The sequence below is a fragment of the Adelges cooleyi genome, unplaced genomic scaffold, assembly GCF_023614345.1.
Source record: "Adelges cooleyi isolate 19-005CV unplaced genomic scaffold, UGA_ACOO_1.1 ACOO_flye_CR_arks_rails_tigmint_CR_PRNA_30, whole genome shotgun sequence".
Lineage (NCBI taxonomy): Eukaryota > Metazoa > Arthropoda > Insecta > Hemiptera > Adelgidae > Adelges > Adelges cooleyi.
This window is the reverse complement of record NW_026095971.1, coordinates 15,227,427-15,505,800: the sequence shown is the minus strand read 5'-3', so window position 1 is coordinate 15,505,800 and position 278,374 is coordinate 15,227,427. Positions and strand designations below refer to the sequence as shown.

At 31.3% G+C, this 278,374-nt stretch overlaps 18 protein-coding genes across 41 annotated transcripts; 12 read left to right on the top strand and 6 right to left on the bottom strand.

Annotated features, from left to right (window-relative positions):
* The first annotated feature begins 2,616 nt into the window (after positions 1 to 2,616).
* LOC126838814 (uncharacterized) lies at positions 2,617 to 50,876 on the top strand. 8 transcript variants are annotated; one of them, XM_050573543.1, is made up of 27 exons: positions 2,617 to 2,769; positions 5,858 to 5,957; positions 10,919 to 11,056; positions 16,857 to 17,008; positions 20,038 to 20,087; positions 24,607 to 24,675; positions 25,886 to 27,925; positions 33,619 to 33,830; positions 33,890 to 33,974; positions 34,063 to 34,146; positions 35,124 to 35,237; positions 35,559 to 35,692; positions 35,758 to 35,830; positions 35,974 to 36,012; positions 36,497 to 36,575; positions 36,674 to 36,812; positions 36,896 to 36,960; positions 37,018 to 37,190; positions 38,547 to 41,621; positions 46,809 to 47,013; positions 47,079 to 47,216; positions 47,317 to 47,431; positions 47,541 to 47,652; positions 47,819 to 47,941; positions 48,053 to 48,168; positions 48,262 to 48,353; positions 49,879 to 50,876. In XM_050573543.1, exons 3-27 carry the CDS (start codon positions 10,964 to 10,966, stop codon positions 50,048 to 50,050), a joined length of 7,749 nt encoding a protein of 2,582 aa, XP_050429500.1. In that variant the 5' UTR covers positions 2,617 to 2,769; positions 5,858 to 5,957; positions 10,919 to 10,963; the 3' UTR covers positions 50,051 to 50,876. The 8 variants fall into 8 exon arrangements, with proteins under 8 accessions (XP_050429500.1, XP_050429499.1, XP_050429504.1 ...); XM_050573542.1 differs by lacking the exon at positions 10,919 to 11,056; XM_050573547.1 differs by lacking the exons at positions 2,617 to 2,769; positions 5,858 to 5,957; positions 10,919 to 11,056; positions 49,879 to 50,876 and adding exons at positions 14,275 to 14,401; positions 48,456 to 49,870.
* Positions 50,877 to 51,305: 429 nt separating this feature from the next.
* On the bottom strand, positions 51,306 to 60,233 carry LOC126838817 (uncharacterized). The gene is made up of 6 exons (XM_050573551.1): positions 59,917 to 60,233; positions 59,665 to 59,847; positions 55,639 to 55,774; positions 53,908 to 54,053; positions 52,916 to 53,143; positions 51,306 to 51,903 (listed from the first exon to the last, which is right to left on the bottom strand). The coding sequence occupies exons 1-6, from the start codon at positions 60,052 to 60,054 to the stop codon at positions 51,583 to 51,585; spliced, it is 1,152 nt and encodes a 383-aa protein (XP_050429508.1). The 5' UTR covers positions 60,055 to 60,233; the 3' UTR covers positions 51,306 to 51,582.
* A 2,614-nt stretch (positions 60,234 to 62,847) lies between these two features.
* On the top strand, positions 62,848 to 69,529 carry LOC126838815 (nuclear pore glycoprotein p62-like). 2 transcript variants are annotated; one of them, XM_050573549.1, is made up of 8 exons: positions 62,848 to 62,933; positions 65,789 to 65,900; positions 66,031 to 66,087; positions 66,524 to 67,265; positions 67,336 to 67,498; positions 67,596 to 67,771; positions 68,439 to 68,550; positions 68,713 to 69,529. In XM_050573549.1, exons 2-8 carry the CDS (start codon positions 65,822 to 65,824, stop codon positions 68,875 to 68,877), a joined length of 1,494 nt encoding a protein of 497 aa, XP_050429506.1. In that variant the 5' UTR covers positions 62,848 to 62,933; positions 65,789 to 65,821; the 3' UTR covers positions 68,878 to 69,529. The 2 variants fall into 2 exon arrangements, with proteins under 2 accessions (XP_050429506.1, XP_050429507.1); XM_050573550.1 differs by lacking the exon at positions 62,848 to 62,933 and adding an exon at positions 63,009 to 63,114.
* Positions 69,530 to 70,786: 1,257 nt separating this feature from the next.
* LOC126838746 (uncharacterized) lies at positions 70,787 to 81,597 on the top strand. 3 transcript variants are annotated; one of them, XM_050573416.1, is made up of 11 exons: positions 70,787 to 71,117; positions 71,831 to 72,009; positions 72,906 to 73,039; positions 73,110 to 73,179; positions 74,073 to 74,158; positions 74,269 to 74,342; positions 74,450 to 74,511; positions 75,625 to 80,419; positions 80,567 to 81,044; positions 81,135 to 81,182; positions 81,319 to 81,597. In XM_050573416.1, exons 2-11 carry the CDS (start codon positions 71,833 to 71,835, stop codon positions 81,392 to 81,394), a joined length of 6,000 nt encoding a protein of 1,999 aa, XP_050429373.1. In that variant the 5' UTR covers positions 70,787 to 71,117; positions 71,831 to 71,832; the 3' UTR covers positions 81,395 to 81,597. The 3 variants fall into 3 exon arrangements, with proteins under 3 accessions (XP_050429373.1, XP_050429372.1, XP_050429371.1); XM_050573415.1 differs by adding an exon at positions 71,552 to 71,659 and having other exon boundaries at positions 75,625 to 81,044; XM_050573414.1 differs by having other exon boundaries at positions 75,625 to 81,044.
* An 873-nt stretch (positions 81,598 to 82,470) lies between these two features.
* Positions 82,471 to 86,645, bottom strand: LOC126838747 (m7GpppN-mRNA hydrolase). Its single transcript, XM_050573417.1, has 7 exons — positions 86,103 to 86,645; positions 85,879 to 86,035; positions 84,818 to 85,036; positions 84,481 to 84,749; positions 83,403 to 83,553; positions 83,191 to 83,328; positions 82,471 to 83,113 (listed from the first exon to the last, which is right to left on the bottom strand). The coding sequence occupies exons 1-7, from the start codon at positions 86,201 to 86,203 to the stop codon at positions 82,919 to 82,921; spliced, it is 1,230 nt and encodes a 409-aa protein (XP_050429374.1). The 5' UTR covers positions 86,204 to 86,645; the 3' UTR covers positions 82,471 to 82,918.
* Positions 86,646 to 87,032: 387 nt separating this feature from the next.
* On the top strand, positions 87,033 to 89,007 carry LOC126838749 (probable ribosome biogenesis protein RLP24). Its single transcript, XM_050573421.1, has 4 exons — positions 87,033 to 87,329; positions 87,401 to 87,587; positions 87,663 to 87,812; positions 88,831 to 89,007. The coding sequence occupies exons 1-4, from the start codon at positions 87,249 to 87,251 to the stop codon at positions 88,947 to 88,949; spliced, it is 537 nt and encodes a 178-aa protein (XP_050429378.1). The 5' UTR covers positions 87,033 to 87,248; the 3' UTR covers positions 88,950 to 89,007.
* Positions 89,008 to 93,827: 4,820 nt separating this feature from the next.
* LOC126838748 (NF-kappa-B-repressing factor) lies at positions 93,828 to 99,111 on the top strand. Of its 2 annotated transcripts, none has more exons than XM_050573420.1 (8): positions 93,828 to 94,147; positions 94,219 to 94,396; positions 94,467 to 94,600; positions 95,138 to 95,345; positions 95,415 to 95,541; positions 95,620 to 95,825; positions 98,043 to 98,231; positions 98,677 to 99,111. In XM_050573420.1, the coding sequence occupies exons 2-8, from the start codon at positions 94,227 to 94,229 to the stop codon at positions 98,834 to 98,836; spliced, it is 1,194 nt and encodes a 397-aa protein (XP_050429377.1). In that variant the 5' UTR covers positions 93,828 to 94,147; positions 94,219 to 94,226; the 3' UTR covers positions 98,837 to 99,111. The 2 variants fall into 2 exon arrangements, with proteins under 2 accessions (XP_050429377.1, XP_050429375.1); XM_050573418.1 differs by having other exon boundaries at positions 94,212 to 94,396; positions 98,677 to 99,109.
* Positions 99,112 to 100,087: 976 nt separating this feature from the next.
* LOC126838750 (rhodanese domain-containing protein CG4456-like) lies at positions 100,088 to 103,340 on the bottom strand. Of its 4 annotated transcripts, none has more exons than XM_050573425.1 (5): positions 103,041 to 103,340; positions 102,742 to 102,915; positions 101,290 to 101,419; positions 100,420 to 100,489; positions 100,088 to 100,253 (listed from the first exon to the last, which is right to left on the bottom strand). In XM_050573425.1, the coding sequence occupies exons 1-4, from the start codon at positions 103,159 to 103,161 to the stop codon at positions 100,420 to 100,422; spliced, it is 495 nt and encodes a 164-aa protein (XP_050429382.1). In that variant the 5' UTR covers positions 103,162 to 103,340; the 3' UTR covers positions 100,088 to 100,253. The 4 variants fall into 4 exon arrangements, with proteins under 4 accessions (XP_050429382.1, XP_050429380.1, XP_050429381.1 ...); XM_050573423.1 differs by having other exon boundaries at positions 100,383 to 100,489; positions 101,290 to 101,452; positions 103,041 to 103,325; XM_050573424.1 differs by having other exon boundaries at positions 100,415 to 100,489; positions 101,290 to 101,452; positions 103,041 to 103,323.
* Positions 103,341 to 103,572: 232 nt separating this feature from the next.
* LOC126838349 (NKAP family protein CG6066) lies at positions 103,573 to 107,157 on the top strand. The gene is made up of 4 exons (XM_050572703.1): positions 103,573 to 103,852; positions 104,701 to 104,800; positions 105,134 to 105,266; positions 105,336 to 107,157. Exons 1-4 carry the CDS (start codon positions 103,752 to 103,754, stop codon positions 105,722 to 105,724), a joined length of 723 nt encoding a protein of 240 aa, XP_050428660.1. The 5' UTR covers positions 103,573 to 103,751; the 3' UTR covers positions 105,725 to 107,157.
* A 587-nt stretch (positions 107,158 to 107,744) lies between these two features.
* Positions 107,745 to 109,135, bottom strand: LOC126838546 (ceramide-1-phosphate transfer protein). Of its 3 annotated transcripts, none has more exons than XM_050573049.1 (5): positions 108,763 to 109,135; positions 108,498 to 108,697; positions 108,240 to 108,415; positions 107,981 to 108,132; positions 107,745 to 107,903 (listed from the first exon to the last, which is right to left on the bottom strand). In XM_050573049.1, exons 1-4 carry the CDS (start codon positions 108,864 to 108,866, stop codon positions 108,010 to 108,012), a joined length of 603 nt encoding a protein of 200 aa, XP_050429006.1. In that variant the 5' UTR covers positions 108,867 to 109,135; the 3' UTR covers positions 107,745 to 107,903; positions 107,981 to 108,009. The 3 variants fall into 3 exon arrangements, with proteins under 3 accessions (XP_050429006.1, XP_050429007.1, XP_050429004.1); XM_050573050.1 differs by having other exon boundaries at positions 108,010 to 108,132; XM_050573047.1 differs by having other exon boundaries at positions 107,745 to 108,132.
* Positions 109,136 to 115,512: 6,377 nt separating this feature from the next.
* Positions 115,513 to 193,351, top strand: LOC126838263 (potassium voltage-gated channel subfamily H member 2). 4 transcript variants are annotated; one of them, XM_050572555.1, is made up of 29 exons: positions 115,513 to 115,892; positions 138,305 to 138,535; positions 156,332 to 156,475; positions 156,990 to 157,167; positions 157,293 to 157,431; positions 160,642 to 160,759; positions 160,904 to 160,975; positions 163,201 to 163,337; positions 165,351 to 165,431; positions 179,239 to 179,485; positions 179,575 to 179,762; positions 180,981 to 181,013; positions 181,949 to 182,224; positions 183,490 to 183,610; positions 183,818 to 183,978; positions 184,068 to 184,216; positions 184,298 to 184,440; positions 184,512 to 184,705; positions 184,780 to 185,003; positions 185,073 to 185,206; positions 185,601 to 185,696; positions 185,775 to 185,870; positions 186,350 to 186,538; positions 186,680 to 186,891; positions 186,972 to 187,063; positions 187,129 to 187,270; positions 191,122 to 191,180; positions 191,501 to 191,669; positions 192,613 to 193,351. In XM_050572555.1, the coding sequence occupies exons 1-29, from the start codon at positions 115,817 to 115,819 to the stop codon at positions 192,694 to 192,696; spliced, it is 4,185 nt and encodes a 1,394-aa protein (XP_050428512.1). In that variant the 5' UTR covers positions 115,513 to 115,816; the 3' UTR covers positions 192,697 to 193,351. The 4 variants fall into 4 exon arrangements, with proteins under 4 accessions (XP_050428512.1, XP_050428514.1, XP_050428513.1 ...); XM_050572557.1 differs by lacking the exon at positions 160,904 to 160,975; XM_050572556.1 differs by lacking the exon at positions 180,981 to 181,013.
* Positions 193,352 to 196,605: 3,254 nt separating this feature from the next.
* Positions 196,606 to 219,517, top strand: LOC126839155 (uncharacterized). The gene is made up of 4 exons (XM_050574243.1): positions 196,606 to 196,706; positions 207,945 to 208,007; positions 218,280 to 218,710; positions 219,270 to 219,517. Exons 1-4 carry the CDS (start codon positions 196,614 to 196,616, stop codon positions 219,391 to 219,393), a joined length of 711 nt encoding a protein of 236 aa, XP_050430200.1. The 5' UTR covers positions 196,606 to 196,613; the 3' UTR covers positions 219,394 to 219,517.
* On the bottom strand, positions 197,471 to 204,180 carry LOC126839153 (pancreatic triacylglycerol lipase-like). Of its 2 annotated transcripts, none has more exons than XM_050574241.1 (7): positions 203,964 to 204,180; positions 203,143 to 203,242; positions 202,841 to 202,989; positions 202,518 to 202,766; positions 200,992 to 201,210; positions 198,187 to 198,364; positions 197,471 to 198,112 (listed from the first exon to the last, which is right to left on the bottom strand). In XM_050574241.1, the coding sequence occupies exons 1-7, from the start codon at positions 204,013 to 204,015 to the stop codon at positions 198,040 to 198,042; spliced, it is 1,020 nt and encodes a 339-aa protein (XP_050430198.1). In that variant the 5' UTR covers positions 204,016 to 204,180; the 3' UTR covers positions 197,471 to 198,039. The 2 variants fall into 2 exon arrangements, with proteins under 2 accessions (XP_050430198.1, XP_050430197.1); XM_050574240.1 differs by lacking the exon at positions 203,964 to 204,180 and adding an exon at positions 203,686 to 203,715.
* Positions 219,518 to 219,549: 32 nt separating the features above from the next.
* LOC126839157 (lysozyme 1-like) lies at positions 219,550 to 225,270 on the bottom strand. 4 transcript variants are annotated; one of them, XR_007685796.1, is made up of 5 exons: positions 224,945 to 225,270; positions 224,605 to 224,858; positions 221,463 to 221,595; positions 220,583 to 220,780; positions 219,550 to 219,736 (listed from the first exon to the last, which is right to left on the bottom strand). XR_007685796.1 is itself a non-coding variant. In XM_050574244.1 (4 exons), exons 1-4 carry the CDS (start codon positions 225,030 to 225,032, stop codon positions 219,723 to 219,725), a joined length of 489 nt encoding a protein of 162 aa, XP_050430201.1. In that variant the 5' UTR covers positions 225,033 to 225,254; the 3' UTR covers positions 219,550 to 219,722. The 4 variants fall into 4 exon arrangements, 1 of the variants encoding a protein (XP_050430201.1); XR_007685795.1 differs by having other exon boundaries at positions 220,594 to 220,780; XR_007685797.1 differs by having other exon boundaries at positions 220,583 to 220,785; positions 224,945 to 225,266.
* Positions 225,271 to 226,960: 1,690 nt separating this feature from the next.
* Positions 226,961 to 231,152, top strand: LOC126839154 (uncharacterized). The gene is made up of 4 exons (XM_050574242.1): positions 226,961 to 227,404; positions 227,953 to 228,531; positions 230,684 to 230,757; positions 230,824 to 231,152. The coding sequence occupies exons 1-4, from the start codon at positions 227,323 to 227,325 to the stop codon at positions 231,028 to 231,030; spliced, it is 942 nt and encodes a 313-aa protein (XP_050430199.1). The 5' UTR covers positions 226,961 to 227,322; the 3' UTR covers positions 231,031 to 231,152.
* Positions 231,153 to 232,032: 880 nt separating this feature from the next.
* On the top strand, positions 232,033 to 238,505 carry LOC126839158 (lysozyme-like). The gene is made up of 4 exons (XM_050574245.1): positions 232,033 to 232,495; positions 237,671 to 237,862; positions 237,928 to 238,001; positions 238,227 to 238,505. Exons 1-4 carry the CDS (start codon positions 232,420 to 232,422, stop codon positions 238,356 to 238,358), a joined length of 474 nt encoding a protein of 157 aa, XP_050430202.1. The 5' UTR covers positions 232,033 to 232,419; the 3' UTR covers positions 238,359 to 238,505.
* A 9,768-nt stretch (positions 238,506 to 248,273) lies between these two features.
* LOC126838347 (signal transducer and activator of transcription C) lies at positions 248,274 to 250,279 on the top strand. The gene is made up of 2 exons (XM_050572701.1): positions 248,274 to 248,405; positions 249,512 to 250,279. Exons 1-2 carry the CDS (start codon positions 248,337 to 248,339, stop codon positions 250,223 to 250,225), a joined length of 783 nt encoding a protein of 260 aa, XP_050428658.1. The 5' UTR covers positions 248,274 to 248,336; the 3' UTR covers positions 250,226 to 250,279.
* Positions 250,280 to 263,081: 12,802 nt separating this feature from the next.
* On the top strand, positions 263,082 to 269,341 carry LOC126838448 (putative uncharacterized protein DDB_G0271606). The gene is made up of 2 exons (XM_050572857.1): positions 263,082 to 263,283; positions 267,327 to 269,341. The coding sequence occupies exons 1-2, from the start codon at positions 263,263 to 263,265 to the stop codon at positions 268,887 to 268,889; spliced, it is 1,584 nt and encodes a 527-aa protein (XP_050428814.1). The 5' UTR covers positions 263,082 to 263,262; the 3' UTR covers positions 268,890 to 269,341.
* Positions 269,342 to 278,374: the final 9,033 nt, after the last annotated feature.

Genomic DNA, 278,374 nt, shown 5'->3' with positions numbered 1-278,374 from the left:
TGACGATTGTGTGTTTATATTTTATCATGAAATCAGCTTTTATTTTCATGTCTACAATATGTTAATATCATAAAATATAATATTTAATAAAAACCTAATCATAAGACGATGCGATCGCGAACGGGCGCATGTTCAGATGTTTCATAGTAACGACTAACGTGTTCGGTGTTTATTTTTTTAGTGTATGAATATTTAATTTTTTTTTTATTGTGATTTGTGACTTTTAATAAAAGCTCTAGTAAAATGAGTTACGGTCAATCACGTCTGAGTGGGTATGAGTATAAAAAAATTGCGGGAGAAAAACAAATAAACTAAATAACTTATTGCGAAAAACCCCAAAAATAGTTTTTTTATAAACTAAAAATTATTATAAATTAATTTGACACTACACGAGAAACGTTCGCTAATTGTTCAAACTCGGGTACTAATACTACGGACATCACTTTTATTCAAAACGTTACTTCCTCAGAAAGTTTTTCAAATGAAATTAATGAAAAAGAGGATGTACCAATAGTCCATTTAATTATCATTGTGATTTGTATAATATTTTTATCATTAAGTTTTTCATATGAAATGTATGTATGGTTTTTATAACAGCTGTATAATTTTATTTTACATCATTAAATTGTTTAGTAATAAAGGAAACATCTATATTTGTATGCTTTAATAACATTTTTTAGAATTAGAAAATATTTATATTATAAGGCGGCAATTTGTTTAGTGCTTACAGCGGCACAATGGTTAAATCCGGCACTATTTGTGCACATGTGGTAAAAACGTGTTTAGTAAAATGTCTTTGAACAGTTTTGTGTAAAATGTTAACTGTTTAGTAGTGGCATGTGGTTGTGGGACTGTTGCAGGGGTTGAAATATAGCATACATGATGATCTAATCTGAGAATAATACACTCAAAAATCAAGATAATGTTCTCGACATCGAAACAGCAAGGAAGTGGATCGCAACAACGTTGTTATTGATATTTGTTTGCCTAAGGTACGGTTTATTATAATACATGTTCTTAGTTTAAATGCATATAATTTATATAGTAAATAGTGTGTGTTTTTTTTTCATAAACCTAATGAACTAGTCACAAGTATACCTGTGGCGTCCTTGTCGTTGGAAATTGGATTATCGTGATAGTTTTATGGTATGCTATGATAGCAATTAACAATGTAACGGCAATTACAAATTTAAGGATATGAGTAATAATATTTAATATTACTTCCTACTTAGATTAATATTAACCCGGATTTAATAATAGTTGCATTTGTTTAAAATTTTATAATTCTGTGGTGTTCGGGCAAAGGGGGATAAGTGTAAAATCGCAACTTTTGGAATCACTGAAACTAAATCATTTCAGTTACATTTAATCCCATTTTTTACGTGTGAATACTAATATTAAAATATCATCCTATGTCCTATGCCCTATGTATTAGTATTCACACGTGAAAAATGGGATTAAATGTAACTGAAGTGATTTAGTTTCAGTGATTCCAAAAGTTGCGATTTTACACTTATCCCCCTTTGCCCGAGCACCACAGAATTGTTTTTGAAATTACGACTGGTATATTCGAGACTCGAGAGAAACCGGACTTACTTAGAATCATCAACTTAAGAAGGCCATTGGGTACCGGCCAATTTTTCCGTCAAAAACTACCCATTTTACTTCAATCAGTCCGATCGTGGTATTGATGCGATAAGACTTCTGAAAATATATATGAATTCGGCGTGAAGTCTACTTGAGACCAGTCAGCTAACATTTTTAAATTTTGCCCTCAAAATTCCACAAGTTTGATTTAAATTTTTTGAAAAATGTTAAATCTTGTAGTAGTGTTTAAAAAATACTATTAAATGAAACTGGAAAAGTGGCCTGACCAATCTCAAGTAGACTTCACGCTGAACTCAAATTGATTTTCAGAAGTCTTATCGCATCAATACAACGATCAGGCGCGGATTCAGGGAGGGGCGGTAGGGCCCCCCTCCCCCGTTGGCTACATCATAGTATATTTTGCTATTTTATGCTTTGTTTTCGGTCCAATTTCTTCGCCATATTTGAAGACAGATCCAACCCAAATTTTGTATTTTATTCTGATGAACGGTAAGCGCTATATTAGGGGCAAAGGATAGGCAATATTTGACAAAAATTGATCTAGTAACCATTTTGAATATGCCGACTAATTTTAAGGAGAAAAAATATTAAGATTTTCTAGTTATAATACTTTTAATGACATTTCTCTATACATGTATTGACTTTTATTAAAAAAATATATATATTGTGGAGGCTAAGATCAGAGGTTTCACGTGAACAGGGACTCAGCCCGCAATAGTCTAGTTTTGCTGCGTTAAGTCTACCATTAAATACCTGCGTATAGGTACCTAAAGAAAGCTCATTCTAATCACTGGTCCCTTATCATATCATCGACATTGTGATCTAAAAGGGAGAAGAACGACAGTATTATTGTTATGATAGTGACGGCGCTTTATTGTGTTCTCGGTGGGACCACGTGCTGGGGTGGGAGACTTGTTTCGCGTTGCCTTGCAGCCCTTAAACTTGGCGACCGGGTGGAGGGGACGACGGCGCCGAGTCAGCTGTGTGGCGTCAGCGGCGTCGGCCACGGCTTTCTGGGACCGAGTCCAAAGAAACGCAGTTCACTGCATTACGGGACAAACGTGAATTTTGTGCGCAAACGACCGCGACCGACGACACAGCTAAGGAATAACCGCGTTGAAAACCCAGCTCGATAGGGTCCTAGAGCTGTCCACGGTCGGGGTAAGTTTTCATCTTCATTTTTATGTTGTCTTACTCGTTTTAAATATTATTAATCTTGTTTTTCTTAAAAAAAGTACCCATAACACCGTAATATAAAATGGAAAAAACATAAATACCTTCATGGTCTTAAAATTAAATTTTAACTATAAATAGATGGAGGCAAAAGTGAAAAAAGTTTATACGTTTCGTATTATTTTATAATAGATCATATCACTACATGCCATTTGTTATGAACTTTTACTTTTATATTTCAGTATCTAACAAGGCTTATAATTTTTTGCAAATAAGTATTTAAAAAATGGTATTCTCTATACGGGCCCATGGGTACAAGTTTACTGTAAAATTGATGTGTAATAAATAATAATAAAAGTATACATATTTATTTTTAAATATGGTGAAGCGCATAACAATATTGTCATTTATTTTAGCTAAAACTGAGATAAAGATATCTCAGATAATTCATCATTTTTAAATAAACAAATTACATTTATTATAATATTAGGTGAATAAACAGGTGAATTTCGTATTATAAAAGTTATTATTTATTTTTATGAAAAAAGTAATAGATGTTTTTTTTTTGTATTGAACTAAAATAAAGATTCAGTAACGGTGTGTAAACAAAATATTAGTATCTTGTAATAAGGTTTTAATTATTTTTTTTAATCTGTTTTTTTTATAAAATGATAAGATTAATAAGATAAAAATAGTAAATTTGTAAAAAAAAACATTACTGCAATAAGGACCTTCTAATATGGTTATTATCGTCTTTCTGTATAATAAATTATAAAAATATAATTTGTCAAATTCATCATTCAATTGAAAATTACTACACAACAATATTGTATTGTGGGGCGTTATCTGTAAAAATAAGGCGGGTTTGAAGTTCACAAGTTGTCTCTTAAAATATCTTATTTAATAGTAAAATAGTTGGGGAGTATTGATTTTTTTTGTAAGCACTGAACTTAGACTGGTTAATTGTTTATTCCTTCTTTTTAAATAACTTTTAGCCAAGAACGATCAAAACCCATCAGTGGTTTCGAGGCTACTCTTTGCTGTAAAATATTTCGAATGTTATACAAAACGCACTAATTTTAATTATTTTTACAAACCACATTCATTTTATTTTCAACGTGGTATGTATTTTATTTTCGACACCTAATTAAATTTAAAGTGTTATAACGTATATTATTCAAACAAGTAATATGCAGTTCTGTTTTTTTTTTAAATTACTAAAGCCTATAAGTCATAACAGCGGTCATAAAACGAATACACAGTATAAACGCTTATTAGATTAGACGTTTGTCACAGCGCTGAAGTCTTAGAAAGTATGCGATATTTTTAGGAACATTTTTATTTTTTTTCCTTAGAATTAAGAGCGTCTATCATTCATACAAAAACATGTTAATATAGTATGATGTCTACTCTTTGAAGAGTATTTTCAAACAATAGTTATGTGTATTTCATCTCTTCGAAATGCAATACACGTACTAAACGGTTGACTTGCAATAGCCAATTATTATACGACAAACAATGAATAATTATTGTACTTAAAGTTTTGAACGTTATTTAAAAGATAATTTTACAGTAGTACGCTTCAGGGACGTACGCAGAAAAAAGTTTTGGGGGTTGTTTTATATACCTATAAAAGTATAATATAACATTAAAATTAAATAAGTAAATAACCATACAAAATACAAAGCATTTTGGGGGGTGTTTGAACACGTGCTCGGTACGCTTTATAGCCAAAAAAAAAAATTGAATCTATTAAGGTAGTTACTGTCTAATAATAATTTATTGGACTAAAAATAATATGTTATGCGAAATAACATTTTATTTGTGCAATCTTGCTGTACTCTTATATTATGTGTTTACATATATATTTTTTTTTTTGACAGAAAACCACAGAACAACAAATTCTCATCCAACGTATATATAACTATTTATGTGATAACTAATAATATATTGTTATTGTGCTATATAATAAAATCATTTTTCATTACTCGTAATACTATGAATTTTAAACTATATCTCTATGGTACACAATTATTATTTTGATCATGATTCCTATTTTATGTCTATTTTTTTGATCATATATGTAGGTATTTTACGGGCAAAGTCGATAACCACCCACTGCATGGCACTTTATTATTAAAATGAATATCGTGTCTGGTAAAGGTCAGCGTAACAGTTTTGATATTACAAAGGTCACTTTGAGTTCCCAACATTTAACGCTTTTGCTTATACGAAAAAGTGAATTTCTCCGAGAAAGAAACACAATATTAAATATAATGTACTTAGATAGACAAAGGTTTGAGTATAATTATCTTCAAACATCAAATTATTGTAAACGATTTTACAATATCAGTAAATTATTATTAATTACATTTCGTGTTTAATCATATTATGCTCGACAACCGATAAAATTTGATTATGCTTTAAAATGGCCTGCAGTCTACTTATTTAAATAGTAAATAAGGATATATTTTACAGTTATATTTGACGTCTGTCAAAATGTTTTTATTCAGCATTAATATTTGATAACATTGTAATATTATTTCACACTTAACAAACGCGACTGATTGTTGTTAGTTATGTACGTTTGTATTATAGTAACACACATTGTATAGTAAATTGATACAATTAAACGAGAACGCAGTTAGAAATTTTCTTTTGCATTTTTGTAACCGAATTCAAAGAATGCGAAGTAGGTAGGTATACGTTATTCAGTTATTTAGGTACGTTACTGGTTTCAACGGAGTGTGTTGTCTATTATGTAACTACAACCCTACATTTTACCAACTGGTAAAATTTAGGTAAAATTATTTGTCATGTTCGCTTACAAGTAACTACTTGAAGACAATAAAATATATATTAGCATAAGACGTCTATAAATAAACGATGAACGTGAAATGTTCCATTCGTTTCCTCATTAGTTAAGAGCGACTTCTAAACAAATTCGGTTATTAATTATTACCTACATATGTTCACAAACATGTATTTTATTTAATATATTTCTTATTGTGATCTATTTGTTAATTAAACATTTCGAATAACTAATAAGATAACGATGATGATTTGGACGTTTCAGGATGTTGTCAGATGAAGTGGTTGTGTTAACCGAAGGACCACCGTGGGGATTTCGACTGGTTGGAGGCAGTAACACTGGTTCACCCTTAACAATATCAAAGGTAAATTTTTTTATTAATGTAAATATTTTTAAAGTTTCTCTTGCTAGACATGATTCTTTGTGTTGCTAGATAATTTAGAATAACACTTTAACAACAAATAGGACTTATTGGAAAGCTAAGAAATAATTTTGTCTTCAAGACGCCTATTCTAAATTCAAGAAACTATAATACCTAAACGTGTTACAGCTATCATTTTAATTTGAGTACTTCGTATCGAACCATATTAAATAAATTTCGTTGTAAATATTAGGTCTCTATCTCTATCTAATAATTTTATTTATACGCCTCTTTGAGTACAGACTAAAGAAAAGGTAAATAGAAAATCCAAAGATCCAAAGAGTTGAGATTTTTTTCTTCGATACGTTTTACTGCAAAATCATTTTTTTTTTTGTATAATACAAATTTTTCGAAGTTGTTTTGTACTTTTTCTAACTTATTAGTGATCAATTTTTTTTTGGAATCCCCTGTGATAGAACTATATAAATAATTGAACGTACTAACGTGGCGTAATATATTTTTAGGCATGATTTTTTTTTAATTCCCAACATTTTCTTGTAATGAAGCCTAAAACATTCTATGTTTTATTACAAAATATGTTATGAATACGGTTAAAATTGATAAGTCCCGTGCCAGTGTTTTCCCTAGTTCGTTAATCATTACTACACATTTTAAACACTAAAATACATACTATTTTAGTAGTTTAGTATACATTGCAATAGTAAACTGTACAGCACAAAGTTAGGTACACAAGCTTCTGGAATGAGAGACAAGAATGAGATAGTTCATGTACTTTTTGTATAATTTGGTTATTGAATACGATTTGGCACGTCTATCAGATGACACTATTTGTTATTGCATTGATTTTTCAATTCCTTACAGCTCGTTTAGTTTTAACTATCATTCAAAATAGACGGGCCGACAAGTTTTTAAAATCGAGTATTGTGCCGTGATAAAAATAATAATATTTATACCACCTACAAAATCATCGCTACGATGCGTTTATTTAATCGTTTCCGATGACCTGTGACTTTCCCGAACCCACTAAACTTCATCTCCACTATGCCCTACCCCACACTGCTGGCTTTTTATTTGTTGTTTAGTAGTAAATACTGGCCCATGTCCATATATTTGTTTTTTAAGCAGCGGCGTAATTTGTATCAAAAATAAAATAGGTTGTCTACCGTCTAGTATTAATTATTTAAATGTGGTGCCAAATACACAATTTTTTTGTAATTTATATTGTGACATATTTTTACATTTTACACCGTTCACATCTTCAGTAGGCTGATGAATCATCGTGATCGATTTTCAGCAAGACCCGCGTTGGCACCCTACAATAGTCGGTTGTCACACATATACACTCGCACTCACAAACAGTGGTTGGTAGATGTTACTGAAATAAATGATAATACCGTGGTCTCCCACCGTCTAGCTCTGTTGCGGCATTAGACCGAGCTACTTTCCGGATAGCGACCTGCCTAGGATAGTTATGGATGCCGTCGTTGTAGGAACTCTGTGATAATTTTTTCCGCGTCCGTTTCCCATTGGCCTCGAGTCCACGTCGGTCAGAGCACTCGCAGAGCTCTATTTTTATCTCCCAATTGGAGAAAGGATTATTTTGCTCGGTCACCACAGTCCCAACAGACTACACTATACTTTAGGTTGGAATATTGACAATAAGCCCTGCACTGATAATGGCCGTGAACGTCATGCGCAAATTACTATGCAGGCTCGGACGTTAAACACATGCCCTCCTAAATTATTGACCACTTGAGATTCTTACCGTTTTCTACCGCTCTCCCGCTTGATTATTAACACGTTATTTAAATTGTTGCTGGCACAATAATGGTATACTATATATATACTTTTTTGACGTTTAATACATTGTTGTTGCATTTTATTATATTTATATTTGTGTAATCTATTTTATCTTCGATGTGGACCTAAATATTTTGTTTTTACAATTATGTTTTTTATTTATTTTTGTGTCTGGACCCACGATATCTCTTAATTTACTGCACTAAATTATGCATGTAGTAAGTCTATGGAGCAACAGGACCAACAGTTTTAAAAGTTCATCCTTCGGAAAACATCGTAAAACTTTACATATTTTTCATTAATAGTCTAATTATTTGTGTAAGATATTCTTTAGGTATAGTACTGTTGACAAAAAAAAACAAAATATCAGAAACACTTTCTACTAAAGGGGTTGGAAGTTTTTTCTTTATTTTATTTTTTTCAGCTTAGTTTTGGGAAAAATATAAATAGCAATTATTTTAAGTTTTAAAACATCTTTTCCTTAAAAAAAATCATTGTAAAGGTAAAAATGTTTTTAAAATTGTATCAGTCTCAATTTATAATTTGTTATAGGTCTAAAATATACACATTTTTTTTATTAAGGAAAGTCCAAAAAGAAGAAAAAATCACACTGCCATATTAAATTTAAAAATAAACAAAATATAAATAATAGATTATTTTTATTATCTATATTAAAGTTGTTTAGCTTTGAAGTGGAACTGAGATTAACGTTGAAAAACACAATTAATTATTAATAATTTTAGGTTAAAGATAACTTACAGCTTCAGTTGTAGACTGTAAAATTCGCATTCAGCATTGGACGGTTATCTTTTATTTCCAGCTAATAATTACTGTCCCGAAAACAGTAAACCTATTAATTTTTGTACAATACAATTATTTTAATTAATTTTTAGTTTATGATTATCAGTTATCGTCAAGTTATTACTTGCTATGTAATATGGTCTTTAATACTTTTTGACTTGATATAGTTGATCATATCTCGTGACTATCAATCACCGTCAACAGCTGTATAGCTCAGAAATGAAAATTGATTGTCTAAACTCATAAAGTATTTTTTATTTGACTGGATGAAAAAAGAGCCCTGCGTGCGTGACCGCAATGCACAATTGATGAGAACCGTTGAGCCAAAGCCTATAATTAACCGTATAAGACGTGTATTTTTTAAGTCCATCGAGACATGATGTGAACACAACCGTTTTGTGCAATTATATAGTTCCGAGTTGGACAATGTTTAACAAAAGGTTTCATTTCAGCCAACTGTGATGTACTTACTCGTTATTACGTCGAATAGTACTGGTTGCGGTCAAATATAAAATTGAATTATGTGATACAATTCTGTGATACAGTTTGGATTACTTAAAACCTGATATAATATAACATCCCAGAAATCGTTAGAAATGTTAAGATGTAATTTAAATGTTAAAAAGGGAAAGCAGTAAAAAATTGCATGGTGGAGTTTAGTGACATATAGTCCACCATGATTGTATAAGGCCATAAGCCGGACATGTTTTTGTAGAAGTAGTCGGTCGATAAATCATAATCACAAATCAATGTTTTTGTAGGTGTAACCATTGTGTTTTTTCTTAGGAATGTTTGCAAGTTTTTAATATCGATCTTCTGGCAGCCCAGATCCGAGTCCTCAGCTATTTCCCAATGTGTTGTCCCGTAGGATACTCGTAACGTCACGTACATGTACATGTGGTTACAGAGTGAACAGTTTTTGAAGATCGTCTAGCCTAGAAACACTAGATGGTCAACATGACGTCTTTTACCAACTCACTATCCACGTCTAAACGTCGGCAACGTCCCCTTATTGCATGTTGTCGCATTTAGAATATACGAAGTGTCGCTACGAAGTATACAAATGTTTCCCTTCGAGTGTCTTGAATGATCTAGAGAAATGTCGCAACTGCACATGTTTTGTCAGAACTAATATCCATTACACTATTTGTCCAGGTGGCTTTTGGTACTTATTAGGCTCACTAACAGTCCAAATGTCAGCCCTAACGTCAGGCGATGTCTTAATTATGAGGTCACGAAGCTCTCTACACGTATTAAGACTTATTTGTAGTTCTCTGACCTCTATGTTGGTGTTGATGTCTTTTATGGAGGCTTGACTACATCCTGCCATTTTACATCCTGCCGGGTTTACTCTTTTCGTCTTATTAACAAAACAATTTTTTTTTGCGAATTCTCTGGCTTTGTGGCCTGGTTTTAACGTTCCGTTTAGAGCAACTGATTGATGGTCCTCCCCAGAATCTGCAGAACCTGTCTTAACGATAAGTGTAGACAATTGAGGTACACATAATATTATTTTCGTTCATAATGTTACACAGCTGCCTCTTTACAGGTAGAGGGGATGCATTAGTAGATGTTTTCTTGATTCAAATTTTATGGAAGTTGGAACCTATTAATTACATCCAAATCGTTGGATTTTAAAACTAATACTGTGAAATCGTAAGAAATAATTAGAGATTAAATCTTTTATTAGCTAATAAATTGTGTAAATAATAAAATTTGCATTAATTAAAAAAAATACAAGTTAATATAAATTAAAATGTTTAAAAAAATATTCATTTAGTAGTTTATATGAAAAAACGTATTATTGACTGATTTTCGAGTAAGTTGAATTTCCGATAACCAATATAAAATTCTTTATCGTAATAAAATGTGAACTGTTCACTACTTCATCTAAAACAACTCTAATATATACAATTAATATAACATATATTTTTGTAATGTGCTGTTTAGAATTTGGTATATTTATAGTATAATACTTGCATTTCTGCATGTTTGTGACACCAACTTAATTATAATAAGCAAGTTAAATTTAGATTGCCGTCAGCAATTTATGTACGCCACATAATATGTAATAATATATTATAAATATAATTATGTTGGCCATTCTAATGAAATTTTTTTTAGTTAACTCAGTGCGCTAAGCAATTTCTAGGCGAATTGTTTTTCTATTTTTTAGGTCTTTATAAATATGTTAAAATATATAGTAATTGGGAAAATTTGTATTTTCAAATTGTCTGGTAGCTACCAAACATATTAAGCAAATTAAAATTATTTATTCGATAAATTCATTGACGTTAAAAACACATTAATTTTTGCACGCAACTGTTTTTGATTTGACTTAGGTGACGATATATAAAAAAAGTTTTGGAAGAAATTAATTGAAGTTAATGGACTGCTGGCGTGAAGAGTTCTCGCATTTAATACATAATTTAACTATGGCCAGTGTTGGGAATAATAATAAAATTAACACTTGTAAAAACGTAAGTAATACACTTTGATTAGAACCGGTCCATCATGCATGCTATTTATTTTGAAGAGGTGTAGTACGTTTAATACAGTTGCAGTTGTTGTTCTTACATAATCCATTTGTATATTGTTCGTTCATATTGTGTTTTAAAAGCTTTTATTTTTAAATATTAAACTTGCCGTTTGTAGTTTAAAAAGTGTGCGTCACGGATGTTTTAGAAAACTGGATGTACGTCATTTTAACGCTAAATAGTAAGGTAACAGTGTAACCCTTATGAAATAAATGTGTGCCAAATTGCAGACTTTGCAACTAAATTTCAAATTGTATTTGAAATCGTGTTTTAGCAGTTTTTCCTCATAAAAAGAGATACTACAGATATTATTAGAAAATTAGTAGGAATGAAAGTTTTTCATAATTGTTAGTTATTTTTGCCTATCCTAAAATTATTTGATTGTAAATAAGGTTAAAAATTACTATTTAAGGATTATTGAATACTAAAAAAGTAAAAGAATTTATTCGAATTACTATTTTTTAATCTGCTGAAATGAATAATAAACATTGTTAAACCCCGTACGACTAATTATTGAGAATTATTTAATTCTCAAATATATGTTCCGTTTCCACTATGCCCCCACTTCACTGTACTGACTTTTGTTTTTACAATGATGTGTTTTTATTTTTTGTGTCTGGACCCACAATATCTCGTAAACCGCTAAACCGATTTCTTTGTGTAGCAACTCTATAGATCAGAAAACATACCTGGAAGGTACTTTATTGGGCTAAAAGTTAAAAAAAAAGTCACCCATCAAAATCGAGAAAAACGACCAAAAAATGTACACATTTTTCAACTTAAAAATAACGATGCTCTATAACTTTTTTAAAAATAGTCGAAAAAGTTTCAAATTTATACGAATTGTTTTTCAAAGATATTACCATCGATAAACATTAACAAAGCAAAAAAATATCATAAACCCTTTCCCCTAGAAGGGATAGAATTTTTTTCTTTATTTCCCTTTTTCAAGCAAAGTTTTAGAGATTTAGATCTGAAAAATAGACCGAAGTTAGATTTAAAATGGAACTATAACATTTACAATTTTCTCAGAAATCTGTAGTATAATTTTTTTTTATTAAAGAAAAACACCAAAAATAGGGTAAATTTACACTTTGGCCGTAGTCAGTTTCTAGGTTGCTATGTGTGAGTGAATCAACAGTCAACAGGTAATGAAAATATTTTATTTATATTGTTAATTACGATAAATGGGTAACTATGACAGTACATTTTTATAGATAGACGATCAACCCTTTTTTATATTTTATTTATTTGTTTATTAGTGGTTATTAATTTTTAGGTAGACTCTGTTTTAAAGTTTCTGTACATGCAGTATTTATTTTTCATCTTTCTTGTTAAATCCTTTGTCTATAAATTTCTAATTTGTCCTACTAAATTTTGCGTATTTATTATAATGTTACTATAACAAATCAAATAACAGGTATAACAAAGTATCTAAATTAGCTTTACATTATTGATTAAGTAAAAAGTCGACTAGAACAAAGAATTGTCATTTCTGTCTATCTTTAATACTAATTTATTTATAAAAATGATATAACTGTGAGTATATTGTGTATAACACAATCTTCCAGTAGGATTCATAAATAGAGTTCTTAAACTTAATATAGTTTTTTGTTAAAAGCAAAGACAAGAAGAAAATAATAACTATTTCTGTGTTTTAATGGTAATAAATAATTAATCGTAAAAGAACTTGTACGCAAAATATACAAAACTATTTTATTTAAAAATTTCATCAAATTTACAAATCGAAAATAACTACATTGTCTTTGCTTGTTAAAAATTGAAACCATTAAGAAAAAAGATTAGTGACTTAAGCCAAAGAACTAACGATAATCGCTCTTATACAATAAGAAACAGAGAACAGTATCGGTAATCGAGAACCGCGTGTTTCCCAAAGGTAAGAGGGAACGTTTCTTTTCGGGTAATCATTAAAGTTATAAACTCTTTCGTTCAGTATAGACCTCCCACTGCGTTGTAAAATCGTGTGTAAGTACTCTTATGCTCGGGGAGCAGCAGCAGTGTCCGAGAACTAAGCACGCGGGTGCGATAAACTCCTGAGTCGTTCACCATAATAGTAGGTTTAGGCACTATCATAGTTGTGATTTCCAGAGCGTGCGGTTTTCTTTGTGCATGTGGAAATCAACCTTGTTGTTCAGAACGAGGTTAGCAAACTGTGGCCCTTTTTGTCTTTAATTGTTTAGGTGAACCCAATCTGTTTAGTTTGACTTTAAACAAAATAAATATTATAAATGCTTAAAGGGTAATTTCTAATTTTTATTGATACTTTTTGTTCAACTACTTGTATGTATGCCTCTAAGATGCACTCAATATTTTACATTATCATGTAACCTATTCAATTTGAACCTAATCCACCGATTAAAGTTTATGACATTGTGTGTTGGTCATATTTTTTGAACGAACTTGTTCGTCTGTTATCCCGTTATAAATTAACTTTTTTACAAACATAATATAATTTTTTTAAACTGCGTTATTAACATTCGATAAAATCGATTCATTTAAATGAGCCGGTATTCGAGACTCTAATGTTTAAATAGAACTATATGTCTATATCACTATCGCTGTGAATGAATTTACCTGATCCCGTTTCGTATGGAAATGAGCGATCGACGCGTTGGTGGAGGCGTGCAAGCGCATTCCGTAAATGGGTTCGGGTCACTTTGAAAATTTGCATGACAAAAAAAATAGAAATCTCATGAAAGAACCTAAACGGGAAGAGAGTTTACCGGTAATGTCTTCGGCGATCGTGTCCTTGCTCCGGTGCGATTACGCGTTACACGAGTCTTTCAAGGACTGCCGGTCGCATTCCACGGCGGTTCATTTGCCCAAAACGATCCGTCGCTCCGGTCATTATATACGCCTTAAGAGATGAATGCTACACCGGCTATTACAATATCATTATTATACGGGTTTTCTTTTTACAACCGTGCCCGTGGGTCAGCCCACCGCCTGAAAGACCCGGCCGGCTGCATCTGCACACCATGCGCTCTTCTTCCGTATCAGTTCGGTCGAGATCTCCACGAGCATCGCCCACGCCTGTCGATCTTATATAATAATAATAACAGTTAACATTATTCGAAATATAATTTCAAATAGCTGTTCGATGTCTGTGTGTTCGGTGATGTAATATCGCGTTTGAAATTCGCCACTGAAAAAAAAATGCTCGTCGAGACGGTGTCAGATGCACACGTGCACTTCCATTATTCCGCCAGGAGGTTCAGGGACGTGCTACTGGCCAACATATTGGCGAGCCAAAACAAAAAAGATCAGGTACTAAGTTATTTTTATCCTGCATTTTACGCGTGTGCTCTTCATACTTCACCGTCGGTCCGAGCAGTCCCAGAGCTGAAGACTGCTACAAAAAAAAATCTGAAATTAACAATTTTTTTTTTAATAAAAAAAATACTTTTATTTAGATATTTATACAATCTGTACTAAAGTACAATAATCAAATGTTTTTACACAGATAAATAACTGTAACAGTGACAATTATCAACATTTAACATACAAAAAAACACTTAAATTTAGCCAAAGTTTCCGAAGACTCTCAGATTTCAAGATGATACTATAATTCAGAACTTGACATTCAGACTTATATTTAATTTTGATATATATTAATTTTCACAATAAAATCAAAAGTAGTGAAGAGATTTGTTTGCTGGTTGTATAAATATTTAATGCAGTTAAATTTAGTAGGATAAGTACTTATCTTCTTTTAAGTTGCTTACTTAAATTTCAATGTTTGACATCGGGTTAAAAACTAAAATGCTTACTTATTAGTTATTTTGGTTCTACATATTTTTTAGTAGTTATTTATTATTATTTGGAAAATTTTCTCTTAACATTTTTTAATATCTTAATTTCTCTTAAACTTTGGCATTTGAAAGTATTTTAAAAAAAGGTCATTACGTTTGCAACAACAATACACGAGTTATGTTAGTAAAGGTTTTCGGTTCTATTTATCTAGACAGATTTTAATTTTGTTTAAATAATTTATTACCTCTATTTGATTTAAAACTAAATTTGCTTATAATCTATATCTAGTATTCTACGAATAGTCCTAGAAAAATATTATTTTAAATATAGGTTTTAATAAGTTGCTTTAATACAAACGGAGACAAAAAACTTATTTGAATTACCTTTCGCTAATTAGTATGCACTATGAAGTATTTAAAAAAAAATGAAGAAATGGTTATTGTGACAACTATTTTATGATTTCTATGTTTTCAAGTTTCATTTTACTTTGTACAATTGATGTGCAAGTATTTATGCATTCAACAAAACTATTTACAAATGTGAACCTTTTAACTAATGACGTTATTGTTAGAAAACATTGGATTTTTGAATTCCGCACCACTATAAACTGAAAAAGTACACTATATTTGGGTTAATAGTATTTATTATTTTGCATTTTTATTGACGATTTAGAAAATCTGTAAGAATCAAACAGTTGAACATTTTTTGTATTAAATTATCAACATATTAGTTTTCACCCAAGCGCTTTTAAATTTTGAAATCCCTATGTAATTCTGTAGTTTAATTAGGTTTTTAACAAAAACAGTGTCCTCATTATATTAACTAGTCTAGAATAATGTACACTAGCATTTTGGGAGGGTAGATTTAGTGCATTATATAAATGAAAATATACTTCCAAAATAATTATGTTTCAATATACTATGTAGCGGATGCATTTTTTGTTTCTATTGCATATGCATCATAAGTTCCATTCTATTACGTTAACTGTCATAATATTATTATAGGTATGTATATAGGGAATGGGCGTCTCCGGGAATCTGTCTAATGTCACAATAATAATAAACGTGATATCCGAATATAATGGTAGAATACTATAGTGGCATACTTTTAGTTCTGTTCCATCTTTGTCAACGAGTAATAATAAAATATCAAACATATATTTATATATATATATATATATATATATAAGTATATAATACAAGTTGGTCAGCCGTGTTTCGAATTAACTGTATTTTTTATTCCATTGTTGTACGATTCGGTTACCTCATCTATCAAAATACATCCGCAAACGGAATCTAGGCCGATCGTCGTTATACTGCATTCATCGGATCCAAAGGCGCGAAAATTCACTATGCTCAAATTTCGGAATAAAAAAGAACATTGTAGAGTGCATTGGGTATTGTAACGTTATTTTTGATTGTTAATAAATAATATTAAATTTAAAAAAAAAATGTCTTGGTTTACCGTATTTAGCCAATCGTTATTTAACTACTAAAATGTAAAATATAGGCAGGGTAAAATGCTTATAAAATTAAAACTTACTGTAAGCTAAAATCACCATTGCCTGAGTACTGGACGGTTTATACTTAAATGTCCAGATACCACTAACCGCTATCGGCTATTAAATACCAATATTTTACTGAGTATTATTTACTACAGCTTTTTTTTTTGAAAAAGGTATTTTTCGTTTATTCCTAAATGTGGCGTGACCTCAGTCGATTATTGGTTATGTATAATAATACTATGAATAGTGTAAATAAAGTCAGGCCTCCGAAACATTGTGTTGAAAAGATATTGATTGGTCCTATAGGCCATTAGACGAAGTTACACAGTGGAATCAGTTCAAGTTCGGTGCTAACGTTACGGCTAATAAAAACTATTCAAACTGTTTCACGATTCGAAATCGTTTATTATATCATAGTGAATGGAAACATATATCAATAGAATAACACAGTTTTTAATATTACAGGTAAACAGTGAAGGAAAAGCGGACAAAGCCGGAATCCAAGAAGGATGTCTCATCAACACTATAAATTCGGCACCCGTCGATCATCTCACTTCTAGCGAAGCTCAAGCTCTCGTCAGAAATTCTAGTAGTACCTTGGCACTTGGAATTAATAGGTTTGTGACTAAACACTATTATTTAGTGTTTATATTTTAAAACATAAATATTCTATTGAGGAATAATTACGTTTTATTATGTTTTACATAATATCTTGTAATAGTGCTAGCGTTTTTTCCTGTACACAGTCTACACCGGCATGAAGCGGTATAGACTTATAGTATCTTGTGTTTTTGTACACCATATTATCCATATAATCGTAAAATTACCTATATTGTCTTGAACTAGAGCCTAGTTACATTATTAAAACTAAATGCAAAAAAAAGTTCTTGATTGATTATTGTTAAAATACAATAAATTAGTACTATGATATAATGCATGTACAGTGTATTCGTAATAATATTGAATATAGACTTAGGCACACGGCATACGGAGTATATAGTTGTAAGCTATAAGACACACAGGAAGGAAAGCTTCCGATGGTTAAATGGAAGACCCAAAAAGTAATAGAGAATCCGAATTTGCTTATAAATAATCAGTGTTTAAAATCTATGGAAACCGAATAGGAGGCTTTTGCAATTGTTCTTTATTTATTAACATGTCTTCATGGGGTGTTGGCATTTTAAAGAAAATGTTTCATGACTTAAATATACTATATTATTGCAGATATACTTTCATTTTGTCGTCATAAATTCAAATTTAAAATGGCTGTAAATGCTTCCACTTTATTTTTCGAATGCTAACAAATTATGTATTTGGTACGGAAAACGTAGGTAAGGATTAAGTTAGGGTAGGTATTCTTACAATAATATTTAATGTAAAGAAATATTTTACTGACAGTCATTTTTCTTATAAGCGTTAAGCTACACCATTGATTGTTTAAGTAAACAATTCAGTCATGAGAAGAAGGTTAGGAAAACACTACGTAAAAAACTAAAATATTGATGTACAATTTAGCGCCTAAAAAATGTTAAACGCAACACATTGCACATGTAAAAGGACACCCTGCGCCGTATTTCAATTTTAGAACGGTTTTATGAAAACTATCTAATAGTAAAAATACTAGATCCTACAAAACTATAATAAATTGTGATTGTTTTTTTAAGTTTAGCTCTTATATCAACATTGGTAAATTTTTCAGAAAGAGGTTTCATAAAGAGAGTTCGTTTAAATTCAGTATATGATAAGTATTTTGTAATGTAAATTAATTTAGTCTTTACAACTACAGTTTGAAATCTCATATTTCAGTTTTAAATTGTATATTTGTTTTACGTGGATTCATATTATAGTGGGAACCATCATGTACAATTTTTGTTCGTTAAATTAAACTATATTGAACTCTTATCTTGTTTGTTTTAGTTCGAAGAATCATTAAAATTCAGGGCGCCAATTTGTTTATGAAATCATAACGTAAAAGAAAATGTGTATAGCAATAATACTTTTTAATCGTGTTTATTTATTAATTCATTATAATGCGATTCTCATAAACAAAAATGCATTCACAATTATAGACGTTTAGTATAAACAGCTTGCGAGCCGATTCACCAAAAATATTATTACTTGCTTATTTTTGTGGTATAAAATAAAACTGCTATAAAAAACTAACGTTTCTCCAGATTTTAACAATATATCCATTTAATTTTAAGCCGAGTTAGACATTTGTATGTGGGCTACGAGAATTAGGACTTTAAACACTATGCTCGAATTTGTCCTTTACCTGTCGTTAAATGATGTGTGAGCTTTTGTGACATTTTAACGAGTACAATTTCTAAAATAAAATTTTAAATGACTTTGGGTGTCGACCAAATGCGTTCTGGACGGTTAAACCATCACGCCCATCCTGTGCATTACAATAAAATCACTGTATAATGACGATAAATCTCCATGCTTTAGCAAGGCACGCCCTATTGACCCTAAACGCGGGCCTCAGAATTCAGAAAAACATTGATATTTACATCTCGTTAATAACCAAAATAAGCATTTATAAAATACATAAATGTGGAAAAACATATCACAATCAACAATAATTTACCACAAATGTTTAATATATATTTTTTTATTATTTATAAGTTTTATAGTTTATATGTTATAAACTCCGTGGAGATGTTAATTTATACTAATTACAATATCGAGCCAAGATAGATACGGATAAAGAATTGATGACATTAATGGGGTTAGGGTGTTGGAGAGGATATATCACATATCTTTTTTTTTTTCTATGAAAATGTTGGTTATCAAGGACTCTACAGTATTTATTCGCACAAACTCAGTTTTCAAACTACAAATTACGCCCCTTTAAGAATATTTAAATGGCTAATTATGCAGATAAATACGATTGCAAAATAGTGATAAACGCCCCGACGGCAACAAAGTGAATCAAAATGTAGCAAAGGTTAAAGCACATATTTTGTGTTGTGAAACATATTTATATATATATATAATACAATCGCGTGTGCGTCAAGTGCGAAATCTATACGCATTGATAGTTGTTTATGTACAGTTAAAATTGGTGTACCTATAAAGTGTACATAGTCCATAGGAAACTGATTGGAAACGAGGATACACGGTGCAATGATCACCTTCTAACTATAGCTGTATACCACCTACATGCGTGTACCGGGATTATTTTAACGCACACAAGTAACGTCGGTTTGATGAATAATAAAAAATACACGCATGTTATGAATGAGCCCATGACATATATTAAAATTGTAATATTGTATCAAACGCATTTGACATTGAATTCATCTGGACAAAACAAACACCAGACGACATAGAAATCCGAAAATCATACATACCCGCAGAGGAACGCCCGCGTCCTTATAGACTTATTAATCTGCACATTATAAACTCAATATAGTTATCTAAACATGGTAATTATATGAATTACTGATTTGTTCTACCCGTGTTATTAAAATATTACCATTTGTATTTGTATTATCTAAAAAGAACCTATAGGTTTCCCATGATCTTTCTGTTTGTGTGTTATATTAAACAAGTGAACAAATATAATTTGTTTTATATATTTCTTTTGTTATTAACTTGAAAAGTTATTTGGTCCGATCGCTGTTTTTTTTATGTATTTTAGACAGACAAAATCTCATGATGCTGTGCAGAATGACCAGCACCGAAAAGTCGGTAAGATTTTTTTAATATTTATATGCATGTAACGCAATATTTTTTTTTATGCTAAAACTAGAGTATCTAGATGTATAAATAAATTGGTTATTACTTATTTATCTGTGAGTACGTGCAATTTTTTTTATTTCCTTTCACTGATGTCTTTATATATAGCGCACGCCCGTTTCTTTTTGACACTTTATTTTTTATCAAACATTGGAAAATACGACTATGAAAATTATTTTCATTGTAGTTTAATCCGCGCATATTATATGATTTTAGTTAAATTAGAAAAAGGATTATGCACTTTTATATTCACATTGTTTTTAGCTTTTCTAAATCTTTTCTTATATTTAGCTTTTATACCTAACCTACCTTTTATATAAACAACCTTTTATATACAGGCAACATGTAAATTTATTTGGATACAAAGAAACGGCAGTAAAACAAAGTGAAAAATAAATCTTTAAAGAAAGATAAATTTCTAATTTTAATTTTAAACGCACGTTTCATAGCGGAAAAGTTGGAAATTATAAAGATGAAATATCTTATGACTAATGTCTAATATGTAGGTATTTGAAATATATATGAAGTAGTTGCTAATGTAAGCTAATTCATGATTAACACATTATTTTATTTGAGATGAAACATTAAAAAAAACTACTTTCATTAGTCGTTAAAAAATTGCTTTTTTTATATGAAAGCGATTTATTTTGAAGATTGCCTCTTTTAATATTAAAAAATATTTTCCCGAAAAAATCATAATAATGACTGAGAAGACAGAAAAGTCGATATGATGGCTATCATTTCTATTTAGTCTTAATTCTAGGGAGACCGAGTAAAAATAAAAATAAAAAAGAGATTAGAAAGCAATTAATTAATTCGATTCATTGAAACTGAAAATTGATAATTATTATTGGGTACTATAGAAATATTGAATTGCTTATTTTTTACAGCATCAAATGTCAATGAATGAATAGTTTGAATGGTAAAGCTAATTGACGTATAGATACTTTTTTTATAAATTTGTATAATTTTTAAACGCTTGAAACGCTTTTCACTGTTATCATATATGTAGGCCGCAACGTGTCTTTTCGGAATTAGGTCCTGAGGAAAAAACCAACCTTGCCTAATACCGATGTGGCCGAATTTTCGGCTAGTGTTTTACTGTTTTTATCGACAATTCAGTCGACCGTAACACCCCACCAGAGAGATGTCGGGTTTCTCAAGCACCATCGTGTTTCTTCAGACATTTTTTACCAACGAAATAGATCAGTTCAGTGTACATGTGTCCTGTGGTAACTTAGACGAGCATGCGGACCGTATTGTTTAAACTTTGGTACGTCCATCTTAGCTTTTGTTTCTTTCGGTCAACCGATACACCAATGCCCGAGCTAGAAATTAAGAAGAAATCAAGATTAAAAGACAAATACCATAGGCCAAATAAACTTGGGGTCAAAAAAGGTAAGAGGCTTTAAAATTGACATGTGTATTATAGAAGTACAAATTCTAAAAAGTGTACGCCATATTATGACACATTTATTACACTTTATGTTTTATTAGTTTTTATTTTATTATTAAGATGTATCTATTAAAAATAAAAGAATACAAAAATACACATACGGTTCAAAAGACATTTTTTTAATTTGACATATTAATTTTTATACAAGTTTACCAATTGAATAATAATTATTTAATAATTACATTTTTTTCTTGTATGACATACTGTTAGAATTCCTGTACGGCGTGTATGCCATTTATTAAACCAATAAAACAGGAATAACCGCTTTTAATTGAGGAACTCGTGGCGTAGTTTATACGAGAGCTTGTATATAAAAATAGGCCTTGCGCGTCACCCCACCCACAGGAACTACACCCATCCTGTCCATAATTGCACGATTAGTCTCAATAGTGTACAAATTCGAAATCCAAAAATAGTTAAGCGAATTATATTGTTGTTGCTTTTTTTTTGTGTCAAATAAAACGTAGGTACGTAAATTGAATAAGGATTACATAATATATTATCATTACTTTCAAAAAAACTTTGTTTTTTTATTAAATCGTACCAGGGTTTTGTATCGTAATTAATAAATATCAGTAATCTTTAAAAAAAACTTACGATTTGTAATTTAACCGTTTCAACAAAACCATTGTTAAAAATTTAAATGATATCAGTATACCTATGTGTATCAAACGTATGATAGAATCGTTTAGAATCTAAATTCATGGTCTACATAAATTTAGATTCTACAAAGATCGTCCTATATTTTTGTTTCTAATATACAAATATGTTGTGTTCGAGAGTCAGCTAAATTAGAAGTATTAAGTACTCAAGTTTCTAAGCCTTCTGTATTGTGACAGTAGCCATAACTCATTTATCGAAATACATTATTAATTTGTGTTTATAATGTCTGTTTTTAAATAGTTGTATTTGCATAATGTTCTACTATAGTAGTTTAGTTGGTAGTAAAACACCATTATTACTGTAATTTTATCTATAAAAAAAGTGTTTTAGCAAAAAAGGTTCTAATTAAATCGTTACTATAACATGAAATTATCAAAAATAGTTTTTGTTGTTCAAGTTGAAAATATTATATTAAAGGCTTAGTTAATTTAGTGGGTAGTTTTTAAAAGTCAAATGGCAATATGCATATGTTTTGCCTTTAAAAATCAGTATGAAATAAATAATAATGAAAAATATGACTGGTCGATAACCATTTTTGATAAAATAATTTTAAAGTTTTTGGCGTTTTATGATGTAGGCTGGAGGCGAGGTAGTTTTATTTATATCCGGACGCACAATTCGCTCGCACTTCTCCTCTTAAACTTGATAAGCTTAATGATAATAAATTAAAAAGTATTTATTTTAAACGGGATATCGACCAATAATTTTTGTCATTAAATTATCCTGCATCCTGTAAATAAAATTTGTAGGTTGCTATTTAGAAGTGTCATCATAAGTGATTTCTAGATGTGAGTCATTGTTTTTCCCAATTACTGTGGAGTCGACCAATTGCTAAATAAAAATATGTTTTATTCGCATAACTGTTAGCAGGTATAGACAGGACTCACGGTTTAAAACGTGTAATAAGGATATACGTATACCCAGAATTTTCATATCCGGACTTACAGTTGGCAATACCCGTGTATTTAAAAATCGGGAACTTGGGTACCTATTATATTAAAACATTTGTGTCAATATTTTATCATACTTAAGTGGTTGGCCCTAACGTATCTTAACCTGGCTTGGAAAAATAATTAATTATTTCATCCTAAAAAGTCTCGACCTCCTTTGTAGCTTTTAATTTAGTTTAGATTCATAACTATAATTTGTATGCTTTTGAAATAAATTATAATCCGTTATTGAAAATAATCTTATGACTTATAAGAATAAAAGAAAAAAAGCTTAATTCAATTAATACGAGTAAAATGGAATAAAACAGAAATGTATATTTTATATTATAATTTTTTTTATTATAATTTTTTAAAACTATTTTTTTATTTGTTGATGGATATTTTATTAATAGGTAAAAATGATCGCGAATTATTATTATTTTTCAGTGTCCATCAAACTTAACAAAAACCTAAACCTAACCTTTTTTTTCGCTGTTAGAATCTGTTTATTGTAAAATCAATTACAGTTATTAACAAAAGAAAAACACAATACGTAATTTTAATATTAATTCTATTATTATTCAATCACGTCTTCTGCTCCGCATCGCAAACGTCGCCAGGCCAAATGGTGTTGAGTGGTCATTACCTAAACCTAACCATTTTGTTATCACCATTTATTTATCTAAAGACTTAAATCAGTACTTTTATCTACATGTTCACAGATTACATTACTGTTCTTAAATACACGTGTAATAGACGACCCTAGTATAGCCCATTAATAAAAGTCAATATTTTTAACAGTTAAATAGATAAACAGTCGATATAAATTTGTCAATTTGTTTTCCATGACGATCGAACCGTATGGATGTTACCGTTTTCATTAATAAAAAATATTATAATAGGACTTCAATGTTTATTTAAACAGAATGAATAATATTATACACTATGTATAGTAAAAACTAAAAAATACTATGATCCAATATTAGCTACCCCGAAAACATGTGTTCCATTGACCCGTGTCTATTCGTCTGTCATCGTTTTCATTGTGCGCATGTGTTGTTGTCTGTTGACAAAAACACACACATACACTAATGAATACTGTGTGTGTGTGTGTGTGTGTGTGTGTGTGTGTGTGTGTGTGTGTGTATACATAAAATGAGTTTGAAAAATAATGAGTTCGTGTGTGTGTTAAGCCATCTCCGGTTTTGGATGTTGTATGCGACTTCCTCTGTTCGGGTGTGCCCTTACCAATATGTGCTCATGCAGCGGATCTGCCGCAGTCAGTCGATAATGCTGAACACTATTGAACAAACATCACTTACCTTTGGTCTCGTCGGCCATGTGTACATAAGCTTAAAACATTTTCAATTTTGTTGTTAATGTACTGAGGAAAATATTATCGATTGTTTTTATTTTTTTATAGAAGTCAAAGCTACCGTCGACAAGAACAAACCGGTTAACGAGACAGAAGGACAGACTGGTAATAAAAAAGGTAAGGACTTTTGAATGTATGTTGTTAAACTTTACGTAGGTGTTCAAGTTGAAGCTTTGAATCAGCCGTTGCATTAGTTTGCCATAGAATATACCTGGTATGTGTCTGCAACACGTGTTTTCTATTTTCATGGTAGTTTAACAACCGGAATAGTTCATTAATAAGCAATATACGGTTGTTCATATTTCGGCAATCACTAGTTGCTGACTTACCATAATTTGTTTCATTCATAATTATTATTACATACAATGGATAAATTATGTCTGTATAATTATATTGATTTATTGTTCTTTTTTTGCGGTAAAACTATTATGAAACACGCGGTTACAGGTGACCGCCATCGTATTCAATTAGTTATTAGTCGTGGCTAACAATAGTGAATTTTATTCGATCGATCTTACATTAAAATGTTTGTAAATCGATTGTAAATTTAACGTGCATTTGTATTTAAGTTAATTGTTATAAGGTAAAACCACCTCTGTAGATAATTATTTATTTGCATTACAAAAATAGTCGTATTGCAACACATATCAGTTATTCTGTTTTTTTATTTGCATCACTAGGTGCTATTTTGTTGGTATATGTTTCAATGAATTAACGTCCGATAGGTATACATATAATATAATTTAAATAATGTTAATTGTAATGAATACTAATATCTTTTGTTTTAAGCGTTTTTTTTTAAAGCTCTCTTTAATATTTTATCAGGCTTACTAATTAACTAGTAGTGATACAAGCAGTATTTAATTTCAAAAAATATGGACGTTCTAATTGCATTTTAGATTATGTGTATGAGTTGAAATGAAAGGACACTTCGTTTACTAACTATTATTATTATAAAACATTTAATATATTTGTTGCAAAAATTAAAATTTGTGAACTGAGCTTTACACAGTCTTTTGAAATTATTTTTTTATCAATTTGCATCTCATGCAGTAACGTAAAATGACACTTTGAAGCATAGAGGTAAACAACATTTTCAAGACACAAGGTTCAATCAACTAATCAATAAAATCAATATATAATAAAACTAATCAAACTAAAATCAATGTCTCGTGCTTTGTAAACTACCAATATGAGGTGGCTCTTGTCTATCGTATCCCTGATTTATTCGGCACTGACCCGTGGACAATAATGCATTATAATTATAATAGAGTTAAATATTAGTAGTTGGCTCGTGACAATGCTGACGAGTATAGTAATTGCTTAGGTAAAAAAGTTCGGAAACGTAGGAGAAAAAAGAAACCCGCGAATCGAATCAATAGTCCAGAAGACGGTCAACAATCGAATGCGGGACCAGTTAAGATTGTCGAGCAAGTTACCAAGAGTCTTCCCAAAATAGAAATCGTTTCCGCGTCTTCGGATCTACGAGTGGACGAACTAGAATGGATCAAGAACAACGAGGCGCTTCTAATATCCGAACTAGAAACTCGTCGACAAGCTGGTTCGCCTATTCAGGTGTTGGTCAGAGTGGAGAAAATCACACCGTCTCGGCCGGAGTACTGTCAGATCTTGCCGGACTGCTGTCATTTGGACGTGATCAATGAAGAGACCAGCGCCAGTGCTAGCGACGAAGACCCCAAACGAGAACGCCCGACAATGCCCGAAGGACCGTCTTCAAATGGAATCGACCCTGTCGAAATGGTAGAAAACAAAAACGGTGACTCGGTTCAGGTTGATTCGATATCAGAAAGCGTTTGTCGGTCCGTCGGTGAACCAGAGACGAAGCTCGAATCTCCTTCGTTGGTTAGAAAATCCCAAGAGCTTAGGTACGCCGAATCGCAGGTTCCTACTAAAAACGACGACGCTACCTTTGTAGAACAAATCGACTCGGACGATGATGTCACGGTAAAAGAAATGGACTGCGTCAAACGAGAAAGCACCGCTGTTAATTGTTCTTCTTGGACGGTTACCACGAAATCCGAAAACTACGCCAACGGTTTTATGAAATTAAACGACATTTTACAAGACGACAACGTCGTTCTTGACAAGTTTGATGAATACGATAGCTATAACGAGGAACAACAGCGTTTGATAACCGACATGTTTCCAATAATGGAATCGCAGAGTGAAGAACAGGACTACAAAGAGGTGGGTGTCCGAGATGTTGCGGCGGTAGTGAACGGACGCCTTACGGCCGCACATCCTCGAGGCAAGGAATTCCTTGAGACTGTTGGCCACGACGGCTACGGAGCTCACGATAGACACCGTTTGGGACCGTACCAATACTCGTCGGACGACAGCACCGTGAAAGACTACGAGGTACGCGCGCGCGTCAAGCACCACGCGAGAACTGACCGCGGACGACGGCAAATTGACGTCCGGTCGGTGTACGAAAAGCTGAGAGCCGTTGCTCGGCTCATTCGGGACGACACGGACGACTACGAAGACACAACGTCTTACAGGACGGTGTCCGGCGGCCCGTCCGACCTTGACACTGACAGCGATTGGTTGAGTTACACGTTGTCCGACGAAGGTGAGTCGTCCAGATCGTTGTGTCTGTCCCCGAGCCAACAAAGCCGCGCGCCATCCACCGCCTCGGAGGCGTCCGATATCATTGAGCTGCACAAGAAGTTTTCGGACCGGGCGAAAATCCCGAACCCGTGTCGCTCGACCACGGTTGACGACCTCGTGGAAATCCTCGGATACGGCCCGCCACCGTCGTCCCCGACGTGCCCGACGTACAGCGCTGAAGTTATAGACGAAGCGTGCCGGATGTGCGGCACCAGCGACGAGCCTTTGTCGGACGCTCACCGTTTGGTGTCGCTGCGTAAATACCAAGAGACCAGATCTAGCAGATTATTGAATGTGATCCAACAGGAGTGCCGGCGATCCGATCGATCGGCGTCTACAGTCGCTATCGATCGGCCGCCAACGATGACGGATAGCAATAATAATAATAATAATGATAATTGTACGTTTATCGACACGCTGTCGGTGCCGGACAATCAGACTCGGGAGCTCATGTACGCCGAGTACATGGAGAAGGTGAAGGAGAGAGAGCGTCGGCTTAACAATAAAGTGATAAGGATAACGAGACCAGGCCGGCCGCTGTCGTCGTCTTACGGTACCCAACTGGACGTGGACGCCGAGTTCGTGGCCAAGGCCAGAGAGAGATTGGAAAAATTGGGCGTGGACACGACCGATATGGAATTCGTGGAGCCCAAACACGATCAAAACGGTTATCCCAGACACCTGATGGACATCGTGCCCGAAGACGAGGTTTGCATCGAAGAAGTGCGAATGAGCGGTGAGTGTGTAATGGACCGAGAGAGAGTTAATTTTGCGTTTATCGTTAACTCGTTTTGGTTTTTGTAATTTTTGTGTTTATTTTTTTATCACTAACACGCGCTGTTTTTGCAGTGTGGCCAAGATGCGTCTAAATACGGTATTCCGGACCGGCCAGCGGCGGAAGTATCCGAAATAGCTAAACGGAAGTCCATCATTCAGGATACCTTAAAGCCATTTTTTTTGTTTATACACACGTTTATATACACGATCGGCGTCGTCTGTCACGCGAACAGCTGATACAATTTGTCCAAGACCGTGTTTACGCGAGCGCGAGCGCACACATTCGGCCGAGCGCTTACTATTTTTATAAACGGTACAAGCGACACGTTGGTCGGTTACTGGACAGACCGAATTGTGATTCTATAATTATAACACAGTAGAGAGAGGTGAGGCGAAACCCTACACTATATTTCTGTGTACGTCGTGAAAATTTGAGCTCACGGCAAATGCAATGATATTACACTAGCAACACATACTAGATAACATAGATTAGATAAGTAAGAACAACACAATTTTACTGGCTTTTTCGAATTTTATTGTGTTGAAAAGTTAAAACTACTATGGATTTCGAAAACAAAAGCGTCAAATTTATATAAGGGAGTTCTCCATTTATATTATATTTGATCCATGCTAGTAATATATTGGTAATTCGATGTTGGTATTAGGCTATTCAAACACTTTTTTAAATCAAAATAAAAGACAAATTCTAACAAAGGTTGTCATTTGCGTAAGTCGTACCTTAAGAGTGATTTTCGGGATGGCCAAATAAAATAAAAGTAAATTATGATTAATCTGTTATTCAATGAAGAAGTGCGAGTACAGGGTGTCAGAGGATCTTTTCTACCATTCACTTTCATAGAGACTTTGAACGCGGGACTGTAATTTAAATTATATAATTAAGTTATTGTCTATAGTTTAGACAATAACGATATTACCAAAGCAGTCATCGAAGAATCACGCGTGTGTAACTGTCTGATTTTGCTAAAAAGTTACTATAGCAAACAGTTCCACGTCCTTTAAATAATTTTTTAAATGAATATCATCAAAACAATTAAACTTAAATCCTGGTCAAATTATGAACTATATGAAAATATTGCATCAACGAATGTAATATAAAGCTATAACAATTTGCCGTATTAGTGAAAATGGACAACAAAACCATCATTGTTTTTGTAGAAATCAAAATATTCCTAAATTTCCAAACAAGCTCTGACAATGCTCACTTGAACCTAGCACTTTTAAAATAAAATAAAATATCAAAACTTTTTAAAAAAAATGTTTCAAACATAATCCTATAAAATGTTATAAAATTTATTTATTATTATGTCTACTTTTCCCTATACAGCTAGAACGGTTTGCAGAAAAGATAATAAACAGAGAACTTCCGACTGTTCGCTTTTTGATGAAATCGACTGGGTTTTCGGCGGATTTTTATCTAGAAGGAACATAGGTTTGTCGCTTGCACGATGCTACCTTGTCCGAATTGTATGTTTTTAATTGTATTGTCTCGTGTTCTATGAATTGGATGTAATGAAAAACCCCTTTAAACCGTTGTCAAACAATCATTGTTTGGATGTCTTGAGTTGCATCGAAAATTTGAGTTGTGTATTTATTTTTTAAATTTTTAATGATATACCTCACAGTAAACAATGCAATTATAGTATGATCTAATAGTATACAAAAACGACTGTAATTGTCTATATACATTATACATGTATATTAATCTAGAGTCTAGACTACCTATAAATACCGTATGAAATATTGATTAGTCCACTTAAACCGGGAAAAAGGCCCGGTTTAGTCCTATAATTTGTATGCAAACGTTGGAAAATTGTATGTTGATTAATTTGTAGTCTGCATGTTTTTACTTCTGTGTGAATTGTGATAGCTATAGATAATCTAAATTACAATATTGTACAGCTCAAAATCCAAAGCCCTAGCAATTATCAACTGAATGACAAAGAATAAGTTAGTGTAATATTATCCTACGACTTATTTTTCAATTTATTAATGGCTAGAGTTACGGATGCTTTCATTTTTTAGCCGTCTTACTGAGTAAAAAAAAGAATAACAACAAAATAAAATTTGAAGTCATAAGTCTCCGGTAAGTCTAATAATAAAACAGGTGCCGCCAGAATGTCGGCCACAGTGGAACCGTTTCAGAGATCATTAGCCAATATTTTTTTCTTCTTTATTTTTATTTATATAGTATATTTTTATGCCCATTTTTACTCCCACCAGAAGCACGCGGCCAGTGCCGAGGTTTCCCGCAGTATTAAAAAAAAATACTTGTATACTTTTTAACGCATACTCCGTTCAAACTGACGCCAATTCGCACGCGTGGCCAAAACCCAAACAGTCATCGAACGCACAAAAAGTTCCGTTCCGTTTCCGGTTTTTTAATTTTTTAATAATACACATTTTTATTTGCACGCGTCCACCAAGTACATGTGATTCAATGATGCGGGAAAAGAGTAAGATAGGTCCACAATTCAAAGCAGATATCAAAAAAGCAGGTTGGTATACGGATTTTTTTTTAGTATTTATTTTCGTTGTTTCAACCGTTTTTGGCCTGAACTCTAAACGTAGCTTTTAACTAAATAAACTGCCTAAGTAACATCACTTTTACATTTAGTGTAATTTTAAAATTTTTAAAGTGTATGATTTCATGGCAACAGATAGATAATACCTAAGAAGAATAGCCGTTTCTTTTTAACAAGCCATCTTTTTTTACCAAAGAAGTACAACAAAATTATTTATGATATATAATTAGTGTTCTAATGAGTATCCCCAGAATCATTTTATATTCAACGACCGCCGACGGTTATCCAGCAAAGAATAACTACTGTAGTTACATAAATATGAAAATGGTTTTTACTTAAACTATAACATTTCTTTCGGACATATTTCCTGTTTTATTTTTTAAGAAAAATAATAATTCTCTATACAATTTTTTCCTTATAAACTATAATTCATAAACGTTTTTTCTGTAAAATCAAAAATATGATCAAACAAAACTATTATTATAAAACATGTAACGATTGTCAATGACGCATTTATAACTGGAGTTACAAAATTAATTATTAAACTTTAATTTGTTGTCAATCGCAAAATGTTATTAAAATTATTTAACAACATATTTAATAAATTATTTTAATAAATTACTAATTGTAAATTGTATTTCTTTGTTAAATTGAATGAAATTTTCAAATTGAGTAATGCTTCAAATCTTGCGAGTAAAATTCGGGTTGGTGCCAAGAATATAAAAAAAAACAACGGTTATTCTCTGTACCGATATAATTAAAATTGTCCTTGAAATCGACATGTACACATTTTTATGTAGAAAATTTTAAAAATATAGCGGTGAATCGTTTTTTATTTTCGAATCATATGCCTTTACAACAAATGTATAACGTTATTATGTATTGATGGTCAGCTGAAAACCATTGCTGTATACACATAAAACAAAAAAGAAATCTAATCTAGGGGAGAATCTAAATTTTGTTTAGATTGACTATTATCTCCTCTCATTTATTTCTCAAAATTATCCTTGACTTTAAATTACACCATGTTTTTCAACGAAAAAAATAATGCCCAATAATTAAATTGCTTTAAATTCTATTTGATTAAGTTCATAATCTAGACTATAAATTGTCAACTTATGATCAATTTTAGTTAATCTGTTAACGTGTTAAAATGCCTTTAGTTATTTTTTTTATTTTAAAAATATATTACACACATAAATAAAAAAATAAAAACATGTGTAATGGTCTCGCCGAACTATGCTAATTCTCAACTGAAATCCGTCTACTCCATTGCGTTTAACGGAAATTTATTTTTGTCTATAGTATTCCGTCTGAGATAGACGGTTTCGCTTTCCTTTCAACAGTTGTAACCCTAAACCACCGCTGCATGGGTTTCAACGATTGTTTGTTTCGCATAATTTGTTGGATGTTACGTTTATTGCTTTACCTCTTTTACACAGTCTCGGTTAAATAAATAAATTATACAAACACACGCGTTAAACCGTAAAAATGTTGGCGGTGTCAAAGCACAAACCGTGTGCCAGTAGATCAAAACTATCAATGATTATAAGAATAATAATATGTGGTGGTTAAGCGGGTGATGTCAACGTTCGGTAACTATTCAGATATTTTCAAATTACTCTTGACCCCGTTAACGAAATCACCGAGAAGTAATTATGATTTTGTTATTATTGGTTTGTCTAGGCCGATATATGTTTTTTAAAAATAATGTTATACATATTATTTATATATGTATATATTGTGTACTGTACGGTATATTACAGCATCTGGCACCGGTCCGGCGCTTTGACCGGTTGCCAACGTCCGTTTCTTTTTTCAGTTTGCACATAAGTTTGTCTGAATCTGTTTTTTTCCATATCCTTCTTATTATTCGGCTATTGCCAAATGCAGTGCATCTCTCAAAAATTTGTTTGGGTGGGTGTTTGCACCTCAGGCTTAAACGCACCCAGGCCAACACATGCACAATGTATAATTTATAACAGCATTTATTATAATACAACTCGTGGCGCAAGCTTCGAGCGCTTCCGTCACTCATACTCGATGTATTATTAATTAACTATAATTTTGTTATCCTTAGATACAAACCAGATACATATTTTGAAGTGCATTTAGTTATATTGTAACCTATTCAACTAAAAACCGAACACTGTTTTATTTAGTGTTTGGTTATAAATTATAATCCAGAGAAGTTGCGCGACTAAAACTTATTTTTATGAGATTTTAAGCCGTTCAAATTAGTACCGCTTTACTATGTAAAAAAAGGTTGCTGTCTATTCACTGATAAAACAAAATTTTAATTATTGCCTTATTGATGGTTATAATGTAGAAAAAAAAAATTAAAACTCAGTACTTTGTATAGAATGGTTTTCAAAAACTTAAGTCTTTGTGTTTATTTATCAAAAACCATCTTTATTTCATTTTTTCTGCTACTTTCCATTAAATCCTATTCGTAAAACGTTTTCTTTTAGTAAATTTACCTCTGTAATATACATAATATTATAAAATGATCTATCCACATACACCAGTTCTCTTTAAATAATTTACAATACTCTTTTATGCTTTAACTAAAAAAAAATGATTAGCATAATGCTATAAATACCATTAACATATAATATACCATCCTGATGTTTTTATTTTGTGTTCGTACTTTCTACAAAAAATAACTGACTGTGTACGACTTAAGTGGGTAATAATTTAGTTATAAATTAAATTATAGTATTAGGAAGTAACATATTCCACTAGCAGCGCGTCTAAAATATTCGCGTCAAATATTGTGTGACATGCGTACAATATATATATATATATATATATATATACCTAGTCTAAAAAAAAACAATGATATAATAATAAAAAATACACACCTGTGTCCCAAAATCGCACGCGCCACATATGTGCGTTGCAGTGTTGACTCGGCTATGAATAAAAAAACACAACTAGTATTTTCACAGAAAACGCCATCATCGACGGTATGTAACATACAATAGTGTAGTGTAGTGGTCGACTTGTACTCTGAGCATGTGCATTGTGTGTGACTTTTTAGACCTGATCTCGCTGTTGTTGTTGAAGCTGCGTCCCAATTGTAATAATCGTTTTCGTGTTTGCGCAGGTGTTTGGTCACCGGAGGTAAAACACAGGACGTTAAACTTGGAGAACGCTGTCAGTAGGAAAACTGAGAAAAAACCACCGACCCCGTCGTCGGAACTTCCACCCGTATGGACGCCCAACTCGAGTCCGACGCCCGAGAGAAAAGCTTACAAGCCGGTCCGGTTTGAATCGCCGACATTATCCAGAAAACAGATTAACGGGGACACTCAAAAGGTATGTCGACACACGTGATTGTTAGTCCCGCATAAGATTTTTTAATTTTTTCTTTTTAGGTAGGCCCAAAAAAACCGTCAGATTTGCATGTACTGAGTTCACCGTATCCACCTGCGCCGCCTCTATTGTCGCAAAATTCACAAGGTAAGCACTTGACAGCATTAATGACATCCATACCGATATTTATGCACGTTACACTTATACTACTACTGTTATTATTATCACGGTAAAGGCGATGATAACGCTCATCGAGGCACGGAGAGGAGGCTGCCGCGCGTTCAAAGCCCCACCATAACGCTCCTGCAAAAAGCCAGAGGTATACACAAACAAATTGCACACAATATGTATATAATTTGCACGCAACTGTATTAATGTTGTTACTTTTTAAAACTGACCCGTCTTACGTGATGTACGGAAATATTGAACTTTAAACAGTATAGACTTTAATAAGCTTTTTTGTCATTTTATATGAATGACTTGTGATGAATTTATAGCGAGTATACTTAAAGTAGCTTCTAAACGACAGTTGTGAGACCGACTCTATGTACAGATCCAATTGCTAGTGGGATAGAAAATAAAATAAAGGACGTGTGTTGTGTAGTGGAAGTAGTATAATAGGTATGAACTAGAGGAAAAATAACAGGGCCACCGTTTAGAGGGGGGCATAGTGGCCATGGCCCTCCTAGACATTTTACATTTTTATTTTTGACAGCACGCGTTGTCGTCATTCGGTTAGTTTGGAGTTTAAAAAAAAAGGTGACCCTTGAAAATATTTGATTTGGTTGTCGCTCCTGCATCGGAACGTGAAAACTTAAATAAGTACACATTTATGCATATCAAAAAATATTGCCCCCCCTCCTGGGTAAAGAACCAAAGCCGCCACTGAAACATAAAATATGGTAATGTGGGTATATCATGAGAAGAGCGGAGTGACGATATTAAAATATTTAAGGAGGCAACGAGGCTGAATGTATAATAGAGAGAAGACTAATCAAAAAGAAAGGAGAGAAATGAAAATAATATGTGACTGGTGTTAAGCCGTAGGAACTAGGAAACCATGTTAAGTGTAGATTGAGAATTTAGAACTGGGATGGCTTATCCAAAATAATTTGTAGCAGCAGAGAAAAAGAAATATTATATCATTTGCTTCATGCTTATTAACTAATTATCTTAAGATTTCTTTGATTAATTTTAGAATTTAAAACACGAACAAAGTAACAATATGCTTGTTTAGTCTGTCCTTTAGTCCTTATATTTATCTACCTTAACTATAAATCACTATTTCATTTGCAGAAGGACAGCTGCCACGGGGTTCAGCGTACCTCGATCCAGAAGAGTCGAACATGAATAAAGAAAACAAAAATAAAGGCTCGTCTGGAAAACGTAATGTCGATACTAAAACAATAAGTAAGATTGTTTGTTGGCTTTGACTATTAAGTTTAATATTATTATTGTTAATTTTTTTTTATCAATGAAATACTTGAACAATAAATCTTAACAACGAGATACCGAGATTCGTTAAATACAACGCTGTTAAAATTATCAATAAGTAATATGTTCACGTGAAACGATTAAGATAAGCCTTGTCTACAATTAAAACTAACAGAGAGAACACTATTCATGGTAGCGCGTTAATGAAACGAATGTTCCCTTTAAGTCTATTGAGAAAAAATATAAAATCGGTTCAGTATATCGATTCGTTAATTGATGTCTTTAATTTGTGTTTAGACTTCACCGCAAGGCGCGATTATGCTAGCGGGTCAGAAGAAAAGAAACAAAGAAAGATGCTCGAGACCAGCCCAAAAAAATACGACGGCATAGGTCCAACGACTAAGGAAGGTGTACCTATCGTCTTAAGATCGGTACGTATATTAATTAGTTTAATGTTTGTACAAAAAAAAAAAAAACGCACAACTAATTATTACAGGAAGTTAAAGAACCTGATCAACAGAAGTGGTACAAACAAATGTACGAATCGCTACACAAATTCCAAACTGATGGTTAGTGTCTACTAGAAATATTTAAATTTTAAGCCGCATAATTTGTATTATTATTAAAAAAGATTTTGAACCTCTACTAAATGTGGTGATCACTTATTTAAATCAAATATTACTCTTTATATGTAAAATTACTAATATTACAGATGACGGTGTAACGGTTCGATACAGAACTATAACTCGAGGTGACAATATTAAAAATAATATTCATCTAAATACATTGCAATATATTAATGCTAAAGCAACGCTTAGCTTTAATTAAAAAATACATATATTTTGCAATAATATAACCCAAGATATTAAGTTTTAATAATTCTACACTATGACCGTAACATAAAAGCCTTCGAGCTTAGGTTGTTAAAGTTTAAAGTTTAACAAAGAGTGTAGAGAATTACCTTAGATGCATTTGTATTCTATCATAATAGAAAAAAATAGCAAATCGAAAACTTGTAACAACGTTGCGGTCTTTAATCAAATAACTGTAAAACTCTGATTTTATGTTGCTTATTAACATTAACCAAGTTCAACACAAAAACAATCATGTTATATTTAGTCGGTTACTTTACACAACATGCAAATAACATACGCTCTAACATTGATAACGCATACATTTAGACATGAAACGTAATATGATTTATAATATGAACTATATTAACGTTTGATTTCTAGAGCCAAAATCTAGGAACACTAATGGATACTTGTCAGAACCAGAAAGAGGCTATGAATCGTACGATGATGAATACTCGAGGTTTGTTTCCATTAGTATTGAGATCATTCAGACGTCTTTACTATTATATCCCAGTCTCGGTCTGATCATTTATAAAATGTTTTAAAATTTATTTGTAGATTATCGCCAGTGAAAAGTGGCCAAGACCGGTACAAAAATCAGCCAAGACCAATTGAAAACTATGAACCAGGACATTCTTCGATTGCAGAGAAAGAAACCAGACAATGGTGGGATGAGGCGATAAATGCATTTGACGAAGTAAACTTTTTATACAATTTCTTACAGACTACAATACGAAGTATACAACATGAGAAAATAATAATACCAATTTTTATGTCTAGCACGTTGAACAAAAAATACCACTGCCTCATAATCGATCGTCCTCCAAAAAATCAAATTTAGCTCAGTAAGTAAAAAATAAATTATTTATATTTTTAACGCTAATTAAACATTATTATTTTAGAGCGTTAAAAGAATCGGGATACGATAGTGACTCTACATTAGTATTTAGGAGAGGAGAAAATCAACCTCAGTGTCTATCACCAACTGAACAAAAAACCGCTTACAAGATGATTCAAAATGGTGGTGAAGTACCATTTCAAGGATTGCGAAAAGCTGCTCCAGAACGACCAAAAGGTTCATACATTTAAAAAACCAATTACAATTATTTTAGAGCTAAGGGTAAACAATAAAAGTCTTATTTTTATTATAAATTTTGAAAACAAAAACACTATTTAAAATGCAGTTAAAAACTGTCACCAATTCGATTGTTATAATATCTTATTATGATTTAAAATTAGTGATATTTACAAATTCTAAACGATTCAATATTAAACAATACCACCTAACAAAATGTTAACAAATTAATTATTAATTTGTTTTAAAATAGACTTTTATTATTTTTATACTAGTTTGTAAAGTATAAACATCATTTAAACATTAATTTGATAGTTATGATGTTAAAAAAACTTTCACTGTCCATATGCACTTATAATTTATAAAAATGACAAATTCAATTTATTTAGGATCAGCCTAATATAAATATAATAATAATATAATAATAGCTAATATAAAAATATGCATGGTTATAAAATGCACATGTTACACTTTTAAAACAAATGATATTTCTATTTATGATCTTCTAGACCTTGTAGTAATAGTATAGCTATTTTTTGGATGGTGACTAAGGGGAAAGGAAAAACATACAGCGTCGTTTTGCACACAGTGACTCCGCCAGATATTTTGCATCGATGAGGCAAAGCTGGAAAAATATTTTTCTAAATGGGCAAAATATAATAAAGAATATAAAATTGTTAATTTTTCAAACTATGTCTCTCCTTGTGTCCAATTTACCTAACACGTTTATGCGTTACATATCTATTAAGGATTACAATTTGTAATATTAATTTAAGATAACACTTAGCTATTATTGCAAATTGTCAAACCGAAGGATCCATTTGAATATTTTTAGTAAAACAATATTATTAGTATGAGGTCTATTATTAGTTTTGAGAAATTATTATTCAAAACAATGTATAACTCAAAAGTTAAGTTTATACTTTATACTAATTTAAACACAAATCACTTAAATATCATATCATAACAGTTATTGGTACACAAAAAATAATATAAATACTACTAAAAACACTAAGATTACATTGGTTGGAATTGCTTGGTTAATATTTAATTACACTGTTCCAAAACAATGTCTAATGAAGAAATTATAATATCATTTTTTAGTTGTTCGATAAATTAATCACGCATCACTTATTAATGATTCACATTTCTTTGTCACTAAAATATATATGGCTACACAAAACGCAGCATTTCACCTTAACGCGATTGAGCAACTGTGACAGAAAATAATGGCAGCACCGAAAGTTCGAGGAAAATGTGGTACGGTAACGGACTAAAAATACTATGCAAGGCGCTAAAAATTGCATTAGCTTCAGAGATCTCAAATTTTAGTATAATAATTAATTTGATGTGTAGATTTGGAGATGGATTATTTACCAATCACATCGCATCTGACACGAATTCATGTAACGAAATATGATGATCAAGTATTCCACCATCCTTGGAAGGAAGTGACTTGCTACCCAGTATTTTCTACTTTTAAAAGAACAGCTAAATCGTCAGCAAGTTCTTCAGGTTCACCTCCAACTCCTCCTCGTCGTGACTCATCACGAAAAAATTCAAGACTGGAACGATGGAGCAAGGGAGCTGATGTAGAATCTAACGTTGAAGTCAAAGTACTTAAACCGAAATCAGAAAATGAAAAGAGGTCGAAAAGTTTGAGTTTAAAGAGTAGTACAAAATTATGTAAAAGTGATTCAAAAAAGGAAAAAGAAAAAACTCTCAAAGTTACTGTTGCCGTATCCACCAAAGGAAGAGAGTTAAAGAGATCTGCTACATCATCAACAAACTCTTCAGAATCATCAATTCCTAAAAGAACTAAATCTTTGTCAATACCGTCAAAAATCTCTGTGACTTCAAAAAGTTCTCAAAAAATAATTTCAAAAGAAAAGATTCCAAAAACTACATTAGTAAAATCCAATAGTAGTAAAAAAGTTATTAAAAAATCCGATGACAAGGCTACAATTAAACCCAGTTTAAGTAATAGTAAAAAATTAGAATCAAAAGAACCAGACAGTCAATTTGGAGAGGAATTCTTTCAGCAATTACTCATTAGTAAAGAGACAAATGACCAAAAGTCGCCAGCATCTCAGTTAAAAAAGAAAGATACCGTCTCGGTTTTAAAGCGCAGAGAAAGCAAATTAGATGTGTATTTGACGAGCAAAAAACCAGTTTCTCAATCAAGATTTAAGTCGTATGACAAATTCAGTTCAGACGCGTCGGAATGGGAACAACTAAGCGAGGACGCCAGTAATTATTTGAAGGGAAGAAGTGCCAGTGAGCCTCCATCTAGATCTCCATCGTCACGTCGCATCAGAAGTTTTCATACTCCTGTAAAATTGATCGAGAGTGTCACGGGTGTCCGAAGATGTCGCCGCTCTAAAAGTGCAGATGAGCCAATGGAGCGGGCGAGAAATGCTGCTATAGATTATGAGTATCAAACTTACGTCAAGGAACTGAGACACTCTAGTAAAAAATCAGAACGTTTTAAAGATCTCCACAATTTTTATTGCAGTCTAGAAAGATTAGGAGAGCTTGAGAAATCTGCTGAAAAGGCTAATAACAAAGTGAGATCTCGCGGAAGTTTAATTGATTTTGACAAATGGAAGACTATCAGAGTTAAAGAGAGGGCGGAGACCGAGATAAAATCGTTACAAGCTAATCTGGAGAATATACAAAAGTCAAAGGACGTTTTGTTCAAAACTAAAGATCCTGCTGAAATACGATGGAAAAGAAATATGGACCGTGGCCTGAGAAATCGCGAGTCATCGGTTGAAGATTTGAAAAGAAAATTCCACGCTATAGGCAATGAAACATACCGCAAACCCGAATTAAACGTTTACATGCCTCTATGGAGAGGATCTTCAGTCCAAGATGTCGCCAATTCGTTAAAATACACGACGTCATCGAAAAGAGGACGTCCCATTTCTGAAGATAGAGAGCGGAGCCGCACATCTATACCGACGAGGAAACCGCGTTCCCGTAGTCCCGCCAACATAGGTTGCCGAATATGGAGTAGTTTGTCCATGGAGCAATTAAACAGACTAAAAAAACAGCTCAACGAAGTCTATAGCACTTTATCGGATCTTAGGCGGGATAAGTGTACAAAATCGGTCGAGAAAGTCGAGAGTAAAAATGACTATGAAATTGAAGTGAGTGGAAGAGTGAAGAGATCGAATGCGAGTTCTTCGTTATACGTGCGGTCTAGTTCTATGGGGCCGCGTAGGAAAAAAGAAGAACTGGAGCATTGCATTAGGAGAGCTGACTCTATAGGTTCGGTGTGCCTGACCGAAAGTGAAAAGAAAAAAATTTCAAAATGTATTAGTAACGAAGTGTTAGAAAAAAAAAATAAAAAGCTTTCCACCAACGTGGTAATACCTAAAGAAACTTTAGGGGCGGTCGCAGCAGTAAAGTGCAAAACTGCCGGTTCAGAATGCGTTTCGCCGAGGACATGTTATTCTATTGACGTTTCCGAAGAAGAATCGACGGCGAAACATTTCGAAAAGAACAATTACGTTTTAGTGTTAGCCGACAATGAAGACAAGAAAAAAATGGTAACCGATTGGGCGAATGGCACTAATAATTATAGTGAGTCCAGTTCGTCCGCTTCTACGGTAATACACCTTGGACCGAAGAAGACGACTCTGCATTCTTCTCAAAGTTTTACAACAATGAAATCAATGTTTGGCGAAAGAGAAGGAATGCGAAGGGTACTGTCGCCTTCGCCGGATCGGTTCAGTCAGAATTCTAGATCGGTCGAGTACGGGGCGGTGAGGAAATTGTGTAGAAGATTTGAGAGCTTCGACGATCTTCGATCTTTTCAAAACGAATTCACGCCGAATGCATTGAAAAAGTATAAAAGCGATCCGGAAATGCACAGGAACGTAATTAAATACCACGAATACGGCGATGTGCAAAACCTCAAGAGCAAATACGAACGCTCTAGGAGTCCAGTGCCAAAATGCCCTCTGCGACCCGACAATCGACTCATGCCTCGCATAAACATCATTAGCAAGCTAGCGTGTTTACAGGACAGATTAGCCAGGGGCGAGGTTGACCGGATAAGACGTATGTTCGAGAATAAGAACCGGGTGTTTATGCTAGGTCAGTTTTACACTTCTACACCTGACCTAAGGGAGGCCAGGAAGATGATACCGTTTTTGGACTGCAGCTGGATGGCTCACAGATACCCCGAACCAGAGCCTGCGCCTAGATCCAGAATAAGACCAAAATCAGCTTCTCCAGTTAGGTGCAGTAAGAAAAACCATCACCATCCTTCCATCTTAAAGCAGCCAAAACAAGACGGATTTCTGAGTCAACCCTACAACCCGGAGGCTCACCGACCGAAATACCGGTGGACGCCAGTATGGAACGGCGTGTGGACCCAACAACCCACTCTACCGCCCAAACCGTCAGTCGTCAAATTTAAAGGTGCCAAATTTACACGATTTCCTCACGCGTAAAATACAAAACGATACACTTACATTTTAATGATGACATATTTTACAAAACCCCATCGTATGCCATAAATTCATTTAAAAAAAAAATGAAATAATATTAATAACAAATAACGAGTTGGTTTTGTTGTGCGCTTAGGTTAGTAGTCCTTTAAACATTAAAAAAAAAAAAAGGTACACCGAAAAACTGATGTCACGGTGATGTAACGTGACAGTAGGAAAGTTGATTATTGATTGGATGACATAACGATTTAAATGTATTAGATTAATGACGGCGGGACCACCCTGTTACCGTCCGGTACGTAACTCTAGTAGCCGCACCCGAACAGTGACAATAAAGAGCCGACCGGTTGATATATAGGACGTGTTGGCATTATGGTAATTTATTACAATATATACTCCCGTGCCGGCAAAGCAATCGTTTTAATTACGATCCGTGACGGTTAATTTTTTTAACTAACCCGAAGGTCTTTAGGAAAGTCGAGCGCCCACCTCTACCGCTGTATCGCCCTGTCTATCTGTACATTATACTTTCCGTTTCGCGGCGAAGAACAAAACAAAAATATATATATATTAATCCATTAACCTTGATGGGGTTCACGGCCATCCGGTGGGGCCTGCGCCCAGGTGTGGGATCGACTATTTCCGAATTCCCGTTTAAACGAATACATTAGCGCGGCGTGTGACATTCTTCCACGCTGCTGACCCCGATTACCACACTAACACTACAGTGTTATGTACTATGTAGAGGCAACACATACGACGGTTTACTTCCTTAGATCAAAAACCGCCGAACGAGTGCGCTGCTGTCGGCGGGAACGACCACTTTTTTTTTTGCCGCCATGGACATGTGGTGGCTAGTGCTAGCAGCTAGGCAGTGTCTATTCGGCTCCGGGTGCAATCGTTCGTCGGGTCATGGGTTGACTTACCCGTTAAGGCAACCAATAGCTATCACGGTTCGGCTGTGTGTGTCTGTTTAATATATACTATACTTACGTCGGTCCCGTCTGTCGGGTCGCTGTTATGGCCACCGGCGAAATGAAAAAACCACTCTTGTTGCCTTCCAGGACTGTCAGTCTCCGGAGGATCGTCGTCAATGGAGGGTGTAAGTAGGCAAAAATTAAAAAAAGTAAAACCCAATTATCGTATTTCTCGTACGAATCGTATTATTGAGTAATTAAGCTACCGGCTAACCGACTCGTTATTCCGGTCGAAAATATCATAATAATGGTCATTATATTCGTTACACTGTTACCGGCAAATAGTTTGTCCGACTACTCTAGCCGTTTTCCGGAAAGTCCTGGACCACCAATAGTTTCTATTTTACCATACTTCATTATTGTGAGACAGAATCCGTCAAAACCATACGAGCGAGCAAATTCGCATTTACTTACTACTCATCCAGGAAAGTTGACAGATAACTTGTATGCTGACGTTATTATTTGTGTTTTTTTTTTTTTGTGAATGGTGTTTGTTGATTGTGTAGGTATTTTTTTTAGTCAAACGAAATGATCGGTAAAAGTAAACTTCTTTATCTAAAGGCCTCGAGGTCGAACAGAAACAAAAAACAATGGGTATTAGCGCGAATCGCGAATCATCACAAATTATACTTAATAGCTTTAGCTATTGTGTCGATTTCTCGCTATTGAAATTACTCGAAAAAAACCTTATATTCACCAACAGTTTGTTACAAACCACTCCGTAATTATATTGTACATGATATAATATACTTGTATGTATTATGTTTAAAAAACAAAAAATACCTGATACATCGTTTTGTATATTATGAATAATTACGCATACGTCATTTTAAGAAAATTCTGTACAACTAATTATTATTTGTTTTTACTTAAACATTGACTTGTTTGAAATGACTAACACGATTAAATCACTAAGATATAATTATGATTCTGTTATTAGTTAACTCGGTAAGATAACCCTAGTTTACTAGGCGACTTGGCAATTTGCTAGATACACGTTATTGTTGTTGTTCATTGAAATAGTAAAACTGTTATCCACTGGTGTGTTATGACTTATGTCATTAATATTGATTAGCGTATAAACGTAAATTGCACATTAAGGAACTACGGTGACTTTGTCATTACTTTTCCAGCCCATTTAATATATCTAATTTACCTATCGCTAAGAAGTCCCGGACAGAGAATATTGTAATGCGTGTGCCGCCCACGACCTACATTATTGTGTGTAAACCGATCGTTTTTGTGTGCTGCTGTCGAATTAACGACCACCGTGCTCTTCCACAATGCCATGGCCGGACACGCACAGCACCTGGCCGACGACGATACGATTACAATAATTTATAATTTGTTGTTATTTCAAAGCATTGTTTTCGGATAGCGGAGCAAGCTCAAACTACATAAACGTTATAGGTCAAATCGTTACGCCCACTTTGAAAACTTACAGTGCTTAGGCTATCCCTTAGCTCCCGTCGTGTCATTCCGTCGCCACCATCACCAACGCCCACCGACCCCTTTCACCCTATTGAAGGTCACCGTGGCGCCGCCGATCGTAAATCAGATTACCGTACTTGGTTATTTTACCCCCCGTCCGTACTTTGTTTCCTTTTGACTCTGGTCGGTCGTAAAATTCGGTTTGAGTGATAAATATTATACAGGACGGTTTGTTTACGATCAGTCTCCTCGCATGCGCTTTTAAGAGTCGAGTCTCACTCGCGTTCCGAGTGCTTATAAATAGTAAATATTAGAATATTGTCAATGACTGAAATGTGGCATAGTTGTTTAATCAGTAGTTACAGTGCCCGTCATACAACCGGCAGCTGCCCGATCAAAAGAAACGGCCGACTGCACACATACATGAGCACGCTATTATCGACAAACCGGATAGATCACTACTACAGCTGTAATAGACTTTTTTGTACAGGGTGCCTCGATTTCTGACGAAACCCCGCTTTCTAGAGAAAATCATGTATTCTTATTGTTGTCGTCATGCCGTATTTTTCTTTACCGTCACTAACGTAGTTCATAAACTGTCGTTTTTTCCTTGGACAGGTAATTTGTCTGTATTTTCCATAAATAATTTGCATAGGTACGACAGCTGTCAGCTAGTCATAGTTTTTTTTTTTTTAATGTTATTATACTTATTTTGATCGCGGTTACATGCGAATGGTTTACTTCAATAGAGAATAACATAGAAAGTACCGACGAAAAGAAATCGCAATAAACAATAATTATTATCCGATCATATTTAATTCTGTCTTCGGATCGTGACTTCTTATAAAAAAATATAAATAACCAATATCGCTGTAAATCCGATGATGCAACATCAATCAAAATCAAAATAATCGTTGACTAATATTTCACAGACCGAACGGCACGCTCCAGCATCTGTTTTTTCTGACCCAAAATCGTGTCTATTTTTAATATTATTCCAAATCACATTTTTGTTTCAGGAGCGCAGCAAATAATACAAACCCACCAATGGCATAAATGCACACCCGAAAGATCTAAATACATTTACTTTTAAACCATCTGTCTATATTTTAAACGTGCCAAGTAGGGGATGTTGTTGGAAGTGTTTAGTGTTTTTAACAACTATGGCCTAAAATTTAATTCGCCCTAAGCTTTGATTTTAAACAGGGTTTTGGATCCATGTTGTTTATATGGATTATAGATACTCAGTGCTGAATCAAAATAGTGGATTTTTTTATTTTTAATAATCAATTTTATGCTCGGTCCTATTTAATTAGGTTAAGAGATTTTACGTTGGGTTCTATCACTGGATAGCTTCCCTCCTCATTTAACATTGCCGTTTTTATTTTATATTATTTTTTTTTTTAGTACATATAACAATGTTACTATTTGCTTATTATGCCTTGCAGCATAGATTGTAAATATTCTTTAATTAAAAAAAAAAAAAAGAGAGATTTTACAATCCCGAGACAAATCATTTCTAAACCCCTAAATTATTCTAAGGGCAATACAATTTACAGGCAAAGCTTGGTCGCGAGTTTTGAATAAAAAACCTATAGGCCACTGCGAATGCAACCAATTTTTAAAAATGTATGGTCTGTACGGTATTTGTATGAGTACAAAGCCCTTGTTTTTCTTTTATAGTTATTATGATAGTATATTTTGAAGCACCTCAAATAGTTTATGTTTAGTTAAATGTCTACATGAGCACCGCGAATTAGGGTGTTTCATATCTTAATTCCGACATTTGGTCGCTTATTGCGTTTAGTGATTTTCTTTATCTTTGTTGCTCGATGGTTTTATTTGTGTCCCTCGTGGAAAACTATCTGTGCACGCCTATGTATTTCTTAGTAACTTGTATTTGCTTTGATACGGAGTAGTAAAAATCTAAAAAAAATCTATGAAATTCCTACCAGTACAACTCATTGTCAAAAGAAGTGAAACCGATAATTATATCGTAGTTTGGGACGTGTTTAACGATCCGTGTTACGTTGATCTTCCATTCACTGCGGTGGCACGTGTTCGAAGACCCTATACCGAAGGTCTATTAGCTGTTAAGCTGCGTTTCGACGGTGCAAAAAAAAATATATATATATATATAATATACGGAATAGAAACAGCATAACTAAGTCAAATAAACGTAGGCGTAGGAACGTATGAAAGGACCGTGGTTGTTTTTTTTCCTTTCGTGTTTAGTCATCATATCGAATATTGTTTGTCATATTTTTTTTCTGTAAACCACGGGCGAATCGTTACTGGAGGGAGGGGGGGGGGCGTAGCATAGAATCAAAGAATGAAAAACTTGCGACGTGAACAGTGCATTGTGTTCATTGTTGATTTTGCCATCCTTTATTTTGTTGTTCGCGGTGTCCCCATGGCGTTCGATTCCTAATTTAGACAAGCTTACATTAGGGACGACCCGCCATAACCGACATTTTGGTTACGACAAAGCGTCATTGGGACAGCGAATAACCGGATCTTAAACAATAAACGGATTTTCAAAATTCCATAGTAGATCCGCAAACGGTTTTTCGTATTAAAACATTATCCGGTGCGCAAGAGACACAACTGTTGTGTTTTTAAGGTCTCGCCAATGATTTTATAATCGACGTTTGTGCTACCCTTTGGCGTGTATCGGTGTATGTAATTTAGAGACTGTTTATGATAAATGTATCTATGAAACTGACTGTGCCTAAATATTATTTACATAGATTCGCCACACAAGTATGCGGAATCGGAAGTGACGCTACAGTACCGTCGCCCCGTGCGGAACGAGATCAAAGAAGAATGGTCCGAAGAAGAATTGGCCATGAAGCAGGCGGAGGCCATGAGGAGGATCTACCAGGAAGAGAGGAGACGAAAGTACCTGCAAGAGCTCCAGGACATGTCGAACCGACGACACGCCGACAACTTGCTGTGAGCATACGGCCCGTGTGTTTGAATGTGGTTGCATGTATTAACGTCGTTTGTTTCTTGCACAGGCCATCGCAGAAATCTCCTATAGCTCTGAACCGGTATGACGATTTCCTGGACGAGAGTCCGCAGCCGCCGAGGAGTCGTACCCCGGAGCCAAAGTTGGTGGCCAGAGCATTGTATAATTTCATCGGTCAGACGTCCAGGTAATTATTTCTAACAACACTGTCGTTATAAAACTAAACAAAATCCGCCGTACCTACTACCACTGGAAATGGTTGTAATGTTGTGGTTCGTGCTGTACAGAGAGTTGTCGTTCCGGAAAGGTGACATCATATTCGTCCGGAAACAAATCGACAAGAACTGGTACGAAGGGGAGCACAACGCCATGGTCGGGTTGTTCCCTTTTAACTATGTCGAGGTATTGTTTATTTTTTTTTATTTTTATTATTATCACGGTTCATAGAACTCACGCGATCCAAACGACAGCGGTGTAACGTACCGTGTATTTTGTATGTTTCGGCACACAGGTAATCCCATATGACGGAGTGAGAACGACGCCTCACAGACCCTACGAGGGCCAAGCGAGGGCTAAATTCAATTTCCTGGCACAAACCAACATGGAACTATCATTAGTTAAAGGTAAAAAAATACATTTTTTTAGACACTCGCGGTCACCTCACGTGACAGTTATCTGATTTCCGCCGAAATATAATTATTACGGTTACCCCAAATACGTGCGTGTACACTCCGTGTAAAACATCAGTTGTAGTATTTGTATAATAGTACGACCGTTCTCGTTATGCAGGAGAATTGGTCGTGTTGACGAGACGCGTCGACAACAATTGGTACGAAGGCAGAATCGGCAGCAGGAAAGGCATCTTCCCCGTTTCATACGTCACGGTTTTAGTGGAACCCGGAGACGCTCCTAGTAATAATGACAATATAAATACTGAAAATGTCTCTATCACTAGATCTCATTTTTGAATCTACGTGTAGCATTCTTGTTGTTTACATCTACATTCAAGTTATTGTTATATAGGTTCATCGATGAGCGCGTCGGCCAAACCCGTAGCGTCTCCAGCATCACACTCCCTCATCACAAGTAACCCACCGAACACGCAGCACACTTACCAGCCGGATAGCTATTCGTCAATGGTATCGGAACGTCTTATCATGAAACAAATTGTGTTTATATAATGTACATTTTAGAGAACCTCGTATAATAGTTGTCAATGATATTAATTATAGCCGACGAGGACCTCTGGGACGCAAACCAAAAAACTTGCAAATAATAATATGAGCGAAACTCTTCATGTCGATGTACACTCGGAGCCCATACCGTAAGTATACATATTATATTTTGTACGTATAATATTTTAAATAAAAAACTGGATGTTCTTGTAATATAATATAGCGGCTTGCCGCTTGTCGGTTGTTTACAGTGGAGACTGGCGCTCGAGTAATTTTGAACTACCTACTCTAAAGCAACGCTTAATCACAACCAACCCACACTAAAAAATGTTTCAAAAAAACTCGTTGAGACTTTACTGTCGTATGGAGTAAAGTCTCACACCCCTCAATATGCACTCACGAATTTCAAAATTTTACTTAATATTTTCCAATACCAATTTCAGATAAGGCGTATGAATAAAAAATATATAAGAAACTAACAAAATACAATGTATACCTATTAAAAGCGTATAAGTAAATAATATAATACATAATTATTGATAGTTATTTAATTATAACCGGACACTTTATATATTAGGTATTAAGTAATACAATTTATAAAACTATTATTTTTTTTAACATTTATATTTATTTTTTTAGTTAGAGAGTGTAGAGACTAAGGTTTTTAAGAATTGTTATAGATAACAATTTATATACATATAATACATAACTCATATAATATGTATATATTAGAATTTTTAATAATATTCGATATCCTATTCGCTTTTATGAGTTGATTCTTATGTTATACTTTAATAATAGTGTATAAAATTAACGAACGATATTCTTCATGATGAAGGAATCAATGAAATATGGGTAGGTACTCTTTACCTCTTAATCTACTTAAGTATTCTTGACCCTGGGGATTCATTCATATTATAATATTTATAATAATAGAATGTGAATAGTATAGCCACGTTCATACCTCAAAATATGCTTAGGCGCCACTGGCTGTTTAACCTTTAAACAAGGTATATATTTAACATTTTTGCTGTATTTATCAAAACAATACAAGTTACAACAGCTGTTTAAAAATCTGTCGATTATAAGTAGGAACGCGATCGTAAATACATGTATTTCAGCTTATAAAAGGTCACACTTATCGTCATTATTATAATACAAGTTAACGACTCCATTCTTCAAACTAGCAAATCGATATTAATTTTTTGAACGCATGTGTAACTCTCATATCGTATGCATTAGCCATAATATTGTACTGAACAGCGTGATTGCCTGTAATGGAAAAAGAGTTATTTACGTCGGATTTCCGGTCGGGTGTTAAGTTTATGTCCCCCGTATGTATACGTGTGCGGATCAAAATTAACATAAAAATTCCAACTATGACAAATAGACAAATGTAATAAATAATAATAAAGTTAAACCATTATTATTGACGTTTGGCATGAAACGTCTTGACGTGCTCAATATCTCGATGAAAATAAACGGATCGTTTTTAACTGAATCACTATCCTCGTGAGACTGGGCTTCTTGAACTGTTTTAAATACACAGACCACAGTTTAAACATTATTATTTATTATTAATCAAACGAAAGTAATATTAAGACAGCACGAGGAGCTTTTACGGGGCTCTGGTCTTACTATGCCGACCACCTAGTTAATTGTTGTCGTCGACAGTTATAGGGCATTGTACAACTACAAACCGCAAAACAATGACGAGCTGGAGCTTAGGGAAGGCGATGTGGTTTTCGTTATGGAGAAATGCGATGACGGATGGTATGTGGGGTCCAGCAAACGAACAGGATGCTTCGGCACTTTCCCCGGCAACTACGTCCAACGCAGTGTATGATTCGTCCTCGTCCGCTTGTCACTTCCTTTCCTTAAAAAACCAAAAAAAAAACACAATTACATTTTATTTTGTATACCAAAGGTAATATTATATTTTTAAAGTTATTTTCGTTTATAGCCCAAAATGTACACTGTTAACATGTATATTCATCTGTAATTAGATATTTTGTTAAACGTTTCGCATCGCGTTAAATGTATTATTATTATTAATATTGTAAACGTTTAAGTCACTAGTCAAGCAATATATTATAATATTATGTCACGATTTAGAGCGGATATTCTAAGTAAAAATAACACTATAAATGAATTAGTCTACACGTTATAATTTTAGTTTTTGCAATATTATTTAAATTTTAAATTAGTGGATTCAACGCTCCTATCAATAAGTTTTTGAAAGTTATTCTTAAGGAAACCCCCAATTTCAGATTAATTATTTTACATGTATTTTTACACTATATCACCATTGACGTCGGCATACTGTTGAATTTCAAATATTTATTTTATATATAATTATATATTACTAATAAGTTTATTTACTATTTTTTTGTTTATAATTATTTACATACTGATAAACCAAAACAACCAAGTGTTCCTCAACTTATTTTTTAACTACCTAACTGTATCTTAAATGTAAAGAGAATGAGTTAATCCTTCAGGCATACACAATGAAGTGGACATATACATTTGTATATATATATATATATATATATAAATATAAAAATTGGAATGTATTTTCTTTTCAACACTGTAGCATGAGTTAAATAGGAAATAACTTTGTTTTCTGTGCAACTAGCCTACCTAATAAAATATTTACATTTTAATACCGACGCAATTCGTAAAGTTTATATTCGTAGTATCAAGTAGTTTATTAAACACTGCAGCGTTCATGTATGGTATTCAATATGATTAATAATAAAAAAATATGACGAGTGTTGTCAATTTATACATATATCATATATCAAAATATGAATTGATTTGTTTCCTTATAACAAATTATACTATTATTATAAATTATAAAGTAAATTTATTTATTATTTACCAGCACTTTTATCGGTTGTATATGATTTCTATAAAAGCACATTTTTCTTTAGATATAGTGTTTTTTTAATGAACTCCAAACAGTTTAACAATATAAGAAATATAATTTACTTTCATTAAACTTTAATGAAAGGTAATATTAGAGGAAATCATTCACTTGAAATAATAGTTGCCAACAAAATTATGTTCTATAGAACTTGAAATAATCACATAAAAAATAATTTCCAAAACTATGTATAATAACGCACGAGTGTTATTCGTTTAAAACTTAAAACATTTTTTAACATGTATAATATTAATATCAAAATAATTAGATCTCAGTAAAACTTACAGGCAAAAATATGGTAATATATAAAATATCTAAAAAATAAATAATTTTTAATAAAAAAATACATTTTGTATAAATATTAAATGGTATAAAAGAATTTTAAATGGCAACCTCAAATTTAAATTAATAAATTAAGTGTTATGCCGAAGTTACATCTGAGCAGTTTCCTACTGACTGGTGGATTGACCAGAGGATTCACTAGTCGATTGACTTGGTTGACTGGTGGATTGATCAGAGGATTCATTAGTCGATTGACTTGGTTGACTGGTGGATTGATCAGATGATTCATTAGTCGATTGACTTGGTTGACTGGTGGATTGATCAGAAGATTCACTTGTCGATTCATTAGGTTTACTGGTGGGCTGACCAGAGGATTCGCTAGGTTGACTGGCGGTATCTTCTTTCTTATTTTTTGGTGGGGTGGCGGGTGGTGTTTTCCTTGGTTTTGACGAGGGTTTCACAATTCTCGATATGGTATCAATCACACCCTAAAATCAAAAGTTGTTAATAAATCAAAACTTTTATAATAGCTTTAATCCTGTAAATTGATGATATTATTTATTATGAGTACAACTCTACTTGAAGCCTAAAAATACGGACTAGCTCATACTTAGCAACTTTTGACAAGTTGAACCAAAATTGAGGTTTACACATATTAGATTTAGACCTAAATTAAGAAAATAATTATTTTTGCTATACCTAATTGAGTCTAATTTAATTTCACTTTTTGTACGTTTAACAAATAAACTTTGTCAAATGAAAAAGTTATTATTTCCCGTAAGGCTCCAAGTTGAATTGTTTACAAATCTCTTAAACCTAAAGGCCAATATTTTACTATTTAACCAGCGGTGAGAAATCCACGAATCACGATTAACATCTCACTCTTGCGTTTAACGTCCCTTATTCCCGCTTAGACTTGACTTGGGGCTTAGATGGTTAAGATTTGGAATTTTTTGGACTTAGAGCTGGCTGCCGACCTAACGCTACCAAACAAGTTGGCCATAGTGAGAGGTGCAGGTGGCCATTTTTTCCCCCTGACAGTTGCCTGCCCGAAGAAACAAACCGCTAGTGGTCGAGATTCGAACCGACAACCGTGCGTTGATACACTGCCGCTTTATCTCACTCCGCCACGCGCCTGCACTAAATCTACTAAACTCTAAAGCCTGCACAAATCCACGATAAACATAAATAAGATAAATACTACGATTACTAAATGTAAAATATCTTATGTATACATGCTTTATATAGACTATATATTGGTTTAAGCAAATAGCGTGAAGCGATACAACAGACCTTGTTGTTTAAATTTAAATTTTGCCCGTCAAGCGTGTCACGGTTCTTTTTGCGGTAAATAGAAGTTTGCCCTTATCAAAGAGGAGCGGTAAAAAAAACACAAATCTAATTATTTGCTTAAATATCCACAGACGAAAACGCACGAAGACAATATTTAAGTTTTATTATCTCTTATTATGAAACGGTATTTTGTCGTTTGCTACTCACATCTTTGGCTAATCGCACATATTCTAAAAACATGTCTATGTACATTTTGGCCATGGCTGCAGAGATTTCTACTGTCTTGACAACTACCGAAGCACCGTTCGTCAGCCTAATACAGCCCATTTCTACTAACAATTTACTCTTAGCCGCCTCTTCAGCCGTCACGCCGTCGCCGAGTTTCTTCCAATTCTCTTGGAATGTCTTCAACAACAGTTTTTGGTCGACAATCAGCTGCAACGAAAAATTGAAAACACTCGGTATGAGTAAAATCGTTTTACGACCACAAGACCTAACCTAAAGTTAATTTACACGTAGTATTTTTGGACTACAAAATCGTATACGAGAAGATTGCCCAAGAATTTTAGTGAATACTTGGTGAATTTTATATAACAAACTTTTGTTTCGTTAGGTATTTGTAATTTGTTTAATAAACTAGTAAGTCCAAAACGAGCTAAACATTATCACACATTATTTTTAATGTGATTCAAATCCGTTAAAGAAATATTAAAACGCATGACAGTTCTGTATTTATAGATTTAAAATGTAATAAATTGTTTTTTTTGTTTATACCACAGGGGCTACAATCTGTCCGAAACTTCGTTCTCCCTTGAGTGCGACGAGATTTGAAATTAATTTAATTGATATTAATTAAATCTGTCAAATTCTCATGGCCCACGCACTGTAAAGACTAAAGTGTACGTTTTTCATTATTCTTGCACATAATAGTCCGTGATTTATCTCAGATAACTCGTAGAAGTAATCATTTATTGTTGCATACGGTTTTGATCATATCCTCTAACTGATGGCTATAATTGTTGTTTACATTTGTTTAAAGTGACCGTTTGTGTTATTATTCTTTTCTCGTTTAAAGATGGTTTAAAGCTTAAAAGCAATTAATAAAAAATGCGCGCATACAACAAACAGCCGGTTATAGACAACAGCCTCGGGTCATCTACTATTCATAATTTTTAGTATGTTTAGTTGTTAACACTCACCAGCTTCAACATGGTAAACGACTGTTGGCATGCACCGAATGTCAGCAGCACCAGGTATTTGGGTTCGGCGTAGGCGTGCTGTACGGTTCGTCGCACTACCGTCTTGGCCAGTCGGAGTACCTTCGACTTCTTGTCGCTGTCGTCGCCTGAAAACGGTTAACGGTTTAAATACAATATAAATACATTAGCAGCCAACACTAATTCTAAAAACAACGGCCGTCCCTCCGATCATTCTTCTGGCGCATGAGAAAACGTGGTCAGTTTTTTTAATTTTTATTATAGATTATTTACATCCGACATCGGCTATACGGGGTGATTGGTTAACTATGGACCAGTCAATAATTTAAAAGATATTAGACTTTTATTAGTTATTTTTGTTTATATTTTATAATTATTAGTTAGGACAAATTTAATATATTTTTTGATATTATAACTCCGTCCCTTATATGTTAAAATCTTATAAAATTGAGTTTTTTAAATAGTAACGTATATATTGGATTAACTTTTTGAATTAAGAGGGTGTCGCACCGCCCATTTTTAAGAAGTAAAGTATAGGCAATTTTTTACAAAATCTTAATTTAAAGGTTAAACTGTGATGTGTAATCATAAGTTCAATAACTAGGACTCTATTTTGGTAGTTAACTTATTTTTTGAACTATCGCAGCATCCTTGAAAGTGATTTAAAAATGTTTTTTCATCTCTACATGTTTAAGCAGACTGAAAATAACTCGCTTAATTTTGGTTTTAGAGTAAAAGCACCCAATATAAAATTAAAGGAGAACAATATTCTGGAGGGCAAGACCGTACGTTTTTTCATTATTCTAAGTATAACGCTCAATACAAAGTTTAGAAATAACGACTGTTTTAACATTTTTAAATGACTAACTTTTCAAAAAATGATTTTTTTTTAAATACGTACTGTCTTGACCTCTGGAATATTGTTCTCTTTTAATTTTATAATGGGTGCTTTTACTCTAAATCAAAAATTAAGCGAGTTATTTTCAGTCTGCTTAAACATGTTTTTACCACTGAAAATCACCGGTGCGACACCTTCTTAAGAATAATTTGCTGAATATTTTGACTGGTATTTAACAGTTTTGGATAATTAGTTTTCAAGATATTCAATTTTAAAATTTGTGACGAAAGGGGAAAGGTAGAGATGTTTTTATCTGCACGCATTACTCAACTACCCTTCCCCTCCCATCATAAATTTTAAACTTGAAAACTAATTATCCAAAACTAGTTATCGACAATCAAAATGTTCAGCAAATTTTTCTTATTTTAAAAAGTTAATAAAATATATACGTTACCATTTAAAATTTTTAAGTTCATACGGTTTTAACATATAAGGGATGGGGTTACATTTTTCGAAAATATATCAAATTTGTCCCAACTAATAACTATAAAATTATAAAAAAAAATAATTAAAAAAAGTCTAAATCTTCTAAGTTATTGACTGGTCCATAGTTAACCAATCACTCGGTACTATTATTTTTTTATTATAAGAACTTTGCAGCTCCACCTCCCCTCCACCTCACACCAAAAATTATGCATTGTAATACCTCTCAGACGACGTTTTTTAGCCCAAGATGTCTAACATTAAATCATTTTACAGTAATATTTCATCACACGTTCACCAGCTTCTTTTCTGATAAAGATAAGTCTAAACCCCAAGTCCAAATGTTCGTCATGACAGGACAACACTAATTTATAATGCTATAATAAACTAACTTTTGGCGTCTCCAGACTCTAACTCTGGTAAGAAATAGTCCACGTAGTATTCAGCAGGAGGCATCAGCTCTACGTCTACCCATTCCGTTATTGGTGTCACCACTCCCATTACATATTTAACACTGTCGTCGTACACCTAAAGAAGAAAAAAACATGGTTAAGTTTCTTGTGCAAGAGTGAAAAAGTTTAATAAATATTGAACTGTACCTATACATATTTAATATACCATGAGAAAAAAGTAGTATACTATAAAATAACAGTGGCATCCAAATATCCAATAAGAATAAGATTAATACATTTTATGATACAAATAGCAATAAGAAAAGTAATTTAAATAATTTTATGAGTCATTTGAATATTTTTTATTATTTTAATATTTGAGTATACCTAAAGAAAGTACATTTGAATTCGAACTATGTACATTTGTTTGAATTTAATTAGGAAAAATGGATAAAAATATATTTAAATCCATCGTTTAGGTCCATAATGACTTGCATTGAGAGCGCTGAGAAAATATTTGATAGATACTGAAACGTTTTACTTTTTTCAACAAAAATATTCTAAAATAAAAAAATTTAAACAGAGTACCTATGTAGATTATTAAACCTGTATGCGTACAAATCAAGGACTGGGGTTTCAATTTTTGGGGGTGCTAAAGTGTCCCCCAAGCACCTCTCTAGTTGCACCTATGCTTATTTACTAGGTTTAGTTGATTTATTGTAAAATGTTATTAAATTTTTAAAAATATAGAAATGTAGTATTATTTAGATACTTATAAATTATCACTCCATCTATTGTCATGGATCCTTATTTACATTTCATAATTTTTGTTATAGTTATAACAAACTAACTTAAAACTAATCCTACATTTTGTAGTAGTCATATTTAATTATTACTTATTAGATTCATGAAATTCATACATTTTTTAAATTTATTTTCATTAAGTACAAATGACATTGTGGAATATAATTTTTGCAATAATGTACCTAGTACCTAATCAAAAACTGATTATGTATTTTGAATTAAATGACATTAGCATTTTTTATTTTAAAAATTTATCTTTTTTTTTAAGTTAGATTTTAAAATGATATCTACGCTTTACTGAGTACATGTTTTACGAAATTAATTGATGAACCCTACGGGGACTCAGATGACAACCCTTTTCTAATTTTTAAAATTTTTTTATCAGATTATGTGTATACTATCGGCGCCATACTAGGGTGCCACATAAAAGACTCGCGAGTCCATTTATTATTATTAGACGTATGGCTAACAGGCTACTCTAATAAAATGTACAGTAATCGATAACAAGGCAATTTACGGTTTTTATAGTTGTTAGTATCCAAAACTAGAATAAAAATATAGGGGTACATATCTAATGTTTCCCCCCCCCCCAAATGACATTATTATTAAAATTAATTAAATTTAACATGTACATGTATACAGAATGTACCACGAATATTTGACAAATTAAATAACTTTTGTTCTAATGAATATATTTAAGATTTGTTTTTTATTAAATTAATTTATACTCATTTGTATGTACGAATTATCTACCGCACTCCTCCTTCCATCCTAAAATTTAAACTTAAATAACTTAAAATTAATGAACCATAAGTGGTTGTTGACCAGTTAAAATGTTCAGCAAATTCTTTTGAATAAAACGATAAAATGGCTCATAAAAATAGGTAACAAAAAATAATTAATTAAAGAAAAACAGTTTAGTGCATTAAATAACGTAGTGTTGATAGCCCAAATAAGTATAAATTATTTTTAAAAAAAATCTTATTTATTAGTACAAAAATTATTTCATTTGTCGAATCTTTGGGGGACACCCTGTGTATATATAATATGAGCACACAAAATTATAAACTTGATAGTGGTTGACTGTTGTATATAATATAACATAGAACGTTGTAGTTATAAATGTAGTAAACTTCTACTTAGATATATACTCTTTGAATTTAGTTAGTCAAAAAGGCAATTGATGTAATTTGAGTATCACCATAGATTGAATATACTATATAGTATAATCTATGTAATCACTTAATAAAAATCCCCTACTTTTTTTTTATACTTGTATTGTCAAATCACAGATTTATTTCATGAGTCAATGACATTGTAATATTGAATCTATGGTTAACAATAATAAATTTTCCAGTAACGATTTATTGGTATAATAAAAATAGTGAGGTATAGCGTTGGGGAATTTTGTTGTAATGTAATTTTTGTACTTAATAATAGCGCATTGAAATAACGGGTGATTGGCTAACTACGACCTAGCAAACTATATAGCACAGTATATAGTTTTACATTCACAATGTAAAACTAAAAACTATGACTGTTAATAACCAGTTTTGAATTATTATTTCTCACAAGCTACATTTCACATTTCCTAACTTTACTTAATAATACTTCTAACTATTAAAGTAGAACCCTTCATACCAAAAAGAAAAAATCATCAATACACTTTCTACATAAAATATTAGTACGTTTCATTAAATTTTACCGCTGTTAGCCCGAAATTTTCGACAAGTCAAACAAAAATATGTAAAGGTAAATTCATAGCTTTGTCATTACGTTTACATTCAGTCGCTAATGCGCATTGAGGTGATTCGGTAACTAGGTGCATATAAACGTGTATTAAATGGACATTAAAAAGTTAATTCAATTTGTCAAATTACTCCGGTATTAAAAAATATAAAAGTAATAAAAATAATATAATATTCCAAAAACCATGGGATAAAGAACGACATTCCTTTTTTATCTTTGAACATAAAACATTGGAATTAATTTGTATTTTATAGGAGCTACATCCTAATATTTACAAGATAAGCCCGTACACTTTTGCGCATTAACTTATGCGTGTTAAGTTAATGTGCATAAGCAACTACATATAAATGTAGTATTTGAAGAGTAACTTGAATTTTTCACTTGATAGAACTGTTAATATTAAGTAAAAAATGAGAATCATTGTCATAAAATACATACATATTTTACATAAAATGTTTATTTATCTAAATTAATACAATTTTCTGTAAAAGTTATTAAAAATTTAAAACTATTAAGAACATGATATAAATTTTAAAACTTCGAAATATTCAAATTATTGTCTTTTGTCACCTATTGTATTTTAAAAATATTATACAATGCTTCTTTATAGACATCAGTTTATTGCATTTTTTTATTTACATTGCATTTGTTCAAGAAATAAAAATAATAGCATCTACCTTTTTTGTAAGAAATTCTAATTAGAAAGTCCTATCCTTAGTACATTACATTTACATGATAACTCATGGACGGCCAATAAAGAGGTAAAACAAAATTTAATTAAATAAACAATAAACTAAAAGTAATATAAAAACCAAGGTAGTTAAGATACACATTAATATATTTTTTTTAAAACAATATTTCAACTACTAATTGCTTTTAAGATTTTATTTGTGTTTGTTAAGATGTAATAATTAATAATTTCTTGGTAAAATATTTGTATTATCAAAGCTGGACTAAGTTGCTTTTTTTTAACTAGTAAGTTAAGTTAATTTCAAATAAAAACCAAATTAGTTAAAGTATTTTCATTAAAAAAAAGTAACCGCATTGAGTAAATATTACAATTATTAATTGCATGTACATAAGTAAGGGGAACTTGAACCACTCCCCTATGAGATTTTTCCCTATTTGCGCCACTGCGTCTCTTCAATATTTATTTAACAAAACATATTCATAATAATTAATATTCTATAATACTATAGTAAGACTAATTTTATTTCTAAGGAAAATAAATATTTTTTTTCAAGGTAAATGTGACTATTTGTTGTGTATTTTTTACACTAATTAAAAATAAATCAATATTTTTAGTTTCTAGTACTATTTTATAGGGATTTAGATTGGGTTAGGCTTACTTAGATTTAAGTTTTTTTGTTTTATATATAACGACGCATTTATACAATATTACTATTTCGAGTGGGTAATTGGGTAATTATTTTAAAAATATATGAAATATTATTATTTGATTGAAATATATACTTGTTCCGGAGTTTTGGTGATCACGGGCAAGGTATGTTCAGCCAAATCCAACGTACTGCAAAGTATTCGATCTACGGCTAATAACGGCTGTTTGACATACCCGTACGACAGCGGATATTTGACCGCTTGTTCCGCGCTACTGCTGACTTTGTCCAAGCTCCATTGCACCAGAAAGGACGAATCCTGTTAAACAAAATAATAATAATACATTGTCGTTTCTGCGTTTATAAAATGAATTCGTTTGGAATTTACCTTAAGTCCGTTAATCACGTGAGTGACAAATTTGTAACCGATTTTGACCACTGGGATTTCGGTAGTGACGCGGTTCAAGCACATCAAGTCCTTGGTCTCTTGGCTTTTTTCACTGCCGTTTTCAGACGCCACGGCCATGGTGTTTGAGTATAGAGTAGTGTTATGATTGCTTTAAATTCGAAAAATGTTCACCGTTATTGGCGCGATTCTAAAGTATTCGTATCGAAATATGAGATAGAAGACGGCGCGGACAGAGTACGCAGTGAGTCGCAGCGGGTTGGGAAATGTACAACTGTACCTCAAGCATAGTGAGATTCGCAACAAAACGTACATTGTCCGGTATTTTCCCATCTATACTGTACTGACGATAAGATAACAACGAACCAGAATAATGATGGTGCAATATGGAATTTATACTTTATGTTATATTTAAGTACCTATGTTTATCGTAAGTTCAATGAAAACCCATGACAAAACGGCCGCGGTCATCAGTAGTACTTATTTATATTAAAACTCGGCTGCGTTTTTCCCTTTGAATTTTACTTAGAAGGTATAGTATTGTTTTTAAAATATTTTTTTTTATTTGACTACTCGTGATAAAATTAGAATAGTTAAAGTGACGACTTTTGTGAGTTCTCAGCACCTATATAACAAACAGCATCTAATTTATAATTTGTGATTTAAAACTTTTAAAGATTTTTTCAACTTTTGAAGTAAAAAAAATCTATTCTCATCATTTTAGGCCCAAAATCAGGAGACGCCAATTTTAACATACCATACAACACAAAAACCGTCAAACTTTTCATATTTAAGCGGATAGTTTAAACTAAAATCCATCTAAATTTCTTCTTCCACAAGGCTCGAGTTCTTACATTTTTTTAAAATTTTAGATTACTCAACAAATGACTTCCAGAATAATTTAGTATCAAATTAAGTACCTATCTAGATGTCTATTTAAATATTTATGATCTAACGCTTTAAGTACATACTTTATATTTTGCTAATCGTCCACCAGTCCATTATACAAATTCAAAACATCACCTTCCGTTTTTATTTTTTCCACAGATCGTAAACCCATAGTTATTTGTTTTTACATTTTTTAAATTTATTGTTTTCTTCTTCGTCGAGAAGCACGGCTTTAATAATTAATTCTTCATTAATAAAATTTAGCCATTTTAAAAATTATAAAAAAAAAAACTAGAATGTGCAGTGGATTTTAAAAGTTAAAACTTACGGAATCGGTCCAGATGAGTATGAATTCAATTCCCTGAAACTAATCTGAACGTTAGAAATTAAATCGGGCGCACACTAGTTAGTCAGGTAGTCGTCAAAATTATATACAAGTTGCCTCCCAAGAATATCTGAATTCCCTCCGGTGACCTTTATTTCTTATCATAATATTTTGGTACATAAACTTTGGTTTTTAAATATAATTTTGTCACTATCAACGGTAAAATAGACTCTTACTTAATGTGTACAAACTTTCATTTAGATTTTAGTTAGTGTTTACCATAATTAGTAATCGGTTGTATGTTTTTTAATACGAAATTTATTTTATACAATTATTTAATTATTTAAAATTTCCCAACATTATAGTACTTTAGATTGTGAAGAAATAAAAAAACAAATTTAAAAAAAGGTTAGTGAAGATGATACTGTAGATACAAATTTATTTTAATTGAAGTAAAATATTTAAAATAGGAAATATATAATTATTATTTAAAAAAAATTAGGTGTAGAAAAAATAATTAATAATAATTCGTCAATCATATAAATTAATAGTTATAGTTACATTATATACATTTAAATTTGTTTAACTGTGCGCATTGCTCAACCTCACTTCCCCTCCTATCCTAACTTTCAAATTCTAGTTGCTTTAAAAATAATTATTAACACTGGTTAACCCAGTGAGATATTACGTCGATCGATTAAAAAATTACCCTGTATTTATATAAAACTTTTGGTGTATTTTGACCGAAATAGAGCCACCTATAATTATTATTTTATAATTTGACAACGTTGCACGGAAAATCGTTCGCAATCGTTTGATTTTTGGGTGTAAAATAGCTTTTCTTTGATCTACCGACACTTGTTCGCAATCGTTTTGCTAAAAAGGTAATTACCGCTTTTTAGACACCACAGACTACTTTAATCTCTAATAACATTGATATCGGGATACCCACAGATAATAACTATATCGATAGCCGTCAATCGTTGACGAGTTAAAAATTATTACAGCATAAAATACTATTATTGTATTAAAACAAATTATTGACACAAATTTTTTGAAATCAGATATAATTCGGAGGAAATTCGGATGAAAAATATTAAGTACCTGATACGGGAGGCAACTAGTATTTTTTTACCCTAAAAGTTACGATAAGCAAGGGAGGCAATTCGTGTTTTTGGGAGGCAACTGGTGTGCGCCTGGCGCCCATTAAATCGGAGTCGGAACAGACCCGGATCGGACGTGTGTGCCGCAGTCGTGTATACGGGTCATCAAACTCGGTGTGCAAGAAACGGTAGTCTTTACAATGTTTTTACATAATCTTTATTTAACAACTTTCAATTGGCAATAAACTAGCAAGCAAAAACAATCAACTAATATCATATTTAATCGTGTTAAAAGGCAATTTTAAAACCGTACCCTTTTTGGATTCACGGCTTTTTACTGAAATATTCACTTCAAATACACAAACATTTTAATTACAAAATATATTTGTAATTATTAATTTAAACACTGTCTAGGTGCTTTTACTACAACAATAAGTTGGGAAATAAAATTTACTAAAATGAAATGAAATCTAAAAGACGAAAAGACCCCACACGGTTGCACGTGTGAACTATTGGCCAGTCCAACTGTAGTATTATAAAAAATTATTTTTATTCTGATGTTTAGGAGTTTACAGAGAAGTGCACACAGTCTCAAAATCGGTTCAGTACAGTCATTCCACGATCGGACAGATTCACGCAAGTGTTTTACCAATCAGAGGACTGGAAGAAAATACAAAGAGAAGGTTTGGTATATTTTTTTTTTAAATATAGATTTAGACTCTCGGGATTCGAACCGGGGACTGCGAGGACTTATCGCCGCTATAATCCACTCGGCCACTCGACACCTGTGACGATCTTCACGATTTCACAACATTATAGGTACTATCAATTTCGGAACGATAATTGAAGTTTCCAAAACAAGGGGTAATTTATTTTTATTTTTACAAATATATGTTTAAATTATTTGAGAAAGTTTTTTGGTATTGCACACTTTCAAACAGTACTAGAATTCAATTTCTAAAGTTATGTTGTAAAAACTGAAAAGTAAAAAAATATATTTCCGGCGAAGACTTAGCAAATTATCTTTTACCTCGATTTGTTCTATATAGAAATTAAATTCAACTGTTAATTAGTACTAATTATATTTGTTTTTTATAGAAGTGATATATAAAGATATAGATTTGTGATATGATTTTTGTATTTAATTCTGTCTGAATTACATTTACTAAGAAATGTATATTTTTCTTATATTATAAAAAAAATATATAAATAATGCATATAAAATAGACACAATTGAATCTATAAAGCTTACATATAAAATAACTATATAAAGTTTTTGTATAAAAATGAAATTCTCTAATTTCTGTAGCTTATTAAAATAAATATAAAGGTAGGCGTCTACTAATGATAATATTATGACAGGTGATATTAATATCAATATTAACAATTTAGATCCATATTTTGGGTATCTGTATGTTTTGGCTAGTCACAACTTTTTTTCATGTATAAATGTTTTCACTCGTGTATATATTATGTTATATCATCCTCTCACATTTGTATTGACCACAGTTTTGTTAAAAGCATTGAACTTAATAGTACAACAGTCAACATCTTATAAATTTGAAAGTATTATTACGATCACTATGCTTTTTAGAGATCACTATGCTGCTCTTATCTAAAACACCCAATAAAATTACATATTTTTCAACTTAAAATTACTATGCTCTCTAAACATTTTTTAAAAATAGTCGAAGTAGTTCCAAATTTGTATGGAATATTCTTTAAACGTAGTACTACCGTCTACCGATTTCCAAGTTGCTATGTCATATAATGATATATGTGAGTGAATCAACAGGTAATGAAAATATTTAACTACAATATATGAGTAACTATGGCATTACATTTTTATAAAAACGACCTCAAAACAGAGACGATCAACCCTAATCATATCCACCCTAATACTGAAAATTTATTTTAAGCACATAATTGTCATTAGGTAAAATGCTTTTATTGATATTTGTATTTTTATCTGTGAACACTGGACCTCCATTACCTACTCACTTACTACTACTACTCACTTATGTGTAATACTTTCTTACTGTGCTTAGTTTAGACTGTACTGGTTTGAACCTACATTTTTTCTAGTAATCGCTAAAAAGACAAAATAATAGATGAATCGATTATTTATGAAAGGGGGTTTGTCCAAAATGTAGGTGATACTTTTGGAAAAATAAAAAAAATCTGTTTACCTGAAAAACAATTATAAAAATAATTCTTTAACTCTGATGCATTATACTTATATAATTTTGTTAATAACAATTGTTCAACCAACAAAAAGGGGATTTAATTAAATGTAATAATTTAACCCTTTTTTATATAAAAACTAGTTACTTAGCCCCTTCATAAATAAAATTATTAAATCATAAACGGGTTTGTGTGCAAAAGAGTACCTAATATAAATCAAAACTACTTTTCCAATGTATTTGATTAATTTTTACTTCTTATAAATATTTTTTTTTATAAAAATCATTAATTATTCTTTCTGTACAATTATACCTTAGTAAGTATACTTGAAGTTTAAATCGTTATATAACATAAATCATAATATATATTACCTACAAATATATTATGTATGTGAATAATGATATATATATATATGTATTATTTATAAATTATAATATATTTTGGTTATAGTTTATATTGGAAGTTTTTTTTTTTTTAACAAAAATGTTTGGAATACTTAATCCAACGTTTATTTTTTCTTGTTAAGAAAATATTTTGTGACAATTATCTTTTTCTTGAAAATGTTATCAACTTCCATGAACGATTGTTCCGCAGTACTGTTATGGTTTTACAATTTTTGTTCCCAAAATATTTGTTCCAAATCCAAATAACAATATTGTACCATACATCTATGTCCCAATAGACTTTTGGTTCACAAAATATTTGAAATAAATGTTCATTGGGAGATCAAATTTGTGGAACAAATATTACCCGCCCCCTGGGAGGAGGCAGTCATTTTGTGTACAAATTTTATGAAAAGTAAAATTCTACGTTACTTTTCAGTGATAACTGATACATATTAAAATGTTAGGTTAAGTGATGATAACACCACAGAACAAACAGAAACGCATATGTACACATAATATTTCATAAACTAGATTGCCTAGGTGTACATGCCGCTATTAACGATAATTTAAGTTACCATCACAGATTATATAATCTGTGTTACCATTTTCTGCCATCTTGGTGGTAATTAGAACCTTTCTGCACAGATGTTTATCTGAAATAAACTATATTGCACCTAGTGATAAGAATGGAAGTCATCCGCCATTTTTATGGGATTTATGGGTAAGCTGTCATTGGTTCCCTGGTTTTTTTGTTTATGGGACAAGATGATAATACGTTTTTTTCGTTCTAAATTACAATCGGCTTATTGTCGTTTTATGAGTATTAACCATTATGTACCTCGGCTTTTGTTATCAGTTATCAAAAGAAATAACGATGCTAGATTGCACGCTGTGTCGCTGCGCAAATTAAAACTATTAAATAAATACGATTTATCCGTTTTTGTTTCAAATTCTTTGTTTTTTATTAGTTTCAGAGACAGCAATAAAAATTATCGTACATCATGAATTTTAACTTTGGAACTCCAAAAACTACCGGTCCACCGCCTATGTTTTCAATGAGTTCTCCTGCAACCGCTCCTAGTGAGTATAATATTAGCGTTTTTTCGTCTTAAATAACTTAAATTTGTTTATATTGTGAGGAACTTGGTTTGGTATATTTCACGAATATTTTTAGACCGGGTGCTGTGGTAAATCATTTTTTTTTGTTTAGGTGGGCAAACGCAGATGGGAATTTTCGGTGCTGCTACTACTACTACCCAACCTTCAGGTATGATTTACTAAATATTAGCTGACATATATTTTGATGTAGGTACCAGAGGTAAATGTAGCCCGCAACAGGATAGGAGACAGACAATAGACAATACAAGCATACATGACATTACAAACTATTCAGTATTGTAATTTGTAACTTATAAGATAATTAAAATTCATATGATTTTATTTGTTTTTTATTATATTTAAAAATTAATAATTTAATAGTATTAACTTAATAATACTTTTTATATTGACTAGTATTTAGACCTAATCCAGACCTCTTAAGCCCCCTATTATCATTAGACTTTTGGTTATTAGTATTTAAAACTTATGAATTGTTTGAACTTCTGGTGTATAACAATTTTATACACTTTTTTTATTGTATCCAGTTTACGATATTAGTAAATTATTATTATATATATTTATAAAATTGTATTTTAAATTTACAGCACCAGTCTTTTCATTGCCATCAAGCATGCCGGCATTTGGAGCTTCTTCATCATTATCAACCAGTACACCAGTAGCACCCGCAACATCAAAATCAGCTTTTAATTTAGGAGCTATGAATAAACCAGCATTTTCACTTGGACCTACTTCTAGTTTTGGTTTATCGACATCCACCACATCTGCTAGTATTCAATTTCCAAGCAGTTCTACTGTACCCGCTAAAACTTCAGTTACAACTGGCTTTACACTTTCGACTTTATCTGCTCCCCAAACTTCAACAACTAGTGCTACTCCAAGTTTTTCCATAGGAGGTACAACTCAAGCATCAACTGGTTTTTCATTAGGAAATACAATAACAAAAAATGTTTCAACTGGTTTTTCATTTGGAGCAACAACACAAGCCTCTATTGGCACAACACTGGCATCTACCAGCTTTTCATTAGGAAGTTCTAACACAACTCAACCATCTACTAGTTTCTCTTTAGGCGGTACAAGTCAACCATCTACTGGTTTCTCTTTGGGCAGTTCCAGTCAACCATCTACTGGTTTCTCTTTGGGTGGTACAAGTCAACCATCTACTGGCTCCTCTTTGGGTGGGATAAGTCAACCGTCTACTGGCTTTTCATTAGGCAACACAACGAGTGCAACAGGATTTTCATTAGGTGCTTCTAATATATCTACTTCACAAACTTCAACAGTTCCAGCAACATCAGGAATTACTACTCAAGCCGTTGTTTCAACACAGTAAATTCTATAATATTTCATATTAGTATCTTTTTAATGCATAATTACTGAGCATTTATTTTAACTTCAGGTCTACTAGTCAAAGTAGTGCCGCTCAACCTGCAAATTTTCAGCAATTAGTTGATTTGATAAACAACTGGACGGTTAGTTTGGAAAATCAAGAAAAGCAATTTTTAAATCAAGCAAATGAGATAACTGTATGGGACAATATGCTTACAAATCAGTCAGCTAAGGTAGCATACATATCTAATAGTTAATTAAAATAATAATAAAAATACCTTCTTTGTTGCGTATCATAGCTAATATAACAATTTAAAAAAAAAATTTCAGCTGGTGAAACTTTATGATATTTTAGAACGTAAAGAAAAGGAACAAGTAGATATTGAAAATGAATTAGATTTTCTATTATCGCAACAGAAAGAACTAGAAGATTGTTTAGTTCCACTGGAACAAGAAATACAATCTGCTGAAGTATTAAGTAGCATGAACAATGAAAGAGAACCTATGTAAGTTGTTTTATAATTACCCCAAACTTAACAGTGTATATTTTAAGATTTAAATCTTTTTAACATAATTTTCCATGACAATTTAAAACGTTTGATTATTTTTATATTTAAAAAAATTCTACTTTCCATATGGATGAGTACAATAGATATTCTATTTTTTTAACACAATTTTTTCAAGCGAAATTAATTTATTTAAGATAATTAATTTAACTTAGCATGCTAAATTATCTCAGTTCATTTAAATCATTGTTGTAATAATAATATGTTATAAGTGGCATTACTCAGGCACACACAGCCCTTTTCGTGGCTTTACCAAGTAAACAACCAAATACTTACTAATAACTATATAACTTAACATGTTCTCGTGATACATTTGAATCAATATATTTAGAATCACTTTATAGAAAAACATTTAAATAAAAATCTATAATTAGCGATGAATCCTTAAAATATCGGTTAAACAATAACCCGAAAATAACAGTTCTTAAACTGTGCCCAATGGAACTAAAGAGCAGTTCTAAACAAAGAGTTAAAAATTGCAAATCATAATGTCACTTTTGGATTATAATATTTTGTAAAAAAAGATAAATAGATAAATTGTATCAACATAATAATAAAATAATCAATTGGTTGTAGAATTAATTTTTGATTTTTTTTTCTGTTTTAGATATAAAGCTGCACAAGAAATTGATAATCAAGTAAAACAAATGTCTGGTGATATTAAAGAAATTGTGAATAATTTAAATAAAGCAAATTCAAAAAAAGATTCAGATGACGATGTAAGTTCGCAAAGAAACAGCTTAGTTCTTTTAATAATTGTAGTCGTTAATTCCATAAAGGTGTACTATTTACACAATGTTCTATACTCTACACCTTTAGGGACTAAATAGTCAAATTTGTTTTTTGAATTTTTTGTAATATGTATTCTATTTATGTTTCAGCTAGATACAATTTGCCGTATTCTTAATTGCCATATGACTGCTTTACAATATATAGAACATAATGCTGAAAATTTAAGTACAATGGTATCAGAAGTCAACGAAGAACATTCTAGATTTTTAACAGCAGCAAATGATCATTCCTTTATGTCTTCATTTAGAAAATAGTAAATCAAACACTTGACATTTCAGTTCAATATTTTATGTGTTTTTTTTATTATATATATATATATACTTTTTAATATTGAAATTGGCATCCATTAAATTATTTAAAGGTTAAAGGTAAATTACTTCTGTCAATATTATTCAATTTATAATTATTTTTCATTGCAATTTTTTCTACATTGTAATATAATTAATAAAGTAATAATTAATCAACTGAGGTGATTATTAAAATCTGGTTGATTTGTTTGGTAGTCTTTTTTAGAAATATACGTTAATTTTTATGAATTCCTGACCATTTTGCAAATTGTATTATAAATTTAAAAAAATATATATGATCAATCCACACAGTAATTAATAAAAAGTTAAAATTCTATTGATTCATATATTTGTGTGCAATTAAGAAGCATCTATTCAAACTAATTGTTTATAAACAGTCACTATATGATTACAATGACGATATGGTATACATTTTTATTTCTAAAATAGATTCATTATGACTTGTAATATTTAATATAGGTCCAATACACATATTGGCTTTGTTGTTAAGTACATTAGCCAATAACTGATGATTAGAAACAAAACTCACATTTTTATCTAATGTTTTAATATTTATATTATTGGTTGGAATAATAAATAAAACAATTGTAATCAAGTAGTTAAATATTTTTAGCGTTGTCATCTCTATTCCCTATTACTTATGATAATACAGGGTCCGGCAGAAAGAACTCTTTGAGTTTGGTGATGGACAACTTTAGGTGTGAAGGGGGTACAGTAGTGGGGACCACGTCTTTATTTTTGTTGATATTTGCCGTTTTTAGGAAACAATATGGCGTTGTCAGAAATCAGAAGAGCATCGCACTTTTGTCATCGAAAAATGTATTATAATTGATGGGTCACCGACCACAACACAGGGCCATTCGCATATACTTTATCCTCGGGCGTCAAGATCCCGTTCCAAATACCAAATCATTTAAAAACTGGGTGTCTAGGGCAATAGGTTTAACGCATTAAAAAACAAACCTCCTGAACGACCTAGGACTGTCGCCGAGGCGTTCTGCAGGGAAAGACGCGGCTGCCTTGCGAATTTACGATCAGTGTTCGCATAATTTTTCATCGAGATCTGAAACCCTCCGAGCCTACTTTAAAGACAAGGTAACTTTGGCAGCTCTCAAGGAGGCAATATTCCAGGGAGTTGCTGTTATTCCACCAAAAACGTTGCTCAAAGTTAAGGACAACTGCCCAAAGCGCCTCTGAATCAATATATCACCAACAGAGACCACCAGCCGAGTGGTATTTTATTAAAAACCAAATAATTAAAAACAGCATTATGTATGTTTCTAATTAATATGTATATTTTTTGAGTATCAAATTTTTGGTTTAGTTTTCATTAGCGCCATAAATTAGTGTTTTTTGATATTCAATAAGGCGAATTTACGATTCATTTCACTATACATAATCGGGATCCGTTTTTGTGTTACTAAAAGACATGTTTTCCGAGATAATTACCATGGTCCTCCTTTTTTATTTATTTCACTTAACCCTCTGGTGGGCGCGCTTTTTTGGTTATCACAAGAAAACAATGAGATAATAGCACTCAGTGCTGCCACACGCCCACCGAAGGGTTAATGAGAGGACGTCCGCCACTGTCTCGCGAATATTGTTGTAATAAGTTGAACATTGAAATATATTATTATATTCATATTTGTATTATGTAATTTATATTAATGAATTAATATTCACTTTATTATTGCTACTCTTTGGCAATTGATATATTAATTAATATTAAAATTTACATTTTATGATTTAAAAGTCTGGGCGTAGTGGTTTATTGTTCCATGAAATTATTTATTTCTCTAAGACTAGAATGCACCTAACGGATAAAATGAAAGCTGTTTGTAACGGATAACCGATTCTTAAGACCGTTCATAACCATTGTGGTCAGTGGTGATCTTCGTAGTTTTGGCTTTTGTCAGTTCACAATTGACTAAAATCTAAATATTGTTTCTACGAGTTCAGTAATAAGTTTTGCGCGCGCCTTTATGTTTATAAGACTATAGTGTATATATTACGTTTTATGATCGTTGAAACTTGAATGTGACATTTGCATGGTGTATATTATTGACCGACAATGATCCCTTTTTAATTGTATCGTGAACATTATTTATTAATGTATTTTTATTTATTTAACTTATCGCTAACGCATATTTGTTGTGTTTAAGATTCGAAGGAAGACTTATTTACCGGTATGTTTATTACGTTACATTTACGACATGGCGTTATTATATTTTAATATTAGCAACTTGATGCATGAACTGATCCAATTACTCAATGATGCTAGTTAATTTTACAAATATATTTGTTACTACTTTTAAGTCTTTCGATCTACTTATATATTTAAAAACTATTATAATATAGTTCTGCATGGGTGAAAAATAAACAATTATGGATTTTTTACAAACTATGTTTTATTCAATTTATTAATTTCTATGTATTGTACCTATACAACCAATCAATATTATTATGATTTCATCTGTGCTATCTTTTATTTTGTTTACTCATATAGAAATTATGTAATTTAATTAACACTTTCGATATGTTAGTCTTCAGGTTACTTAGTTTTAATAATTAAGTTGTAAAACCTTTTTATACCAGTCATAATGTACTGTTACTAATTTAGATGCAGTGTTAATAAATACAATTGTTGAAATAAATTTACTACTACTATGCTATACTTATCTAGCAACTATACTGACTAGTACAGTAGTATAGTCACAATAGTGGAATGGTGAGTATGCCAAATGTCGTCATTAGTAAAATTTTAAAAATATAATTTATTAAAAGATATATTTGTGTAATGTAACCAAGGCACTGAGTACTCAGCTTAAATTTATAATTGATACATAAATCTATACTAGATATGATTGAGTAACTCGATTATGTATAATTTTGATTGTAGATATGGACACAAAATATTTTGGTTTTATAACTATATTGAAGAAAAATGGTTCAATTTCAAGCCGTTGCCCAATTATATCAAAAGAATTTAATATTGGGCGTAGTTCTAATAATGATATTAGAATATATTTGGACAGTGTATCAAATAATCATTGTTCAATATTATTTGTTGACAATAAGGTAAATATATATAACTATTATAATAGTTGTATAACAATAAAGACTACACTAAATGTGTTAAAGTTGTTGTTATATTTTCTTTATATTTAATGTAATGTTATTAATGACAAATTTGCATTCATACAATAATTACTAAGTATAAATTAATTAAATAAAAACTTTTTTAAATTTACTACATTTTAAAATGGACTAAAAAAAATAAATAATTTCTCCTAGCTCCTCAATTGATGCATAAATTGATGGTAGTTGGTTATACCTGTTCTATGAATAGTTCACATAGGGCACTAACAATTCTATTGCTCTGCAAATGATTTGAGCTGTTGTTGAATTTTGTCAACGACAGCTACTCTACACTCCTTACCATTATCTAATGCATGCACCCCACATTTTTGTTTTAAATCTTACCGAGTATTTTCATAACTACTATAAATTCATAACCACAAACTTTCAGGATAATCTGTATGGAGTTATAAATATGTACAGGACTAGGAGAAACTATTATATATTTTTTAGTCCGTTTTTAAAACGTGGTATCTGTTTCATATTGGGTTTTTTTAAAAATGTGCATATTTGAATTTTTTTTATTGCACAAATAGGCTATTTTTAATGCGTGCATATTTCTGTTATTTTTATAGTATGACTTCCAACCCTAAGTACCAATAGGTAGCTATTTGTCATTGGTAGCTTAACTGGATTAAGCTTAACTGCATTTGTTAACTCTTAAAATATGTCAACACTTGTTAAACTAATTTATGTTAATTCAATTTTTAAGGAGCATAATTAAAGGTTAATGTATGTGACAAAAATGGTTCTATAATAAATATTAATTGTCACTTGATATCAGTCAGTAGCTTCTTAACATTGATAATTCATTTATGTATATCTCTACTGTTTAGGCATATATACGAGATAGAAGTAAAGCAGGATCTACAAAAGTAAATGGTAAAAAAATTGGTCGAAATAATTTTCTTTTAAGAGAGTCTGATGAAATTGATATTTCTGATAGAAAATTAATATTTAATTATGCAAGGTAAGGTAACAAATTAAACATTTGTAGTTCTTAACAAATATTGTCTAATATCTGTATGTATTATTTGTAGTCTTTCATCTAAGACGTCATGGATCAGAACAGATTGTACTTCCTTAAGAACTCAGATCAGCAGTCCATTGGTAAATAAAGTATAAAAATTAAGATTCAAGTCTCCTGACTTATAAGTTTATATACAGGGTTGGGCGGAACCCACTGACAAGTTTTGTTATAAATAATGAAAAGTAAAACTTGGAGATAAGCAGTTTCTTTTATAAAAATTAGTAGGAAATTCTATGTTTTAAATTAAGTTTTGAAAATTATATCTGCAAGATGGCGGTTGTCAGCAGGAATACATTGCTATATGCGATCTCTGAAGTTTACAAATGATTTTCCATGCCAAAGTTTCCAAGTTTTACTGTTCATTATTTATAGCCCCTCAAAACTCGTCAGTCGGCTTCGCAACACCCTGCATATACTGAGTGATCAAATAAATGTAAGACACATTTTCTTAAAAAATAATTACAATTTTATAGTTTTTCTTTTTGAAAACATTACATGTGACAACAAGTCAGGGATTCAAAATCACAGTATTACAAATTAGTGTTGTCGATATGCTAAAACTCAACATTTGTTTGATAATTAATCTTGCATGAAAAACAAGCAATTTTATTAGATTGCCATGATAGAGTTTGTATTCACAATTTTTGTTTTTATTTATTTATAATAAATAAAAAGTGACAACAAATAATATTAAGGTAGTAGACAATACTGTTAATTTTTTTTCTACTACTCAGCTTAGATGAATCGATAAGTACCTACATTAAAATAGTTGTACTTCTATTAAGAGGACCCCTCACCTACCCTTTATTAAGGAGTTGTAGGTCATTTTTGCTTAATCTTAATAAAAACTAAAATTATAATGTATATTTGCTAGTATAGTAATAGAACACTAATAATAGTATAGTAATGAAACTAATATTTTATTTTTATTTCTAGTTAAAAACTGTGTTAATATTAAGTTTTACTCTTATAGGTTAATAGTAAAAAACAGCAAACACCTTCTAAAACTATTACACCGACGCCTTCAAAAAGAAGTGTGCATCCACCTAGAACTCCTATGTAAGTTTGTGTATAATGTATAATATAGTATAATAGATTATGTAGTATAGTATGTATAAAACTTATATAGTAATATGTATAAATGTGTTATTATTATGATATTATTGCAGTGTCGAAACAAATAATCATATATCTAATGAGTCTTTTGAAGAATTAAAAAAAAAACCTTGTGATGAAGTTCTATGTACGTATAATAATTTAATTGTAGTTTTATTTTTTTACTTTTTTTTTCCTAAGCAATGTTTGTTTTGATTGTTATAACAGAACAAAGTTTTAATATTTTTTTTCCAGCTAACAAAACAAAACCAGAGCTGATAAAATCGTTTTCTGTTACATCTGGTCAAAATATACCGGTAACATAATTTTTATTCAAAGTTAATTAACTAATAAAAATGTATTTTAAATAGTAGACTTGTTGTTTATATATATATATATATATATATATATATATATATATATATATATATATGTATATATTTTATTAGTAGAATGATATTGTTTGCATTCATATTTATACAGGGTATTTACTCAACTAACTACACCAATATATTGGTAGAATATGTGAAGTGTTCAATAAAGGTCCTCGTCCTGCATATAAATTGATATATCATAAAATATTAAAGAAAATATATTAGGTTCCATGTACAAATTAATTGTGTGTGTCTGTTAATCTGTGCAAAATATTATTTCTAAAATTTATCTCGCCACAGTTTAACAAGGCACTTGCAGCTCATTTTTGAACTTAAGATGTCACACTTTTTAAAAAGACGACACTTATAAAAAAAATAGTAAATAGGTGTTTATGGAAAAGCGTGTTGGTCATAGATAAAAGAGTTGATACCATTAAAAAGAAAAGAACTTAAACTAGGTTCTCTCGTCGGTCTTTTAGAAAACTTAAATTTTACTATAAATATAAGCACTTAAAGAATTAAAAAAATATAAAAGATCAATTATAAATTTTGATTGCTTAGTTATTATTTATTAATATATAACAAAGCCGACAAGAAAACCTAGATAAAGTTCTTATTATTTTAATAAACATAAAAAAAAAAAATGTTCTACAATTATTGTTTAGTCAATAATAGAGAATATGTTTAACTATGTTCGATGACATTTAAAAAAAAAATATTTTTCAAGAATGCTATAGTCGGGAAAATAAAAAAAGAAGTCCTAATTACTGAATTAATAATTACACATCACAGTTAGTTTAACCTTTAAATAAATATTTTACAAAAAATTGTCTATACCTAACTCCTTAATAAATGGGGTTTTGATCTCTTAATTGGGCATAGTCTTTGATTTTTGAAATAATAAATAACAGACGATGAGGCACATTTTTGCAGTATATCCTAATGATGTCCACCTAAATATTAGTAAAGTGCTTAAAAATGTATACCATGTATGAGAAATGTTATAAAAAAAATGTAATTATTTAGATAATTTGTTAATTACTTTCATATTTTTAGGTTTTAAACAACTCTAAGACACCTCGAAAATCATGGAAGACAAGCAATATGTCTTCAAGTTCTGCACGTATATTAGACATTCTGTCATCTGATAGAAAAAAAAGAGACGTTACTCCTGAAATGAATACAAGCTATCGCTTTTTAGATGAAGAAGTGGAATATGATTCACCGATACCGATATGTGATCAAGAAGATTTATTTGAAGAGAGTGTGAACACCAACGTGACTGGAGTTGATTCTAGTAAAATGTCTGAACAAATATTAAATAATGATAATGATGTTGACGGCAACAATGTTAATTGGCAACCTAGCAGCAGTATTGCCGTCGATTCAAATTTAAATTTGAATTTACCAGAATCAACACCTAGCATTTCTAGGAGAGAAACATATTCTATTGAAGATGCACCAAAAGTAATTGAACAAAATAGTACTCCTGCACCAAGGCGATCCATATTAAAGTGTTCAAAAACGGCCAAAACATGTCGTTCTAGGTCAAATAATCGAATGGTGCAGTTTGCTCGCTTACCCAAAACTGACAGCAAAATTAAAAGTACAAAATTTTATTCTGGTAACTCCTTCACTGTTATTGATGACAAATCTGCTGATAATGACCATTCTCAAGTCAACCAAAAAGACAAAAGCTTTAATATTGAAGATACTGAGACTGATGATTTAGATGGTGTACGGCCGTTAGATACCAGTGTGTCATCTTTAATGAGTTCACCAATTCTAGATCAGGTGACTTTAAACAAATCATCTTCTAAAAGAGGATCTAGAGGTAATAAAGTAATGAGTCTAATAAGTTCATTTGAGAAACGTACTTATGGAAGTCCTATACAAAATTTAAAAGCATCAGACCTACTAAATATGAATGTATCAAGAAACGAAGAAGCTTCTTCAAATAAATCCCCCGAAGATACTACTACAAGTATATTGCAGAAGTCGTCTACTTCATTAAGAAGAATTAACTTGGAAGATATGTTTGTTGCAGAAGATTCTATGAAAAATTCTTTACAAGATTCTGAAGATAAATCAATGATTGAAGGTATAAACTTAAATTCTACACAAAACACTGAAACATTGGATAATACAATTTCTAAAGAATCGTCTGTGGGTAAACTAGATTCTAGTAAGATTTTAGAAAATACGTTTGAAACTGAGACAATATTGGATGATGTTAAGATTTCGGATTATAATCAAAGCTCTGTTAAAGTAATTGTTGACAGTCCTGAAGAAGAATTTGCATTTGCTTCTCCTCTAAATATGAATCCTGGAAATTATTTGTGTGATACAGATGCTGCTGTCAATTGGGTAAATCAAAATTCTTTCAGTGAAAAAGAAAATAGTATTTGTGAAATGATCAATACAACAGAAAATAATGCATCACAAGTGAATGAAATTATTGAGAAAACACCTGTGTTCAAAAGCCAACAACTGAACCATAATAATTCTAAAATAATTGAAACTTCATCAGATGAAAATACAAACAAGAGTGCTCGAGATAAAACCATTGAAAATGCAGACTTATCAAATATCATAGAAAATAGTATTGCTGAAAATGATAAATGTAAAGATTCTTCCAAGCTTTCCCAAAAAAATGATGATACTAATAAAACAAATAATGGCGTACAAGAAGATTTTACTGAAAGCATTGAGCATTTGGATAATTTAGAAATAGTCCAAAATGATCATAACGCTTTCCATTCTAAAACACACATTAGTGATAAAGCGGTTATGTCAGAAATGGGTAATGTCACTTTTGATAAACTCGAGGACACAAATTCTAATGAAGATTGTTCTGCGCTAATTGAAGAAAATGCTGCGAATAAGTCAGTTGAAAAAAATTGTGAAGAACTTGACCTTAATAAAAGTGATGACATTTCAAAAAAAACCACAAGTGAATCATCATCAAACAACTATGTTCTTTCACCCATGGAAAATTTAAATGAAAAACTTATTGATTCTATTGAAAGCCAACTTAATATTATACACAATGGCATTGACACATCAAATTCTGATAAAGAAAACTCTCTTGGTAATATTTCTAACAAAGTTACACTTAATATTAATGAACAGCCAACTACTAGAGAGGATATTGATCACAATAAGACACAAAATGCTTCTGAAGTTGTAATAATAGATGTTAACACTGTTGATAAAAGCGTTAAAAATGATGATTCTAAAGTCTATCTAATATGTAATGAAGCCAGTACTGTTACTACAGTAGACAATGATGTATATCACACTGAAAATGTTCAAGATATAAGTGAAAAAACTTCTAACATCTGTATAAAAGCAGCATCTCCAATTAATCTTACAGATACAGTTGGTAATGTAGAACCTTCAATTCATTTTGTGGAGTCAGTTAGTAACATAGAACCTAATATAAAACAGACTCTCCAGGCACAAATGTCTACATCTAAAAAAAGCACAAAACATATTTTGGAAAATGATATAGGAAATTGTAATCTAAATAATCTTGTAGAACTAACAAAAACATTTAACGAGAGTGATGAAGAATTGGAAGAAGATATTGAAAATTTGAATACTACAGACAAACATTTTGAACAAACTTTAAATACTTCTATTGGTAAACCTCAGTATGAATCTACTCCTTGGAACTGGTCTAAAAATTCAAAACTTCCATTTAATTCAACTACAGACATAGAAGAGTCTAAAAATACTATTCAAGATGATGTTTCTGAAGATAATAGTAAACAAAAGAAAAAGGGTATTTCCATGCCACTCTTTGATCCTGATTTATGGTCACAAAGAATGAAGGATTTCAATGAATCTGTTAAAAAAGCTTCAGTTTCAGAAACGAGTAATATTAATGCTAAACCCAGTAGTAAAGTATTGTTTAGTGAAAGCAATCAAAACATCTCAAAAGAACTACCTGAACATGAATCTTCTGTGCCAAAAAGTGTAAAGGGAAGACTTTCAAAAACAAATAGTGTTATACAATGTCCAACTATCACAACTTGTTCCCCTAACAGTACAACAATAGCCTTTGATCAGGTCTTGATAGGAAATAAACGCACAACTAGATCTCACAATAAATCACCTGAAAAAACATCAACTGAATTAGAAAATAAGGTTATACAGTCAATGTCGACAAAAAATAAATCTGTTAAAGCTAAAAGTCCCCAAATTAATACTAAGAGCGAGGATGAATCAGTAGACAACAATACCTTAAGTTTAAGAAGTTCTCGTAAGTCTAAATCCATAGTTAATGAAACTTCTTCTGATACGCATATCAATGAAAAAAAGCTGACAGTGTCTATGAATGCTACACATTTAGCTGAACAACATAGCAGTGAAGTAGATAATGAAAGCTCAATAATGAATAAAGAACAAAATTCGTTCAAAAACATCTGTGAATCAAAATCTCCATCTAAAGTTATGAATCGACCAATGAAAAACAAAATAATTATTTTAGAAAGTACAACTGATACAGACTCTGAGACCACTAAATCAGATTCTGAAATGGATTTAACTGATTCAAAAATTGATTCTAGCTCATCTCAAGTATCGAATAGGAATAAAAGTAATAATAGTATATTTCAAACTTTTAGTCCAGTAGTAACTAAAACAAGAAGAAATTTGCGCACAAGAGCAAATAGAAATGAGACTAGAATGTCTGTTCAAAAGCAAAAAGTAAATAAGATAGATTCTGGAGGAACATCTGTTGGAACTTCAGCAGACAGTGACTCTGATCAAAACCACTCAAGAAATGCACAAAAGATCTCTGGACAAAAATTACAGGAGAAAAAACCACAATCATTAAAAACTATGGAGAAAATAACTGTAGAAAATGAAATTATTATTGACTTGACTAATGATGATGTTGGCAAAGAAATACCATTCAACAATGACATTCATACTTCTAATAAAGATATAAAAAATAACTCTAAAGCTGGTAAAGACAAATCTCAAAAACATGAAAAAACCAAAACAACACAAAATGTTAAAACTAGTGCTGTCCAACCTAGAGCCCGCATTACACGCAGTAATACTACATTAACTGAAACTAATTTGCCAATAATAAATAAAAATAAAACTCCTAGTCCAATTAAATATAAAAATACCAAAGGTGTGAAAAAAATTCAAATTAAGAAATCTTCTGTAGTAAAGGCCAATAAAAAGCAGCAGCTAGCTAAACGTATTCAACCCCCAAAGCAAATTAGTAATAATAAATTAAGTGAAACTTCAGAGTATGAGACAACGAGTGAAATTGACGAAAGCATCCAAAAACTTTCACCATCTCCAACAGTGACCAAAATACAAAAAAAAACTACTCTTGTTATAGCACCATCCAAAAAGTTAAAGGAAAAAATTACTGAAACTTCTGCTACAGTGACTCAATCGGGTAAAGGAAGTCGAAAACGTGCTGCGGACACATCTGCAATTTCACAGCCTAAAGCTAAAGGTCGCAAACGGGATCATACGTCCAAAGTAGCTAACACTACAATGAATTGTGAATTGATATCTACAAAAGAAAAATCCTCACCTACCACTATTAAGAGAACACGTAACACATCCAAAACAAAAATTATTCCAGGTTCTGACATTTCTTTGCAAATAACAAATGAAGTTAAGAAAGAAAAGACGAAGTCTGCAGTTACTCGTAAATCAATTTCCCCAAAAGAACTTACTACCAAGAGAACACGTAACACATCTAAAACAAAAGTTCTGGCTTCCAACATTTCTTTGCCAACAACAAATGAAATTAAGAAAGATAAATTGAAATCTGCAGTTACCTTCGAGTCAACGTCTTTAAAAGAAAATACCTCACCTACAACTAGCAAGAGAACACGTAATACATCTAAAACAAAAGTTCTGGCATCCGACATTTCTTTGTTAACAACAAATGAAATAAAAAAAGATAAGCCAAAATCTGCAGTAACTCTTGAATCAACACCTCCAAAAGAAAATACCTCACCTACAACTAGCAAGAGAACACGTAATACATCTAAAACAAAAGTTCTGGCATCCGACATTTCTTTGTTAACAACAAATGAAATAAAAAAAGATAAGCCAAAATCTGCAGTTACTCTTGAATCAACACCTCCAAAAGAAAATACCTCACCTACAACTAGCAAGAGAACACGTAACACATCCAAAACTACTGTTGTTTTAGTATCTGATACTTCTTTGCCAATAACAAATGAAGTTAAGAAAGATAAACCAAAGTCTACTGAAAGAGCCAGAGCTAAAAAGCGAGAATTAAATCCACATGATTCTTCTGTTGACTCAGCTCCTATTGCCAAAAAAATAACTAGAAAAGCATTAGCAGATAACAAGGAACTGGAAGTTAAAAAAAATAATGCATCTTTAAGCTCAACTAAATCAACCAAAGCTCAAAGTACTGATACTGACGATACTGAACCTAATATAAGTACTAGAGTGAGATTTAACAAGTAGGCATTTTTTTTACATTTTATATACTTAAAATATCATAGTTATAAAAATGTAAAAGTATTGATTAAATTTTACTTTTTTTTCTCTAGGAATGTAGATACAAAGTCAATATCACCCAGACCAAAGAAAACAACTCGGTAATATATATATTTTTTAAATTTAATTATATTACATTTTCTATTTATATTCAGCTGTACATTATATAAAATTGATTTATAGAGTAGCCCAAAACACGTAAATGATATGTAAATTATCATAATTTTTATTTTCCAGAAACACTAAATTAATAGAAACAGATTCAGAAACTATACCCAGTCGAGTGCTTAGAGTTAGAGAAAAACGAAAATAATTCTAGAAATGATGCCTTTTTTTATTGAATTTTTTTAAATCAGATTTTTTATAGTTTTATTGTTTAAGAAAATTAAATTTGTTTTTTTTCTCTAATTATTTAATATTTATAATTGCTACATATATTGAAAATGATGTTTTGTTACATTTTTGTTTTTTGTTTTAAATATTGAATATATACACATTAATATATGTACGAATAAATGTTATCTACTATTTCTTTAAGAAATCTATGCGTAGATGTATAATTCTTTATGTATAGTACATAATTACAATATTCATTATTTATTGATCAGACTCAATGAGAAAAAAAAAGTAGCTATTAAATTGTATGTTATCCATCTAGTTAAAGATTTTTTTTTGATAAATGTTTAGAACAAGGACTGCAGTTTTGACAACAGTTACATTTTTAATTAATTTCAATAATATAATACATGGAAAAACTGATTTTTTTTTCATAGTTTAGTAAAACTTTTAAGAATGTGATTATTTGTATAACACATAATTTTTATTTTAATATAGTCTTAGTGTTTTGTCAATATTTGTTTTTATTTTTCTCCGTTTACAATTTTAGTTTTATGTACACAGTCAGTCTTGGGAAGATGACAGGCAAGTGGAACAGGGCTGTTTACACTATTAGGTTACTACCCTTATTTATTCGGGTTAATAAACGTCTTATAAGAGAAATAGGTTCCAAACGTGATTGGCATTATGTTGTGGTCAACTTATGTTCAGCTAGCCTATTAGACCCTTCCTATTTGTCTGAGTAACAAAGACAATGAACATGAAAATAAGTGTTCACTACATATCTATTCAGTTATTAAGACTATTAGTGAATTCATGTTTTTCCTCAATGCCGATATTACACTAAATAACTAAAAAATTACGTTTCCATCATTAATTAATTTACCTCGGCACTATACCAAATCGATACATAATATTATAGTATATGTTACGACGTTGAATGTTCCAATTTATCAAAATTGAATTATATTTTATAACGCATCTGAATATAAACTATTAAGGTATATAAATAAAATACATATGTAAAATTTGGGGATAGAACTTAGGTTTATTGGTTTCATCTAAAAAAAGAATAATTTTTTGTGACAATAAATCAATGAATACAATGAAAAAAAAAATTGTATGAAATTAACTTACAGAACAAAAATATTAAACATATATATTTGGCCAATAATAGGAAAAAGGTTTCAAATAATATGTATACAAAAAAAAAAATGTTATATATAACTATGTGTTTGTACGAGTTATACCAATTACACTATTGTAAAAATAAATGATAGCTTATCAAAATGAAATGATAATATGTATAAAAAAAAAGAAAATACATATAGTAAATGTCACTTTAGCTTTAAAGAGAAAAACTATTTAAACAAAAAATTATTATGAGGGAGGATGAAATTTGAGTTGTTAAAATAAAAATGTTGTTAAAAAAAAAACTGTAAACGACAATAATTTATGTGTAATTTATGAGGATGAAGGAGGGGAAGATAAAGTCAAGTATTTAAAAATATTTCATAATTTCAGCTTTATTAAATTTGAACTCTGGCCAAGGGTTGGTCTTCTTAACACAATTTCGATTGCCTTTGAAATTATCAGTCACCTTAGTAGTAACGACAGTGTCGGTTTGCATATTATGTGATTTAGAAACATCCAAACATTGCGGAAACATGGCAAAGAATTCCTTAAGCTTAGTTTCCTAAAATTAAATTTGATATGCTCTCAGTTACATAACAAAGTAATAGTAATGCCATACTAAAAGGAAGGCATACTTACCGATATGGCATTAGTTTCAGTAACGTTTGTAGGTAGAGGCTGTTGTGTAGGGCTACTTCGACTAGATGTCACAATAGACGTTTTTGGAGAACTGTATCTTTCAGGAAACATGGCAAAGAATTCTTGTGTTTGAGAAGTCTGCAATTTATAAACATGAAATATTCAGTTGGAAAATATGTAATTAATTAATTTAATTTACTAATAATACTTACAAGTTCATTTGAGTTGTCTTTTTTTCGATCAGGTATAGATACGATAGGAGTAGTGTTTTTAATATCTAATGATATAGATTTTTGTTTCTTGTTCAATTTAACATTTGATTTTCCTTTAACCTTATTTTTAGTTACCCAATTCTTCAATTGTCTATTAAAAACAGACAAGTATGATTAAAGCTATCAGGCATTTATTATGTTTAGTTCATATATACAGATAAACAGTCTAAAAATGAAAGTGATTTAATTATGTATGGTTTAATCAACTAAAATTGACTTAAATAAAATAAACTATTCATAACACCTCTCTAACATACATATTAATAAAATAAAATTTACCTAATTATAAAAAGTTTAAATTGAGTTTCTTTTATATATATATATATATATATATATATATATATATATATATTAGTGTCATATCTTATTAAGGGATATAAATATCTGATGTGTTAACCAATTGGAGCTATAAGTTACATTCTCCTAAATATGAGCGAGTGGCACCTGGTTTTAAGTTTTAACTATTATTAAAAGTGATCATTGCATATGAATCAATATTCTAAAAACTAAACATACTATTGCAGCTAAACCTAAGTAACAGGGTAATTATTTACCCAAGTCTATTTTTATTCTGCTCTAAATTATTTTGTTGGTTACTAACGCTCATGTGGGAAATTGTTTATGAATGTGGTTCTGTTTGTTAGCAAAAATTTACCTTGCATACTTACAACATTTTTTTGCTTTTATACAATAACAATTTATACAATTACAAATACAATAATAATATTTGTATTATAGTGGTATAATAATAATTATTTATGTTATAATCTCAATAATTTTTAAAAATAAAAAATATACTTTATAATATAATAGTGAATAATTTTCAATTTGTTGAATTATGAAAAAAAAAAGTTTTTATTTGAATAGAAAATAATTATGCAGCGCACACGACTATGTGGTATGGTACTGTACATGTCATTTAAGATAAATAAGTCTTTCATTTAAGATGTAGACGCTATTTTCTTAACAAGATTAAAAAAATTGTTTAATAATAAAACATTTCATAGAATTATGTTACCTGATGAATGGCAGTATCATATAAAAAGAATAGGAATGTTTCTTATTTTGATTCCTAGCAGCTAAATGATCTTTTCTGTTTGACGGCAGTTTGTCTAATGGGAACCATGAAATCGACCCAATCTCATTGCGAGTCTGGGGAGTAAATTTTGTTTGCATACTAACTCCAGGAACGATATATAGTCTATTTATTTGATCATTTAACACTATCTGAATATAATCATCCTTTTTAATCATATTTCCAATATCAAATCCAATTTCTTCATAAACCTATAGATTATAAAAAAAAAAAAAATTGAATTTGTTTACTTCTAAGTGACTTATTAATATTTTTTTACTTCTCTAACGGCACAGTTTAAAGGATCCTCATCTTGATTAATTTTTCCTTTTGGAAATCCCCAAGACGTTTTGGTCCAAAAACTCTGGACCAATAATACTTGTGTCATATCCTCATTTAACAGAATAGCACCATACGTGGGTACCGATCTTTTGTATTCACGCCATTTTTTAAGGACATCCAAAACTTGTGATTCGCGACTCCTTAAAAATGGTATATGCTAATAACAAAAAATAAAAATCATTCGTCAAAATAGCATTAAACTAAAAAGTTAGTTATACATTTCATTGCAAACAAGTTCAAATAAATACTTAATCTAAATAATTGTTATGATCATAGGCACCAAATACATAACTTAACAGGCAACTTTCCGAGTTATTCCATTTTATTATATAGTGTACCAATTTTCATAAAAAACCAAGTCTACACTGTCATGGAAAATATTTATGAACATTTTTGCAGGAGTGCTTCTAAATAAATATGTACCTCAAAGAAATATTCATGGGAATGCACACAAAAAGCCATATAGTTGACAAACGTTATGCACAGCAGTGAGGACCAGCTTAAGATATAATAGGGTGAGATGGGGTTAATAAGACTTTTAATATAAAATATTTAATTAAGATTAAGTAACAGTGCAGGTGCATGGCTAATAAATGAGATAAGATTGCAGTGTATCAACACAGGGTCGCTGGTTCGAATCTTGGCCACTGGCGGTTTGTTCCTCTGGGCGGGCAACTGTCTGATTTATTTAGGTGAGGCCAATTATAGTGTGACTAACAGACGGTTAACATCGGAATTGATTATTATTAGTTATCAGTCTATTAATAAATCAATACATATATCAAATAAGCACTAATTAATAATGGGTAAATTTAGTTTGCCAATATAAATAATGACATTTTACAATAGTGACCATAAGGAAATCAAAGGAAAAGAACTAGATAATCATTTTAAGAATAATATAATTAAAGACAAATTTACCTATTTAAATTTCTAACTTTATCAAACTGCAAGGTTGCTTAAAAATTGTATTAATAAAATAATTTCCATAATATTTACCCGGAACATATGTATTGCAAATTGGTTGATACCGTATGGTTTTAAGTTTTGTTCACTACAATAGAAATCTAAGTAAAACCAATGGGCCAATTCAATTTGAAAACATATTCTTATTAAATTTTGTCGCTCTTCTTCAGGAACATTTATAATGAAGCGACTGAAAAATATAAAAGAGCCAATTACATTTCAGCTTACTTCAAATCAATTATAACTGTTATACAAACCAACTAAGGTCATCCAGAATTTCCTTAGTCAGTTTCATTTGTTTTTGCTGCTGCTGTTGGTCATCTTTCTTTAAAGTAACTGGCTTCATTTCGATGATCATACTTTGAGCCGATACAGGTACGTTACATATAATATGTGCGCACTCAATAAAGATGAACACGTCAATTTTTTTATTTAATTAGTCCAGCACAATACAATGTGGTCTTAAAACTTTAAAAAAATAACGTGTATTTCTAATTGTTTTTTAAATTATTAACAAAATTACGTCGTAACATTAATATCACACTTGTAGGTATATTTTATAATTTAAAAATTATAAGTAATTACATGACTAAATGTCTTAGCTAATACTGTCTGTCGAATCACTAAGTCCCGGCATGTATCTGGTCATTAGTATCGTCACATTTCAAACACAGATCAATTGACACGGCCATTTAAGATAGGAAATGAAGAAATTTTTTTAGTAGGAAGCAAAGTAACTACCTTTTTGATGAGATGAGACTTGTTATTGTTATAATGTTATACCTTTAGTGTAGCTTACGACGCAGTTCGTGACGTCAAACGTTATCATACGACAAAAAAAAAGAAAATATCAGCTGACTTAATGTTTTTCTTCCATTTCAATCCACGGATCAATAAATATTTTTTTTATCAATGGTATAACCCCACAGATTTATTATTTATATAATAAATTAATAAACAACGGCCTATAGCAATACCGTTGTGTAACCGTTTATGAGCTGCGCGTCGTCTGCCGAGTGTCGTGTCGGCAATCGGTCATAGGTCCCATGCAATATATCTGCGTTTCCTTGTTAATTTTTATCAGTGTCCTCCCTTTGGTTATCATGTAACTTATAGTTTTTATTCCATGACATTTGTTTTTGTTTTCAATAAGGTAAAATAGGTGTATAAAAAAAAAAAAGTATTAATTCACGTCGGCATTCAGCAGCTATCCATGTGCTTTTTAATAATAATTGATAATTTAACAAAATAGTATAAGAATACAACCGTAGGCCATTGACAAGGAGGTAGTTCATGTTCCTTTTATTTTTAGAAGGAAGGAGAGAAGGATCGTTTAAATAACTATTCATAGTTAATGTATTTAAAGTTTTGTCTAGTTTTTAAAAAAATAATTTAGTTATAAAATGCGTATCGATACTTGTTATTTTTGTTCGTCTAAAATGTATCCTGGGCATGGCATGCATTTTGTGAGAAATGATTGTAAAGTATGATAAATATTTTATTGTAATAATCTTACAAATTATTATTATATTTCAATTAAAATGCTTAATTCTAGGTTTTTAAATTTTGCCGCTCAAAATGTCACAGAGCATTCCAAAAGAAGAAGAATCCAAGACGTGTGAGATGGACCAAGGCCTACCGTAAAACTGTTGGAAAAGAATTGGCTGTCGATCCATCATTTGAAATTGAGAAACGTCGTAACATACCTATGAAATATGATCGCGAATTTTGGCAAATGTCGAGTATGTTTTTTTTATTAAATAACGCTATCATTATCACAAAGATAGTACATTTATTTTATTATTTTTTATTATTAGTGGAAGCTATTAAAAAAGTGACAGAGATTCAACAAAAACGGCAATCCACTTATGTTATGCAACGGTTACGTAAAGGACGTGAAGTCGAGCAACATAGAGATATTAGAGAAGTACAGAGAGATATGTCATTAATTCGATCACCTGCAGCAGGTATGTTTTTATTAAGATTGTTAAAATCCAGAATTTTAACTAGTTATTAAGGATTATAACTAGATAATTTTATAAATTTTATTTTATGAAACGTGATATTATAAGTGTAGTTGTTCAATTGCCTAAATTTAATATATTTTATTTCTTAGTTATAATTCAAATAATTTTTAATTAAAGATTAAAACTTTTAAGCAATAACTTAGCGTGACTAAACATTTTCCAAATAAATTTTAAAAAGTTAAGTGTAATGTTTAATGGCATTTTTTATTTTGTAATTTTATTGTTGAATAAATATTATAATAATAATTTAAAGTTCTGCCTATTTCCATCACATTTATTAATTAGTATGTGACAAATTTATAAAATAACTACCTTGTAAAAATAAATGACTACTCTGTTCAGTTTAAGTTTGTTCACTAAATTGGTCGCGTGCACGCATAAATGCTGCCGACAGTGGGTACGGGTGTGGATCATTGCGGCCCATAAAGTGTATACTCAGTGAGCTGTACTATCATACCAGTTGGATCGAGCGCACTGCGATTCCTCTCAAACGAAAACTAAAATCCCCTGACAATATCAATCCGTACCCTCAATTTAGGTAATAATATATAGAGTTGTCAATAGAAAGTGAATTACAAAGTAAACGGTCCGTCAATATGTTATCTTTTTATAATGTTTTTATTACCATCTGTATACACACGATGGCAGCCGGTGATCGCGAAGAGTGACAGCAGTGTTCAACCACTGCTGGCCAATCAAAGAGCAGCCTGACTTCGGTTGAGAGGTCCGAACGTACTGAGGGATCAGTATGCATGCGTGGGCAAACTTAAACTGAATAGAATATAGTAACCAATCTTTACTTACTTTTTAAAATTGTATTATTATCTAGTTATTATAAAACCATTAGTAATTGAATTTAGATGTTAACCAAATTTCTTAAAAAATTTTAAACAGTTACCAGTTGAAGTTCGTTTGAATCCATATTATTAAATAGTATTATTGTACATTTATTTTTTAGGACTTAAACAACGTTTAGCTACTGAAGAAAAACTACTAGAAGAACAGCAAGAAAATGATGTAGAGATGGTTGCTGAAGAAAATATTGATCATAGCAAATTGACATACATAAAAATATAAAAATTAATTAATTTGTATTTATATTATTAATGTATTAATAAATATGTGTCATAAAAACTTTGTATGTATGATTAACTATTTACATAAGATATCGTTACCTAGCCCTAAAAATGACTAATGAAATTCCAAAGGAGATAAGATACTATACAAATATGTTCCCGCCCAATAGACAAATACATATTTTCCTTCTTACACGTATAGCAAAATCAAGTTTGAACAATTTAAACAGAAATATTTTATCAAAACCAAAAGTTGCACTAAGCAAAATGCGTTTTTCTACTTTGTTTTTGTTTGTGGTCATTGGTAAGTAAATTGCTATTTGTTTTTAGTTTTTTTTTTTTAACATATTTGAAAATTTTTTTATTCTAAGTAATTGTCTCATTTTTAAATGAGACTGAAGGAAGAAGAAAAATCCTGAGAGGTCGTAAGACCATCACCAGAACATACTATAGTAAGTTTTATTTTATTAATTAAAATTAATTATATAAGTATGTAACAATTTAAGGTAATAATTATTCCATGGAAATAAGGCAATACAAGACTAAACATTTAGTTGTTTATATTTTATACCAATAATACAAATATTTTTAACTAAGAACCTGGCTGACATAATTAAATTATACTTATTTTTAACAACACCTATTAATATTTGTATAATCATCAATCAATCAGTTAAATATAGTTTAGACTTGGCCCATCTTTGCTTAGAGCTATATATTTTGATAAGGACACAACTAACATAACTAATTACGATATGTATACATTTTGCTTTAATGAGAATAGTTCTCCTCAAAAAGCCTATTCGTTGAAAGTCTTTTCATTAAATTATTGTCTACAAAACCAAATGTTAACTTATTGACTTTTATAGTAGTAATTGTACCTAAAATTCATTTTTTTTTTTGACGGAACTAATGTTTTTAAGGAATTGTTAAGATAAATATTTCTTTGCAATAAATCTTAAAATAAAAAATGTTTTTAAGGAAATAAATATTAAATAAAACATTACTACTTTTTTATGTAAAGTTATAGATGTAAACTACTTGAACAATGATCACTACTAACATAACCCATCAAAATAATAATACTTAAGGATATTGAAAGCAGACGGTTTTTAAAACATTTCGACCGTGGCAATTTATTAACAGATTAATTTTTATAAGTTTTAAATTATTATTTTAAAGTTGTACTATTTTTTCAATGAGTAATCTCCATTTTGGTAGTATTTTAGACCTAAAAGCCCGACAAAATTACGCCTTCTATAAATAATCAGATTTAAATTTTGTAGAGATTAGAGTTTTCTGATTATTTTATTTATTAGGTTATGTAGAAAACCAATTTTTATTAAACAAATTTAGTTTCTTCTAATTAATTAAATAAATTACATTTTTACATAAATTAATATTAAGGAACAATTTTTTTACATAAAAAAAAAAAAAATCTGCTTCCTACATAATCTTGTAAAGTAGCCAAAGAACTTGTGTATCTTTACAGAATTTAAATCAGATCATCCTAAGTAGTCAAAAAGTTTTCAGGCTTTTTGGTATAAAATGTCATAAATTGGACTAACTTTAAATCCCCTTATAACTGTAGTCACTTAAGGTTTAACCTTAGTTAACTAGAAATTAAAACCCTTAATTTTATCTTGAAGACAAGACTTGTTTCTGTTTAAATTGCATAGGCAGATAGGCCCAACGAGATACCGGGAAAATCTTGTTAGGCTCTTTTCTAAGTATTTTCTACATTTATATACTATAAAGTATCCGCTACTCACAAGAAAATATACCCAAGGACCTAACCAATTGTTAAATAATCTCTAATTCAAAAGAAATGTATTAAATGTGTATGATAAAAATAATGAAAATGAATACATTTAGTGTAAGGTATAAAAAGAAAGGGTGTGCAGAGCGAAGCGTTCCACGAGTCAGTCTCGTGTACTAAAATTTAGTAGCTTTGGATTAAAAAAAAAAATATATATTTGGTAACAAAAGTTTAACTTATCAGCTTATCAAATACTTTGCAAAAAAAAAAAAAATTAAAGAACATTCATTTTGTTGATTTTTTTAAATCAATTTCTAATGCATTTTATATTTAAAATGTTAAGTGGATAACTTAGAATTTTAATCAAATAAATAACATATTAAGTATTAACTATATACTATAAGTATTTATGCATATACACTATACATTTTATTTTAATCATTACTATTTTTTTTTGTAAATTTTAATTACATCAAAATGTGGAGTATAATCCAAATACATAAAAAATCAAAATAAAATATTATGTTGTTACCAACATGATAGAAGAATAAAAAATAATTATAATAAATATTTTGTTCACAGAATCATTGGGAATACCAGCTTGGTTTTCAGTCACACTTATTGCATTTGGAATTTTAGGAGTCACAGGAATAATATTTGCTGCCTTGCAGAAAATTATTATAACCAATAATCAACCTCCACAATCATCACCCGCAACAGTACCTCTTACTTCATAATTATTATTCAATACTATAATATGTATTCATTATTATGAACAGCACTATTTTAAAAAAATTTTTTTAAAGTTTTAGTATACATTATTTAAGTTTAAACAGAGTTTCTATTAAAAACCAGCAACTAATGTAACATTATTTTTTTTATAAAAAAAAACAATTAATTTTGGGAAAATGTTTTTATTAACAATAAGGACAATTGAATTACACAAAACTGTAGTTTAGTTGCTATATTTATACTCTATACATAAGAACTAGATTTATTGAAAGTACGAGTATATTTCTGTATTCTATTCATGGTTTTTTGACTTCTTCATACAAGAAATTAAAAGAGTTAACTGTTCCAATAACTGTTCCAATGCAAATAAGACCAAACAAAATACGATCACTGGTTCCTCTTTTTAGGTATACAGGTACACCATCGGGTTGTTGAAAATGTTTTTGCCATTTCTTAATATTTGCCAAGCGGGCGTCTTCTTGAAGAGGGTGGCTTTTGTGGATACTTCTAATTACCATTTTTGTTACGCTCGAGATATTGCGGGATGCCATTTTCTTGATCTAAAAGCCAAATACTGTTAAATAACATAATTATTACAAAAATAAGTCTAATAGGTAGTAACACTTATCCTCTACTATACTCGATCGGCAAGGCAATCAAAAGGTTTTTAGAATATTTCTTAACATTTTCATGATTACCAACTCAGCGACGAAGTGTCATAGGAGAAAAAGAGACAATATCTACCCACTTAAAATACGTACAAATGATATGGTTGTGTTATAGGTAAATACAATTTTTTTTACTAATTTTAATGTAAAAATAATATTTTTGTAATAGTATTCTTAGAATAGTGTAGTTGTGGACGCAGATAGGCGGGCGCTCACGCTGCCGGGTCTATCCTAATGTAGTATAAAAATAAATGAGACAATTTCAAACTTGTCTCTTCTGCTGGGCACGACATGCAGGGGGAATTGGAAAACGACGGAGGGGGGGCTATCGTTGCTCTATGAGACATGTCTCGGTGTTCATATTATTGTTTTGGTATCACCTATCACCGTGCATCGCTGGTCTTGTTATCGCTCGCCACAGTTTTCGACGATCATTGTGTTGTTAATTGACATTTATGCCATTTAGTTAATCATTTTTGAACATTTTTTACAGTATACATAAAATATAATACAGGGAGTCCGAGGGGCACAGTCCCCCTGTTAAGTCACGTAACACCATTTTTTTTTTAATGTCCAACTACTAGTATATATAGCAAATATTCAATTTATAATTATTATTTTATTATGAAGCAAAAATATACCTAAAATTAAAACCTTTTCAGCTAAAATATATGCCTGAGCCTATTAAAAGTAAATCATTTTCCACTTATATTTATTAAAACAAAAAAGTCAACTTGATAATTATTTATTTTATGTGACTACACAGACAAATATACATTATACACACTTGCTATGAGTGTAAAAATATACTGTTGTATATCTGTCATATCTTTATAAAAATCACCTGAAAAATGAATAACATGGGCAGAATATTAAGGGTTACACTAAGAACCTAAATAAGCAACCCATATATTTCCCATTTATCTAAATGTTACTTGGTATTCAAGTATGCTTAGATATAACACGACCCTGCTATTTACTTTCGGAATAAGCTTCTAACCCTACCAGTGTTCTAGAAATATTATAAAGAAGATGGCTCTAAAAATTGAAAATTATTTAATAGCTACATTACTTATACCATATATTATAATAATAGTTTTCGCATAGTGCCTTTTATTAAAAAAACTAGGATGGATTGACAGTCTCTGACTACACTGTTGCCGATGCGATGCAAGGGTTAAGGTGTACAACTAGCACAGTAAAAACATCAAATTACAAATTTTAAATTAAAGACAACTTTCAACAAAAAGTAATCGGATTTGGACAATAATTAATTAATGTTAGTTTCAGCATTAGTCATGATTTACCTTATTTTTTCTGTTGATTTGACAAAAAAACTATTACATACTTAAATATTAAATTAAATAATTGGGTACTAATATAAATAGTTTAAAATGTTCAATGGTTTTTGGTAATTACCTTTAATTAGGAATCCAAATCAAATGCAAATATTTAACTTCGTTTGTACTCCTTTCTTGAAGACAATTAGTACATTGTGCGAAATACGAATTATATATTATGATAGACAGTAACTTCGATTTCTGAAAATGTATAACCTTGATAAAACTGAAAAGAAAAAATGTAAGAAACATGTGATTCATGGAAAAGTAATTCAAATTTACAGTGTATACCCCTTAAGCATAAATAAAAAAAGGGATTTTGCTTACATTTGTAATTTGGAGGTTAGAAATTGCAGTTCTATAATGTATAAAACGCGAAATATACGGAATAAATAATAATTGATAATATTATTCATCATTCATTTTTCAATTATATTTATTACCATTTACTTGGTTTAATGCAAAATGTTAAGTGTGAATGAGGATTGAGGGATGTTTTTTTACTTTTTTATAAACATAGTATGTAAGTACTCGGTTGCGTAGTAATTGAATTTAAGTATAAAGTACAAGTCATTAAGCTATATCCATAGTTATAATACACAAACGCCAAAATTGAAATAACGTTTTATAAAATTTTAAATTGACGAAATTAGATAAATTATCTATAGTGCACTGTTTTGAACATTATATATACTTAAAGGTATGGTTTTATACAACGAATATTGTTTTAGTATTAAAACCATTTATATATTTTTATTTCTAAGCTATTAGTAGTTAAAATGAGTTTTGATACAACATGGGATGTCGATAAGCATAAGTCCGAATTTGAATATGAAGAACATTGGCAATTTCGACGTCAGTTTTTAGTTGAACATAAAGACAAATTTCCAGAAAATAGATTGGTGTGTTTGGCTCAAGTCTTTTTTAATGTTGAGTTTTTAGGATGCAAGTAAGTGTATTAAGTTATTTACTAAGCTTATTAGCAAAAATATTTTGTATCACAGTTTTACTTTTTGAAGGTACCCAGAAAAAACAATGGCCCTTATAGAACAACTTTCTGAAGGTTTAGCCGATGATCTAAGGGAAAAGCGAAAGGGTAAATTACAAAGGACCTTTGTTGCTGCTTCAGATGCAGCTGAAGCTAGGGCTAAAGGTACACGCTGTGAGTCAACATGTTAATTATATAAAACAGGATATTTATTAGTTTTTGATTATAATTTATATAATTTTTTGGTATAAATTGACTCCAGAACCACCTTTCAAATTTATTTTGTTAAATTAAAGTGTTTTTTATGTTGCTTTTAATCAGTAATAAAAAATCTACAGATTCAAAAGTTATAGGTAATAGAACTTTAAAGATTATTGTTAACAAATAAGCAAAAATACTATGCAGATGATATCGTACGTCGATGCCAGTGTAAAACAACAATTCTTGGTGTATGCATGATGCATATTATACATTTTTCCCTCAGTGGTATATTATTTTTTTTATGCGCTTATCAATTTTGAAATATAATTTCATAAATAGCTAAAATGAATTTCTGCATTTCCAAAGTTCAATTATAACTTTTGACCCTCTAGAGATTTTTTGATATTGTATTCAAGATAAAAAAAGAATACAATTTGCAAAATAAAAGAGGTCTGATAAACAAAAATTGTTAAACCATATTGATATTTTATTTATTTGCAGGAAATCGCCAAGTTTCTATGTCAGTCACTAATAAAAAATCTTTCAAAAATTTAACAATTACACCCTATCATCCAGACTACATACTACCACATTTTATACTACTTGATGCTAACTGTTCAAATTCATTTGAAGTAATATTTCGATCTTGTGACTTTTGTCAAATACCCAAGCCAGATATTAAATATAGTACAGAAAACCCTACAAATATGTAATTATTTTAAAATTATTAAGTTCCTTTTTTTTCCAAACATAATCATGTTTTTTAATTACATTTTAGCCAAGCAACCCTTTATATGCAGCAAAAAGTAATAGCTTCCGCTTTTGGTGAATCGGAGAAAACGGCTCGAAAAAATGTGTGCAACTCCGCTTTAGAAAAATTAAAAAATACTTGTTTTACCATTAAAGTAATTCCAAGTTTTTATTTTATAGCACTAAATATATTTTACAAATTGTTCATATTAATATTTGTATATTATTTATAGAAAAAAGTGGAAGATTCTGAACATCAAGTTAGTAAGGCTGCTTTTCTTAATGATGTGTCAAAAGTAGTCACTACAAATAATACTAATGATGATAATGTAGAAAAAAAATTATCTGATGATAATGTCGGGAATAAATTACTTAAAATGATGGGTTGGAAGGGTGGTGGACTAGGAAAAGAAGGTCAAGGTCGTCAAGAACCAGTAGAGTAAGTTCAACATTTTATTAAAACATTGTACTATATTTTATTTATTCTATAGGCCCTATAGTATAGGGTGTTCCAGAAAGCAGCCACATTTTGAAAATTCTATAACTTTTAATATTCGTCCAAAATAAAAATAACACATACCATTGTGTTCAGGAGGTCCTGAGGTTTATATGTGGAACATAACATTGGGTATATGACCCCCCTTGCTTCTCCTACAGGCCATTTAACGTCTATGAAATTTCGGATGACGCGTTTGCAGATTTCGATGTCTAGGTCACCCATCACTCGCCTGATTTCCGTGGCCACCACGGTGTTGTGACCTGACCTCCTGCAAATTTTTCTTGACTTTACGTACCCTCATAAGAAAATGTTGCTGGGGGTCAGGCCACGATCATCAGGCGAGTGATCTAAACGTCAAAATCTGTTGAATTGATGGCCTGTAAGGCGAGCAGAGGCAGGCTTATGCCCGATGTTATATTCCACACATAAACCTCAGAACCTCCTGAACACAATGGTATGTGTGTTATTTTTTTATAAGAGTATATGCTGGTTTTGAACAGTGAACATGAAAAATTAGGTTAGGCAGCTGGCCAGCATATCAACTCTGTAACTCTATAACGTATCCCAATAATATTGATAAGTATTCGTTAAGGAGTATCCCATCTTGTATCAAAATTGAAATTTATAAAATGGTTTTATTGTCAAAACATTATTACATAAAGAATTTTTGATATGAAATAGTAATCAACCGTTAAAATTGTTTATGTGGGATTCCCACTGTCAAGAGGTACCCTCGCTCGTCATAGCTTACCATTTACCGGCCCTTAAACTTATGACGAGGTTACTTCTGTTGACAGCTGTTGTATACTTAATTGTTAAAGAATACAACTGAACTTTAGGATTAATAAAATATGTTTATTATGAAACGCTATAACAGCAATGACAAGTAATTATTTTCAATATTAGCGTACGCCGTGAACAGTCCCCACTGCGTACACATTAATTAGTGTTATCTGAATAACCATATTATAAATATAACAATATACAGTATAACAATATACAACAACAGCAAAATCCCATATAAAATCAATCACCATCCTTGTGTACATAACCGATTATCTGTATATTTTAAAATTGATGGTTACACTATGAATGGACCTGCTGTCTAAATAAAGTTGTCTCCTGTAGCTTATTGATAGCACCCTTTTGCGAAAAAGTGAACTAATATAATACCTACATTTAAAAAATTAAAAAAACAAAATTTTTAAAACGAAATTAAAAAAAAATTGTATAATTAAATGCATTTTGTACAAAATCATAATTTATAAACACCAAATACTTATTTGTCAATAATATTAGTTATATACTTGTAAGAGAATCACTCTATTCATAATTTTTCGAAGGTAGTTGTTAGCTTAACAAAATTAAAGTAGTTAATAATAAATCTTGTCGAGCTACAAAATTTATCTGCATGTGTCAACGCCGTCGATTCTCTATTGATTTAACCAACTCTCATATAGTTAACTTTATTTTATGTATAAATAGTAATGTTTAAATATTTAGTGTAAACGCCATTAATTATCAGGTATAAAGTTATTATCAGTAGTAAACATCAGGCGCTAATGAAGGTCTAAATAAATGTATTAGTATAAAAATTAGAAATTTAAGTAATTTCCTAGAAAAAGTATAAAAATTTGTTGTTAATAATTAAAAAAAATTAAAACTATAATCACTAAATTACAAGTAACAGAATGAATTCTTAATTGAGTAAGTTTCAGATATATCCTCGTCACATGTTTTATGCCGACGTTTCGGACTCTTTGCAGAGTCCATCTTCAGGGCAATAGTGGTCTCGACTGTTTAAATGCCGTGACCATACTGATTTGAACAGTTAAGACCACTATTGCCCTGAAGATGGACTCTGCAAAGAGTCCGATACGTCGGCATAAAACATGTGACGTGGATGTATCCGAAACTTACTCAATTGATAATCAATCCACAAAAGTTTTAACGCTTAGAATGAATTCTATAAAAATTAAAATAACAATATTTTTTATTTTTATTGCCAATGAAAGTTGTAAATGTATGACACTCATATTTACTTGTTTTTTCTGGTACATCAATCTTAATTCTACTTAGTACTTTCATTGAAAAAAACAACATTACCACTGTTTCAACTTTCAGCTGCACTTATGTTGTACTTTGATAACATTTTAGCATTGTTCAACTACCAAAAAATTTGGGACTTGGTCATAAAACCAATGTTGCTGAAAGTGCAAAACAAAAAATAATGTTTGCTTTGAAAAGAGAAATCAAGAAACACTTGTTAGAATTCAAAAAAAGTTCTAAAAAGAGAATTGTTTTTTCAACTGAATTCACCATTGAAGAACGGAAAGCTGTACATATGTAAAGTTTGCTTTATTATATTATTTAATTTCTATATATAAATTTATACATTTGGGGGTCTTTAAGTTTGACATGGCATTGGATGGCCATCATTCAACTGCAAATATTGAAAAAATATTTCTCTAATTTTTTCAAATTTTTATTTAATTTTCTTGGTCTCATTGTTTGCACATAAAATTTATACCGTCACTCTCCCGGCCGTATATGTATCTATAAAATAACAAAATATTTTTAATCAACCCTTAACTACAAAAATAATACTCTATAGCGTATACGTACTTTAGATGGTAAAATTGCTGCCGAAACAGGTATATTCTATAGAGTATTTTTTTTGTGGTTAAGGGTTTATTTAAATATTTTATTTTATAATGTATAACCACAAGTGTCATATACATTTTTTCTTTATATATTTATTTATAAGTATTTAAATTAATAATTGTAACAGGCTCAGTCAAAATATGGGTTTGAAAACAAGAAGTTATGGCAAAGGAGAACAAAGACATATAGAAATTTTTAAAAAACAAACTGCTCAAGAAATCTTTTTTGAATTATTAGATTGTGACTATGAAAATGATTATTACATATTGATTCCTCCAATTAATTAAGCAAAATCATCATAAGTAAAATAATGTATTGTATTTACATTAACGGTATTAATTGTCAACAAAAATTGTTTAATGTATAATAAAATACTATTTACAAACTTTGTCAGTTAAAATGTTTTATCACAGAAATGTAAGTCATATCTTGTGCATAGATAAATGTTTAAATGGTTAGTAAAACAAATGTTTAGAAGTAATTTGTATTTAATTTTTCATCAGTTAAAAAATCATAGCTATTATTTTTAAGTAATATAAATTAATTGTATTAATATTAAGACAACACTCCATTATATTGAAATATTATAAAGGTAATAAAATGTATTAGTGACTGATAATTTTTAAATCGATTGTATAAATTTGTTATAAATAAAAAATAATTATACCTAATAGATTTAGATATTTTAGATGTTAGTTTGATAATGTTATTTATGTCTTAATTACCATGTTGCAACAATCAACCTTAACTCCGAAATGAAATTAAATCTGCTATTAAGAGGTCACTACCCACCTGTAATTAATCTACAAAAAATGGTTTTGCGGGGGACAAGAATGCGAGGGTGGTATTTAGAGTAGCTGTATAAAATTTTTACAATGGATAGAAAAAAACTATCTACGAGGTAGCGTTTTTAGATTTTTAGTAACTTAAACACAATTAAAATTATTTATTCGTAAATATTCATTTTTTTTTCTTTTTTAATTTTTTTATAAAAGTATAGATATCGAACAAATTAAACGCTACCCCATGGATAAAGTTCTTCTATATACATATTACATTGGGATAATTTGGTATATTTACTGTTAATACTGGCCTCACATACTTGTCCCGCGCAAAGCAGTTTAGATTGTAATTTATCGTATAGAAATGACTGTGATAGGCTGACAAAAAAAATGGCAATCAACAAAGTATCCTCATTACTGTATTAATAAGTATGCATTATAGGTCAAATTCTAGTTTAAGATTTTGCGAAAAATTGCTTATACTTTACTACTTTACTTTGCCTATACCTTACTTACTATGAAAACTTTAGAAATGGCCTGGCCCTTGGGTAACGCCCTCTTAATTAAGTCAATTTAAAACTGTCCACCATTGTTGGATGATGCTGATTACTGTTGCATACAATACTACAAAAATGGCAATTAAAGTACAAAATATGTATGTATTGAAGGATCATAATTCATAACCATCACAAAAAATGATTTGATATATTAATTTGATTAAAATTAATTTTCATGTGAAAAAAAATAACACATTCGTAAAATTATATACTTTATAACAAAATAAAATATATTCTTTAAAACAGTACTATAAAATATAATAGTAGTTTAAAAATATCCTTTTATCAAAATTCATAATTTCTTAATGACTCAACTTCTAAGTGTATTGTAGACTTCATTGGGGTTAATTACACACGATCGAAAACTGTAGACAATTAGTTCAAATTATTACAAAATTTAGAAAAAGTAATTAATTATATGGAACTTAAATCCTTTGTCCCCAGTTATAAAATGTGTAATAAATTTAATTATTTGATATATCAAGAAGAATTACCAGATTTAAATTCCATACAAGCAGAATCATACATTACTTATATTTTTTTTAACGTGTCCAAATTTTTTTCAGCCCATTCACTCCAACCACCTATGTAATTGTAAACCCTAAAATTAAAAACATAATATTTCTGTTAAAATGTATAAAATAACATTATAGCAACGAATATAATATATTGAATATTATATACTCAGTGGTATTAGTAACAACTAACAAATGATTCAGCTAATACCTATTCATATTGAATTAAAAGTCTGAATTATCAAGAGTAAAATGTACTTAAGAGCAACCAAACAAATGAGTAATGATTTCGAGCAAGTAATATACTTTAAAGTGATAAAACTACATAAAAAGAAGTTTTGTGCTAAATTATTGCTGACTTAATCTTTAAGCAGTCACGTTTTGTTGGTAGTTGTGCTTCTGTGTTTATCCTGCCATGTCATTTTAAATATAACTATTTACAAACTTTAAAACTATTTAATATAATAGAATGTTTAAAATTAAAATTATATTAAAAAGTTCTACATGTTATAATACATTTTTGTGACAATAAATAAAAATGTATTTCATTTTTTAAATAACTTATTATTTGTTATAGAAATAAATAAATAATGCCTAGGTTTGTCCGAGACAAACTTGGTCCTCAATCATAGAGAGTAGTTTTTGTGGGTTGGAATTTCAAATAATTCAATAATTTTCTCCCTAAAAAAATTGATCTATACTATTTTTACTATACATAATTTATAGAAAAAATTAACTGAATTGCATTTTAGAAAAGTGCTTATCTTTCAAGATTTATGCAGACTGATTATTTTGAATGGATTTCTCTGAGTATCCTTAATTAAAATGTGTTAATATGATATTAAGCATAATATGGTTGAATATGGTTCTATATTATAGAACCTACTTTTTATATCCAACTTTTTGAGCTAGAGTAACTGCTTTTTGACTTCTAACTCCTGCAAGGCATGAAAACACAATTTCACTTTTCTCAGGATCTGGTTTTGGAATTTTATACAGTTTTTCAAATTCTGAAGCTGGAAGTAATAATGCATTACTTACATCACTCACTAAAAACATAAAGTAGTGTTTATTTACATTAGTTTATAATTATTATAATTGTTTTCTAGCTAATTAGACATTATAATGAGAGATACCAAGTTAAACATAAAAGTATATTTTGCCAAGGGAACAGTTGTAGAAAGAGTAGGAAAATGGAATAAATATAATTGAGCAAAATGTATTAGAAAAGAATAAAAAGTAGCCATTTTAATTCTCTCAATGTTTAATACTTATATTGAAAAAAAATGGCTATAAGATGGTCTTCATTTAAAATCTCAAAAGGACATTATCTGTAGTTTTTTTTTTTGCAAAAACACAGGTTAGAATTTTGCATATAGCGCTTAACATACTTTTCGTAACATGACTATGACACTAATGGATTTATCAAAACACTTATTACATCCAGTTCGTTTTTTAAATTTCAAAATACAACAGAAAAATTCAGATTAATATGAAAAGATAATAACTGTTTATAAATTGGTACCTTATATCTTTAAATATTGGGTCATATATATAGTTTTAAAGATTTCTTGGACTACCACAGCATTTATTTTTGACAGCGATTTAAAAAAAAATTATCCTGAACATAACTACGCAGAATGCGTTTTACTTGGTCCATAGTTGTTTTAGAGCAAAAACACCTATTATAAAATCAAAAAATAACAATGTTTTGGAGACAATGTCATTTTAATATTAAAAATAATAACATACTTAACGTTAGTTATTTAAAAAAAGGAAAAAAATGTGATTTTTTATATAATGTTTAATATTTAAAAAGGGATATGACAATATCTCCAAAATCATGTATCTTTTGTTTTAGGTATTTTTGCTCTAAAATCATCATGGAGCAAGTAAAACGTATTTTGTGTACGTATATTTTAATGACAGAAAATTGGATGCCCACTAAACTCATAAACCTAAAAACAAATATAAATTATCATTATTATGACTATAGTGTATATTTTATGATGATTTCATATCTTCATTGAAATTTTAGCATATATGCACTTACCGGATACCTTTTTTTAAAACTATTTTGTAGTACTTTTTATGCTGATTACGAATCTGAAGTTAACAAATTGGCAGACTTCTCTATTTCTTATTAATTTTTTTTTGCACCATCGTTTTTAAAATTGAAAAACGAATCGATTGAAAAAAAAAACAATATTCGGGCATGGGGTGGTAAAGTCGATTTAAGCCAAAGATAGTAAAAAAAGGGTGCTGGTAAAGTGCATTTAAACCAACCATTTGAGTAAATAAAGCCAAACACACTAATATATTTATTAATTGTACTTACATGGTATATTTATGCTATTTGGCAATACACCAGTTTCAGCTAATTCTTTTTTTTCACGAACATCAATTATTAATGTACTCAAATTAATCAGCACTAACAATTTGTCAAAATCTATATTATTCATAATTGGCGTGGTCTTTGTAGATATATTATGTGTAACCAACAGTCTAGAACCTGTTCAAGAAAATTAGTATGTGTTGTAAGACGACATTTTAAAGTACTCGATAATCAATTATCTTATCTAATCTATACTACCAATAAAATAATTATATAATTAGTTATGATAATAGTCAACTTACTATGTAGTAATTTACTAGGTTTTTGCATGTGGTTCATTAAAATACAGTTTGAATGAAACATTTTGAGATCAAATGGAGAAAATATATGACGTGAACATTTTAACATGACTATTTTGTTCATTTTTAACAATGTTTTTTTTGGTTATTAAAAATAAATAATATGAATATATTATGATGTGTAGTTAAATTATTACAAAAACCTATTACGAATTTAAAAGCAATAGTATTACTGCTGTAAATTATTTAATGACGATTTTAATTGATTTAACTATTTCAACATTTAGTTGATTTAAATTTAATTGCGAACTTGTTGACCAAAAAAAATGTGTACTTAAGACGTAACTAAAACTATTTTATATTATAGCAAAATAATTAATACTTATCTGCCCATGATTTAAATATACCAGGTTACTGAATTTCTATTATCTATTATTTTATTAATCTATTATTATATATATCTATGGGTAAAAACTTGACCTTATCATATTAACCACGAAGAAATATGAAAAGATAACGAAAAAACTTAGCATAACGTACCTGTTATGAGTTATCTGAGATGTAAACATAATGTAAAATATTAGGAATTTAAATTTTAAAATATTAATGATTTAAAATAATAATAATAAAAAAACGTTATAATAATCAATAAGATCCTCCAATAAAAATTGAAACTAATGATTTACAAAATACCGTTGTTCTAATTTAAACAAAATGTCAAGTTCTAGTGAACGAAGACGAAAGCAGCGTGAAGATATTGGATTAATTGGCGTGTCTGAAGTATGGGAGAGATCTCCTCCACAACCAGTAAAAGAGTAATATTCTTTTAAATTATTTATAATTTTAATAAACTATATTAGCAAGTACTTTTATTTATGTCTAAACAAATGAATCTAATTTTCTAATGTTTACACTTCATAGATTTATATAATTACTTAGTCAGTAATTTTTTAAAGAAAATACTGCAGTAAATAATACAAAATCTTTCTTTATTTTGAATATATAGTTTACTATAAACAGGAATTTTTGAATTATTCTAGGCAATAATACTCATTATACTCGTAAAATAAACAAATGTTATGTTTATCAGTATTCATATAATATATATTGGTATCCAAATATATAAACACTATGCTGTCGAATAATTAAAATAACAATTTATTATTAAGTAAAAATTAAGTTTTTATTAAAGGGGTTATTCCTTTTAAAATAAAATGAGAACAAATAAAATGATTGAGCACCCAACCAATTCTGAATGGATAAAGAATAAATTGTTTATTTCAATTTGTTTGTAAAATATAGAAAAATGGCTTACATTCTAAAATATTACGTTTTTGTAATGTTGGTCTTTGGACCCAGAATAATTTTGTAACAAATGGAGCATTTTTCACCAAAAGCTACTTCCTAAAACCAAAGTTAAGAAAGTTTACCCCTTTTTAGTCAAACTCAAGAGCAACAACCTCAAAAGTGATATATTTTTCTAAATATTAATCAATTTTGTTTAAAATTTATTGGGGTATTCTTTACACACTATACAGACCAGTTGTCAAGTATATGAAAGTATAATTTTTTATTTTGGGTACTAAAAGTGTTCAAACATAAATTATTGCTATAAAACTTACTAAAAAAAGTAAATGTTCATTATGTATTATTTTAATTTTAGTTCTGACTCAGATAACGATGGTATTCATAATCAAAATAATTTGATGATTAATCCTGTCAAATGGCATAAAAAACGAAAAAAGCAAAAAGAAAAGTCAAAGGTACTATAATGTGTTTCAAATATTTGTTTTTAGTTATAATTTATTAATAATATGTGACCTTTTTCCTTCTCCTTTAGTTTCCCATCTATAGGTCTGCTTTTCCGTCCATTGTATCTTGTGAGTGATATCACCACATACTCAGTCCATCAGTTTTTTTTTTCCACTGGCTCACTTTCTCTCTTCTTGCTATCTTAACTAGGGCTTCAGTTATCTTTTTGGTGATGAGCACTATCCTTAGTCATTGTCCTTTACTTATTCATTCCTTATTACAACCATTTTTGTGACTCCCACAACAATATGTGACCATTTTTAATTTATTAAAAATTATCTTAGAAATCTAAAAAGTCTAAAAAATCCAAAAAGCATAAGGAGTCAAGCAAAAAGAAAAAAAAGAAAAAAGTTTCATCCGATAGTTCTAGTAGTTCAGATAGTGACGGAGAACTGGATGAATGGATTGAAAAAAAAGGTAGGGAAGAATATTGTAATAAAAATATTTCAATTTTTCAATTTTTAATGAATTGTATGTATTTTGTAGCTACTGTAGAGTTAAGCGTGGATGACACTGTTGGTCCATTACCAAAACCAAATGTTACTTTAACACAAAAGGAATATGGAAGAGCCTTATTACCCGGAGAAGGTGCAGCTATGGCAGCTTATGTGCAAGATGGAAAACGTATACCACGTCGTGGTGAAATCGGATTGACTTCAGATGAAATTGCTTCCTATGAATCTGTTGGTTTTGTAATGAGTGGAAGTCGTCACCGAAGAATGGAAGCTGTACGTATTCGAAAAGAAAATCAAATTTATTCAGCAGATGAGAAACGAGCATTGGCTATGTTTAGTAAAGAAGAAAGACAGAAACGAGAAAACAAAATCCTTACTCAGTTTAGAGATATGGTAAAAAGTAAAACATCAAACAAGTAGATCCAAATACATCCAAAATGTGTTATGTATATTATAAAAAATAATATACTATGTAAAACTTCATTATCTCATGTGCTTATAAGAACCTTAAATATGCACGACTCAATTGTGAATCATAACAATATTGTTGTTTTGTAAAATTATTTTTGACTGACAATGATTAATACACTTGTAGAAGACTATAATAATATCTCAATTTTATTTTGAGTATTAAGAGGCTTGTAAACAATAAAATTATTTGTAAATTTTTAAAAATATAACTTAATTGAACCACTCATGAAATAGTTCATCTGTAGCTTTTGGTAATCCAATGGTCTTATCTAAAGGTAATATTGACACAAACATACAAACACATCAGGTTTAAAGTTAAAACCAAAAAATATTTTTTTCAATCTTAGACGGTTTTAATATAATCGGTTTAATTTATAGAATAAATAATTCCCATGTTTAATAATTGTAGTAGTACCTATATCATTAAAAATAAATTTACTGATGTTTATTGATTAATGCTACAGTGTATAAAAAACCACAATTTTACAGTATAACCAAAAGAAGTTGAATTTTAAAATTGATGTTTATGATTTAGTTACGCTAGCATTCATAAAGGCGCATTGTATAGGCAATTTTTCACTAATACTTTAAATGTTCAGTTAAACAGTATTTTTGACTTAAGTCCTACGCTGTTTTTAACATTTGGGTTTAAAATTTAATAGCATGCATAATAATTAACTATCAATTGTAAATTTTGTATATAACTTTTTCTAGTATTCATTTAATTGTTTTTAAATTATTTACAATTTTAATATTAATGTAATAATAATCATAATTTATAAAAATACCTGACTTATGGTTTTGGATAAATATGTGCAAATCTAATCCGTTATCTGTTATTTAAAAAATGAAACCTAGTAATTTTTTTTTTTATCTGTTACCATGGCTTTCTATACTAAAGTATAATTTATATGTAATTAAAAAAAATAATAATAAAAGGACTTTGAGAAAAAAAAGCCTGCTTGTTGATTTGTTGATAATATAACAATTGGCATGGGGTATATAGTAATCACCATTGGGTAGCTTAGGTCAGTAATCACTACATAGTCTTAACATTTTTATTCTTTTTCTCTTTTCTTGGCAAAAGCCAATTTGTATTTATTAAACATTATATAAACTAATATTTATTAAGCTGGTCCTGGAAATGTACAAATCAAATGTATGAATCTTTAAAGCTGCAGTGCCAAGTTAAGTGTTAAGACTTAAATAATTACAAATATGACTTGCCGTGGAGAAATTTTGTCAAATTGGTAGTTTAATGTTAATGATATTGTTTTAATTTAATTAAGTTATTTTTTTACAATATAAAATTCTTAACGCACAATTCTTAAAAAAGTATTGTAATTTGTAATAATAATAAAATTGTTACATACCTACATAATTTGTCGCATGTTAATAATAAATTGAACAATATTTACATTTTTCATTTGTAACGAAAAATGACAATTTTAATAAATAACCAATATGTAAATTTTTATCATGCATTATAGTTATATTTAATTAATAAATAAAATATTAATAAAATATGAAATTTGCTTAGAATCGATAGCTGATTTGTAAATTTTAATTTTGCCACTCAAACTTAAACTTTAAACATGAAACATAATAAAGAAATACATACAAAAATGTATTTCATGAGAATTAATTATTAATTTGTTGTTTTCATTAAATGGAATGTGAGTGTTGAATATTTAATAATAAAAACCCCACATAATAATTACAATAATCTAAAAAATTAAAAAAACAAGATAATTTATAATACAAGAAAAACGTTGAACTTGTTTAAGCTGTTGTGCTATTGCTAAAAATAATTATGGTTAAAATAATTTCATAAAAGGTTTAAGTAGAATTAAATTAATTACTTTTTTAAATAAATATTTGTGAAAATAAAGTTAATTTTTTTAATTATCACAAAACTAAATATAATTAAACAAAAAAAAAAAAACTAAAAATATTAAAAAAAGGATCCTTAAAATTTAAATCACGATAAATATTAAATATAGTTAAGAATCTTTTGAATTCACAATTACTCGGTATAATCACATATTCATATAGAACACTAAAATCACAGTAGAAGTTTGAGACAACCGAGGACTTGTGTTCCAATTATTAAATGGTACACATTGAGCTATAATCAGAAATAAAATAATACAATAATTATACTAATAATAATTCAGAGCAATTAAACAAATTGCATGATATTACTAAATGGCAATTGGGAATTGATTGAATACTTAGGGTAAATGCAAAATTTCATAATCTAAAAAAAGTCTGTTGACTCTATGGTGAACCAATGATGCTTTAGATATCATATCCGGCATTGTGTTAGATGTTTCGTGGTTGCTTTCGCCAACTGCCTGCAATAATAAGAAACTCAGTTAGGTTATACCATATACATTAATTAATTTCTAAGCAAACTACAGAATTAAAAACTAAGTAATAAGAATTATAATAAAATACTCACTTGGTGGTAAAGAGTTTCTTGATTTGGTAGAAATTTCATCGCCATTCGTGCACCAGTGCGTATCAACCATGAATGATGTTTAGCTAATGTAATATCATACGCTTCTATGGCAGATGAAGATGTACTATCCTTGGGTTCTAGTTGACACAGCTTTGTCATAAATTGTACGATAAAATCTATTGAAATCAAGAGAATATAGAACAAAATTGTCCTAATATTTTGATATACATATTATATTGTTATTTTGATTAACTATACCTAGTCCACGATGTAATCGCAATAATGTAATACAGCCTGAATTGTGAGCCAACTCGCCATTCGATCTTTCGTAAAGAATCATTGCTTTAACAGTTACAAAGTTACTATTATCTTGCCTCATCAATTCATTGAGCCGCCAGAGCTTGTCTTCTATGTCTTTGACGACAAAATTGAATATTGTACCGAGCTGAGAACAAAACCTAAGTAAAAACCAACAATAGAATTTTAGTACAAGGGAGAACCAGATCAAAGTTACGATACTCACTTGGAAAGTTCCTTATAAGCTATTATATAATTTCTAATGTCTACGTCTTCGTCGTGAATCATAGCTTCGTGGAAAGCTGCTCGGACGATGGATACGTTAAACATTATTAATACAGAGCAGGAAACTAAAATATATTTTGTTTGATTGCCGACTAGAATGGTATGAGCGAGGCCGTAAAGTTACTTTGCCTGAGTAAAGTAGCCAGCAACGAGTATAGACAAGTATACTAACGAGTACACGAGTACAGACAGTAAATGGCAAAACTGCGACTGCAACTGATTAATGATTACAATTGTTTAGTATTTATAAATTATAATTATATAATAAGTTCCACAATAAAGTAGGTATATTATAGAATTCGAATATTTGATAAGAATCTTGCGATAGCGGACTGCCGAGGCCCATGACAGCGTTGCCAGCGTTTGAAAATAATGCTACCGTACAGAATGGTCATAATCACCGCACTTCTAATAAAATAAGCGTAGAATAATACACTCTTTTTCACTCTCAATCTAAGCCACCCATCCCCTCCTTTGATGCCGACCACTAAAAACTGACTTATGTTAATAAACATTTATAATATAATTTTTTTATTTAAGTATAAATTAAAGAATTTTACTCACAATATGTAATATTTGATTATAATATATTCTCTTTTTTTTTATATAATAAAACAAAATTAAATTAAACTAAATCAAGAAATCTTTTTTTTTTTTATTTAGTCTTGCAGTACATCGTCGGTCTCTACGATCACGATTTTCGCCAATGACCATTTTGAAGCCATCATGAGGGCTGAGGCCAATTATAATTTAAACAAATATATTTTTTAAGTTTTAGAATGGTTTTGTCTTTGTATTATTAAATAAATGGTTTCATACCATAGCGTCGACCTCTACCTGAGTTACTTATAAATAAATCTGTTAATTTCATATTATGATTTATAATAATTGTAGCAAAAGGAAATGTGAAAATAAAATTTAAATAGGCTTTTTGGCTACTCTCAAAAGAAATGAAGCGGCAAACAGGTACCTACTAACGTGCAATATGTAATATGTCCTTATAAGATTATTACATCAATGATATATCGCTTCTCCGGTCTAACAATGGTGTAAGTGCAAATTTAATTGTTCTTCAGAAAACGTGATTTAAAATTTTAGTGTAATGGTAACTGTACACGATGGTAAACGACAAAACTGCTCTCTAGCAGTCAATAATAGGTATTACACTTATGCCATTGTTTTACTCGATAAAATGAATGTTATCGTACTAAAGTAAAAAAGTAAAAAATTTGCACTTACACCAAGGTACAATACAATGAGATAAAATAACTCATTGTATTACACTTTACAGTATAAGCCAGCACAGTCCGAACCAGCACAATAAGAAATTTCCAAAGTGAGGTCCACTGATTCGGATTTCGCATCGAAGCGTTTTCTTAAATGTGATTTTATTACTACCTCTAAATCACAGGTCTTATTTATTATTACAGGTTATTATTATGTTAGTTTATAAACGAGCTACAAGATTAAAAACTGGTAGTTGGTACCTATTTATAGATCCTTTTGTCACAGGTGCTAAATTATATAAAACTAGTTTAGCCTTTAGGTATATTATTCAGTTTTTCTTGACCTGTAATTTAAAGGTAATAATAAAATCACATTCAAGAAAACGCTTTGATGCGAAGCTGTGGATACTAGACCCCATTGCTAATTTCTTACTGTGCTTAATTTGGACTGTGCTGATTTATATACATATAACTATTACAACAAAATTTTTTCTTCTTTCAAAAAGTAATCATTGTATAATACATGTATAGGACATTTAATTTTAGGTTTTACATGTTTTCATTATTTCTTAATAAACTGTAATAGTCCTGCAATTATATAATTGGGTCATTCCATGCCACCTGATGTGTGTGCGAGTGGATTTTCTAAATACCTTAAACTTATACAAATGATATGAATTACTTGTACAAATTTCAGAGTCCTAAGAAGTTATAGGCTCTTCAATATAGCACTATACAACGAAATTTGAAAAAATAATTTTCTTACAGATCTCAGTAAAAATAAGTCTCAAGGTCAAGTGTCGAATAACTTTATTTTATTTTAATACATCAAACTTAACTCCTTTGATTCATGTGATATTGCTATATTGAATAGCCTATAACTTTTTATTAATAATAAGTATGCATTATGCAACCTACATTAATTTATTTTTAATTTTTTATGGGTAAAGTTTAAAAAACCTCGTAAAAATATAAAATATACATTCATAATTAATACCTTATAATATTCATATTTCAAAAATCTAGATTTGATTTACCACACCACGTGCGGTGTGCAACGAAAACACCACCAACGCACGTCCGGTTCGTGTGGCTTACCACTTTCGCGCCACCGCCGCACTACCACCACACTGCATTCACATGTAGTATAATTATTTTTTCACTGCAAGTGAACCTAAGTATACCAACTCTAAATTATTAGAAAACTAATTTCCATTTTTTTTAAAAATATATATTTTTTTTAATTAACTAAATATTATAAATAGTGATTAATTTGTGAGGGGTTTTCAATTCATTTTTTTTTAAACACAATATTTTTTTACTTTTTTTTTTTATTTATTTACAATCTATACAAAATATGTATAATCAGCAAGTCTGATGACAACGATATAATGACATAATGTGTGAATAGGAACGCTCTCAGCAGTGCCACCTGACCGGAAAAATTAATATTTATGCGTTAAGCAGGTCCCTGGGCATTGCCTTTTTAGCCTTCTAGGAATAAGTGAGACAGAGGATAATTTTTTAATTAGAGGATTGGAATGGGAATGTACTTTAGAGTAAAATTTGGAATAGTGGGATTTGGCCAGTTCGTTGAGGGTTGGTAGTTTTAAGTCTTTATGGAGTTTATTGTTTGTTACATACCTAGGGGCAGAGGTAATTATTCGTAGGCAGATTGACTGGAACGCTTGGAGGGTTTTGGTGTTGGACGGCTTAGCAGTCCCCCATAGTTGGATACCGTAGAGCCAGGCTGGACGAATTATTGACTTATATAGTTAGCTTATTTGATAGGGTCAATTTGAATTTTAAAATTGGTCTTAAGAAGTGCAATCTAGAGTTGACCGATTTGCGTTATTGTTTTAAATGCGAGCTCCATGTAAGACGTTTATTAAACGTTAGCCCCAGGTACTTGACTTCATTTTCTGCGGGTATTACTTTATTGTTGAGCGAGACAGGTGGACAGTCGGCATTGCGCAGAAACACAATATTAGTAAACATATTTCACATCGATCATAAAAAATACAAATACTAAGCATAAAAAATATTATATCAAATTGACAACTGACAATATTAAAATAGTACACTACTATAACACACACAAATGTATAATATATTTGGACTTTTTATTTAATTTCATATATTGGGGTAATTATATTTACGTACAAACACTTAATTTTGTGTAAAATGCATTACTAACATTGGTACTGCACCTGTTTTGTAGATACAACGCAACAAACATGCTGCATGACTTAAGGGTTGATTGCCCTATAAGTTTTGGAAATTTTTGCCGATTATCTTTGAGTATCTTTTGTGCAAAATTGTAATTAGGTACAAGAGAGAATGGCGATCCTTAACCAGTGGAGATAGTTTCCAAAAATAATTAGGTACAAGAGAGAATGGCGATCCTTAACCAGTGGAGATAGTTTTCAAGAAGTCTTTCATATTTGTTCAAATTCTCTCCACAAACCGTGTCGAGATGCATTTCAGATGTTTGTGCAGCTCTTATCAAAGAGCTTAAAGATGAAATAAAGGTATCATATATTTTTAATTTGAAAATAGAAGCAATATAATAAAAATGATATTTTCAATCTTGTAGTATAATAATATATTTTAAAAAGTAAAGATGCTAACATTTATAAAACAAGCAAAATAAAAACTATTTAAAGAGGTTAAAACAAAATATGTTAAACTTAAAATACAACTTTAATAATTTTATTAACTTGATAAAAATTAAAAAATAATATAAAAAATATTGTTTTATACAAAATGCTCAGGTATAAATGACACAATTATAATAATACAAATATGATCTTGGATACGTAAAAAATGAGTCTGATTGTTATTTTGGGTATTATTCGGTGTTACGTTATTATATATTATGGGATATTCATAATACGTTGGCAGTGCGTTTTGATTTAAATAATTTATTGAACCGTGTTGCCTTTGTTGTGTAAAGTTATTGTTGTGTGATTGAGATTCAGCAAAGTTTATTTTACACGATACACGATTTGATCAATTTATTTTTTATTTATTTTTTTATTTAGAAATTATACAATCTGTAATATATTTAATTACAATAAGCATAAAAGATGATTTTGAAGTAAACAGATATATAATAATATATTGAGACAGTAGGCTTGATAGAAGGGGCCAGCCAGTGCTGGTACTTCATGACATGTGAAATCGCAGATTAGTCAACCAATAGGTCGCGACACCACGTTCGCTTTAGGCGCCTTCTGGGGTCACCAGGGATAGTATGGACGGATAGTTCAGAGATCAGGGGGTTTTGATGGTTGAATGTTTTGGAGTGTAGGCGCTTGTAAAATGTTTTGGCAGTTTTTTGAACTGTTGGGATGGAGAGATCATTATGGAGGGTATCATTGGAGACGTAAAATGGGGCTTTTGTTATTTGGCGGAGGCATTTGTTTTGGAAGGTTTGTATTTTATTAATGTTGGATGATTTGGCAGGTCCCCAAAGCTGGATGCCATAGGTCCAAATTGGTTTGAGGAGTAGTTTGTACATGAGGAGCTTGTTTTTGAGATTGAGGTGTTGTGATGTGAGAAGGAAACGCAATTGACGGGAGCGATTGTTTAAGACGAGACGTTTGGCATGGATATGAGTTGCCCAAGTAAGGCGGCGGTCTAGGTATAGGCCCAGGTATCTGACATTTTGAGCGGTTGGAAGGGGTATGTTATTGAGGTAGATATGTGGGCAGTCTGTCCGATTTAGAGTAAATGTGCAGTGGATGGATTTAGACTCGTTGATTTTGAATCCCCATTTTTTATACCAAGTTGATAACAGGTTATCAATTTCTAGCATAGTTTTCTCCCGCGAGTATTTTCATTTAGTGTCCGTAATTTTTGAGCTAAACATACGCCAAGAGACTCACGGCTAGGCTTTTCCGTCTTTTCTAATATTTTTTCAAAAAAATAATAAGCTTCGTCCATTTTTTCAGTGACATTTATTTTACGTTTCTTTTTATTACTAGTAGCTGGGTCTTTAAACGCGGTATCGGTTGATGTTGATGGCGTTAGCTCAGTGAAATCAGATGTTACGTTAATTTCGTCTTCATCAGCATCTTATTCCTCCTCCTCCACATTCTCGAATACTTCGCCGTCTGACTGCGCAATCTCCAAGGCGCTCTGCACGAAAACACGTGGCTGCTGATGTTTTAAAGGAGATCTTGACTGGTTGTTACACGAGTTTCAAGTCTCTTACACTCAATTCTCGTGTGAACACTATTTTAAAGGGATGCATTTTCAGCTCTTTATGCAAAATTCTTCGAACACTTCGATCAGAGATCACTTCAGACTAGCCGCGTTTTTTCGTGCAGAGCGTCTTGGAGACTGCGAAACGCATGCTATCATTGCAGTCATATTTTCTGGTCCCGTAACAGTCCTAGGTCACCCAGAAGATTTTCTATTTAATACATTACCAGTTGTCCCGAAGTTGGATACCCAATTTTTTATTGTTTTGGTGTCTGGAACTGGATCTTGCCGACGTATCGCAAATCGTATGCGAAAAAACCGCTGTGTTTTGATCGGTGATTCGCCATTTTTAATAAATTCTTCAGCGACAAAAGCGCGATGTTCTCTTGACCATATCATGTTGTTTACTAAAACCGGCATGTGTCAACAAAAACAAAGCCGTGGTCCCCACTACTGTACCCCCTTCACATCTAAAGCAACACGTCACCAAAATCAGGGAGATCTTTCTGCCGGACCCTGTAGTGTAAAAATTAAAAATTTTTTTTTTACTTAGGATGTTATATTTTGTAAATTTGTTGTAAAATTACACTACTTAATTTAAGTGTACTTTTTCAGAATATCCTTAAATTTTTTTTTTCAAATTTCTTAATAGATTAAAATTAAAAAACAAATTCGAAATTTTATAAAATTCATTAAATTTGTATACTTACTTAAGGTCAAAGTTTCAAACATTTTTTACTTTATTCTGACACATCATTCTCTACTCTTTTATTAATAACATTTTTTGGACAATTTTTTTTTATGATGTATAATTAATTTTAAAGTGTGGTATTTTACTAAAAAGTGCTATATTTAAGAGTCTATAACTGTTACGTTACTTACGGAGTAAGTACTAACAACAGTTGACGTTACCGATTGAGAGTCTGTAAGTGTGGCTGTTTAACGTGTTGCGATTGTTTTATTTAAAATTGTATTTTCATAAGACTGATTTACTTTTACCGATTGACGGCAAGAACAGTTTTATCCCGTTAATCCAACGACGGAACGTAACGGGCAAACGAAAAATCGGGGGTAGGAATACACACCGAAAAACAGTGCACTTTTTAAAGATAACAAAATACCTTTATAAAACTCATGAAAAAAAATGTAATGCAGTAGTTTCAAATGGCTGGTTGTTGCCGTCGGCGAGGGTCGGGGCTCATCGCGACTCTTCAATAACGTGCCGGCGTTGAGGCGCTGCCAGTATTCCGCCGACAGAGAAGCGGTGCCGTGCAACGCCAACACACGCTCGAGTCGAGAGCTTGCACACGTTACCCGCGTCGTTCGTACAGTGAACCGCCGCGTGACCACAACGAACGTTAGTGGTGACCAGCGGCCGTCCGCTTTAGGCGCCGTCGACTCCGACTACGACGAGATTACTCGCTTGCCACACGGCCGCAAGTGTGTTATGCTGGTGGCCAGTGCCGTCGGCCGCCCGCACACGCGTCCCGCCACATCAGCGTGGCCAGAAACGTGACTGTATGGTGGGCTCGCCCGGTGGGTAACCCCGCCTGTTACGGCATGCCAATACGCCGAGGACATGTCACCCAGCGCACCACTGTCATAGAGACCATCATCAAGAAGTTCGATACGCACAGTAAGTATTACGCAATGCGCGGTGCCGGGAAGATGAATTACCGGTGCACCGTAAAATTTCACCCTCAAATTTCAACTATTGTTTGCGCAAACGACCATCAGTGCCGCAGCAACTGTCGTTTTGCAACTCAAACTCGATAATTGTGATAATCATCTGAGCAAGACAATATCTGTGCTCACAGCTCGAATAATAAACTTCCTTCATTTTTTTTTTTTATTACAAAATAATGTTATATACTATCACTATTCGAGTAATGTAACCACTAACATCGTCTTAACATTATGCTTTATGCCAAACCCAAGACGATTGGACAACAAATAAGTTTAATAAAAACGTTGAGACCGGGTAAAATAAGGCAAAAAGCAATCAGTGCGACTCTTAATCTCAGTCAATATGTTTTGCTAACCAAATGGCTGTGTAGAAAAGGAATTAGACATTTTCCTTTTCACAGCGTCAAACTTGTTTAGTTATGGGTAAACTGATTAGACAGTTATTATTCTTTCCGACCAAATAATAATCCTGTCCAAATCCATTATATAAATGTTAGAGATACGTACAGACGTTCAACCGAAGCAGATAATGCTTAAAAAATTCGAGGCAATATAAAAACGAAACAATCGTATGTTAGACAACATGTATGTTGCAAGAAGTCTTAAAAAACTCTCCGAATGTTTAAAATTGCAAGTTATTTTAAAATCTCGAAACATTATTTTTTGTTCATCTCGAATTAAGTAAGCGTGAGACATTTCAGCTGTTAACTGATGTAAAGTTTGTAACGGGTTTAACATCAACAGCATATTATACCGTTTCAAAGTTTTGTCAACTAATAATCATCTTAAAGTTAAATTTTCGTTGTACCATATTGACTTATTATTAATTTAGTATAGTTCGTTATTTGAAAGTCAACTAAAATATGTAAAGCATTTAAGTAGTAAACAAATATTTTTGAATCTAAACAATTTTGTTTTGTAATTAATTTCATACCAATACGATATTTTTAATTTTGATGATAAGTATAGTAAATATTTTTTTTTTCCTTTATTAATACAATATGACTGCTCAACAATTACAAATTAATAAAAAAGTTAAAAATAAAATTGGAAATTTAATGGTTAAAACTAAAAGAAAAAACCGCAAAAAACGGCTGACTGTTAAGCTCCAGATTTTTTTCACAACAATTAAACGCTTGAGTACTAATGTAGAATGTTTACCCTACTACAATGTTCCAATGCTAAAGTTGTCATTCGACTAAAGCAATTAACAGTAGAGGGTAGAGTTCTGAAGGATCGAAAAAAAGTTCATAACAAAGATTCATGTGATGGTTTATTTCAATTCTACAAGTACTTAGTTTAAAAAGTTAATACTTTATACAATACACACCTTTAAAAGAAAAACTAACAATAATTGAGTAGAGTTGCTCCTTATTTTTGTTATTTTACTTCGGGTATGTTAGTGTCCACCACGAAAAATTTGAAAATATTATATGTCTTCGCTAAAGCGTCAAACACGAGTGGAACTAAAAAATAATTAACTTAATCGATGAGTATTTCGAAAATAAAACGCGTTTCTGAGCGCTATTGTTAATATAAATTGTAAAAAAGCCTTTAAAAGAAATCACCGTAGTAGCTAAAATTATCAACTTCCTCGCTCAGAAAATCTTTGCTCTAATATCAATATTGTACCAACTACCATTGAGAGTAGACTGCTTGAAAATTGAAAGGGCAACTTTTTTACTTTTATACGATAATCGGTAGTGTTTTGACTTAATTTAGACGTTTGGTCTAACTTTCAGTTTTAACATTAATTAATTAATCCCTGTTACAACATTCAATGTATTAGGAGCCCTGACATATGCGATCATCAACTCTGACACCAATAGCAAGCGTAAAAAGGGGCTGATACAGGTGGTCTATGGGGGCTGAAACCCCTCTCTTATGTATTTAAATTTGATGCATTAAAAGTGTTTTCTTATGTTTATTTTGTTATAATATAATATGAATTTATCTTACTATGTAATTTTTAATTATATGACTATTGCTTATGTTTGTAGTGAATTCCCTCTTTTATTTTATTCCTAGGTTCGCCTCTGAGCGTAAACTATAAGGTACATATCATAATAATACCATTATATTCTATACAAATATTATACGAATTATTAAATAAAACTAATTAAATACAACGGCTTAGAACAAAAGGGACCAATGTCACATTTTGCGACTTTTGACATATTATAGATTATAAAAAAGTTTTTATTGTCCGCAGCTCAAAGGATACATTATACCGTGAACTATTTTAGTGAATATTTTAAATTTAAATCGTAGAGGTGTAATATATTTGTGCAAGTTAAATATATAATACAATACCTCTTGCAACTAAAAAAAAGTAATTTGTCCTTTTTGCACTAAGCCGCATGTTTGTTCAGTAGATATATTTATGTACATTGTATACACTAAAGTCTGAACTCTAGCTAACGATTGTATAGTACTAAGCCCGGCAATACTTATTGTTGGACAAAAACATGGTAGTCGACTAATTATCATTACCACAGCGGTGCTGTGGAGTTTTACTTGTAGAGCTAGGCTATGTGTGTGTATAAATGTTGAGTAATATCATAAGGGTAAAACTTTCAAAGCTTTTGGGTTTAAGCATATATAGTTGAATGGCCAAAACAAAACAAAATGTATCATACCATTGAAAGCCGCCCACCATTCTACTGACTGTGTGAAGCGTCGAACGGTAATAATAAACGTTGTTTCGAGTATTATAATAATAATCAATCAAAAATCTGTACAAAGCGGAAAAGGCTCGCACAGACGGTGTATGGACGGTTTTTAATGTTTTTCTCCTTTTAAGTCTACGTGGTAGGTAGGTACGTTTTGGTGATTTAAATAATAATCTCCAAAACAGAAGATTCGTTATTGAAATCTGGAACAAACAACAGTTGCCCGGAAACGTTTTAAGTTCATGGAAAACGTCGGACGCCGTCTCAAGTACAAATATTGTTCAAATGCTATACAACGTTGAATTCTCAAAATCTACACCCAATACCAACTATATTTCGTCCAGACTTCATCAGTCTACCCCGTTGGATTTACTTACTGGGCGATGGAAAATAATCCATACGAGACTACATAAAATGCAGTTGCAATTTCCGTCAGTTTTTGACGCGGGTTGATCGTTTACAGTCTAAAAAAAACCACCTTCTTATCCCGTCAAGCAGTACTTAACCACAAACACAGAGTTATAAAAAATACCCAAAGCGACTGACCCAGATACCATAAAAAAATAGTGTACAAATTATTCCACGGAATTTTCTTTAAAGTGTTCAGACATAGTCACGTATAACTTGAAAGGAATTTTAAAATTGTTTAGTCTCAAGTTAAATAATGACATGTGACCGTAAAGGCGAAAAATGCTGTTCTTAAATTTATCCAGCTATAATACCATTGCTAGTGTGTTTTACAATTTTGTCTCGACTTTTGAATGACTCGTCTTCTTGTATTATAAGGTGATTTAAAAGTTATTTTATAACTTAAAAAACAATTTTTAATGTTCAGTAAAAATAAATTAAGTAGTCTTCGTTAGGTGGAATTCCACCTAGGGCGATTTTAATACTATACACCCTGTTTTTATATACTAAGTTAAATAAGTCAAAGTGTCAATTATTTGTTTTTTGTTTCTAATTACTTATTATAGGCATGGTTTCCGGCGAAACGATCAGACCTACACGGTGTATGCTATGCGATACTTTATAGCTGCAATGCCATTGGATTTCTATAAACGAAAGGAATATGCGCGAAAAAGTGAGAACAATAATAACTAATGTTTATGTATTCGCTATATTACATTCGATTATTGTTACCAATGGCTGAATTTTTGTATAATATTAATAATTTATTATATAGTGTTGTTAGTTGCACTTAGATATTGGCACTAATCGCAGCGATTAAACGTATCACAGAAAAGTCGAAAAAACGGAAAATTATCTATTTTTTACACACAATTATTTCAACTATTTTGATTACTGTGATCGTTTTTCCCGTTTTTTCGATGATCAATTTGACGTAAGACGCTACATTTTTTGGATAATATTTAAAATGAGTTAGGTTTTTGTGTAATTTATTTTAAAATATCCCGCTTTTTGCTTTTTTAATATATTCTGAGCTGTGTCCACTTTCAAAACTCAATTATATCATATATATTTTTTAATATTAAAAAAAAATGTCTACAACTACGCATACAGCCGAAGGAACTCAATGGGTACTTCTATTTCCCTTGTGCTATTTTTTTAGTTGTTATCGTTTAAACAAATTAAACGGGATTGGTATTGTAATTGAGTAATGCGCGCATACAAATTGATTTAAGTGATACATTCGTTTCTCAAAAAATAATTAAAATTTCATATTTCATCGCTATTTTAAACACTAAATGTTAGCGTATAAAATAAATCATTAACTTTTTAAATCAAGAATAATTTATTAATAATAATGACTGTCGAGAACCAGTTTTGAATAATTACTTTTAAACTATTACAGTTTAAAAGTTTAGAGTGAAGATATATTGAAATTTAGTATTATTTTTCTATAATATGTAGGTGCATTACTCAACCACATTTTACCTCCCGTCTAATTAAAAGTTAATGAAATATTTAAGTTTCAAAAGTTTATATATTTAGAAATTTTATGATATCGTAAACAAAAAAATTTTCGAAAAAAAAAATTACAGAATAGCAATTATTTTCAGGAAAGAATAGAGCGACTTACATTGATAATTCTTTAATCGACACGATGCACTAATCAATAGTTCAGCAATCTGCATTTAGTTTAATTTTGCCGTAAAATTGTGTTCAACATTAATATTATACCTAGTGCTGCAAAACGTGTACGTTATTTAACTGAACTATATTAACTATTAACTGTGTATAGTTAATAGTTGTAATTTTATTTATTAAGTAGCTAATTCAACTGGCCGTAATGTCCACAGTAGGTAGTTTTTTTTTGTCGAAAAAGCTAACTTGTTTTTGATGGTAAGTTGAGTGAGCGAGACACGTTTTTGAACTTTTCTGGAAGGATCCAACTGATCCCAAATGGGTTTTTGGTTATCTTTATCGGTCGCGAGCGCGAACAAAATCGTTTTCGCGTGGGTAATAAATCATCCCGTTCTAGTTATAACTGCTCATCCATGTCACTGATGAAAAAAAACCGCAATACCAAAATTCTGATTTCAAAGTTTGGGCGACTGTTTAGTATGTATTAAATGGCTTTATCGGCTCCGGTCTCGACACACAAACGGTATAATATATTGTTTATTGTTACTAAATCTGAGAAAGCCAAAAGGTATATATTAGGGATAAGCTATTCGATATTGTATCGGACGACCTGCTTCGTCGCGTTGTCATCAGCGAGTGTGTACTGATTTTCCATATACCTATTGTTTCCTTGCAACGCTATATACTTGAGACACATAAGTGGGACACAATTATGTATTGCATAAGTGTGTTGTGCGCACAAACTACACGTATACAATAAAAAGAGCACACACCGTATTCATCATATGACAAACTAACCAGAGCGACGATTCCTAAATGTTCTTGCGCTCAATTGTCAGCGCCAAATTGTCTCATGCTTAATTTTCTGCGCTCGGACAATACGAATCGTTTAAAGAATAGAACTGGAAATGGTTTAATTCAAAATCAGTGCTTTAAGTTTTCGGCAGATAAATCCCTTTAATATAGACAATGACAATGTTATTAAAACCAAATAAAAACGGTACAACAACAACCCGAATATTAAAATTATTCGGTTATCTAAACTAGAATTTAGTGAATGAACCGAATTTGTTGGTTTCTAGGGTTATCGAACTATTATAGTTTCTGAAATTAAATTTGTTGATTCATAAAAGTCATATTAGACTGCTTAACGTTCTTCTATACCTGAGATAGAATACGTCTCATAAGTCACTTGCATATGTTTTCATCGGTTCAACTTTTACAAATTAAAGTTTTTGCGCCACACTATAATCCTTTAGATTTCAAGTCAATAAAACTCCGATTGTTTAGTTTTACTTATTTTCTACTAAACCTGCGATTTTACTATTAAAATTATATTTCATTGTGATTTGGAAAATGGGCTATTATTATGTAGAGTTGAGATGAGTTAGAAACATATTTTACGTTAATATAATTCGGATAATCCACGGAAAGTATGTTTTTTGTTCGCTTGGTACCATTAAAAAGTTACTATCTATCAACCGTATCCATTCTATGGTAATAAACAAACGTACAAACAGGCTTTTATTTTTGTTAACATGTATTGTGGGTCATGCGGATTCGAAAGATTTGCATACGGTTTATAAATAAAACTGTTGACTCCTCGTGAGCTACACTATATGTATACATTATAGAAAACACAGATATCGGGCGACGAAATCGTCAAAATGCGGCCTTTAGCTACCGCGCCGTGTAATTTTGAATGTATACGGTTGCTCGTCAGTCGTCTTGGTCGAATAATATAATTACCGTCTTGTTTAGCATAATAATTTCGACTAACAAGCGTTATTTCTCTAGTGCTTACAAGGTTAGCACACGCACAAAAACTGCAATAGGAGGCAACACGGACGTTTTCAATGCGTAGCCAATATATCTATTTGGATGGCGCCCACATATTTTCGTGGACGCAAAATAGACCGTTGTGGTAATATATATATATATATATGTATAATAATAAAGCTGCTGATATTATACGGCTCGTAGGGTCTTTCATTCGTCACCCGACGGCCAACCGGACGTTAATACAGCGCGTTACGATCGTATATCACAAGGGCGAACCGACCTATCTAGAAAAGGAAGACTTATTTGGACGTTAAAACGATATATCCAACAACGGCGCGGACGTTACATTGTCCGGAAAAACACTGTTTACACGACCAACCTGTGTTTTGTACCTTTAGAATGGTTAAAAAAAACCCTTAAGTGGTCAGAAAACGTATCGTTGCGAGTATTGGCAATGTCGCTTGATCAATAATATAATATACATCTCGCCCTAAGAAAAGCTGCGGGAAAAGAAAAACGTCGAGATTATCTTAAAAATAAGAGCGAACAATTAGGTACTGTTTTAATGTTGTAAAATTTGTACAAAAATCAATGTTTTTTTTTATCATTTAACGTTAAGACCCCTGGATACCGACCATTTTTAAGGAATTTTGTATAGGCAATATTTAAGAAAAACGTGGTTTTAATAAATTTAAAAAATGTCATGGTATTATTTTTAATTTAAACCATTTTGTCTATGAATTAAAGCCATTTTAGTTAATATAATAGTACATTTTTTTGTTTATCGCACTGCGCACAGGCTGAACCAGTGATCCGATAAGTAATCTGAAAACAGATTTGAATTTGCCATGAAGTTTACTTGAGATCGGTCAGCTTACTTTTTGATATCTTATCCCTACTACGCATAAAATACGTTTGAACATTTTATAAAATTTCAAATTTTAAAATAAAATTTGGAAAGGGTTAAATTAAAAATTGGAAAAATAGTCTGACCGATCTCAAGTAAACTTCATGACGAATTCATAACTGTTTTTAGGTTGCTTATTGGATCACTGGTTCGGTCTATGCGATGGACAAAACATTATGTGTTTTGGCTAAAAAAAACTGTCGGTATCCAGGCCCCAGGGGCCTTAACAAACGATATTGTCTTTAGGCCTTAGTATCGGATATCGAATGAACAAGACGTCATCGCGCAGTATTAGTTTTTTCCTCATTATACTGATCGATAAGCATTACGCACCACAGAGCAATGGTTAAAGTTTGCGTGGTAATAGTCAGCGTCGTTGCATTTTAGTTGCGCTTTTAATCGATGCTCAAAAGTTATTATAATTGGTCTTACGGTTACGGAGAGGTTTTTCTTCTATTTCTGAAAAACATTTCGATAAATTAAATTTCTGAAGTCAATTGACGGATAATTTCCGCATAAAGCTAGGTTGAGGTACAAATTTCAGAAAATATTCTAAAGATATTTTACATTTGTTGACGGCTCTTTCTCTATACAATTTCCATTGCGATTCTGCCGGTTTTCACTGTCTCTTACCTATTGTATTATTATCAGTGACACTTTATCGCTTCGGTTAATTCGACTGAACAATAAGAACCGCAGTGCCGTTGTTAAGTTTTAACTTTTAATCCCAGTATCCCAGTATTATCACGTGTTTTCGGAATTACTGATTGGAAGTTACTACTAAATACATAAGAGATAAAAAACGCCCAGACAAAGACAAGACTACAACGACGTGATTGGCTTATCCTTCTCGTCTCTATAACGCAGAAGGCTATTATAATATTATAAATATAATACATATATATATATATATATATATATCATCCGCCTATTTAGCATAGGACGAAGCAATTGCTAATGAAATAAAATATATTAGAAATTAAGTATTTTATGGTATTTTATAGTTACTTCCATTGCTAAAATATAGGCTGACGACATTTATTATAAATAAAAAACTGAACAAATTGGGGAAAATTTTTTTTAACGTTTTGTGGCGAAGGACGGCCATCTAAAGCCATGACTCATTTAAGAACCACCATATTATATATATATAAATAAATAGAAGGCCCGTAACATGGAGAAATGTTTTTACTAATTAGGGACTTAAAACGAACTTAATTAGAAATATTGGTGTCCTATAAAAATATTTTGATTAACAGTACGTTAGGCTTTTTGTACTATTGTCTGCTGATAATTTTTCGTTGCCGCACTTTCTAAGGCTTTTGCTTTAGTGTTAGTTATCTCTAATATAATTGAAATACATATTTATAATTCAAAATAACATTTTATTAGTTAATTAACTTTATTATTTAAATAACTGATTTTTACGATTTATCGATTAACCGGTTAATTGGTTAACCAAAACCGGAAAACCTATTTAATCGACTACCCATCGTTACAACCGATTCAAACCGATAAACCGTTAATCGGGTTTCCGAATAATCGGTTTAAAGTATGAGCTCTACAGTGTCACAAAGTAAATATGGCTCCGTTGCTTTGAAAATTAGCTAAAAATTCTATACTGACACATGTTTCTAGTAGCAAAATTGAAAATATTATTGAATGCGGCGTTCTTCCATTTAATAGAGCTGATTTTTGCTACACGAAAGTGGTCAATTTTGAGTTGTGGCAGTCTTGTTCTAGAGGTGCGATTTTGGCTTTTTATTTTTGTCAAACGCACTAATAATCGCTTTTACGCGATCGAAAAACTCATCAGGCGGTCTTATCACGATTCTAGTAATCGCCCATCATCGATCCAACAAGGCGGCAGTGGCGGTTGCTACACGACCGTTTACCGTGTAACGCGTTGTTATGCCGTCGAAGACCCGTTCTACTATTTTGTACATCCCTTCAAGGGCGACCGTTGACGTTGCCGGTCGTAAGTCACTCTCCGCACAGGTGGATTTCATTGGAAACTTTTTTTTCTTTGTTGTTTTTTGAGTGGCATTTGGCCGTATAGAGCTTTTACTATAAGCCGACCGTCCGGATTACAGTTTTAATCCACCGATGTTTGTGAAGGCGGCGGTGGCGCCAGTAATTGTATTTCTGTGTATGTCTGTCTATGTGTGTGTGCGTGTGTGTGTGTGTCTGTTTGTATTTGTTTTTGCGTGTAATCGTACAGATTATGTATAGTAAACGAATGTGGTATACGCACACACACACATAGTCGTTGCTCTATAGGGCGCGCGGGCATGTACAAACACACGGTTTAAAAGGCGGCGTGGCCGAACGTTTATTATATAAAAATGCATTTCGATGATATTGTGTGTGTGTTTTTTGAATATCGCTTGGCGAACGAATGGACCGACTTCTATATTTAAATGGCACGCGAGCATCACACTCTTTCCTCTACAGACCCCACCACCATCACTCCTCAAAATCGGTACGGCCGCCTATAGTCTACAGCAGACTTATAGTGTACTATACAAAACGATTTTTATTGGGATCGTTGAAAGTCTAATAAAAATAAATAAATAACTTTTCGCTTTTATCGTTTGTTTTGAGTAGGAAGAAATTGTTTTCCGACGTACATATTATTATTTACTACAGGTCAGACGAATCTTATATTAGTATCATCATCTCTATATTGCAACGACTGCTTTTCATTTTTATAAGTGATTTAAACTATTTTTACCTATGCAAGCTTAACAATTAAATATACTAAAACTTAGAGAAATACACGATAGGTACATAAATAATAGATATATCTATAAGATTAATAATACTTCAAAAGAACTACGAGTAGGTGTGACATGATTTGGAATTAAAAATTTTATTTGGTTTATTGGAAAAATATCGTAGAATGATAAGTTTTGTAATAATTAGTAGCAAGATAGTGCCGCTTATGTGTGATGATCAAGGATTACTTTCGAGGACGACCAAAGAAGTGACCTATGTGTTAAGGTAGGTGAAAGTATGGACACTAAAAAAAAAACGTCGCGGTAGAGGTTAGGTATAACTCTTCAGTTTTTGCCTGCGCTACAAGTGATTACGGATCTTCATTTGAAGATCCGTATCGGCTTAGTAGTGACGAAATTATAAAACGTGGATTCAGCTCATATAAATGCAACCTCGGTTTTTTTATCGTGTGGCTTAGAGACGAATCCAAACAAACGATACCAAACTATTGGACAAAAGACCTGAAAGATTAAATACACATGTTTATATATATAATAATGATGCTTGATTTATTTTTAGGGCCGGGTCAAGTACTTTCATATTTTTTAATATATAGATTAATACTACCATATAGATGTTAAAGCCGCCCGTTTAAAAGAAAATACTTTTGACGCAAATACCTATAGACAAAAATTTTACTGGACATAACGCAGAAGTATAATTAAGTTTATCGTGGCGTTGTTAATATTGCCTTGATACATTTAATTGGTGACGCTTCGAAGAGCGGAAGTAATTACGCCGAAAGATATGTTCAGGAATGTTTGTGTGTAGTACAAGAGATTTCACTCTTTTTTTGTTTTTTGGCATGAGCCCATATTCGAAACTCCACACGATCACGTACAGGTTAAAGTTGTAAAAAATCTTGTTTAACACCGTAGAGACATTTATAGTTCGTTAAACCGCGAAACGTTGTTATAAATGTTTTTTTTTTTAATGCGAACTATCTACAATATTGCGTAATTATAATATTAATATAACGGGGACTTTAGTAATGACTTCTTACATCAAAGTTTGTCGTTTCAATCCATCCGTCGTGAGTAGTCTTGACTGTGGAATGTTCATTAGATGGCAAGACACAGCAATTGATAGTATTTGTATAATTTCTCAGTCAAGCACATATCAGAAAATTCGATACGAATTCGTTTTATCAAATGCATAATATTAATGTATATAAAATCTAATCGCATTGTTTGCATGTTATATTATCTATTTGCCAATGGGGTAAAATCATCAACGGCAGAAGACGATAAATGATAACAACAACTTTGTTAATCTTATTTCCATTAACTGTGTAGACTAAGGGTTGAACAGTACTTGAATTTTCATATACTTAATATTATTTTATAATTAGTTGAAAAAAAACTGTTATTTCCCTGCGTGAAGTATGCGTTGATTAACGTTTGATGAAAGTTTATAAGCGTAAAATTTGATAACTCCTGTAGTTTAACAACACCTACATTTTTAAGCTTATTTATTTTAAAATATAATATTTTTTTAGTCTAGTGAGACGTAAGTGGTTTAAAAAAAAAAAAAAAAAACAGTTTAGATAAAATCCCTACAGCTCTTCTTTATAACCAATGAAATATAGTCCCTTCAGTTTTAAGATTTCTTTGATAGTACAATCTCAATACCTAGATTTTTTAATATAATATATTCTACTTATAATTCTATACTATCTTTGTACATATTCATATAAATTATACAAAAAATTATGACTGAATATAAAATTTGATACATCATTAACTACAACGTTGTATTAATTGTAATTATATTAAATATAATAGAGAAGTTAATATTTATCAAAACCAATTTTAATTATAGTTAAGGAAAAGAGAACTTGTTTAATTAATATCTATTCCAACGAAACAAGTATTGTAGGTGTGTTAATTATGATTAAGCAGTCGAAATTGCCTAGTCTGTAGTCTGTAAATAGTATAGCTAGTATGTGTAGTAAGTTAACCATTGCGGCTTATTTGAGGTAGTCTTTTGATTGAGCACAATAGTTTTTAGTTTTATTTTTCTATTAGACCAGCCTGAGTTGATTGATTCTTGTCATAAGGATAATTGTTTATTACTGAAAGGCGCCTTCGATATATGGAGGGAAAATAAACCATAAATCGCTGTTCTAGGCGTAATTTCAACTGAAGTCCAGTTATATATTACTATGTGTCATGTGTTTCGTTATAAATTACACAGCAATCTGGGTTTTATATTTAATTTAACAACGTCAGCAAAGTTGCGGCACAAAGCTACCCGCTGTTTAATGACCGTAAAATTTCATAAATTTAATTATTTACAATGATTTTTTCGGATCTCTGGCCAAACCGACACTTGCTAATAGTAACTAGTAGATAGGAACGTACAAACTAAAAGTGAAACATAGTTTTTTTTATAAGGTTTTGTCCGTCATAAAAAACTTTCATACGCACGAAAGCAAAACAAGTTCTTAATAAAAAATCTTGCATTCAAGTTATATAAAAAGTTGTTCCTTTTTTTTAAAAAATATAACTTGATGTATAAATAATTTTAACAAAATTTAGGAATTATTTGTATGTAAGTAAACAAAAAAAGTCAGTACAGTGAGGTTGGGCATAGTGGGGACGGAGAGGTCTATGGAAATTATTTTAACCGAAAGTGATAAAATCATTTTTAAATAAATGCTTCATTGCGAATCTGTGGATAGTAGATTTAAACCAGTACAGTCCAAACACTGTAATGTAAAGTAAAGAAAAAATGTCTAACCCTTCTAAAGGAAAGAGTTTATGCTATTTTTTTGGTTTGTAAATGTTTATCGGTAGTACTATGTTTAAAGAATATTTTACATTAATTTGGAACTAATTCCACTATTTTTAAAAATGTTATAGAGCATCGTAATTTTAAGTTGAAAAATATAGAAATTTTTTGGGTGTTTTTCTCCATTTTGAAGTGGAAGGGGTAAATTTTCGGCCTAATTTTTTACCTTTAGGTACATTTCTGATCTATAGAGTGGCTAAACGAAGAAATGGGTCCAGCAGTTCAACAGATAATATGGATCCAGACAAAAAAAAATTAAATAAAAACAGATCATTGTAAATACAATACCTCCTCAGCTCTGCATACTGCAACGAAGCTTAAATTGTTATTCAATTATACTTTTTACTTGTCCGAGATCCTTTTTATACTAATTCAATTTTAAAATCATGTTGACAGTTCGGGGATATTTTTGTGATGACTAATGATCGTTTATTATCATCGTAATCAGATTACTTATCGAAAAACAAATATTACTCCCATGTGGGCGCAAATAATTACTTTTATGACAATGTTGGGTTTTTATGAAAAATGGGATATTTATTACAAATTTCGAGCATCCAAAACGCTATAAATTGGAATGTTATAAAATGTAATAAAGTTTACCAATTAGAATGTAGAAAACAATGACAAAATAAATATTTTTCTTTTGTTGGAACATAATATACTCGTAATTGGGTAGTAGTAGAAAATAGAGGTAGGTAATGTAAATGGGTTTGATAAAAAATACTAAAAATAAACTAATGAAAATAGCATAAGCACTTGTGTAATTAAATCCATTGATTCAGACATAATGCAAACTAATCTCAAAACAACAGGTTCTTAATACTGTTAAATATTCAACGAGGTAATTGAATATTCCCATCGAATTCAATACTCGGGAACTTAATACGAGGTGAGGGCGCAATGTGGCATCATGTCTACCTATATATTTAACATAATATTATACTTCATTAATTGTAGTGTAACGCAAAAGGAGGCTTGTTAGTATTCTACAGAATTAAGATACTCAGAATTTAATCTTCTCTATAGAAGAGCTAAGTGTTGTTACCTGTCAGAAAAGATGATTAATAATATGTCACGCAATGAAGGGTATAAAATAATTAGCAATGTTACTAAGTTCAAAGTTCTCTTTAAAACGGCTGAAAATTAAAATAAACGAAATTCGTCTCTCAATATTTCAGTTTTTTCAACTTTTTTGGGATAACACAACTTAGGTTTTAATACATCTTTATATATTAACATCTCGCTTAATTATTTTATAATTTAGAAAAGTCCCCTTATAACGACATAACGTTATACATTTTTCAGTTTAGCATCTAGTTTAACTGTTATCAATTTAATATTGATATTTATTGTATCCCTAACAGTAATTAAAATAAACAACATTTAATGTTGGTGAAATAATTGTTGTAAAAATTATGACGTGTTCTCTACACACTGATCAAACGTCTACATATTTTATTTGAAACTGAGAGATCAAAGTACTAGCTGTTTTATTAAAAAATGAAACATTTTAAGATTTACCATTTATAAAAATAGATTTGCCAAACTAAAGACGAAATGTTATGAGATTTTGCTTTAAATTACCTCTAAAAAACGAAATAAAAGCTATAAAATATACATGTTTTTAGTTAATCTTAAACTTTAATGATGAACTATAAAATATGACAGTTAAACATTTTATAGTAAAAAATGTCTATTAAAAGTTAGCCGGTGATCCAATTGTACAAATTATTTAAATTTTAAACGCTGAACTTAATTTTTATAATAATTGTTTTTATTGTACATCTAATCGTAAAACTATATACAGTTAAGATCTAAGTAGAATTAAGTTTCAGTAGAGCGATAGCTCTACTGAAACTTAATCTACCTAGATATATATTTTTAAAATCATCATACTTGAGCTTGGTTCTGATATATTATTAAATTATCTCCAATTTAGTTTTTTTTAAATGTCTACAATTTATTATCATTTTTAACCTGACCTAACCCCCTTACGTTGACATGGGCTGGATTAGAACGGCGCAGCGCTTCAAAATATATAACGTATAAATTGATTCATTTATTTATTTTTATTAAAAACCGGTTATAGCCTAGGTACATTTATTTAATTATTAAAAAATACAACATAATTATAATTGTATAACTAAATTATATTTATAACACAACATCTGTACATCATTCTACTAACTATTAAGGTAGAGAAGATGGGTCATGATAACAAAGGCTAACCGAACTCAGAGCTTTACAATTCTAACCGATACTTTATGGTTCACTCTATCAAATTATTTTGCAAATTAGTATAGATACATCGACTTGATTCTGACTAGCAAAAGAACCAGACACATAATTAGCAAATACTAGGTTGCAGTAAGTCCTTGAACGACCTGGACGGAAGCATTGCGGTTCATCGATCATGATAGAGATAAATTTTAGTTGCAAAGTTTTGCAATATGACTCAATTTAATGATTGGTCTATAATTATTGAACATATTTAATAATTGGTGCTATAGAACAAAGCTTAATTACATTCGAATAGACTCTCAAGTTAAGAAATTTATAAAACAAAAGCGAGGAAGGGAACGTTAAGTGGAAAAAATTGTATACAAGAGTTAACCAGAAAGTCAATCAGGTCAGCTGGCTCCATACCATTCGGATCTATAAGGCTTTCTTTATCATCCTTGACATCGAAATAACCGTTACCAGAAAAATCATAAAATAAATGAGGAGTCGTAAAGAAAATATAGTCAGAACTTGAGTAGGAAAAGATAGAAGTAAAATGCAAGATAGTTAAGCAACATCACTACTACTCTCCTTTACAGCATCATACAGATTAACGGTGTCTAGAAGAGAATTTCCACCTCTATTTTTCCCAAACAAATTCCAGACTTATTAGAATAGAAGATAAACTAAACTCAGCCGATTTAACGAAGTGTCCGTAGCACTTTTCAGCCATAAACTTATATTGTTTCCCAAAAAAAGAGAATTTACTGGTAATCATCAGGATGCTAGCCTTAATATATGTTTCGTTTTTATATATTATATGCATATGAATTAAGAAGGAAAGGTATCCTGTTGTTGTTAGGATTAAGAGGGCGTCGCACCGCCAATTTTTAAGGAGTAAAGTATAGGCAGTTTTTTACAAAATCTTAATTTAAAGGTTAAATTGTAATGTGTAATTATTAGTTCAATAACTAAGACTCTATTTTAGTAGTTAATTTATTTTTTAGACTATCACAGCATCCTTGAAAAAAGCGGTTTAAAAATGTTTTTTCACCTCTATTTGTTTAAGCAGACTGAAAATAACTCGCTTAATTTTGGATTTAGAGTAAAATCACCCATTATAAAATTAAAAGAGAACAATATTTTGGAGGCCAAGACGGTGGTTTTTTTTTATTATTCTAAGTATAGCGCTCAATACATAGTTTAGAAATAACGACTATTTTAACATTTTTAAACGACTGTAACTTTTCAAAAAATGATTTTTTTTTTAAAAAAACGCACCATTTTTAAAATAAAAATTATGATTAATCTTGGAGTTATTTATTATTTCTAAAGGTTTTAGCACGCTTATCAGTACTTTACCTTCGTTTCATTTAGACAATTTGGACTACAGCCAATATTATTGTACGTGGTAAGTAGTATTGCTTTAGTTTTTTCAAAATAAAGTGTTGTCGAAGATCATGGAGATTTAATTTGTTAAAATACTAGACAAAGTTGTTTGTCTTTAAATACTTTTTAAATTCTGTATATTTATATAGAGTATAATTTACCTACGTGTTGGTTTCATTTATAGGCACCTAAACTTTGTTTTATTTAAAACGTATGGTTAAATTTGTGTGTTTAAAAAATGTCAAGCGTTAAAGTCTGTAGTTTTAGAAATATCTGCTTCACTGTCGCTCCATTTATCGACAATATTTTAGGGAGATAATAATCTATAAAGACTACAGTAGCTAGGTATTATAAGCTCTTTAATATTTAAAAACCTCCATCAACACCGATTTAATGTTCAGTTGTGAATGATATCATTCTCGAAAATTATTTACATAACTATTACCAAGTAAAATACTACAGTTTAACGGGATTACTATACATAGCTATTATTGCCATGCACGGGTCTCGAGGCGATTTGCTAATACGAACATGATAACTACAAAACTATTGTCAAACAGCTTACAAGTTTGCAGCCAGTTTTTGCTATAAGAAGTCTCAGGATTGTTGGAAAGTAGGTCTGTATTTTAATATAGAAATAACGTTCTAACGTTAATTTTACCTAACGCGCGCCTTTCTTCTAAATAGAAATTATTAACAAGGGATCTTGTAATCTTAAAAGTAATAACCGAGAGGAATTAATTTAGAATGTAAAATTTTAAATAAGGTGACGGGCGTGGAAACACAATTTTTTGGTCTGAGTAAATCATAAAAGAATAATTTTGCATACGTATATTTTATTAAAATAATCCCCATAATCCCTTTGTCAAACAAAATAAGTTTTAAAAAAAATGTCATATATTTATAATTATTATATATTATTTTTAAATATGCAAGTAGTCTGTTGTTAATTGTGTATTCAATTTGTGATAAAGTTAACGATCGTATGTTAAAGCACGTGTATCAATCATGTACTACTGTTATCACAATATTGTTATTAAGATTATAATATGTTATTATTATTAATATATTATTTTAATGATAATAAAATGTGTTTGGACTCTTTTAGAGTGAAATATTTACAGAATTTCAGTTACACCATTATTCATATATTCGCTTTGCTGACGTTCCGGAAGAATTTCATCTTACACCTTCATGGCTGTGTTGCGTGCTGGTTACCATATTATTCGTTCTGCTGCTGCCTATAGACTGAAACGATCATATTAAGGTCATATTATATGTCGAAGCGTGTTCTACCCTCGCCCCCTATTATTTTCTTGCTGTAGCCTTTTAGTTTATCATTCACCGCAGCTAGTTTTGTCCCTGTCGCCAGCTTCTTCCGAACTGCGTTGATGATACATTACTTTGATTAAAAATTATGAAAGTGTTAATCATTCTGTTTTAGATGCACTTTTTTTTGGAAGTTTTTTCAGTGACGTCTTCCACAAATTTCTTCTTTCATTCGTTAAAAAATTATTATCTAAAAAAAATTAAGATACCTCGCTACAAGAACAAGAACTATGATGTGAAATATAATATGATATTATTTATTGGATTTTGTAGCCCCGTACATGATAACAATTATAGGCATGCATTGGTTTTAAGTATGAAACCGTGCAATATTTCAAACATTTGTCGGTATTAAGTCATGAAAGTTGTGTATGATAGAGTATCCGTACGGCTCGAATTGTTTCTTGCTTTTTTTTAAACGTCGCTTCGTCGCCAAGGAAATGACGTGTTGGTCCATGGGCAATGCTCTTGCCGTTTTATTCTTAAAAACCGATTTATAGGTCACTCGACAACTTATCGACTTCTGCGTAGTCATCCGTCTTTTATTCAACGTTTACTGCGTGGCCACTATAAACAGTGGCAATTAATTAATATAAAATGAGATCACTATTCTGTTTTCTAATCATTATAATAATGTATACATAATGTAAAACTTAATATTTTTAGAATTTAGACCAACGTTAATATAAGAACGCATTAGATCATATAATAATTACTATATTTAATAATTTGTATTATATTACAATTACTATATATATATACGTTTCGTTTATTAATATCGTAATGCGCACGATGTGTGTTTTATAATTATGACTTATATTATGTTATAAACATGTACTAATAAATTCTCTACCAACAATGGCGTAAATTGAAGGAGAAGGATTAGAAGGCTTATTTCCTCAATACTTTTTCAAGCCAAACTCGGAAATAACCTGTGATCAGACAGCAAATGCAGACTCGAATTGTCTCCCAAGGTGGCTTAGACAGATCATTTAAGCTATTTGTGCTTATGGTGAAAATTGTTCAATACCGTTTTTTAGACCTCATACTTCGTTGTCATGTGCAGTCGAGAAAGATCATGATGAAATGATTGTGCAGGTTATACAGGATGCGATGATGGCTTATGGAACATTTTGAAAGCTCGATAAAGAAACAGTTCATTAACTAATATTAATGGAAGGAGCTATGAATTTACTGCTTTGATGGGTAGCATAATATTATAAACCAATCACTACATATTTAATGGTTTATAATAAATTATAAAAATGCGCGGTGAAGTATTTACTGAGCTCTTCAATGTTACACTCGGACGTTGATAAATATTAATTTCTAACCGAAACTTTAACTTTGCTAGTAAATTGGAAAGTGACTCTGAGATATTCTATTTCTACCTGTCGTAACAAGCGAAACATCTTTGTTTTCCGTTCTCTTTTGCGTCCGTGCTAAAAGCATAAATGTGCACTTTATAAAATCCTAGTGATGCTATTTAGATATTATGTTAAGTTATAATCATTATTATTTATCGGCCGTAATCTGTCCAATATTTTATCAGACTATGGAATCAATATAATCTTTTTTATTTTTTTTAATACACTAATTCGTAAGCCGTATGCTTTTTATTTTATTTTCCTCCGTTGGCTTTAGTTCGTGTCGCGTCATTAATCACATTCCTCTCAACGCTTACAATGGTTCACGATGATTGGTAGTGCAAAAGGCGGAAGAAAATACACACTATACCTATATTTTATGTACCCCGAACAGATCAAGGCGCTTAGCTTTTGGAAAAAATATATTTTCCAGTCTCTCATTTCACCCTTCTCATTCCTTCTACTTTGTTCGGCGTTTTAAACGCCAACGCCATTTTATGATTACTAGCCGATCGACGACAATTAGCGGCATGAGTTGTTTAAAGTGTACACTCTAATTTTTCAACCGTATAATAATGGATTTGGAAAACGTTTTACCAACAATCATGTGTACGGTCAATTGATTCGACCGGGAATTTAGCAGGTTTCGTAGTACGCCTTACGCCCTAACTTTACTGTGTTTGTTCGTGGAAACCTTATACGCGAATCATTACTTAATAAGACGTTATAACACTATTAACCGAGGCTTCTATTCGATCGGTATTAGTTTTAGTTTATTTTTCCATCATTTAGCCTCAACGAGAAACTGAGTAATTTTTTTTTAACGGTCGGATCGATGTCTTCATAAATATTAGGTCTATAGACTAGAAAGTAATTACAAATTATAAAGCCCTAAATTTAACTCTTCTTCAAATTTAAAAAAATTGACTTACCAAAAAATAGTTATAATAATTAAAAAAAAATATATATCTTTATTTGGACTTTTAATGTATTTTTTTTACGATTGACTTATGACTATTTCAAGTGCTTGTAATCTAGTGCGTTAAAGAAAAATGGTCCTTCCTATACAATAGACATGATTAATGTACAATGTAAATTACACCATGTACATCAGCCATCACACACGAACACGCTTGTTTCTATACTATTATAACAGCTGTGATCGTACAAGATTTTAGTTTTAATGTGGTCTATAATTTTTATTTAGTGGTAAATATTTTGTTTTTTTTCTTCAAAATAGTAGCAAAACCAGCGAGAATCGAGCACGGATTTATGTATTGTACATTACAAAGATGTATTGACAACGTCGGCATTTTAAAATGTTTTTATAGAGACGACGACGGATTTAGATATGGGATTCGGCGTCGGGACAAAGTGTGTCTGGCGTCTATAATTATTATTATCATAGGAAAAACTATAAAAAAACAGAACTCTGTCAATTTCAAGTCTGCTTAGATAAAACATTTTACGTTGGCGATACGCCTTTTACAAATAGAAAGACCCCGATGTCGTCATTTTTCCCGTATGGCGACGACGAGTTAGAAAAATTATGTCATCGTTCGAGTGTCATCTAAAATATATTGTTCTATTTTAGGAACTACCTGTATAGAGAATTTTTTAGGATCTCCGCCAACTATATGTATAGTATATACTATATATAAACAACACGCATGAACTTACCACATAGAAGCTCCGCGCTCGAATAAATAATACAGGTTTCGATTTATTTTTAATTCGACCATAGAGACGGGAAAGGTTCGTTTTCCGCATGTCACAAGAAAAAAAAAGGACGGTCGAAGGCGTGTCCTTTCGTATTTTCTATACTATATAATGTATTATTGTAAAATGTATATCAAGATTAAAGGATTATGAAAATCGGCGATACGAATTTGTACATTCTCGGGCAAATGGTTTGGGTCGCACGGTATAGGGGGGGGGGAGGGTCCTTAAATGTTTTTTATTTTATAAACCACTTTTTTTAACAATATTTAAAACGTCTTTTTCATTCTCTCGAATAAAAACACGTATTTGCACAAATCACTTCTTGGAAATTCGGTTGTACAATCAAGAAACATTTCTCAATCTATTACCAGGAAAGAATATTTAAAAATTCCACCTAAAATACTATCTGACCCTAAAAGAAATCCAGGAAAAATAAATTATTTTAGTATAATAATTCTAAATAAGTATGACTAACTATAATTGAACGTGCAAATACTTGGAATTGTTTGCTGACAAACATGGTAGCAAGTAAACAATTTTTATTTATCAAAATACTTTATAATATTTTAATTTATGATTTAGTGCGCTTAAGTGTTGAATTGGTTTTAAAAAACATTGGGTATTTTGTATGCATTATAGTATTTTGTATTCCATAGGAAATAAGTGAAGAACGACTTTTGTTAAACATTTTTCGGAAGTGGAAATAAGAACAGGGCGTAGTAAACGTTGAGAACTATATTTTTTTTAATATTGCTCGACAAATTTCGGCTTGAAGAATAGTTAATATTATATGATAACCGAGTTTTATGAGTATTACGCTTAAATTTGTCTCATAGTAAAAATATAATTTAATGCTTTAATTAATGTAACATTGATTTTCTAGAATGTAATTATTTTCACAATGAATGAGTATCTATAGATTTATTAACAGTTGAACTGCTGGTATGTGGTCATATCGTTACAACCTTAAAATATTATTATCAATAAAAAGTTATTTAACATTGTAAATCTAGCTTGTTGACATTATAACATGTTCTAGATACATAGGTATATAGTAAAAAAAAAATTGAATTTAACAACACAATTGGTTTACGGTATGAATATATTTTATCATTATCGTATGAGTTGTACAATATTAAAACATTTATTATGCGCGTTGTTTGAAAAGAGTTGGGAACATTGTATCTGACATACATATACAGCAGATTCTTAGTTTTTGCTTTGCTGATTCTAATAAATAAAACAAATATACATTCTAATAAAAGTAATATATATTAGTATTTAATTTGTCTGCTCTGTGTGTTTTAATTTACACATAAGTATTAACAGTTTTGTGTTCATAAATAATTTTCAGATCGTAGTTTTTTGGTGGCCAATGCCCAGCAATCTGGCTGTAACATAATCTACTGCTCGGACGGTTTCTGTCATATGACAGGGTACAGCCGAGCTGAGGTAATGCAGAGCCCAGCAATATGCGAGTTCCTCCAGGGACCAATGACGTCACAGCAGGCTGTGGCCGTCGTTAAAGAAGCCTTGGCTGCTGGCATAGAGAGGCATTTTGAAATTCTCTATTACAGAAAGGACGGTAAGAATATTATATTTGTAAGAAAATATGAGTTATGTCTATTATTGTATCGTAGTGAATAAGTTTGGTCTCGGTGGCGGGTGACCCCATTTATAGTATCCGAAGACGGGCATTAAAATTCCGACTAAACTGTATTTTTTTATAGCCTATATACCATATACTTTTGGCCATGGACAAGCGAGAGTCCGGCTGCAGTTAATATCCGTTTTCTGGTCTTGAAACAACTGACCGGGAGCTCATAAATTGTAAAGCGGTGTAGAGGGTGAAAGTTTACTGGCACCAAATGTACATTTATGCAGTACGGGGTGGAAAATTGATTGTATAAACCATGAACGGAATGTGTACAATATTGGTACTTAAGACACAGAACCAATAATAAAGTTGTATTTTTTGACATCATGTTAATTATGTACACAACGATATAATTACGATGTATTGAAGTTCTGTACATGATCAGCGAGTCTCTTCAACTTACAGACTATTGATTGTTCGTACTATATAATATTATATAAATTTGGAACACAGTTTTGAATAATGGGAACGATGCATAATCTAGTCGCGACAGCCGATGGTGTGGTATCGTGTGAAAATATTGAACCATTAAAATGTTTTAATAATTATCATTGAAGGCCATTATGAAATATTGAAGTTTTAATATTATATTATTAGTTTCCTTGGGTCATTTTCAATCAATAAAATTGTAATTTAGGATTTTAATATTTCCTCGGTAAGTAGGTACATAACATTTGAATCTATGAATACGAGTTTTTAGTCTTAAAGAAAATGATAATCATATTTTTCTAGTTTTCGATTGACTTTTACTAGGTCTTTATCATAGCAATACATACACCAACCAAATTTGACTATTTATGCGAGGGCACTGTACAAATTAGAATTCTGAATATATTATGTACGGGGAGAATTTTAAACTTATTGACTTAAGTACAACCAATGGTTTCCACAGTCTGGAAATTTAATAAAATCAGCTCAGTGATTAAAATAGTATCTTGAAACACGACAAAAAATAGTATGAATAAATAAGTTACCGTCTGAAGCTGAAACATCAGTAATAATACAATTTTGGGTAATTGTATACCTAATATAATATTTTTAAATATCTAGTAAAAAGTTTTATATATTTTTTTTCAATTATTATTAGTTGATTACCAGTAAATCGTATAGGTGTCTTCAATCGTCCTAATGATTGGAATGAGTGGTAAAAATCCAGCGGTGGAGTGTTTCAATATAGTTCATCGAATTGAGTTCAAGTAACAATGCGTAAAGTCGTGCGTTAGTAACATCATAGCGTTACTTTTCGAACTAAAACAATATTGTATTATCTGCATGGCTAGTCACCTTATATGATCAATTTTCTTTTATCAAATTTCTATAAAACTTCTCATATTCCTGATGGGTATGATCAGATGACCTACATTCATACACTCGGCGATAAATAGGTACGGACAACACAGGTTTTTAAATTAAAGCGTTATTGCGGGCAAACAGACGGGTTTAATCAAATAATAATAATTTAATAAACTATCAGGGTTACCGTCATCTCAAGCGCCAGATCGTATTAATAATTTACTATGCAGATGATCTCTAGAGATGCGGAGTAATGTATTCTTCAAATTGTTTTAATAACATGGTGACTTGCAAGTTATAATTTTAATTAGAAAATGAATAATTACATGTAATATCTTAGTCATCTAATCACGAGTTCGTAATGTACCATAATGTTAACAATCCTATTTGTATGTAGGTAAAATTGCATTTTCAATTGCTATTAATCAAAAAAACTAATCAGATTAGCTAAGACAAAAGTCGTTTATAATTCATACGCAAAAATATGTTCAAAATAATGATAAAAAAAAAAACATATTTCGTGGCTATTTTTTTTTTGAAGTTCATTAAAAAAGAACAATAATTATCATACGAAATTTTTTATTTTGCTAATTAATTTTGTTGGTCATTAACAAAAGGCGATGAGAGAAAGCTGATAATATTTGAAAGAAAAATACTCCGGAATATATTTGGACTACGCTTTAACTGAGAAACAAACATGTTTGACAGAAGAAAAAATGAAGAGTTACAGAAATTATACAAAAGACCAAACATTCTAGCCTTTATCAGGAATAAAAGACTAGAGTGGTTTGGACACATTTGGAGAGCGGATGGTCAACTAATAAAAAAAGTACTCGTGGAAAAAAAGAACAAAAAAAGACCCCTAGGAAGACCCAGGACTCGGTGGATCGATGTAGTTGCCAAGGATTTGAAAGCCATAGACCAGAATGTGACATGAGTTGACTTACAATAGAGAGAGATGGAGAGACCTGTTGAAGGCAGCAATGGTCCTTAATGGACCGGTAAGCTGAGAAGAAGATGAAGAATTAATTTTGTAGCAATAGTTTAGTGGAAGTAGAATTACATTGGTAACTGATTGATAATAGCTAAATTATCAAAATAATAACTTTAAAAAAATGACAATCACTATGCATTATAACTATTATAATATTTACAAACATTTTAAACTGAAAGGACTAAAATTAAATAGTGAAAAATGTCTAAAATTATTATTTTTTTTTTGTCTATCCATTTTAGCTCCGTTGCGAATCTTTGGACAATGTAGAGCTAACTTTCATATCAATTGACAAGTCCAGAAAAAAATGTTAATCTCCACGCTCCTAAAACAGACAAAATCTTTCTTATTCTTTTTATTTTCTAGTACCTAACAGTTGATTAATTAATTTTTATTATTATGTTTTCTATTGTTTCTATTATTTTTAAATGTGTAATAATCGCCGTTTTCGTACTTTTTAGCTGGTTTGTAAAATGCAATATACCCTATTAATAAAGGCTAAAATAAATAACAGGAAGTTTGGTTGGACTCATGAGGTTTTTTAGATAGAAATCTCAATTAGTTTTATTAAAATAAATAATACTGAAACATTCTGGTTCCGAATTGTGGTTCTATAAAATATTGAAAACAACGCCTGGTTTGGGTTGAAGTGTAAATATACTGATATTATAATTAATACTGTTATTTTGTATTGTTTACTATACACGTTAACATGCAATATAGGGCGAAATAAAATATCTTGCTCCTGGACGCTTAAGTATCTAGTTACTCCACTGTATTAAACTAAAGGATCCGGTTCTCAAAATTATATAAAAAAAATCGGTAATATTTTCATAGGGATAACCTGTTTGTAGAGATTTTTTTCAACTCGATTCCAACCCCCGGGCAACGCTAAATAATATATTAAGCAATAATGCGTTTCCATCACACAACGGTCGGGCAGGTTAGGTTTTTCGAGGATACTCCGAGTGTGGAACTTATTTTTCGATGTACTCCATACAAGCGCTACCAATTCAGTTTCGTATTATAATTTTAGCGTTATATTATACCTCGGTGGCTCTCACCAGCGCGTTACGCGTTTAGGAAAATCAATAGCAACGTGTCGACGTGCACAATGGACGCGCGATACGCGGTCTCGTATATGAAGCTTTTAAACAGCCGCCGAAAACCGTATGCACTTGACTGTGGTACTCGCTTAATGATATGACGGCGTGGTGTGTACGGTATTTGTTTATCGACAAGCTGGCAAGACGAAAACATGTATTTAACGATTTACCGCGGCGATTTCTGAAGCGTTCGCGTGTTGCCTGCAAATCCACAAATCGTGTATAACAACAATGATGTTCTGCACATAAACCATGTTGTGCGAACTATAGGGACGTTATACTACGGTTAAACCGGAAACGATAAAACTCGGTAATCGCATCCCGCTGGCAACATACGAAACGTGGCCACGAACGTTAATTGTATATTTTATTAAGATAATGGACGAGATGGGCAAGGGGGTATAGGTGTTGCTCCATAGACAAATGTGTAAGATAAATTAAGCCGATGTTTAAGGAAAGTCCTTCATTTATTCTTTTCGGCTTATCCTTTACAAATGGGGTCAGCCAGCCAAATCCTCTTTTTTCAAGTTTCTCTGTCACCATTTCTCTATTTACTCAATTTATCTCGATTTGTATCTTTTTTATATCATCTCCATTTACTTCTTCTTCGGAATACCTCTTACTTGTAATTCCACCCACACTTATCTCTCTCGACCATTGTACCGTTACATTTTTTCCATTCGTATAATTTTGGCTTCAAACATTATAGTTGTGTGATATTTTTCAAAAAACTTGGCGTTAAAATCAGGGAAAAGTGTTGAAATGTTCCGACGGACAAGATACTTGTATACGGACTATACTTCAAATAGAATGATATATGTAATATCGACGCTTCGATTTCATACATTTGGTGACCTTAATGTGACAGGATATATCAAGTTTTTATGTAAAAAGATCAAGTCGATAGGGGGATAATATATGTATTATTGTGTACAGTCTCCGTTGAGTTTCTGTGGTTTACTATAACGCTTATGTTAAAAGTTTTACTTGCAGTGCGCATCTAGGGATTTGTCGGGAGACGTTTAACGTCGAGTGTCAACGGCCTCGTCGGAAGAATGACGTCATAGGTGCCGTCATCTAGCCAAGTGACGTCACCGCCGACCCGTAAGTCCCGGTTGTTACGGGCCAGGAATAAGAAACAAATGTTGAAAAGGGGGAAAGATAGAGCGGCTAAAAAGAGGACACGTGGCACAACGTAGTGGCTGCTGTACGGTGAACGCATTCTTCTAGAAATGCTCGGGCCGAAGACAACACTAAAACGAATATAAATAAACTCGACCGGAACAACTGTAAAATAAAAAATAATATCATGGTTTTCCTTTGCAAAAATTATTCACCAAAACGATCCGCATCACATAATAATACATAATTAATTGTTTTTTTTAAGTAAGGTCGCACACACGCTGTAGCGTCGTCATATGATTCGCACGACTCGTGTTGCGAATTATGATTAATAGCGTTTTCTTTTTACTATATAAATGAAAATAAAAATGTCCCTGTAGAGAAATTACTCGAAGCCTTTTCTTTACATTATTTCTGTCTACACGGTCGTATAGTCTGAAACCACTCGAATCCATTTCGACCTGAGGGGGAGGGGGCTAATAACGTGTATCACGCCCTTCTTACTCACGGCACCATACGAGAAAACCTCTAAATATTAACTTTTGTCGTACAACATATTATATTATGACGTATAGGTATAAATTAATATTCACAAGAAACCGTGTTAAGCTCCAACTTTATATGTTATCGACCGAAAAGACATTGACTACGTGGGTTTTAGTACGTTGTATGTAAATAATATTATTTTTGATAGGTAGGTAGTTTAGTAAAGTTTTTAAATCAGATGTTGTGGAGGTTTTAAAAATTCAAAACAATGACTATTAAAGGAAAATAGTTGACTTCAATATATTTCTTTGACAATGTTCACTTATCTCTCATATAGAACCCGGGATAGACAAAGTATAGATTTTTTTTGACTAAATAAATAAATAATTACAAGTTATACAGAAAAAAATTGTATTTTAGAATATATTAATTTGTTTAGTCAAAAAATTAACAGATTAATATTTATAAATAAAAATTCAATTATTTCAATTTACAAATACAATAAAAATACAATTTCTACCCATTTCAGTAAGGAACCACTTAAAACTTCGTAATAAATTAGATTTACGTTTAAGAAGGAATAAGACGTATAACGAAATAATTATTCGGATATTTAAGTGTCCATTTGACCTATATAATGTGAAACTTCTCTAAGCTTAAAGGCTTAAAATCATGCTGTATATTTTAAAGTATTATCGTAAAAAATAAAGACTTTAAACCGTATTATTGAAAGTGTTGCCTACTAAATGATAATGCAAATAATAATTGTGTAAACAATGGTCTACGAGATCTGTTATAAGCTTAACTGATCGCCAAACTTAATAATTTATAAAACTAATACATGGAAGTTGTATATAAAACGATCAAACGAAAAAGAACGATCGATACAGTAAAGTATTCGTGGTGAAAGAATATAATAAAAAAACTGCGAGAATTGTAATATTAAATACTAAATAGTAATGACAAAATTGATCTGTAAAAATATAATAATGGCAAAATCCATGAACTTCAGGCAGATCCTCTGCTAACTGCCTAGAATTAAAAAAAAAAGGAACGCTAGCTATTCAACAAACGAAATTATAATAAAACCAACGCGGTTTAACTTCTTTTTGCGCTTTACGGCTGTTATACTATGTAAAACTATTTTGTTTTATTTTGGTCGGTAGTCTTTACAGCGTGGTAATGGTCTGTTATAATGGAGCTGGTGGGTCGATGTGACTGTGGGACACCGCGCTAAGGGTAGAAAGAGCCGATGACAATATTATTTACATAATTTAACGTTATTATCGGCAGCGTTATCAAGCCCGAAATATTATAATGTATAATTCACAATATATTGTTATAAATTGTATTTGAGACACAATCGAGACGCAACATTCCTGTTCCTTCAATGGACATTTATGGTAATGTATATGTTCGCTTATATTTATCGCGCGACGGCCAATGAAATTAAGTATACCAGTATATATAATTAGTCTCGGAACAGGCATGCATAGAGAAAGCCAGCGACTTGGAGATTGTGACAAAATAATGAAAATACATTATAGCACAACGCCGCCATTGCTGAGGCGGTTTTTCTTTTTGATTTTTCATACTATATATTATATAAGTACAAGCATTCCGGCGACGTCAGATCTGCCGTTAGAATAACCGCCTTCAGCCTTTTTTTATCTGTGACTGACGCATTGCATATGCATAAAGAATTAAGAATATGGCGTATACTTGTATTGATGATTGATTGATCGTCTCAGAATTGCCATTGGAGTTTAACGCAGTCGTTTTCCCTATAAATACCTATATTATACCTACATATATATACACATCAATCATTAAGTCATACGTTACTTGATCTTGCGACACAAGAAAAAAAACCCACCAAAAACACGATCAAATGAAATAGATTTTTTTTAAAAATTATTTTGGAAATAGTGCACGTCATCGACCGTAAAATCGCAACAATACACCGATACTACATTTTGTATAATATACTTTTAAAGAAGGTAAACAATTATGCTCGTATACCTTAAAAATGACCACATTTCCTCAGTGATAAAGATTGGCTGTAAAATAAAAAAAATACAACTTTTAAATAAACCCGTATGTTCATTTGCCAGTTATATAGCAATACAGTTAATGAAAATATTCGTAATTTTTGTATTTGTCCATAACGTTTTAATTAAGCAACACTCTAGTTCAATGTCAAGCAGTGACTCAAACTTTCCAAAATAAAGATGTTAATGTATTGAACACATTTCCGTACGCATGTGTGGTAAACAAATGCAGAGTAGTGCGTTGTTACTTTAGGATCCCTGGAGTTTATCAATCATAATAAATTCAAACTTTTATCCCAATAAAAAAATTATAGTATTCGAAAATAAACATAATATTGTTAAATAAAATGTTTGCTTTTTATGTCCCATGCCTGATCTAAAAAAATATAACGGCAAATATGAAAAACTTAAAAAATACGTCATTAAAAGCCAGCTCTTGAAGCTGACACAGGTTTGAATAGAAGGTTTTTACAAGTCCATTGTAATCGTTTAAACCCCGAGTACCTAATTGTTATTATTATTGACGATTTTAAACTACATAATAATGATAGTTATAATCACTTTTTTTCTTAAATTATAAATAAAAAAACAGTTTAAAAGCTGTGTTCAAAATTTAATAATTTGTTTATTCGTTATTCCCATATTTAGTAGGTAATTGTTATGCTATAATATTTTTTCTACTAAAAATACTTAACCTAATATGAAAAAAATGTATGGCGTACGGTACTTTTCGGCGTATTAAATTTGTTGGCTAACTAAGTGGTCGTAAAGTTAAAGTGTTTTCCAAACTGGTCGCGTTTTTTTTTATAAATGTCAAAATATAATTTTAATTATAGAAAAAGTTAACTAATTGCTATACCAACAGCAGCTATTTGAATAATCATAACTGTAATAGTAATAATAGTGTTAATTTGATCATCATCATGGTGTCAATAATAACGTTTTGTGACTAAACGGTTTAATACATTTTCTCCCTTTTGAAGTGACTGTGATGAATGGCATTGAAAAATAAAAATGGTTGCCAAAATAATAATAATTATTTTGTAAACAAAGAATTTCTTAACTTCGAAACTGTTGTCTTTATTACTCGTTTTTTTTAAAACCTAAATAAGTTCTTTTCTCGCGATTTTAATTTGTCATATTTTTAATTAACATAAAAACACAAACCCAAATGATAATAAAGAAAAATAAGTGAAATGGCATCGTTTTGTGTACAAATTATGACAGTCATTTTAAATAAACAAAAGTCGTACAGCAATTATTATAACTGAGTCATAAAATCGGTTTGAAATAAACGCTTCGATGGGAATCTGTGGATAGTAGGTTCAGACCAGCACGATAAGAAAGTATACGTAAGTGAGTAGTAGTAGTAAGTAGTACTAGTGTCTAGTAATTAGTAGTGAGTAAGTAAGGGAGGTCCAGTGTTCACAGATAAAAATAATAATATCGATAGAAGTATTGTACCTAATGACAATTATGTGCATACAAATTAATTTTTAGTTTTAGAGTAGATACGATTAGGGTTGATCGCCTATGAAAAATGTATTGCTATAGTTATATCGTAATTAACATTATAATGAAAATATTTTCATTGCCTTATGATTCACTCACACATATTAACCTAGAAATTAACTACGGTCATAGTAAATTTTTCCCCTTTTTTGGGGTTTTGTATTTCACTCTTAAAATTCTGACGTTTAACAGTTGTCATTGTTGTACGTTTTAATAGAGTATTTTGAACGTAATTCTAAGTAGACGAATGGGAAATTAATTTTCGATAACCACTACTGGAAACACCAATAAAAATTAAAAACCGGTGTAGGTAACTTGGAATGTATGTAATTTTACGGACATTGAAAAAAGTTATTTAATAAAATTGTTTAGAATGTTTCTACTATTTTAACATAATGCGGCATATTCTACTCACGGAAGTCTTGGCCTTTTGACCCTGTTTTTTTTAGGAACGGGATGGTATAATATTATGTTGTTCAGGTAATAGCGTGATGAGGTGTAGTAATTTTCCTTGAAAATAATTGTACGGGCATTAGACACGCTAAGACGGTATGTGTATTAATATAGTCACGAATTCAATACAAATTGACGGCGAATTTTTCCCAGTTTAAATAAATGTACAGTATTATACACTAACACACGCTTGCTAAAACATACACACACGAGTACGGCATTGTTTCTTAGCGCTTTTTATTTCATATTTAAAAACCTACCCATATACCCACGGGCGTTTAGAGACTGGGACAAATGAATAATCCATATCACATTTTACTACAGTAAAGCAGAGTATTATGATTCTTCAAGTTATTACATTATACAGTATACTACACTGTATGCGTGTTTTTTTATTACAACTACTAGAGTTTTTTTATGTTATAACTAATATTACAAAAACAGAATTATACTATTCGATAAGTACTCACGTTATGGAATCTGACTTGTTAAACAAATATAATATAGACGCAACATAACATGTCTGAATACAATGTGAATTTTAAAAATACAAAAAGGACATTATTAGGGTCATATTGTTAAATATACTACACAACATTTTGCCACTAGCACTAAAAATTAGTTGTAAAAATAGTAACACTTTTAATTTGAAATTTGCAACAATTTTAAGTCTATAATAAGTTTTATTTTAGATGTTAACAAGCGATTTAAATAAAATTCTAGAAAAATTAAAATCTACGTTGTGATACTGAAAGTGTATTACGGTGCTTACACATATAATATACAAGTATATCAAAATGTTCGACGAAAATAAAAATCTATTGTATTTAAGAAAACAAAAGAGGAAAATTTCTAGATTTTTAACGATACATATAGTTTAAAATAATATAATATATTTTTCAAAACAATATTTTTTAAGTACACATTATACTTGTCGAGCTTTTACTGCGTTTATTTTATGTTTAATATAATGTCTAGATTAAACCGGCTTAAGTACCTAAAATAAATTTAACAACAAATAACATTAACAAAAATACTACTTATAAAATACAACATTCATCAACTTTGCAAACTACCATTGCACAATTAATAATAAACTAAAAGTTTTTGAACAAAAATGTACAGTTCTACATAAAAATTAATTTTGTAATACTTGGAAGTAAATTCACATGGTACTTTTTGTAGCAAATGCAGTAATCGTTTAGTTTATATCCCCAGATTTTGTACAGTGGGGACGGAGCATTTTGGGGTGGTCAGAGGTCTTCAGTAATTATTATAGTTAAATGTAATAAAATCACTTTCAAATCAATCTGTATAAATTCAGATACATTATGTACTGAGCACAAGTGCGAAGAACTCACCTCAAGTGAGGTGGCTTCCTATCTAGTTAAAGGTTAAACTAGATAATATGGCTTCTTATGCGCTTAAGACCCCTGGATACCGACAGTTTTTTTAAGCCAAAACACGTAATTTGTTGTCCATTGCACAGGCCGAACCAGTGATCTAATAAGCAACCTAAAAACAGATATGAATTCGTCATGAAGTTTACTTGAGATCGGTCAGAGTATTTTTTACAATTTTTAATTTTAACCCTTTCCAAATTTTATTTAAAAATTTTAAATTTAATAAAATGTTCAAACGTGTTTTATGCGTAGTAAGGATAAGATATCAAAAAAGTAAGCTGACCGATCTCAAGTAAACTTCATGGCAAATTCAAATCTGTTTTCAGATTACTTATCGGATCACTGGTTCAGCCTGTGCGCAGTGCGATAAACAAAAAATGTACTATTATATTAACTAAAATGGTTTTTACTCATAGACAAAATTATTTAAATTAAAAATAATAATACATTATTATGTATAATGGCTTATATAAATTAACCAGTAAATTAATTGACATTTTCGAAATTTATTAAAACCACTTTTTTCTTAAATATTGTCTATACAAAACTCCATAAAAATGGTCGGTATCCAGGGGTCTTAAAGCATCTGACGCCTTCGGAATAATCCAACAATATTTTAAATTTCTGAAACGCAATCCATTAAAAATAGTATATGGAGCCACTTAAATGGCCTGCGAACTCACGGTAATATAACTATTGCGTCTTGAGTGCTTTTGAACATTTTTTTTTTATTTAATAGAGGAAGAATTCCTAAAAGGCTCATTGGGTTTCATTAACTATAATTTGTTAACGCTATATTTTATAACTAACCATTTTTTATGAACGGCTTTTTTTTTTGTAATGTGATTCCAATAAAAGTAGAACGCACCATATCGTCTGCACTCTGGAGTGGTCCGAAATCTGACTACTCCACAAAGCAAGAAAATTCCCTTATAGATTCTTCAATATTAAAATATCTATTACTCTAATAAAATAATTAAATTAAAAATTTTTTTTTTAAAATCTAATAATATTTTTAACTAGATATTAGCATGCTTCATCAATCGTTTTTAGAATTATTTGTTTTGTTCTTAATATATCTTTGCAGTTAAATAAATGTTTATGCTATGTACTATCTAGACGTAAAAAAAAAACAAAAAAGAAATAAATTGTTCGGGGAAAAAAGCTATATAAATAATAATTTATTATAGATCAATTAGCCAAAAAAAGTCTTCGAAATACCACAAAAACCTCTATCCATTGTTAATGTCGTAAATGAAAGTAACGCCGATTTACAACTTATTTACTTAAACATAATTTTAAAATAATATACGTATTTACCGTCCTTTCGATACTATTCTTATAAAAAATGTCTACTATAGATACTGTTTTCAAGAATTAATTCTCCAATGTTTTCTGTGTTGAATAGTTATAGTTATATTATCTGTTCACTTTTTTTGAATATCAGTTTCTACTGTATTTGGAAGTTACCAAACTAAGTTTATTGTTAGGGCAATTTTTGTCGACCATAAATCAAGAGCCACACAAACTGCATTACAACAGTAAATTATGTATAAATAACACTAGTAAGTGGTATTATGAAAAAAAAAATCAAGATAATAAATTAACTGTAATAATTGTATGTTTACTATCTACAGTTTCGCACTGAGGATCGAATAATATAGTGATTTTATCATTTTCAGTGATAAAATTCTCAAAAAACCTATGACCCCTTGATCAGTGCTCAGTTCCCTACTATGCCCGAACACCACTGTGTTGGCTTTTTAAGAATCAGGAATGCTACATATTTAGTTTATAAAAAAACTTGTAAATGATATTCAACGATGAAACTAGTTGTCTATTGCATCCTCAGTGCAAATACACACTATCATGCATTATTATTTAATAATGTAAAATTTGGGAGTAGACGGACTTTAAGTATGTTGTTATGAAACCCCAAAATATTTAGTATTAGTTAGAGTAGTACATAAGTTATATTGATATTTCGCAATTGTAACGACAGAGCAACATATATCGTGTGTAGACGCGGTCGGCCTAAAGGAATGTCTATTATTTGTTTTTTCGACAGTCTTTTGACAACCCTTACAGTGTATATGCAACTATAAAAAAATATATATATATACCTTACTTGGCCTAAAATGGATCTTCGGGAGGGTACTCTGATTTCCTTAGAAGACAACAAGTAGTGTGTGACCTTAAAAGTTACAAAATGGAGCTAATTCGTATGCGCCCAACTAAAAATGTCTAAAAACCAAAGTTTATATACAAATATTAATTTTTATAATTGGTCCATGATACAAAAGTCTAACCATGAAATAATCTAAAAGACAAAAATATCGAAACACAAACACAATAATCTCTAATATGTATTTATAGTCTAAATAGCAATGTCTTGGTGTATAATAGCAAAAAAGATTATGAAAAAAACTTAAATTTTAACTACCCTTTTTATCAGAAACATTTATTTATTTTATTACCTCGCCAGAAAATAACGTTCTATGTACGTAACAATAATAAAACAGGACGTTAAATCTAAATGTGGTCTATATTGGCCACCGTGTTTGCACAAATTGATCACAGATTTATTTGTTTGTTCGACTGCGACGGTGTTGTGTTACTCGTAAATAATGAAAATATGGAATTTATCTAGTACAAAAGGCTAAGACTTTTGACTCAAAGTGCATGCTTCTTGACCGGCCTGACGTGATGGGTAGTCCGAGTTGACAGAGAGGTTTCGTGATTGTCAATGCAAAAATAGCACATCGAAAAAACCAATCGTCCCAGTTGGCGTCAAGCCAAACATTTTTTGTGTTGGGGAGAGGTAAAAAACCGCCTTCGTTCGTACGACACTATATTTTCGAACAACAAAGATCGAATTTTTTTTAATAATAATAATGACAAAACAATTATAATAACAACGCTTTTGTTACGCAAGACAGTGTAAGTAAAAAATTTTTTGAGTTCTATTTTTCCTACGGTAAACATGACTTTCTCCCTTATACATGTAGTATAGAAGTTTTTATTTAATTTTTTATATCAAACATTAGTCTTACAGGACTGTCTTCAATTTGTCAGTATGATTTATTTCAACAAGTTAAAAGGTTTTCGTCATTAATGTTTCATTTTTACTATCAATTTAACCTTAGTGTTTTAGTCATCCTGCATTTAAGCGATATTATGTGACATTTTTTTGAGGCTCTAAATAAATCTGCTTCTTGACTACTTCTAATACTATACTCTTTGAAGTGAAGCTTAAAAACTGCAAACATATCCTTCATCGTAGAGGCAGGATTTTTGATACTTATAGTTTAAAGTTGGATAGAAGGATCACTCCTACGAAAATATTTTAATGTTAAAACTTGAAATTGCTATATGTTTTTTAGAAGGTTTCTGGTTTTTTTTTTTATAGGATGAGTTGAGTTTTACAAATTGTGGTATTCTAATGTTAGCTTACATTAATAGGATACGATTAATGAAATGGGTCCAGCAAATAGAAGTTGTTAGATAACAAACAAATTATCACTATTATAATTTAAACCAATATTTAGGTTCTATTGTGTTAGTTTGGTGTCGATTTACTAAATGCGAATCTGTAATTTAATGTTAAATGAAATGTTTTTCGATAAATAGTATGTCTCGTATGAGACAAAAAATACTAAGCTTTGTTCAAGAGTTGGATACAACCAAAATATATAATCGTAGGTTACAAAAACTCTAGCGACCGACAGCCTTTCAGTATTGCAACTTAAAATGTTTTTTTCTTAATTTACCACCACTCCCGTTTCTACATCCCTTAATCGTATTGCCCCACATAAAACTCGAATACAAAATCAACCCTGCACCCTCTAGCCGACCAATTTGCATGTAATGTCGAGTTATCGATTTGCTCTTTTGGCGCCACCGTCCGACATTTTGTGGATTTTTTGTTATTTTTATTACCTACCCACATAAAAACTCGAGACGTTCGCTGACCTAAAATTGGTGTTTACGGTTAGGGCGCTCATTTGATCAAAGGAAACTAATTGAACGGTTCCTTATGAAGATAGCCTCGATGAAAACGACAATTTGCAACCTGGTGGAAAACCAGGTGCATCGCGTTTCTAATTTTGAAAATGTGACTTGTGCGTCCGGAAATCCGGCTGGTCTAAATTTCATACTTTGCTTGATCGCATTCCATCGAGATAATTGATCTCGTTTTATTTCATGTGAGCGAACGGAAAAAATATTACCGACTTTCCGGAAGCCAACCGCGACTGTGGTTTCCTGGCGCGAAGAAACACAATTTATGGCGATCGTTTATTGAAACTTTGCTTTAATACGAAGGTATTAAAACAAGCCCAAACCCTTTTTAATTTTCAAACAAATATCAAAATTACGTATAGATATACGAATGACGAAAAATGTAATAAAAACATTTACTTCATTGAAAAGCCTTTCATTTAGCAACGTCCAAATTTCAACCTAAAAAATGTTCAATAATGATAATAATAATTATACTATTAACATTTAATATTAATGTTAGTTGTTTAATTTAGTGTTAAATTAAATGTTTTTGCTTAGTTTATGAGATTCACTTGTGCGTTCTACAGTTGTAATGTGTCAAGTTTTAAAACGTCGACGTTTCACCACACCAAGTTTGTTTTTAATAATTTCTTATGCGCAAGAGGAAAATTGTGAACACAATAAGCGTTAGTGCCGGCGATGGGTTTGTCTTAAAACATAAGACTCTGAGCCAATTCACAACAATACGATGCAAATCGATTTGTTAATTAAAAAGTTGAGCTTTTCAATTTATTGTTAGGATACGAATGAGGTTTTGACGATGTATTTTCTTTTGTCTGTGCACGAACATGCACACACGCACACAATTTATTTATGAATATGAAAAATGCAAAAATTGTATATACAATAAATTAGTTAAAGAAGTTATTCAAAGGCGAGAAATTAATTTTTACTTAACAAACTAATAAAACCAAATTATTAAGAATTGTTTTTATTTTAGCTTTAAATCATAAAGTTACATACAATAATTGAATATGCAATTCAACATATTTTAAATGTGCTTGGTTCCGAGACTCGGAAATACAGTACAATACTCTTTTGGAGAGAGCACGATTGCGGTTTGTGTGACAAGAAAGTTGAATTTGATTTACATTTCCCCTTTAAATTTATATAAAACAAGATTTATTAGTATTTTTTTTTAATCTGAACTTGTTACATTAAAAAAAATTATATTAATTGTTTCCAGAATAGAAGTAATTTTTAATAGCAAAATAAAAGGATTTAATAATTCTAAAAGGTATACTTTACCTTAACTTTACTGAAAAACGTTGAAATCAATGGCGTGTTAAGCGTGATTTTGTGGGTAACATAATACTCTGAGAATTGGAAATTGTTGTATATAGGTGAGTGGGTATTGAAGGGTAGGCAAGTGTTCCAAGTAATACGCTAGATAGTGGCTATCAATGACCACTGGTTGGAAGTAAGTGTGTGTTAATTAATTTGTACTTTACAGGCATCCATCTACATATGTATAATCTAATGACGAAATAAATGTTTTTGATTGCTAAAACTGGGGATAAAAATACTAAAAATGCGGGAGACCAGCCACGGCATGTAAAACAAGCTAATCATTTGCCGTTTAGTAAACGGGTAATTAGGGTAAAACCGTTACCCACCACTTTATGCTCCAATAAAACTAATATCTTATTTGTTTGTTTATAAAAATGACGTCAGCATTTTATGTATTTACTATTATTTAAACAAATACTATACACATCAATAAAATTGCGAATGCGAAATTTAAACTTATTTCTGTTAGTTTTATTTTACTTTTAAAGAGAATACAAAAATAAAAAGTAATAAAACACAAAGACATTTCAACATATTCATATGAATAAAAGTCTAGAATGTTACATCTGGAAAATTGTATTTTTTGTTTATTCATTTACATGTCGTTGATAATTTTCATAATTCTTTTTATGATGCATCTGCTTTTTTTTTTGTTTTAGGCATTTGCGTTTTTTTTGGAGGTCTTTAATAGTAAGCAAACTGTTTTTTAGGACTTATGTAAAAAACCGTGTAAACACGTTGTGGCTATTACACATTTTTGAAATATTGCAATTTAATGTAATAAATATTTATTTAGTTTCAATTTTATGTACAAATTCAATAATATATTAAAAACGTAAATGGTCTTCTTTATTAGGTTTTTAATTTTGTATTTGGAAGTAGTTTTATCAATCATTTTAATGAAATAATTGCATTTCCTTGGTTACTTTTTATTAATGATATCTATTTACGATTTTGTTCTGCTGGAAAAAATAAATTATTATTATATTAATATAAGCAATGTTAAAGTTGCACGACAAGTTTAATTTCTATTACATATTACTTTAAAAAAAACCTGACAATATAGTGTAATTTAATGTAACTAAATACAGTGTAACTAAATAAATGTAACTAAATATAGTGTAATTTCGATTAAAAAATTGTCTTTTAGTTAACTGCGTTATTTGGGTCTTACCGGCTTATGAATTTATAGATTTACTAAGAAGCTGATGCTTATTGCTGGGCTACGGTACATTCTGATAACGTTCGTGGTCTAGTTTTTTTTCAGGTCAACAATAATAATATTAGGTATAGAAATATAGCAGCCCATAATTGAGTAAATACAATTATTATTTTATTGTTTTCTAAATATGGTCGAGCGCGCAAAGTACATATTATTGCCTATTATTAAACGTAAATTCATAGTCAATAGTGTTGAAAAATAAAAAAAGATTTGCTATTATATTTTTTTATTAAAAACTGGATTTCTTTTGGGCCCAATGGCGATCGGTAATGAATTTACGACGGTCAATAATCGAGACGCTGATTGGATTTATAGCCGCCGGTTGCAATTGCAAAGATATTTAATTCGTAGCTTACGTGTGTCGTGTGCCAACAAAACTAAATAAACAGAGTAGTTACCATTAACAGTATTGCGTTAAAAAAGAGGATTTTTTTTTGTCATTTTTGCTTGCGGTCGCGCACTTTTGTCGAAAGGTCGCCCGTCTGAGATTTATTTGCTAGTGACCTTTACGGTCGGTGCCAAGACAATTATACAAAATAATTGTATTGGCCGAATCCTCCATTTCTAGGAATATTACAGTATAGCTAATAATATAATGTCAATCGTTATTGTCTATAATAAAACGCACACTATACGAAAATGGCGAACCACTTAAACCGAGTACCGGTGTAATGTATTTATATATGTATATGTATAATTAATTTGATGTGTCTACCGTTTTTGTACTTAGGTTCCAAGTTCCTGTGCAGTGAGGTCATCGCCCCGGTGAAGAGCGAAGTAGATGACATATGCCTTTACATAATCAACTTTGAAGACCTAACGGCGCCACAATCGCCGGTCGACCAGCCAGACCCGACATCCAGACTGAGTAAATGTAATACAATTATTATACAATTTATTTAACTTACATATTATATTATCAAACTGTGTTGTTTTGTGTATTTACTATGTTGTATGTGCGTAGTGTCTTAGATAAATTACCCACCCTACTTTTTTTTTTTAATTACCGCACATAGGCTAAGTTAGGCAACCTCTGTGGTTCCAGGGTTACACCAGACCTTGAAGAGAGTATTAAAGGCGTTTAAATGCATTTTACAAATTTATGTATTCAACATCATTTTAAGGGTAAAAAATATGTATTTTGAAAAAACCAACATTTTGAAAAAAAGTTAATATTTAGTTAGGTTACTGCACTTACCCTATACTTTTATATTTTGATTTTATTGCAGAATAAACCCTTACATACCCTATTTTCTTATTTTACTATAAAAAAAATTAAAAATAAATTCTTTTCCATTTTATTCTTGATTACTATTTTAGTACAGACGTTAGAGAACATTTAACATGGTAGTATTTTGTCGTTTGGTTGTTTATCAATCGATATACAGTCGATAGGGCAAGACAGTCGTTCCGGCAGTCGCTGCGGATGAGCTCATTCCGAGGCCGAAACACAAGACAAACTGGTCGACTTACACCGTTGCCCCACGATGATGAGTATGACGAAGAGAGCAGCACAACCGCCGGTGAACTGAAAACACCCTCGTCGCCCAAAGCGGATTCATTAAGGCGAGTTTTTGTTGTACCTACTCCAATTTCCCACACCGAATCCCTAATAAATATAGGGGTATTACGTCATCTTATCGTATAACTTTATTTCCAAGTTGGTCACTGTAAACACATGTTGTTTACAGTTTGAAGACGGCAGCAGCCGAAAGTGTGATCACGTCCACGACTTCTGCTCGAATCGAGGACGAGGTCGCCGCTGCAGCAGCCAGCTCTTCCGCCAGTTCACATGTACCTGGTAACTTGTACATACCATCCGAACACCAAGTACGTTAACTTTTAACCTATTTTATTAAATTCTAAAATTTGTCTGAATTCCTTTTGAGGAGTGTAGCAATAATAATAGTTAATGTATAGTTCTTAAGTTACTCACTTAGGGTCAAGCAATAGTTGTAAACAAATGGGGAAAAATGTTAACCCAATTATTTTTATATAAATAAACAGAAAAATATTGTATTTTATGTCTATGATATTATGTTAATACAGAAGAAATACTTTCTACTAGAAGTAATTTCCAACAAAAACAAAGAGTTGTTGATAATGATTTATGTTTACGATTATAGTGAATCTTTCATATTTTATTAAATTTGTCCTATTTGTATACAATTAACCCACTTAACGCTATAACGCTTAACGTCTATTATAAAATTAAATTATTTTTCATTTTTCATTTGATTTGTGTAATAACACTATAATTTATTATTTATGAATATTAGGCAAAACTTCTTAACATGTTTTATCTAAGGAATAAAAAGTATTACTAAAAAACAAGTACTGGCTCTTAAAAAGCGTTAAAAAAAATGTAATAAAAAAAAATCGTATAATGTAAAGAACATAAGGAAAATATAAAATATAAGTAAATAATATTGATAGGAATTCTTATTATTATATATTTTTTATCGCGACAACAAGGAAGAAAGGAGGGGGTGGCAATATTAATTTAACTATTATTGATCGCTAAGTTGATGCTAAATAAAGACCAATTAAAAGAAAAATGTACTATTTTTTTTGTATTGGCTTTCTCCTGTGTAATATAAAAAGTAATGTCTTTCAATTTAACGTCTACTATATTATAGATAGCCAAGTTAGAAAAATGCTGTTTATATAGGTGAGGCTAGTGATTGGTACTCTTAAAACTTGAACTGACAAAAATGTTAAAATATACTGAAACTAATTAAAACAAAGTGGTTTCGGTTTGAAGGGATTAAGATACCGTTTATAAAATACATGTAGACTATTTTTGAGTAAGTACACCATTGACATTTATTTCTGATTAATTTTATCCAAAATATACTTCTGTGGAAATATTGTAAACTCTGTGAACAGCTAAACGTTTCTCATTGCGATACGACTTCTAAATATAATTTATTTTCGGTTGGAGCCGTCCTTAGCTCGAGAGAAGTAAGATTGTTAATGGATTTATAATAAACCCCTATTTTGAACTACTTTAACAGATTAATGTAAAAAACAAGTGCCTTATCAGTTATCGATATAACGTAATGAGACTTTCAAAATCCGCGAAAAAAAAATGTGTGTATTTTTGCCACAATATTCGATTTTATTTTCCAAACCTTTGAAAATAAATTATTTGTTTGGTTTGGTTTATTTTTATCTGCTGTGGCATGCCGGTGGTTTTTTTAGTGTTTATGCTAATGCTTGCAATCATTTCCAACTGTTTTTTATACGAGTTGTGAGGCAATTGCAATATAAAGCTGGAAAAGCTATTTAGTGGGGACGCCAAAACCCGGTGAGGCTGTTATCCGGTCTCTTCTTATACGATATCCCTGAAAAAATCCACGTAGGTGTTACACGTATAACAGGTTAGGTACACATTGTATTCATTTGAATTTGTTTTTATCCGACACAAATAATATACAGTCGTAAAAACGTAGGATATGATTTAAAAATATAGTTGGACTATAAAAATATGTTTTATCATCAAAAATATTATCATAGCCAATAGAAATACAGAATGAATTATGGAAAAATACGTGTTTATGAAACATCAAAATTATTTTAAGGTTTACTTTTCGCTCTGTTAATTTTTGAGTTATTTATTTAATGTATCAATGACAGCATATAATTAAAAGCTTCTAAATATTGCTATTGAATTTAAACAATATCGTTATTATATTAATACATTTTATTATAAAAACGATATAAACTTATATATTACTAACATATTATTTTTTTTAGATCTTTATAGCACTATAATCATTCTTATATTTTATCCATGCATGCGCAAAGGGTTCTTTAATACTCTGGCCTATAAAAACTTAATATTTTAAAGACTGTTGAAGAAGTGGTCACCCTTTTAAAATTAACTCGAATAAATAATATACCTTGCACAATATTCCAGTATTAAAATTAAAAATAATAGGTGTGTTTAAGCCGACATTTAAAGGGCTTTTGAGATTATTGTTCTTTTTGAAATATTAATATTAATAAATATACATTATTTTTTTTTTTTTGGTAGCGTCAGTTTTTTTTAGCAAGACGGACATAATTACATAAACACCCCAACACAATGCTAATGTTAGACTTGGCTCAGTTTCCAAGAATCATCTCCGCTCCTTAAATATAGTACGAGAAGCCGATCAGGTAGAATGCTTTCGAATAGCGGTACTAAAGTCATAAAGTGATGTAAAACTTTTTTTTTTAATTCTATCTTTACAATTAACTTGGTTCTAATAAATTGTATTGAAAAGATTTTGAGAATTTCCCGGAGATAAAAGTTTGTTTTGTTTCCTTTTTTTTCACTTTACAAACAATGGATAAAGCTGTTTTTGAGATTGCAAATAAAGTTCATCGTTGTACTAACCTTTGACACCCCGGGGGATGTAATATTCAACGTTCCCCTAGAGAGCCCTAGAGATCATATAGATTGACCCTCGAGGCAAACTCGCCTATTGTATATTGAGCAGAATAAAAACAAATATTTTTTAAACCTATTAAGTTCCCATCTTGTTTTAAGTAATAATTAAAAAATAATAACTTTGAGGATCGCGTTCTATATAGGTCACTTAGTGTCTACAATTTTGCTGTTACAACTGATTATTAAAAAATTTTAATTTCTCTAAAATTATTGTTTTTTTTTTATCAATTTAGATTATACAAATATTAACTAACTCCATGTTAAAATATGTAGGTAATTATAATATATTTTTTAGTCTTTATTTAAGAACGTATGACAAGCTTTTGATAATTTATACTATTAATGGATGTGTTGTGACTTTTTTACATATTCAAAACTGATTATTGCATAAATAGCTACTTATTAAATTTGATACTTGGATAGGGCTTGTGGGGTGGGTAGTGTTTTTACCTAGTACTCCGTCAATAACGTAAGATTGTATAGTTGAAATTATAAAAAATTACAAAGATTTTTTAATACGCTTATATATACGTATAAGTGTACTTTATATAATATATTAAGTACATGTAAACTTGAAGTAATATCGATGTGTATTTATTTAGATTTATCAATCACACAGAACACCAGAAGCTCCTTACCCTTTAAAAACACAAGATAAATCACCAGAGCGACACCAGTCGTTCGGAAGTCCCCCTGTACGGTCTAACACCGACTCTGTATGTAAGTACGTTTGTGTTTTAGAGAAACCCGTAATTTTGGTTGGGTGCGTTGTTTTTTTTTATTTAACTTGTGTTACAATTTTTCTTCTTGTGTCTATTTCGTATTCGTCTGTTTTTTTATTCTTCGCATGATTTGCCGCTATAGTGTCGTCGTACGTTGAAAAGGATCAATTTCAAAGACCAACACGTCCACATACTATCGAAAACATTACTGAAGGTATTGACTTGCAAAATACCAAATAATCTTTACCCCAATTTTATCTAAATATACTTTTTTTAAATAATATTTTTGATTCACAATAATTATTAGCATAATATGTAGTGTCGTCTACTAAATATTATTTTGTTAAATACCTTAAGGCTAAAACATATGACGGCTTGTTGTATTTGTATAACAAAAAAAATGCAATACTATTTGCGGCTATTTAAATGTATAACAAGCTTTTATTTGATAGAAATCAGTAGTGTACCTAATTCTATATAGTATATACATTTATAGTTAAGTTTTGAATTTTAGAAGTAATAGCATAGCGGACGTCTATCTAATATCTGTATCATCAGTCCACTTCTGTTTAAAGAAATACTTTTTCTGATCAATTGTACTTCAATTTTATGTAAAACGCTTTTTTCAACATTTACATATAAAAATTGTAAAATACAATAGTATATATATTTCATACAGTAGGATATACAATTATCATAATTTATTAAACTATAGGTACTTTTTAATATTAAGATAAATTTATTTTTAAAAATTACTCTGACTAATTATAATTCACAATTTATTTAATGGATGATCATGATTTATTTCGCCATTTAGTTTGTTTTAAACAATAAGTATTTTGAACTGAAGTATGCGTTTTAGCGCTTCTATTAATATAGCTGAGTTTAAAAGATTTTTCAAGATCTGTTATGTAATTTGACGTATAAAAGTTGCTTTAAAATTGTGTAATTTAAAGCTAAAAATCACAGTAATTTGATATATTTTTTTCATATTAATGTTAATATTTTAAATTGTTTGTACTACAAAAAACAATGTTTTTTAACGATACTGCTAAAAAAACGAGCTTTTTATTTAAAAAAAATAAATATATTTATATGCCCGTAAGCATGACGTAAAAGTTGCATGTTATTCGCATTTGTTGTTAAAGTTTTAAGATAAAAATATATTGGCATACAAAGTTAAGGTTTAAGTTTTCTTTTATTGGTTTATATTTATTAGTTTCAAGTCTTTTATTGTGTCACATTAAATAAATTGTTTTTTTTTAATTAGTTCATAACTTATTGCTTGCTTTCTGTTTATTCGGCTTGCTCGGAGACAATAAAATATTACATTTTTCAACGATGTTGAAGATAACAAAATAATATTATCAAAATATAGCCTAGTTACGGCTATAATTAGGCTAGTTAAGTTAGTTAAACTTAAGCCAATAGTTATGCAAATCAGTTATTACATTTACATACAATTTTAACATCGGAAATTAAAAAATCAAATTTTGTAATTTACCGATCATAATAATGCTAATATAGTATGTTACACGTAAAATTACGGTTGTTATCTGGTGAACAATAATTTTATTTTATTTTCGTTGTACAAACAATTACTACAATTTGTTATGACAATCCGATGTTACTCAATTTTTCGAACTATGCTAAGTAATTTGTATACTGTTGTAAGCATTACTCCGTGGCATGTTTCTCGAAAGTTAAATTCTATACTCCTATTGAAAACAATAATACAGAAGAAAGTAGCTAATTATTTAATTTGATAATTAAATAAATGATTTTGAATTAAATCATTTTGTTAGGGCATTGATATGCCCTAACAAAATGATTTAATTCAGTTGAAATGTAGCATACTAAAAGATAACAAAGAATTGGATTAGGTGTATATACATGTGTGTGTATTTATGCTTGTGAAATTTTTCATTTATAATACATATACAGTTAAAAACATTTTTTTGTTTAGTGAACGACGTTTGTCAAAAATTGGGAATTTTGAGCTCAATGAAATAATTTATATTATTTATTAGAGAGACTTCACTAGTGTAGAATTCGAACAAATTGATATTCTAGTTATCACCCAAATATCGGATACAATTTCATAAAAAGTACAAGTAAATAAGTTCATACGTTTTTAACACATACGGGGTGGGGTTTTATTTCTGAAAAATAAATTAAAATTGGTTGAACTACTGACTATAAAATGTATAAAAAATAATAATAAAAAAAAGTTTATCATCTTCCGAGTCATTGAGTGGTATATAGTTGGTGAATTAGTACATGCGATTTTCGCTGTCCGTGTAACAATACAAATTATTATAGCATAGTGTTTGTTGCATTATGCCCTTCGGCCTTATCGTCGCCAAACATCAATCGTCGTGCTATTATTATAACTGTCGTTTCGTGACAAACCGATTTTAATAAACGGTCGTTTTACAGCTTACAGGAGTCATTTTACCGGGAAAAGTTTTCCGGACACGTCGTCTGAAACGGACTTACAAAAATTCAACACGTCCGCGTTATGGGACCATTCGACATCACTGGGCAACCTGGCATCGGAAAGTCTCAAATACAAAGTACGTTTATACTGCACGTCACCTCGCGCGTCAAGTACGGATTTCCCGGTTGTATATATACTTATACAGTATACATAGGCGTATAATATAAGCGTGTTCGGTGTAAGGTTCAGAAGCCGTTAACCGTCCTGTAAAGTCGCCAGCACAGCAATATTCAATTTGCGTGCACGTATACGCCATAGCCAACAGCCGGCATTGGCTCTATACAGTTTTATTGCGCCAAACTCTCCGTGAAATAAAAGCCACGAAAATTAGTTTAGAAAAATGATTTACATTTAAATGTGGTATATATATATATATATACCTCCTGTACATGTTTTATCGAGTTGGCCGAAACTGAGGGTTAAGTAAAGGACTCACTGTTGTGGTTCGTAGGTGGAACGACGTTTATGGAAAGATATATTATCCGTTCCGCCGTTGTTGCCCGTAAACGTCGATGCAAATATATCCGGTAAATTTTAAGTTATGGAATATAGCTGGTGCTGTTATACATAGGTAATCCAGGTTTAAACGCTAAGCTAGAGAGCCTATATATCATACTTATATACCTATATAGCCTATATGGTAAATATAATATATTATATTATACCTAGTAACTTTAAAGTTATAAGATGAGTTTAAAAAATCCAATGAACGCCATTATACAGCGAGTCCACGGTGGAAAATACATTAGATTGCAGATATCACGTCATGCTGATTATTATAAATAAATGAGCGTACAAAAGTCAAAATGTAAACATTTTACTTGTATTTTACTTAACAATGATATCGATTCACGAACGGCCTAATGAACGGGGTTACTCTGTAATTTTGGACCGCTGCCAAAATATAATCATATAATCACCCGCCTTTCACAATCGCGATTTGAAACTTTTTTTATTATTCAGTTGTCTTCTTCGTTTCTTTCTCTTAGTCATTTCAATTTCCTCTTACCCTTGCATTTAATGTTGGACACAATGTCCAATAGGGTTTGTTTGGACTGATTCGGATATAAAAACATGTATTTCTATTCATAAGTCAAAATAAAAGTAATATATCAAGAAAGAATTTACATATATCGCCAATAAAAAAAAAAACGTATAAAATAAAATATAAAATATTGTAAAATAAAATAAAAAATAGCTATTTTATAAAAGGTTTGTATTCAAATATGATATAAACGCGAGGATGTTTTTGAGGAAACAAGGCAGAATTGTTTTCGAAAAAACCACGAAACTTTTATTGATTATTCATATTATATTATAAAATAAGAATGGGATACTATTGTTAGAATATAGAATATGTACTCTAAAGGCGTGTTACAGACTACAGTATACAACAGTACATACACCTTTTAATAACGCGATATTAAAATTCTAAATGTCACATTTTTTCATCACGTTTATCGAGTATGTTGCGTTATTTTTATAGACCTTGGTATTAATATAACGTTTCTTATAATAATAATATTAAGGGTGACTAACTACTCTATAACTATACGTATTTTGTAAGTATCAATAGGTTTTTTTTATTACCCTAATTAAAGTGTAAAACTACTAAATTAATTTAATAATTTACTAGATTTGTGATTCAAGAAGAAAGTCTAAAATTTGTTAATACCTTAGAGGATCAAGAAACAAAAAAACATAGTAATAGATTGTTAGCTAACATCTATTATTATTAATACAGGAGAAATGGTATTTTAAAGGTCATTAAATTAATATCAAGGTATTAATAAAAATATTGTATTATTTTGTATTATATGGATATTGTAAAAATGAAACTTAACAATGTCGTGCAGAATGCTCTGTATATATGTAGAAGCAATCAAAGTAACTAATTATCCATTTATTTGATATTATTTTGTTTTCTGAATTATATGATTTCTACGAGAATAAGGATAGGTCGCAGGTATAGCAATGTCTTTCGCATCATTGCAACGTGTCAAAAAGCAAATAAAAATATATATTTATAGTTTTTCGACTTACGACCGAATCAATAACTTGGAGTAACTTTGTATTTGTATTGTTTTAGTATTCCATCCAAGACAATGGGTCGGCAAAATTCTTCCAAGGCGCACTGCATACGCCGAACATGGGCGAAAAAGTGGCACAGGTAAAATATAATATATTACCCACGTATATTAACATTAAACAGAATTATTAGTATTAATATTCAGACTATAATATACTTATCGGGGTTTCCTTTTCGGTTCTTTTGTGTGATCAATACAAATAAAACAGATAAAACGAGGACACGTTATTTGTACGTTTTTATATTATCACACGACATTGTAAATATGACTTTGTTATTATTATATATTTTTACTGTCTATTGCGAATAAACTCCATTGCGATGATGCTATGTTATTATAATATTATTGTCAACCGATGGGTTTTGTGACGTCGAGCTTTTTCGAGTAAACTTTTATCGCTTTCTGCGCAAACCTGGCTATATGGGTGTCTATACAAAAACAGTTAACAGCCTCTGAATTAGATTTCTACTTATATATATACATACGTTCTTCGGTTTAATCTTTATACATAATATATTATACTACGTACATAGTAACAAATTGTTTTTTGTATTCGCGACTTTTGAAATTTTGCTCAAGTTCATAATTCTATGATAGCATTACAGTAAAAAGAACACATAAATTTAACTAGTCGTCGTTGTTAAAAAAATTAAAACTCATTTCGTGCGGTAGAATCGTTAAAAATTGAAACGTCGCCGCAAAGTTAGAAAATTAATGTATACGTTTTGGGTAAGTTTGTTGTAAATTCCGATTGCGTAGCCTTAACCCGAATGAGTTAGCTAAAATTCTTTTGTTTCGACTCTAAGACATTTAATTGACCGATCCGTGCTCGACGGAAATACATTTTAATGCATACACATAGTCATGCGTGTAATAATTATATTATTTCTACGGACACCTAATCCTTAACACGTCGTATGTTGGATTATACCTATGCTTTTGTTGGCTGTCCAACAAAGTAAATCAACGCAAAGTTTACGTGTAAAGAATAACAATTGCTCTTACACTAAAAAGTGTTTAACGTTAATAGTTTGATGATCATGACAAATCATATCTAACCGCATGCATTTGATAACTAAAAATAGAATTTATTTACAATTTTCAATTGTATTTTATTTAATTTAACAAATGTTTAAATCATAAAATTATGCGCCGTTAGAGGTATACCGCACTTTGATATTCGGACATATTAATATAAAGTAATTTTGTTGAAAAAAAAATGTTTTTCTCGCAAGTTATGATATGGTACTATTAGAAGGGAGATTGACTGAAAATTATATTAACCATGTTGAAATATTGATTTCGGCCAACAGCGTCTCGATTATTATATAATCACGCTATAAAATATAATAATGATATACATAATATACAATTATTATTGTTACTTACATAATAATACATATTATGTAATAGGCTATATTATATTGATTAATGTAAAATGACAGCAAAAATGTTTTTATTCCATTTGAAATGCTTTTACAGTACAACACAATTTTTAAATATCGTGTTTTTTAGAAATTTCCATTTGTTCATAAATCAATAATAAAAATAAAAGAGTATTTATTGCAAAAGAAAAGGTCTAAAGATTTTGTCTCTGTTTGTTGGTTTATGGCTTGATATATTTATGTCCTTCGTCGGCATAAAAAAAAAGTCATTGTCCCTTCGGCTACATTGTGGTCATCGGCTAAGTTTGCTTAATGTAATAACAATAAATTTCTCAATCGAGAAACGTATACAGAGGCGTCACCTGTCCGTTAGCCGATTCAACCGTCATTCAAGCAGCCGGCGAAAACGACTGAGGGAGCTGGTGTTTTCCGTTCAAATAAAAAAGCACTGTACCATTTGTTAGTAATTGTATCGTACGATAACTGCTAAAACTTACTGTATATAGAAGCATCTATTTTTAAATCAAACTTCATTTGAAACTAAAGATTGAATAAACAACAAACAAAAATATTGAACGCTACTCATGATTCATAATAATTGACGAGCAAAATTCAAAAAAGTAAAAATTATATTACATTTATCGATTGAATATCCAAAATTGAAATTGACAATCGAAATTGTAATTGTTTATGTTAATTATAACAACAAAGTTGAATCCAATTAAGTGCGTTATGATTGAGGGATGTATAAGTACGAACATATAGAATATATGATAATTCACATCTTAGATGTAACTAGATAAATTAATAAAATAACATTTTTGCAGAAATTAGGAAAGAATGTAAAATCGATTGGCATTAAAATCGTTACAACGGCGTTTCGTATAGGCAAATCTAGATACGCTGAAGGATATTATTGAGAATGTTTGAAAATAAATAGTTAGTAAAACCACCTGATATAATTTCTGTTCGGTATTGTTCTTCTTACCTCTTTTCTTCATTCGGGTTTTGTAAAACTTTTAAAACATATCTGCTACCGTTTACAATATTGTTCATAAGTAGCTAAATAAAAAAAAAGGTTACTTATTCTTAACCAAAATAATATCTTCCTCAAGTCATTCAGACTCGGTTACTTATTGAAAAGAGGGACTGATTGTAATTGGTTTAGCTAGTAAACTTATTATAAGAGTAATACATTTGATTGTAACCACCGTTTTTTTTTTGAATAGTTACAATTTTGTAGTTTTTATTTTTAGACCGTCATCCCAACGGACTCAATTTCAAATTATATATACTGTATTATGTTAAAACTTATATTATACTAATATTATTATATAACTTTATATTAGTATTTAGTAAATGATACCATAATACAAATTACTTTTTTAGTTTTTGTCGATGAGCTAATTTGTATGCATTTTTAAGTTTATTACGACGTTTTCAGCTTTAATAAGGGTTGTTTTCAATCGAAAGAAGTTCACCGCTTATTAAATATAACATTGTTACAACGTTTTGCATGCTGATTATTAATGAAAAATGCATTAACTAAAATATTATTATCTGAGAAAATACGCAGCTTATGTTAATTGGATCACCCTGTATAATTAAAAAAATTGCCAATCGATTAGCTTCTTTATACGGCTGTCAAATTACAGATTTCAGTGTTGTTCAGTACTTTAATTATTATAAGATTTAAAAAAAAGTCAACAGCATTTGAGATTAACGCATTAAAAATCATTTTGGAGTTAAAAAGCGTTTTATACTATCCAAAGTTTCAGATTTGTTCCAAGTGGCTTTTCTCTTTCTATAAAGTTTTCAGTAATCGTTTAATAAACTTATAAATACAACAGCGGAATATATTATATTTGATTAAATCAGAAAACTCTATTGAAATAAGTTTAACCATTTAGGGTCCAATTGATAAAATTGTAGTCGCGTACTACTGGAAATTTCTGAATTTTGATTATGTGAACTTATTTTTTATTTGTTGACGTATATTTTTGAAGGAGGAGGATGTTTTGGATCTCGGCTTTCAATAACATAACCAAAAAAAAAAACAACAACAAAAATGGGTAAAAATGTTCTTACTCAAATTTTCATTATGTCGTCAAAATTTTTTTAAATCGAAGTCCAATGTTACCGTAAAACATATATTGATAGAGATACAAAAGATAAATGTATTATACTAAACAAGTTACCTCAGAAATATTTTACATTTGTATTGAAACTCCTTACATTGATTTATAAGTAAGTATGTTTTGATATAATATTATAAAAAAATGACCTATTTAAGCATAAATAAACTGTTTTTTTGTGAATATAGATTCAAAATGGCACTGTTTTTTCCTGTTTAATTTTTGTAAAGTTGTGGCAATATATAGAGTGGTATTAAGTTGGAAGTAAGTGCTAAAAAACACACGGTCGGTTTTTTTTTACTTGTTAAAAACAATAAACTGTATCATCGGCAAGGTACCTACAATGATGCAATTAAACTGGAATGTGTGTCGCCGATTAATTGTGTAATGTATTAAACATGTTGATTTGATTCGACATTATGAGATTTTTGAATAAATAAAAGAGCATTGTGGCCGTCAACGTTTACAATGATTGATTATACTAACAGGGTATGACTCTTCTCTCATAATTTTGCCATTGGGATTTGAGTCCTAAAAGGGTTGTGACTTGCGACTTGAGGGATGATAGTTATATATAACTACCTGGTATTAAGTTAAAACTTTTGATTCGATTTAGAAACGATAACAAAAAAGTTTTAAAACACGGAAGTTGAAAACTTATTAGCTTATACGCGGAATGGTATTTACAATTATTTAACTGAATTGTAACTAGACTGATTTAAAAGTTATATAATACTACAAGCGGATAAATTAATATACAATACAAAAATAAGCCCAGCACAGTGGTTTTTTGACGTTTTAAACTATAAAACTTGACATAGGTTTGGGATCATTAGAGGATGGTCTGATTTCAGTTCTGTAACAATGAACGAGTTCGTTGGCTACTTTACTAGGTTATGATGGAAACGGATTTTTTATGTATTGCTTTAATGATGTGAAAAAATTGTTTACGTTAAAAATAATACATTCTGAAGTTTATACAAATAAAACTAAAAAAAAAACATTTTTTTCCTAAATATTTCTTGTACAATCCCCTTAATTCCAACATCTCTGCCATCCGGAATTGTGCGCACATTTTATGTAGCGATAGTTTTTATTTTTCACCATCAAACTCTATTACTGTTTTATAAAAACAATGTTCCTATTTCGGATTTCCTAATAGCCGTTTTTGGTTTAAATGGATTTAATGAAAAAACGGTATTGAATGATTTAATTTTTTGAGCAAATGCAACAATGGCTTTGTAATTCTACAAAACACTTCATATACCTTTAGATAATCGACGTTGATCGTGTTCTGAGAAAGTTTTGTAGGGTAGAAATTATCTTTGAAATTGTTCATTGTATTTGATAAACGTTTATGAACACTTTCGGGGTTACAATTTATCTTTGAAGTTTATTTAAAAAAAAAAAGCGAAACCATAAGTCAAAATGAGTATATATACATAGTACTATGGAGTACAACGGTATAGTATTAGGCTGACACAGTTTGCAATCATAATTTAGTTCAAGTCACAGTTTTCTCGACTCGATGAATTCAGCACTTTTCAAATCATCCGTCATACCGTTAGTCATCTGGTTTTCGATCACATTTAAATAAAGCGTGACTGTGGTACATTCTACCCCGTGTGACTGATGGACGGGCAGATAAAACAAATTGTCTATACTCGCACGGCCAACCAATGAGTGAATAATTCAACTATTGGTCAACCACAGATGCTGTGTAAGCGGCTAAAAAGCGGCGCGCAGACGAATCGATTACCGTGCGCGCCGACAACCGTGGCCACACTGGGGCGCGTCTCGCGTGCGCTACATGGCCCGCCGTTACTCGCACATTCCGTTCGGCGGCGTTGAATTGCGAGTGCCGTCTCGTCTGCCGTGCCGACCCGGCTGCGAGCGCTTACTCCGCCGTCGTCGTGTCGTGCCAGACCTCTGTATTTGGTCAACCGGCCGAGCCCGCCCGCCCCCCCCCCCATCATCCTTTTAACGGTAGCTATCAAAACTAAAACACAATGACCGTAGTCCTGCGGTGATAAGCAAGTGCCGGTTCCCCCCCCTCCCCCCAGAAGCCCGGGAACATGGGGGACCGCGATCTGGAGATGCCGTTGATGTCGAATGAACGGCCCAAAGCGTCCGTGGTGGTGACCGTGTCGGGCCGTTCCGGTTCCGCGTACAAGTCGCCCAGCATGCGGCTTATCAGACAACCGTCGTCGTCGTCGTCGTCGTCTTCCGGCGGTGTCGGTGGCGACGGCCGTTTGAGCAGGATGAAAACGAGTTCGGCCAACGGGGGATTCGCCATCAAGTCGCCGTCCAAATCGGCGCATTCCACCGTGTCCGGCAGGGCTTCGGCACAGGTACGGATTTACAAATCGCGGCCCGTCCAATTTGGACGCGTTTTGAAATCACGCGGATCCAAACCGTCCGCCACCTTTGTCCCGATCGTTCGGTTATTACACGACCGTTACGCGCGCGGCAATTACGTTGTAATCTCGTTTGCCATAACTAACGTAATCGCGTACGCGCTCATACGGCGTGTAATTCTTACGGATTAATATAATATTATATCTGTATCGATTGCGTAGCGACCGGGGCAAGAGTGGGCGGGGCGTAGTTTGTGTTGCATAGCCCCCGCGGCCACGGCGCACGGGGCGTACGCGGTCGAGGCGGTGAGTATAACAATAATATATCGAGTATTTCATCTCTTCTGTGGCATCGTCTAACGTTATTCGTAGGTTCTTTGTTGCTGCCGTAGTGTTAATATTATTGCAAAGCTACAAACACCAATATTATATTTTCTTATGCCAACAAAATGTCACCACTAGTTGACCGCCCTCGTTGTACCCGTTGAGTTTCGGATGACAGATCGTTTTGTCACGTGACGGATCGTATAAGCGACCTTTAAATCCGCAAGTTGTCTTTCTACGACTATTACTACGGTTCCGGTCGTATGCTTACCTCAAATGGCTTTTAGATTCGGTCGGTTTAAGATCAGGATTTAGACTATCCAGTATATTACAGTACACGGATCTGGTTTAATCGGTGGTTTCGTTTCGGTTGTAATTCATCATTAATATTTTTATATTTTTTCCTCGACTTACGTTCTGGTTCTTGAACATCTTTTAAATAAAGGTTTCGAATCGATGCCGGTGTCAATTTGATCATAAGAAAACGATTCTGTACCCTTAATAGTTAACGGTTCTAGTTAAATATGTGAAATAATGGTTTCGGTTTCAAATATTATAATCGGAATACATAATTCAAACGATACGTGACACGAGCTACTTATTTGCCCATCTATATAATATTGTTAAGTATGTATTGTGTGGTCCAATCGCCCAGTGTGTTATGCCGTCTAGCAAATGGCTTTGATTATCTGCAACGTTTACCCCAAACAAGCAGACCCCGACGTCGACGGCCGCATTCGACCGAGACGATGACGTGACTGTCAAAAAAAGAGCAAAACTAAACAGTGTGTAGAAATGGAGAAAAAGAGAGACAAATCGAAATAGAGAAAAAGGACAAACGTATCACAATGTGCGACCTGGTAATATAGAGATGCGGAAGGATGAATTGCGGTGAACATAATTTAAACGTCGATCGGTTGTAAAAAAAAGAAAGAATATATAAAGCTCTAAAGACAATGCAACTCTAATTAATCAGTTCAATAGCGGCGAGACCGCGTAGACTGTCAGGGTTTCCCATTACTGTGACAAATCAAAGGGCGTCGTGCATTATTGCTCCTCGGTGAAAAATTCCAAATTCAATCGAATACTCCCAACAGTTTCTTTGAACTCCTTTATATTATAAATATCGGTTTTGATAGCGATAAAATTTATGCATCAACCTGTACAGCCCTTAGCACTGTGTTTGTAGGCCGTCACAGTTGAGTTGAAATAGTACGCTTAGATGACCACGAACTTTCAATAATATTTCGTTTTTATTTTTTTTAGCATCCTACCGGAAAATAGTATTAACACTACGTTTAATCATTAAAAAGTACATTATTACACTAATAAAAAGAAATTGTAACTTTAAACCCGCTATATATAATATAGTTGTGCTGAAATGTTATCAAACTATTCGGGAAATAATGGCTTTTAATAATATTTATCCAATAGTTATTTTTAAATACTGTCAAGCATTAGAATGTTATCAAAAATAATAACATAAATACGTTTTTGTATTTTTAAAAAAAAATGGTGCTTTCATATTATTCTAATAACGCCATTTTGTGAATGTTTCTTTAAAATATCAATTATTGGCCAAAATATTCGTCAAATATTAAAATGTATTATGCACACGGTACCATAAAATACTAAAAACATTTAAATCGTTATCAGACTTTATACTTTTAACGGTTGTATATAGCTTAAGTTGTTGTTCTTAATGTTGCCATTTGTTGTACTGACTTATCTTGTTCTGTCATTAAATATTTTCACTGCCATATATTGTGTTTCAAATGAGATTACCATCGGTTTTAATATCAAAGATAGCAAGCACTTAAAAGAGGCACTAAAATTGAATATTAAGGATTTTAGTAATTTGTAGTCAAATATGTATATAAAGGCCACCGACTGTAGATGCTGAGCATAGAAGTGTAGTAACCGCAGTAACAATGATTTTGGTAAATTTAAGTCATTCATCACAATGTTGAAAGTTTAAACATAAAAAACAGACAATCGACAGTAATAATGTGGCGAGGGCGTTTCTTTATTATATTATGTAGATCTCAGATCCGCACAAGTCAGTCACTGTCTTTTTCTAATAAAGTCGTTTTATATACTATATTAACGCTCGTCGCGAAAACATTCGAAACAAATTGGATAACGCCAACATAGTATACAATTATTACAATAAGAGGAAAGTTTCAAATTGCGTTTAATTTATTGTTTCCATTTGATTTTTTTTTACGGATCGGACGCACTATCGTTAGTGAATTTTTTTCCCCAATTAGCGTTTGAGTTGGACTCGTTATAAATAACAAAATATAAATTCAATTAAAACGATATTTCTAAAAAAATACATCGGCGTACGGGGCAGCAGCATTCTCTGTTCGATTATTTTTGTTGCGATAATTTATTATTGTGGAGACAAAACAAGATTACCCTAGTGTACGGCTGCTGGTAATGAAATAGCTATATCAACTTACACGAGACGTCAGATGTGTGAAGTTCTGTTTTCTCTCATCATCTCGTTTGCACGTTATTTAGTCCTGTTCTTCTGTTGCACATTTCTCATAATACACACGGTGTATACACTTTATATATACATTATACTAGGCGTCTCACAAACATAGTGTAAGAAGTTTTGTCGAGTTGCACTTTTACTTTACTCACTAGGCTTTGCCATTTCAATCGATAATTCCGTTTCAACTTGTCTCAATCCGCGTTTTAACGTTTACCCAAAAACAATAATTGATACATTTTTATTTCTCGACCATTATTTAGTGTACCATAATAACATAAAAAAAAAATCAGTGCGTTATTTGAATAGAGATGCTTGTAAATAATCATCTACCTAGTTAACAAATAATTTAAGTGAAAATTATTTGAAAATCGTTCAAACATATTATTGAAATAATTTAAAAGTGGGGTTTTCAACCAATTTTTTTTAAACATTGGCAGACATAAATCGCCACCCGGGGGGGGGGGGGGTCCATGACCTCCGATTTCCCGCTTTTCAAAAGGTATTAAAAAATACATAAAAATGAAAATTTTCTTACCTGTATTCATTTATAGGGTTTTTGTAAATTTCCTTTGGAATAATTAAATAATATTGGAGTCGCTCAATTAATCAATTCACGAACACTTGGAATGATATACCGGATGAAATCTAAACACAACTTCTATATCTTTATAATTTTAGCTGCAGGATAGAAGGTAAAACTATATGAATTTATTAATCGTATAGGAAACTTTAAGCCAGCGTTTACTAGTTCCAGATTTTCCCTCTAATATTTCAACACAAACATATTATGTTATGTTGAATTGTTTAATTGTTTAATCTACTCAGCACTTAGAAGTATACAGAATCAATATTCATACAATAATTATCTTACAAGTATAATATCCGGTTATATACTCAAAATAATTCATGCGTATACTATGAACGTACATATGAACGGTTTAAATGAAAAGAGACAAAAGAGAGAACAAATACATTTTGGCTATTTTTCAATACTCAAAAAACATTCCATATTCTATGTGTTATTTTTTTTTTAGCAAAATTGTGTTAATCCTATACAATTGTTTTACAAATAAGTCAATATACTTTCTCAACTTCATATTTTTATTTTAATATTGTTCGTATCAAATATATAATGACCTTTATGTTTTTTTGCGTAAAAAAATATTTACTTGTACCCTTTTTCCCAGAAAACCAAACACTTATATTGACTTAACACAAAAGGGTCAAAATTTACTTATGTCCTTTTTCACCAACATTGTATAATTAGTGAATTATGAGTACTCACGAGCTACGTTTAAATGCAAACGTTTTACTAAAAATATGTTGACGATTATTATAAAATACTACAACTCTGAGTTTAATGAAGTATTATTCAAGTATACATCATTGTAGGAACGATGAAAGTTAAAATGTGTTTACAACTTAGTAGAAGTACGTATATTATAATAATTATTGGCCCATTCGAGTTGTAGTCTTCATCAATCACGATCGGTAGTGGATAATAATAATATATTAAATGTACCTGTACTAATGGATTGGCAAACATATATGTATATAATGTTAATAAGAGAACGGGCCAATAAAGGTTGTACAGGGAGTATCAAGTTGTGATGATAAATCGACGTTTCAATAGTATTATGTGCTCATATGTTTGTATTTTATTGGAACAACTCGAGTCACACCGAACACTCGAAGGCGGTGCACCTCATCGCTTTGCCAAAAAGAGGTCAATCCTTAATATATTTTTATTTATGCATATTTTATGTGATATCGAAGTTTTTCCGTAAGTGTGTTATAGCTGTATAATTTATCTCCGTTGACTGTCATTACGATGTACATATAGCTGTGATACGAGAAACTCGTATCTTGGATTTGTTTTAACCCTTAAAATAAGTACAAGTTCTTTTTTCTATACGCTATACCTACATGATAATACCAGTTATGTTATTTTTGCACATGCGTAGAATTGTGTACGTTTTACAGTCCAAGTTAAACACACATGTGGTTTATTTTTCTTCACAAACTTGTGTATTTTGTTTTACAACTATTTTGATTTTGGCAGAATTTGTTCACATGTTTTAAGTGTGCCCTTAAAACTATACCGAATCGTATAAACTACAACTGCAATAAAATATAAATTCAAACTGTCTTCTCGTTCGACCAAAGTCGGTACTAGTAGACTTTGAACATGCATGCTTAATATTTTCATTAATTTTCTGTAATAATAAAATATCGCAGTAAAATTATGTCTGCGTTTTATACAAACACAACTCCTGTAAAACGAAACATCACTTTTGACTCGAGTTGTTACGATTTAATAATATTGTTAAAGTGACTTGTCATTCTTATATTCTTATATATATGTCATTCTAAGAATACTTAGAAATTTCGAAAATCTGTTTCTGTGACATGGTCAAGTAGGCCTTCCCTTTCAGATCCAATTTTTTTCTGTTCGTTTGAAGAGATAAATGAAACCAATTTTTGCGTTATGGAATTAGACTGTACATCGATATTCAGAGCAATAAAAAACAGAGAAAATATTGACACTACAAAAAATGTGATGGAATATTTATTTATTGGAATTTTTGTGTGTTTTGGTGTTTGTATCACTGTTCTAACATTAAAACAACGGGAGTTATCATCGGAATTATATTATAAATAATTGTAATGTAAATTATAGTGTTCATGCGGTGTCTGAAAGGGTTTATACTTTAGAATATAAAATCACGAGGAAAGGTTAATGTTTAGTAATTATAATTTTGAATCCAAAATTTAATAAATCCTTCTTAAGTTTCTTACCGAGCTCGAATGTCTTAAATTAGTTGTTAATGCATCAGTGAATATTGCGTACCATAGGCACTTGTAACGAATTAATTTATCCGAGTTTTCAAAGATTAAGAGACTTGCCGGAAAATAGCGATTATAATTCGTCTGGCCTACAAAAGTCTTGCTCTCTCGTATTGTCTTTCATTAGTTCTATACAGTTTTTATTCATTGAACAGATAAGAAAATAAGTTTATATTTTTATCTGATTAATGAATAACGCCGTTCGTGTTGACTCGAACTCGGATATATCATTGTAAGAAGATTTTATTTAAATAATATGTAGGCTAAACAAATTAGCAAGGCAGTGGATTTATAATTAAAATTTCTCCGCTGTATAAATCATAATATTATATTATCCGTATGCGTTTACATAATAATAACGGATAATGAATATTACTTGATAAAACTTTTATAAACTTAATATTTATGTTGTCAAATCATAATATTACTACTATTAGATTGGATAAATTGAAACTATATTAATACAATTACTTTTAAAATGTATGCTTTTGCATTTTAAAAGCACTTAAGTGTAAATGTAGTAAGTAAAGGACGTGAAGAAGAATTTGGCGAATGGTGGTAAGTAATTTTAATAAGCGGTAACATAGGAGGCGTAGTTGAGAGTTTCAAGTATAAAATAACGGTGGCTTTGATGAGAATGTGAAACAAAATTAATTGCGATTGATCAAGTTGAGAGAAGCGTCAGGCGTTTTATGTGACAACAGAATACCAATGAGACTTAAAGATAGGTTCTCCCTCCAAAAGGATATGGTTAAAATTAGGAATTATGCTAAAGCGCTGAGATCGCTACTTTTAAAATGTTTTATGTAAGTAATATGTCAAGGGATTTGGGTAATAAACCTACTTTTTCATAATAAAGTTTTATTCTAAATATGTAAAATAAATAAATGTCTGTTCAGTTTTGTATCGAAGATAATAAATTCAAAAGTGGCTAAAGCAACGACGTTTGGCCTAATATATTTTTTAAAGACGTGCGTTTCCTCTTGTGTTTATCGTAGTGATATTTTTTTATTTACAAAATACCATTTCCTATTTTGGCTTTTGGTTAATTTGAAAAAAATGCGTAACGGACACTTTTATTCTTTTGGGTGTCGTTTTGTTTGTACAAACCGAATTCAGGATGATTTTTTCGGGCAGGGTTCACTGGAAAAAGATCGTGTGGCCATAAATAGTTTATAGCTTTTTTTTTATGTATATAAAATCAGCATTGCTCAAAAAACGTTGTCAGGGTCCCATCTCACCGAAATATCAATCGTGAGTTCGCATGATATATAACCTCGATGTAAAAAAACCCTAAAGGGTTAATTTGTATTACATTGGGTTTTCAACACGATGGACGTCCGTCGGGCGCAAATACAATTTATTTATTAAAACGAGGACTTCTATCTGTTTTGCAACATAACGGCTATTACGTTTAATCGGCGATTTCTTCGCGTAATTCAGGTGTATGGAATTTATGGACTGTTAACCCTGTATTGCCCTACCTATGATTTCGTTTATTGCTATACGGGAAACCGCAATAGCAATAATTATAAAACAAACGTTTTCGTGTGCAACGCTTATGAGTAGACATCGAACGTTTAACGGTTTTTTTTATGGCCTATTAACCAGTGAATGACTTGTCCAAAAACCCTACGCGAATTTGTAAAACATAAAAAACGCACTCGTTAAACATATATTATTCGATACTATATTATTTTATACCGCGGGCGGTAGCCGGAACGAATATAACCTTTTGATAACCAAAACAACATATTATTATTGGAACGCCAAATCGTTGTGCAATTTTTCTCATGGCTTGCTCGGGAAATCTATGATAGTAATAATAATATGATGCGAGTTACGCTCGTTTGTATATAAACCATCATCATATTATGTCTATAGACACCGGTTAAGTGCGCCCGTATACCATACATTAAGGCCGGCAGCAGCGCGCAAGAAATACTGATAGATATGTGCTACACACATGTGTTTACCATGTTTACCAGCGCCCGGTAGGAGTCAGCTGCTGTTGTTGTACTACAGGGATTTTGTAATATATATTTGACTGTAGTCTCGTTGCCCACACGTCATGGCCCCTCAGCATATTATACCGTTCTCTACTTAGTGCTGATCGAATCTCGGCCGAGGAGACACACTTCTCGTTTGTTAATACACTAACCACATATACAGCTTGCAGAGCTTTTGTGATTATTAACGTACCATGGATCAGCCGATCTCGCCGATAATCACTGTACGCACCCTTAAGTCTTGTGGCCCTTAACATATCTCACATGGTTATTATATATTATTGTAGTGTAAAATAACTAAACGGTTTTTGTTTTGTTTGTACCAAGGTATTATCTTTGGGCGCCGACATTCTACCCGAGTACAAGTTGCAGTCTCCTAGAATCCACAAGTGGACGATACTGCATTACAGCCCTTTCAAGGCGGTATGGGACTGGATCATCTTGTTGCTGGTCATCTACACTGCGATTTTCACACCGTACTTTGCGGCGTTTTTGCTTAACGAGCCTCACTTCAAAGGCCCCAGACCGTTGAGATTCAGCTTCGAAGATCCCCTGGTGGTAGTGGATTTTTTCGGTGAGTTTTTTTTTTTACCCCAACACGGTAGCTGTACAGAGGAAAATACACGTCGATCGTTTCGATTACATTATTACTCTTGTGTGCAGTGGATATCACATTCATTATCGACATAGCTATTAATTTTCGGACCACCTACGTGAACAAGAATGACGAGGTGGTGTCGGCGCCCAGCAAGATAGCGCGGCACTATTTCCGGGGATGGTTTCTGATAGACTTGGTCGCCGCCATCCCGTTCGATCTGATGATCGCCGGGTCGTCGGCTGAAACAGACGAGGTAAATTCGTTTATACTAAAGTGTTATATTATTATGTGTTATTTATATGTACTTATACGGTTCGCATTATTATAAACATTTGGCCGTGACGTAATATTTCTGACAAGGTATACCTATGTCGGCACCTTATAACGGGCTGCGCCGTTTTGGATTCTAAAAGTAGGTTCAGTCTGGTAAAATCAACTGAAAAAAAAAAATTATTGTTTAAGAAATGTCACTTCAATGTCATAAAGAATTGTATTTTATCAGTATAAATTAACTTGTTAACGCTGCTGTGAAAATCAGAGCAAACTCGGAATTAAGTCACGAATCTCCAATGATATCATGTTAAGCATTGACATACCTTTGTTGGTACATATTATACTTGGCCTTGTCAGTCGGATAGTATGCAAATATTCTATTCTTGAAATAAATTAAACGTACTAGATTTTGATTAAGTAAAAAATGCGTCAATAACAACTAATATGTAATACCCGTGCTATGATTTTACTTACTGATCACAACTGTTGTCTTTAAACCTATAATTTATATCACCCGTACTTATGCAATTTTTTATTTTTCTGTTTTCATCCTCGTAAAAAGTCTTTAACCCTTTAACCAATTATAGAACCTTGCCTAAAGAACAATTATTTGATAATTACAGTCAGTGCCTTAAAATCATAGGTGAAGCCAGAAGCTGTGTTTAAAGCCAAGTCATATTTCCAAAACATACCTGTATCTAACCCAAAACTACCAACTCTTCATGGGGTGAAAATAAAAAAGTAATATTTGAATTTGTTAATACTTAGTAACAGTAAAAAAAAAAAATAAGGGATCTGTAGTATGTTTTAAAGTAATAGACTATATTAAGTATTTACTTAAACGAAAATAGGACTTTGGTGTATTCAATCTGGCTCCGCCTAAGTTTAATATAATTTGGTTTTCATAAATTTTACTAATATTTTATATTCGATAAGCATTCTTGATGTTTTATCCCTTTTTAGATTTTCTTTATATAGTATCTGTTTATATTACTAATATACTTTAATATTATAGTCGTGTGATTGTATATTTTATAAATAATATATTATTATAAATCAAACACAATATATTTATACTATAGTTTAAAATAGTAAATTAGATTGGATATAAAGTGTGCAATAGGATTAGGGCGTTAGCGCAAGCGACGCCGTGTTAAATTATAGACAGTCCTTAATATTAGTTTGATAATCGTTTCAGTTGTCTTTGGAAACTCAACAGAAGACCGAAGAGGTTTGTGAGACTGAACAAAAAATAATTTAGCGTAGAACGTAGGTCTTATGTAGACGTAGATACGACTTATAGAATGTATACCGTAGTTGATTGAATCGCGAAAATTAATCTTTTCTGTATAGGGCTCTTCAAAAGTGAAGTGATACCATTCCTTAAGTTAATTAAATGAAATTGATCACGAACAGGAACGTTTAAATGATTCATCGATGAATGCACAAGTGAAGGAAGTACTTATTTTGAATGCATCACTTTACTTTTGAAGTTCTCCATTCAATCCACCGAGTCAATTTACAACAAACAACATGCAAATTGGTTCGAAGTTGGTAAGATAGCCTTGTATACAGGATGTCCCACAAAGATTTGACAAGATTTTTTAATTAAGTTATACTAATTTAGTGCGTAGAGTTATTTTTATCTGCGTGCATTACTCTACCGCACTTCACCTCCCATCCTAAACTTTTAAAAGTTATCCAAAAATTATCCAAAACGGTTTTCAATAAAACAGCTGTCTTAAATTTATAAAAAAAGTAAAACAGTTAAGTGCAATTCAAACCGTGATGTTTATAGCACAAATGAGTATAAATTAATTTAAAAAATCTTAAACATACCTACTAAGCAAAAGTAATTTAATTTGTCAAATCTCTGTGGGACAACCTTGTATTGTTAGTTTTTTTGTTTTTTTCTCCCGTAGCTTTGTAGCTTCAAGATAAACACAATAATATATTATAATCGTAGAAAAACGTCGTTGCGTTAATTGCGTCATTTTAGTTGCACATGGTATTGATTAACCCGTAGTTGTAGCCGAGTTGGAGTGTATATCGGTTTTCCCCCCTTAAGTTAGAACACTTATCGCTTTAATTACGGCTGTATACTTATTGTATGGAAGTCGAAAGTCACCGGCCGGCCTAACGTTTGCGATTTTCGAATATTCGCAGACTACAACACTCATCGGCCTGCTGAAGACCGCCAGGCTGTTGAGGCTAGTCCGGGTGGCCAGGAAGATCGACCGGTACTCGGAGTACGGTGCGGCTGTTCTACTGCTGTTGATGGCCACGTTTGCGTTGATCGCCCATTGGCTGGCTTGTATATGGTACGCAATAGGCAACGCGGAACGGCCCCATTTAGCCAGCAAAGTGGGATGGCTGGACATTCTTGCCAACGACACACACCAGTTCTATTCTCACAACAACACGGGCGGCCCTAGTATCCGGGTGAGTACAATGAGGACTTTTAATTTGACATGGATAATGACCGCTAGGGGTCATTTAAAAATTCACTTGGAATTTCGTGTCACGATTTTGTCAATTTATGAATTTCGGTACTAGGGTGAAGTGTACTATATGACATACATTTACATTGCCTCCACCCGTTACACTTTGCCCACAGCTACTGTGTGTACTCGGCTGTATTACGTCACTTCGTTCCTTTGAGACAGGGGTGGTGGTAATGTAGAAGAATGTCTTATAACACATTCCCTATAATACCTAAATTCGTAAATTGACAAAATCGTGACCGAGAGCCTATGACCCGTAATGCAAAAAACTTATCTACGTTTCAATGTTTTCCACGGAGCGGAGAAATTCACTAAGATTTTTTTATGGCCGTTCTTGACAGATTAGCTTAAAAACGAAGTTAGTTTAAACAAAATCCTAAGCTATATTAAAAAGTTTAGCCGAACCGGCGAGAACAGTCATTAACAATATATAACAGCTAGGGTCTAAAATCAGCTAGAGTCGGAATCATATGTACTAAAAAGTGTCGAATATGATGCAAACGCACAAGTGCGCTAAACTGGAATGCGCATTATAGTATAGGCGATAGAAAATAATAGTATAGCTAATACCATTTTTCGTTATCATTAATAGGGTTTTAACGCAAGGTTATACAAAAAAAAGTTAATAAATTAAAAGGGTCGTTAAAATTCAATGGACCACAATAATGACATGTCATTATTTCATGTTTAAAGGACCTCTAACGATTCGTTAAGGTTTTAATGATCGTTCATGCATTCCGGCGTATACACGTTATATTGTAGTAAATGTAAAAGCGTTTTATAGTCATTTCGTTTTTGTTTTTTTGTTATTTATCTAATGATTTATTATAGACGTAAATACTGAGTACAAGTTCTATTGACTTTAAAGAACACAAATGTTTCCACCCACTGAATATGCAAAATATGATGCAAAACGAAATTAAGTTTATGAATTTAATTTTATGCGGAACATAGTAATTATTTTAAACCCATCTTAGTCGCAATATACAAATAATAGCAATAATAACAATAATAATATCGCAATAACAGTAAATAACTCTAGATACTAGCTACACCTGATAAATGAACCCTTTTTTATTTATTTGTGACCTTCTTAGGTCAAATGCACAACTCTTGCTCTACAAGAGACAAGAGTTGCTATCCTGGGAAAGTGGGTATAAATGAATCCTACAATTATTTAATGTTGTCTGTTTTTGCTTACAGTCGAGATACATCACAGCGTTGTATTTCACGTTTAGTTCGTTGACATCGGTGGGGTTTGGAAACGTCGCGCCCAACACAGATGCAGAAAAAGCATTCACCATATGCGTGATGCTGGTCGGATGTAAGTTATATTGCATTAAGTTATTTATGAAAAATGGTATTTTCCTACTTTAGTTTCAAACGTTATTATACAATATTTATGTTAATGATATTATTATTATCCAAATTGAAGGATGAAATCATAAATTTTCAAAGTGAAATTCATGAGAAACTGCTACAATAGGTTTCAATTGGTTATTACATATTTGGAATCGTTTGAAAATTTTAGCTTTGATGTACGCCAGTATATTTGGTAATGTTTCGGCGATAATTCAAAGGTTGTATTCGGGCACAGCCCGGTATCACACCCAAATGCTCAGAGTTCGAGAGTTCATCAGATTCCATCAGATACCGAATCCTCTGCGACAAAGGCTGGAGGAATACTTTCAAGTACCTATACAATATCATCTTATTGAATGAGTAAATGTTGTTCCTGTACCGGAATAGTTTTATATCGTCATAATTATTGTATTTTGTAGCATGCCTGGACGTACACGAACGGAATCGACATGAACAGTGTGCTCAAGGGGTTTCCGGAATGTTTGCAAGCCGACATTTGCCTTCACCTCAACAGGAATCTGTTGAAAAATTGTTCGGCTTTCAACGGCGCCTCACCGGGATGTTTAAGGTTATTACCGGCCACGTTTCCACCTATAAATAGCCGTCCATAAATATCGGCTTAACGGTTTTGCTTATTTCTGTTTTTTAGGGCTCTATCGTTGAAATTCCGAACCACGCACGCGCCTCCTGGCGATACGTTGGTACACCAGGGCGATGTGCTAACGTCACTTTACTTCATATCACGAGGTTCCATCGAGATACTGAAAGATAACGTGGTCATGGCCATACTGAGTAAGTGTTTATGCTTTCTAACGAGACGAAAAGATCATACGACTATGTGTTAAAGGTGAAATTGTTCGCAGGCAAAAATGACATATTCGGAGAGAATCCGTGTAAGCACGCCACTATCGGCAAATCTTGTTGCAATGTGCGGGCACTCACGTATTGTGACTTGCACAAAATCGACAGGAGTGATTTGCTCGAGGTGCTGGACCTGTACCCGGAGTTCTATCATTCGTTCAAGGAGAATCTAGAAATAACTTATTATATGCGGGACGTGAGTGACATCAAACACCTTACACAGTAGAATGATATTGTGCTCTCATGACCGTGTTTGCTCGTTGCAACTAGGAAACGCAAGTTGGCGTGGATCCGAGAGCCGGCAGGTACAGCAGGAAGATCCGGTCGAGGTCAAGTTCGCAGGAACCGATTGGCGGTACTGCCAACATTGGGGCGACAAAGCATTACTATCACAGCTTTCACAGGGGCGTGTCGGAAAGCTGTATAGGACCGTCGGAGCCGCTGAGAGACGACATGAATGACAACGACAACGTCATGTCGGAGTTTAACAACGGGTACTAGAGAGCAAATTTATATTTAGTTTAACCTTGGGTCCAATTATTTGTTATTCTACTTTTGGACAGCGAGAAATACGCCGACGGTCACGGTATCCTGGAGTTTTCCACCGACAAAGCCGGCCAAGACGTGACGCCGATGAATCTCAAGTTCGAAGACGAAATCGTACAAAACCGGAACACGGCGTTAAACTCAATCTCTGGTAAATACCATTCGTTTGCTTTACATCAGCGTACTTATTCATAGTCTTAGAAATTATGCGTTTTTCTCGTCGGTTGCGAAGACGTTAACGGTTAATATAAAAAAAATATGTACACAGATTAGCGTCGAATGGCGGGTGTATAGAGCCGGAACCGGCAGAGTACGTTATTAGAACCTATTTTTCTCCTGTCGGTGTTATTATTACCATAATACCACGACAATTGTATATTTTATAATATTAACCGGCTTGTAAAATATATCTAAAACGGATTAGCAGCTATCGGGAAAACATCCCATGCTTTGTAATGGCGCTTTGAACCCCGACAACATGAAAATAGCGTTTGTTGTATTGGTGTTTGATTATTCGTTATTTTTTACTGTTTGGTCGGGTTCAGGCATGTTCAGCCAACTCAAACGTAGTGTGACTGACATTCGCTTGCATGGCCTATCGCAAAAGCAACATGGCAGGGAAGAGGAAAATGGGAAACTTGGTAAATAAATGGGCATTTAATTGTTTTTCATTCGTTGAACAAATACGAAAATATTTTTTTCTCTGTCCACTTATCTAGGTAATTCCGGCGGATTGAAGTGTTCGACGTCTCATAAACATCTGTTCGCGTCTCAATGTAATGAGAACCAGCCGCTTCTTGATCACCAATTACCAAGTAAGAAAAATTGTTTATTACCTATTTCCTGCAACCAAGATTTTAATGAAATAGTAGAAGTACTAATTTATTAGTTTTAATTAAATTTAACAAACAAATAAATACTAATAACGCACGTATATTATGTATTACAATAATTCGTACTTATTAATTTGTTTAGTTAATAGTGTTAGTGTAGTGTATCGATGATTTTAACATAATTTGGCTATTAATTGCAATTATAATGAAATATTTGTATCCTTCTATGAATAATACTCGTACTTAAAGCCATTTAGCTAACATATAAAAATAATAGTAACTTATATTCTAAATTTTTTTATTTTTTATTAATCAAATTGGTATTTGTTAGACGGTTAAATAATTTATCTGATAACTTTGTTGTATAAAAATTATATTACTTATCCGGTTTAATTAATTTAATATTTAAATTATACAACAACATAATCCTGGATTTTCACTGGTGTATATTCGGCCTTTAGTTTCCGAGTCGTCCGCGCTGCACCATCAACAGTGCAAGGACAGCAACAGCAGTGACCAAGCCAGCGTGCAAAACATGTCGGCTGCCGGATTCAGTACGACCGCGTCATCGCATTACGGCACCCCGACGGCCCAAAGCCCCTTACATTCCACTTGTAAAGCACAAACCTCACCTTTCCCCAACCCATCCAGTAAGTACATACAATTTCTCTTATTCCGAGCAGGTTTTGTACGATACCACAAAATCTTGTATTCCACGCTGTACGGTAGAGTGTGTTTTCCCAGCTAAGTTACAGTCAACCAATCATACCATATCACGGTTTTGCTTGCAGTGTCTGTGATCGCTGATAATACGACTGTGATAACGCCCCCGTCACCGCAACGTGCAATTGCTTCGTGTTCGCAGTGTGGCAATGTCGACGTGCATTATCGAATAGATAGGCTGTCTAAGCAGTTCGAATATTTGGAGCAGTCCGTATCGAACGACATTAAAACGATACTGCGTATACTAAAACACCAAAGCGGAGATATCCAGGGGCCGGAAGTTAGTACCGTCCAGATGACAATTGTTGTCTGACTCGTCATCTGTAGAACATAATGATAATCTGTACAATATATTTCTAGACTCGACCGGACGGGTACAGGTTGAGACCGTCGCCCGTTAAGAAAACCTCGAGCGAGCACCTTCCCAGACCGACGTTAGCGGTGAAGTTCAGGTACGGTGGTTACTCGATGACATAATTAGTATTTTTTAATTATTTTGTGTTTTTTACCTCGACAGGAGCTCGTCGCAAGACGAAATGAAAAGCGAGAGCCGGTGTCGACAGCAAGCGTCTTCGATGCGTCAATCGTCTGACCCACAATCCACCACTATCATCACCATTCCAAGGCGGAGTTACTCCCAGCCTCACGATCTCTGTCAGGTTAAAAATTGTATAAAATACTTAAATATTTAATTATTTTATAATATATAAAGACAAGCGTTGCTTTAGTTTTTTCTAGAAATCATTATTATTATTATTTTTTTTTTTAATAGCCTTTATTGGATAATATGATGGTTCTTCTAGAAATTATAATTATCATTTTCATCTAAAACGTTAACGCAGTCACGATTTAATAAAAACAAATAAATTTATGAGATATTGATTTTCCCTTTTAGCAAAAATGGAATGGGCTGGTGAAATGTTAAAAACGCACCATTTTTTAAAGTAGATACGCGGAGCTCTTTATTTTCCTCATCACTGTTAGCTATTTTATTTCGGCAACTCTAGTTCTTAACATTCATTAAAAATAGTCTGTTACAAATATTCGCACTTATACCAATTACCAACTAGAGAACCGACATTATTAGAAGGGGCAATGGGTGTTATTACAACTTCGTGGACCACCATATATGATCTAAAGAAAATTTGAATAGATTTCAGTATAAAAACATAACTGGATCAAACATTACCGCTATTTTATTATATAAGCTTTCTATTAACTACCATCCGCATCTTTATCGAGGTCATTTTTAAAAATCTACATATATGATTCATTTGTACGAATGTGAAGGTTAGCTCTCATACCTAAAGATACATAATATGTACATATTAATTAAGGTATTTGAATTGAGTGTGCGGAAATCAAATTATCAGTCATAAACTGCATATTCTAATTCTTTACCACATGTCCATTTTACCATTCTTTTAAAAAAATATGTAGTTTCATATTGTATTATAGTTGCATTTCTTTCAACATCTACATAAGCGGATAATTATTCTGCGACATTCAAAAACCCTCACCAAACAATACAAAATACACGCAATGTAAACGTGCCGGTTTTCAAAAACTCAAAAGCATACTAGAACGACTGGAGTATCTAGGGATATTTTTCGAGTGCATTGTAAATTTCTGGGTCATAATTATTCTAATAGTGACGTCACTAAAAAACGTGCGACGGCAGTAAAAAAATAATAGGGAAAAATCTACTGTCATCAGACCCGGGTTGGGCGAGTTCGTCTCGCTATATTGAAGGTCGTCATGTAGCCTAAAATATGTTATTTAGGGGAAAATATAGTATAATATACCATTGAAAGATTTGGAGGAGGAAGCCATTTTCACAGCTATGGTCCACTGTTCTTCCTATAGTACAGTTCTCGAGCCCTGACCAGACTGTTAAAGTGAACGACCAAGAAAGGACACTCAGAAAGTGGGCAGCGAAATAAAAAAATGTCTAATAAATCACATAATTTGATCAAAATTATATTATGAGGAATGTCGAAAAATGTATTGTCATGCCACGTTATTCGAAAGGAACGAAAAGTACCCAAATCGCTATCTATATTGGAGAATACTCAAGATATCAATAAATCTATTTTGTTGGTTCGTGCAACTTTGTAGACATTAGCATTAGTTCTTCTTTTTATTAGATAAATCGGCCACTAGGACCATCTCGAAATACAGCCTTGCCATATCCGAGGCTTGTTGGGAAACCTGAACGAAAATATTTTTAAAAGGTAGGGTCGTTAGCCCTGCGCCCAACCCCCAACCTAGAAGACCAGATTACCCTAACCAGTTAAGGCCAGGGTATGGTTACTGCAATATACCATGGTATATTAGGTGATGGGGACACCACTTTCCCTACGCCAATGACTGAGGTCTGCGGGCTTGTCACACCCGATAACAATTAAGGCACCCCTTGCGGGAAAGGTTACTAATATAGAGAATAAATATAATTATTAACGAATTGTGGCTGGGTAACGAGGATATCGTATGTATTGTACTTGAAGAAACCGTTTTAACAATGAACTTTACTCACTTCACTTCGGTGTAATTTAATCATATCATTGTCGATTTGCAACCCTAATGTGGCAACCATAGCGACGGTAGAATTATAATGGAATAGTAGATTAAGCGTGCTAGATTGACGGTTTTATTTATTAATTTTTGCAAGTCTCACTTTTATAAGCTTCTTGAATAATAATTAGTTGTAAGTACCATCAGCTGGTACACTATTCTTTGACGTGAACTAGTAATATTGTTTTGTAATTGATTTACTCGTTTAATTTGTAATAACAACAAATAATAACAAAAACGACGAGTGGAGGTAGGGGTAAATACAAACAAATAAAAACGCTCGCACTACCTGACCCCTTTTTCTTTTGTACATACTTTTGTGATTCTTAACGGCGGCTACGATTATTGATCGTCCGTAATATTCCATAGTATAGTGAGTACACATAACGGCTTACGTTTTGGTCGGGTGGTGGTGGTGGCGTTGCTTGGCCGTTGTTTATTTGTCTTGGTGTGTGTTGATCGCATATATGTAGCAGCAAAACGACAGCTAAGCATGGGCCATCCTTAAGCACTCCAACGATTTTAATTTTGGTCACCTTCTACCCTACCTGTCTATTATGTCGTCAATGTATCCCCGGTATGTGTAGTAGTGCATACAACACGCCTAAGGTCAACCTAAGACGGTAACGGTTCCCGAAGCCGTTATTGTAAAACAAATAGTATAGTATAATACTTATTATGCTTACAGAAGATCGCACATTTTTGTTGGTTGTAAAATATGATTTCAACTAATTTTATGGTTAAATATACATTGGTTGGGCTACTGAGCCACCGCATATGCAATTGATTAATTCTCCGTGACCAAAATATTTATTCAATAAGGGTTGCGTTTACGATGGTGCTATTTTTACACACACATATGGTGCTTATTTAGATTGTCAGCAATATGTCTCTGTTAAAGTTATTGTCGTATAGCACACGTGCTCCGCCATGCCATGCCGTCATAAAATATGTATAATCCGAGCCCTCTGCAAACGGCTGTTATAGTACATTAATATGTTGTGTACTTTTATTTTCTGTAGGTTGTATAATAACAAAAAATTAATTAATTCAAAAAGAAGTTATGTAAAAACTCATTTAAATAATGATCAATGAATCGACGATCAGATTTTGCCCTACTGATAAATATATTCGAGACAAAATATATTTTATTATAAACTACTAAAAAAAAAAATTATAATATAAATTATAAGCCTGCAGGAAAATATTGAGTAAAAAAAAAGCTATAGTTCCAGTTATTGGAAACGAGCAGTTTAAAAAACCTAAATATAGGATCCAATAATAGTTTTGAGTAACTTAATAGTTAGTACTTAACAAGTTAATCTGTGTTTACTTACAATCTGATACTTACGTCGTATTCTAAAACTTAATTGAAGATCAAGTCCATAAAAACAAATGCCAAAATTGTATTTGAGAGATTATGTCCCCTATTAATTAAGGTGTTTGGTATAAGCAATTTTTTGTAAAATCTTAATTTAATGCTTAAACTGTGATGTGTAATTATTAGTTAAGTAATTAGAACTCTTTTTTTGTAGTTAATTTATGTTTTGGACTATCACAGCAACTTTGACAGTGATTTATACAATTGTTTTCATCTAAACATATCTACGCACATTTTTTATTATTGGCTAAATTATAATCGTAGACATTTTTTTTACATTTTTAAAACAATAAGAACTTTATCTAGGTTCTCTCGTCGGCTTTTTTTGGTTCTATTAAACTGTTAACAGGTTTTTTTTTTTTTTTTTAAGTGCTTATTAAATGCAAGCACTTGAAAGTTAGGTAAAATTTAAGTTACCTTAAAGTATCGACGAGTTAAAGCTGTCCTCTTTTTAACTGTATCAACTTTTTTTTCTATGGCCGTCTATAAACACCATCAATTTACCAATAGTGATTAAAAAATATAGTCTAAGTAAATTTATTAATTATGTTATAGACCCAACAAAGTCGTTATTCTCGAGAAATTCCAACCGATAATCTCTTCGACGCGTCGAGGTAAGGTATTATTCATTATGATTTTTATAGTTACGTTAATTTTCCATATCTACAGCTATGATCACCCGATTATTTTCGCTTAACATTTTTTCTGCGATAATCACGTTTATTATTATGTGAAAAACTACGCAGTAATACTTTTAAGCATCATATTAATCCGACTTCTAAATCTGTTGATCTATAGCGGTTGATGAGTGCCAAGGTTTGAGGCCTCCGAATCAGTCAGTTTTTCAGCTTAATTTTATCAAATTTAAAACTATATCGATACTATATAGTATAATACACAATATAATAGCTAAATATTTGGTATCTAATATTAGTTCGACTTCTACCGGATTGGACACTGCTGCCGCCACCCAGAAACGACAGCAATTTGCCAGTCTACGGTGTACGACCAGCTATAATTCCAGCGACGAAGGCAACGTTATAGAGTTTACACCTTTGGCGCCTTTAGCGCCTTTAGCCAGGCTAGATTCTCTTCACGAAATGGTATGTACACACAGTTATACTGTCGTGCTCCCTTAGAGCATTAAAAATACGCGGTTTTCTTTCTAATTGTAAGTTATTATTTGAAAAACAAATCGATAAACTAGTATGCGGCCGACGATTAATAATAATAATTTATTAAGAATTTTTTTTTCTTATTAAGTATTAAATTTATTTTCGTAAGAACAAGCTTGCGCCCAGTTTAAATAATTTAATAATGACTGTACTATGACTAAACATTATTTAATATCAATAACAATCCAACAATTAACAAAACAATTTAAAACATAACAAACCTAACAAATTTGTAATGATTTTAATTTGGACAACTAAAAACATTTTATTTATATTTTACCTTTGCCAAAAACTTCATGTTTACATTTGTTTCCCAACTTATGCCTATTCCTCTCTATCCATAATGTCTTTTACTGATTATTTTAATTTTCTGATCCTTTTTAGCGTACAACCATCTTTGTCTTGTCGTTTTTTTTACTTATAGAATATAAGTTATAGTATACTAGCTAAAAATCCATTAATTAATATAATGAATATAATATAATGTCTACATAATATTGATTATTTATTATTAGCAATATTCAAAAAACCACTGCTAGTAAGTAGTATGTGATAGACGTGACTAAATGTAAACTATTTTCAATCGTGTCAAAGCTATATTTAGTCAAAATGAGTTACTGTTCAAAGTGGAAATGCTTATAATGAAAAAGTCAACAAGTTATTTAAAGTTACCTAAATTATTAAGATATTTTTATTGCTGTTTACATGTACTGTATCTAAATTGAATACTAATCTAATCTACAATATAATATACAATCTAAATCTAATTAAATAACATAAAAATACAATTAATACATGTTTTAACTATGTGTATCTTACACTTACTTTAATTATTTTTTACGTTTAAATTAAAATACTATTTTTTTTTTAGGATACGTCCGAGACGCAAAGTCATGCGAGTAGTACAACCACCAGTCCATCGCATCAGCCACACCAACAGGGGACCGGTTTGTAGCCCCTGTCGTCATCCCTCCCACTTATGTGACCGAAGGCTGACAATTTACGAGCTTGTTGTATTTATCTATTGTTTTTTTTATAATTTTTTAAGTCACAATTTAGAGATTTGCGCTCGATCTACAACACACACATTTGTATATTGGGAGGGTAATGTTTATTAAGCGTTTTTTTTGTTAATACTTAATTACGGTTTTTATACTCTGAGAAAAAACATATAAAAGACTACAGATTTTTTATAAGGAGTTTTTAAAACATACAATATTTGTTTTCATTTGGTAGGGGGAGGAAGTTTTATTTTAGCCTATGCTATACGAACATCGAAAATATTTTTTAGACAGAATTGGCTTCGACATTTAATATAATTTATATTTTAGGTACGCTGTAACTATAATGATTAAAGTTATGTTGCTTGTTTGTTATACGAACGAAATAGTAATAATTATCACAGTCATGTACAAATGTTATTTTGTTGTTGTTGTTGTTATATTGAACTTTTTTTAAAAATATTTGTACGATGGATAATTGGAATTAAGTCATTATTATTTTGTACTATATCGATTTGTTTTTGTTTTAGCTTAATCAAATGATATTATTATCTCCCTTTTATCAAACAGCATATCTTGATGGTGTTGTTGTCGCATAATTATTTTATTCTCACCAACTATTAAATTACATGTGTTATTAATATTATTAATTGTATCGTTGTTATCAAACCTCGCTTTTTTATCTGTACCTTGTCCAGATATTAAAATTATTGTGGTTCAACAATTTATGATAACTATTATTTATTATTACACACAATAAATATTATTATTGTTTTATCAACGCGATCACCTTTTTTTTGTCTAACTTTTATAAGTCGTCAAATATAAACAGAACAATTATTATTAATTAACACCAAATAATATTCCTAAATCATAATCATTATTTTTTGTTAATAAAATTTGTTTTAATATTGAACTTTACTAGTACAATCAAATATATTGTAACTAGTTTTTTCAAACACAAAAATCTAATTTTGCAACGCGACGCAAAACTTTTTCTTTTTTATTGCTATGGCAAATTTTATAAAACAAATTATTAATGAAAAAATAAATGGTATAACTATCAAAGTTTTTTTATTTTTATTGTAAATTAATATTTTGTAATATCTTTAAAATGGAGTTTAAAGCATGACATGTGCTAAGTATTAATGTATCGGTTTTTATTAAAAACAATTTACTCTCATGCAATATTCGATAGGTGTATTAATGTACAATACTAAAGAACCCAGAAAGTAAAAAAATATAAGTATTTACGGCGCAGTAACTTATGTGGTTATATTATTATATAATTAAGTATACAACAATTTTTTTTTAATTCCGACATTAATATATTTGCAGAACTATTGATGTCATGATGCTTAAGAAATAAAAAAATCAGTAAAAATTTTATTAATTAAAAAAAAAAATTATCATTTCTCAATCGGTTATATTATACTATAATAAAGTTAATGTTATGACTATTATTTCATGTTTTTTAGGTTTAAAATTTAATATTGTATAAAGTTCTGTACGATGTCACAAGTGAAGTATATTTGATTATTTCACATAATGTATTTTACTATTTTAGGTCGAATAAAAAAAGTTCCTTTATTTTTTCAAGTGTGTGTTACATTGAAATAACTAAGGTGTAATATTCATTTAACAACGAGATTTATTATGGTAATTCTATAGTTTATATTATTCAATATTAAACCGAACGTATTATAAATTGTCAATTATATTTTATATGATTTGTGTTTTGATTATCTTACAATTATAGACTAGTTATATTTTTCAATTCATAGTGTAGTTTTTTCTGTGAGCAACGATTTAGTGTAATGTTTTGTTTTTCTATTTTATAATAATTAATGATAAATGCCAATAAAGTACCTACAATGTTGAGATGCGGAGAGAAGAAGGGGGTTCCTTGTCCCTAATGTCAATCCCACATTCCAAATTAATAGCAGTTTTTTAAATAGAAATTATTATTAAATTTATTTGAAAGGTGCGATTGACCATCAGGCTTATTATTAGTTAACTTAAACACATGCGTATGAATATAAGGGTTTTCGCTCAAACAATAAAGTTAAGATTCAATCGGATTCAATGTTCGTCGATAAATATTGAAACGACTTTTTTTTAAATTTCCTACTATATAGTACTATCTTTTTTTTTTTACATAATAACCATAATATTATATTTTACTAGGGGCAAAAGGGTTAATCAAATTATTTTAAATTTATCAAAAAAAATAAAAATGTCAGCACAATGCATTTAATGATGGGACATCTTGGAGGTCATAATATGTTTTCAGTAATTTATTAAACTGTATTTGATTTTATCACTTTCAGTAATTATCAATATTTATCGTTCCTCCAGTTTTCCGGTGGTTGCCTTGTTAAAAATGCATATGTTATATGTTATAGTCTTAATATAGATCTGCTATCTAAAAGATTTCTCAAAAAGGGTTTTTGATGTTTGTTTGGTTTGTCAGCATAGATCAATAGTACTGTACGTAGGTAGTACTCTATACAAATTTGGAACTCTTCATCAAAGTCATGTAGCTTAACAGGACTTGAAGGCCCAACGCTTACATTGCTTGAGATGGTTTCTTGACGAATTTGCCATCCAGAACGGGTCATTCCGATTTGTCTTCTCTGGCGAGAGAGGAGAACAAATTTGAAATTAATTTGAATATTATTTTAAAAAATTATAGCACGCTCTTGATTTAGGTTGAAAAATGTAAATATTTTAGATGCTTTCCTCGATTTGAAAGTTATGTCAACCTTTTTCCCAATAAAGTAACTCTCTAGTACGATTTCTGATCTTATAGACTTGCTGTATGAAAAAAAACGGTTTAGCCGATTAGGAGATATGGTTGGTATAGGCGTGAAAAAAATTCACATCTTATTCACCAAAACCACCCCTACAATACAACCTTCCAATGCTTCCTGCCTGAACCAATCAATCTCATTAAAAATTACTTCAAAATCCTATTTATTTTACCCAAAACCACAAATACTAAAAATTTTTTTTATTTCTGTCAAAATTATAAAAATTTAATAAACAAATTATTAAAATTTTAATATTTAAATTAATCCTATACCACAAAACTAATCAAACTATGAAATTCCCTACAGATACCACCTAATAAAAAAAAACTTACAACAACTACTCAAAAATCACAACAATTTACCTAATGATAGATCCCTGTTCTTAAACTCTAATAATTATCAAATTAATTACAATTTATCCCCACCTACACCACCACAAAACCTAATTACCAACTTCTCCATAAAAACCCCCCCCTTCAAACCACCCAAATCGACACTAAGGTAGAAAGTTTTTAACAACACAGCATTCAATAAATTTTAATAAATATGGTATATTCTCTAGTGAGACAAATGAAATGTACATTACATTAATGACCAATAAGATGGTAGCGTTGTTAATATTAAAATTTGGCATTAACCGTAGATAAAATGAGCCGCTCTAGTCTTCAAAGTGCAAAATGAATGCTCGTCAAACATTGATATGTGTTGAGACGACTGATAAGTTCATGTTTCAATTTACCGCACTAACCGTGATATTTTTAGATAATCAAAGAATGGAGACAGTTTATTAAATGCACGTCCACGCAGTCATAATAATAGAAAGTTTAATCATTATCAGCTCTTTGTGGACGAAGAATAGTACGGCGGTCTCCCGGTCAGGTCTTCCCTGGCCTTCGCCAAAGGGGGGAATAAACGCGCTGCCTGAATTTTAATAACCGTAAAATCCTCGTGTACCGCCAAGCGGTTACCGCGCAAGCCCCAACCGAGTACCACAGTCGTTGCCTTTAAAACAACAAGGGCCACAGTCATCGAAAACGGTCGGTAGTTACGCCGGGGACATGGACGCGACAAAACCCACGGACCGCCACAACAAGTCCAAACGCGATTTCCGGTACGCCGAAAGCCAACTCAGGAATCTCAACACGAAAATAGTAAGTGCTATTCTTACACAAACCATCACGATTCTTTTCCGTTAGTCATTAAACGTTAGAGTCTTTCCATTTGATAATAGGTATATTTTTATGCTCTAAGACCATCATAGACCGAGAAAAACGCAATTATGCGTAGCTATATATGGTTAGGTATAGAAAAACAATTATAAATGTTGCCAAGGGCACAGTGATGCTCTGAACAAAAATTTACCAATAAAGAATCGTCATGCTTACACAGGGAAAAATGTAGGTAGAGTTGGATTAACTAAGATTATTCTTTATAAGGGACATAATAAATGTATATATCTTGTTGGAATCAGAGTTGCAGAGTGTTTTAAACAAACGGTATTGTTTTAACGTTTTAAGTTTACTATATAATTACATTTATTTCATAATTTTTACAATACTTGTAATAATATTTAGTAATATGTTATAAATCATATATATATGGTTGTTATTTTAATTTAAGTAATTAATTTGTATTTGTTGAAGCACGCAGAATTCAGATTTTAAGGCATAGTATAATATTTAGTATCAAATATGTATTATTTGTATGTATACAGAAAACTAAGAAATGTTCCCAAGGGTTTGCTGTGTAGCTGTCTCTAGAACTATTTACACGGAACTATTGTTTATTTCTAAAGAGTAAATATCTGATTAAATAATCAACTAGAATTAAAAAAAATATTATCCGGAATCGGTAAGTATTTATTAAGTATGTAATATATTTAAAAAAAAAAAATTGTTTATTTTTCAACACTGGTTGGAATAACTAAAAAAATAGTTCGTCCAGTTACCTACTTAGCTATAGAGTTTGTTATTTAAGGGTCTTAAATTTATATCAAAATTTCTTATAAGGGTTGAGGTTATAAAAAACTGATGAAAGTAGAATGCATTAATATTTTTAAAAAAAATGATCTTTTAATAGTTTATGAGTATTGAAAAGCATACACCAGGATTTTTTAAATTGCTGGTGGCAATAATAATAATAGTTAATATATATACCCGATGATTAGTTTATTACTCTACTCGGTTGTGTTTTATAAAAATTGTACTACGAAAAGTATTATAGAAAATCTTATCAAGTACTTTATGTAGCTGGACATTAGTTATAGCTATTTTTTTTATACAGCCACTTGAAAATTTCATCGGTTACATGTTAGAAATTACAATATTTTCAAATGATTTATATATAATGTATAAAAAATGTAATTATGACTAATTATTATTATTTATAAATATATACAATAAACAAATTTTACTATAATAATTTAGCATCATAGTCGATAACAAAACGTAACGAAAACTTAATATGACATTATTGTTATGGCAGCTACGGTTTATAGATCTTATTGTACGCAAACGGTGCTTTGGGTCTGGTAGCTAAATAGAAATGTCCTTTGATCCTGTAACATTGTAATATCAGACTCATTACTCATTAGACACCAAACGTTTGCATAATCGATTTTACAGCAATTACTTTTTGTTGACACCCAAACCCATGTACTGAGTGTAATGGTCCTTGCCGTACGCATACTCCTTAAAACAAGTACCGTCTGTGAACGACTCGTAAGAATCACATCTCAACGATGGGAAACCAACAGGGTTGACCACGGATTCTGCGAAATATTCCCATGCTCTGTCGTGACTACAGGCCACTAAAAAAGAAACATAAGTTCATTTATTTGTTTTACATTTTTTTTTCGAGACGCGTCAAGGTAAAAATTGTTCCAAGTAGTTTAAGCTGATGTCAGATTTATCAAAACCCGAAAAACATCACGGTCGCTATCAACGACAATAAAGCGTAGCAGGAAAATATATAGGAGTTGGCACATTTTTTTAAAAACAAACATTAGGACTAAGATTACAACTTTACTTACAACTTATTTATAACTACTGGCGGTCTAGTTTCCAATACAAACGCCGAAATTATTAACTTTAGGCTTTGTTCTTTTACCATAAGCACAAAATCGAGTAATTTAGTAATTATTAATTTTGTAAAATATATTTAATATATAAAATATATTTTATTTTATTTATATATTTAATATATATAAGTTTTATCATTCAATCATCTGCATAGTTTTACTAAAGTTGTCTTATACTTTGTACTTGTAACTATTTATCAAAAATCGGATAGACCGCACAGTCTTATAATTTAATGTTATAATTGTTTAAATGTTATAAATGTTATAATGTTATAATTTAAAGTTGTTCAAAAGTAACATTGTTTGTTGGCGATGAAAAATAATAAAAACGGGGTCAACCAGTATGTTATAGTTTTATATAGTATAATATTATATTTTATTTTACAAAAAATAAATATAACCAACGTTGGGCCATAGACAAAAAAAAAATCGATATCATAAAATCAACAATATCTTACTAATTGTTATTGTTAATTTAAGAGAGCAGTCCATTGCCAGGTCTATCGTAATTTGTAAACGCACGCCAGGGTACATCAAGCTGATTATTTTAGAGCATTTTCTAGACTTGGACTCAAGGGAATGTAACTTATAAGCACTAGTCGCGGTTAAGGAATTAATGAATAAAATAACTTCTGGGAAATAGATTAGTAAGAAGAAAAAAATTACTTTCAATTTTATCAAAAATGAAAGTGAGAAAAACTACAACCGCCTATAGTTAATAATAAAATTACATTGATATAGCCTAACGCTAGTTTAGATCACTAATTTTATACCTACGCTGAAAAATGAAGCACAAATATAATTCATAAAATTTACTAATTCCGTATACATTGTTTGTGCTATTTTTTTTTATAATTATTCCCATTGAGCATGTACTGTGTTCAAATAAATTATTTTTATATTATTTCACAAGCCACTAAATATACGTATACTATACAGGACTATGTAATTGATATAATATGCAGATTTAAATTTAAACAAACACAAGTTACAAAAACTATTACGATCAAACTAATAAATTGTTTTTTTTTACGTGTAAGATATATATCATAAGATCAAAAATTATGCACGAGTATTGGAAACATTGATTTTCCAATACTGTGTTTTTGAACCCCTAACTTGTCGTCACGCACGAAGTCAGACTGGCTCAAGATGAACTTGACTGGCAATAGCTTAGATATTATTTATGAACTGAGTTCATTGTATAGCTTTTGACTTACAGACACTGTCATGTGAACATGAAATTAATTTCATTGTTATTACTCATACAGTATATGCTTTGGACATTTTGTACAGAGTGGTTCATCAACTATACGTCAGTTTATTTTTCTAACAAATTTCTTAGGAATTAAAACCTTCCCTTTACAACATTAAATCGTCCTAACAAAGCGTATAACGTTAGAAGTTATTCAATTATTTATCTACACATCCCCTTCCTTACTTACTTATAAGATAAAATATTAATAATTATTACAATGATCTTTTGGTTTTCACTTTTCATACAACAAACTAGGTGACTATCAATTATCTAATCCAAAGCATGAACGAAAATTTAGTTATCCGTTCGATAAAATGTGATAATAGTTCTACTAGAAAATTTAATAAAATAAAATAGTAAGATTTACGAGTATGTTTTAGAACAAAATATTTTTGATGTAAAATCCATTTTGAAATTTGTTTTTTACAAAAATTGTTTTGTTACAGTACAAGCCTAACCTATAAGCTACGATTTAATTTTTGTATGAACTACATTGATTAAATAAAAATGTATCTACAATTAAAACTGATTATCGACCAATTGTTCTTTCCACTAAACCATTATCGCCAAAGTTTATGATTTAAATGTTGAAAAGTTAACACAAGTGTTAACTTTATAAAACCCAGGGCATGATCGAGACATTGTTGTAGAAATGTTTTAAAAAAGGCGATCATAGTTTTTATTGAACGTGTATACTGATGTAATAAAGATAGTAATAAAAAATTTACAGTTTACTTAAAGCCTAACGGCTAAAATTATAAAACATGCTTTAAGCCTACTGGCTCCTGAATAGTGATTATTTCTGATTTATAATCTTCTTGCGATTTATGATGATAGTATAGTCTTAATTATATGTTCGGGCCAAATAAACAATAATCTTGTTGCTTAGTTATTGCGCTACTTAAGTATCGCAATATAGTGTCGTTTTCGGGCGGGGGCCAAGGCTAAAGCATGTTCCATTTTAAAATTATAATTTGAAATATTTTGCGGTTAATAATTTTTATTAATTTTTCGCTGTCGATCAGGTCAAAAGAAAATCGAAATTTACATTGCACCCCCCCCCCCTTGCGTTTTATCATTCAGTCGATCGAGTACCCACTGAGTCTGGTGATAAGGTTGGTCTCCGTGAGTTCTCGAATTGAACAACCGGGTTGGACAGGAAATCCGCCGTTAGGAAAGAAGTCAGCATGGCCCAACGGCACTGGGAATCCAAACACTCCGGCATCGGTGTGTATCACGTCCACGAACTCGGCGTCCGATGGCGCCAGATGACCTTTCTTGCCGGTCCACATGTACAATGGAAACGCTGGGTCGAGTCCTATATATACAAGGAAACACAAAGCTTTAATGCCGTACAATAAATCCATATGCATTTTGAGTAGCGGGTTAATAATAATACACCTAATAATTAGGGTATACATATTGAATAATTTACGTGTCATAGTAGTTAGTATATTTTATACCCATTTCTGTATTACATTATATCCTGACCTAACCTTTTCGCGTTCAACGCACTCGCGTCTCCACCTACCCCTTTCCAACTACCCGTTCCCTTTCTTTTCCCTTATTAATATCGGTCGTCGAGGCGCAGGTGTCGTCTCAAGTCGTTTCGGAAAGGTGCTCGTAAGAAAAAGGGCAAAGCGCCGTTGCTAAACCTTTAAACCTTTAAACGGGTTTGTGTTCGAGAATGGAGAAGACATTCTTGTTTACATTTCTCCTACACCTTATTGTGGGCCTGCATAACAATGTATATTACAAAATCGACATAAGACAACGACACATGAGTACGTTCAATAATGTTAGTGTCGAAAATTGGATAAAAAATGGGTGGTCGTTTACCATTCATTCAAATTCGAAAACACTATTGCATTGGAACTTTTCCTAACGTCCCCATGATGGCACCTCAAAACATTGTTTTTGATTACTTATCGTAACTAGAAAAATATTTATTTAAGTTTTCTTTTATTTTAATAAAGTACACCGTCTTGCCTATACGGTCATTGATACAACGCCAGTTTTAATAAGAACTAGGTATATGTGTTTATATTACAATACCGTATCGTGTATGGAAAATTGAGAATTTTATAGATGCGACGTGATAATAATAAAAGAAGAATACTTTAATGAGAAATTTTGTCTGTAATATAATATAACTATTACACACTATTATGTGTCGACAAATTTGCTTATGCTATGGTATGAATAACATTGTGCGTACTTACAATAGACCAATTTTCGCATAATGACTATAGTAGTAATATTATTTATTTTGGTAACAGCCATTTACATGGTCGGTTGCTTTGAAATTTTCGACTCGACGACAAGAATCTATTAAATCCGTTCAAATGAGTCTAGCTAAATGCATGATATCTTACAGTATGGCGTCAGTATTGTTCACATTATCGACTGGGTGTATATTATGAATAAATTTAAATTTATTTAAACTATTAGCAATATTGAAATATTTCTATTAAGAAAACAAAAAACAAATCGTGTATTTAGAAAGGAACAAAACAGGAAATTATCACTTTTTTTTTATTATCTATTACTCGTCAATAACGGATTTATTAAAATATCATTTTGGAGGAAAATTAAACACTATTGAAATTGATTTATCATGCTGACCTGTTATTCTGGGAAGCTTTCCGATTCTAAGGTTCTTGCCGGTGAACCCGGCGATCTCGGCGCCCAGGCTAAAACCGATCAAGTGGATTTTAGACAACATGAACCCTCGGGACACTAAGTATTCGATGAACCTAGCTACGTACTGGCCAGCTGCTCTGGTATTTATCACTGCGTGACTATACCATGGGAACGCACACAACGGGCTCCAGTCTACGATTATGATGTTCACTCCGCCTCGGTACAAGTACGCTGTGGAATCACACATATAACCGTAGAATCGATTGTGACTATAACACACACAGAGCTTTATGTCATCAGTGTACCTTTTTTAATGGTAGTCGCTCCCTTTGAGTTTCCCTGTTCCGTGAATCCATGTACGTATATCACTGTAGTCATGTTCCTGTGCATGTGAGTTCTTCGCAGTGATTCATCGTTGCCGATAAATATCCGGTGTGGCCGAATTGGGTTTTTCCTAAATGTTTAATCGGTATTTTTTTATGTAATTATATATTATTGTTCTACTTTATAGGTGAACCACCACCACGACAACACAGCGTAGTCTGTTGAGCATATTAGGTACGAAAACTATGTAAGTGTTCATACTCAAGTCCTCACTTGTACGCACCTCGAATAGGAGAAAAACGCGATGTCTTCCCTGATATCGATCGGACAGCAGTTTTCGCATTGCCCTTTGGGTGTCATAGTAGCGGAAAACGGGTTTTTACCTATATTATCAACGATATATCATTATAGTCAACAGTAAACTAGTAAACAAATAACGCATTTTCAAAATTCACATTTTACCTATTATTGAATAATTATATATATATATATATATATGTATAAGTATATATTTATAGAAAACTAAGTACAAAGTTATAACTAATCTACTAAAGAACTTGTGTGACAATTAAATCAATTTTTTTATATAATTATTGCGTATCTAGGGTGAATGACTAGCCTAAACCAACCTAACTTATTACAAAACTAATAAATTAATATCGTAATAGTATATAATATAAACAACTTTATTTAAAAAAATAATAAATATAAAGTAAGCTGCACATATTTTGTGTTGGCTGTGGACACAGCAAATTGACATAAACATATAAATTTAAGTACTTAATTTGTGTTGTTATTATATATTATTAAAGTCGCTTAACAGTACTTCTTTGTATAATATTATATAGGTACAGCCAGATATTTCCATTTTTATGACTGTGGTTCTGGTTTGACATACTATCTTCTATCCTCAAACAGCAATATGAAAAATATTGAGCCAGAGCCACAGTCCTAGAAGATACTAGGCTTCCAAACATTGGTGCACCAGTTAATATAATTCTCCTCAAGTTATTTAAACTATGAAGATACCCTATACAAGGTTTGGAAGTATAATATACATATTATATTGTTATTGTTTTAATACGATTCGCAAACCGTGCTTACCCATAAAAAACGTGAACGTCATGCACGCTAACGCACCTAAGGCTGCTACCATAATGTTTAATTAGCATCACAAAACATCTCGAGAGACCGGGGTTTTATAAAAACAATTTTTTCATTCAATTTTGTAATATTTTATGCGATCACGCGCCTAACGCGAAAACATGCCGGCGAAATTAGTGCAACGTTATGCGAACACCTGACACAGATTACGCGTTGTTTGAATGGAAAACACAACTAAACAGTCTCAGCGGCCACAGGGTTTGCGAATGTATATTTGTTTGGTCTCCCCGCCACTTGGCTGGTTTGCACCCAAGTCTCATGATAATTTTAAAATATACTTACATTTTTTTTTGTTACAATAGCGAATCATTTGAAACCGCAATGCATCTTATGCTGTATACAAATTTACCCAACGTGTTAAACAAAATTTCACAACCCGTCATTCTATATATTATTATGTATTTAAAATAAACGTGTAAGAAAACCCATTATTTTTATAATTGGTTTAGAACGTTTATTATTAATCGATAATTATTATATCTGATTAATTGGATTATATCATATTTAGCAATAGTAGTATTGTAGGGGTATATAATTTATAATACTTTAAAATTTACAATTTAAGTTTGTTTCTCTATTTAGTTAATCATTTTAAACGGAGAGAAAATGTACGCTTTTATTGCCACGAAATTATTAATAATTATTTTTTAAAATAGAAAATAAATAACAATTAAACACAAGAATAACAATAAACATAAGACTTTATTTTTAAAACTAGGTCTGGGCGCATGTCAACAGTTATTGGACACATTCCATTCCATATTAAGGGTTAAATAATTCACTCATTTTTATTTCTCAATCGAAATCGAGAATAAAACACTTTCGAAACTGATAAAGTATATTTTAGTTCTTAAAAAAGTACCCCAAAACTTTCCAAAAAGAGTCGAAATCATTCCAAATTTTGCCGGGAAATTCTTTTGTTTTAAACTTACCTATTAAAACCAAAAATACATGACTTCGTTTTGCCACTACCGGTGGAGACTTTTTCTTTATTTAATTTTTCACGCACAGTTTATCTCTGTTGATGAACCGGAGAAATAAGGCCCTTATGTAAATTTTACATCAAGTTCAACACTTTACCCATAACACAGGTTGACAACATTTTTTTTTATAAGTTTATATTATAATTAAGTATTCAATATAAACCATGCACATAAGTTATTTTCCCCAAATAAAACCCATGTTGAATATAATATACAGATATAACGACAAGATATTATGATCATCATGGATTATCCGATCGTGTTATAGTGTGTGTACCATACGCAAGTGTTGTAAATACTATTTTATTGTACATTATAGTATGCTTGATTACACAAAACTTTATTGGCTCCATAAACCCTTATTAGAGCATTGTGATTGGTCCAAATACGATTTAACAAATAAAGTTTTGCACTACCCATCATTTTTATAGTTCGTATATATGTATAGTTTTAAATATGTATGTATATTTATTTATTTTTAAATTGTATTTCCTATTCATTTCCATATTATGCTTTTTTTTATGTGTTTTGAACTTTTTAAATTTTCATTTATGACTACTATGAGGTATTATTACTAAGATGACATGTACCAAACACTAAATATAGTATACAGTGTTATTGGGCAACTTGAAAGTCAAAGAGACCGCGGTTTTTAAATAAACGGTTGCTTCTATCCGTAACCTGGCTCTTAAATTGGTAATTATTGATAATTATTATTATCTAATTATACAACTGTCCGTCTGGATTGTAGTTATTTTAAATGGTGCTATGAATTGTTTACCTACTCAAGTCGTCTGATGGAAACCGCGATTTTTATTGAGCTTAATAATAAACATATTTTGCATTACTCTATATATTATTGTCCTTGGCCCGTAGACTAAAATTGTGTTCACTAATCAGACGGTGGGTTACGTACGACGGCAGCTGTTTTTTAACGTCACCGTTTAATAGCAGACGCCGACTCTGTATGGCAGACTGTCTGTTACTAAACGGTCGTGGCTAACGCGTATAATATTGAACACCGTAACCGGACTCTAACACAACAATATCGGCGGCCGTACGATTTTTGTCGTATGGCAAATAATAATGTAGTGGTTAAGGGCAGCTAAAGTCTAATATTAAACGGATACAAGTCATATGCATGACGTGTAACTGTGTGTAGTCGGTATACACTCTGGCTAGCGGCGATGAACTCCAGACATGCGGGTAGTAAACAAAAACCGGGTTTAACAACACCGGAGACGGCATACTTGAGGTTTTTTCCTTGTTTATTGTTTTGACAGTGCGAATTTTTGATCTCTCCAACTGCGGCACGCGACGCGTCCTTGGAGCGAATAGGGTCAAATATATTTATTTTATTTTTCACTTTTCATAATATTTTCTTGGGCCGGCTAGGAGCTCTGCACACACGTGAATGTTTAACGATGACGGTGCCAATCCACCAACGTCGTACATAACGTTTCATTATTGTTTAACACGGTATAAATAATAACGCTTCCGAATCGCGGCTGCAATTAATTTGTCACGGCCGCGGTCGTGTTTCAACATCGAAAACGCTCGTTATTGACATTCGATACAAATTTTTACATACGAGAATTTATTAATACATGTTATTATATACACACTTGTATATTACGCGTATTGTTATGGGACACGTGCGAATATACCTGTGCACAATATATGCCCATTGAATGGTCAATAATGATAATAATTACTACTGCTGTCGGATCGATTTTGGCCAGTTTGCCGCCTGTATATGCTGAACCCCACCAAAAAAACAGTTTAATTTTCTTTTTAGTCATTGTCGGCGATGTGGTAAACGTATACACACACAGCAGCAGTTAAACGTGTCCCAAATACAATAAGATTTTCCCGGTTATGGAACCGGACAGCTAATATACACAACTTAAATGTGTCCTATCGTAATGTCAACAATTATGTTAGCTTACCTAAAATAACCTAGCCTTGTATCGAATGTTGGATTTAATTAATAATAAATTGCATCGAGCTAACATCAGTAAGTATTTCTAAAGTCAAAATTTGGAAAAAGATAATTAAATTTTCAATTTTGTCTCGTTTATTTACAAACAGATTTTATTTTATACTAAACCTTTTAATGATGAGAAAATTGATTTCACATTTTAGTAAATTTTTTTTTTAAGTTCAAAAGAAATATTTTGGTTGTAGTTTAACATGTAAATTATGATCAGAACTTTATCCGGATCCCTAGTCGTAGGAGTGTCTAATTGTAAGTTAGTGTGGAGTTTTATTTTTCGATAACGATTTCATTATCGACACCAAACGAAAGGCGTGTACCTACGGTTCCTTAGCGATTCTCTGTGGTGTTGAGTAACGCAGCGGCCGTAGCCAGTAGTTGAAGTTGCTTAACGTTATCCTCCGTCGTGAAAATAACATTAAAAAAGTATTGTACAAAAATGTTAAAAATGATTTAAACTTTATACACAAATACTACTTAGAGAGAACACATTTAAAAGTAAAAATACTATTTAGTATTATATTTAGTTTTACTTTTATAAAGGGTCTAAGCATTTCTTTAACCAACGGTAAACTTACATCGCAAAAAGTCCGTACATTTAAAGTATTATAGGAAATTGTTAATACAATCATAAGTATTAGAAACATCAACGCCAATAATTTGCAATTTTAATAATTGTGATCGGATAATATTAGACTGAAAAACATAGTTTTTTTTGTTTTATACAAAACGGGTATTGGCTATAGTCCACTTACAACGACAATACCGTAGTCTAATCATATTCATTACAATACTTGTACGAAATAACATTAAAATTAATAATATGAAATAATAATAATCGCTTTTTTTTATATATACAAACCCAATGAGGGGGAAGTGTTGGTCACATTACTTCCTCTAAATATAATATAATAATCAAATTTTGATCGTGTTCATTTGCAGGACAAGTTGTTAAACAAATTGGACGAGAAAGAACAAGATGAAGCTAAAACGCCAGAAGAAGAGGTTAGTATCTCATCCATACACTATTTTTCGCATTAATATTATAGGTTTTATTATTATACTCTAAAAACCCTCAAAACCGATTCTCGTGTCCTTATAAAAGTACTCTTTTGAACTGCCCAACTTCAAGTGCGAACGTTATTTTTATAAATTCTATAGTGTTGAGCTGCTTTGCACGTACAGATATTATTAATAGTAGGTATTGAGAATAACTCGTGCATGGTATTGAGTATACAAAATAGCACATAATATAGTGAGCTGAAAATTCGCGTAAGTGAAATTATCATTAAGTTATGTGTTTGCGCAATAGGCAAAGTGGTTGTTTCAGGAATTATCTTGGTATAATATTTAGGATACAGTTTCACTTTAATCTTGTTTATTATACAGGTATTACGTGAAAGCATTATCTGTCCCATGTAACTATTTATTTAAAGTTTTGTAAATCTCGATTTAGTTAACACAAAACGTCAAGCTATGTTTTTTAAATACTTAGCTGCTAACAATGGAATGAACAATTTACATTGACACTTTGAAAAATAAAATAATAACAACGGTCCGTTGATAATAACAAACAGTAATCAATGAAATTTTAACTGGCGTGTCGTTAAATAAAAACAGCGTTAAAAATTTCAAACAAAATATCAAGTATCATTACTATATAGTTTAAATAGAAAAAAATTGCATTGTATTGAAATAAAAGACACTTGTAAATAAACGTTTAAAGGTTATGAAATATATTTTTTTTATTTATAATTTTATTTAGCAAAACTCAGAGCAAAACTATAAACGGTTAAACGTACGACAATAATAATATATATTTAATTTAATTTAAAGAAATAAACTTTATATGAAAATTTATATTTTTAGTCTTACGTATTACTATAGCCAGATGACACTAAACATTTTACGGAGAAACATTGAGAGAAGTGATGGGAAAGGGAGCGGAGAAGAGGAAGAAAAGTCAACGGAGAGGGGGTGAAACGACGGGACAGGGAACGCCGTGGCAGAGTTGTATTTAAGTGGCTTTATCATTTCCATTTAATGCAAATGTTCATCGTTTAAACTAATTATTTTTATGTGTTTTTATTGTAGTTAATTACACAGTATAGCACAGTATTGATACAAAAACCAAGATAGGTGTATCCTATTATTTTATAACTCTGAATCTAACCTCAAATTTTTTAAGCACGTCTAGTCATGTTTAGTTTTAAGTTAAATTGTTTCTTAAATGTATTTAAAATAGGGGTTTGTTATTCTATCCTCTTTGATAAATTTAGAGTTAGTAACATAAGTCATAACTAATGGAGAATTTAATTGGTAGTTTATGTAAAAAAGAAAATTAAAAATTCTGATTTTCCTTTTTAAGTTGCTTACCGTTTTTAAGGATATTAAATCAAAAATTGTATGTGTTATAAATTGTTTGAGACTAGATTCGGATTCAGCAAAAAAAAAAAATATATAAAACGTGTAGATATACTTCGCATTTTATTTCAAACATATTGCAAAAATGTGTTGTACCTTCATCATAGTAAAGCAAGTACAAACTATTTATTTATATTATATTAATAAAATATGTTATTAACAATAAAGCTGCTATTAATTAACTTTATAGAAATAATTAAATTAAAAATTTTATGGGGATAATTAATATTTTTTTCAAATGTCTGCTCATTTTCAATTACCCTGCTTAAACATAGGCCAACTAGGTTTTTTTTTATAAACATATAAACAAATACATTTTATATCTGGGTTTTAAATTAGAGGTTACTTTTTTTCGGAATCCTGAGTACGTTTGGAGATTCAGCTGGCCTATTATTTATATGGTATGTCGTGGCCTTCTCCGCTTTTAAAGTTTGTATTACGTTTTGATTTAAGTCTCGAGAAACATTAAACTTTCACTGGACTTTAAAATTGTTAAAAAAAAAATAAAACAATTTTTTAAAATATAATTGAATATTGAGAGCTATAAATTCCTTTAGGGATTCACATTAAAATACATCTCACGAATTCTATTACACTGAGTAATCCATGGCTTCTGCTCAAATAGAATATTGTACTATACACTGTATGATACATTTCGGAGTTTCTATTGTAAGATCTCTTGGGTAATGATGTAACGTCCCTGATAAAATATTTGTTCCATCAGTTTGAGTTAAGCGAACGGTAAACTTTGGTTTTATTTTAAAAATTATTTACCTCCGCACTGTTAACCGCTTACTGTTTTTATAGTATTATTTAAAAAATCTTCTACAACTGCTAATCGATGGTTTAACCAGATATGTTGTTGGTACAAAATGACGATTTCACAGAAGGTCAGTTTGAAGTTTTTCCTTTTTTTTAACAGTAACTACGAATTTTACATTTTACCAAGTTTTGTTAAGGCCCCTGGATACCGACCATTTTTAAGGAGTTTTGTATAGGCAATATTTATGAAAAAAGTGGCTTGAATAAATGTCGAAAAAGTCAATTAGTTTACCGGTTAATTTGTATAAGCTTCATGGTATTATTTTTAATTTAAATCATTTTGTCTATGAGTAAAAGCCATTTTAGTTAATATAATAGTACATTTTTTGTCAATCGCACAGGCTAAACCAGTGATCCGATAAGTAATCTGAAAACAGATTTGAATTCTTTATGAAGTTTACTTATAATCGATCAGGGTACTTTTTTGATATCTTATCCCTACTACGCATAAAAGACGTTTGAACATTTAAAAAAAATTTAAAATAAAATTTGAAAAGGGTTAAAATTAAAAATTGAAAAAATACTCTGACTGATCTCCAGTAAACTTCATGACGAATTCATATCTGTTTTTAGGTTGCTTATTGGATCATTGGTTCGGCTTGTGCGATGGACAAAAAATAATGTGTTTTGTCTAAAACAAATTGCTGGTATCCAGGGGCCTTAACAAAAAACCCTTGCTATTCTTAATCAGATAATGCCATAAACTAATTTTGATCGAATATGTAATTTTACTTATTTTCAATTAAACCATTAATTTATGAACTATGAAATACGATAGTGGATTATTTAAAATACTGATAACCGTTCTCACCAGTTAAGCTTAATTGGACTCTACGCATTTTGCACTCCAGCTTGTAATATGTGTTGCATATACTGCACCTTGTAATAAATAATATATCAGGATTTATTTATTTTTTCTACAATAGAACCCGAATGATAAATTGTGTGTAATAATTAATAGATTATATTATTTAGCTCTATAACATAAAAAATATATAGTTTTTTTTTCACGCAACAGTAATATCCCTGTGTAAAGAATATGTTTTTTTATTAATTGTTTGATTTCTGATCAAATTTAACAATAGACAATGTAACAATTTACTAATCCTCTTTAAAAACTATCCTTTATGCAATAACATTACACTTATTAAATAACGAAAAATATATATCTGACCTATAGTAATGCATGGAGGATGAGTGACCGTGTGGGTAAGGCCATATCCTTCTCTTAAGCGACTGAACTAGTGCTTAAAACGTACTCCCGGTTAATAATAGCCGTATGCAATAATAAAAAACTGACTAACACATTATGAATGAAATTTATTGGGCTAAATATTTAATGGTGCCAGTTTTACAAATTATTGTCTATGCAACACAAATAATAATTAAATCTTTTAACTTGTTCCACAAATTGGTGCGGCCAAAAGCCAACTGCTAAGCCCTACTTATTGACCAAATAGCTAAAGTAAGCGTTTGACATTTAACTTCGTAAAAAAATGTAATTTGCAGGATACACACACACACTACTGTAAACGCCATTCTTAAAGTAATTTCTTAGATGACGCAATCATGAACCATATCGATTTTTGTCAGTATAAAAATAATTGAATGCCGATTAATTGTCCGTTTGTTTAACTGTTTCTATTTTACAGTGTTATTCTTTTCTGTGTTAGAAGTGAATTAAAATAACATTGTTAATGGTCAACAGTATGCAGCCGTTCACCCTTTGGATGACATTTTACACTGGAAGCCAATCCAATGCATAATAACATACATATACACACGTGTATGCAACATAGCTTTAGTTTATACCGTTTGAATAATTGATAATATCAAGGTTATTAACATTTATTTTGATAATGTAATTCTAAATACATACATGTTAAATGTTAATACAATATTTTGGTTAATGACTGACGGTTTTTAAACAGCAAAATTGGATAAAATGTACAATAATTTTAACATTTTTAAAGTAATGTGTTGTATTGAAAATAACTATTTCATAAACATAACACAAAAATGTGCTTTAAATTTTAGTGCAAAAAAGAATAGATGTACTAAAACACATTATTTATACTTATTCAGTAACTCGGTATTACTTATCCATTAATCATTAACATAAAAAAATACTTGCTAGTTTATTTAATCTTTTTTTTTTCTAAAAAAAACCCTTTCAAAACGTACTTTAGTTCTCATACTTTATAGTGTACATGCATATTATCATTGTCGAGTTGACTGTCACCGACTATTCAATGTTTCCGAGTACAATGGAGTCTGTTGAAAAGTACGAAAATTACAAAATGTTTGCCTGTTACATTGTCATAACATTGTGAAAACTATACAGCGGTCGTGTAGTGTTGTATAAATAAATAACACATGGGAAAAGTAATGAATAATTGTTTTGTTGTAAAACCGCATTTAAATTAAACAAAAATAAAGAAAAGTGTACATATATAAATATTAATAAACAGATGTATTAATTAAAATTAATCGAAAACAATATATATATAGTATAAATCAATAGAATCAGTCATTGAGCAATTTTATGAACTAACAAGTAACGATAAAAGTGAATAAATGTAAAACGATGTACCAAGGTAGGAACATATATACTTTTTACATATCTCAAATATATAAATAAACAAAATTGCTATACTTCTCTACAAAATATTTAATATATAATATACGAGTACATTGCAGATACCATAACTCACAGCTGAATTTTCAAATAAAATTTGTTAAAATAATACATGGTCATAATTTTAACATTACATAATATAATATTTCTAAGCAATCATTATTCAATTAAACATTTTTAAAAAGCCTAATTTTGTAATGTCCCACATAACTTTTAAACTACGTGATCTGAATTTCCCCCTTAAATCAGAGTTATGTAATATTATACATTTACAGTTTTTCCAATAAAAATGTTTTAGATAAAAATGTGTTCAAGTCCAGTAATCAATTTATTTGTATTTTTAACTACCGAAGTATAGCTTCTTTATTTTTACAGTGCCTCCTATTTCATACTAACTTCCTTTTTTCTTTTTTTTTTTAAACTAGCACTATGGTAGTAAATTTACTCTAAATATTAATATTACAGCCTACCTCCACTAGTATAGAGCCTATTAACAATCTTACATAACTTTCTCATTATAGTTAAACTTCATAATATTTCGATATTACTTACAAAGAACATTTTGTCTACTTTAGAACAGAAACCTATTTTACTCAAACAAAACGTCCTAACCTTAATGGTGTTTGATATTTTAACACACAATATCTATATATTTTCCCCATATAGCATAAACATAATATACTGTTGGTCATTTATTATTTCTGTTGCGTGCAGCTTATTATGAAAGTATAGGTATTAAGTATATATATATTTCTTCAAAACCAAATTCTCATTTTACGTCAATAATCTAAATTCTAAGTAATCATACTTTGATTAAAAAATAGGAAAGATATACCATACAAGTTTAATTTGTCCGATCGAATTTCATACACATTGAATATATTAATCCTATGTTATAAAATTATTCGTTCACTAAATTTGTAACATTGAAAAAAAATTCAAGGTTATATAAATTAAATATTAGATGATAAAAAGACAAACATAGTAAGAAGTTAACAAAGTTTGACTGACTTGACTCGGTAATCACAAAATGTAAACGCTAAACACTATAATCATTGTTTAAACGCTTCGATGTGATGATTGGTACCTACGGTCAACGGTTATGAAGGAAGATATCTATGATTTTTCTTGAAAGTGATTTTATAATTCTTTAAATCCACTGGCTTGTTTGTACATCGGCTTTAAATTTCATTGTACAAAGTTACCCGGTAGTGGAAACTATACAGGGTAATTCTTTTATCATGAACCACTCAATATCTCATAGGGTTTAATAAGAAATTAAAATTTTTTTTTCATATTGTTCTTATACAATGTGATCTCAATTTTTCAATTTTTTTTTTGTTTTTAGACACCTCTCAACTTAGTTTTTTTTGATAGCAACTTTTGAAACTTTAATGGTAACGTACAGTGGATAAAAAAAGTCTCCGTACACTGTTGTCAATTTTTTTCAAAAACATAAAATGATAATTTAAAAGTTGATTGACTTCATATTTTTAACACACATTTATTCAGAAACATATTAATATTTGTTTTTAGAAAAATAGAGCATATATATTAATTAGTTTATTTTATACATGTATATATATACAACAACTTTGGAAAATAACAGCAAAAAAAGTCTCCGTACAAAATAACATAAATATTTTTAACATGATATATTGTAATAATTATCGTTATTAATGGTCAGTTGGCCCTCCTCTAGCTATAACAACTTCGTGCATTCGTTCTCCCATTAATTCTACTAATTTTGTCGTAACAGTAGAATCAATACTGTTCCATACTTCTAGTATTGCATTTTTTAATTGTTCTTTGTTTCGAGTTTGGTAATTTTTAAGACGTCTACCTATTTCCTCCCATAAATGTTCTATAGGGTTCATGTCTGGTGATTGTGGAGGTGTGTTAAGTTGTTTTGGTACTCGGTATAACAACCATTCTTTAACTTTTTTCGCGGTATGTTTTGGGTCGTTACCTTGTTGGAATATAAACGAATTGCCAATATTTAGTTTTTCAGCACTTGCATGTAAGTTATTTCTCAAAATGTTTAAATAAACATGTTGATCCATAATACCATCGATAAATACCAAATTACCAACACCTGCAGCGCTCATACAACCCCAAACTAGTACATTACCGCCCCCATGCTTTACCGTTGGGCACAAATTTTTGCAATCCATCTGCTTATTAGGTTTTCTCCACACCATAACTCGCCCATCTGAACCAAAAATATTAAACTTGCTTTCGTCACTAAATAATACAGATTTCCAAAAATCATTTCCCTTATGAATGTGTGCCTTCGCAAAATCTAAACGTTTCCTTTTATTTATTTGACTGATAAAGGGGTTTTTCCTAGCTACACAACCTTTATATCCTGCGTTTCTAATAACATTACGAATGGTTTGAGGCACAACTTTCACATTATAGTCAGTATCAATCATACCAGCCAGTTTAGGTGCACTGGTTTTTGGTTCCGTCACAATTGTCCTTAGAATGGCCCTCTTTTGGTGTGATTTCAATTTTTGGGGACGACCAGTACGTTTTCGATCTTCAAAAGAATCAGTTTCGTTGTATCGGTTTATAATATATTGTACAGTCGAGTGCAATTTATTTATTGTTTGTGCAATATTTCTGAGAGAATTACCATCTTCTCTTAGTTTAACTACTAATTTACGAATAGCAATTGGTATCTCCATTGTTCAATGTATATGAATTGAATAAAACGGACTAAGCGTATGTCTATCGTTCTTAATGGCTACAAAAACAATAATAACATGCTCGTTGATATGTAGAACTCTCAGTCCTTACGGATTTTTCCTATTCCGGTACTATTTTTATCTGTTATTCATACACATCAATAAATGTACGGAGACTTTTTTGCTGTTATTTTCCAAAGTTGTTGTACATATATACATGTATAAAATAAACTAATTAATATATATGCTCTATTTTTCTAAAAACAAATATTAATATGTTTCTGAATAAAAGTGTGTTAAAAATATGAAGTTAATCAACTTTTAAATTATCATTTTATGTTTTTGAAAAAATTTGACAACAGTGTACGGAGACTTTTTTTACCCACTGTATATATTTTATCAACTTTTTAAATTGAGAATAATGTACTAAAAATGTTGACTAGTCGATAACCAGTTTCGGATAACTATTTTTAAAGTTATAAGAGTTTTTAAATTAGGATGGGAGTGGAAGTGGAGTTTAGTATTATTTTTATCTGCGCGCATTTCCCAACCGCACTCCCCTCCCATCCTAACTATTAAACTCTTAAAACTTCAAAAATAGTTATCCGAAACTGGTTATCGACCAGTTAAAATTTGTAATACATTATTCTCTATTTAAAAAGGTAATAAAATATATACGTTACCATTTAAGTTTCAAAAGTTGCTATCAAAAAATCTAAGTAGGGAGGGCGGTAAAAACAAAAAAAATTGTGAAAAATTGAGATCACATTGTATAAAAACAATATGAAAAAATTCAATTATTAATTAAACCCAGTAAGTTATTGACTGGTTCATGATAAAAGAATCACACTGTATATACTTATACCAATTAAAAAAAAAGTTTAACTATATAAGTACGAATCTATGAATAATTTTCTAAAACAAATTAATTGCATCGAAGCTTTAAACGTCAAATCGAAACAAAATGTTATTGACATTACAACGTATGAATATATTTCAAACAGTTTCATTTTTATAAGTGTAACTTACAAACTACTATCAATAGTTACAACGATTAGTCATATTTTCTTGTTAATGACATTGAAAACATTTTCATATAATTATAAAAACAGTAATTATGAATAACAGACCAGTTATGTGCTAGCTGCTACTGCGTCGAGACACAAGTCATTTGTTTGACTGTTTGACCTTATTTGACGTAGTATTGTACAAAATGACAATTAACGATTTTTGAAAAAAAATCACATTAGTTCCTGGAGCGGCGAAGCGTGATCCATGATATTATAAAACAATTTATTTGACAATCTGTTTTTCACTAATTTAATGTGCACTATAAATAGTACCTAATCGTGATTCGTGACCGATTTTATTACGTACTTACTTAAATTATAGTTACAATTTTTAACATTATATTGGAAAGAATAGCGAAGCTTTAATAGATTTTTTTTTTAAATCACATTTCCTGCTAGAAACCTAAAAGGAAGATAACGAAATCGGTTCGAAGTTATTTATTGCGGTAGTTACTTTATACTTACCCGTTTGCATACTTACGACACCTATTATAAATGGCGGTCTCTTGTCTACCGTCTATGCGGTTAATTTTCCTTTATCTGCAGGCGTTTCCCTGCTTATATTATTATTATTATTATTTGAAAACCTAACCAAAGTCAATACATTTCTGAAATACGTGTTTACACTCGAACGTGACTTAATACAATATATGAATACAAAATATGATTTGATAGTAATAAAAATATTGCTTTTATATATATTATAATATGTACATACGTGTATGAAATTTACCAATGGGGTAACAAACAATCGGCTTGGTAAAATACGAAGCGATGGCACGCTATTCCGGCATTGTGTCTACAATTCTGTGTACCCGTTAAAATACTATCGGTGCTAAGCTTATGAATAATGACTAGGAGACTATTATTCATAATGCATTTCTAAATAGACTAGACGGTGCTAATTATTAATCGTTAAGGTTGTTAACAAGAGTTAAACGAACAGCTGTATATAGAGTAAAAAGCATTGGTTCCGAAACAGTCTTCGACATTAATTACACTATTAAAACATTATTATTAAAAAATAAACTTACAAATAAACTCGAATTAGAAAAACTTTTATTAATATGAATATTAATAGCATACTATATCCTTTACACTATGTATAAAAACACCATACAACTATACAAGTACCTATGAGTTTCAATTTAACCCAAAATATCAAAAAATTTGAGTAGACAACTTTTATATAGATTACAACGACCTTTTCTTTATTTTCATTACATTATATAGTAGAGTATAGTGTGGCACAAAACTCTCATAATCTCTTAATCTAGCGTCACAAAAAAAGATTGTATCCGTCTTGTCGATGGTTTATTTTATCATTAACATTAGCCTATAGCCTACACAATATTGCTAAGCTATATTCTCATTCTAGCGCTGTATTACGGGTCTGTGTTCTCTTATGACAAAACTTATTTTTATTATTCCAGATTTTTAATTTTTTTATATTAACAAAAGACTAGCTTTTCTTTCTCCTTGCTTTGTCAAGCGTCCAATCCAGCCGTTCCTTACAGATTTTTGTACAGAAATTTCGGCTGTTCAGAAATACAGAATACCTATATACATATTAGACACAATATAGTAATATTACAAATACATTTGTTTAGCTTATTTTTTTTTGTATTTCCAGTGCGTTATATGCGTAAATTCGAAGGCGACTATGCAGACTTGGCCTTGTGGACACAGAGTAGTGTGCCGTAAATGTTTGGTACGGACCATTCAGATGGCCGTGTCCCGTCGGTCGTTGCCTTTGCGATGCGTGGTGTGCCGATCCAGGGTATTAAGACTGAAAAGGTCGTCGGATCAACAGATCCAGGGCTTTTCCAGAGACGAGGTAGGGCGTTCTCACAGCTTGCCGGCTAAGTTGAGGAGACGTGCCCCGGAGGTAGCTTTGAACTTACGGTCTCGATCTGTCGGACCAGACAAGACAGTAAGAAGATCCACGGCGACGGTCGGGCGACAATCGCACAACACAGGTCAAAACCGACCCGGAGTCTGTAGTTGGCCCGAAGGAGCACTCCAGGCCACCACAGAAGTCGACAGCCAACGCGCAGAGTACAAGTATAAAAACTCATTTGCATGCTGTCCTGGCAGTAATAATTATTATTTGTGTGTAACGCATGCGATAAACTTAAATGCGATTAACTAAAAAAAAAAAAGGAGCAAAACGTGTCAACAACACGCAAACGTCGGCACCGTCTAGGGCCTAGGCAATATCAAATTGTATTAAAATAATTAACTCTTTTTATAATCTCTTTTTCTGCACAAATAGCGACGCCAAAAAACCGCACTATTAATAGGAAGCTTATCGCACTAAGCAGACATTTAAAACAAAATAACTCTGTTCATTACCCAACCTTAAAGCAGACTTCCTAAATACTACAAGGCTTTATTTTTAAGCTGCATGCACAGCGAAACCATATTTTATTCGTATAACGTTGTGATGTCTACAAATTATAATTTATAAGCAACCAACATTTAATATAATGTACATACGAAAACGTATTCATACTTATACCTAGTTAACCAAAAAATATTTAAATAACGGCAGTACAAATGTGGTAGAATATAATAGTTTTAACTTAAAAATTATTCTTTTAAATAATATTTTATCTTTCAGGAAATCGAACAAAAAGACCAATATTCAACAGAAGTGTAACGACCAATCTAAAACCGGTCTGAAAAAAGTATTTGGAAAATTCAAATTTTGGACATATCTCCGCTTCAAAACTGCAAAATTGTAGTAAACACTGGTCAAATAATAAGTACGGATTGGTTATTATTAAATTCTGGAACTGCGAAACGCCTCTATCGAATTCCTTTTGTTCGAACAAGAATTCGCTACATCTATTATTAAAAAAAAAAAGATAGACTGCTAGCACAAAGTTATAGTATTACAGTTTAAATAAATATGACTTTTTGTTTATTATTTTCAGCGCGCAATCAACGTCATATTCAAATTATTAAAAATATAAATAAAAAAATAAATCTTGTGATAAAATAATAGAGATAATAAAAATAATAATAATAAATGATAAAGTAAAATAAAGCAGTTCATAAAATGTTCAAGTTTTCAGTCCAAAGTTCCTGAAACCAAAAAAAACAAATAATAAGTAAACAATAAAATTAACAGAAAACGGAAAATTCATGCAAAACGTGATCGTAATTAATTTATTGGCCAAGACTTAAGCTAAGACAAGATACAAGCTCTAGTGAAACAGTTAACATTTAAAAAAAAAACTTTCAAATAATTGTTATTAAAATAATTTTAATCTTAAAACGTTGAATTAATTGTATTGTGGGACGAAGTTATGTTTTATCATTATTAATGTTATACTTTTAGCTATTACTTATTACATTTATAACAATATAATTTTAAAAGGCTTCCACTAGATTTTTCTATAAATCCCCTCACTTCTGTGATTAACGCGTGTACTGTGAACATATACATGTAGTGAGCAGTGTTAGTAGTTTTTATGGAGTTGTCATTGTATTAAGGATTAGTTTGGCGAATAAAGTCTGATAATGTTCCTTTTTTAGCAAAACGACCAATTTTATATTATATAATATTATAGACATGTCAAACGATCATTATGTACCCCGACAACGTAACATTAATACAGTCTTAAGGTATCAGTTATTTATAAAACTGTATAATCTATTACGTAATGTATGTTATAATAATAGTAAACCTTTTAGTACTTGAATTTGTAATAAATAAAAAGTTAATAAAGACCGTTTTTTTGTCTAATTATCTCATCTTAAATGTTCTGTACCGGACAATATTATTTTCAGATTTATTTATATATTTACGTTTCGTATGTGACAATTATTTTTGTATTATTAATATTAACGTGTAAACCGTGTTAGAAGTATAGAATAATATAGTTATTTAGCACACAAACACAATGAAAAAAAAAAATTAAAACGTACAATTTAGTTACCTCGGCTATTGAGGAACAACTATAGCTATACAACTGCAACTCGTGTAATCTACTGATTTAGGTCTACTTGTGGGATACTAATATTCTTAATTGAAACACATTCCACGTCACACAGTTGCCTCGACGCGAATCAATGATGACGTATCTTTTGGTCGTGCACCAGATATCTCTTTTTCCCGCTGCCAAACTGTCCTACGCATCAACATATAATTTCCCAGCGGTTCACTTTATGTTTTTTTTTTGTAAAACAATACTTAGCGGCGTTGAACAAAAAAATGAATAGGCCAATCTCGAGTAATTATAAGTTATAAAAATAGATACCTTAAACTTTTACTTAAGATCAGAATTTTGTATTTAATTATTATATAATCTATAAAAGTAGACTATATTCGTCTGAAAACCTGGCGCGTGCCAGGGTCACTAATAATATAATAAATTGTCCAACTACGCCTTAAATTCACTTAGCCACTCCTTGCTTAAATTATTAGGGTTAAGTTTAATTTGTTTTTTTGATATTTTTCCCGGGAAAATACCCAACATCAACAATACTTATTTTCATTAAAAACGTTCAGTTATTCCTCAATAGGATTCGTGTATATTTAATTGGTAAAATAATTATAGTCTGTCACGACCATCGCGTTCTCCAGTACTATCATACAAGTACTCAAATATAAAGCACAGTACACAAAGAAAGAAACGTAAAATATAATACTGTAAAATCACAATCGACACAAAAAGGGCAACCTCCAAGGCCAATAAAATTGAAAAAGTACCCTATATATTAAGGAAACTGTTTAACGACTCGACTTAAAAGAGAAATAGCTTTTTGCATTTCCTTATTTCATAGTTTTAATGCACTAGATTTTCACCTTTGGCGCCAGGCCGGCACGTTTCGTATCGCCTCCAGAAGTTAGTCCTGTCGATTGGCGAACAGTCTTCGCGTCCGCTAAAGTGCGTTCTGGCGTAGTCGTCACAGTCGGTCACGCCATCTTGATTACAGTCCTGAGTAAAAATATATTAAATAAATTAATAATCATTTTAAATATAACAAAATTTGTTAATATTATATAAATATTGAAACACATACCACCCCCCCCCTTCCAAGAGCCCTCGACTATTTTGGGCATATAATATAGTTGTATTGTATACAAATACCATACAGTTAATGTGACTTAACGTGCTCTATAAGTATATCTAGGCGAATGTGTGTTACAACTCACAACATATTATTATTATTAAAAAATCAAAACGGTTAGAAAAAAACGCGATCAGGAACAGTTTTAAAAGACAATAAATCATCCGTATTCAATAATAGCAAAAATAATAAAAAACTAAGAGTGAATTTTAAAACCTATATAAACTCAAGAACTAGGCAAATGCTACAAAAGCTATTTTATATAATTTTTTATTGTATTGTGTATTCATTTTTATGTTATCCACATTTTGTTTTGATTCAAATCGCACTATAATTATTTTTTAATAATAATAATAAAAATAAGTAATTCCATTAGCAACATTATGCACAATATACATTCAATACATTAATGAAATTTTGCCATTTTGCTATATTCTATTCAATTTCACAACTGTTTGTTAGAAAAACACTACCTTGTTTCGATGACTTCATTCGTTAATTAAACTATAACTGTATATTTTTTATGTTTGAAGATCCCTTCTGATAACATATTATTAACATCAATTCATAAATAGCGCACATCAACTCGGAGTGAGGTTTGAATGTGTTACATCTAAATACTAAAGTGGCACAGATTTACAATTTTTTTTAACTACTGTTTTGCACAGTTAATTTGTGTTAATCAAATATAGTTTATTATATTTAAATTACAACTATGCCATTATTTCTATATTTAATATATGTTGAGAACAACAATGGTAGTTTTAAATACAAAAATGACCTTTTTAGAACAAATTTAGCAAAATAAAGAAAAAGTTTCCTCTCCTTCAGGGGAAAAGTGTTTTTGAATTTCGTTTAGTTTGTCAACGAAAATGGATAATACTTTTTCTAAAAAATATTCCATATAAATTTAGATCTAATTCGACTATTTTTAAAAAAGTTATTGCGCACGGTAGTTTTAATTTGAAATATATGTACATTTTGGCGGTGCTTTTCCCAATTTTGAAGGGAAACGGGTAAGCTTTTGCAGTATTTGGCTCAATAAAGTATTTTTCGTGTACGATTTCTGATCTATAGAGTTGCTACATAAAAAATTGGTTCAACGGATTAGAAGATTTTGTGGGTTCAGACAAAAAAAAATTATCTAAAAACACACCATTGTAAAAACAATAATTTTCCATCTACGCATGGAAGCTAACAATTAATAAAATAATATCTGTAATAGACTTTGTATTCCGATAACTCATCAGATATTTTAAACATAATATAATGGCCCAATAAATTGAGAGATAGATAATTATTTTACATCTAGGGTATCGTGCCATCAAAATGTATTTATAGCTAACACATCAATGTAAAATGCCTCGTGCTGTTTTTTTAAATTTAATCAATAATCTTTGGATTATTGATTAAGATATATATATATATATATATATATATATATAATGTGTATTGGCAAATGGTTAGTGTAAAATGTATTGGAGTTTATATTAATAAAAACATATATTTTTAATTCAGGTACTTTGGTCTTTGGATTATTGATTTAAATTTAAAAAAAATGAACGAGACATATAAAATGATGGGTTAGCTATAAATAAATTTTTATATACAGGGTGATACACTTATCGTGAACCACTCAATATCTTATAGGGATTAATAATAAATTAAAATTGTTTTTTTATATTTTGTTTATGCAATGTGAACAATTTTAATTTATTATTAAACCCTATGAGATATTGAGTGGTTCGCGATAAGTGGATTACCTGTACATATATATATATATATATTTTTTTTTTTTCTAAATAATACAAATATATTCAGAGTAATATTTGTTTATACCTAACCGTGAATGATTCCAATCTAAATTGCAATAGATTATAACTAAACGAGTTGCGTTGAAAACTCTATACTATCGATCGGCTATTATATTTTATGAATAATAACTTATAAAAGCTGCATACGATTCTGAAAGTGTTTGGAACCAATACATGGATCTTTTAGTCTTTACTATGTAGAACAAAGAAAAAATTATATTTCAAATAGATGGCTGATTTGTTATTAACAATGCTTTGAACTGTATAAAGCCCAAAAAGTATTTTTGCGGTCTGTGTTATACCTTGAATTTCTAAGGTTAAGTGCCGAGTAATTAAAATTAGTCGACCGCCTTGGATAACAAGCATTATTCCAATAATTACCTAAAATTAATACACAGACGGATTTCATACGGTAGTCAATGCTACTACCTAGTACAAAGCATTATATTAAGATTTTTAAATACATGGATAATATCCATTTTATGTTTGTAACTACCTGATTTGAAATTTGTATTATTATAAATTGTTTCTTTCTCAATTAATATGTATTGTTATTCGTTGTACAATTGTTATTGGTTTCTCTTTATACATGCAATTTGTATTATTATCAAAAGATAATTTTTATTTAAATCCAACAAGCTCTTAATGTATAAATAAATATTGGGTATTTTGCTTGTGCTATTACGTATTTTCATTGATAAATTATGTAAAATTATTCAAACAAAAATATATATTCAATACATTCCACGAATCGGTGACGATTAAACAGTGCATTGTTGTTATTGCGAGTTGTAGGATTGGCTATGCACGTTTAGTTTTTTTTCAGCAAAGACGACGCGAACACGGGAATCATTTTCAAAACAGTCTACGGTCAGTACAAGTTACAACGTAGTTTTATGTAGCTGCGATGTATTAATTCGGATTTTGTAGAAAAATATTATACGTTTAGTCCGAAATCCTGAGTAAACACATGGCGCATACAAATATTTAAACTGTATTCCCGAAGCTGCTGTTTGTGACAAGACGTCATTAATAATAACATGAAATCGACAAAAAACTCACCTTTCCCCACTTGGCCATGTAACTCTCCACCACTTTTTGAGCGCACACCAAGTCCTGGGCGCAGTCGACGAACGCCATGTCCCGGTCCGGGTCGTCGTCCTGCAACACTAGTTGACCCGCGTCCTTCCAGTATTCGCGGTGCAAGAAAAAAGGACCGCAGAAACCTCTGGAACATCCAAAGGACGAATTGCACAGGGTGGACGCGTGACACAGACACCGGACGCACGTCGAGTCCAGGTTCGACACGTATTTGCCTGCGGGATAAAACAATAAAACAAAACACTAAACAACATAATAATGTACTGCTACGGGGCACGGCTAGGTATAGGTAGGTACTTACCGCCGGTAGTGGCCGTGGTCATCCAAGCCGCAATCATCAACAATGCAGCGCACGTGAGAAAACAGTGTCTGAACGAGTCGTGCGACATGGCGGTACTACGGCTGTATTAACACTATACCTGTTGGCTGTTGCTGATGTTGTGTCGTGAAGACCGCCGCACGTTATCACATATTAAATAGTACACCAGCAGGCTATCTGTATTGTTACACCGAACAGCTGCCCGCTAGGTACTACCACTACTGTAATAATATCAGGTTTTGCGCACGACAAAAACCGCATAGCGACTACAGCAGTTGTACAGGTCTTATCGGCAACGGATGATAACTTTGCTCGGTTTGTTGTGTACGTCTTATGGCACCGGGAATTCATTTGCCAATATACCGATAATGGTGGGACGTAGGCTATATTTTTTATCTGATAATGCGCGGCCGGGTCAAACGGGCAACAGCCGGCGGAGAAGACCTAGAGAAGCAGGACGCAGAGGTGAAGGCGGCGTGACGACAAACTATTCTCACCGGGAGGAGGTAAGTTCGCCGATGGAATCCGGTCGCCGACGGTCCGATAACGGCCAAGGTTGTTTAGAATTTTTCATAATAATAATAATACATATGTATAGATATCTCATAATGTTATATTATAGTGTATAGTATACACTGTATACGCGTATAACCAACGTAGGATGCCTACAGTAGCGGCGGTTTTCGAGACATTACAGTATATTATACCTAATATGCATTTAGATACGCGGTAGTGGGTAGTAGCTCGTAAAATAACAATTACCGAACGGCCGTGACAATGGAAAACCATAATAATATAATGTATATGCTGTGTAAATGTTCACAAAAATTATACACCATACGGTAATTTTACTACTGTAAACGGAACGACAAATAAAGACTACTGTTCGGCAGCGGGACTTCTGGTTTTCGCCAGGCGTGTCGACGTGTGGAGCAACAGCAGAATAATGGATGCAATTGATCTACTGGTTAGGAGAATAAAGTATTATTATGTTGCATGTACTGTTATTAGTTAGAGTTTTTGACGCACTTGTGTATGTCTCCCCTGACAACAGTAACTGTCCGAACACCTATACCCTCATCAAAAGACAAAACCCTGACTAATTGACTTCTGCTCTCATTCGTCAGGATTTTACGAAAACTTTTAAACGGGCCTTTATTTAAGATCTTGTTGATTTTAGTCCATCTGACAGTATCATATTATATAAAATAACACATTCGTTAACTTTTATTAATAATAATAATTATACCAAAGAGAAAAAACGCTCTTTCTGTAGGTTCCGCATATCATATTATTGAGGCTAGAAAAAAGCTACATACTGTACATTTAAAAATTATAACCGTACAGTTTCTTAATCGTTCGAAACAACTTCAACATTAGGATTCTTTATTTTCTTGCATTTGATAAGAGCAAATATTTATTTTAAGCGGTTAATAGTGCGTTTGTTAAACAGACTGGTGTATACTTAGCGCTTAACATCTGTAAATGAATAAAAGTGAACAAATAACGCCTATATATTTTTACATTATAACATACATTTTGTCTGTTGTTTGAGTCGTTACTTATATTATTTAAACAGCGAAAGTAGGAATATAGCTATTTAAAAAAATAATAATAATAATCATAAACTATGTAAATAATCCGCGGGATTTCATTTAGAAAACGTCAAAATAACAAATTATGATAAAAATGAATAATTTTCCTCGAGTTCTCGTGAATAGTCTTGAAGATGTGTAGGTTTATTTATGATAAAGAAAATGTATGGAATTTATTTTGGGAAGATTTAAATTTTAGACAAATGATTAATTTTTACACATTAATAATTGTCTATGCGATTAATAGTTACTTCCTGCAGTCATAATAAAGTATCCAAATGCCACGTCGAAATTCAATGAATGAGAACATTGACATATAATGTAAATAATACTATTTTTTATTCATCCGTAAACAATTATTTTAAAACAATAAATATAAATATAATATTTAAATGATATATGCGTTTAAAATTCAGCCAAGAGCTTGACCTACGCATGCACCTACAGCTAGACGATGAGTCAAACGTCGTTTCAAAATTACAACTGGTTAACAGTACTATTTGTCATCCTAAGTCCGAGTAATGTTATGCGACTATTATGGGAATGACCATTGCCATGAGATATTATAATATGTATATGACGTGTTTAAAGCGTCACGATACGCGGACACAAATCATCCACTATTAACTCTACGTTATAAAAACGTGTTGTGGAGGTTACCCGAAGAGACTGCTACATTATAAACGGCAATTGCATTGGTAATCGTTGTTATTCTTTCACGAACTCCGATCAAGTCGAGTTCGGCGCAACTAAGGAAACCCGAAAATGGTTTCCAATTGTTTTATTAAGGCAAAAGTCATTGCGTTAGTATGCGCTGTCGCCCTTTCTTCTCGTCTGGTCGTCGGTTGTAAGTAGTTTTTTATTTCAATACTAAATACATATTTATTATACAAATATTCGTTTAATAAATTCACTGTTGAGTGATTATTATACTGCTATTAAATTGATTGATATTATGCGATTAATTGATAACTCTTAATATTCAATCGTTAGTAGAGTACAATTTTATTTAACATGACGGTCTCCTTTCTATACGTCAACAGTGGTTTTTAAAAATACTTTTTGTCATGCACGACTAATAATATCGACAAGCTAAAAAATAAAATATTTAATAATAAATAACAACTATTAATTTTTTAAGTTTTAGACATTTACTTAAACGTTTTCAAATTAAACAATTGCAACACAAGAACTTCGATTTATATCCAATCATAGTTGTTTGATATTTTTTAGCTATATTGCTAATAATTGATGTTTGAGAAACCTTAAATATCTATTGATTCGTTTAAAATTTTTAAATAACGTGTACGATGAACTATTTTTTTCCTCATATGATCACTGATTTGCGATACGTTAGTTTTATAATATATCAATCGTGAGAAATGGTTTGTTTAGTTCCAGAATCGGATTATGATCGACTACAATTGCAACAGATCAAACTGCAGGAAGAAATCCAAGAAAAACTCCACCAACAACAGCTGATACAACAACAAATTTTACTGCTACAGCCGCACCAAAAGATATCACAGTCGATACCGTCGCAACAAGCCCAATCACAGCAGCAAATCCAACAGCAAGCACAACCCTTGCAGTCACAACAGCTGTACATCCAAGAACAGAGCCAACCGGGTTCGTCACAAATGTTTATTCAGCAGCAATTACAGCCCGAACATAAACTGCAACAGCAACCTCAACCGTTAGATGTCCAGCAACAAAACGAACAGCGTTTCCAGGCTCAAGTCCAACAGCAAAATCAACAAGAACTGCTGCTAAAAGAACAGCTACAACAGCAGTCGCCTAAGTTTGTGCGCATAACGGAGGTTTGTTTAGCATGTATTTGCGAAGCTATGTCGTCGTGCAATCGCAGCTTAACGTGCGAAGGAGATGTATGCGGCCCGTTCCGCATCACGTGGGCGTATTGGTCGGACGCCGGAAAACCGGTTTTGTATGGGGATAACCCGAACGATGGACAAGGTAAGACCGCATTACATTGGTATAATATCATAAAGTTGTAGGAAAACATGTGTAAACTGTAGTGTACGTATGCTCTGGACATCCATGCATGTCTGTCGGTGCCAAATTGACATTCGTTTTATTTAACCTTAATAAACAATAACTAAAAGCACTAGTCTGAAATGATTTCATGTCGGTCGCATAACTATTATAAAAAAATGTTAAACAAAATTGTATCTATTAACGGAATCGTATGTGGCGATAATCATTTCAAAAGTCATTTAAGTGTGTGTGTGTGGGTGGTGTTACCTACTTAAAATTTGTTTGTATAATAACTCCAAAAAAATACAATATATATATATATATATATATATATAGACACGAGTCGAGTTTTTAAAACTTTTAAATAATTGATAAAAACAAATAGAAACACATGACTAGAACGTGTTTCTACTAAAAACTCCATTTCATAAAAAAAGTGACTCATGTTGTTTCTGCAATCATCGATTTATATTTTTATATATATATATGATAAATGGTATAAAAGACTATGGAATAGGTTTTTGGTAATTTCATTAATGCAATTAAGGTGAGAACCTATAATCCTTAAATTTATTAGTGTAAATTAATTATTATTTAATAACAATCGTATTCATAATTTAGGCGAGTTAAAATTATAATGTTTTAGCTTTAGTGCGGAGCTGAGAAGGTATTGTTTTTACAATGATGTGTTTTTATTTTGTATTTTTTTTTTTTTTGTGTCTGGACCCACGATATCTCGTAAACCGCTGAACCGATTTCTTCGTGTAGCAACTCTATGAATCATACCTGGAAGGTACTTTATTAGGCCAAAAATTAAAAAAAGTCACCCCTTCCCCATCAAACTCGAGAAAAACACCTAAAAAGTTTACAAATTTTTCAACTTTTTTCTTTATTTCACTTTTTCAAGCAAAGTTTTAGAGATTTAGATCTGAAAATTAGACCGAAGGTAGATCTAAAATGGAACTATAACATATACAATTTTCTCAAAAATCTGTAGTCAAATTTTTTTTTTATTGAGGAAAAACACCAAAAGTAGGGTAAATTTACACTTTGGCCGTAGTCAGTTTCTAGGTTGCTATGTGTGAGTGAATCAACAGTCAACAGGTAATGAAATATTTTCATTATATTGTTAATTGCGATGTATGGGTAACTATGACAGTACATTTTTATAGACAGACGATCAACCCTTATCGTATCCACCCTGCACAAGACTAAATGTTAAATTTTAAGTACATTATTGCTAGTCCCACGATATTTTCTAAACCACCATAACTGGTTTAAACATACAATCCAAAGATTCGCATCGAAACGTTTATTTAAAAGTGATTTTATCACTTTTAGTTATAATAAAATCTGTAGACCTGTGACCTCTCCGTCCCCACTATGCCCCGACCCCACTGTGCTGGCTTTTATTTTTAATGTTTGAATACTTATTCACAATTAATCATGACCATTCCAATCTATACTGCTGTATACAATACGCGTGATTGATATAAATGTTAGTCTCCGTTGTACTTACTGATTTATTAAGTCATATTATATTTTAACTAATAACATTTACATTTTTTTAACGATTTTTGTTATTAACGACCGGGGTCAAAGAACTAACACTTTATACTGATAAAAACTGATAATTTAGTTTCTATGTTTTCATAAACGAAAACATGTTTATCACTGGACTATTCAAAAAACAATTTAATCTATTATAGCCTTAACCTATTAACCTATTTAAGCTAGTCGAAAACATATTTTTAAAGTACATGGATTCAGATGTATTAAAATCGGATATTTGAACAAGTATTTAAATTACATTTATTTAATGAATTATAACCAAATGTAGGTACAAAGACAATATTTATTTGAATAATACTACTGATTATACTTACTAGTATGTATAATAAATGTTAATACATAAAATACAATTAAGAATTAAACAAAGTATATAATTCGAAACGGGTTAGGTAAGTCAGCCCGCAATATTATAATACTTTTTTAAATCGATGTATACCTCTAGAAGGACATTTGTTATTAATTTGTTATATTATGTAGCTTTTTTGTTGGGTTTAAATTTAAAAACGATTTATTTAGCATATTGGATAAATTTATCAAATTGTTTTATTTTTATTTTTAGCGTTTGCCAGGTGTGCCAACGATTTGGTGTGTTCCAAACAAACGGTTTTGGCTTACACGTCCAGATTCGCTCAGGTAAAAACAGGATTACTCGAAACAACGTTGAATGCGTTTTGCTTTATCCCATGAGTTTTTTTTCAGGACTGCAATGGCGACGGCCAAGTCGATTGTTGGGATTACGCTTCCATCCACATACTGGGTGGTTACGGGTGCAGGGCGCCGTTAAGTCAAAATTTCAAAAATAAATTTGAAACCTGTCAGAAATCAGTGAACGAACTGTCGGGATCTCCCATTACACAGCAAGCCAACGAAAACATAATCTTCCCACAAAATCCAGCAGTAGCATAACAAATCAATTAATCCTTGGACACAATTATTATTTATTTTTTAACTGCCTACTATTTTATGATAATCAATATTAAATTTTTATAATACGTTTAATAACTTATCATATAATACATAATAATATATGGATACATAATATGTATATATATATGTATGTATTTACTATTTACTATACAATCATTGTATGACCCATTTCTATTGTTAATCCTTAAATATTTTTTTGTGCATACCTATTGATCTTGGCCTGTAAAAAAAAACAATTTAATTTCACTAGTGTATACCTAGTACATGTCATAATAACAATGGCACCGCTAAAGGCTTTCTTAAATCCTTGATGACGTACTCGTTATTGTTAACTAACCAGAAGTTACTTCTGCGTAATGAAATTAATTAAAACCTTTTGTTTTTGTATTTCCTCAATCCTTGCACGAATGACTTGAAATTACGCCGGCGACTAAAACAAAAATTTAACGTAAAGTTCTGTTATATTACACCACAAGTCTGTATGTTCACAATTTATGTAAGGGCTACCATAATAATACAAATATTACAATCAAAAAACCGATTTGTAAATCGAGTATATTTTTTATTCTATTTTATATTATAAGGTGTGATTTGGACACATGTCGGTTAAGTTAGAGCAAATCTGTTAATTGTTCAACTGACGAGAACCTCTGAAATTCAGAGGTTCTCAGAGGATAACTATTTTATCATTATTCAGAGTCTAAATGATAAAATAGTTATTAATTTATGTAATGACCCATAATTATTATTGTATAGTATTTTTCGAAATACTGTCGGTAAGCGTTTTGTCGAAAACCGGTCACGACCGTAGCACCGTTATACTTAATAGGTTAATTTTTTTTTTTTAAACTAATTTTCGTGCAAATTTACTATGGTAAAACTTTTTAGTTTATTTATTAGTTACTGAACAGTACAGTGAACAAATGCGATAGGTAAATTTTGTTTTCAAATTTAGCTTTAATTTTGATCCTAGCCTTTCCGTATAGGACATGCCGAACTGTTGATACACAAATGATCTTAACTATTCTTAACTGTACACTAATTTAACCTATTGTGAGTTTTAAACCTTTAGGACACTTTTTGTAACAAACTATCGCTTTTTTCCCCATGTAGTTTCTAACAGACTGTGAAAAAATTAATTTTCTTGTATTTGTAGGGGAAACCGCATCCGGTCCGTCGACGACAACGCTATACATTATATCGTAATGTAGTGTCATGTGTGAATGCAAAGTGGGGGAAATTTGAGAACACCTAGGTCGGTTTTGTAGCGTCAACTTGCGGGCACCAGCTATTTTAGGTATAGGAAGAAGCATCTACCCTGTGTGTTCACATTCATTGTGCAGAAATCCGTCGGACCAGTTGGAAGTCATGGGCGTGCTACTTAGATTTTTGTTGGCGGCTGTGTTGTGCGCGGCGTTGGTTTTCTCTCAAAATGATTTGCAAGGTATTTGTGTCGTTTTGTACTATCAGTATTATTTAATAAATTTTGTGCATTGAGGGAACGCTTGTAACAGATGTAAGACCTTTTAAAATATCCGTAGCCGCTTGTGATTAACTCTAAAATTAGATTTTTTTTGCTCTATATCATTGCTTTTTGGTTTTACAAAACAAAACCGACCTTTTAAACTCATAATAAAAAATATCTAATTCTGAATAATATGTTCCTATCGTGACCACAATTATAAATAAGAAAAACTAATCGTTTGGGACATTTAGGTACCTTTTATTAATGTCGTTTAAGTTTGTATCTTGAGTGATCTTTAATTTAAATCAAAATAATACACGTTTTTAGGGACACTTTTAAAAGTAATAGACCAGGAGTTTGTTAAAAATTTTAAATCATACGTTTTGTAGTTTGAAGTAAACAAAGTAGGTTTCATTTTATGTTCTAGTCGATGAACAGTAGGATTTTTATGCAAACGTACCTTGCCATATTATTGTTTAATTGCAATAATTATGATGTTTATTTACATTTTTTAATATAATTCAAAGGAAAATTGAAATTATGTATTTATAAAACATTTTCCGACATTAAAGTTATTTTATATATTTTGTAATAAAACTTTTTTTTTACAAAAATAAACGTTTTTTTTTTAAAAAATTTAGATAAAGTATTAAGATGCAAAATTAAAAAATTAACTTAATTATTCTTTATACAGTACGTTATAATTAATTTAATTGAATTTACCTATTGTTGATTTGTTTTACTACAACAGGAACTACTTTAATGCGCGTCGTGTATAAATCACGCTATTATTTTTCCTGTGATATAATTCCTCATTAAGTTTAGTATCTAACAATCACGAAAAAAATGATCTCAAATAATTAACATTTTATTTTTATTGTCATTTTATGTTAACTGTTGGCTCATGCAAATCGAATAACGTCCACATTTATTTATGAATTAACAATAATAAATGTATTTATTGTATTTAAAGTGCTTTTACGTCTTATTTCGTACACGTTTGGTAACTATTTAAAAATGATACTTGCTACCGTTTAGATATATATATATATTATTATATACCTTTGTAAAATCATAATTATATCAGTGTGGTATTATCTCGGATTATAGCACAGTCGGTCAATTATTATCCTTTATTTTCTTAACCTATATAGTAAATATTAATTATTTATACAGTATAATTATTATTATTGTTTATTATTAATGAATAATTATTATTTTTTTTTATTTTTAATGAATAATTGTTATTATTACATAAAATTGCATAATATTTATCAAACTTGAAATCATTTATTATATATCAAGTACCCAATGGTAAAACACCTAATCGTTTTCAATCGTTCCTTCGTGTTTTTAAAATAGAGTGAGCTAAACAATTTGTAAATTAGATCTTAACTTTTGGGGAATAATTAATAGGTACTTTTTATGTCATGAAATTCGTTTCGTTTTTTCAAGGTCAAATCATAATTAAATGTTATTATCAAAAATAATTATTTTGCTTAATTTATCTTCATTTTGTGTATGTATATATATTTATTGAATCATATATAAACCTATGTGTTATTTTTACTTTACTTTTAAAAGTAGCATATAGAAACTCATAGGAAAGTTGTGATACTTAAATCGTTGAAAATATAACAATACGATGTATATTAAGTATTGCTTGTATAATTTATTGCTTAAATTATTTGTTTTATTTATAACATCAAATAATGTAAAATAAAGTTATAACATCATTGGTCTAATAAATTTGCTCCCCTCACTACTAACAAAAAACCTATATAAAATTAAAAAAATGTGAAGTATTAAAAAAAAATGTATGCATAATTATCAAATTTAAAACACCTGAAAGCAATAAAGATGTTTTGTGTCATAGTATGACTTATTTTTACACTCAAAATGATTGTTTTTTAAAAAAATGTATATTAATTAATGCATTAATATTTTATAAAATTAATTGAGGAATTAATTTAGTTAAGGATTGTTTTTTAATTATACTTATTATTTGCTGTTGGTGATTAGTTGAAACTCAATATACTGAATTATAATATTATGTTGCGCTATAAACATATTATTTTTGATATAGTACGTCATGTATATGGGTTTTTCAGCAGGTATCCGGAATATAAATTCATTTCCAAACTATGATACAATAAACATACATATTATATATCATACATTTGTGTATATTTCTGTGATGTATTAGTTCATTAAATATTCAAATGAATGCGAATGGTTTGATAAATTTTCGCCAAAGCACATCGGTCATTGCACATTTACCTTTGTTACGATCTTAATGGTGACCATTTGACGCATGATTTCGCTAACTTCATTAGCGTATGCGGGCTATCGCATGCGTCACATATTATTATAGTATAGTGGCACCAGCATTCCGCTTCTGATAAAATAATGAAAATAATAATGCTATGTATCCTATAATAATTTGTGGGAAGCATTTCGGACAGTCGGTTTGTCCCACAGCGCCCGCGAGAATATTATAATATTATCCTACACGTTATTGCGAAATCACCTGTAGCTATGAGTAAACGTCGCTATACAAGGATATCTGGCGATTAACTGCCGGACGCCTATGTTATGGCTGTCTTGTTGAAATAAACCAAATAAACATTATTCAAAAAGTTGCCCAGATTAGTTGCGCCGTTATCGCGTGTACAGTTTGTTTGTTATTTAACGCGACTCAAAGACTTAAAAAGGTTCGTCGTATTTGTCCGTTGTGATCCCCAAAACAAGAACAGCTATCGTGGCAACGGTAAAGTAAACGTGGCAAGGGTCGACGGACAAACGTTTCCATTAATTGGTCCAGAAGATAATGTTATACACAAAACGGTTGTTATTCGCTCGGAACTGTAATTTACACTGGACAACTGACGTCTCTGCCTGTTTAACTCTATAATCGTTGGCGATAATTGATTTACTAACGGCTAATAATATGTTGTACCTACACAGGCGGATGACTGTTCGCCATACAGGTGAATCATACAGTGCGTCGATCCCGAGCGAAATTAGCCATCATATACTTAACCTGTAAGGAACTCGGTGACGTCTAAAAAACGTGTGTTCGATATGAACAAATTACGTTATGCAGAATATAGATACATATTCGGTATATTATAATAATATAAATTTTAGAAAACATTTTATTATTAATAAAAAAAAAAATAGTATCTAAGACAGTAGAAATGTGTATTATTTGAAAAGTACAGAAAAAGTAATTCAAACACTTCTTAAAATTGTAAAGGGATAGTAATTTAAGGTACACATTTTTAAGCATACTGAAATTTAAAACAATTATTAATTCTCTATAAAAACGCAATGTTACTTAACCGCTCTTAGCAGATCTTTATTACAGAGTAACGTGCAATAGAAACATAGCAAAAAGCGCAGTATTTCATATAATAAAAAATGGGTGTGACATATTCCTGTTATGGTATGACTATGCAGGGTTTAAAATAGCGAAAGGTAGCATTCTAAATAATAGATTTGTTTATTTCAATACGATTACTGTATTATTACCATAAAAACAATTTAACTGAAATTATGTTATTTCGTTTTTTTTTGCATTTGTATATTTCTATTTAAAAACCTTTAATTTTGAAAAGATCCTCCACACAATACGTGCATATTCATTTAACAAAAGACACTTAACTCTTAAAGTTAAAAGAATCACTCTGTATGTATGCAATATCAAATAATATTTTATACATATTCTAACGGCTCAACATATTACGTGAGTTTACTAAACAAGCAAAGACAAAGCATTATTATTTGTTCCTTTAGCTTTATACATTTAAGTTTTTTTTAATGAATAATACATTGGCATTTCTACAATAGTATTTTTCTCAGAAAAACTGCTTCAGGGTTTACAAAATGGCATGCCATTAAGTTAACGACATCACGGAATTCTCCCTTCTTTATGCCCGTATCTTCTTGATTGGTTTATCTCAGTTATTGGAAGTGAAACAGTTTTTCATTCTATTTTAATTGAAAATTCTTCAACAACTTTTATGATGACCAACTCTTTCCGAGTTTAACAACTTGTACGAAGTTGTAATTTAGTTTTGTATTTAGCTAGTGATTACTGACTATAGTGCGTACTTAGATTTTCTTTTAAAATAAATTAAACCGCCTGAGTATTAAAACTATAATTTTGTTCGAGTAAATTATATTGCACGTTACATTTCTTTCTCCTTTTTATCAACTTCACATTTTTACATTCAAACAAATAAGAGTATAGCGTAGCTGACACTATGATGATTCAGCTTTTTTTTTTTGATCGTATAGGCATTATTTTATAATAATTAATCTATTGTTGAGTACCGGGTACCAGTTAGTTTCCAACTGTACAAGTACAAGGGTATTGAAATATGTGTATGCCTATGAGGTCGTTATAAAAATAATAAAAACAAAAATGGAAACATCTTACATATCATATAGAAGCTAGAAGACATGTTTTGATACAATAATGGCTAAGCAACTGCGTTGTAAGATTTGGAAACAAATATTAAATCAATGTGAATTTTTTTTTATATGTTTATATTATATGACCTAGAAAATTGTAGCTTTATTTGAAGTCTTATCGAAAAACTACCTTTACTTTAGCTTTTAATAATAAGGCGATGTGGCTTTCTTTTAAGAATTTATTTTATTTTACTCACAGGGCGAGGGAGGGGCAAGTCAAAAAATAACATAGGTATGTTTCAATTAGCTCTAGTAGAACGGATATGTTATTAATTTTATTTTACTATTGTAAGATATTCTGCTTAACGGATTTAGAACTTGCAAGTATTTTAAAGTTAGTTATGCCTTTTGGAACGATGTAAACGCGTCGATCCTAGAACAATATTTAATATCATTCTAAAGGGAATAACTACACTCTATTGCCCTAAAGGGTACAAATTAATTATTATTAATCAATATTATTGTTGTAGTTATAATAAATAATAATTTTTGGCTTGGTAACGTTTTCATTTCGTGATATTCATAATATACTACTTGTTAAGCTTTTTTTATTTTTTATTAAAATACAGTTTTTTTTTAAATTTAAAATACGTACTAGAATACTTTTACATCACCGGCTTCAATTATACGTTTTTATTATATTTGTCTTTAACTAAAATATAATGCATTTTGCAGATGAATGGCCACCAGGATGGACAGAGAAATGCATCGGTTGTATATGTGAAGCTTCATCAGGATGCAACCAAACACTCGAGTGTATCGAGCAGAACGACGTCAAGTACTGTGGTGTGTTTTTGCTAAGTGACATTTATTGGCAAGATGCCGGAACACCCGTTCTTTTAGGAGATGACCCATCTCGAATTGGAGGTAATTGAACGAGAGGTCATGCTACTTAATGATATTATGTCTAACAACTTCGTTATGTTTTTTAGCTTTTGAGCGCTGTGTACGAGATCCGTATTGTGCTGCCAGAGCAGTAAACCAGTACATCCAACGATATGCAAAGGTAATGCAAAGCGATGAACTTAAAACATTTCCATATTATGAAATAGACAACATTCCATATTATAATATTTAACAGTACAGATTGTACAATTTCACACCAATAACATGATATAGCGATATAATTTGTTATGATATCAATGAAAATATGAAATGAAGAAATTATACAAAACATCTAAATACATCAATATACATTTTTTTATTTTACTTACAAGCGTCATTCTTCCAGGATTGTAACCGGGACGGTGTGATTTCCTGCGATGACTACGTTCGACTACATTACTTTGGCGAAGCAAATTGTGAAAGACCTATTGCATCTCTTCCTTACTATAGAGTTTTCAAAAGTTGTATTACATCCTAAACAAATTATTTAAATCGTAATCACATTAAGATTTTACATTTATCCTTAATTTAATTTAATTTATTTCATGTATTTTTATACAATAACACATACGTTTTATAAAATATATTACTTGTGCGTTGCTCAGAAACGATCTTAGTATATTTCATGTAAAAAATGTAATAATACAAAAGAGTGCATTTTAAAGTAAAGAGTTTAAGTAATTTAAGTTTTTAAAGTTTTTTATTAGTTGAAAAATATGTTTTACGCTATCGAAGAAGATCCGAATACGCTTCTTATGAAAGCTTTAATGAACGCTCAAGATGATATCATGACAAATCAAGTATAAATTAATTGTCTAAGTAGGACAGTAGATTTTTAGCCAAAAAAACGGTCGAATATTATACTAGTCTCTTATTTCATACAAAATTTAATTCAAAGACTATTTTCTAAATTGTTTGTACCTATTGTTTTTTTTATATCCTTTTTTGTAAATTTTTATTTTTTAATCATTTTTTAGTAAATATTTTTATATAATATGATTTTTGTGGCTAGAATATCGTTTTTTAGAAAAAATTTGAATTGCTTAGTTAGTTTCAATTCCTAATTACCTTGTTTATTTTCCCCGAGACCTAAAACTTTTGATGGTCGGGCTTTATTGGAACATAAGTTTATTAGTTACAATCTAGTATAAAAAGTATGGCGTTCTTTACAACAGATAATTTAGATAATTTAGTAACAGAAAATTAGTAGTAGTGATTTTTGTATAGTTTTACGCTCAATAGGTTTGCCAGATAATTGTTAAGCTGATAATGTTATTTTGACTATAAAATTATTACTAATCAACAAGTATTTAAATCAACATGTTATAAAAAAATTGTTTTAAGTCTAAAACGATGGTGGCAGCAGTGAAAATAAAATCTAAAAAGAACAATAAGAAAAAGACCGATCCATTATATAAAATGGTTCACAGAGAACTTCTTACTAGACCACTGTGCCGGCGTATGCATAATCCAAGCACAAAGGTTAAGTATATCAATAAAATAAATTAGGTACTTACTAAATTCATCAAGTCATCGACTCTAAATTATTATGTGCTTTGGACTTTGTTAGCTATAAATCTACTATAGAGTAAAAATTATGGACATTTTTTATTTACTATTAAGTTTTTGAATGCATCTCAACGTGCTTACAACATTGGACTCTGTCTAATGTAAAACATTGTTAGGAGGTTTTTCCCATGAACTTTTTTTCACGTATTGGGTTTTATACATTATACATTTATACATGTTTTATACGTTTATTATAAGAAAAAACTCTTCATTACCAACGTTTGTTCAAAGCACAGCCATTTTTTTGCTTTAAGCGTTTAAAAAGATAGGAAAAATACTGTTTTTTAAACTTCAAATACATTTATAAAATTAATAAATAATCGCTTTTAGTTATAACCATTGCAACAGCTGGGGTATGATATATATAATTATAACATAGTTTTATTATTTCTAAATGAAGAATCGACGATTCTGTAATGTCATAGTTGGTTGTTAACATTCGTAGGATCCATGGGCAGTTCCTAAAGCAGCCCTTAAAGCCAAAATGACCGATCGTTTGGATTTTCTAGCAATGCCACGAAAAGGACACGCTCTCTGCGAAAAATGCTACTCGGAAAACAGATTAGACGAATTGCCTAAAAATAATGTCAATAAGGACGTTGCAAAAATTAGCCCGCGACTGAATCTGTTGGCAACGCCAAAACCATACGACGACTTGTAAGTTCTTAAAAATACTATAAAGCGATTTGGTTGTACGCAATTTAGAAAGCATACAGGCCTGTTTTAGTATAAATGAAGAGAATATCAAGAGAAAAAGTTTTAAAACTGAAAAAGAATGGTTAGCTCATAAAGCCAGGTTGAAGACATTGGCCGCAGCAAGAAAGTCTCCGCCGTCTTCACCGGAGCCCGTGAATAAAATATTAGTTATTATAAACAAACCCATTAGTATAGTAAAAATAATAATATAATATTTTGAGTTTTGCAGATAAGAGAGAAAAGACCGTTGAGTACATTAATTATGCATTTGCGACACTTGGCCACACCGGCTTATCGACCGCCAAACAATAACGAAAAGACTTACGAAGAAATTTACACCGTAATTTGATGACTGACATACAATTCACCCAAATATTATATTTAACGTAGATTAATACATATTAGAACAGCTTTGTACTTTAGATAAAACCGTCAAATCTTAAATACATTGCAAGTGATCGAATCCAAAAACTGTCTCAGCCAAAACCGTTAAACGAAACCACTCTGATGGATATTAATTACGACCCGCGTGACAAGCTGTTAGCTGCCAAAAAATATAAAGGTCTGTACTATAGAAACAGTAAATGTTATATAGCTATTATAATGTACTTAGATTTACAAACAATTTTTGTGTGTTTTTGTGGATCCACGATATCTTTTTAACCGCTAAACCGGTTTATTTGTATATTAACTATTACATGGTAACATATAATCAGCAGACAGAGTTGTTTAAATTCTTATTAGAATAATTTGCTTACATTTTATTTGTGTAAAAAATTGTTTTCCTATATACATATACGGTCTTACACATTTTGTAAAAGTTGTATTTATTATATTTATATGAAACCAGCTGTCCTGACCCGGCGTTGCCCGTGTATTAGAATAGACACACAATCAGCTGATCGGATCACTGTATCCCTGTGATATGAAAAACGATGAGATGTATTGATAACTATTGATACGATTGATAATCATATTTAATCATTTTAATTAATTTAAAATTAAAAACATGTTATATCGGATCAAATTGTGAATCTAAACCTTTCTCGAATCAACTTAATCGCAAAAATTCATAAATATCTGTCCAGCCGTTCAGGAGGAGTTTTCATACTTACACACGGACAGAAGAAATTTATATAAAAATAAGATAACGTTTTAAAATGTATATACTTAAAAAACTATTTAAATAATATGTTTGAAAATTATTCGAATGATTCGAACAACTCTGTCTTTAGATCGGAATCTTTTATAAGGCCAAACGTTAAACAATTTATCTTTCATAGTAGAAAATAGTAATAAATTTTACAGTATTTTAAAGTTAAAATTTGGGATGCTATAACTTAGGCAAAAAATAGTATTTCAGGGAATATATTTCATAGATCAGTCATTACAAAACGACAGTTCTAAATTAATATCTCTTCCAAACGTTGAAATCGTTTTTTGTTTTTATATTAAGAAAAATATAGGTACCACAAATAATTTAAAACACAACACGTCTACTACAACTATGTACTTACTGCCCACTCTCCATTTTATTATTTTTATTATGTTTCCTCTAGTTCTCTCTTACTAGTAAATCTTTCCTAATTGTCTGATAATATTATTGTCGATGGGTTATATTTTGTAATTTGTTAGCATTATACTATGTAAAACTACCCGAAAAAACATATTGTTAAAAACTACGTTTTATATTGTATGTTCTGTCATTTCACATACAAGTGTAAGTACCGACAGTTGGTTTTAGAGCGACTATGTTGTTTTAAGGTATACGACTTTTCTCTATGGTTCCATTTAATTACATCACCTTGTCCTTGATCTATTTATTTGAATATAAACACAAAAAAAAAAAACAAATTGTTGCAGCCACCGAAAGGATTAAAGAACTAGCCACGCCGACAGTTAAAAGAATTGCCGAAGCCAATGACGTCAGAACAGATGCGTTCCAGGTGAATCCGAAAGCGCTCAAAGCACGGTGCTCGCCCAGAATAAAACAACTCGCCAAACACGTAGTCAGGAATTAAATGTATAGTTTAACTTACAACAAATACAATACAATTACTTTTATTTGTCTTTTTCCCCTCTTTATTTACAACATAAATATAAATTTTAAAAATTCACCAATACGAGTATGTCTAACCCGTGTAACTATAATGACAAAATCGTGCCTAAGCGTCTCGTTAATATACTTACAATAATTTTCGTATTACTTCTATTATATCAAGCCAATCACAAATATTTTAATTATATATCTATATCTATACATATAGTATATATATATCAATATATTTTATTAATTATCATCAACATTGGAACTCAGTAAGTCTTGTTCCATGCGGTCTCGTAAATCGGCATGATTCAAAAGCCACCGACCTAGAAATAGGAATGGATCTGACCGGCCTCGTTTAGACGTTTCTTGCAGTCCTTCGACCAGGTAAATACCCAACGAGTTTACGGTTTTTTCGAACATAGCCGTTTCAGATAACTGACTGGGCGGCACGTCGTCGGCGATTCTCACAGTCGCGTCTAGATTAAACGATAGCATCTTTTTTGTAAAATAAAAAAAATGTTGACAAATTTAATAGTTGCTCACGTGATTTGAGCTGACGAGCAGTTTGAACCATTTCATTAGTGCTTAATGACGTTGACGATTTTTCAGAAGTTTCGACAACTTCCGAATGGCCCATCGATACCCCTGTAATAAAAAAAACGGTAAAAATAACATAAAAAGTAACATAATCTAGTCTCTTCTTACATTTATTGGTGACATTATAGAATCCGGGATGCAATCGTCGTCTTATCGCGCTTCCTATGCTCATCTCGTTGGAAGACAATTGAGGAGTTGGTTGAAATGGTTCAATGGGAACTTCCCAGTCTCTCAAATGCCCCCTATTTAAGAATAATACGCACATATACATAAGCGTAACTTGATAAGTTTTGTTTAAATTAATACCATAAAGGAAAAAGTAATTGAATTTTTTTCTTTCTCTTTTTATTCAATATTAGCTATTACTTTCTTATCAACAATTAACAAATAGTCTCTTATCTTTTAATTATTTGTTTATTTAGAAATTCATCGTTAACAGCTGATCATCCCGTATCAACTTTGATAACGTTCAACAACAGTAAAAAATAGTCAAATCATAGTATTTAAAAAAAGCATAAAAATATATTAAGTGATATAAGGGATTAAAATGAAAATCAAGAAGATGCAAACCTAATAGTTGTTTACCACTTTACGCCAATAAGCCACACTAATTCACAACCTTACTGATTTTGAATCTGTAAAACCATTTTGATATATTAGCTTAACCGTATGTTTTATACTAAAAGGAAGAAATTAATTTTTTTTTCAAGTATTATGATAATTGGACTTAAATGTATAGAAAATATTAAACATGGCCGCGAATTTTCCAGAGTAATCAAGTTAAATTTTGAAACAAGAAACAAATTACCTAGAAATTTAATAATTTTTAAAAATCGAAACCTAGACCTATTTTATTATATAATAAGTCACTATAGACAAATAATATACATTTATATTCGTCGTCTATTATTTTGTGAACATGCCTGAGTCTTTCTTCAACAAATATTTTTAACAACGAAATTCGAGTTAAATTAGAAGAGATAATTTAGTTATGTATTGAAACATATGGGAATAAAATAAACATGCGATTCAATCTAATGACAGCTAACTTAAAAGATAAATGGGTTAGATAATACTCCAATAGTGTAAAGTAGGGAAATTGATAACGATATGAGAATGATTAGACTTTATATAAATTAATTTAATTACTATATAAAAAAACTTTGACTTGCAACTTTTGGATAAGTAAAGCAGATATTTTAGTTGTCAAGATATTTGTTCATAGAATCCCAACACATACACAACAGTCTATTTACTATGAGACTCGATTAAATAGCATAAAGTCGAAAATTGTAGTGTCAAATTGTCAAATATACTACCCTTCCCAAATAAACGAGACAGTAACCAGTACTTGAAATGTTGTTCGTCAAAATGTTCTTTATCTAAATCATCAGATTGTTCGTTTTCCCACTGTTGAGACGACAACTTGTCTTCGTTGAACTCATCTTCGCTGTTAGATTCGGTTAACGGTTGTATGAGCGATAAGGATTTGGCGTTTTCTTCGTCCACTACCGGTTGAGGTCCAGAAGTATCCTGATCAGTCGGCTGATCTGGTCGTTCCACGTATATCGCATAATGGTATTCGGGTTTTCCCTCGGTATCCAAATACTCGTACTCTTCGTCGGATCTAACTTCTACTGCGTCCACGATGGCTGCGTGAGGCAAAACGGTCGACTCTTTCTTACTTTTCCCCCAATTGTCCTCTTCGTCCTCCGACAAGTCTTCGTCAATGTGTTCCATCATTCTTAACGACTTGACCACATCTCTCGACCACCGACGCTTCCACGCTGCCTCGTCAAGATACCCTTCGTCTTCCACTACCCCATCGTCTTCCAAACCAGAAGCGTCCTCTGTTTTTGCATAGCCTTCCGGGCTAAGTTTGTCTTCCGCTATCGCATCGTCTTCAGGACTAGGATTGTCTTCTGCTACCGCATCGTCTTCAGGACTAGGTTTGTCTATCACCGTATCGTCTTCAAGACTAGGGTTGTCTTCCATTACTGCATCGTCTTCCGGACTAGGCTTGTCTTCCGCTATGGCATCATTGTCCGGACTGGTCTTGTCTTCTGGTATTGCATCCTTTTCCGGACTGGGCTTGTCTTCGGCATCCGATCCGATGTTATCTGCCATGTACACTAATGGTTTAGTTTGGTCCCTTTTCATCCAAATAGGCGCCGTTAAAACGTTGATCATGTCTTTAATATTTTTTCGATCAGAACGGTCCAATCGCGACCGATGGACCGATTTAATTCCTTTACCAGGAGTGGTACCTTCAATAGTAACTTTACTCGCTGATGGTTTAACGTTGTTCGGCCGATGTATTTTATCACTGGCTCTGTATTTGTCCGTCTTCGTCTTTGTGACTTTCCTAGCAGTTTGATCACGACTAGTCCCGGTAGGGTCAATCTCTCTGGCGTCCTCCGAGATAGTAGATAGAAATTTACCTGTGAGACTACGGTAATCGTTTTTCGGATCCGTCGACCATAGCGAATCCTGCAGTTCTTGAGGTGGACGGTGATTTTCTACGTTCTTGCGCATCTCTTTCGGTATACTGTTTTTCGTCTCGTTGTCATACCATTCTGTTGTCAGTAATTCTGCGCTATTGGCATCTACACTTCCGCCCAAACAAAATATAGAATCGTACAACTTTCTGGTTTGTTTTTGATTCATACATACATCGTTTTCAAACGAGTTTTCGTACTCTCGCCGACGAGATGTACTCATAATGGTCAACCGGGTAAATACAATAGTAAAAATCAAAATAAACGCTAAACAAAAACTAACACGCGTATAATCTACCGTACACCATGGTTTCCATGACATTTACAGTTATTTTATAAATCTAAGAGGATATTATTACATTTTTAGTATAATATTTCACTTTGAAACATCATGGTGAGATATTACGAGAATACGTTGAAGGGATAAAAAATAACTAAAAAAAAATGCAATAGCCCAAACGACATTGACATAGCAACTATGGAAGGTATTAAAAGGAAATTAAGAGGACTATGGAATAGAATAAAATGGGAAAAACGGGAAATTATCAATTTAGCGACTTCTTTGTTTAATTGAGTTGAAGAGCAATTAGAGTTCGTGTTGAAAGACATATGAACAAAATTTAATATGGCTACATTTTTAACAGAAAAAATAAGGAATGTCTTTTAGTAAGGGGTTTAAACTGTAGAACTAAGGAGGCAAGTAAGGGTATGACAAATTAACAGATGTCATTTGGCCAATTGGGGAATAAGAAAATATTCAAGATCGTGTAATGAAAATCCTGTGAAATAAATGGTTATCTTTGTAAGTCATGTAAGATACTTAGGGAAAAATTTTACAGAAAAAACATATCGGATTTATAATAATTACTCGAATGTGTTTTTCGTGTGTCGTGTTGAACATTGGACACCTTTTTAACTGGTTGTCTGATTCTTATATTGTCTTTTGCTGTTAAACATAGAAATTGTACGCACATCTACTATGCACCGATCTGGGTTTTTTTTTCACTGTACAGTCTTATATCAAAAATATGTAATGTCTTAATTGATGCGTTGCGTTATAGCAAAAATTGTATCGCTTTCGGTTAGTTTGTCATTCAATGTTCGTCCGGTGTGTAAGGACATCGCACGAGTTTAGCATTCATTATCGCTTGCATTTCTTTGGAAGGAAAAAGCGAGAGAGTTACATAAGTCGTGATTGCACACGGTTATAGTATCAATCCGATGATTTTTTTTTTAATTCTCTCATGAAAGGGCTTGTTTCGACTTAAGCAAACGAGAAATGCATACTATTGTCTTAACACGCTTCAAATAGTTTCACAGCAAAAACCATATACAAAATGGGGTTTACGCGATTAATAATAAAGCCCACTTTTTTTACGCATGTATTAAGTCAGCGTCCAGTCCGTTTTTTGTAAAGGCATCGACCGTTTTAATTGTTGCAAACGTGTGCGGTACATTTTAATGATTTTGAATTTGGGACACGAGCGTATAGTATAGCTATAGATAACGTTATGCGCTAAATTAAAATATTATATTTTTCCTCCTACAAACCCACGTAATAGCATACTTCTGTCCTAACTTTTTAGTGTTTTATTAATTCATTTAATTGCCTCTCTTTTTTTCACAAAATAAGAATTTCCATCTCAAAAACGTTTGAATTAAATAAAACAAAAAATATATCAGTATTTCTTTTGCAACGTGATTTGATCATTTAATTTTTTTCACGCATTTTCCTAACTTCTTCGAGGCTTTTGATTAGCAAAGGCTTCGCTTTTGGATATTTGAGTATAATTTTCTTTAAAATGTCTCGTGAACTTTTGGTACAGGGATACATTTAGAAATGAGGGGACTTAGGGACATATAAACATACGGATCAATATAAAAATAATGTAACAATAAAATAACTATAATGAATTTAATAAATATTATTTAAGAAATAAAAGAACTCTTTTTGGAGCATATTTGTATAGTAGAGTCATGGTTTTTCATTGTATAAGTACCAACATTATTATAAATGTAAGTAGGAAAGGATTAATGATATTTTTTGGTAATTTTATAATGAAGCGTAAGTGTGCGATATCTAAAAAATACCCAAACAAATTTTGTAACTAATTAGACCATTTTTTATATAGCTATTGCCTGCTGTGTTTTACGTGTACAAATATGTACATATTTTGGCAATTTTCTTCAATATTGAGGAAGAAGGGGGTGAACTTTTGGCCTTCTAAAGACTAAAGTACCTCTAGTGAACGATTTGTGATGTATGAAATAGGTATTAAAACATCGTCACAGCGAACAAAAAAATATCGAGAGCAAAAAAAAAAAACATAATTTGTTCATTTTACACGTCGCCGCAACGAAACGAATAACACATTTATCATCATAATTAAATTAGTTTCATCTCAGATTTGCATCGAAAATGACTAAGGTTCTTGATATACATTTTTTTTTTAAATATTATTTTATAAACGTAGCATAAGTATGAGTATTGCTACTAGCCATTTTGTTGAGCTCTAATACTATAATGATTAAAATCTAACAAATTATTAATTAATACATTAATGAATAAATATGAATTCACTTATAAGCTGAAAATACTCTCGTCCTAGTTAATATTTAATCAATATACCTACATATTATAAATACAGCCTTATACTTCAAATATTACTACTTTGACAATTTTAATAAAGAGTATTAATTGTATTATCTCTAGGTAGTTAAAAAAACATATTACAAACAAATTAATCCGAACCGTGTGGATGGTATTATTATGAATAATGAATATTAAGTGATATGCATATATCAACTATTGCCTAATTACCAGATTACTTATTGGTGGCGGTTAATAATGTTATTTTTCTATTGCTCAAGGCTAAATCTTGACTTGAAAAAATCAATTGGAATACCTCCCTCGTGTGGTGCATCGCTATACAAAAAAAAAACTAGTTGATGCTCGTTCGGTAGAGGTCGTATTCATTTTTGCGATGGACAATGGGTGGAGAAAACGAACGGTGACTATTTAACCAACAGCCGATCAGTTCCACAGTCGATGAAGACGTTCAACTTGATCGTACGCATATCGAAGATCGTCACCATGAGCAGTTGTAAAGTATTAACAGTAAGTTTTTTTGTAAGTTATTAATTATTGTGTCAATTTAAAACAAAATGAATACATCAATTAAAATAAAAACTAAAGAACATTTTTATTATATCAATTCTATTATTATTAACTATTAAAGTGTATTTTTTCTTTATTTATTCATGTACATAATCGACCATTGTGTACACTTCAACTTGCAGTTCGTGAACTTGAAACTTTTATAATCAATTTGGTTATATTGTTAAAAAATAATATAATGTGAATACTTATGTTTATTTTACTTGTATTTCGCTTTTATCAGCTTCGTATTGCAGTTAAGATATATGATAATTTATTTTGAAAATTGGTTTCTTACATATATTTGTTGTGTATAGAATCAAATTAAATGTTGTAAAAATCTATTGGTTCTTTTCACTCGATCTTCAAAACTGATATTTATCATGAAAAATGTATAACTGCATAGTTCATTTATAGTTATTGTATAGAAAATTTATAACATTATAAAACTATAAAAATTACTCGTATTGTAACTAAAATAAATAAAAAATTAACAATTTTAAAGATATTAACACAGTGTGGTTTGCTAACTCAGCTAATTCCTATGAAGACGTTTTTTATTTGTAATTATTTATTTTTGTAAATTGTTTTTCTAAATCGAAATAATCTTAATCTTTCAGCATTTTTTCTTTTTTCCGATACCGATTTTTTTGCAATTAAGGATTGGTTTTAACACAGAATTCTATATGCTTATTTAGGTATTTTAATAAGTGTTTTTTCAAGCGACTGATAAATAGCTTTGATAAATTATTTGGTTTGCTTTGACTATAAGTAATAGAATGTGTAGTGGAGGCAATGAGCAGACGTGCTTGCAAGTTGTAGATAAAAATAAAATATAGTAAAGTTTTTGCTTAACTTGAGACATAAATTGTTCATAATTGATACAGTTTTTTCTTCGTTTTTGCCAATCGAATCTTTTACGTTAAAGCTATACTAGTTATTTTTTAAGACTGAACTTTAAAATATTTTACCAACGTATATAAGTAAAGTCATAAGAAACAAACACTTGTAAGTTGTTATTTTATGGTGGTTATATTAAATGCTTATATATTTTTTATACATTTCAGACGTTAGTCGCACTTTGCGTTTGTGGCGCCCTAGCCGCGCCGGCCGTACCAACCGGTCAACCCGTTCCAATCCTGAAACAGGTGAACCGACAGAACGAAGACGGGTCTTACAGTTACGGGTTTGAAAACGCGGACGGCACATTCAAAATCGAGACCAAGTACCCGACCGGCGAGGTTTACGGCAAGTACGGCTACGTGGACGAGACCGGCAAGTTGCGAACCGTCGAATACGGGGCGTCTTCGGCTCGTGGCTTCGAACCGGTGGGCACCGGCATTACTGTGCCGCCGCCGGTGTCGGCCGTCGAATCCAACGACGTCCATGCCAGGGATCAGTCTCAGCAGCAGGACGACTACGACGACGGGCAGTACCACGAGGATCCCAGCATTTACTATAGGTCCGAACAACAGCAACAACAACAAAAGCCACTGCCGGCCGTCCAACAACAACAATTGGCCTTACAACAACAGCAATACGCTTTGCAACAACAACGGTTTGCCCAACAGCAGCAGCTGCACCAACAGCAACAGCAACTCCACCAACAACAGCAACAGCAACAACAACAGCAACATCAACTACATCAGCAGCAACCGTCCTGGAACAGTGGCCAGAAATCCAGGTCCGCCGATAGTAAACTGCAGTACCAGAACCATCCGTCCATCCAACATTTTGATCCCTTGACGGGATCATTCGCATTGTCCTACACGGGCAACTGATTATATTATACAATTATTATTCATATTCGAATAGTTGATTTTTTTTTTTTAATTTTTTAGATATATATTATTATTTTTTATATATATATAATAAAATCATACGTTGTTTAACGTTATATAAATGTTGTGTACAAATTGCGCCACCCCGGTCGCTTGTCCAATAATAATAATTATTAAGTATGCGACACATGAAATACAATATTTAACAGTCAAAGAAAAACAACACAGTGTGTCAGAATAATTAAAAATTTCAAACGTATTTGTACGTTGCTATTTGCCTTGATCGATATTAACAACAAAAAAATATTTAATATGTTTCCTACAACTGTTGAGTAGTGACAACGCCAACCCTTGGTATTCAGCTAAAAAAAAATATACATAATTATATAGTGTGTGACCAAAAATGATCTCCGCACAGATCTTCCCCTCGACTAGCTTGAGACAGTAAAAACGAGTCGGTATGTCTTTAGACGAAAGACGATATTAAACGAACCGTTAAAAAGTCTTTCACGAGATATCTCTTAAAAATAAAAAAACATGACTGTAGTTGTGTGACAATTTTTTTCATATTTTGCTTAAGTGAGCTCTTATAAATCAACCATAACAGTTTCGTGTTAAGATAACATCAGTTTTAATTTAAATTACGTGAGGGAACATCATGAAAGAGTTAATAAATGTGATATGTTCAATGTACATTAGATTAAGACGCCCAACACTATTATTTTTGTTGGAAAAAAATGAAACAGTTTTTAATTATAATATGGTAGGTATAATCGAGGCATTGCTTGCACTAAACCCTTAAAAAGTGTTGGTACAGTGCACACGGTATGTATGTAATTGTAGTTGTACACTATAATAGACATCTATGCTTTAATTTGTTTAGAACGCTTTTATTAAGCTTGGCAACTAACATAATACAATATGTACTCATAACGCATACATATTATATCTATACATACAAATAAAACCGCGTTTGTTATTCGAGTCACCGGTGAGTCTTAAAGTGCAAATCAACGGGCGATTTCTTAAGTCCGGTGTGTTTTTTCTTCGAAATCCACCGCGGAGAAGATCTTGCAGATCATTGTCCGGTTTCTCATTACTTCCGGCGCACACACGTCTTAGCCCGAGGCCCTTTGAGGTTATTTGCCTCGACCATTGTTTTGACACTCGGTGTATGCGACCTCGGGATTACAACAATAATAATAGTAGTATGATATCGTCTGATTCTCACGATCGGGAAAAAGCCCATTGTGAGATTAATCGACTGAAGCGTACGCGGGAGGTCCTGGACGCCAAGCAGTGGTATAAAGTATTATTACACATACGCCGGTCCTTTTGTGTCCGGAAAATTAAATGCGCCCGCAATTACACGCGTGTATTGATTAAAATTATAAATATATAATATACATCAGATAATTATAATCGGCGCTGTCGGGCTTATATGATGCGAGTCGTCCATCGGTCAAAAACGGTCTGCGGTTAGGTAACGACCAAACAACGACCCCATAGAACCAGCGTTAGAAGATATCGGTGTCGGAGATCCATCCATTTCTAATCAAAACTGATATTCTACTTAAACACGATTGGAGAGGATTAGATATTGACTATTAATTTGTTGAGCTTTTACAGACATAATAATATGGAGCTTCCCAAAGTTAAAATTAGCTTACCTTTGTACAAGCGGTCAAAAAGTATAATTAAAGATATTAGCAGGCTATGAATAAGTGCTATATATACTGCTAAATCCAAAGTCTGAGTATAGTAGAAATCTAGGATACAACCAAAACGAATTCATAGTTTAATGAATTCAACATTTTGTCATTGACATTATTTGAACGCACAAACAATCATTTGAAAATTTACAACCAAATGAAAATTTATCAAAAAGCGAATTCACTCAGAATTTAAAATGGTTTGGCCACCTATCATATCATTCATTGAAAAGCGTTTTACAAGTTACAACTAAGTACTTACTAACCTTATGGACGAATTTATTTAAACACCATAACTTACCATAGTAATTGTATTGGCACATGTTATATTTCAGTACAATTTAAGTATTCATATTGATTACGATGCGTAGATTTAATTGAGAGTAGCAACTTTTTAATTTTCATTACAATTTGAGCTGCCAATTGAGTTCAGTTAAAAAGTACGCCCGATTCAATATAGTAGTTTTAATTAGTAGCTTTATAGTTTCCTAGTTGTGTTACATAAATTTCAGGTTGTATAGTTAAAACATTTTTTACTCATAAACAACACTTTACTTAACTATTATGTATACTATTTTTCATATGTTATAATTAATTTAGAAAAGCCTTCTCAATCATTTTTTTTTTAATTGTGTTGTATTATACGTTAAGTGTAATAATATAAAGCAACAAATTAATTGTTATAAAACCAAAATCTTTCTAAATAACATCTAAATAAGTAATAACTTAAAATCTAAATAACTAAACTAGTAAATATTATATCGTTTTATAAATTAATTAATAATGTGAATGTTTCATAATTTATATTAGATATAAAATTATGATACTATATTTTGCCTATAGGCCACCCCTTGAATTTTTCAATGATAATTTGTTTTTTACTAACCTTTTATTTGTAAAAATGATTCTTTGAATGTTATACTATTTGTTTACATGTATAAAGTTTTAATTTAGCTCCACATGTACATTATCCGCTGTTGAATAATGTTATAGCAAACAAAACCTGATAGCTACAAATAGAAGGAGTTAAAGACTGGCTACTTTCATACATATGTGTATAGAGCAAAGACACACACAGGCGTTGCTAACTCACATTATTATATTTTATAGAGATACATATGTATTCTATTATATCTGATAGGTAGTAAAGTATAGTCTGTAATCAAAAACCATAAGATCTAGAAATGTCCATCCCCATCAAGTCAAACGATTTATTATGAATTATTCTGAATATTTTAACTATACTGAAATAAAAACTTTAAAATATTTGTATTCTGCTTAAAATGATAAATTCTAGTTTACTATGAACATAACTCTATAAACACCACGATTTTACTAATTTTGGTTTTATTTTTATATTTTATAGTTTAACTAATGTAATCAGTTATTATATTATAATTTCTAAGTATAAATAAATATTTTTAATTATAAACTATTTTTTTAATTTATATCAGTAATTAATGCATGTGTACACTAACAATTCAAATTTCTGTTTGCTAACATTCAATATGTATTCTTAAGATATATATTGAAAAGTACTTTAAACTAATTAAATGTTCGTAGTAGTCCAAAATAGGAAATAAAAAAAATTACTTTCGGCTCTGCGTTGCATTTATCTAACAAATCAAAATAAGTCTTTACTTCAACAGCCTAATAAAATTGGAAGCACCTACGGCCTAGTTCTCGGTGGGTAATTTCTTTTCCCACTAACAATAAGAACAAAAAATAAAAACGCATATAAGACCATTATTTTCTCAACTTTGCATGGGTGCTAAAACATTCAATTTAATTGCTATAAGAAGTAATAATATGTATCAGACAATTTTACAAGCACTAATAATTGTATTTATATTAAAAACTGTGAATCCGTGAAAATTATGTACGCAGGAAAAGGCGACAACGAGTTAGTTGCAAACTTATTCAATGAATAGATAAGTATGTGTGATTTTGTGCACTGCGTTTTTTAGATATAGATAATCATAATAATAACAATCAAATCAGAATCCTACATAATAGAATTCTCGCCACGATCAAAATCGTTATTCCGGTGATGATGATTGTATTTAATAGGATTATGGATACAAATGAATTGTTATGATATAATATTGATATCATATTTAGGCGTTGCATAATACAAAAACACTTTTTACGCCCGAGCAACGCATAACTAACCTCCACCGCTCATACTCAACGACAACAATTTTATTCTATATTTTGTCAGGTTTAAGATGATTTTAAACGTTTAAAAAAATATAACAAAAAGCCATCATAGTCGTTGTATAAGAGAGACATCGAGGTCACTAGCCTTAAAAAATTATCATAACTGAAAGTGACAAAATCACTTTCAAATTAACGATTCTAAGCAAAACTGTGGACGTTAAAAACTATTTAATAACTAAAAATATTTTGTAGATTATAAATCGTTTTATTTAACTTTTTAAGACACTAAACCAACATTTTATTCAATAAATGTTTAAAGAGGTCATGTACATATTCATTTTTAAGGCATAAAAACAACTTAGAAAAAAAGTTTATATGATAAACATATTTAGAGATCTTTCCTAACTCTTAGGTATTTTAGTACTAAAAATGGCGGTGTAATATGTAGCGACCTTTGAAACTTATCAACTATCATCTTTCAAACGCTATAATATTTATGTCTCTACGTTTCATTCTAAATTCGTAGTATTTGAAATAAAAAAATATTACTTTACTAAAATATTGTTTTATGTGTTGCAAAATATTTTTTTCTAAAAAAGTATTGTCTTTATTAAGCTATGCGCATAAGTGCAAATCTCAAAGGTGCTTAGCAATAACACGTTTTACAAAAAAATGTATCTTATTCATTTACATATGACTATTGTAGATAAAAGTCTACTTTATATATATTATTCTTAGGCACCTTCAAATTTTAAGTTGGAGTTGCGGCTATGCTTGTTCTCAAGAACTAGTATGTAAAATATATCTTTTCAAACACGCGCTAATTAACTTAAATAGCTCCTAAGAAATATTTTATAGAATTTATAACTTTCTGTTTTTTTCCATTGTCGTTCCCACAGTTTTAACACTTTGTAAAAAAATAATATTTAACAAACACACACACACATTGTGTGCTTGTATAAAAACTACAACATTGTTAAAATACATATGTACCTACATGTATTTATATTTTGCTAGACTTGATAAAACGTACACACTAGTGACGCAACTTGTATTTTATAGTAGAATCTAACGTCCGTAATCGGTTTACCTATTATTATTATTCAACAATACTTCCTGTACGGAAATCATAACACTGGGAACGGTCTCGTGGGAAACAATGACGGAATATCTTTTTTTTCTAAAAAAAGTCTTCAAGTGTGCCTCGCCCGAAAAACGAATCCACACAGTTGGCGTCCCTGAAATCTCACAGGACTTGTGCAAATCGTGGAGCCCTGAGTAATTTCATTGGATTGATAATCGCAATTAACATCACGATGAAAACACGTTAAAAACGGAAAGATCATAAAAACACAATTGTTTAGTATCAAATATCTATAAAATCTTCCATTCTGAAAACCCCAAGTTTTATCCTACAATTATTAATTGTAGTAATGGTTGACACTTGGCGCTGTGGTATGACAAAATATATGAATGATCCGTCTGCATGTCCGTCTCAAAATAAACGATTGTGTAACACCACCTGGGTGTTCCAGACGAACGATCCCTTCACCCGGGAAGCCGTTTGCGATCCGTTGGGAGGAGAATGCAATCGGCCGTGGTTGATCTAGATCTGCTGGTCAAGCGTTACGAGTTACCCAAAGGCGAATCGCCGACTTGACCTAATGTTAATACAAGACCCACCTGAACAAACATATTATACACCTGAGTCAACACATCAGCTGCATACCTTCACTCTTGTTGGATCATAACACAAACGGGAACTGCACAATGACCGACCATCGATGCTATGATCTAGTTTCGTTTCAATAAACCATTAATACAGTAATTAATGTTTAGTTATATAACAATAGTGATATATAATATAATTCAAAGCGATTATGTAGTATAAATTAAAATCTTGTTTTACTACTAACGGCATTACACATATTTGCGTTTAGTAGATACTGTAACGTTGATTTAATAATATATATTATTTTGTATAATATTCGCAATGGTACTAGTAAATATTTTTGGTTTTTCATGTAATTCTGACAAATTATCATTTGAATTTCTATGTATATTTATCAAAACAGTATAAGACACCATGAGCATATTATATTGTAATTTTCCGGTATTTCATCATTTGATTATTGTATTCATTTAAATAGACATTTCGTAATAAAATGTATGATCTCTACTTACACTTACCTAGTTAACCTATCTTAACTTATGCGTAAGAACAGAAGTATATAATATAAAGTATTGGTCAAGTATTGAATGAATATTACCTATTTAGGTCACTGTGTTCATAATCTAAACTCTAATTATCGAAATAACCTTTAATGAAAAAAATAGTAGATTACCACAGTTTGGGCAAGTGAAACCGGAAAGAAAGGGGGGAAAATAAAATAATAAGAGAGGGGACACATAGTAGACGATTCAGCGGTAGAAATAAACCGAAAAAGAAGTGGGCGGTTATAAATACGGACACGGAAAAACGTGGAGTGAATCAAGAAATAGTGACTGATTGATATTTCTGTATAGAGATGATTCGTTGACCGTCCCTATATTTTGTACGGATCTAATTTAATAAGAACATTTAAACTTCAAGACATTTTTAACGAAAAAAACATTTTTAAACAAAAATATACGAATAAAAAGTAGCATCACGAGTCAAACTTATGTTTTTTTTCAAACCCAGATTAATAAAATATATTATTATGCGCGCCGCCATAGTACTTTGCTAACACCCGATGTTGGCCGAAAAAACACTGACTTTCGCATGTATAATATCAATCAGCATCCAAACTATTCAAAACTATTATGTATATTAGGTGTACATTTGGTAGCGGGCGCTGCGCTATAAGCGTAAATGAACAAGTATTAAATTTTGTTAATACAATTTTTAGCTGTGCTATTTAATCTATCAAAAAATGATCCTACTCGCTACTGGACGTAGTCTAAAAGCGTGTTGTGTGACGCCATAGTGTTTTGAATCATTGATTGATCGTCGTACGCTGACCATCTATAACGGCTACCGTATTAGGCATATTAGGTGTGGATACGATATCAACGTGTGTAGTAATAACACGAATTCTTTACATCCACATTTGGACGGCAACCGACTCCGTTAAACAATGTAAATGTTTAGACTTCTACAGTTGACGTTGTGAAACCACCGGTGACTTATGTTTCCTTTTTGTGTGTGTGTGTGTATTTGATCCATTCGGTATGAATGAAACATAACATATTTTATTTTATTATTATGACCATCGTCATGGTGCAACGGTTTGGGTATAACGGCGGACGACCGGTGAAAACTGAAACAATACAGACATTAACCATTCTGGGCTCGCAATCGTGATGTCCAAATAGCCTGATGAAATCTCAACGTGCTCGCGCCGTGCCTTTATACAACCTGTGTTCTGTAGCGGTTTATTTATAGTCTAGAACGAGGTTTCAAGAGCCAATGGACCGGCCGGACTGTCGATGGGCAGTCACGTTGGTCACATCTCAGTTAATACCTTAAATCAATTATTTAAAGTATGGTATACTTGTAATACTTGTTATTTGATTTTGCGACAGTCCAGTCTCATCTAAGGATACAATAAGTAAAACATTTGACGTCTGATCAGCTAGTCCCGCTCGAAGACTTAAAGTTGTTTTAACTTTATATCTATTACTCAATTATTGTGTAGTATTTCTATAAGTGTCTAACCTTGAATTATTGAAACCTATCTACGAATAAACACTCTTAATTTGCCAAAATTGATCAAATAATGACTTCAAATCGCAACTCGAAATATAATAATAGTAATTTTTTTTAGAATAAAGAAATGGTGATGGATAGAGAAAGATAGATAGATGGATAAATATAAATAGATTTGTGAAAAGAAATGGATGGGCTGACCTACCTACCTCATTTTTATAGGATAAGGATAGTGTGATCGTAAGTGGTAACAACGAAAAAGTTGGACCAGAAAAGACATTCTGTTGTATAAACACAAGTTTAAGGTCACCGTTAGTTAGCATCATCTTGGAGGGAAGCCTATACGACCGACAGCTACATTTGTCTTTTCTACTTTACTTTAAAGTCACGTCACAATACAACCATACTATGTGAAATAACAAAAACATTTAAAACTATTTATTATTCTTAACAGAACCTATTTTGTCTCGGATAGCTTTGTATCTTAACAACACTAGAGTGACTACGTAGTACGTATTAACTATTATTACTTAATATAAGTTTTATATCGAAAGTTATCGGCGTCGCATGTCTCCTTATCTATAATTAAAATCAATTGGATTATAGTTCTGTGCCGCGCGACTACTCACATGAGACTATTGATGTACTATACAAATTGTTACAACGAAGTAAACAGTATTAAGCTTTTTCTATTTTATTAAAGCCATTTTTTTGCATACTGTAATAAATACCTTCCCCTAATTCAATTTTTTTAACTCAACGTGAATCCAGTTTAAAAAAAAAAAGAATATATAGATTACTATTGTAATCCACGCGACCAATGTGGGGTTAAGTACGGGTCTTTTTTGACCCTACAATACCAGTTGTGTTGCTCAAAATAAGGATAACAGTTAAGGGTTAATAGTAGCCTGCTGGACTACTATAATGTTGTCATTTAAGAAGACGCTACCCATAAATTTATTAAGGAGGAGAGTATATGCGATTTTTCGTGAAATCTTAATTTAGAGCTTAAACCATAGTCTATAGTGTATAATTGTAATGCAGTAAGAATCACTCTTATTGTTTTTTTTTTGCTAGACTATCACAGTAATTTCTATAGAAAAAATAACAGTTCTTTCCATCAAAATAATTTTGCGTGAAACAAAACCAAAGTGTCTTGAAATTAAGGTAAGTTCACCAAATTTTCAAAATAAATAGAAAAGAATTTTATCTTAGCTTAAACGATTTTAGATTTTCGGTGATTCAATCCACTAAATTTTATAATCTAAAAAATACTAAAATTCTTAACTTTAAAATTTCATGGAAAGAAAGTTATTTGATCTATTGAAAATAAACCATGCTTTTGCGAAGAAAACATTCTCTTCTATTTTTAAAATAAGAATAGAAATATTTTATTTCTTTAAAAATTGTATGTGTTTAGTACTATCGCAGCATCTACAGTTTCATACATACTTTAGTACATGATCGTTGGACTTAATTATGAAAAAAATTATGAATTTACCTTATTTTATATTAATTCAAAATGTAGCTGGCAGAATTGTATTAAGTAAGAGTCAACAACAAAAGACATCATTACGTTCTAAATGGTGTACTAATTGCTAACGACCGGATATTATTAAAAATATTTGTCTACACTTAATAACGTTTCTATTAATTTTTTTTTTCTTGCGCACTGATTAGTCACTTCATGTCATTACCGCAACCTACAAGGTAACGCGCAGGGGACATTTTATTGAATTATAATTGACTACGATGTTCATATTGTGAGAAAGTTTTTTTTTTTTTAATTAACAACTCTTTTTGTCTTCATAAAGCCTACGGGTTAAGTAAAACATATTATGAAGATCGGAGTGATTTAGCCAGTATGTTGAATAGACTGGATACGTTAACGATACCTATTATTATTTTGGTAAAATATATGTTTTTCATTTCTCACGTCTGACCGGTGAGATTTGAATGAATTATGAAACCGTACAGAATTTACTATATAGGATTCGGGTTGTGCTCAGTTTGTGCAACAGTCGGTCAAATGAACGACCGTGTACCAACTTAAGCTGAGGCCAATGACAAATTATATTATACGAATACCCCGTGCGTGGACTTAATATTTTGTGTGGGTGCCTGTGTAGGTATACTGTCGAATACAATAGACCATTTCAAGTTGTCCAACTATACTTGCCGGGTCAAACGTAAAAAAGATTTGGCAAAAAGCGACATGACATATACAAGTCTTATTGTTAGCTGTTCGGCGCGTTCAAGTATTGCACACAAATTTGAATGGTTAAAAGAAACGCGGCAAAGAGCAATATCCGATGAAAAATTGTATTTTCACTCGACAGCGGCAAAGGTGCGTGGGAACAATACAATTAGTTAAAACGCAATTAACGAACTGCCAGTTATGTTTGGATTGAATTACAAAACGATTACATGTATTGCAATACCGTTTATTGTTATTTGTTATGGTGCTTGGGTTTTAAGTCCAAATAGCTATTAAAAACCAATTTCTTTGACCGTGTATGACAAAAATGTATTAATTTTTGAACCAGAGACGGTTAATTTATTATACATCGAGTTAAGATATGCTTAGGCCATAGATAACGCAATAAGGTCGACATCTTGAACTCATAACGTTGTCGTAAATATTTAATACTTTAAAGCGTTAGGTTATTTTATTAGGTGTTTGACAGGCGATAGACAGGACCATAAAACACGAAGACGCCAAGCATTTGTGATTTTTACGGTATACAAACTAATAATATCATTTAATTAACGAAGAATGCATCAATTAAGCGATAACTACGAAAACAAAACGTTATAATGCGAGAGGCTACGCCGGCATGAAAGTAACAGTTATATTTTATTTTCACACTTGAAAGCTGTTGGCACGTGGCTACAGTTTTTCAATACGGCCACTGTTTACTTTCGCGTGCAATTTTTATATCTAAGGTATTGTTTCTTGAACTCTCCACCAGTAAAGTATAATTGACTATATATTATAAACATTGAACACTAATAAATGTATAAATGTAATTAAATTTAAATAAAATACATTTGACGAACAGTTACTAAAAAGTTACATATACATCGAATCTTAATGACTTCAAGTATTTAATGCTTTCCTTAAACATTAAATATTGAGATATGCAAAAAAAAAATGGATAGAGGTATTCGATATAGTTAATAAAACGACTGTTGTGGACTCGGAGATTAAAAAACTTCTTCTTGTCGAGGTTGGGCATTAAGAACTAGAGCGACAAGTTCAAATAGTATACCTAACGCCCTTCAATAATTATCCAGTCGAGTATGGATGATGAGTGTTTGTTAACATTGTTTGTAATTTGAAATGTTTTGTAATTTATTGTGTTGCGTTTCAATGTCTGTGTAGGAAAACGCTTATAATTTTACAGACAATTAATAAAAAAATAAATCAAGTACTAACAAACATTTCATCATGCATGCATTCTATCTTGAACGATTTTTCGCATTATTAAGACTGAGAATTACTACAGTAAAATTGTTTAGTATTTTATTATATTTAGATTAACTTTATTATCCACCTACGATCCGAGGGCAACAACATATCTTACCAGGCAATGCACCGGATTTTATAATCGGTTACATACTATATACTTTATTACTATAGTACTGAGCCATAGCGTGTAATCGATTCGGAGTCAAACACGATGACAATTAAAACTCGGGAGACCATAATAATAATGATAGTGTTGTGTACAGTCATACTAACGAGTTACAATGGACCGATAAACGAAGATAAAACGCCGCGCCAGGCAACGAATGACTGAAAGTGGTTCTTATGTTTAGCCCGGGAGAAGTTTGCGCTGTATTAATTTTTAAACCTCACACACGGTTATATAGCTTGGAGCTTTTGTTATAAGTGACACACAATACAATGTTATTTTTCCTCGGATCATACCCGAACGTTGTTGTTGCGCCACCGCAAGACTTGTTGTGTTTGTGTCGGCGTTTGCAAACGAAAAAAAAAACAATGGATCGACTGTTGGACTAACTTGAAAATCGCCGACCGAGCTCGATGTTAGGGCCCGTCACGGTATGCAGTATACTATATACATGTAGTATACTATGTACCTACCTAATATTGGGTATATTACTTATATATGCGTGCAGTAGACTCGGATAATCGCGATGCCACGAGTCCCGCGGGCCTCGCAATCGAAATGATATTATCGTCTAGAGTGTATGTACAATAACACGCTTACCGGTTACAAATGTAAGATGTTGTACAGTGTTCATTATAAGTCATAATGTATTTGACGAAGATAACAATCGTACTCCGATGGCGACTGTAAAACGCCAACAACAATAACACGACACGGCCTACATCGAATTTCGGCGACTATAATAATAATATTATTATACCTATGTTATTTGTATGCAATCGTTAGTGGGCTTCCACGACCCTTTTGTCGGTCCCAATACAAGAACCATCGAACCGAATCCAAAGTGTCGTGGACCTTTGTAGACGGACCTTATGTACCGTACGACCCTGTGAACATAATATCAGAATAATATTACAAAACCCTTTTGCGCCAGACTGTGCTATTCTCTAAAGAAAAAATTATAATTCAAACCCGTCAATAAATTGCCTTTAATAAGAAGACGTCACATCAGTGGATCGCACGGATTTGAATGAATCGTATAGGAATTAAATTTCAGACAAAATTTGACATTTGCTAGCTGTTTTTAAGTATATTATGTACATTGGTCATTGTGAATATTTTAGTAAACGAAATTGACGATCTGACTGTGTTATGTACTTTTAATGTTTTTTGTTATTATATTATTTGTAAAAAAAAATATTGTTTGGTTAGCTATATAATTAAGTCAATATACTACGTTCAAGCCTCATGTTTTCTGCGTATTTTCATTTATGTTTGTTATCGAATAAATATTATTCATTTTTCTAAATTATCGATCACCTATATTTATAAAAACACGATTTTCGCCTTATAAAATTTTAACTGTTGGACAAACATGTTGTGCACGAGTTTATTTTGTTTGCCTGAAAATGAATTCCTATATGATTCATCCAAATCCGCGATCTACTGATGTAACTACTAGGTACTTAATCTTTTAAAATTCTATTCTATTATTTATTTATTTTTTTATTTTGCAGGGCGAGGACGGTGGTGTATTAACGTGACGTCCGTGGTCGAGCGGGAGAGTTCTGCGAGAATTCGGCAGAAGCCACGCTGTTCGATGTTGTGCGTGAAAGACCAGGCGAGGCGGGGGAAAGTTATAAAACGAACCAGAAGACCTGTGCACCGGCCAGTGTACCACAACGCGGAATTTTGTTTCAAACGCTTAAGACACATTCGCGATTGCACACGGCCATTCGTATCGTAGTATGCGTTTTTTTTTAATTCGTACATAGAATTTATAAAAATAATCGTATCGACTACTTGTGCATATTATTACAGCCGTCCGGTGCCATTATGCATATCAAATCTCTATGGGTAAGTCGAAGAGGTTTTGTTATTTATTACAAAATTATATTGTTCTATTTGTATATTACGGATTTAACTATTTTGTCCAACTCCGTACAGTTAATTTTAATCTTTACAATTAACAAGTTGGGTCGAAAAAAGGTGGTCTAAATGATTAACTCTTGCAGTCTTGGTATCCCATACATATGGGACGTCATTTTTTTTTTACTTTAAAGACATTATTTGTATTTATTTTAGAATGTGAAATTCAATTTCATGACATGAAAAAGTTAGTGAATAAAACCTATACTTTGAGTACTTCACATATATCTGCATATTATTCTTATTCGCTTCATCCAGTCCAAAACACGTGTTTTCTTTGTCTGTTATTAGAAATAAGAACATAATTCAACCGTGAACTTTGACTAGCTCATATTTTTCAACTCAATGAAACATAAAAGTTTTATGATTCGTTTGCAGTGGCGTATCTAGCTGGAGGTTTTAGAATCAATCAACCCCCCCAATTAATTTGAATTAGTAAAGGGCTGTTCTCTATGTCAAATTTTGGTCTCTCAAAATTTAAATTGCCTACTTAATTGTCGATAAACTATATAGTATAATCTAACTATAATAATACAATAATGTAACTATATAATATTATATATTACAATATAACTGTATTCAAAAATCGCTTTAAGCCCTTTTCTGTCAACTGTCATTATAATACATTTTAAATCCTTGATCAATATACGTGTATTCAAGAAAACTGAGTAGTGAAATTTTAATTAAATTCCTTATAGAGCTTTCTACTTTGTATTGCATAGATGGGCAACAAAAAAATATCATAGTGGGGAGAGAAAATCCGTATTGTTTTATTTATAACCAAATTATTACAGAAATGAAAAATACAAATGTATCAAATGATAAGATACAATTTATGATAGAAAAAATGATATGAATTCGTTTTATCTAAATCTATCATTATTGTATACAAAACAATATGATATACTCTCGGTACAACTACGGAAAAGGTCATTTAGCCGGTTGAACCTTATTAAATTAAAATTTGTTTATACAACTAAATTGTTTTGTTTTATTAGTTATAAGTTCTTAATTAAAAATTATAAGCAACAATTATAATGCCTTGAAAGTTAATTATAAGTAATAATAAAAGTATATTTAAAGTTTTAAACGAAACGAGGCTAGCAAGGGATATAATAAGATAGATATATTGAAGATAAATCTTAATGACGACCGAGGCCAGAACGGACAGTCGTTGAAGAAGAAATAAATAGTATGGAAAGAGCAAGAAGTTGTGCTCGAGTCTATTATTTTAAATTACTCGAAATTATTTTATACCACAAACAGCGAAGTTTTTTATGCTTTTTAATAAACACTACTTGGTGAAATGAGGAAGATATATTTAGAGGGTTGTATGATAAAATATGTAAACGCTGAATTTAGGATAGAATAGACATAAGAGAGGAAATTTCCCATTGGTGATATCTATATAGATTAGAATAGACTCCAAATAGGGTTAACATAGTTCCCTGCGCCGCATTAAAGAGCATGGATGGGTTTTCTGAGCGGAGAGACGCAGGCTGAGATGTACAAAACGTTGGTATTCCATAAACAATTCTTTGAGCAACTACGGGATTAGTCAAAACTGGGTATAAGAGCATTTGGTAAACAATTATTTTCGATACAATTTCCTCTTTTATTCGTATATGCGTTAATTAATTTCACGTTATAAATTCTCAACTTTGATACTATGTTTGGTTATTTAGCCACTACCTATCGTTGTTATTTTTTATTACCTAACTATCTCGCGTGTTAATTTAAACAACCGTTACGAATTAATACCTGTTGTCCGTGTTTCCGTTTGGAAGTTATTCGTTTTTACTTGACCGTGCGTGCGTAAGGTGACTTAACAATGGATATATTATTATTATTATTATTGTTATAATATACTCGGACCGCGTGTGGATTCACTCGAAGACACTCGAGGACGCGGTAAAGACGAGTGAGATCGAAAGCGACCGCATAACGCCAAAGTGTATTATTTGTAAAAATATAAATCTGATAAGACAATTAGACACACTCGCTCGGACGCACGAACGATAAACCTTGATATACATAATCATCAAACGTCCGATCGCTTTGTGTTAGCCGTACGAATCACCCCGTACTGTAGTTGTCAATCCCCTCGCTGACTGGCCGTCGTTACTCAGCATGTTCTATTTTTTTGAAGATTTGGTTGAAAAGAAAAAAAAACCATTTATAAAGACCTTGAGATCTCAATCCACATGTTGTAGTCAAAAAATCGTCTGGCGAAGAGCAAAATAATATAACAGAATAAAATAATAGATTTCGTTGCGCAATACTGAAATCGTGTGCAGCTCATGTATTGGAGGTGAAAAATTCGGTTTCCTAAATAGTTCATTATTAACGCGTACAGTCCAACATACAAATTTAAGAAAAATAATCTTTATGTATCCGCTTGTGTATGTGTATGAGAGCGCGCGCACTGGCTTTCACTAATCGTTATCTAGTAGTTCGCTTATCTTCAGTCGTCATCGCGCTTAACAATATTACCGTTATACAATAATAATAATAATAATAATAATGGTAATAATAATTGCAAAACAAGGCTCCGTAACCAGCGCATAAGGTTCTCACATTTTTCTACTCGGTTGTTGTTCACTAGCAATTTTGTTCGGCCATAAAGAAAAGACGAGAAGCAAGGCGCCGTCGATATAGAAAACATAAAATCTTCATGTGGCAACTGTATACATCAGTAATCGTACCAGAAAGGTACTTATTGTGGTCGAAAATTTATAAAGTTCACCCCTTTCCCTTCAAAATCTATAAAAGCACTCCACAAATTTACTTATTTATCCACTTAAAATTTCAGTGCTCTATAACTTCATTAAAAATAGTAGAATTAGAATGGAATATTCTTAAGATAATGTACTATTGTTATACTAAAAAAATATCATAATCCTTTGACCTCAGAAGGGATAGGAACTTTTTCTTTATTTCTCCTTTTTTAAGTTTTAAGACTTAAGGTTTGAAAATTTCTACCGAAAATCTAGAGTGAAGTTAGTTAAAACATGGCAATTTTTTTTTAAATCTGTAGTCAAATTTTTTTTTATAGAGGAAAAACCAAAAAAAGGGATAATTTCACTTTGACCATATTAAATTTCTTGGCACGTAATAATGAATCAACAATCAACAGGTATCAGTAAAATAATTTCATAATATTTGTATTACGATTTATAGGTATAACAACGGTAAAAAAATAATATATGATACAGACAATCAAATGTATCAATCGTATTCACCCTAATACTAATAATACCATTTTAAGCACATTACTATCATTACAATGCCTTTGTCAAAATTTATATTTCTACCATTCTACAGATTTACATCGAAACGTTTATTTAAAAGTAATTTTAACACACAGTTATAATAACTTCTTAAGATACGTTTAATTAAAATAAGCAGGCATTGATAATAACCCTGTGGTCATTGTTGTTTAAGATCAGAAGAGATGTGTAGAAAATTCTTTTTGTTTAAAGAGAACGTTTCATTAGCATTTAACTGTTCATGTCTTTTTACTAATAAATTAGCAAGGTTTAAGTTACTATTCATTGAGTTATGTCACTAAATGATGCAATTTTGACCTAATTGAACATAGATGCTTTTTGTGTAGGTGTTTACTACTGTAGTAGAACTTAACTCACACTACTCGCAAGCAACGGTAGACATTTTAAGTGGGTAATTTCAATTATTTTTCAATCCGACATTGACCAATCGATGACCTCCGCTACAGATCTAGCGGTTTGTAAAGATGGGCGGTCGTGATTCGACGGCCTCGTGTATATTGTGGGCCATTTCGGGTAGGTTAGGTGCAACACGCTGCAACTCGTGGGAATGATTCATTTTATTCTATCCAAACGAATGTATTTGCTATCCGTTCGCACGCGGTCTACCGTGATCGACATGATTTATTACGACGTGATTTATTTATCTACTTTTTACTCACTAGCTATTGTTTATGTTTACAGGGCGTGTTGTTTGCGACACTGTTAACCGCGTCCACGGTGGTGGAATGCCGAAGAGTGAATGTGAAAGCGGCCGACGAAGTCGAAGACGAGCGGCTCGAGGACGACAGGCCACAACAGCTGAAGCCCGTGCTGGTGTCTAGGAGGCCGTTGAGGCCGTTGGCCGATGCGGAAACCGAACGGCAGCCGGTGGTGATCGTCCGCCAAGCGCCCAGACAACAGCTGCTGCAGCAGAGACCGGCCGCCGCCGAAGAAGAAGAAGACCCGGACCAACAGCCGCCCGCCATCGCCATCAGACAGCCCGGTAGATCGCTGCAACAACAGCGGGCGCCGCCGTCTCAACAACAGTTCTTGCAACAGAGACTGAAGGAACCGCAACCAGAGAAGAAAGAGCCCACCGCTCAGACAATCAGAAATTACAACAAGCTCAACGACGACGGTTCGTTCACTTTCGGTTATGAAGCGGACGACGGCAGTTTTAAAGAGGAGACTCGCGGCACCGACTGCGTAGTCAGAGGCAAATACGGTTACGTCGACCCGGACGGCAACAAAAGAGAGTTCTCTTATGTTCAGGGCAACCCGTGCGACCCGAATGCGGTAAACGACGACCAAGAAGACCAGCAACCGACCAAACCCGACGAAGAAGAGAACATACCAGCGAACGTGCCCAAACCGAAGCCTAAGAAGAACCGTCCGACGACCACCCTGTTCCAACAACAATTCGGCGATTTTGAGCAGCCGTCCACGACCCCCCGTCAACCGGGCCGTCAGTTTTCCGACGCTCCCAGGGCCCCCCAGATTTCTCCTACCTCCGACCGGCCATCGTCTACGGCGGCACCACCCGCGTTCAGACCGTCCGAAAGTCTAGAATCGGCATTCCGCGCTTTACCTCAACCGCCCCAACAAAACGCCATCCCGACCGGATCTAACCAACCCCTTTACACGACCGAATTGGTGTTCAACCCGGCCACCGGACAATATAACACTGTCATCTACCAACAGGTACCCAAGCAACATGCAGGTATTAGCCTTAAACAGCGTTTACCGTTGGCGCCCCCGAGTCAACAATTCGACACTCAACCTCAACCGCCGGCCGCTTTCCGGCCATCTGCGCTCGCCCAACAGTTCCAACCCGAATTCCCTCCGACGAGGTCCGACTTCAACTTCCAGAGGCCGGCTTCGTTTTCGGGACCCGTTGCCCAACAGCAGTTCGTCCAACAACAACAGGCGACGATGTTCCAACAATCGCAAAATTTGTTTAGACAACAGCAACAACAACAACAGCAACAGCAAAAACAATTGATCCAACCGTTCCCCGCGCAACAACAGTTCGCCGCCCAACAACCCTTCCAATCGGTGCAATTTTTCCCGCCACCGCCACCAGCTCAGCGTTTCGCCGAACAGCCACGATTCCCCCAACAACCTAAACAACAGCGTTTTGAACCTCAACCGGAAGCTCATCAACAGCAGTTTGTGCTCGTTCAACCCGGACGGACAACCGCCCAGCAAAGTCTGGCCGCCGGCCAAATAGACGCGTTTCTAAGAGGCCACAACGTACAACTCTAAACGGAATAATTTAATTTCTACTTAATTATTATTATAACTATGTACATAGTAAGAGTCTATCTATTTTATAACTGTATTATAGAGTACCTTATTTTTGTGTAAGCTACTAATTAAGAATTTGCAACACGTATTGTTATTATCATTATTTTGTACGATTAATATATATATATATAGTATAGTATATTATAAATGTATAATTCACACCGGTTGAGCCAGCGTTTTCACTTGCCGAAGGTGAAAGCCATTAACGACGTCACTTTGCTAAATATGTTATTTTATAATATGTTATCAAATAATTAAGGATGTTTTTCTTTACACATTCGTGTAATTTTATGTTCCAAAAATAATTATGTGCTCAAACATGTCGAACAATTTGTAAATACTTAAAAATCTTATATGTATTTTGTATTTGTTTTTATCAATGTTTACTTTGCATGAAAATAAATCACATGTCAAAAAAATTGCGGTACACCTCTACTTTTAGTCGTATGTAGCTCGATTTTCACTTTCATACAGACCGCTTCCGATGCAAACCCGGTTTTAGTCTAGATGACGCAAGCGGTCGTTCCTTCACGAGTCTTTAATTGATCATTTTTCTTACGTGCCCCGGTGACCTAATTTCAAACGCCGTCGCCGATGAATAAAACACTATAATAATAATAATAATAATACCAGTTATAATATAACGGGTACAGTGTACCCACGGGTCGTTATTATGTGGCTGCTGTTCTGCCTATCGGGTACGAAATAACAACGCTGTGGTGACATAATCCACAAGTTTCCCAATGTATGGATTTGGTATATAGTCGACTGATCGTGGTCTTTGTGCTTCGTTCGATGTTGCCACAAACAGGCCCGGAAAGATGTCACGATCGCAACTTTATACACCTACATAGCCTTAAATCGTGGAACCGAACCGTACATAACATACAATAAGTAGTAACTAATAAATAGTACAGTAATTACACGGTTTCCGGTCGACCGATACGTTTATATTCGGTCTAACATTGTATTTTTGTATACTTAAACCAAAATGAAAAATCGTTGTAAATATTGCTGGGTCATTCCCGATTATTACTAATTATTTTAAAGTATAATACTAAACAAAACACATAGCTCTCCTTCCGCAGTCCAGTTAAAAATAGACCTATGTGCACTCGCGGTACATACTAAGACGACGAAAAAAAAGTCCATTAAAGTTTTACAGTTAAGCATACTGTAGGCATATACTATTATATTCAAAGGATTTACTCGCATGTCAATTGTTTATGCAACTAGAGGAGTTAAGTTACTAAATAATGTACGTACTGACGCCTCTAAAGAATATCTGCTTTAAAATTATATTGAAGTTTGAAATGTATTTTTGTATTTACATCATGTAATGTGACACACCGTTATTGTAGATATTATAATCCTTTATAAAGTAGGAAATCAAATCTAAACAAATAATAATTAATTTGTATAATAAAATAAATGGTTTTACTAATTCTTAGTATAAATTATTATCATGCCATAGGACATAACATATTAACATGTAATTGTATAACATTATACGGTACATGTGATACGAAAATTAGCTTAATTAGTTTGGCTAAAGTAACACAGCAAACGGATTTTAATACTACATTACCGTGGCTAGCAATTAATTAGAAATCGATTACATACTTACAATTTTTTTTAAATTTATAACCATAGTGATATTTATAATATTTACATAAGGTAAACTGTAATATGTCTATAAACAGCAGACGATTATATCGTAGTCCTATTTTTTTATCCAATCAAAATTATAAATGTGTAACTAATTGATTTATTACTTATTACTTATTAGTATCTCGACCGTAAACAGTAGTTGTATCTTATAATTAAAATATGTATAATAGGGTGGGCCAAAACAATTTTTTTTTTGTTCTGCTCTTGACATTATGTTCCTTGGGATAAAATAATATTTCCTATTTTTTTCAGATTTTTTAAATTATTTTTAGAGGTTGCGAGCATCAGTTTTCCAAAAAAAAATTGTTTTCAGTTTTTAATTTTTTTAAGATATAAATATTAAAGTATAAACTTGTTTTTTGTTTTTTTCTGATCTATCGTTAGAATAATGTGTTATGTAAGTATATCAAAATTCTTTGCAACTAAATGAGGAATAAGTTTAAAATATTTTACACCCCTAAAAAAAAATATTTTAGGGTACTATTAAGGGTATATATATATATATATATATATATATATCAATGTTTTCGCAAATTTTACATTCTAAGGCCTAAATTAGTTAAATAGTAGCTTTTTTTGTAAAAAAAAAAAATACTGGTTTATTCCTCTTTTTTTAATGATGATTTTGTATACAAGCAACATTTTGTTTAAAATTTATATTTATAGTAGTTTGATATGGGCGACAATGTAAACAATTAATCACAGACAAACGATCAAACTTCATCGTATACACCCTGACACTAAAAATACAATTTTAAGCACATTATTGTCTTTTGTCCGTATTTGTACTTCTATCATGTATAGATTTTCTTCGAAACGTTTCTTTGAAAATTATTTTATACAGTTTTTGGATAAACAATTTATTTCATAGATGTTATTATTCAATATTCGACTAATGGTCTAAATATTGACCTCCATTTGGACACTGTCTCAGCTCTCACCGATATGGTGACCATAAAAAATTACGTAAACAAATGATTGAACCAGTTTTTAATAGGTTATAGAGGACACACCCATTCAAACGTGGAATGAGGATATTCGATAACTTGGCTAGACATCTGGTTTATCTCAGCTTTCTCCGCTTTGCGTTTCGGAAGTTGACAGATTGCGTCTAAATATCATTAATCCGGTACAGCCACTACATAAGAAATATTTGTACCTACTACACCTCAAGTTAATGTTGCATTAGACACGAATATTCAGCTCAAGAATTACGTTATAGTATTATGTACTAATACTTAGGGCTATAAGGCACGGCTGCTGAAATGGCCAAAACAAATGATTTAATAATATTGTGATTAGCTCCTTCTTCTATCGCTTAATGCATACAATACCAACTGTGCTGTACAATACTAAACGCATAATATCTACTCAGAAACATAAAACTTCCTCTAAGTACAATATAAAAAAATAATAGTTAACGTTCACAACAATTTTACAAGTATTTGCACAAAAACCTGATCTAGGCCTGGGAAGTTAAAAATAACATTTAAATTCAACTACCCCCAATTATATAATACTTATACAATAGACGCCTAGAGTCAAAGGAAATCTCTTGCACTTCTTCAGTCCCTTTCTACTTTCCAAATGTGTAATACAATCTCTACACTGTTACAGTTGTAGAAAGATAAAATTAACCTTAAATTTTATTTTACCGTTAAAATAAAATGAACGCGGCTAATAAAGCTCACATTTTCAAATGTTTGGCAGGTAATTATAAAATGTTCAATAATTTTTATCATGTTCTTAGATGATACAAGTAGATTACTATAATAATGTAATATTACCAATAATACAATTTAGGTAATATGAATTTAGAAATGTGTGTCACGAACAAACGGTAAATTTAAAACAATTCAAAGTGATGTCATGAAAATTATATTTTATGCTGATGAAACTGATCAAAACTATTGAAATAATAATTCTGATGTCCACTGACATTTCGGACGACAGTGTGTGTAGAATAAATAAGTACTGATTCCATGCTAAATGGTACATACGCTATTGTATACTAGTTTTGGTTAAAATTGATAATTAAGTATGAAAATATATCTTCAAAGTTGTATAAAATTCAATTAACGTTTTACAAAAAAAAATAATAAACGCTAACAATTTGTTATTCATTAAGAAAAATCAAAGAAACTTAAACGCAATTTTTTTAGGTTTTTAAGGAAAACGTTCGTTGTCTGAGTATTACACTATATTGTATACGTACATCTTACATTGTAGGTATATAGCTTTTAAAATTAAAACCTAGTGGAGACCTTAATACATTGGCGCAACTAGAGGGGGTGCTGAGAAAGGTCAAATCCTTCTAATTCGTTCAGGCTCTAAAATAATGTCAACAACAAAACAGACGCATCACCCGAGTAAGGTTTTTAATTTTTACTGAAATTCTGAGGGAGCTTTCAGAGTTTTAAAAACGTCTGAACTTCCTCAGCATCCCCTCTAGTTGCGCCAATGCCTTAATAATATATTAATGACATTTTATGTTCAATAAGCATGTATACGTATATAATATTATTATATACGTGTACAGCCCGTGCCGAATTCATCACAATACATGTATATATTACTATAGTAATCACACTGTTACAGGTGTATGGGGTCATGCCATTATTATTTTATTTATACCGTTTTTTTCATTCGGATCATCACTTTTATTTTGTATGCGGCAGCCTATTGTTTTTAAAGACGGCTCGTTCTTTGTTGCGCTATATGGAAATTTTTTTTTAATTTCAAGAGCTGTTCACTTATAATGTTCACTTATATTTCATATGTTTTTTAATAGAAAAGTAATGCTGCCATAAAATCTATTGCGAAAAACAAATGTTTTTTTTTAGTTCAATGTTGGTGGAAAAATATAATTAATTTTATAATCTATGAATTTTTGAAAATAATATTGATTGTCAGTTTTTAGTTGTTTTGAAACAAACAAAAATAATCATACTTAACAGTTATCAAATGTAATACAAATAAAGAACTATGAACAGTTATGAGTTTGTTACAACTCCCAAGTAGTTTAAATTAGTATTTTTAATTAAAACAACCATTATTACCAATATACCATTATTCCTACTTAAATAAACATGTAAATTAATATAGCCTTAACGTTGTGTAAAAAATGGCATTATCACGATAAAAGTTAAATAATTTATGACGTTTTGTAAAAAATTCAAAAAAGAGATTGATGGAAAGAAAAATCTTAGAGTTCATTTTCCAACAGTAGTACATTTTGACTAATTCATTTTTAGCCGCACACACCGTTCAATGATCTCAATTAGCGGGCTACTATCTAATTAGATTATAAGACTATCAATTGTTACAAATCAAAACTTTCTCAAAGTGCTACATTCAAATAATTGTTCCATTTCCTGCTTCCAAAAACCGTGTGCGTTTTAGTCCGTTCACAGAATTTTAATTATGGTTATTATTTGAATAGTCGAAATTACATCACAAGCATTAATAAATTGTGCGTGTACAACGCAAAAAGTTTTCCTAAGGGGAATTAGTGTTACGTAGATAAATATGCATATAATGTTTTGTGTAACAGTTATTACAAGCTTCCAACTTCACAGACTACAGACTATTTAAATTTAAATTTGTATTTCATTTTTATAAGTAGTAAATTACATACATTTTAGTACGTTGTTTAACATTGATTAACAAAGCCAATTATTTGAGGTGTTATATAATTTTCAGTTGATCCGTTATACGACGTCGAATAAAAGAAACTTCCGGATTCATATCATTAATATCAAACGACTGATAAGACTAAAATGCAATTTTCTAACCAACACTGAAACGTATACGCTTTGAGTATGTATAATGCACGAGTATTTTAAATGCAGCGAAGATGTTTAATGTGTACGCTATCTATTTTTATTAATTCACTATAACTAGCTCATCAAATTCATCTTACGAAGCTTAAGCAATAAAACACTAAGCGAATAACTTATTTTTATTATCGTGTTTTTTACTCATTAAAACAACCTAAGAAAAAAAAAATCCTTTATTTTAGATCTATCTTCGGTCTAATTTTTAAACCTCAAGTCCCTAAACTTCACTCCCAATCAAGAAAATTTTTTGAGAAAATTGTTTATCTTATAGACCCGTTATAGATCTACCTTTTGTCTAATTTTCAGAATTTAAGCAACAACCGCACATATAAATAATAATAAAGCAAAATAATGAAAAATTTTCCCTCCCAGAAAGGAAAATTGTTTTGGTTTTGCAACGTGTATATTGACGATACTCTGTTTAAATAAAAGTATATACAAATTTGAAACTAATTTGACTATTTTTCTTAAAATTTTTAGCGTGCCGTAATTTTATAATGAAAAAACAATTTTTTTTGTGTATTTTCTCGATTTTGAAAGAAAGGAGGAGAACTCTTTAAATTGTTGGCCCTTTTGAGTACGTTTTCTAATCTATAGAGTTGCATGAAGAAATCAGTTTAGTGGGTTTAAATATAACGTAGGTCCAGACACCCAAAAAAACACATTATTGTAAAAACAAAGAATACCAACTCAGCTACGCATCGAAGATACATTAATAACAATCAATATGTTTAAAAACATCGTGGGATTTAGAATAACAATATCGATGGCATAGTACATAGTTTAAAAATGTATAGTCGGTCCGCAGTCGTTGGGGATCCCTTCGGGGCAAACCACTAAAGCCAAGGAACATCAGTTTAAAAATGTATAACGCGATATTATTACAGGTATTAATTTAATTTTGATTAATTTTTCTTAGTTGCATGCGGCTGTAAGCATTAAGGTTATCAACGATGAGTTTTTAGTAGTTCTTTTTTAATAACGGAACTAGAGTCTTAAAACCAATTGTATTAAGTAAAATTTAAAAAAATAATCTTTTACCCTTCCATCGAGCGTGGGAATATTTTTAGAATTATTAATTTGAGTCTTAATCTTACGGTCTATTGATAGGCTCATTAAAAAAACAGGCAAACTTGGAATATATTTTAAAAATTTTAAAAAGTTAACGTCATTTAAATTTTAAATAAAACTTTAAAAAACATGTTGGTTTTTAGCAATATACTACCTTCAATTTGTAAGTAAGTAGAAGGGTTTTCAGTTCTTACTTTTCAAATTACAATTTGTCAATTGTCTTGGAAACTTTTTTTAAAAAAACCCACTTTTTTTTTCTTAAGCACACATACATTTGTATCACCTGATAAGAGTACTAATAATTCAAGGTAAAGGATAAAACTATAAATAAATGATTATTCACAAGGAATTGCATATAGTCGGAAAAAAAGTAATTAAACAACCAGTATTGAATACAAACAATCTTATAGATCTTCCCATAACAAAGAAAACATTTCTATAGATTCCTAATCATTTTTAATTTCCCCCACTCCCATGTACATGCTTCCCTTAATATTAGTATACCACAATTACTGCATTGATTGTAGTTATACAATAAGTAGGTAGGTATTGTTTAAAGATTTAATTAAGATAAAAAAGATAGGAATAGAGATTAAGAGAAGTCTTCCTTACTATTTATCGAATGTTAGTAAATGCCTTCTTTACAATTATGATGTAGCTTTACAAACATCTCTTTATAAGGTTCGTTAGATGATAGTGAAATCAAATAAACTATCGTTGAATGTTATGTAGCTGAACAGTGTAAAATGAAATTTCTCAAGTAGGTTTTATACTAGGTTAAACAATTTATTTCATAATTAAAATTTATAGATGTATACGCGACTATTTTACTATTACAAGTCTAGCTCCTAACTAATTATTTTTAAATATATTGATGTGTCATCAATGTATATCCTAATAACATGTTTGTAGTAATCATAATTTTTAAATTTTAGAAACATGAAATTAGGTACTTACATCATATGTCGTTTTTTGTTAATGCCTCTAATAGAGTTATTTTTTAAAGATTTTTTTCTAAATTTTAATTTCTTCAATAAAAAATTATCAGACTTAAAAAAAAAAAAAGTTGACAGTGTATGTCATACAATATTTTTCTTTTAGTGCCATCAAAATCACTTACTATGACTACTGAAAAAAAATAGTAAAAAGCTTTGGAAACAGTCGCTTTGGTAGTCTAATAAAAAAAATTATTACTCGCAATGCTTCCACATTATTATACTAATAAAACTTAACTAAGGTTTTACCTTCAAATTAAGATATGAACAAAATTTGCCTACACCGAACCTAGTCGATTAGGTTAAATGTAGTAAGAATTATGAGGCAGTCGATTGTAGGTATCTGGTAGAAGCGAACTGAGCATTTAAAGTATTGTAGTTAACAGTCTTCTGCGCAATAGTCACATTCTGGAGAGTTTACTATGCCCTATTTATAAAGTAATTCTGTACATCTACGTTCATCATAGGCTTCTGAAAACCTATGGGTATGACCAAGGGTTATTATTTTGAGATAGTGTCCTGTCCTCTCCACCGATACCGTTCTTATCTGAAATTTGGGTTGTACTGATAGATCACTTCTAGTTACGTGGTGCCTCCGGAGCAACTTTTCTTAAGGCAAACGTCTAAAGATTCATCAACTTTGTGGTCTAACTATCATTTTAACAATCTCCTCGCCAATTTGCATGCAACTGTTTATATTTATAACCAGGCGTAAATAGTACACAATACTATAGGCATAGAAGTCTATGTTTTTGACGTATAATTTATAAAAAAATTATAAAGTTTAATTATGTATTAACATATTTATTTCAATCCTCGTTCAATACACAATTCTGTTGAACACAGATTACTTACATCAATGCATTATATACATTATATAATTTATAATAGAGACTAATCGTTAACAGGACCCATCAGTAATTTGTTGTGTGAAAACATAGTTTACATATGAATGAATACTGTAATTGCTGTGATAATTCTAATTTCACTATTAGTATAATACCTATGCTTAACCGTGGCATTTTTTTCTGTGAGTTTTTAAAGTGTAGGTCTTTAATTTATTAAAAATTTGTAGATTGAATTAAGTAGCTTAAGATCTAAATAAAGATTTTGCGAAAAATTGCCTATACTTTACTCCTTAATTAACGTATGGGTATAGTCCTCTCAAAGGTGGTTTACGACTTCCATGAACTTTCCCTAACCAATTACCTTGGGGAGGGAGGTGCTGTTGCGTGTTCTATCGAGAGAGTAGCTGTATGATATTTGAATATATTTAAGCATCCATACCTATGTATCTGTAAATACATATTTTTCTAATTTAAATATTTGTTTTTGTTAAAAAAATTAACTCAAAAACTAAAACCAAAAATTAATTAAAAAATCTAGGCCATGACAGCGATATGCTATCTGCCGTTGATTTTAGATAAAAAAAATCTAGATCACATTCAGCCTGGTTATTTTTTAGGCTTGTGAATAAATTCTCATACACGCTGTAATAGTTGTATCCTTCAACGCCTGGCTCTTAATATATTTGTGCTATCTATGTTAAATGTATAATAATTATCAATAATAATCTTCCCTTTTTTTGTTAACACTGTCATCAAATGAGAATAATTTATAACATTCATTATTCAACTTCGACTCGACTACACTATCTTTTTCACTTAAATTTATAAACTGGACTCAAAACTTATTGGTTGTAATTGTTTCAATTGTCTTGGTCAGTTTTGTTTTTAAACAACTTGTCGAACCATGTTTCTATTTAGACAAATAATATTGCATGTTTTCAAGAATTAAAACTAGTAAAATCCTTCGTGTTTAATAATTGTAGATTTTGTCCTACCCCATCTCTGTTTATCCCTGATAA

Coding starts and splice junctions, on each gene's coding strand:
- LOC126838814 (XM_050573540.1), top strand. CDS start 14,291: ATGCTCGTCGAGACGGTGTCAGATGCACACGTGCACTTCCATTATTCC. Junction 41,622..46,808: donor GTCAGTCGTCAAATTTAAAG/GTGCCAAATTTA, acceptor TTATTTACATAG/ATTCGCCACACAAGTATGCG. Junction 48,169..48,261: donor CGGATAGCTATTCGTCAATG/GTATCGGAACGT, acceptor TATTAATTATAG/CCGACGAGGACCTCTGGGAC.
- LOC126838817 (XM_050573551.1), bottom strand. CDS start 60,054: ATGGCCGTGGCGTCTGAAAACGGCAGTGAAAAAAGCCAAGAGACCAAG. Junction 59,848..59,916: donor ACGTGATTAACGGACTTAAG/GTAAATTCCAAA, acceptor TTTGTTTAACAG/GATTCGTCCTTTCTGGTGCA. Junction 54,054..55,638: donor AGAGTCTGGAGACGCCAAAA/GTTAGTTTATTA, acceptor AACCGTTTTCAG/GCGACGACAGCGACAAGAAG.
- LOC126838815 (XM_050573549.1), top strand. CDS start 65,822: ATGAATTTTAACTTTGGAACTCCAAAAACTACCGGTCCACCGCCTATG. Junction 67,772..68,438: donor AACAATGAAAGAGAACCTAT/GTAAGTTGTTTT, acceptor TTTCTGTTTTAG/ATATAAAGCTGCACAAGAAA. Junction 68,551..68,712: donor AAAAAGATTCAGATGACGAT/GTAAGTTCGCAA, acceptor TTTATGTTTCAG/CTAGATACAATTTGCCGTAT.
- LOC126838746 (XM_050573414.1), top strand. CDS start 71,833: ATGGACACAAAATATTTTGGTTTTATAACTATATTGAAGAAAAATGGT. Junction 72,010..72,905: donor TATTATTTGTTGACAATAAG/GTAAATATATAT, acceptor TCTACTGTTTAG/GCATATATACGAGATAGAAG. Junction 74,159..74,268: donor CATCCACCTAGAACTCCTAT/GTAAGTTTGTGT, acceptor ATATTATTGCAG/TGTCGAAACAAATAATCATA.
- LOC126838747 (XM_050573417.1), bottom strand. CDS start 86,203: ATGATCATCGAAATGAAGCCAGTTACTTTAAAGAAAGATGACCAACAG. Junction 84,750..84,817: donor TAAACTGTGCCGTTAGAGAA/GTAAAAAAATAT, acceptor TATAATCTATAG/GTTTATGAAGAAATTGGATT. Junction 83,329..83,402: donor AAGACAACTCAAATGAACTT/GTAAGTATTATT, acceptor TATAAATTGCAG/ACTTCTCAAACACAAGAATT.
- LOC126838749 (XM_050573421.1), top strand. CDS start 87,249: ATGCGTATCGATACTTGTTATTTTTGTTCGTCTAAAATGTATCCTGGG. Junction 87,330..87,400: donor TTGTGAGAAATGATTGTAAA/GTATGATAAATA, acceptor GCTTAATTCTAG/GTTTTTAAATTTTGCCGCTC. Junction 87,813..88,830: donor AATTCGATCACCTGCAGCAG/GTATGTTTTTAT, acceptor TTTATTTTTTAG/GACTTAAACAACGTTTAGCT.
- LOC126838748 (XM_050573420.1), top strand. CDS start 94,227: ATGAGTTTTGATACAACATGGGATGTCGATAAGCATAAGTCCGAATTT. Junction 94,397..94,466: donor GTTGAGTTTTTAGGATGCAA/GTAAGTGTATTA, acceptor TACTTTTTGAAG/GTACCCAGAAAAAACAATGG. Junction 95,346..95,414: donor ACAGAAAACCCTACAAATAT/GTAATTATTTTA, acceptor ATTACATTTTAG/CCAAGCAACCCTTTATATGC.
- LOC126838750 (XM_050573423.1), bottom strand. CDS start 103,161: ATGAACAAAATAGTCATGTTAAAATGTTCACGTCATATATTTTCTCCA. Junction 102,916..103,040: donor ACCTAGTAAATTACTACATA/GTAAGTTGACTA, acceptor TTTCTTGAACAG/GTTCTAGACTGTTGGTTACA. Junction 100,490..101,289: donor CAAAAAGTTGGATATAAAAA/GTAGGTTCTATA, acceptor TTTTAATTTTAG/GGTTTACAATTACATAGGTG.
- LOC126838349 (XM_050572703.1), top strand. CDS start 103,752: ATGTCAAGTTCTAGTGAACGAAGACGAAAGCAGCGTGAAGATATTGGA. Junction 104,801..105,133: donor AGCAAAAAGAAAAGTCAAAG/GTACTATAATGT, acceptor AAATTATCTTAG/AAATCTAAAAAGTCTAAAAA. Junction 105,267..105,335: donor TGAATGGATTGAAAAAAAAG/GTAGGGAAGAAT, acceptor TGTATTTTGTAG/CTACTGTAGAGTTAAGCGTG.
- LOC126838546 (XM_050573047.1), bottom strand. CDS start 108,866: ATGTTTAACGTATCCATCGTCCGAGCAGCTTTCCACGAAGCTATGATT. Junction 108,698..108,762: donor GCTTATAAGGAACTTTCCAA/GTGAGTATCGTA, acceptor GTTTTTACTTAG/GTTTTGTTCTCAGCTCGGTA. Junction 108,416..108,497: donor GCGATTACATCGTGGACTAG/GTATAGTTAATC, acceptor TGATTTCAATAG/ATTTTATCGTACAATTTATG.
- LOC126838263 (XM_050572555.1), top strand. CDS start 115,817: ATGCCAATACGCCGAGGACATGTCACCCAGCGCACCACTGTCATAGAG. Junction 138,536..156,331: donor TCTCTATTACAGAAAGGACG/GTAAGAATATTA, acceptor TTTTGTACTTAG/GTTCCAAGTTCCTGTGCAGT. Junction 191,181..191,500: donor AATCTCTTCGACGCGTCGAG/GTAAGGTATTAT, acceptor ATCTAATATTAG/TTCGACTTCTACCGGATTGG.
- LOC126839155 (XM_050574243.1), top strand. CDS start 196,614: ATGGACGCGACAAAACCCACGGACCGCCACAACAAGTCCAAACGCGAT. Junction 196,707..207,944: donor GGAATCTCAACACGAAAATA/GTAAGTGCTATT, acceptor GTTCATTTGCAG/GACAAGTTGTTAAACAAATT. Junction 218,711..219,269: donor AGCCAACGCGCAGAGTACAA/GTATAAAAACTC, acceptor TTTATCTTTCAG/GAAATCGAACAAAAAGACCA.
- LOC126839153 (XM_050574241.1), bottom strand. CDS start 204,015: ATGGTAGCAGCCTTAGGTGCGTTAGCGTGCATGACGTTCACGTTTTTT. Junction 202,990..203,142: donor GCGTTTTTCTCCTATTCGAG/GTGCGTACAAGT, acceptor TTAAACATTTAG/GAAAAACCCAATTCGGCCAC. Junction 201,211..202,517: donor AAAGCTTCCCAGAATAACAG/GTCAGCATGATA, acceptor TTGTATATATAG/GACTCGACCCAGCGTTTCCA.
- LOC126839157 (XM_050574244.1), bottom strand. CDS start 225,032: ATGTCGCACGACTCGTTCAGACACTGTTTTCTCACGTGCGCTGCATTG. Junction 224,859..224,944: donor GACCACGGCCACTACCGGCG/GTAAGTACCTAC, acceptor TTTATCCCGCAG/GCAAATACGTGTCGAACCTG. Junction 221,596..224,604: donor ACATGGCCAAGTGGGGAAAG/GTGAGTTTTTTG, acceptor ATTTTTACTCAG/GACTGTAATCAAGATGGCGT.
- LOC126839154 (XM_050574242.1), top strand. CDS start 227,323: ATGGTTTCCAATTGTTTTATTAAGGCAAAAGTCATTGCGTTAGTATGC. Junction 227,405..227,952: donor TTCTCGTCTGGTCGTCGGTT/GTAAGTAGTTTT, acceptor TGGTTTGTTTAG/TTCCAGAATCGGATTATGAT. Junction 228,532..230,683: donor TAACCCGAACGATGGACAAG/GTAAGACCGCAT, acceptor TTTTATTTTTAG/CGTTTGCCAGGTGTGCCAAC.
- LOC126839158 (XM_050574245.1), top strand. CDS start 232,420: ATGGGCGTGCTACTTAGATTTTTGTTGGCGGCTGTGTTGTGCGCGGCG. Junction 232,496..237,670: donor CTCTCAAAATGATTTGCAAG/GTATTTGTGTCG, acceptor TGCATTTTGCAG/ATGAATGGCCACCAGGATGG. Junction 237,863..237,927: donor TGACCCATCTCGAATTGGAG/GTAATTGAACGA, acceptor TATGTTTTTTAG/CTTTTGAGCGCTGTGTACGA.
- LOC126838347 (XM_050572701.1), top strand. CDS start 248,337: ATGAAGACGTTCAACTTGATCGTACGCATATCGAAGATCGTCACCATG. Junction 248,406..249,511: donor GCAGTTGTAAAGTATTAACA/GTAAGTTTTTTT, acceptor TATACATTTCAG/ACGTTAGTCGCACTTTGCGT.
- LOC126838448 (XM_050572857.1), top strand. CDS start 263,263: ATGCATATCAAATCTCTATGG. Junction 263,284..267,326: donor TGCATATCAAATCTCTATGG/GTAAGTCGAAGA, acceptor TTATGTTTACAG/GGCGTGTTGTTTGCGACACT.